Raw genomic sequence first — 288,358 nt, forward strand, 5'->3', positions numbered from 1 at the left:
CCCCACAAATTTGGGAGGGAAATGGGGGGTTTGTCTTATGGTCCGAACGTAGCCTACCGGGGAGTTGCTTTGTGGGTGGAGCTGGATCGCAGGAAGTAAGGTCCCTCCCTCCCTCAGGAACCTGAAGAAGAAGCGGTGAGATGCTGCAGGGCCGGTGTCGGAGGTCAGGCAGAGCGGAGTGCATTGCTTTTCCGGCAGCCACTGCCATCTTCCTGAAGCCGTGATCTACAGGGAAATGGCTGCCTGAGCCGGCGCAAATGCAGACTGGGATCACAGCAGCCATTTCCCTAAGGCTCATGGCTTCCAGAAGATGACCGCCAAGATAATCTGATCAGCTTTTATGAAGAGGTACGTTTCGAACTGGACCAAGGAAATGCAGTGGATGTTGAGTATATGGACTTTTCAAAAGCTTTTGATACGGTTCCACACAAAAGGTTGATACATAAAATGAGAACAATAGGGATAGGGGAAAATATATGTAAGTGGGTTAAGAACTGGCTCAGTGATAGGAAACAAATGGTGGTTATTAATGGAACACACTCAGACTGGGTCTCAGTTAACAGTGGGGTACCACAGGGGTCAGTATTGGGCCCCCTTCTTTTTAACATATTTATTAATGACCTTGTAGGGGGCATACAGAGTAATATTTCAATATTTGCAGATGACACTAAGCTCTGCAGGGTAATCAATACAGAGGAGGACAATTTTATATTACAGAAGGATCTATGTAAACTAGAAGCTTGGGCTGATAAGTGGCATATGAGCTTCAATGGGGATAAATGTAAGGTAATGCACAGGGCCGGCTCCAGGTTTTTGTGGGCCCCGGGCGAAAGAGTCTCAGTGGGCCCCTTTAGCACATACCACAATTCATGATGCACAGATACGGAGGAGAAATATAGGTATACAACACAGGGCCCACCCTGCCACCTCATTCTTCACATATGCAAACATGCACGCAGACACACAGTACGCACACAAAGTACGGCGACATGCATGCACATGTGGCACCCCAGGGGTCTGGTTGCCACAGTAATAGAAATATTATGCCTGAGAGCAAGTGGGAGGTTTCTCTGGTCAGGAGCCCTAAGCATGCAACACTGCCCGCCCAGACCTGGGAGGGGAGGAATCTACCCTTATAAACTGGGTCTGGGGCGGGATTAAGGAGTCAGAGCTTGGAGAGGGAAAGATACAGCAGGAGCTCTGTAGGAGCAGGAGTGAGAGCCAGAGGCTGGAAGCCAGATAGCTCGCCTTGGCTGAAGACACTAAACCCGGACACGGAGTCCGAGGCTGTGGGGACATCCAGGTCCAGCAGCAGAATCCAACCGGCAGGGGATTCCAGGTCCTCTGGCCTTAGAAGCCCGGAGGCACGGTCACAAGCAAGGGACCAGCACCGCCGTCGTGGAGCGGAGGCTAACAGAAGGCCCCAATTCACCGGCCATACGGGTGAGCACCACACGGTATACTCAGGGACGTGGGCTACTTCTACCCACATATAGCAAGGTAGCCAGGAAAGAGTGCAGATAGACGGGGAGGCCTACAACTCCACCTGGCCAGGGGGAGATCCTGCTTGCTCACAGACTGACCAAGCCTCTACTGCTTACCAGTACTCCCGGGAGGGTCTGCTTTATACCATCAGTAAAGACCCTGAACTGCACCACATGTCTCTGTGTTTCATCGCCGCACCAGCACCATTAGTACTGGGACGCTCACACCATCACTCCCATCATCCACACTAGCTGCCCTGAGGCAATACTTCTCCCGTGGGGAATTATCCCATACTTGGCTGCGCTTACAACATCAGCCTCAGCGGCCTGCAGCGCAGCGGCGGTCCCCACTGACTGCAATCCACGGGTGGCGTAGTCGGACATTTGTTATTACACTAAGACTGCCACTGGTTTGACCACCCTGAGCCACGGACCAGGTCGCCACCACACTGAGACTACCACCCCCAGCATCCCACCAGAGGTCCGGTTCCGGGTTCCCCACGCGGCCCAGGGGGCGAGTCACACACACAGCACGCAGACATGCATGTACACACAGTACGCAGACACGCACGCACACACACAGTATGCACGCACACACAATACGCAGACACGCACAATACGCAGACACGCACACACACAATACGCAGACACGCACACACACAATACGTAGACACGCACACACACAATACGCAGACACGCACACACACACACAAATACGCAGACACGCACACACACACACAATACGCAGACACACACAATACGCAGACACACACACAATATACGCAGACACGCACACACAATACGCAGACACGCACACACGCACACAATACGCAGACACGCACACAATACGCAGACACACACACACACAATACGCAGACACACACACAATACGCAGACACGCACACAATACGCAGACACGCTGACACGCACACAATACGCAGACACGCACACAATACGCAGACACGCACACAGACATGCGCATTGTCACGGTACATAGGCATGCACACACATACACACATGAACATGGTACACAGATATACACACACACAATACGCAGACACGGACAGATACATACACATACATATTTGAACACATTCTTAAAAACACATATAAAACAGACATAAATATATATACACAGTCATACACACTGACATACACAGACATTCACATCATCATACATGCACACACACATAAGAAATATTTTTTATATAGGGATTAGGGAAGCTCGCTCACCCCCTGGCCTGTGTCCCGTCCAGCTCATCAGTCATGTGGCAGTGCAGGGCCTCAGGCGTGTCACATGGCCCTGGACCATCAGGGGGGCCCACTCGCCGTCAGAGCCCGGGCCGCTTCCTCGGCATCTGTGCAGGACTGCCGGTGCTGTTCAAGCCCTGCTCTGCTACATGCAGCAGCAGCAGTGTGCGGTCAGTGTGCTGCTGCTCCACCAATCAGGCCCAGTACTGTCACTTTCCAGACATGGCTGCGCGCTGTGCGCTGTGCAATGACGCGGCAGGTGCGACACACAAGCACAATTGAAGACGCAGTGTCGCCCCTGCATGTCATTACTACCAGACACAGCCGCACTGTGCACAGCGCGCGGCCATGTCTTGAAGGTGACAGCACTGGGCCTGATTGGTGGAGCAGCAGCACACTGACCGCACACTGCTGCTGGTGCATGTAGCAGAGCAGGGCTTGAACAGCAGCGGCGGTCCTGCACAGATGCCCGGTACTTGCCCGGGTATGCCGAGTCCTGACGCAGGCCCTGGTAATGCACTTGGGCAGAGGAAATAAAATGTATAATTATATGCTTAATTGTAAAACACTGGGCAAAACTGTCACTGAAAAAGACCTGGGTGTATTGGTGGACGACAAGCTCACGTTTAGTGGCCAGTGTCAGGCAGCTGCTGCAAAGGCAAATAAAATAATGGGATGCCTTAAAAGAGGCATAGATGCTCATGAGGAGAACATAATTTTACCTCTATATAAGTCACTAGTGCGACCACACTTAGAATACTGTGTACAGTTCTGGTCTCCGGTGTATAAGAAAGACATAGCTGAACTAGAGCGGGTGCAGAGAAGAGCGACCAAGGTTATTAGAGGACTGGGGGGTCTGCAATACCAAGACAGGTTATTACACTTGGGGTTATTTACTTTGAAAAAAAGAAGGCTTAGGGGTGATCTTATTACTATGTATAAGTATATGAGGGGACAGTACAAAGACCTGTCTACTGATCTTTTTACTCTGAGGCCAGAGACGGGGACAAGGGGGCATCTTCTACATCTGGAGGAAAGAAGGTTTAATCATAATCACAGACGCGGATTCTTTACTGTAAGAGCAGTGAGACTATGGAGCTCTCTGCCACATGATGATGTAATGAGTGATTCACTGTTAAAATTTAAGAAGGGCATGGATGCCTTTCTTGAAAAGTATAATATTACAGGTTATAAATACTAGATTCCTTGATAGGGCGTTGATCCAGGGAACTAGTCTGATTGCCGTATGTGGAGTGGGGAAGGAATTTTTTTCCCCATTGTGGAGCTTAGTGTTTGCCACATGTTTTTTTTGCCTTCCTCTGGATCAACATGTTAGACTATGGGTTGAACTAGATGGACTTAGTCTTCCGTCAACCTTAAAAACTATTTTACTATGTTACTAACTATGTTATGTAAGATCTATTATTATTACTATTATTCATGTAATAAAAATTGTTATATTTTTATATCGCCTTGTTGACTCTCATTTCTCTCTGTGATAGATATAAATTAGAGTCTCTATGTTGATATGCAGTTAAATATCTAATCGGGATGTCAGTAGATTTTGTCGGCGGACTATCCAAGATATAAGATAGATTAACATTTATTTAGACTATTTTTTTGAAAGGAATCTGTTATGACTGTATAAATCCTAGTATGACAATAAGAATCATACCTGTCTTATAAAACCGATGTGCCGACACTGAGAAACTGAGCTTTGAAGCCACATGCAAATTAGCTTGGAAGTGCTTTGAGGGCGTGCCGATACACTTGGAGTACATTGACACTGCCCCCAATGAACTTCCAGGCTAATTTGCATGTAGCTTTAGAGCATGATTTCTCAGCACTCGGGCACCTCGGATTATTACAAGATGGTATTATTTTTTTCTTGTTGTACTAGGACATTTAGTCATCCCACTATGGCACCCGTGAGATCATTACACCAGATTTAGGCCTCCTTCATGTGTCCGTATAAAACACGTATGTGAAAAAACAGTACCAGTGTCATCAGTGTTTTCCATCAGTGTGTCATCAGTGTTTATCATCAGTGTGTCATCAGTGTTTTCCATCAGTGTATCAGTGTGCCATCAGTGTTTACCATCAGTGTGTCATCAGTGTTTACCATCAGTGTGCCATCAGTGTTTTCCATCAGTGTGTCATCAGTGTTTTCCATCAGTGTTTACCATCAGTGTGTCATTAGTGTTTTCCATCAGTGTGTCATCAGTGTTTTCCATCAATGTGCCATCAGTGTGTCATCAGTGTTTACCATCAGTGTGTCATCAGTGTTTTCCATCAGTGTGTCATCAGTGTTTTCCATCAGTGTGTCATTAGTGTTTACCATCAGTGTGTCATCAGTGTTTTCTATCAGTGTTTACCATCAGTGTGTCATTAGTGTTTTCCATCAGTGTGTCATCAGTGTTTGCCATCAGTGTGCCATCAGTGTTTACCATCAGTGTGTCATCAGTGTTTACCATCAGTGTGTCATCAGTGTTTTCCATCCGTGTGTCATCAGTGTTTACCATCAGTGTGTCATCAGTGTTTTCCATCCGTGTGTCATCAGTGTTTTCCATCCGTGTGTCATCAGTGTCTTCCATCCGTGTGTCATCAGTATTTTCCATCCGTGTGTCATCAGTGTTTTCCATCCGTGTGTCAGTGTTCTCCATCAGTGTGTCATCAGTGTTTTCCATCACTGTGTCATCAGTGTTATCCATCAGTGTGTCATCAGTGTTTTCCATCACTGTGTCATCGGTGTTTTCCATCACTGTGTCATCAGTGTTTTCCATCACTGTGTCATCAGTGTTTATCATCAGTGTGTCATCAGTGTTTTCCATCACTGTGTCATCAGTGTTTTCCATCACTGTGTCATCGGTGTTTTCCATCAGTGTGTCATCAGTGTTTTTTCCATCACTGTGTCATCAGTGTTTTCCATCACTGTGTCATCGGTGTTTTCCATCAGTGTGTCATCAGTGTTTTTTCCATCACTGTGTCATCAGTGTTTTCCATCACTGTGTCAGTGTTTTCCATCAGTGTGTCATCAGTGTTTTCCATCACTGTGTCATCAGTGTTTTCCATCAGTGTGTCATCAGTGTTTTCCATCAATGTGTCATCAGTGTTTTCTATCAGTGTTTTCCATCACTGTGTCATCAGTGTTTTCCATCAGTGTGTCATCAGTGTTTTCCATCAGTGTGTCATCAGTGTTTTCCATCAGTGGGTCATCAGTGTTTTCCATCAGTGTGTCATCAGTGTTTTCCATCAGTGTGACATCAGTGTTTTCCATCAGTGTTTTCCATCACTGTGTCATCAGTGTTTTCCATCACTGTGTCATCAGTGTTTATCATCAGTGTGTCATCAGTGTTTTCCATCACTGTGTCATCAGTGTTTTCCATCACTGTGTCATCGGTGTTTTCCATCAGTGTGTCATCAGTGTTTTTTCCATCACTGTGTCATCAGTGTTTTCCATCACTGTGTCAGTGTTTTCCATCAGTGTGTCATCAGTGTTTTCCATCACTGTGTCATCAGTGTTTTCCATCAGTGTGTCATCAGTGTTTTCCATCAATGTGTCATCAGTGTTTTCTATCAGTGTTTTCCATCAGTGTGTCATCAGTGTTTTCCATCAGTGTGTCATCAGTGTTTTCCATCAGTGGGTCATCAGTGTTTTCCATCAGTGTGTCATCAGTGTTTTCTATCAGTGTTTTCCTTCAGTGTGTCATCAGTGTTTTCCATCAGTGTGTCATCAGTGTTTTCTATCAGTGTGTCATCAGTGTGTCATCAGTGTTTTCCATCAGTGTGTCATCAGTGTTTTCCATCAGTGTGTCATCAGTGTTTTCCATCAGTGTGTCATCAGTGTTTTCCATCAGTGTGTCATCAGTGTTTTCCATCAGTGTTTTCCATCAGTGTGTCATCAGTGTTTTCCATCAGTGTGTCATCAGTGTTTTCCATCAGTGTTTTCCATCAGTGTGTCATCAGTGTTTTCCATCAGTGTGTCATCAGTCTTTTCCATCAGTGTTTTCCATCAGTGTGTCATCAGTGTTTTCCATCAGTGTGTCATCAGTGTTTTCCATCAGTGTGTCATCAGTGTTTTCCATCAGTGTTTTCCATCAGTGTTTTCCATCAGTGTGTCATCAGTGTTTTCCATCAGTGTGTCATCAGTGTTTTCCATCACTGTGTCATCAGTGTTTTCCATCAGTGTGTCATCAGTGTTTTCCATCAATGTGTCATCAGTGTTTTCTATCAGTGTTTTCCATCACTGTGTCATCAGTGTTTTCCATCAGTGTGTCATCAGTGTTTTCCATCAGTGTGTCATCAGTGTTTTCCATCAGTGGGTCATCAGTGTTTTCCATCAGTGTGTCATCAGTGTTTTCTATCAGTGTTTTCCTTCAGTGTGTCATCAGTGTTTTCCATCAGTGTGTCATCAGTGTTTTCTATCAGTGTGTCATCAGTGTGTCATCAGTGTTTTCCATCAGTGTGTCATCAGTGTTTTCCATCAGTGTGTCATCAGTGTTTTCCATCAGTGTTTTCCATCAGTGTGTCATCAGTGTTTTCCATCAGTGTGTCATCAGTGTTTTCCATCAGTGTGTCATCAGTGTTTTCCATCAGTGTTTTCCATCAGTGTGTCATCAGTGTTTTCCATCAGTGTGTCATCAGTGTTTTCCATCAGTGTGACATCAGTGTTTTCCATCAGTGTTTTCCATCAGTGTGTCATCAGTGTTTTCCATCAGTGTGTCATCAGTGTTTTCCATCAGTGTGTCATCAGTGTTTTCCATCAGTGTGTCATCAGTGTTTTCCATCAGTGTTTTCCATCAGTGTGTCATCAGTGTTTTCCATCAGTGTTTTCCATCAGTGTTTTCCATCAGTGTGTCATCGGTGTTTTCCATCAGTGTGTCATCAGTGTTTTCCATCAGTGTGTCATCAGTGTTTTCCATCAGTGTTTTCCATCAGTGTGTCATCAGTGTTTTCCATCAGTGTTTTCCATCAGTGTGTCATCAGTGTTTTCCATCAGTGTTTTCCATCAGTGTTTTCCATCAGTGTGTCATCAGTGTTTTCCATCAGTGTTTTCCATCAGTGTGTCATCAGTGTTTTCCATCAGTGTGTCATCAGTGTTTTCCATCAGTGTTTTCCATCAGTGTGTCATCAGTGTTTTCCATCAGTGTGTCATCAGTATGTCATCAGTGTTTTCCAATATGAATATTGAAATAAATTCCAAAGCTTCTCCTGTACTTTGCAATGTTAAAGACGGACACCACACTGATGATACATGGATACCATGCATTTGTAGGCATTAGTTTCTTAAAGGGGTTAAGCTATGATGGTGCAAAGATGGCAGACAAGTCCGAACGCTGGTGACTGATGAGGAGCAAAAAGCCCCCTGTCTTATAAGAAGATACCGGTATTATAAATGGTGGGGGCCCCATAATTAAGTAAAGCAGGGTGATTACTCGTATGGCTGTTATTAATGGTCTTCAAGGGGTTGTTGGTTTCACAATGTTTCCTGCACTGTGACAAAGCAAAACATACAAAAACCAAAGGTGTCAAGGCATCCATGGTGGAGACAATAACAGGTGGGTCCTGTTCACACCGCATGTCTTTGGTAACAGGAGACAACACTACTACACTGACACCTCTCTGCTGTCACTCTCTCCTAGATCAGATACAAACCATAGAAGTTTCACTGTTATAGGGGAATAGTAGCGTTCATTGTATATTTAAAGAGCATACCAAGCTTTAAAAGAGTAAGCTCCTATCCATCTCATCAGTGATCACGAATAGTCTGTCCTTCATGCATAAAACCTCATAATCCAACATAAGCATGCATTAGTTAACTCTGACCTCTTTTATGGTGGTCTTGAAAATGACTTAGGGGTCATACAGGATTAGGAAAACATTGTTGCTTTCTTCCAAAAACAGCACCACACCTGTCTACAGCAAAACTCGGCCAATAGAGATTTTGATACAACTGTGACTGTGGTTCGGCAGGGGGTCAGGTGGGATGCAGCTTCAAAGACCTCTGTTTTAGCCACAAATGTCCTCCACAGTGCCCAGAAATGATCAGGGAGAAATCGCAAGAAAACTGAAAATGACATCTACAGAATGGGAGGAATAGAACTAAGCAAGAGCACATGTGAAAAAGACTTGAGTATACTAATAGATCACAGACTGCACATGAGTCTACAGTGTGATGCAGCAGCAAGACAGACAAACACAGTTCTGGGAAGTATTAAGAGAATCATAGAGTCTAGATCACATGAAGTGATTATCCCCCTCTACTCCTCCTTGGTCAGACCTCATCTGGAATACTGTGTCCAGTTCTGGGCACATTTTAAAAAAAAACAAAAAACTTGAGCAAGTTCAGAGAAGAGCGACCAGGATGGTGAGTGAACTGCAAACTGTTTCCTACGAGGAACGATTAAAGAAGTTGTCCACTACTTTTACATTGATGCCCTATCCATAGGATAGGGCATCAATGTATGATCGGCCAGTGTCCCGCATGCGGCACCCCTGCCGATCAGCTGTTATCGGTGCCGGCAGCCGCCGTCCGGAAGTGCTCGCCTGCGGGGCTCCGCCGTCAAGTGGTAGTGGCCACCGCAGTATACTGCACATTCGCCTCCTATTCAATTGAATGGGAGGTGGATTTGCAGTACACCGCGGCGGCCACTACCACTTGCGGCGGAGCCCCGCAGGTGAGGACTTCCGCCCGGCGGCCGCAGCCGCCGGCACCGATAACAGCTGATCGGCGCGGGTACTGCATGCAGGACCCCGGCTGATCATATATTGATACCCTATCCTACGGATAGGGCATCAATGTAACAGTAGTGGACAACCCCTTTAAAGGATCTGGGAATGTTTAGCTTGCAAAAAAGAAGGCTAAGAGACTTAATAGCTGTCTACAAATATATGAAGGGATGTCACAGTGTAGAAGGATCATCCTTATTCTCATTTACACATGGAAACACGAGAAGCAATGGGATGAAACTGAAAAGGAGAAGATACAGATTAGATATTAGAAAAAACTTTTTGACAGTGAGGGTGATCAATGAGTGGAACAGGCGGCCACAAGAGGTGGGGAGTTCTCCTTCAATGGACGTCTTCAAACAGAGGCTGGACAGACATCTGTCTGAGATGGTTTAGTGAATCCTGCATTGAGCAGGGGGTTGGACACGATGACCCTGGAGGTCCCCTCCGACTCTAATATTCTAGGATTTGTATCTACAAATACAAATTTGTAACACCCTACAACACCTATTGACAGAGATGGAAGAATCACCAATAGGGCTTGTGCACATGTCGGAATAGTGCCATCTTTGGTTTTCTTTGGATAGTACTTGTACTTATGATAGTTTATGGGACTGTACACATGTCAAATTTTTTGTCCGACCGAGTGGTTCCAGCAAAAAATCGGAGACATGTCCGATTTTGATCTGAGCGTCGGATCATGCAAGTCTATGGGTCCATGAAAAACATTGGAATGCACTCTGATATCATCCAAGTGCAGTCTGATTTCCTTAGACTGACAGAATGAAGAAGTTGGAGAAACTTTATTTTAAGGAACATTTTTTTTTTTTTTTTTTAGTTTTGCAATTTCGTTTTTTCCTCCCCTTATTACAACTTTTTTTATTTTTCTGTCCACATAGCTGTGTAAGAGCTTGTTTTTTGTGGGACGAGTTGTACTATTGAATGACACCATTTATTTTATCATGTGATGTACTGGAAAGCAGGAAAAAAATTCCAAGTGCAACAAAATAGCAAAAGAAGCACAATTCCACAATGTTATCTTTTTATTTACAGCATTTATTTTATAGTAAAAATGACCTGGCGATATGATTCTCCAGATCAGTACAATTACGGAGATACCACATATATAGTTTTGTTTTATTTAAGTGGTGACATTTTTTTTAGAAATTAGTATAAAAAAAAAACAAAAACTCGATTGTGACGTCATATTTGAGAGCTGCAATGTTTTCAATTTTTGGGATATGGAGCTTGTTTTTTTGCACCCAGAGCCAATGTTTTTATCAATACCATTTTGGAGTAGATACGATGTTTTGATCGCCTCTTATCTTATTGCATTTCATTGCAATGTTGCGGTGGCCGAAAAACCATAATTTTGTCCTTTTGATTTTTTTCTTGTTACGCCGCTTACTGATCGGATTAATTTATTTTATATTTTAATAGACTGGACATTTTCTGAATGCAGCTATATAAAATGAGTATTTTTTATTTTATTTTTTTTTTATTTTTTAATGAGGGAAAATGGGGTGATTTGAACTTTTATTTATTTATTTTTTTCATATTTTTTAAAACATTTTTTTTTTAACTTTTCACTGTACTTGTTAGTCCCTTTAGTCAAAGCTGCGATTGATTGCTTCTGCAATGCCACAGCAAGGTCGGTTTCATAAGTCCGCATATCTCCTGTACCGGAAAAACCGGTACCGGAGATATCCGTGTCCCATGTATCCGTGTGTCCAAGTGTGTCACACGTGTGGCGACCGTGCGCCGCATCAGGATCACAATGACGGCGCCTGGGAATCAGTGCTACAGTTAGCGCTGTTCCCAAGTGTCGGGTGCTGAACACTGCCCTCAACATGGTTCCCTGCCGGAGCTGCGATCAGCACAAGCAGGGACAGTGATGAGGGTAGTGGTAGTCTGCTCCCGCAGTGTCCCCACCTGTAAAAATAAGAATAAAATAATAAAATCCATGTACTCACCTCTCCTAGGTGTCCCCTGCTGTAATCCATGCAACCGCTGCTATAGAGGAGCCGGGGAGAATGAGCGGCTCTGGAGCTGCAGTTTAGGAGCGATGTCCTGTCACTCAGTGAGCCCAGCCATCATCTGCCGGAAAAGATCAAAGTCAGAGAGACGGCATATGACGTACCAAGAGGTAAAATAACATGGAAAGTAAAAGACGTAGGCACAAAAAAAACATGTGAAAAACACCAAAAACTAGACAAGGAAAGGTGCAAATGCAATAATGAATTTGGCCCATAGTGCCAAATTAATACTGCCATATACAACCCCTGGCAAAAATTATGGAATCACCGGGCTCGGAGGATGTTCATTCAGTTGTTTAATGTTGTTGAAAAAAAGCAGATCACAGACATGGCACAAAACTAAAGTCATTTCAAATGGCAACTTTAGGGCTTTAAGAAACACCTAAAGAAATCAAGATTAAAAATGTGGTACTCAGTAAGGGTAATTTTTTTCAGACCAAGCAGAGGGAAAAAATTATGTAATCACTCAAATTCTGAGGAAAAAATTTTGGAATCACCCTGTAAATTTTCATTTCCAAAACTAACACCTGCATCAAATTAGATCTGCTCGTTAGTCTGCATCTAAAAAGGAGTGATCACACCTTGGAGAGCTGTTGCACCAAGTGGACTGACATGAATCATGGCTCCAACACGAGAGATGTCAATTGAAACAAAGGAGAGGATTATCAAACTCTTAAAAGAAGGTAAATCATCACGCAATGTTGCAAAAGATGTTGGTTGTTCATAGTCAGCTGTGCCTAAAATCTGGACCAAATACAAACAATATGGGAAGGTTGTTAAAGGCAAACATACTGGTAGACCAAGGAAGACATCAAAGCGTCAAGACCGGAAACTTAAAGCAATATGTCTCCAAAACAGGAAATGCACAACAAAACAAATGAGGAACGAATGGGAGGAAACTTGAGTCAATGTCTGTGACCGAACTGTAAGAAACCGCCTAAAGGAAATGGGATTTACATACAGAAAAGCTAAACAAAAGCCATCATTAATACCTAAACAGAAAAAAACAAGGTTACAATGGGCTAAGGAAAAGCAATCGTGGACTGTGGATGACTGGATGAAAGTCATATTCAGTGATGAATCGCGAATCTGCATTGGGCAAGGTGATGATGCTGGAACTTTTGTTGGTACCGTTCCAATGAGATTTATAAAGATGACTGCATGAAGACAACATGCAAATTTCCACAGTCATTGATGATATGGGGCTGCATGTCAGGTAAAGGCACTGGGGAGATGGCTGTCATTACATCTTCAATAAATGCCCAAGTTTACATTGATATTTTGGACAGTTTTCTTATCCCATCAATTGAAAGGATGTTTGGGGATGATGACATCATCTTTCAAGATGATAATGCATCCTGCCATAGAGCAAAAACTGTGAAACATTCCTTGAAAGAAGACACATAAGGTCAATGTCATGGCCTGCAAATAGTCCGGATCTCAATCCAATTAAATTCAATTTGTCCATGACAAGGCTCCAACCTGCAAAGCTGATCTGGCAACAGCAATAGAGAAAGTTGGAGCCAGATTGATGAAGAGTACTGTTTGTCATTCATTAAGTCCATGCCTCAGAGACTGCAAGCTGTTATTAAAGCCAGAGGTGGTGCAACAAAATACTATTGATGTATTGGTGTGTTCTTTTGTGTGTTTGTTTTTCATGATTCCAGATTTTTTTCCCCAGAATTGAGTGATTCCATAATTTTTTCCCTCTGCTTGGTCTGAAAAAAATTACCCATACTGAGTACCACATTTTTAATCTTGATTTCTTTTAGTGTTTCTTAAAGCCCTAAAGTTGCCATTTGAAATGACTTTAGTTTTGTGCCATGTCTGTGATCTGCTTTTTTTCAACAACATTAAACAACTGAATGAACATCCTCCGAGCCAGGTGATTCTATAATTTTTGCCAAGGGGTTGTACAACCCACATAATTCCCCCATATGGTGGAGGGAAATTTTGGCAAAAGAAGATGCAGCAGCGGGAAGTATATAGTATAAGGCCAGATCTGCAAATGACTGTCATAACTAAAACACAGGGAGAAGATGGAAATTCTTCACATTTTTCTCTAAAAATGAATCATTAAAATAACATAGAGACAAACGTCAGTCAGGACCGCAGCCTAAAAATTAGGAAAATGGAGAAAAAGTCTTACAATTGGTCTGCGTGCTGCAACATCTATAGGTAGAAATGATTTATATAGAAGCAAAACAAAAAATAAAAAGACACAATGTAAAGAGAATCTAAGCGTAAAGAGAATTCTAAAATAACTTAGAAATGGGAAAAAAATAAGGTAAAAAATTAACCCCTTCCCTGCACCTTATATGAACAGCGCTCTAGTGATACAAGCTTAGCTCTTTTGCACCCCGCTGAGGTGGGATCCAGAGTATTGCTGTACCCTATACCAGCGATCAGGCGGTCTCATGGTCGGGTTCCCTGGTGGGACATCAATACACCTTACCTTGCTCATCTAAACGCCAGGTCCAATACTAATTCTCTGCCTCTGTTCCCTATATCTTCATATTGACAGCACTGCAGCCAATCAGTGAGCTCAGCAACACCACCCTATTAGAAGGATCGAGCCGCTAAGCACACCAACTGACTGCAGCTCTGTCGACGTGATGTCATCGTTGCAGACAATAAAATACAACTGGCGAAGCGAAGGAGACTCAGAGCTGGAACCAGAAAAGGTGAGTAAATCACAGTTTTTTTTAGTTTTTTTTCCAATATAAACAAACATGTGCCGGAAAATTGTGGATCGTTCCCTTTCAATTAAATTTCTCCCCCCGGCAGCTGTTCGCTATAATAAGCCAAACCGTGCTGAACTCACTTTTCCCAGGTCCACAGTCGAGCCTCCGCCGCAGTTCCCTTTGTCTGACACTGGCTACAGCGCTGACGTTATCTTTACAGTACGACAGCCAATCAGTGAGGTCCGTGGCTCCAGTTTAGACGGAATGCTGTGTTCAGAGCTCACTGATTGGCTGCCGCGCTGTCAGTGTGTCATCAACTCCAGAAACAATGCTGGACACAGGGAACAGTGGTGGAGGCTAAATGGTGGACCTGGGAAAGGTGAGTATGGAACTTTTCTTTTAATAGCAAACTGCAGCCGGGTGGAAAATTGTAATTGAAAGGGAACTACCAGGATGAGAATTTGGTGAGTTTTATGTAAATTATGTCACTCTCGTGTTTTTATTACGCTTTTGAGTGTTTTTTACAAGCATTTTTATTGTGTAAAATAAGCAGCATCAAAAACTTAGCAAAAACTCATTGTGGGAACACAGCCTTAAGGCTGGGTTCACATGTCACATTTGGTGCGGATCTTCTTCACATAAAATCCGCAGCATTGTGCAGTACCAGCAATCATTCCCAAGGGGGCAGCACCCGGCATTTTCCAGCAGCCCCATAAAGAATGGAGCAACGGTTGTGCATCCGACCTGCCGCTCCATTTTATAATGATGCCTCGTTCTGCTGATGGGTGCAGATCCCGGCGGACGGACCCCCACTGGTCATTAAGTTTCCGCCTATTCTGCCGATAGGCAATAACTTGTTTTCACCGGACAACCCCTTTAATTTTATCCACATGCTCGTTTTTTGTTTTTTTTTAATGTGTGGAATTTGAGTAGACATTGTTTTTTTGTTGCAGTTTTTAAACTCTTTCTTTGTGCAGAATCAGCCCTGGATTGTAGAGAAATCTGCACCAAATCTGCAGGAAAAAAAATAAATAAATCCAGCAAAATCCTCATGTAACAAGCGCAGATTCTGCTTCATAAAAACTAGAGATTTGATATGGAAAAATCTGCAACAAAAAAAAAAATGCGATGTTTGAACCCAGCCTAGAAATACAGCTCATTCTGAAAAAAAAAACAACCAATAAACAAAGAAAAAGTCCCATATGGGTTGAGCAAAAAAAATAAAAATAAAAAGGATTCAAAACGCAGGAATTAAAAAAAAAATGCTGATGGCCATAAAGGGTTAAGAAACAAGGACTGAAACAATTACAATAAATAAATAATAGTAGGAAAAAAAAAAAGCAAAAATGTTAAAAAAATAAAAATAAATGTAATGAGCGGATTCTACATTAGAAAAAGTAGAGATTTGCTGTAGAAAAATCTGCATCAAAAAACGCAACATGTGAACCCAGACTAGAAATGCAGCTCATTCTAAAAAAACAAAAAAAAACCCAAACAAACAAGCCCAATGTGGCTACAGAAAGAAAGTGCTTTAAAAAAAGCAGGAATTGAAAAAAAAATGCTAATGGCGTTAAGGGGTTAAAAAACAAGAAGTGGAAAAAATAAAAATAATAAAAAATTAAACGAAAAAAAAAAGTAAGAATATAAGGAAATAGATATTTAAAATATGATGTACTAATAACAAGGCACGGACAAGTCTGGGGACAGAGCTGGTAAATAAATCGCATGCGGTTCTTGCCGCGTTTTACCGGAGCAGGTACAATGGGAGGCAGATAGATAGCACCGCGCTGCACTGAGTGCCACTCCACCGGTAAACAGCCCGGACCAATCAGCTCCCTGCATTCGTATCAACACAAGCATCTCCTAGGACACAGGAGGAGGGGGCGCTGCGGGGAGGGGATAGGCTGCAGCCGGGGCCGGAGGAGGAGGACCGGAGGCGGCTGCGGCTATTGTCAGCTGCTGGGAGAAGAAAACTTCTGCGTTAGGAGGAGGGAGAGAAGTTTTGAAATGGCAGATCCGGTGCAGGGCGCAGGCGGGAGGCCGGGGAGCTGAGCGGCAGCCACCACCGGTAATGTATGCATCTGACCTGGGGATGTGGGGTGATGGGGGGCACTGACAGGATCTATTGTGCGTGCTGAGCCCCCCCCCAGCATGTCATAAGGCCTGGCCCACCTCTGTGCTGCACTGAGTGCTGCTCCAACTGTAAGGGCATAGTATTGGGGCTGCTCCCCTCTATCCAGGGACCCCCATCATGTGATCTCGCTCTTCCTGATCTAAGTGCATGGTCCTGGGGGGCTGCTCCCCTCTATCCAGGGACCATGATCCCTCTCCTCCTGATCTAAGTGGATGGTCCTGGGGGGCTGCTCCCCTCTGTCCAGGGACCCCCATCATGTCATCACTCATCTCCTGATCTAAGTGCATGGTCCTGGGGGGCTGCTCCCCTCTATCCAGGGACCCCCATCATGTGATCACTCATCTCCTGATCTAAGTGCATGGTCCTGGGGGGCTGCTCCCCTCTATCCAGGGACCCCCATCATGTGATCACTCATCTCCTGATCTAAGTGCATGGTCCTGGGGGGCTGCTCCCCTCTATCCAGGGACCCCCATCATGTGATCACTCATCTCCTGATCTAAGTGCATGGTCCTGGGGGGCTGCTCCCCTCTATCCAGGGACCCCCATCATGTGATCCCTCTCCTCCTGATCTCCTAAGTGCATGGTCCTGGGGGACTGCTCCCCTCTATCCAGGGACCCCCATCATGTGATCCCGCTCCTCCTGATCTCCTAAGTGCATGGTCCTGGGGGGCTGCTCCCCTCTATCCTGGGACACCATCATGTCATCACTGTTCACCTGATCTCCTAAGTGTATGGTCTTAGGGGACTGCTTCTATCTATTCAGGGACCCCCATAGTGTGATCTTTCTCCTCCTTGTTCAAAATGTTTTTATTAAAAATGTTCAAATGTTATATAGGAGGGGATACAGGTAAAATATGGGAAAAGGGAACAAATAGGGAAAAGACAGTGGAGTGTGGAGATCTCTGCTCCTGAACTCCCAAGCTTTGTTACAATAGTCAGTGGCTCCCCAGCTGCTGTGGAACTACAACTCCCATAATGTTCATTTATTTATTTTTGACCTGCAGCTCTTCTGAAAATGCTTGGAGGTTATGCAGCCATTGAAAAACTACAACTCCCAGCAGACTCCTATTGTGATTATAAAATTCCCATGATGCTCTTTTTTTGGCCCTCCAGCTGTGGGGAAACTACAACTCCCCGTATGCAGCGCTGAAAGTCCAACTCTTCTTTTTCTTTAACTTCTCCAGCTCCCAACTATTGTGAAGGTGCAACTCTCCAGGCTGTAAGGATATTCTGGGAGTTCTAGTTCCCCAACAGCTTACAAACTCCAGTATTATAGGTGATATTTAATTCACTTGTATGCAGTTATGACTTTATTAACACGTGGATAAGAAAAAGCCTTGTCCCAGGAGCTAACACTCTAGATACAGAGAATCCACTGACTACAAGTCCTGGATTACGGAGCAGCACTGAGCGCTCGTGTATTCATATCCGCTGTAAGGGGACAGCACGTACGTCAGGGGGCCGCGGTTCATACAGAGTCCACCTGCTGCCTAATTGCATCCCCCGGACAGATGGCAGCGCCCCGGGAGATATACCTGAGGCTGCGACAGAATAGCTCCTGTCATCCTGCTCACCCACCATTCCCAAACTACTGAAGTATCCCCTGTGCCACCAAGTGACCGTGGTAGTGATAGGTGCAGCAGGGGCGGGCACAGAAGGGGCCCCTGTGCCAGAGCAGTATATGGGCCCTCTGCGGGCCGATGTATAAGTGACAGAAGCCACTTTCGGCTTTGGAGGTAGTAGTGGCCCCATTACCTCTTGGGCCCCTGTGTGGCTGCACAGGTTCCACCAATGATATATCCGGCCCCAGAGAGATAGATAAATGGGTGAACAATTAATTGCATAAATTAGATTAATTAGAGAGATACAGTATCTATCCGTCTCATATCTATTTAGATAGACCAGGAATCACAGCAGCACAAGTCTATCATCCACACAAGATTCTCGGAAGTCTTCTCTGCAGTGCTGATAGATTAATGAGATACATAGATTAATTAGAATAATGAGATTTATATATTAGATTAATTAGATACAAAGATTAATGAGAGATTAGACAGATTAATGAGATCATTTATTATTTATCTCTCTGTCTAATTAATCTATGGATCTAATTTATCTCTCATCCATCCAATATATAAATGTATTTCATTATTTAATTAATCTATTTATGTAATTAATCCATGTATCTCATTTATCTACCTATCTAAAATAAAAAATAGACAGCACTCCAGAAATATATTTCCAAAAGTCAAGTGTGGATCATATAGTCGTGCTTGTGTAATATCCATCCATCCATTCGTCCATCCATCCATCCATCCATCCATCCATCCATCCATCTCTCCATCTATCTATCCATCCATTTACCCAACCATCCATCGCTCCATCTATCTATCCATCCATCCATCTCTCCATTCATCCATCCATCTAAGCACCCACCCACCCATCCATCCTTCCATCCATGTCTCCATCCATCTCTCAATCCATCCATCCATCCATCCATCCATCCATCCATCCATCCATCCATCCATCCATCATTTAAAAAAATATCACTTCAAAAAATATTTACAAAAATATCATGTCTCATATACTTTTGTGCTGCTTTATTTCTTGGTCTCTCTATTGTCTATCTCTCTATGTCTTCATTCATTCATTCCTTCCTTCTTTCATTTCTTTTTCTTCTTTTTTTTCTACCTTTCTGTGCCCCGCACCTTCCCAGTAGAGGTGTACTGAGTTTCCTATATATCAACCCATGCAGTCCCACTCTGATCTGTACTATGGACTATTTGTTGCTAGTAGCAACCAACCAGATCGGATCTTTCATTTCTCAAACAGCTGTGATAAAATGAAAGCTGCACTGTGATTGGTTGCTATGGGCAACACAGACAGGTTTTTCTTTTGGCCCCCTTGTATGGCATCTTTTCTTTTGGCCCCCTTGTATGGCATCTTTTCTTTTGGCCCCCTTGTCTGGCATCTTTTCTTGTGGCCCCCTTGTATGGCATCTTATCATGTGCTGAGGGGGGCAGAATAAATGGATAGGTGATCAGTTTCATAAGCCTGGACAACCCCTTTAAGTGTATGCCTTCACACACTGCAAGTTTGTCATGGAAATTTCTGTCCAACACATCTGAATAGGGCTTGTAAATATCCAAAAACAATCAGATCACATGTAGAGGACAGTGATAGAAATCTGCCCATGTGAACATATCCTTGGCGAATATTCACATGGAGGTTTTTTTGTGTGGATTTTGGAGCGGATTCTGCTTTGAAATCCACTTGGAGAAAAAAAAAATGCTTCAAATATTCTTTGGATAATCTTCCTATTGATTTCCGTGGGAAAACCTCCCATAGTATACATGCTGTTTTTTTTTCCACATGCTTTTTTTATCCATGTGGACAAATAATCATCATGTTATTGCTGGAAATGTTTCTGTGTGAATAAAAAAACACTGAAAATTTCATGTCTGAGGCTGCGTTCACACAGAAGGTTTTTTTTTTTTACACAGCTTGTGAAGCAGATCCACTTCAAAGTCCACCTCAGAGAGTATTTGAAGCAGTTTTTGTTGTGGATTTTAAAATGGATTCGCTTTACAATTCACGTCAAAAACTGTGTGAACATATCCTTAATCAAGGGGTTTTCCACTTTTAGAAAAGTGATCCCTAACCAATCAGATAGCAGTGAAGAGATGGTACTTACCCTAGCGGGAAGCCGGCACTCGACCAAGGGAGGGCGAGCACTATCTTTATTTATTTTTTTACTACTCTGATCAGTTAAGGGTCTACTTTTCGAAAAGTCGGGAACTCCTTTGATCAATTGGAGCAGAAAAAAATGTGTAAAAAAAAACAAAAAAAAAACGTGCCAAAAAACTCAGGAGTAGGGATGAGCAGACCAGTGGATTTTCGGGTTCGTCTGGTTTTACCAAAATTTAGTCCAAAGTCCGAACTTGAACCTGAACCCGAACCCCGTAGAAATCAATGGGGACTCAAACTTTGGAGCTGGAAAATCTCTCTCTCACCACTTCCCAGACTCCCAAACTGTAAAACAGACTTCTAGGAGAAGTCCGTGTTTGGAGTTCAGCTCCGGTATGAACCCCGAACTTTACAGTTCGGGTTCGCTCATCCCTACTCGAGACCCGATTCATCGCTTTTTTTTTCTTTGTCTTTTGTAGTCGTTAATGGTTTTTGAACCAAATTTTTCAAAATGTCACATATAGGGGGTGAATTTTGCACAAAATGGAAAATGTTCTTTATTTTTGTCTTTAATTTTCTTTGCAATTTTTGGCTCCTAAAGTTATATGTTCTGCTAAAATGTTTCAAAATGTGAAGTGTTAATATAATCACTCCAGGAAACAAACTGGAGAACATTTACGCAAATATTTAACGATTGTTTTATAAAGTCGCAATTGCTTAGAGATGAGCAAATCCGAACTGTAAACTTCAGGGTTTGTTCTGAACTCCGAACATTGACTTCTCCTGGAAGAGAGAGGTTTTCCAGCTCCAAAGTTCGGGTCCCCATTTCTTTGGGGTTTAGGTTCAAACTCAGGTAGAATTCTGGTACCCAAACTGAACTTTGGACTAAAGTTTGGTCGAACACCACGAATCCGAACTTCCAGGGGTCCGCTCATCGCTACAAAACGCTTTCAATACTCTTTGATGTGGATTTTGAAGAGAACCGGTTTCAAAAAGGCACGTAAAGAAAAAATTATTTGAACTTAGCCTTACTGTTTTCTCCTCTATGGGAAAGAAGTCGAGACTTGGCCTATAAAGCCGTTCTTGCTCACAACTGTTGGTTGCTGAGAGACAAGGTGAGAACAGGAGGCATTTGGGGACGAGTTGCCGCTGATTGTGTATTACAGTCGAGGAGGAACAAACATTGCAGAGTGTGGAGAGACTACTGACACATTGTCACGACTTTGCTGCATCCTCTGCACTGCTTTCACATGAGTCCAGCAAAGTATTAGTGTTGTGTATAATTAACGCCGAGGAATGTACATTGTCACCTCAATTATCCATATCCTGACCAGAAGCTGCAGGTCACAATGCCCGGGAACTGGTTGGGCTTGTTTGCAGTGAATTATATATTTGTTTTTGGCTTTTTTTGGTGTCAGATAAGTGCATGCTGTAATGCTTGTGCTATGGAATGACCCCTGCCATCTAGCCATGCATTGGCCCCTGGGGCCCCTGTGCTCTCCAGTTTAGTAGACTATACTCTGCCTACTGAGCACATCAGCAGGAGCTGCACAATAATGGTTGTTTGCTACAATGTATCAGTCTGGAGTCCAGGCTGTTGGATACAAATGTGTTCACTTCTCAGATGATAACAGGACTTGCTACAGTATGTGCAGGCTCCATGTCTTCCAGTGTAAACAGGACTTGCTACAGTATGTGCAGGCTCCATGTCTTCCAGAGTAAACAGGGCGTTCTTTATTCACTGACAGCAAACACAAATCTTGAAATACTTAGTATGATAGAAAATGGTAGAACTATACAGTTATAATATTTGAAGAAAAATGGCAGCACGTAAAGTTCCAATGGTCCTCCAACTTTGTCTTAGGGGAACTCATCATGGGCTTCCACCACTACATTTCTTGGTTAATACATACCCCTTCTAACCAAAAAATCCTTTGCATCTTGCAAAACCTCTTTAGGGTGTGTTCTTTTTGCGGAGTTTTTGGAGCTGAAACTCTTCAAAATCCTCCAAAATCTGTCTTTTGCTAGTTCTTTTTAACATCTTCAGTGTTGGGAAACCATGAAGCCACTTTAGTTTTTAAGGTTGAAGGTAAGCATTTGTCCATCACATTCAACCTATAACCTAACATGTTGATCCAGAAGAAGGTAAAAACCCCATGAGGCAGATGCTAATTGCCCCATATTAGGGGAAAAATTCCTTCCTGGCTCCACATACGGCAATCAGACGACTAGTTCCCTGGATTAAAAAATGATGGCAAGGCCGCCAGCGGAAACACTTCGTTGCTGGCGTTTTCATAAAGCAGCATCGCCTACAAAAAATATGGCAGCTCTGCCTGCGGAACAAAGACGAAGTGTGCACATAGCCTTAAGCTATGTGCATTCAGAGGCCCGATTCCTGAAATCCTGGATCTTGATGAGAGGGCTGTGCTGGAGTTTTAAAACTTATTTTTGCACAAAAATTTTGCGACATCTCACTGTTTTATGCCAGATTTCTGGCATAAATACTTTGATAAATCGGGCCAGAGACTTTTTGCTAAGTTTGCGGAGCAGAAACTGAGGTGAGTGCTCAACGTTTTAGGCTATGTTCCCACCTTGTGTTTTTGCAGCTTTTTTTTAAGCAAATTTTCAGCTGCGTTTTACAGTACCAGCAAAGTCTATGAGATTTCAGAAATCTCGAGCACACACATTGGAATTTTTTTCATGCCTGTTTTTGTCAAAGAGCTGCGTTTTTCCAAAATGCAGCGTGTCACTTCTTTCAGCTTTTTTTTTCAGCATTTTTCACCCATAGAAACCAATGGGTAAGTGCAAAAACGCAGGTATCAGGTTTTGCTGTGTTTTTGGTGCCAAAACCTGAGGAAGTTGAATTGGGTTGGTTTTTCTGCACTAAACTTTATCAGCATGCACAAGAGACAAATGAACACTGACAAAACTGCAGTAAAAAAAAAGTGGCAAAACCTGCTTTTTGACCTTTCTTCTTTACTGCCAAGAGAGCTTGTTTTGCTTGCGGAAAAAAACGCATCAAAAACGCAATGTGGCGCCCCTGAGGGTTCAGTCGCCACAGAGGTACTGCACCTCACTTAGAGGTGTGGTGCCTCCCTTCACTCAGGTAAGGTGGGAGTGCTGCACGGAACCCCAAACACCCATATCCAACATCACGCTGCTCCAGGCCAGCAGGAGGGGCAAGACGCAATGTAGTTTCTGCTGAGCCCTGACCCTGGCTGGAGTAGGGGGGAACCCAAAGGTTGGGGGAACCAATAGTGGGTGTGGGTGGAGGAAGCAGATACAGGAAGCACTTATACAGTAGGTATATAATAAGAAGCCATATTTGGAGTTCAAATCAGTCTGAGGAGGAAAGTGAGAGAAGCAGAGCCTCTGTAGGAGCTCTGCTCCACAAGTTAGGGCCCAGGATAGAGGCCCCGGAGGGGAGCAGGGAGTAGGCTCCATTCTACAAAAAGGATTCCAGGGGGTACGGCGCGTGCAGGACGGCACCCGTACGCCACGCTCCTGCCAGGTGTCAGGAGGGATCGGTTGCTTCATTCTAATCCCCAGGGGGTCAAGTTGGTCCCGGATCCGACATACAGGAAGGACTTCAGCATACCCGAGCGGGATTGAGAGTGGGCAGCGTAGGGCAGCGGTGAGAAGGACCAAGTGTGAAGAAGGTCAAATTAGGTACATATGAAAGTGGGGTTCCGCCAGGCATTCCTAAGCTGCTTGAAGAAAGACTGAACCCCTGCCCGGTGAACGCAGCGCGACCAGGGAGGCCTTCACCTGTAAAGTGCACTTGTGAATTGCCTAAGAACTGTAAGTAAAACCTTGGACGACTGCATCGAACAGCCTCTGTCTGTTTCTTCACCGGCGCCATTATTCCTCACCGCAGTACAACGCCCAGCGCACCAAACATCTATTTACACTGCCCTGAGGCCCGCTCCGCCTGTGGGGAGCTGTACCATCTTTAGCTGCCTTGTCACCTGCCTCAGAGGACTGCTGCAGCGCTGGTGACCTTCACCACACACCACAGGTGGCGTCACGAATTCTCCGAACTTTTTACTAATAATCTATACCCCTTTCAGCACTGACCGCCCTGGGCCAGCCACCGTGATAACCCCGGCGATCAGCCACCGGCCCCTGGGGGCAAGTCAGCAACATGTGAATATAGTCTTAGGAGAATTTTGCATTTTTTAGGAGAATTTGGAGTGTGTTCTGCTCAGTTTCTGCTACAATAACTGTGCACATAGCATTATAGTGACCACTGGCTCAGTGAGTATTAGGAGTCTCTACATTATATCAGGGGTTGCATCCAGTTATATTCTCCTCCTGTGCCACAGTCCTTCAGCGTCCTAATCTGGTCTCATCTGTCTGGAGATTACAGCAGCTCATATATATAGGGCAAATGTCTCTGAGAAAGTGACTAACAAGGATGAAGCTTCCTGAGGTGGATCAGACACAGTAGCCTCCATTACCAATGGCCCCAGGACAGAATTTTCTTGTAGATTGTAAGATCTGTTTTGATTTTATTTCACTATTTATTCAATTCAACAGATATATATATATATATATATATATATATATATATATATATATATATATATATATTATACAAACACACAGTTTTACAGATTCTTTCTAATCTCCAGGACTCCTGACAGGCTCCTCTGTGCTGCTCTTTGGACAGTGTTGGCGCCTTTATTTGAGCGCCGCTGCCTGTCAGTTATTTCGCCCTTTTACCTGTTCAGGTCACGTGCCTATAGCAGGTGAAAGACGATCCTGTGTCGGCTTCATTAATAATTCACTCTGAGTCTTATTTCAAAGACTTGAACAGGGAAAATGATGATACGGCGGGTGAGTGCGGGCGGCAGCGAGTACAGCGCACATGTCAGGCTCCTGTATTCCTGGATTTAGTTCATACCGTAGTTTGATTTAGATTTTTTTTTATTATAATTATATCTAAAAAAAATAAATGCCTTCCTATTTATATACAAGTGCTTCTCACAAAATTAGAATATCATCAAAAATTCAATTTATTTCAGTTCTTCAATACAAAAAGTGAAACTCATTACAAACAGAGTGATCTATTTCAAGTGTTTTATATGAAATGCAAAATTTACTTTCATCTGAAAACAACACCTTGGACCACTGAGCAACAGTCCAGGTCTTTTTCTCCTTGGCCCAGGTAAGACGCTTCTGGCGTTGTCTATTGGTCATGAGTGGCTTGACACAAGGAATGTGACACTTGTAGCCCATGTCCTGGATACGTCTGTGTGTGGTGGCTCTTGAAGCAATGACTCCAGCAGCAGTCCACTCCTTGTGAATCTCCAAATTTTTTAATGGCCTTTTCTAAACAATCCTTTCAAGGCTGCAGTTATCACAGTTGCTTGTGCACCTTTTTGTACCACACTTTTTCCTTCCTCTCCACTTTCCATTAATATGCTTGGATACAGCACTCTGTGAACAGCCAGCTTCTTTAGCAATGACCTTTTGTGGCTTACCCTCCTTGTGGAGTGTGTCGATGACTGCCTTCTGGACATCTGTCAAGTCAGCAGTCTTCCCCATGATTGTGGAGCCTACTGAAACAGACTAAGGGACCTTTTTAAACGCGTAGAAAACCTTTGCCAGTGATTTTTGTTAATTATTCTAATTAACTGAGATAATGACTTTTGTGTTTTCATTGGCTGTAAGTCATAATCATCAACATTAACAGAAATAAACACTTGAAATAGATCGCTCTGTTTGTAATGACTCTATATAATATATGAGTTTCACTTTTTGTATCGAAGAACTGAAATAAATTAAATTTTTGATGATATTCTAATTCTGTGAGAAGTACCTGTATGTGGCGCCCCTGAGGGTTCAACTGCCACAGCGATGCTGCACCTCTTTAATGGGGTGTGGTGTTCCTCCTTCGAGGTAAGAACGGTGCAATGATCAGGACACCACCTCCACATCCAACACCACACTTCTCCCACCAGAGGGGGCTATTAGGCACAAATGTGCTGCTCCCTACTGGGAAAATGGGAGACTGGGGAACCAAGAGATAGGGGGAACCATGTAGCGGGTGAGGGTGGAGGAAGGTCATTTAGTTTACACTTAATATTCCATATTTAATAAACAGCCATCTTCGGCTCATGGTCTTTTGATTGTGATCTTCATCCCTGAATGTGGCTTCTGGGAGAACCTGCAGTGGATGGAGGCACGGCCCTCGTACTCTGGCCTTGAGTCGAGGGGCAGGTTGGAGTTAACGTATGTCTCAACCCGGTCAAGGACCATACCCAAGAAGGCCTGGAGCTTAGGAGTGTAGCTCCAACGCACAAGGATCCCAGGGGGATGCAGACGGAGCGGTATACGCCACCTGTCCTCGCTATTCTGGCCTAGTCAGAGGGATTCCGGCTGCAAGAGGGGTACCGGCCCCCGACACCTGACTTTGCTACTCCACGTCCTAGTCAGGGAAGCCCGGCAGGCCCAGAGGATCCCACCGGGTAACAGAAGGAGCGGAGTCGCCACCCGTACCCTTTTTTTGAGCGTAGTCCAGAGGGAGACCCGGCCTTTCTACACACACACAGACAGGAGAGGACTCAGTCTGAAGTCTAGGAACACTCTGGTGCGGGGTCCTGATTAAGCACTTGAACTACTCGGAGGTTGTCGGACCCCCGTTCCTGGTGACCGCAGAACTCCGTGAGGAGCAGGGAGAAGCCTTGCAGCTGCACTCTCTACCGTGAGTAAAGAAACCCTGGAAGTCTACCCCTATGGCCTCCGGACTCTTTATATCTGCACCGCACCGCGCAGCACCAGACCTCCTACACTACAACTCCCTCCATCCTCTTCTCTGCCCTGAGGCCCTGCTCCGCCTGTGGGGAGTAGTATCAACGTCGGCTGCCACAACATCCCGCCTCAGAGGACTGCAGCAGCGCTGGTGGCCTTCACCAGGTACCACAGGTGGCGTAGTCGATAGCAACCACTCAACCCTGATAGCCCGTACCACCCTTTTTAATGTGACGGCCCTGGGCACGGAACGGGTCCAGGCCACGGCTACTACCCCCACCAAACATCTGACCCGGCTCCGAGTAACCCCTCATCTTCCCAGGGTAGGGCTGCGAGCGTCACACATGTACTTCTGCACGAGATCAGATTTCACACTTGTACATTATCATGGCGGAATCTTAGATTTTCTATTTCCTTTCTGTTTTTTTTCTTACGTTTTTGTTTTCTTCCTGCTTCGATTTAAAAAAAAACCAAAACAAAAAAAAAAGGCCAAGGAATGTATGACGATTTTGGAGAATGGAATCCATCGGGCAGCATTGTATTTCTCACGTGGTTCATATTACAAACCTGTAGTAGAGACTATATTTGATGCGATATAAGGCGTGCGTCATGCACATAGATTTTTATTCTGTGCGGATATTTTATCCAGAATTTCTGGGTTGAAAATCCGCAGCCTATTCCAGTAGCAGCACAGTGGATGAGATTTTTCTGAACCTCTTACACAAACTGCGAGAAAAATAATCTGTGGTGTAAATTTTAAATGAGAACTGGACTTTAAGCAAACTTTGCATAAATCAATAGTAAAGGCGAATATTGGAAGCATAATATATCTTATCGGAGTAATCTTTTTTTCTTACTTAGGAGCCACTTCTTCCTGATCTCATCATTCACACTGAAAAAACAGCTCAAATCCATCTTGCTCGGACAAGACGGTCCGCCAGCATGGTGAGGGGAGCGGGAAGGAGTGAGGAACAGAGTGAGAGAACAGACCAAGAGAGACACGGAAAGACCGTGCTGTTGATAACTTGAAATGTATGGGGACATAGCGATCACACGAGAGATCATTCTGTCCCCCTTATTGTTTGTCATCCCCTGTAAACAGACCGGTAAACGACGCCAATGAAGTATGTAGACAATCGGTGCTCATTAATGGTGCAAATGTGTCACCCTGGCCTGGATGCCACAAATATAATAAAGCTGTGTCTGAGAGCAAGGGGGAGGTCCTCTAGTCAAGGAACATTAGCATGCAATACCTCCTGTCTCAGGCCAGTAGGGGGAGCAGGCTGCCCCTATAAAAGCTGGAGCTGGGGGCAGGGTTAGAGAGAACTGGACAACCTGTCTCTGGATAGAGAGGTGTCCCAGAGCTGGGACGACAATTGTGTTGCAGCCTAAGAGGACGTGTGGCAGTAGGAGAGCCACGAGCCAGGGACAAGAGGCGAAGTGCGCCTGTCCTGGCAGACAAAGAGACTACTCTACCAGACTTTGGTGTCTGAGGCTGTGAGGATTCCACATCCTACAGCAGATAACCAGTTCGCAGGGGACTGTATGTTCCTTGGCCTAAGAAGCCCGGAGGCTCCGCCACAGCAGAAGGGACCAGTAAAGCCGTACCAGGCCGGGAGTAGAAAGGGACCCACGTTGCAAGCCATACGGGCGAGAGGACACGGTGAGCTCGGGAACGTGGGCTGTTACCCTACAAGGAGGGAAATAGCCAGAAGGAGCACAGAGAGCACGGTAGGCCTACACCCTCACCCTGACCAGGGCCAGCTTCCCACTTGCTCTCAGACATCCAGGCCCCCTCCTAGCCGGGCCTGTTTCTGGGTCATATTACCTGTTCTAATAAAGACCCTGAACTGTTTAAGAGGCCTCCGTTTCCTGGCTATCGCGGTCGGAATCATCCCCTCCATCATCCATCATATATTCTGCCCTGGGGCCATACTCCGCCCGTGGGGAGTTGAACTATTCAGTGCTGCACATTTATATCAGCCCCAGCGGTCTGCACTGCAGCGGCGGTTAGCACTGACTGCAATCCACGGGTGGCGTAGTCGGACATCACTTAAAACTTATAAAGGGACTGCCACTGGTCTGACCACCCTGAGCCACGGACCGGGTTGCCACTACTACCCCCATCGTCTCCCTATTGCCCGGCTCCGAGTGCCCCACGGCCCAGGGGGCGAGTCACATTGATGGGCCAAAATCATCACATCTATAACTGTTATCACAATAAATTGAGGTCCCACTCAAAAATAGTGCGAACGTCATTAACTTTTTTTTTTTGGTACCATGAGGCTACTGAAAAGAAAAATCAAAATTAAATTCCAATTCACTGATCTATTAAAGATCAAAATGGTCCCAAAGGCAAAAATTCATGTTCGTGAATAGGTACAAATAGGCATAATTCACTGGCTGTATTACCCACCATATATTTATTGTGCATTATGTCGTGAATTTTAAATTTAAGACAATTATTTGATGTTTTGGCGGCCTAACAATGGTGGCCTCTTGATTGCTATTGACAACAGGAGGAAGAAGGATCGTAGGATTTTAATATGCCCAATACTTTTTTTCTTGTCTTGGGAGGTGAGCCTCTGTTAGGGGTGTCTAGAAGCTCAGTCAGTTTGAGCATGCAAGTTTATAAGTTGGTAAAAATAGTTGGCGACTGAAAGAGTATTTAGAAATTTGCGGGATGTCCAGGATTTTCTTGCAGAAACAGCATCACACCATTGGCGGCTGTATCTGATATTGTAACTCCGCTCCATTGAAGTAAATGGAGCTCAGCTGGAATACCAGACCCAACCCTAAAAACAGCTATGGCACTATTTTTGCAAAAAAAAATAAAAATCCTGTGCAACTCTATTTTAACCTCATCTCATTCATCTACAGTCAGATATTAAACGTTTTCTTTGTTACCCATGTCCTTTCCCTAGCAGTCAACCAACCCAACTTGTTCTTGCTTAATATCAGCAGCAATTCCTGGTGTATAATTGTAGTCTAAGCCTTCTCCGAACCTGAATATTCAGAATTGACTGCAGATGACCCAATTTTGCTCCACTGTTACACCTAAAGGGGTCAGTATGGTTGTTTGATGATGTCCTCATGTTGGAAAGAAGCTTCAGCCGTTACTGCGACCATCTGTGATACGGAGAACGCAAAATTGTCACCAGTCGTCTTCTTTTCTTTGATATTACCGCTTTTCAGATCTACTTTTGTAATCTTGACCTTGCTCAGCCAAATCCTGTTCTCTGCTGATTTAATAAGCCACAGAGTCCGCAGAATATTAGGGCATCTATTACGTCTTAATATAACTATACAGCAATCTATAGGTACGGAAGCATGGTACTGACCAGTATAGTAACCAATAAAACTATTTGATTCCGATTATTGCACCATAGACCATGAGCTGGATTAGGGGAGTCTAGATTAGGTGAGTCTAGATTAGGTGAGATGGATTATGTGAGTCTAGATTAGGTGAGTCTAGATTAGGTGAGCTGGATTAGGTGAGTCTAGATTAGGTGAGCTGGATTAGGTGAGTCTAGATTAGGTGAGCTGGATTAGGTGAGTCTAGATTAGGTGAGTCTAGATTAGGTGAGCTGGATTAGGTGAGTCTAGATTAGGTGAGCTGGATTAGGTGAGTCTAGATTAGGTAAGTCTAGGTTAGGTGAGCTGGATTAGGTGAGTCTAGATTAGGTGAGCTGGATTAGGGGAGTCTAGATTAGGTGAGCTGGATTAGGGGAGTCTAGGGTGGGTGTTCACTGGGTGCATTGTCACCCGCTAGCTTAGTTTTATTAAAGAGTATCTACCCCTTCAACTAAGGCAGGCTAATGAGAAATATTGCATCTCCACAATTGTTAAGCTATTTACCGTAAATATATATATTTTTTAGCTGGTGTAAAGGCTGTTGTTTTCCTGAATTTGGTTTTATTTTTCTTCTGTTGCCACGCCGCTCCGTTCCTGAGATATGGCCCCCTCTCCCATGCATATAAATCCATTATTTATATGCATCAGACTCCCATATGAAAGAGCTGATGACCACACCCACTTGACTAAAAAAGACCAGATTTACATACAGGCAAAAGGGAGCCGTGTCTCAGGAACAGAGAAGTGCAGGAACAAAACAGTCATGTCTTTCTAACCCTGTATATCCCCTTGTAAAGGGAATGAGTCAGCAGATTTTGCTACGTAATCTGACAGCAGAATGCTGTAGGGACGGAGACCCTGATTCAAGCGATGAGTCACTTACTGATCTGCATTCTGTCATCTTGATTCAATCACAGATTTCTCTGCTGCAGATCTAGCAGAGCCCAGAATGCTGAGCCCTGTATAACCCCGCCCACATCACTGATTGACAGAAAACTGCTAATCAGTGGTGACAGCGTGGTTAGACCAAGAGGCACGAGGCAGCTAGTCCTGTAGTGATAATCTCCTGCTGATAAAGCGCTGATTTTATTGCAACAGTAACACACAGCCCAGTAAGTGACACATTGTTGGAATCAGGCTCTCTGCCCTTACATCATGCTGCTTTCAGATTACAGACGGATTCCATTTAAATGATCTGTCATCAAACAGTTCCCCCTACGTAAGACCTGTCTCCATGACCCTCTTTTAGTGTGACCCTATGTTTTACAACTCTACATATTTCCGCTTCTCAGACCTGCAAGTATATGAAATATCAGAATTGGCCCCCAGAGTCTAGTTGACCAGAAAATGGCTAGGGGGCACATTTTTGGGTGGTTTTCTATTGATATCTATAGGCGTTCTCATAAGACACTGTAAGATAAAATTGGCTATGATGAATGGAGATCATCTACTTAGGTGTAAAACGATTCGGGGTAGGAGATGTTCATTTGGATATTTTCTATAGGGTACAGTTTGGTGACCCAATGTCACCATCATTGTAAACAATGCTAAAACCCCAGATGTCTCATTTAATATCAGAGTGAGAACTAGAAACATCTCGAACCGGTTACTGAATCACTAATCAGTCCCCTGAGGCCATGTATTTCCTTGGAAAGCCTATAAATATTTTGATTAAATTTGAACCCTTTTACCCAATAAAGTATTCTTTCTACTTTCCAGTTAATAATCATCTTGAGAAAAGTACATTTTGTGATTTCTATTGTGAGAACCTTCATAGCACAAGATAAATGGTCCACTTATTAATGCATCAGCATGGTTTATATTTCTTATGCTTTTACCTGCCTGTTACAGACTTTTGGTTAAAATTGTTGTCCAAGGTCAAAAGAACGTGACTGCTTTCTTCTATAAACAGCGCCACCCTCGTCTTCAGGATGTCTGTAGTATTCCAACCCAGCCTCATTCACTTCACTGACTGGACAAACCCAATGACAAGGGGAATTGTTTCTGGAAGAAAGCAGCCATATTTCTTCAATCTCTGGAAACCTCTTTTGTTTTTCTCGTGCCGGATAGATTTGACATTTTTAGGACTTGAAGCCGATTCAACGGAATACAGATGTTTAATTTGTTTTGTATTTTTGTTTTCTAGGAGTCTTTGACATACAGGGGAACTCTTAATATTTTAAGGAAGACTGCTTCACCCCATCTATCATTGAAATGCATAGACCCGGTGATCCCACCAAGAACCGGAATAAAATGCATCTGCCCCATAGATTGAGGAGTGTTGAAGTTGCTCGAGGAAGAACGGGCTATGGCTTCACCCTTTCAGGACAATCGCCTTGTGTCATCGGTAGCATCATTAAAGAAAGTCCTGCTGAATTTGTAGGCCTTAAACCTGGAGATCACATATGTGCTGTCAACGACATCAGTGTCAAGAACGCATCTCATGAAGACGTTGTCAAGCTTATTGGGAAATGTTCTGGAGTACTTCACATGGTGATTGCCGAAGGGTTCCGTCCTATAGATTTATGCTCAAGCGATGAGGAAATTGCTTTCTATGAGGGCAAAACTTCATTAAAACCTAGGCCTGATTCAAAAACTTTGGGCATAAACCGAGCGGAAAGAGTTGTTCAAGAGATGCAGTCGGGGAGAATCTTTAGTATGATCTTTGAGAACCCAGTAGGTGGTGGGAAATCCGACCATCAAATGGCAAAACATAGATCAAGATCAATGTCTGCATCCTGTTATGAAACGAGAAGGGACAGGCCGAATCACAATCTTGACCTCCTTTCGAAAGACGAAATATCTAAGATGATTAACAGTGACTCTGTATTTTCCAACGGTCTGCAGAACCTCGAAGACTTTGAGTTGGATGCAAGCATCCTAAACGTTGGCATGATAGTTGGTTACCTTGGTTCCATAGAACTCCCGTCTACGAGCTCTAACCTCGAGTACGATAGCTTACAGGCCATCCGAGGATGCATGAGACGCCTCCGAGCAGAACAAAAAATACACTCCCTAGTGCTGATGAAAATAATGCATGACAACATTCAGTTGTGTAACGATAAGACTGGCATCATAGCTGTGTATCCAGCAGAGAAGTTGGCATTCACTGCCGTTTGTCCTGATGACAGAAGGTTTTTCGGACTCGTAACTATGCAAAGTAGCGATGACCAAAGCTTGGCACAGAACGAAGAAGGGGTTTTGAGGACCTCTTGTCACGTCTTTATGGTAGACCCTGAACTGTTCCACCATAAAATACATCAAGGTATTGCTAGGAGATTTGGATTTGAATGCACTCCAGACCCAGATACTAATGGTTGTCTGGAGTTCCCACCCTCTTCTCTGCCCGTTCTGCAATTTGTCTCCGTTTTATACAGAGACATGGGTGAGATGATCGAAGGGGTCAGAGCACGAGCTTTCCTAGACAATGATGCTGATGCCCAACAGAACAACAGTACCAGCAGTAACAGTGATAGTGGCATCGGCAATTTTAATCAGGAAGAAAAAGCGAACCGGGTGTTGGTGGTTGACTTGGGCAGTGCGCCAACTAAACATATTCCTCATGCTATTTGGGAAAATCCGAGTGGAAGAGTGCAGAACCAATCTGTTCTACACTGGAACGGTTACTCCAATGAGGAAGATGGACACTTCGTAGCACCTCATGGAGCAATAGCAGATAAACCTCAAAACTTCAAGAAACATTTAGGACCATCTGCTCGCATTGAAGTCCCGGTTATACCACCCCGAGGACAACAGCCAGCCCAAAAAAGATTCAGTGCTTTGGAGGGTCAAAAGAAATGGCTGCCTGTTCACGTAATTCAGGACTGGCAACAGGGGAATATCAGTGACCAAGAATCATATGCGGACTCAACCGACGGTTGGTCGAGTGTCAATTGTGGAACCTTGCCTCCGCCCATGAGTAAGATTCCAGCTGACAGATACAGAGTTGAAGGGAGCTTTGTACCACCTAGTACTCGTAAAGATGACTGGCCCAAGAAGGCGTTTGACGTACACCACATTTTTGGTGGCGGACGTGGTTCCAAAAAGTCAAGAGAAGACAGGAAGGTAAGATTGGAACAAATCTTATGTGTAGATACATTTTATATGGATGACAAATATCAGAATATCACTATTATTAAAGATTCTTTTGAGGATTACATACCATATTTTTCAGACTATAAGATGCACTGGACCATAAGATGCACCTAGGTTTTAGAGGAGGAAAAAATGTGGTCATGATGCACTGTTATGGGGGGAAGTCTGCTGCTGACACTGTTATAGGGGTAATGTCCTCCAATTCTGAACTAATATCCCCAGTCCTGTTATACATGCCCCCATCCCCATCCTGGTATACATGGCCCTCCATCCTGGTATACATGGCACTCCACCCTGGTATACATGGCCCCCATTCTGGTATGTATGGCAGCCCCCCATCCTCATCCTGGTATTCATGGCACCCCCCCATACGCATCCTGGTATTCATGTTACCCACCATCCCCATCCTGGTATTCACGATACCCCCCATCCTGGTATTCATGGCCCCCTCGCGCAGCATACATAAAAATAATAAAGGATTCTACTCACCTTACCTCTGTCCAGTGCTGTGTCTTGTTCTGCTGCCAGCAGCTGACATCAGTGCATGAGCAGCGCATGACGTCACAGACATGCGCCCTCACACGCTCAGGTCAGCTGCCGGAAGACTCACTCCTTCCCACGCCCGGTACTATGGGCGTGGGGAGGAGTAAATATTCATGCTGTTTAATAGCAGGCATACTGTTAGCCACAGCCATGGCTCCTGCAGCTGCTCAGCTTTCAGTTTTTTTTTTCCTTCCCATGAATAGTATAGGATATTAATGCATAATCATTGGGATTTCAACCTCCAGAACCCCAACTGATCATCAGAATAAAGGAGCTGCATCCCAGTTTGGAACTTAATATCTTAAAGGGAATCTTTCAGCAGGTTTTTGGTATGTAATCTGAGAGCAGCATGATGTAGGGGCTGAGAGTCTGATTCCAGGAATGTGTCACTTACTGGGCTGTGTGTTGCTGTTTCAATAAAATCTGTGTTTTATCAGCAAGAGATTATCACTACAGGACAAGCTGCCTTGTATAATCTAGTTCTGCTGCTCTGTGTAATTCAGCCCCCACCACTAATTAACAGCTTTCTGCCTATATACAGTGTTCACAGAAAGCTACCAATCCGTGGTGTGGGAGGGGTTATACAGGGCTCAGCATTCAGAGCACTGCTAGATCTACAGCAGAGAAAAAAAACTGTGATTCTATCAAAAGTACAGCATGCAGACCAGCAAGTGACGCATCGCTGGAATCAGGGTATCTGCCCCTACTTTATGCTGCTCTCAGATTACATTGTAAAAACCTGCTGACCTATTCCCTTTAATCCTTTTCCAGATACTGTGGGGCATCCCGTTGTGACTCATTTACTCTGGATGAGCTGCAGCGCACATATCCTGCGGATCGGTGGGGTTCTGATGGTCATATTTCTCCTTTAAATGTGTATTCCTAGAAAACCAAGTTCAGTTTGTGTTTTGTACGTCGACATCTATACTCTCTACAAAGGGTATTTGATTTCATAGGGATTGAGAACCCAGCAGAGGCACATTTCAATTTCTGCTTCCCCAAATCCCTTGTGTTGCGTGATATCAGGCATTTTGGAAAATCTATCATTCGCTGATGGCTGTTTCACGTGTACATTGTGGTAATGTGAGTTTTTTTGGGGGGATTACTCCACGGTTTCCAAGATTTGGCAGGAATTTTGGTTGGACGCCATGCATATATCATATAGTACAATCTTGTCTCTTTATATTAAGCTTGGCTCCTGTTGCACTTTTTTCTTTGATGGAAAACATGTGAAGCTGTAAAATGATTCACTTCTGTGGATGATAATGTGAAAAGCTGCTTTTCTGTCCAGATCTCTAGTCCTGACGTCTACAAAAGCGGAGTTTGATGGCGTATCTCTTGCGCAAATGGCCGCAGAGCCTGGCGGACATATTTCGTAGTCTCTTTGGCCTCTAAAAGTCTAGTAGGTTCTTAGTAAATTATTTATTATAGTGAATTTTTTTTTTTAAATGGTCAAAGGGTTTCCAACACTTTTGGCACCAAGACTAGATAAAAATCGTTTGAACCTTCTAATTTGCATGCCTAGTTTGTATGGGGGCATTCTGGCTGTACTCCGTCAGATTATGTCTGGGGATTTTAGGATCCGGCTGTTAGATTTCATTTGTCCATCCCTTTTGTTCTGCCCCTCTACTCGTAGAGAACAGAGAAACGCTTGGCTGAGCATTCATGTGTATGGGAGAGTCAGGAGAGATAGCTGTTGGCCCAACAATCGTTTAACTAATGTGCATGGCCAGCTTTAAGGCATGTTTTTGCTATTTAACCTGAGATCAGCATAATATAGGGCAAGAGATCCTGATTCCAGGGATGTGTCACTTATTAGGCTGTGTGCTGTAGTTTTAATGCAATCAGTGTTTTATCAGCAGGAGATTATCGCTGCCTGACTAGATCTTACATGCAGTGTAGTCAGGCTAATCTGTGTAACCCCACCCCCACCACTGATTGGCAGCATTCTGACAATGTACATTGGAAGCTGCCAATCAGGGATGTAGGCGGGGTTATACACAGCTCAGCATTCACAGCACTGCTACATACACAGAAGAGAAAACAGGGATTCTATCAAAACAGCACCAAGCAGTCCAGCAAGTGACACATCACTGGAATTGGGCTCTCTTGTGCTATAATATGCTGCTCTCAGATTACATAGCAAAAACCTGCTGAAAATTACTTTTAACGCTACGTAGCTATTAGGGAAGAGTCGGACAGCCATACAAGTCGGAAAGGGATCGCAACGCAAAGGTTGGATTGGCTGGAAGCTCTCCCGTCTGATTTCGGAGTGAAATCAATTGATTTTTTTTTTTCTCATGTCGAATACATCTGAGAAAACATACGCAGATCTGCACTGCCTCATTGAATAACATTGGTCCGAGTGCAATCTGATTCGTCTGAGCTATACGCCAGTGTGAGCGAACCCTAAGGTGATAGAAACTTCGATGGATCCGATAATAAGTCAATAGGGTTTGTTGGGTGTCACCTGGGTTATGATGGATGATGACCCTGCACACTGTTATATCATACTTGCATTGGGAGGCCTTTAGTATTGGGGCACATGGCATTAGAGGGCATTGGTCATTGATGATATTAGGATGCCAACACAATGTCATGGTAGGCTTAAAGGATATGTTACATTAGAGACAATGACCCCAATTCATCAAGGTATTTTCGGCAGAAATCTGGCATAAAACACTTAGATAAGCTGCAAAATTTTTGCACAGCTCGAGATCAAAAATTTTGGGACTTTTGACGTTTTCACGCCAGTTTCATAATTGAGCTTTGCCAAAATGGGCAGAACGGGGAGGTTACACAGCTCCTCTAACTCATGTCGGCGGCGGCTGGAGCTGCTCAGTTGTGCAGCTGCCGCCATCTGTGGTGTCAGGTGTTGCACCCCCACAATCAGACATTGATATGCTAAGGATAGGTCATCAATGTTAAAGTCCTGGACAATCCCTTTAAGTATTTGCAGCAGAAAATGCTGCACCAAAATGCTGCAGTTCACAGTACAGCTGCAGATTATGCGTCTCCATGCCAACAGACAACAAATAAACACTGCTAGTCTGATCCTGCAGTCACATTCCCTTCTATCTTGTCTTTCATTTCTGACTAATCTACAAAATGTACGTTAGCACATAATACAAGTATATGACTGCTGGATTATACTGCACAGTGTTTATTTGCCATCTGTTACCATGAAAATACAATTATTGGGTCTCATTTATCAAAAGGGTCTAAAGTAGGCTTGGTTTCCCATAACAACCAATCACAGCACAGCTTTCATTTCATAAACTGATCTGGTAAACTGAAAGCTGCTCTGTGATTGGTTACTATGGCTAGCAAAAACAGTTTTCCTTTTAGACACTTGTGATTAATCTGCCCCCTTAATGTCTGCAGAGGAGCTGTGGAAACAATGCAGTAGCTAATTAAGACCTGATGTGAAGTTGCTTCACTTTTCATATTAAATATATTGGGAAAATTAAACAAACCCAAAAAAAAGCTTGTTTGTGAAGGCGAGCCGAGCGTCAACATAAAGCATGGTGGTCAAAAAGCAGCATGGACTTCAAATAAACCAGGAGGCAGATAATGAAACTAAGCTGAAGTCGCTAATCATAGTTGAACCATAAAGGGGTTGTCCAGGCTTGGGGTGCAAGTCTGCAGTCATTGCATGTGACTGTAGACTTGTGAATACTCACAGTGCGCGCTGCCAGGATTCGCCAGCGCCGGAAGCGGGTGGTCATGTGACTGTAAGCATGTGATTTGCATACTTCTGGACACATTCCAACTAGACGTGGCCGGCCTCGCTTGTATGCCGGAGAATCCTGACAAACCGCACACTCACTACACTTACTGTCATCCTCCATGCTGTATACCAGACACAGACCCTTAATTAGACAATGGCTAAAACACTAGTTTTTCTCCGTCATGGCTTGTGAGATTGGAGGTCAGGGCTATGATTTATTACGATTCCCACAGATGCTGCATAAATATTGACAGTCAGATTATATTATGGATGTTAATATTTAGCCAGTGTTTGGACACTGCATTTCAAGGTTGATTTAAGGCATCATCCCATGACAAATGACAAAGTCAATTTCCGTTAAGCGTGCAGGGCGCTGCATATTGGGAGTTGTTGTGGTTATTACTCTATGATCACAGGGTGTTCAAATGCTGAGATCCCCAGCGATCAGCGGTAATCTGCAGGGAAAATTAGCAGAAAGTGCTCAATTTCCCAACAGCACCACCACAGGGGAAAGTAGGCATTGCATGGTGCTCATTAAAATTGTTAGGCTATGTAATAGATGAATATATTGGGTCTTCCAGCACTAGAAATGCTTTATGCCGACACCGTCCAGTCTGGCGAATAGATGATGGTCATAACTTTGGACTCTCTAAAATTGAATTCACTTAATGCATTTTTTTAAAGATAACAAATTTTGTGTCTAAGGCTGCGTTCACACATTGCGTATTTTTGCGCGCTTTTTTGCGCGCGCTTTTTCAAAATACGCAATGTGCCTTGTGTCTGCCAGCAAAATGAATGGGAAATTCACTTTGCCGTTCAGACACTGTGTGATTTTACGCACCACGGCGTGCGCTTTCTCACATATTGTGCCCATTATAAGCGATGGAATTACGCAGCGGTGTTCACACACTGCATAATTCCAGCGCTTTTTTACGGAGGTGCAGGAGAAACTACATAATACAGTATGAGTGTACACTGCAGAAAAAACGCATGCGTAAAAAAACGCAGCAAAAAACGCAGTGTGTGAATGGAGGTGCTTTTTTTTACCTGCGTAAAAAAACGCAGGTAAAAACTGCAGGAAAATACGCGCGCGTAAAAAAAAGCAGCAATGTGTGAACGCAGCCTTATAGTTAATTGTTATATGCGTTTTTTATAGAGCTCAAAATTTGGCCTTTCCAGTGGGTTGGTCCAAGGTCCCCAGCGCTCCTCAGGACGTAGGTCGCTTGGACGATCAAAGAGGTTCAGCGTCACGAGGTCTCTGGACAACTTGGAGGTAAGAAAGGAGCAATCTTCATCTTGATGGGAATATGTCCTGCTGTTTGTTTTCAAGAACGTACTCTCTGGCAATTTAAGAATTTCTTTCTGTTGATATTACTCAGAAGTTTGCCTAAAGGCAAGGCATAACATATGCACCTTTTTTATTTTTTTATCCGTTTTGTGTATACAGATTCCATGCACACTAATGCATCTCATTAGTTACAGACCTCAAATAATCCTGTTACTGAAGTTTTGTGTTGGGCTAACTGAACACTGCATTTAAAGGGTTTTTTAATCAATAGATCTTGGAATAATAATAATTTCCACAATTGAATGTGTTTAAATAAAATGTTCCTGTGCTGAGATAATCTTATAAATGTTCCCCTGCTGTGTACTGTGTAATGGCTGTGTATGACCGTACAGAAACATGGTCTGATCATACCATTTATAAGATTATCTCAGCACAGGAACATTCTATTTAAATACATCCAATTGTGGAAATTATTATTATTCCGAGATCTATTGATTAAAATCAACTTTTGTTTGTGGGAAAACCCCTTTAAGCTATGTGTTTGACGAATATGCTGAGAACAGCTTTTGGTGTGTGTGTATATGTATATATATATATTGTGACAAAGTCACTGGCAAAGTACTGGAGGGGAGATATGTATCATTGAGGTTGTTAGCTTCAATGATATCAACCTAGGAAAATGCTCCAGCACACTAAGTGCTGAGAGGGGTTAATCGGCCTTGTTTAAGGGCTAGGTTGAGTGAACAGCTGTAGAGTGAGTGGGAGGCTGTTCACCATTTCTCCACCCCAGGGTGGAGTCCAGAAGGTAAATACACAACTTTCTGGCTCATTCAGTGTTGGGGGGTTGCCTGGACATGAGAGGTCCTGAGCTGTATTTATTTTAATAAGGAAAGCTGAACCTTTGTATGTTTGTTCCTTAGAAGGTGGACCCCTTTAGCAACATGGACTGTGCCACACGTCATGTTTTGTATTTGTAGGCCAGAAAGGCTATGTTTATTTTGTGAAACGCTGCACTGGTTTATGCAGTACCTTTAATAAACCAGTGGAGGATTTAAAGAGACCGCGTTCCTGTGTCTACCTCTATGTGCAGCCGAGTGAGTCTACCACAAAATATATATATATGTCACACATATGCTTGGGACTCCATTCAGCCAATAGTGTCCTTTTGGGTTGGCATATCTTTACATGGCTTCTGTATACCTCTTTGTGGGGAGCATATACCTCCATAGAAGGCTTAAACTCTGTGTGCATAGAGCCCTACTCACTTCCATTTGTTCCCCTCCCCCCCCCCGATTGTCTGAAGGATAGGAAAGAGGTAGAAAATGGAAGTTAGTAAGATATGACTACCAGGAGCTGTAACTTAATGCATCTGAACCTCAGTGCATATTTAATAACAGGGCCCCCATCCACCATGTGGCATTTGCTGCAGTAGTCTGTAAAGAGCTTTATGGCCACCTCAGCTGCCAAGGTCTGCAAATACTACACCTCCTGAATCTATGCCCTCATGGCTGCAGGAACAGAGCTGTGCACATAAACTGCTGACATTTTTGCAAGACTTCATTTAGATTATTTGTAAGGTAAAAATGTGAAGGTGACAGAATTTTTTTTTATTTTACATGTTAACCTGTCAGCACCTTTGTACTTATGAAAATAGTGGTATATGTTACAGGGGCACTGTTAGGGGTCATCTGGCAGCTCTAAAAATGGCAACCATGAACAGCCTGGCTACTCCGACTATCAGATCCCAGGGGAACCCTTTAACCCCTGTACAGGGACCTTGAGCTAAGTCCTTGAAGTAAGGCGCTGGCCAGTGGTGCAGGCTGGCAGAAAGAATTGGTCATGTAGGGGGGTTAAAGACAGGAGGTATGGGTAGGGACAAAATCGTCTGGTGGGTGAATGGTCAGTAATCGAGCAAAGGTCTGAATCTGTAGTGATGGGTCGTTCGCAACCGAACCTGTACAAAAAGCGTCTCCCTTCAGTGAGCGATGGGAGCCGGCACCCCAGTGAGCGCCGCTTGCAGTCTCTGAATGACGATGATTGCTTGGATGCCAATTAAAACAGAAATCCCATCCTAGAAAATGCTCTGTTAATGCCTGGGGTTTAGTTCGCATTAAATTAAGTTGATATTAACCTGCGGGTGAACGAATATTAAATATGGATCCATTTGGAATGCAAAAAAATTGTATTTTTTTTTTGTGAACTGAGCCAAATGATCCAGCTCACCTTAAAGAGCCAGACTACCCATCAGTATGAATCTGGACTATCCACAAGAAACACAGGAGTTGACCAGAGCTAGTGTAGCTATAACTGGCAGCAGATAGCAGGATTTCAGGAGCTTAAATAGCTTGCGGCCCTGCCCAGGCTAAACAGCGGGGAGCAAAAGATAACCAAAGTCAGCTCCTGAGCTCCCAGAGAACAGAGGACTAGCTTTGTCGCCAGCAATGAAAGAGTGGCAGCACCCGGCGACAGAGGCAGAAACAGAGGAGGGCAGACAAATGTCACAGTATAACTGTATAGACGCTTTTTCCCCAATCAAATGATATTTTTTATGTCAAGATCCAATATGGCAGTCATGAGAAATCTAGCTATATTCAAATTAGGCTGAAAGTGCTTTGGAGGCGTGTCAGTTCACTTGTAAGAAACAGTCCCAGTGTACGGATTTTCATATACATACGTGGTCAAAAGTGTTGGTACCCCTCGCTTAATGAAAGAAAAACCCACAATGGTCACAGAAATAACTTGAATCTGACAAAAGTAATAAATTAAAAATCTATGAAAATGAAAGAACAAATGAAAGTCAGACATTGCTTGTTAGAACCTTGCTCTTAGGTTTTTTCCTTTGCTGGTCACATGACCTCGTTGGCCTATTTAATCCTGCTCCGCCCTTCTGGCTTTGCTGGACTTCATTGTATAACTACTTTCTAGCTAGCCTGTTCTCTGTATCTAACTCTGTTAGTTTGCTTGGTCTACGGACCTCTATGTTCTATATATTTTGTTTGTTCGTCTGTCTGCTACTGTTTCTGTTAGGAGGTGTCCCATTTTCCTCCCAGTCCTTAGTACTTGTAGGGATTCCTTCCCCACATCTATAGGTCTCCGTACAGACTAGCTTAGGACTTTAGCAGGTCTGATCGCAGGATCAGGTTCCCTGTTACATCGTAGGGATTCAGCTGAGTTCTATCGTAGGGACAGATCTCCTCTCTTTCCTTAGCTCTGGTAGCAGAACATAACATTGCTTTTCTGCTTCCACAGAATTTGAAAAAAAAATTAAACTCATGAAATAGACCTGGATAGAAATGATGGTTCTCTTAACTTGATGTTACTGACCCGGGTGGTGGAACCTCTGTGCTGCGGTGCAAGGAGGGACCAGAAGGGCGGAACTAGGTATCAACTCGACTGGCCAAGGTCGCACGGCGGCTCAATCGACTCCGTGAACCAGGGAAGGACCGAGCAGAGGGACCAGGTGCTACTCTGGGCCTGTCCTTCTATGAGAGCAGGTGACTCCCACGGGTCAGAAGGCAGGGACTGACCGGTACAGCAGATGTAAAAAAAGAAGAGAACAGGGCGCAATGGGTGACTCAGTAATAAAATATGTAGGGGGGTGTGGGAATGGCTACTAACCTTATGGAGTTGTGCACCTCTGCACAACCCCAGTGTAAAGCTCCACAGGCTGCTCTCCGTTGGTGGCTGTCATCTGCTTTCAGCGGCGTTCACAGATCCCGATCTCACGGTGGTGAGTCACGTGATCAGGTTAGTTGCGCTTACCGCCAAGATGGACGCCCAGCTTCACCACCACTCCCGGCAGCGTTCCGGAGGGGTTAGGGCAGCGCAGCTTGGAAACCAAGGTAGTGACTACTTAATTATCTTCATCCCACAGGTGGATGAACAGGTAAATGGAGGCAGCTCTACTGCACCCCAACCAGGGGGAATAAAAAAACAATCAGTGAATGTGAATAGCGGTATCAGAGCGCCAATAACAGGGCAAAAATGAAATTAAAATGACTGATTTATTAACACACACAACTCGTTTCGGTGGACACGGCCACCTTCATCAGGTGTAACAAGCAGCGAACAAATGATCCTTATATACATTTGACCAGGTACACAATTGCTTCAGAGGGGCGGGGGTAAATACAGAGTGGTACCTCTATATTAACCCCTCTAGTTCATCTATGCCCAATAGAGTAAACAGGATTTTTATAAATTAGTACCTCATGAAACAAATAGGGTTCTCATAGATAGGATTCGCAGTATAAAAACTTGCGAATCCTATAATCATATTACTTAATAGGATACATTGTTATCTAACCCCCTATTTTTTATACTATAAAAAATTACATACAACATGGAACAATATGTGAATATAAAATTACAGTCACTGGAAAAAGGAAGGGGAAAAGGGGTAGGAGAGGAACCAAAAGCTCCCCTGCTGTTTCTATCATTAAAAATAGAAAAATATAATAAACAAAAAAAAAAAAAGAATAATAATTTTTTTGTAAAATATATAATAAAATTGCTAAAACATAAAAACAATTATTTAAAAAGTTGTCTTTTCTATATTAAGATTCAAACCCTCAGGAGAAGAATGTTTTAGCTCCGTTATCAATGGAATGACAGCATAAGCATTTAGGAACATTACATTTATAACATCCATTGCTACTAATAGGAGCTAAATTGAAATGGTTCGGTCTTCTACCAATGGTTGTGTTGCTGGGGGCAATATAGTTTCCTAGATTTTTACTCCTACGATATATGACATGGGGAAATTCCGGTAAATGACCAGTCAATATCGAATCGTTCCTTAAAATGAACCAGTATTTTTTTTTAATAAATTAGATAATGCTTGCGTAGTATTTGCGTAATTATTTTTATGTTTTAGCAATTTTATTATATTTTTTTACAATTTTTTTTTTTTATTATTATTATATTTTCCTATTTTTAATGATAGAAACAGCAGGGGAGCTTTTGGTTCCTCTCCTACCCCTTTTCCCCTTCCTTTTTTCAATGACTGTAATTATATATTTCATATTGTTCCATGTTGTATGTAATTTTTTATAATATAAAAATAGGGGGTTAGATAACAATATATCCTATTAAGTAATATGATTATAGGATTCGCAAGTTTTTATACTGCGAATCCTATCTATGAGAACCCTATTTGTTTCATGAGGTACTAATTTATAAAAATCCTGTTTACTCTATTGGGCATAGATGAACTAGAGGGGTTAATATAGAGGTACCACTCTGTATTTACCCCCGCCCCTCTGAAGCAATTGTGTACCTGGTCAAATGTATATAAGGATCATTTGTTCGCTGCTTGTTACACCTGATGAAGGTGGCCTTGTCCACCGAAACGCGTTGTGTGTGTTAATAAATCAGTCATTTTAATTTCATTTTTGCTCTGTTATTGGCGCTCTGATACCGCTATTCACATTCACTGATTGTTTTTTTTCAGTACAGCAGATGAGCACGGCAGGCAGGCTGACGGGTGATCCGGGTAGACGGACTGGCAGACACCATGGGTAACTGGCAGGATCCTCCAGGTAGGCTGGCTGGTAGGCACGGCAAGTAACTGGTACGTTCTCCGGGTAGGCAGGCAAACCTGGCCCATAGACAGACATTGGCCGGGGACTCCTTAGGATGGCGCGCGCGGCCCCTATAAGAGGGAGGGAGCGCGCACGCCCTAAGCACAGTGCTCGGCAGCAGCAGCAGGAGGGCCGGAAGACGCCGGGCCAGGAGCACGGCGGTAAGGGGGACGGCGTCTCTACCTGTCAGGGCAGAGACGCCGATGCTACACTTGATATTTTGTTGAACAACCTTTTGAGGCAATCACTGCAATCAAACGATTCCTGTAACTGTCAATGAGACTTCTGCGCCTCTCGACAGGTATTTTGGCCACTGCTCATGAACAAACTTCTCCAGTTGTCTTGTGTTTGAAGGTTGCCTTTTCCTGACGGCATGTTTCAGCTCTTTCCAAAGATGATCAATATGATTTAGGTCAGGGCTCATAGAAGGCCACTTCAGAATAGTCCAATGTTTTCCTCTTAGCCATTCTTGGTTGTTTTTATTTTTTATTTTGAGTCATTATCCTGTTGCAAGACCCATGACCTGCGACTGAGACCAAGCTTTCTGACACTGGGCAGCAATTTCTCTCTAGAATCCCTTGATAATCTTGAGATTTCATTGTACCCTGCACAGATTCAATACACCCTGTGCCAGATGCAGCAAAGCAGCCCCAGAACATAACAGAGCCTCCTCCATGTTTCACAGTAGGGACAGTGTTCTTTTCTCAATATGCTTAATTTTTCCGTCTGTGAACATAGAGCTGATGTGCCTTGCCAAAAAGTTCCATTTTTGTCTCATCTGTCCATAGGATATTCTCCCAGAAGCTTTGTGGCTTGTCAATCTGTAGTTTGGCAAATTCCAGTCTGTTTTTTTTATGATTTTTTTTCAACAATGGTGTTCTCCTTGGTCATCTCCCATGAAGTCCACTTTGGATCAAACAGCGATGGATGGTGCGATCTGACACTAATGTTCCTTGAGCTTGAAGTTCACCTTTAATCTCGTTAGAAGTTATCCTGGGCTCTTTTATTACCATTCGTATTATCCGTCTCTTTGATTCGTCATCAATTTTCCTCCTGTGGCTATGTCAGGGGAGGTTGGCTACAGTCCCATGGATCTTAAATTTCTGAATAATATGTGCAACTGTAGTCACAGGAACATCAAGCTGCTTGGAGATGGTCTTATAACCTTTACCTTTAACGTGCTTGCCTATAATTTTCTTTCTAATCTCCTGAGACAACTCTTTCCTTTGCTTCCTCTGGTCCATGTTGAGTGTGGTACACACCATATCACCAAACAGCACAGTGAGTATCTGTAGCCCTATATACAGGCCCACTGACTGATTACAAGTATGTAGACACCTGCGATGCTAATTAGTGGACACAACTTGATTTAACATGTCCCTTTTGTCACATTATTTTCAGGGGGACCATCATTTCTGTCCAGGCCTATTTCATGAGTTTAATTTTTTTTTAAATTCTGTGGAAGCAGAAAAGCAATGTCTGACTTTCATTTGTTCATTTTCATAGATTTTTAATTTATTATTACTCTTGTCAGATTCAAGTTATTTCTGTGACCATTGTGGGTTTTTCTTTCATTAAACGAGGGGTACCAACAATTTTGACCACGTGTGTAGTTTTATTCTAGATTTGTTCTGTCTGGCACACCAGATCTCTACATAATATAATTTTGATTTGGGGACAAGTGCCTATGCAGTCGTACTACTACTGTAAAAATATTCTGATAGGTTCCTTTTAAGTTTCTGCACTAGGATGGAGTGAAAGCTGTGGTTTTATTTAGTATCTGAGCACAAGGAAAGTGCAAGAGATGGTTATAGAAAAGCCAAATAACACGGGAGAAAGTGCCTGTATTATACCTGCAAATTGCCTCTTAAGAGAGGAAGTGGACTAGAACTCTAGTGCCACCTACTGGAAGTGACAATCCTAAAAGTCAAAATCGACCCTTTAATGAGCCTTGCTATATGACTTGGGATAAAAGACAAACCAGAATCTCAATTTGCAGATTCGGTGTTTCGGGGTATTGCCCCTCATCAGTGCAAAGTACAAGATCTGATTTGGCTAGGTGAGAGGCTTAAGACTGGGACCTGTAACTGTTTACTGTCCACAGGGGATTGTATTGAATTATGATCAGCATGTTACAGAGCATAACATTGAGAATAAAAGGGAAAGAATAGCACAGACTCGTTGTCAGCAGTGCAGCCAGTGTAAGGTTTCCACAGGGTTGGGCTATTGTGGTTGCACTTGGCAGAGAAGCTGCATTTCCACATTTTTATCCAAAAGATGTGTATACCAGCCGCTAAGGGCAACACCCAACACTGAGCATAGTAATTACACTATAACAACATGCCCAAAATACAATGGTGGCATACTGATACACCGTGTACAACAGGACACCTGGACATAGGCCGCGTACAATAGGAAAACCTGCGGACATAAGAACAACCGGACAGAAGTGACAAAAGATGAGACTAGATTTTTTTTTTTTTGCCTAAAATACAAAGGAAATGTGTCATCTGTAACTTTAGGCCTTTTAGAGATCATTTCATCTTCAACTTGCTGAACTGTTCACAATAAAAGTAATTTTGACCAGGAGTGTCCATACTTTTCTATGCCAGTGTGTGTGTGTGTGTGTGTGTGTGATTGTTGCTTTATTGATCTTGCATAATTTTCTGGGAGCTATATAATATATATATATACACACACCGATACAATCACTGCCAACTCCACAATACCAGAAGGAACAACTAGCTGCCACCACCAATCGTTTATACTACACCCGGCTGGCCCCTCTCAATGTCTGGTGCCTCCCCCGTGGCTCACCGCAGTCTGTCATTTTATAGGAAGAGGAGGAGGTGAGCTGTGACATCACCTATTCTGAATGGCAGATCCTCTGTTATCTACTGTGTATAGAGGCGTTATCATCATTGTACAAAAGGAGGAGGAGGTGAGCTGCGATATCACCTATTGTGAATGGTGAATCCTGTGTTATCAGTCATTGTACAGGAGGAGGAGGAGGTGAGCTGTGATATCACCTATTGTGAATGGTGGATCCTGTGTTATCTACTGTATATAAAGGTGTTATCAGTCATTGTACAGGAGGAGGTGAGCTGTGATATCACTTATTGTGAATGGTGGATCCTGTGTTATCTACTGTATATAAAGGTGTTATCAGTCATTGTACAGGAGGAGGTGAGCTGTGATATCACCTATTGTGAATGTTGGATCCTGTGTTATATACTGTATATAAAGGTGTTATCAGTCATTGTGTAGGACAGGGGAGGTGAGCTGTGATATCACCTATTGTGAATGGTGGATCCTGGGTTATCTACTGCATATAAAGGTGTTATCAGTCATTGTACAGGAGAAGGAGGTGAGCTGTGATATCACCTATTGTGAATGGTGGATCCTGTGTTATTTATTGTTTATATAGATTATAGGGATTTTACTCACTTGGGTACGACGGAAGGAAAACAGGAAGCATGTTCCTTTAAGAGTCCATGTTGGTTTATTGCTCCATAAACCAACAAGCAAGAAGAAAAAAAACAAACAGTCTTTAGTTCAGGCAAACAAGGTAAAGTGTCCTTTAAGCAGGTCTCTGCTTAGGCAGTCCTGTGGGCACACAGGCTGTGTAATGTCCAGTATCCTGGCTCGGTCTGGAGACAGCCACACACAGGAGGCCTTCTCCCTTCAAACATACAGACCATGTGCCAAACAACAGCCTCCATTATATAGGCTGTTAACCACACCCAGAGGTGAGTTTTGTGGGTAGCTGGACCCGCCCAACTCTCTAAACTACCCGTAACCGGGTCCCAGGTGCACCAAATAGTCCTCTTAGTGCTTATGTGCACTAGAGAAACACTCCGGGTTACATGACAGAGACCAGCCATCTCTGTGACACATACCTCCCATCGACTATGCGACCATTAGCCACCTTACAAGGTGTCATCAGTCATTGTACAGAAGGAGGAGGAGGAGGTGAGCTGTGATATCACCTATTGTGAATGGTGGATCCTGTGTTATCTATTGTTTGTAGAGGTGCTATTAGTCATTCTGCCAGTGATGATAATGAGACTGCTGAAAACCTTTCTGTACAGAACTTTTGTAGGTGTGTAGTATTAGACCTAGTGGCAGGTGTGAAAATTGCGAGTTTTGTAAATGTATTATTATTTTTTTATATTCATACTGATATGGATATTTGAAAGACAAACATAATAATACATTTAAAATAAAAACCTGATTTAAACAATCTCATTTTCTGAGAACATAGTCCCATTAATTGCCCTGCAGCAATGAGGCCGTGGGTCCGGGTCAGACCAGGACGACATCTCTATGGTTTTTGTGACTTCACATCGCTGGCTCTATATAAATAGCAGGATATACATGCTGTATACAGTATATATTTGTGTATATGTGCCAGACACGGCTGTACTGCTGTGCGCCTCTTTAGTTCTGTAATTTTCATAGCCTCGGAGGGAGAATATAATGCGATTTTATAGGTCAGCAGGAGAACCTTTGAAGACATGAATAATCACAGGGATAAAATGGAGCCGGTTAACAGGCTTTCCTCTGTGTCGGAGGCAGTCAGTATAAACATACCGAATAGCGCACAGCTGGGAACTTCTGACCCGCTGCCCTCGATGTGGCCAAGTGTCTATGGTCTTCTCGGAGGAACACAGGAGCCATTGTCCTCCGTTCAGGGAGCTGTAATTGGTTTTTCTAGTCACTTTCCAGCCCATTTTTCTTTTTGGCCGGGTTGCAAATCGCTTCAAGGGTTTCTCTTCGGTTCTCTTTCTAGCAATGACCTTGACTTGTGCTCCTGATTCTTACTGAAAATACTTTTTTTCACTTATGTGGTTCTGGTCATTTATTAACATTTTTTTTTTCCTGTAGAGCGTGCAATAAACTGGATTCTTTATGTAACCCTTTGTCTACCCCTTTGTCCCATCTGCCTGTAACAGCAACTGGAGTCCGCTCTGATCGCTGCTGTGTAACCATTTAAATGCTACTGTCAATTAGCGACGGCAGCATTTAAATGACTTGAAGGGTCCCATCGGCTCCACGCGACTGGATCACAGGGTGGCAATGGATTATCGTGACGGCTGGGGCCCCAAAAGCTGAAATTTTTATATTCATGTGGCGCCATTTTCTCTATATACTGCAATCCAGTAGTATTGCACTATATAGAACAAGCAATCAATCTCAGGTTCACAATAAAAAAAAAAGAAAAAAAAAAAAAAATCTTAAAAAAATATAAAAAAAAAACTACTCATCTTCTATTAAAAATAATAAAAAAATGTGGTATCTCCACGTCAATAATAATAATTAAAAAAAAAAAAAAAAAAAATATCTAATCATCTCCTATTAAAAATAATAATAAAAAAATGTGGTATCTCCACGTCCATAAAATTCCTATCTAATGAAAATATAAAATTGATTAAACCATACAATAAACGCTGTAAACTGAAAAAAAAAATTAAAAATATATATCTTTTTTTTGTCGCCACACCTTCCTTAAAAAAAAAAAAAAAATGCAATAAAGAGTCATCAAAATGTTGTATGTACCTTAAAATTCCTTAGAAAAACAAGTCTCAGAAAATGGCAACACGAACCAATTTTTTCTTTTTCAGAAATTTGCAAGTTTCACCACTTATAAAAGAAAAATGAACAAGTTGGCTAATGCCGTAAGTCACCGGATTATTGTTACCACATAGTGAACACTGTCAAAACAAAAGCAAAAAAAAAACAATTGTGGAACTGAGTTTTACTTTCACCATTTCACTGCACTTGGAATTTTTAGCCCCCAATTTTTCAACTTGTCCCCCCAAAAAAACAAGCACTTATACGACTATGTCTACAAAAAAAAAAAAAGCTTTGCCTCTCGTAAGAAGGAACGAAAGTGCAAAAGCAAAAAACTGTCTGCATCAGGAAGAGGTTAAAATGTTGCATTTTAGTCTTCATCTGCACACAAAAAAATGTAGACACATACCGTACTTCGCTAGGATCAATTGCGCAAAAAAGTTGCAAAAGTACAAAATGTTTCACATGAAGAATTAGCGAAAATATCTCCGTAATAAATCTATGTAAACCTAAATAGCTATTGTAGAAATGCCTGAAATACATACTTCTGTTTCCAACAAGACGCAAAAATGAGGGTGATGGGGTTTACAGTATACAGTAATGTACACTAGGCAGCACGCTCCCTCTCGTGGTGGTTGCAGGTATCCAGACCATGCAAGAAATTTGGAGCTTTGTATCTGAAAAATGGAGCTTCATCCGCTATAAAGATATATTAAAAAATTTAATCTTGGACCTAAAAATTATATAACCATGAAAGTCAAAGATGCTTTTTAAGTCCTATACTATTAGCTCACATGGAAGAATCTACTTTTTTCTTGAACATTCCATGATCTTTAGCAGTGTGTTTTTCTAGATTTTTTTTTTTCATTACAATTAGTCTGTTATGCTCTTGAAGCTAGTTATACAGCTGTATAGGTCCTAGGACAACAAGTAAAATGATATCTGTCTTGTAGTAATCCGATGTGCCAGCACTGAGAAATCAAATTTTGAAGCCACATGCTAATTGTCCTGGAAGTGCATTAGGGGCGTGTTTAGCTACTTATGCATCAGCACGCCCCCAATGCACTTAAAGACTTCTTTTCATGTGACATCAATGCTTGATTTCTCAGTGCTGGCACATCGGATTACTACAAGACAGGTGTGGTGAGGCCAGGGACTGGAAATTCATATTCCCAGTTATGAAGGTCGCAGCAGGAATGCTAGTCTGTCTGACTTCAAAGGATCCCAGGGGAAATGGTGTATTCCCCACAGTCAGGATATAACTTAATTACCATTACGTTACTATGCTGTCTCCAAAAGGCAATTACCAAAAGGATGCTATTGCCCAGGAGAGAATTGAATACAGGTCAGCTAGGATATATACCTTTGTAGTGCAAACGCCTATTCCTGACAAGAGTATGGGGGAGCTAATTGAATCATGGCAATGAGGAATAGCTAATTGAATTACCTCTGAAGTCAGGGGAAGCTCCTGTGTTAGACCAATTACCAGGCGCACCTTACAATGAGAATATTGCTGGGAAATGGATTATGAAATGTCTGATAGAAGGGAAGAGGAGATTACATGTAAATCGCCTATTTTCTGCCCTGCCCAAGTTACGTATAAATGTGTCCCTCTGTGAGAGAGGAGGGGTCTTCTGTTGAGGGTCACCTGTCGCTACAGATGGGCAGAAAGACACAAGGAACCGCCCTGGTCCCATGATAGCACCCTTCCTGCCGTGTCCAGAGACCTTTGATGAAAGTGTGGTATATTCACTTTTATTCCTTTTAATTTTACTGTATCGTATTACTGCTTCCTTACTGTATTTGTCTGACTACTGTATATATTTATCTTGTAACCGCTTGTATATATTGTACCTAGCATCGCTCTTTTGAGTAAATAAATATATAAAATTTATAAGCTCGCTTCACATTATCCTAAACCCGGAACTCACGGAAGTTGTGAGGAAGAATCAGGGGCACGTGGCTCCGATCGGTTTATGACAACAGGTATCATTCATATCGTTGTACTAGGACCTATACAGATATAACACTAGGGTTATTAGTAAAATCATCCTGATTGGTTCCCTTTAATGTACTGTTAGGCTTAGCTTCGCTTAGGTGATTGCACTTTGTAGTGTACACACTTTATTGATATTTCTTCTAAAGGTTTACAATAGTTGTAAGTCACAAGATTGTGCAAGTCTGTGTTTTTCCCAAGATTGATGACATAAGGACATCATGGCAGTGTGCAACAAATTGCATTTTTTTTTACCTGGTGTAATTGGTGCCGTTCTCCTAAATCCGACGTTGTTTTTCTTTTTTTCCTGCGCCTCTCCGTTCCTGAGATATGACCCTCTCTTCTCTATTTGTAAATCTAGTCCAATTAGACAACTGGGTGTGGTCCTCTTGAATCCTCCCATGAAGAAGGATGGTGTCATGCCACGCCCACTAGGCTAATAAGACTAGATTTATATGCAGGGAAAAAGTGCCATATCTCAGGAACAGAGAGGCACAGGGACAAAAAAAAAAACCACGCCGGATTCAGGAAAATGACGGCATTTACACCAGGTAAAACAATTCCATATTTTTGGCAAGTGACAGGTCCTCTTTAAAGAACTTTTATTGTGGTCTATACTGAGATATGGAAGGAATTCTGTGATTGGTGGAGATGGTTGACAGTAAATAGTGATATAAAAAATGAGAAAATATATAGCTTTCTTTAAAATAGCATTTCTTCACCGGGCTTCTTACTTAAGATGCTGCCGAAGTGCGCCTTGTCTGGGGAGATATAGTATATGGGCTTTAGTGCTAAAGACGTTCCCTTTAATAATTCAGACTCTAAGCTCATGTTTATGCAGTGTATAAATCCAATCTTATCCCACTATTACCACCAAATATCAAAGTGGATGACTGCAGCTCGTACCCTCCACCATGTGAAAAATATTTATACCAGAAAATGATGATTATGATGTAATAGTCCTGGATAACTGGCCAAAGCCGGAGGAACTTTGTTTTCTCAGCATCTATCTCTTATGGTCAGTATTATTGTCACCGCTGAATATAATGTACTGTGGGTACGGAAAGTATTCAGACCCCTTTAAATTTTTCACTCCTTGTTTCATTCTAAAAAGTTCATTTTTTTTTCTCATTGAAGTACACTCTGCATCTCATCTTGACTAAAAAAAACCCCAGAAATGTAGAATTTTTTGCAAATTTATTAAAAAAGAAAAACTGAAATATCACATGGTCATAAGTATTCAGACCCTTTCCTCAGACACTCATATTTAAATCACATTCTGTCCATTTCCTTGTACTGGACTGCCTTTCCCGAGTCACCTAGTCCCTCTAATGATGATCTACTTGTGATAAAACACTAATTGTACTGAATCTACAGCAATCTGCTGAGCAAGTGACACATCCCTGGAATCAGGCTCTCTACCCATACATCATGCTGCTCTCAATTACTTAGCAAAAACCTGGTGATGCTGAAAATTCCCTTTATTGCCTCCCTAATCATTTAGATAAGTCGGCCAAACCCACCGATTCCAGCAGGATGGGCCGTTATACTGTCACCCAACAAATGATGTTGGGCGAGAGAAGGATCCAGCCTGTTGAATTTCACTCACCTAATTCTTTTGTTCGGTGCGGAAATAAGTGGCTGGCAGAACAGTCTGGCAGCTGCTTTCTGTGGAGAGCTCGGGAATGCTTGGGTGAGTTGAGCGGTCCTGCTTCTGGGAGAGTTGGGAGAAATAGCTGTTGACTGATGGCTGTCTAATGTGTATGTTGGCCTTTAGACTCATCTCATGGCCTTATCGATGCTCACATAATCTTACAGGGGTGGTCTCATTTTAAAGATTATTAGGCCAAAGGTACAGGGACACAAAAAATAAACAAACTGAGCTTTTACTCATCCTCCCTTGGTTTAGCGCTGCCTTTTGCCACTGCTGACAGTGATCAGATACAGGCTGCAGAGATGACGACAATGTTGCAGCCAATCACTAAGCTCGGCAGCTCAAGCTGTCTACACCAGCACGCCGGCTGAGCTTTGTGATTGGTTGCAGCAACATTGACATGACATCACCGCTGCATCATTTACACAATCACTGAGCAGCGGCGATGGGCAGAGCTGGACCCCGGGAGGGTGAGTAAAAGCTTAGTTTGTTTGTTTTGTTGCCTACCTGAGCATTTAGAGCAATAATCTTTAAAAGGGGAGAACCCTTATAATAAACCCATGAATGATGGCTTTGATGCTTAAAAAGTTCAGTTTTATTCCCTATTTGTTGTTAAAAATGGCAACGACAAAAAGAAGTTTCTGAGTAGAAGTATTATCACCAAGCACAAGCAGTCTAAAAGGTACAAGACTATCTCCAAACACTTTGATATCGCAGCTTCAGCAGTTCAAAATGTTATCAAGAAGTTTTCTACTTATCAAAGAGTTCAGACCCTTCCAGGACGTGGTGGAAAGAGGTGGGAGCGCCGAGGATAGTGTTGGTTGCACCCATCCATGTGGATTAACATATACGTGGAGCCAGTCACGTCCGCAATTCACGTATGTTACTGTCCCGTTTCTTGTTTCATACCACCACCAAAGGGTTTGACCTTCAAATGCGTCGCACTGCAAGCCGAAATCCTTGCCTCTTCTCTCCTCCATTATGTTGATCTCAAGTTTAGACCAATGAAATAATAATTTTTTTTAACTACCTAAAAACACAAATGAGGGAGAACTACTGTGACAGTGCGAGGGAAGCTTCTTGGGTGCACACAGATTCTGGACTACCCTTCGTTCACTTTGTGTGCAGACCAAGATGGAAGATAACCCGTGGAATATAGAAAAAAAGCATAATGACACCAGCCAGACATGCCATAAATGTTAAAACTGATGACCGTTTTTGTTTTTATTTTTTTTTGGGGGGTGGGGTGAGGTGGGGAGGGTTGGATAATGAAAACCCCTCTAAATCACCCTCTGCCCCAGTCCTCTGTGTTCAAGTAACGTGGGCCTAATCAGATTGAAAAAAAAGGTGATTATGTGAAGACTATTTCCTAATCATCGTGCAAGACAGAAGCAAATATAAAATGTTAGTAATACAATAAAAACCTCCAATTAACCTTTGCAAATGAATGTTAATGAGCTACAGCATGGCGAGAGCCGTGTTCTGCGGCGCTGCTTTCCTCACTACTGATACCCAGGTTCAAGAACTCCTAAATAATTAATTCAATTGTTTTCTGAATATCAAGAAACTTTGGGGGGAAATGGCACTACTTAGGGTAAGTTTACACACATATAGTGATCTCCACCAAGCACTATGTCGGGATTTTTGTCGGAATCCACGAAACACAGGACCCCCAATGGACCCAATCACTATTATGAGGCTGTTGGAGTCAATGTAGACACTATCTGACCTCCGCCCTGGCAGTATTTGTCTTTTTCAGACATACACAAAAAAACGTAACAGGCCATGTTTTTGTGCACACCAGAGAAAAGACTGGTTTCTGTCAGAATCCTTTTTTCAGGGATTCCAACAGAATTCTTTTTTTCAGGGATAATGAGAAAAAACACTATGTAGAGCGGTGAATGTGTGTGAGCCTAGATTTTTGTAGACCTGCTGAATATAACATCTTATTGGCATTGCTACATGGAAAATAAAAGCAAATTAGTTCTCTCCAAAAGGGAAAGAAAACTATATTTCTAAGGCTACGGTCACACTATCAGTATTTGGTCAGTATTTTACATCAGTATTTGTAAGCTAAAACCAGGAGTGGAACAGAGGAGAAGTGTAATAGAATAAAGTGCACTAATTCTGTCTTTATCCCCCACTCCTGGTTTTGGCTTACAACTACTGATGTGAAATACTGACCAAATACTGAACGTGTGACCATAGCCTAATGTAAGCTATGAAGGTAGCTATTGTGTAAGTCAATGACTATTTAACGAGCCGATCATCATGATGAGAAGGCTGTTTCTTGGTACTTGCCCCTCATCAGTACAGAGCAGGGTTTGACTGACGGATTGAGACACCCTTGACATAGTGAAAAAAATAACTTCCCAGGCTGCCTTTTTTTTTTTATTTGCATTGACTTAAAGAAGCTTGTGCAGAAATAGAGTACTTATTGTTTAAAGGGAGCCCTGTATTTATCTGCAGCTATAGTGCTAATCTGGATATATATTCACTGTATTTAAAGGGAACCTGTCACCAGCAAAAATGCTATTAACCTGCACATATGGGCTTAATCTGCAGGTTAATAGCGTTACTAATCTGCCGGGCGCCTGCACGTAGCCAAACGCTGGGGGGAGAAATTGAACTTTATTCCCCCGGCAGCATTTGGATTTGGATTTAGTCACCGCTCTGAGTATACAGAACGGGGGTTGTAACCGCGCCTCCTACCCTGGCTCTGTATTAGGGTCGGCAGTCAGTGCCGGGGGAAGGGCAGTCACAGCCACTGAGCGCTGACTGAACCAGCGCCGCCCCCATGACTGAAATCGAATGCTGCCGGGGAGAATAAAGTTAATTTTCTCCCCGGAGTGTTCGGCTACGTGCAGGCGCCGGGCAGGTTAGTAACACTATTAACCTGCAGATTAAGCTCATATCTGCAGGTTAATAGCGTTTTGTGCTGGTGACAGGTTCCCTTTAAAGCAGCATTTAAAAGTCTACGCATCCCTTGTTGAGATGCCAGTTTTTTGACATGTAAAAAAATCATACCAAGAAGAATCATGTCAGATCTTTCTCCTCCTTTAATGTCACCCACAATCTGTACAAATCCATTGAAAAATAAACTGAAATATTTTTGGTTGGAAAACGAAAATAAAGAACTAAAATAATGTGGTTGCATAAATATTCACAATCTTAAACTAATACCTTGTTGAAGTACCCTTTGAATTTATGATAGCAATCAGTCTTTTTGGGTAGGAGTCTATCAGCATGGTGCATCTAGAATTGGCAGTCTTTGCCCACTCTTCCTTGCAGTAGCTTGACATCTGTCAGATTGTGAGGACATCTCCTGTGTACAGCGCCCTTTTCAGGTCACCCACATATTCTAGGCCATTCCAAAACTTTTATTTTCTTCTGTTGAGGTCATTCTTTTGTTGATTTGGAGGTATGCCTAGGGTCGTTGTCATGCTGCAACGTGAAATCCTTATTTATCTTCAGCTTTTTTGCAGAGTACTGAAGGTTTTGTTGCAAAATTGACTATTTGGAACAGTTCATAATTTTCTCCACCTTGACTACAACCCCAGTTCCACCTTCTGAAAAAAAGCCCAAAGTATAATGCTGCCTCCACCATGCTTCACTGTGGGAATGGTGTTCTTTTAGTGATGTGCAGTGTTTACTTTGCGCTAAACATGCCATAATTTAAAAAGGTTAATAATGTCAACCCTGGTCTCATCAGACCATAACACATTTTCTCATGTGCTTTTGGTAGACTTGATTTAGGTTTTGGCAAAATATAGATGGGCTTGGATGTTGTTTCTTGCCACCCTACCCCATAGGCCAGACATATAAAGAATACGGGAGATTGTTTTCATGTGCAATACACAACCAGTATTTGCTAGAGATTCCTGCAGCTACTTTAATGTTCCTGTAGACCTCTTAGAAGCCTCCTGGACCAATTTTGTTCCTGTCTTTTCATCAATTTTTGAGGGACGTCCACTTCTTGATGACCATCTTCACAGTTTTCGATTATATATGGAGTGCCTTGGAAAAGAAAAATTTGTACCCTTCAACAATGAGATCCCTCTGCTGTGTTGTAAGTTATTTCACGGACCCTGGCTTTTGCTGAAAAGTGCAACTAATAAAATGTCAGGAAAATCCTGCGAGAACAAGTAAACTTTTTATATGGGGTTAATCAGAATCACTGTGAATGATGGCAGCTGTGCACCAACTATGATTTAACACGAGATTGGCTAATTCTGAACAGAACCACGCCCCGGATATAAGGGTGTTCACACTTATGCAACCACATTATTGTAGTTTTATTATTTTTATTTTCTTTCCTCAAAATGTCTTCTGTTTGTTTTTCAATGGATTTGTACAAATTGTTGGTGACAAATGTTTTGAAATGATTCTTCTTAATTCTTTTTATTACATGACAGAAATCTGTAATTTTAACAAGGGTGTGTAGACTTTTTATATCCACTGTATATGTGGCTTATAGTTGGAAGTGACAGTACATTCTGCCTGCAGCTGCTCGCTTCCAGTCATCGGAGCACTGTGCTCAGTCAGCAATCAGTACACAGAAAGCGCAGCTGTAATCATGCCTAAGGCCACGTTCACACGTTCAGTATTTGGTCAGTATTTTACATCAGTATTTTTAAGCCAAGAACAGAAGTCAGTGAAAAATACAGAAGTGGTGACGTGTTTCTATTATACTTTTCCTCCGATTGTTTCAATCCTGATTTTGGCTTACACATACTGATGTAAACTACTGACCAAATACTGAACGTGTGAACGTGGCCTAATAATTCTTGTGTGCAGAGCAGTCTGTCAGTCAAGGAGCAGGGGAGTGATTACAGCGCGCTGACTGATCACCGCTGCCTGCAACGTCACAACTAACTGAATCGAGCGGCTGCACGGAGAATATAACTTCATTTTCTCCCTGCACCTATGTGAAACAGTATTTACCTGCAGAATAGCTTTTTAACTGCAGTTAAATACAGATTTATTTTTTGCTTTTTCTAATATATTTATTGCTTACAATTTTCATTGTTTTCAAGAACTTTGGTTATACCTCATCTCCTTTCTGGATGAATGGAGGGTCACTCAGATGTAAGGTGCCCAAGAGAGGTAGTCGTAGGCAAGCTGTAGCCCATGCTCGCTTTGGCTCCCTACAGACAAAGTGTGTCCTAGTCCTGGTGTGCTGCTGTGTATGTGGTGTCTCCCACTTACTTCTGGCCAGCCAGCCTCTTCTGACTCCAGGAATTCGTCTTTTGGAACCAGGGTAGCAATCAATTTAGAGGACACAGAGTTGATATAAACAACCAGAACTCTACTTGGTAACTGGCAGTCTTTACAGTATTTACAGGCAGGTATAAAGGATAAGGCCCAACGGGTTGTCATCTTTCCCACAGGTACCGGATACAACTTCAGCCCTGGTTCCCAATCTAAGTGATGCATCCCTGCTGCCTTCTTCTCTAGCCCTAGGGATTCTTCCTCACCATTGACAGTATATCTGGATCCCATTTCACTCCACCTCTAATACCTTGAGTCATGACTTCTTCTGCAGCCTCACAGACAGATTGTGCCCTCAGACCCCGACGACTATCTCGAGGTTCCTAGGCCGGCTGAGGGGACTCTTACGGAGGGATTCTCTGGCGGATCGCTGTCCGTGATATTAGGCCCACGTCTACCCTAGCAGCCCCTACAGAGCCTGTTGCTTTCTGCTCTACTGCACAACTACTCACTGTGCTCACTTCCTGCACTTGACACTAGTGCTCAGTTCCCCCTCCCTCTACTGGGCCGGGTGTTACAGTTAACCCTACCTAGGCCAAACTGCAGCCCCAGGAACGTACTTTTAACCCTTTATAGTATCGGGCAGACTATCATCTCCACCACTACTACACTGATAGTGGGGGAAATCGGCACCATGTACATAAAACACGTCTTCTCAATATAATATAGTAAATTCTGCCTCCTAACAATCTTTGGTAATGACATATTTACAGTGATGAAACAAACTGCACAATGTGGATAATTCCGCATTTATACACCAGACATTTCCTATAGCTATGATGTGTATTGGGAGAATAGATATAAAATTCAGGTTGCTGCTGTATGCGGTTCGTGTATTCTGGATGATATGCTCTCTTCACAGCTTGTTCTGGCAAGTATACAGAATTCAGAGCCACGACAAGACTGCGAAATAACACAGCCCAAACAGAGAAAGCTGATTATTCTCCAGCGACAGCTCCACAATTTGCTCGTCCTCTATAAGATTTTAAACATGTGGCGCTTTCTTCCAGAACCAGCTCCACCCTTGTTTGTAGGCTGTTTCTGATATTGCGGAGACTGGTCACGGATATGAGTAATGCTGTTTCCGGAGAAAATAGACAAATTTTTCCGATCTTGTACAATACTCATGAATTAAATTTGAGCAAAATTATTTGCAGTACCCTGGTCTGGTGGCCACATCTATGGCTGCCAAATGGGAGCCCTATGATCCTCTTCCGTGGCTCCTTTTCTGATGTCTGGTGCAATGACATGTGCCTACTAATCAGAAGATGTACCGGCACGTAGGAGAAGGTTGGCAGGGCTCCGGTCAAGCAGCCATTGACTACAGATGTGACCATTGGACCAGGGTCCTGAGAATCTTTTTGCTCAACTCTACCATGAACACAACTTTACGCCGACATATAGAAGAAACTCACGGTATATAAATATTTTGGTGTTTGTACCTTGTATAACTGAACCTAAAGCTGCCCGCTTACATTAGGTAAGCATTGCCCATGCCCAACTACTTTGGCAAAGCTTGATGACTATCTTATGTGTATGGGGATATATTGACTCATTCCTGAAGGGCAGATGTGGGGGGAAGGAGTCGGGCTTCTCGAATTTTAAGACACATCAGGTAGTGGATTAAATTATAGCAGCCACCTAAATAAGAAAATGACTAATAGCCCAGAGCTACAATCATATGACCCTCCTAAGCCGTCTATATGGGCATGCAGGTCACAGGAAGCCGAATAAAATGATACCTTGATATCTGCAATCCGATGTCTTATTCCAGAGATATCCATGTTTTTCTAAGATGTAAATTAGCTGGTAAGATCTATGGGCCAGATATAGATCTACTCGAGAATCTGCATCCAGAGTTTATTATAAATGAAAGTGGGCATTACCCAGTGTGAGACATGTAATGACTGACAGTCTGCTCTCCTGATCTCACTGCAGAGCTGTGTGTGATTATACCTGACACATCTGCAGGCTCCTCTCCGCTTCCATCTCACAGGCAGACAGGGTTACTATATTGTTGCAATACTGCAGAGCTCAGAGAGCTGCAAAAAAAGTGTTTGCAAGAAGACAAAGTTCAGTTCTACTCTTCTGTGTTAGTTACAGGTCTCACACTGGTAGCACCTTCTTTCATTTTTAATAAGCCCTGGAGGCAGATTCTCAAGGAGATCTATGTCCGGCCCATAGTTCTGAACAGCTCATTTACATATAAGAAAAATGTGAATATCTCTGGAATAAGAAATCGGATTCCAGATATCAGGGTATAATTTTATTCAGTTACCTATGACCTACATTCCCATATAGACGGCTTAGGAGGGATGATCCTACTGACAGATTCCCTTTAATCCAATGTATGTACAATAATTACCAGGCAGTGATTGCACACACATTCAGCCAACAAGGAATTCTTGGAGATTTTAAGCTCTGAAGCCCGTAGAATAGTGAGTGCAGCTCTGCAGTATAATACAGAATATGACTCAGGATCAGTACAGGATCAGTAATGTAATGTATGTACACGGTGACTGCACCAGCAGAATAGTGAGTGCAGCTCTGGGGTATAATACAGAATATAACCCAGAATCAGTACAGGATCAGTAATGTAATGTATGTACACAGTGACTGCACCAGCAGAATAGTGAGTGCAGCTCTGCAGTATAATACAGAATATAACTCAGAATCAGTACAGGATAAGTAATGTAATGTATGTACACAGTGACTGCACCAGCTGAATAGTGAGTGCAGCTCTGGGGTATAATACAGAATATAACCCAGAATAAGTACAGGATCAGTAATGTAATGTATGTACACAGTGACTGCACCAGCAGAATAGTGAGTGCAGCTCTGGGGTATAATACAGAATATAACCCAGAATCAGTACAGGATCAGTAATGTAATGTATGTACACAGAGACTGCACCAGCAGAATAGTGAGTGCAGCTCTGGAGTATAATACAGGATGTAACTCAGGATCAGTAATGTAATGTATGTACACAGTGACTGCACCAGCAGAATAGTGAGTGCTGCTCTGGAGTATAATACAGGATGTAACTCAGGGTCAGTAATGTAATGTATGTACACAGTGACTGCACCAGCAGAATAGTGAGAGCTGCTCTGGAGTATAATACAGGATGTAACTTAGGATCAGTAATGTAATGTATGTACCCATTGACTGCACCAGCAGAATAGTGAGTGCTGCTCTGGAGTATAATACAGGATGTAACTCAGGGTCAGTAATGTAATGTATGTACACAGTGACTGCACCAGAAGAATAATGAGTGCTGCTCTGGAGTATAATACAGGATGTAACTCAGGATCAGTACAGATCAGTAATGTAATGTATGTACACAGTGACTGCACCAGCAGAATAGTGAGTGCAGCTCTGGAGTATAATACAGGATATAACTCAGGATCAGTACAGGATCAGTAATGTAATGTATGTACACGGTGACTGCACCAGCAGAATAGTGAGTGCAGCTCTGGGGTATAATACAGAATATAACCCAGAATCAGTACAGGATCAGTAATGTAATGTATGTACACAGTGACTGCACCAGCAGAATAGTGAGTGCAGCTCTGCAGTATAATACAGAATATAACTCAGAATCAGTACAGGATAAGTAATGTAATGTATGTACACAGTGACTGCACCAGCTGAATAGTGAGTGCAGCTCTGGGGTATAATACAGAATATAACCCAGAATAAGTACAGGATCAGTAATGTAATGTATGTACACAGTGACTGCACCAGCAGAATAGTGAGTGCAGCTCTGGGGTATAATACAGAATATAACCCAGAATCAGTACAGGATCAGTAATGTAATGTATGTACACAGAGACTGCACCAGCAGAATAGTGAGTGCAGCTCTGGAGTATAATACAGGATGTAACTCAGGATCAGTAATGTAATGTATGTACACAGTGACTGCACCAGCAGAATAGTGAGTGCTGCTCTGGAGTATAATACAGGATGTAACTCAGGGTCAGTAATGTAATGTATGTACACAGTGACTGCACCAGCAGAATAGTGAGAGCTGCTCTGGAGTATAATACAGGATGTAACTTAGGATCAGTAATGTAATGTATGTACCCATTGACTGCACCAGCAGAATAGTGAGTGCTGCTCTGGAGTATAATACAGGATGTAACTCAGGGTCAGTAATGTAATGTATGTACACAGTGACTGCACCAGAAGAATAATGAGTGCTGCTCTGGAGTATAATACAGGATGTAACTCAGGATCAGTACAGATCAGTAATGTAATGTATGTACACAGTGACTGCACCAGCAGAATAGTGAGTGCAGCTCTGGAGTATAATACAGGATATAACTCAGGATCAGTACAGGATCAGTAATGTAATGTATGTACACAGTGACTGCACCAGCAGAATAGTGAGTGCAGCTCTGGAGTATAATACAGGATATAACTCAGGATCAGTACAGATCAGTAATGTAATGTATGTACACAGTGACTGCACCAGCAGAATAGTGAGTGCAGCTCTGGAGTATAATACAGGATATAACTCAGGATCAGTACAGGATCAGTAATGTAATGTATGTACACAGTGACTGCACCAGCAGAATAGTGAGTGCAGCTCTGGAGTATAATACAGGATGTAACTCAGGATCAGTAATGTAATGTATGTACACAGGGACTGCACCAGCAGAATAGTGAGTGCAGCTCTGGAGTATAATACAGGATGTAACTCAGGATCAGTAATGTAATGTATGTACACAGGGACTGCACCAGCAGAATAGTGAGTGCCGCTCTGGGGTATAATACAGAATATAACCCAGAATCAGTAGAGGATCAGTAATGTAATGTATGTACACAGAGACTGCACCAGCAGAATAGTGAGTGCTGCTCTGGAGTATAATACGGGATGTAACTCAGGATCAGTAATGTAATGTGTGTACACAGTGACTGCACCAGCAGAATAATGAGTGCTGCTCTGGAGTATAATACAGGATGTAACTCAGGATTAGTACAGGATCAGTAATGTAATGTATGTACACAGTGACTGCACCAGCAGAATAGTGAGTGCAGCTCTGGAGTATAATACAGGATGTAACTCAGGATCAGTACAGGATCAGTAATGTAATGTATGTACACAGTGACTGCACCAGCACAACAGAGAGTTCAGCTCTTATGTAGAATACAGGATATAACTCACAATCCGTAGAGTACTCTATGTACACCATGATTCCACCAGCAGAATAATGAGTACAGCTCTGAGTGTAATTCAGGATCATTACAGGATAATTAAAGTATTTACAAAATTATCCAACTTTTTAGGTAAATTCATTAAATATGTGAACTGTAAAATGGTTCTCAAGGGTGAAATTACCCTTTAAGTAATTCACTTATAGAATCTTGTTCTAATTTGCACTAACAATATAATAGGTACCCAATATGTATAAATATATATCAATATCTGTGCACAGGTCTCTGATCATTCCTTGTACATGTCATAGAGGGGTTACTGCTGTATCATGACACAGACATGCAGCAAATAAAACGGTCTGATATGTATCAAGCGTCAGAATGACTGCAGCGGAATCAATTATAAAGATTAATAGCGCGGTACGACATGATTGATACAACTGAAACATCAGTACATCTCCAGATTAGAGACCGGCATTTATCATTGCAGAAGAAAAATTAATTAACTGGTACAAAGCAGTGCAAGGATTTCATTAGTTAGATTTGTAGCATTATTATTAATTCTATTATTTATTATTATTGTTTTTGGGGGATAAATGAAATAAATCATCTTCATGTACTGAACAGAAACCTCATTTTAAAATAACCTTTTAGAGTATTTTTTATTAATAAATAGGATACAAAAAGCATCTTTTTTTTTTCCCGGATGACCCAACACACCTGTACATTTTATCTACTGCCCCTTGATTTGGATGAGAACTGGTGTAATTCTTTATTTCTCCTATTGTGGCGCTGCAGACATATTGAAAATTTGCTGCTGGCTCCCAAACAGAATAAAGATAATTATATGGGGTCCTGTTATTAGCTAATTTGTGGGACTGATCTTACAAAAAAAGAGATTGTTCTAAGCAGACGACCAGTATAACATATTTTTACCTGTTTTCTCATTATATTCAAGAGCTACTTTTGTTGCCAAAAGGAAAACTAATCTGTCATGCCACGAGAATTTTTTTCAGTCTTGGACTCAAGATGTTTTGACACTTGAGACCATTTCACAACAGACTGTAAAGAGAGGCTCATTTACAAGTTTGAAGTCTAGCGTGTTCTACTGACATCTAGTGGCCATCATGAATACTGCAATATCAGAATTAATTTATACATACATGGATTGTCAATCAAAAAACTGCTCATTTATGCAACCTGCTTATTATTATGTCCCTTAATATCATGGGTGCACATAATAGCGTACTGTTAGAGAAGAGAAGTGACACGCAGCACAGGGGCAGGGATAGACAAATACTAATGGTGGACTTTGTGTCCATCCCTGTCTTCTCCTTATATTGAGTGGGGTCCTGGTTGGCAGAAAGAAGTGCTGACTGATGTCAACTTTGAAGCCTGAAGAATTATGAATGCTGCTCTGGAGTATTTTAAATGTATAATTGGTGGAGGACGATTGAACTTGATGGACCTATGTCTTTTTTTAATCTATATAACTGTTTTGCTGCCTATGGGATTGATGAACACTGACTATAAATACTTCTTGAATTCTATTTATATAATTGGAACGATCACACATACATTCTTTTTTGATCATTATTAGAGTTTTCCATGAAAGTCCTTGCCTTGACCGCACCAGTTACAGCTTTACTAAACATCCAAGGGCTCATGCACTTTGCTGTATTTTCAGTCCAAGTACGATCCGAAGAAACATTGGATCGCACTCTTGGATCAATGTTATTCTATGGGGCTGCGCATATGTCAGATTTTTTTTCCCCAGGAACTGAGTCGGTCTGACATAAAAATAATAATAATAAAAAAATAATAAAAAAAATCGCAAAAAATGTAATTAATAAAATTAATAAAATTCCTTTTGTAATGGCCGTACAGTGTGGTGTGGAATATTTGAATATAAAGAAAAAAAAAGCGTGAGGATTTCTATTCCTGCAGTAACTACTCTTGGCCACTAGATGTCACCTTTGTAACTTCAATAAGTAAAGTGACGCCCCTAACTTAATGTAATCACTTTTCTGTACAATAAAATGTCCCATGTTGTGTTCAATGCTACGACCTCTGAATGCTGACATTTTTTTTCCATGTGTGGTTTTCCTACATTAACCTTTCTGCAAACAAAATGCACCAATAAGGAATTATTTTACTTAGGAAGATAACAGAACGCTGACCCGATGCCTTGATTCTTCACATTGACCTGAGCGTTGAAATAAATAGCATTTATTCTGTTTTCTTGGTGCATTCAGTATTTGCTGCTATAATTAAATGCCTTCTGCTTTATTATTTTGAGTGCAACAAATACCTGGAAATTGTATTATCTGCAGCCAGTAATAGGGGGAAGTAGGTGCAGCAGCTCAGTATACTCAATGCCTCCTTTTTATTTCAGTAGATCTTAACTATCATTTGTCTTTCTATAATCTGAATGATGCCTTTCACTCTTTAGGACCTATAAGGTCCTTTATTATATAGACAACACATTGTCTGGGAATCCTGGACAGTGAAATACTCTGTAATCAGTTTATTGTTGGAGGAAACTACTAGTAAAATGATTGTCCAAAATATAAGATCCTCTCTAAATTTGGAAGTGGTTAGAAGAAGTTCTTTTACTTTTAACAATCCCCCCTTTTTTTTTTTTTAAGTAAAAATGACTGATTGAATTGATTCACCGCTGGTTATCCAGGTGCTGGTACCTGCACCAATCGGCTGTAAACTCTGGGAGAACCAAGTATTCACTTTTTCTGCAGCGCCTCCAGGGGAAAATTAAAGAATTACACGGTACCCTTTTCAAATCAATGGATTTTTGTGTATCACTCTTCGATCTGGTGATTTGATGAGCTCCTGAATGGAGAATCCTGAACCCCCTCTATTAACTTATAGTTCCTTATAGGGTATTTGAGAATTAGTTTTGTAAACCTTCAGTTCTGTCTCTTGCAGGACTTTTAGGCACGTTTCTACTCTACAGTGGATTCCCTACATGAGATTACGTAATGCATTTCTTATGCCAAATGTGGAAGTACCATATTGGAACAGACATCCCTTTTATAATAATGTCTTTTATCTTTATAGGAAGCAGGAGTTTTTTTTTCATTTTTTATTAATGTGTAGCACAATGTGTAGTAAGCATAATCTACTGCACTCTGAAAAAACGCATAGGTGCCCGACTAGGGTTCCTATCCGTACTAGTAAGTAGAGGAAAACTCAGCACTCAGGTAGATGTAATGAAGAAGGGGTTCATGCAATCCAAAAAATTCAAAATGATCTTAACGTTTCAGTCCTATATCTGTACCTTCAGCAGAATGATGTGAATTACTGTTTACCTCGCCACATAGCCAGGGACATACATCGCGCCTTCCTTCAGCATTATTCTGATGAAGATCCAGACATAGAACCGAAATGTCAATATCATTTTGGATTCCATGAATAAATACCCACATTTGGTAAGCGTCACCCTACTCGCTGTGGTCACTGCTCTGTTCTACCCAGTTGTGGGCTGTCTCGCTGAGCTGCCTCTTGTAGAATTCCTACACTGCTGCATCCTCCTGCTGCTGGTGAGTCTGCACCTGACTATAGGTAGGCACGGCCACTTTCTGCAGGTATTTAACCCCATGGTGTCCTGCAGAGGTGAGATCCTCTGTCCTATCCCCAAGCTGCAGGGGGGTTATTAGGCAGCTCCTCCCACCACTCATCTCCTGATCAGTGTCTGCCTAAATTACTGTAAGGTGCTCTCTTGTATTGTCTCTCCTGTTTTCTGGCATGGCTAGCCTACCCGTTTATCCTGACCTCGGCTACGTATATTGAACCCATTCTGCCTGCCCTGACCTTGGATTGTTGATCACATCTTGACCACCGTCCACCTGTACCTCATACCCGTGTCTCTGACCCTCTGGTCAGCTGCTGCAGACCCGGGGACTGCCCTGAAATGGTACCTAGTGACCACCGGCGGTCAAGCCCATCTTCACCATCAGAGCCTCTAGTGGACACCTGGTAGTCACTTAGTTAAGCCCCGCCAGGGTAAGCCCATCCTGTCGCTCAGTGGGTCCACACCCACTAGCATTACATATAGTAAAGGAATGTCCACCTTGGTCGGCTATGCTGCAATTTCCGCAGCAAATCCACATGGAATTTTGTCAAAACGTAATCTTTTGTTAGTGTTGGACATACCACTTTTGTGCAGGTCCAGAAGGTACGGTTTCTCCTTGGAAAAGGCAGTGATACCTGGGAAAAATGTATGCAAATTAGCTCCCATCCAGGAGGAAGAAAGCTGCTTTTTAGTGCCACGTACATTTGCAAAAAGAGTGGCACAGCTGTCTGCAGGCTTTGCTGTGATGGCATATATCAGGTATAGCTGAGTGGCTGTATTGCATGAATCCCCCCTGCTACATGTCTCGGTAACAAATGTAGCCATTATTAATCAATGCTAAAACTTTACTATTTACTATAACCAAATTAATTCTCAGTGGGGTGATACAGATTAAAACAATTGCCCTCATACAGTACCAGTCAAAAGTTTTACGCAATGGTTTTCCTTTTTCTTATTGGAATGTGTACATTGTAGATTCAGACTGAAGGCAGTAAAACCACGAAGTAACACATATGGAAACAAGGAGAACATGTGGGAAACAAACCAGAATATGTGTTAAAAGCTTAAGAGTACCCACCTTCCCCATTTACTCTGATAATGGCTTTACAACTCCTTGAAATTCTCTCAAGCAGCTTCATCAGGTCGTTACCTGGAATGGCCTCTACTGAACAGGTATGCCTCGTTATAAGTTCATTTGCAGAATCACTGACTTTCAGAAAGTGTTTGCGACCATCAGGTGTGTTTTGCAGAGGCAGTGATGGCACACAGTTCCGTACAGTGCTGAGTCCCATTCCACAGCTGTTCTAAGGAAGAATATGGCAAGAAACAATCAACTAAGTAAAGAGAAATGATAGTCCACCATTACTTTAAGACATGAAGGTCAGTCAGTTTTGAAAATTGTTAGAAACTTGAATGTATTCTATATTACATTCATGAAAACCATAAGTCTCTCTCAGAAGATCCAAGAATTACCTCTGCTGCAGAGGATAAGTTCATCAAAGTTACCAGTCTCAGAAACCACAAATTGACAGCACTTCAGATAGCAGCACTCATAAATTATGCACAGGCATCAACTGCCAAGAAAAAACTTAAAAAAGCAGGCCTTTATAGTCTAATTGCTGCAAAGAAGACACCACTGAAGACATCCAAGAGAAAGAAGAGAGTTATTTAGGCCAGGCAACTCAAGATCCGTGTAAATCTGTACTGCAGTCTGATAAGTCAAAATATGAGAGTTTTTTTTACCAACTGCCATGTCTTTGTGAGACTCAGAAAAGGTGAGCTGATAGTTTCTATATGTATGGAGGGGGAGGTGTGATGGTGGGCATTCTTTGCTGGTGACACCATTAGTGATTTATTTCAAATTAAAGGCACTTACACAGAATGCCTTCCACAGCTTTCTGTAATGACATGCAATCCCATCACTTGTGTTGCAAGAAGACAATTACCCAAACACCTATCTCCAGGCTATGTAAAGGCTGTGGGACCAAGAAAGAGAAGGATTGAGTACTGCGTTAGATGACATGGCCTCCAAAAACACCCGACCTCAACACAGTTGAGATGGTTTGGGATGAGTTGGATGCAGAGTGAAGACTATTGGAAACTATTCCAGGTTATACCTAATGGAGCTGCTTAAGTGCAAGGGGGTGTAAAGCTGTCAACAGAGTAAAAGGTGGGGGAACTTTAACATATATTCTGGTTTGTTTCATGTGTGTTTTTACTCCTTGTCTCCATATGTGTCCCTTTTGTGTTTTTACTGCCTTCAGTCTGAATCTACAATGTGCACAGTCCAATAAGAACAAGGAAACTATTGCATGAACTGGTGTGTCCAAACTTTTGACTGGTACTATATATGTATACAAGCACACTATGAGTTTTGATGATTGTAGAAAAAAATCTGAAATGCTTTCTCAACAGTATTATTGCCTAGCAAACTGTACGTGCATTAAAAAAAACAATACCTATTCTAAATGTCCCATCTACTGTACATGTTTCACCACCTTAGCAGCATCATCAGTGGATGGGACAACAAGATGAACGGTGCCATTTATTCTACGGTCCCATCACCTGATGAAAGTGCTGAGGTGCCATTCACAGTAGTGTCTTACCCCCTGATGAAGTCACTAGTATGCAATTCACACTAGTGTCCTATCCCCTGATGACAACGCTAAGGTGCAGTATCTTTTTCCTATAATTAAATTAATTATTAATCAGGTGATACAGGTTAGAACAATTGCGCTCATATATGTAAAGAAGCAGACTGCATGCTTTGATGATTATGGAAAGATGGCACTCTGGAAGGCTATCTCAATAGTATTATTGCCTAGCAAACTGCATGTGCATTAAAACAACACAAGTTCCAAATGGCACCTAAAGATGTTTCCCTGCCTTAGCGGCATCATCAGGGGATGGGGAACTAGCTTGAATGACACCTTAGTGGTTTCATCAGGGGATGGGACACTAGTTTGGCAGCTTAAATCAGCTAAATCTCAGGTTGGAGAATCCTGACTGTGCATTATGCACATGGTCAGGATTCAACTCTAAATACATTTGAAAAGTGTCTTGTCTCGTTTGTCACAACCAATATTTCTATTTTGGTTTCAGAGTCCTAAATCTAGTTATACAGCAACATTTCTCCTGCTTCTGCATTGCTACTTAATTACCGGTATTTTAGATTTGCATGTCATATTGGAGCTGTCATATTAGTTAGCATCTTGTAATCCAACTGCATCCTGAAGTAGAGATAGTGTATAGTTTGTTTCCATAGAAGTTGTCCGCTAGAGCTTGGCTGAGTGTGTGCAGCAGTTATATTCCAGGAGAGGTGTTGGCTCCTAACAGCCCAGTCAGCTCTCTCCAGCCCATTGTTTTCTATAGCTCCCAACCCCTCCCAGCTCCTGACAAGCTTCTGTTATAAATCTTGCAATATCACCAGCCCTCTCCATAGGCTGCTTCCAGAGCAGGTCTCCTAATCATTTGAATGGGTAAAAAATACTTCAAAAACGCTAAAAAAATTAATGTGCTGAAGATTTGAAAAATTATAAAAAAAGAAATATGCTTTGATGGTTCAAATCTGCTGGAAAAAAAATAAGCAGCAAGTGCGTGAGATTTCAGAAATCTCATTCATGTTGCTGATACTGTAAAACACTACGTTGTTTCCCTGATAAAAACGCAATGTTGGAAAAAGTAATTATAGTTCTACAACTCTCCAGAACTGTCACTCAAGGAGGAGAGCCCGCCCTACCAGAAACCAGGAAGTAAAAGACCCTGGAAAGCTGCATGCTGCACAAGAGATAACTTGATGATAACCCTTTAAAATCTAATATACTGATAGTACGGTGGGACAAACTAATTTGGACATGGTAGTATTTTGGCTAGATGTCTGCTGTTTTGAGGTGATCACATGCTTCTCTATTATAATGCTGAAGAATGATATACCCCCCAACCTCCCAACAAAGCAATCAAAGGGACTCTGTCAGCACAGAATGACTGTTCAAATCAAGCACGGGTTCTATTTTCTTTACCGCGGGGCAAAACATTTAAGTACACCTTCTCACCTGCTTGGTTTCCGCCTATCTCTACCCTTCTCTGGCCCTATGAAGCCAGATCTGTCAATCAAAGAATAGTTACATATCTAACCCAAGAGTCAGATCCTCTTCAAGTATCACCTTGCGGCCAATTCCTGTTTTAGTGAGAGTAGATGGATGAGTCTGTCTTAGGCACATTACACATTAGATATCTCTTTGTTGAATGCTCGTTCGTCTGACACCGCTCATTCCAACCTCCCCATGCAATTGCACACTTGGCATCAACACTTATCTTCCCAAGAACAAAAGGATGGGGCATGCAGAAATGCAGCAGCCTGATCCTAATCTCTACTGACATCTTGCATCAGGGGAAAGTTGCGAGCCCTTACACACAAAAGGTGGTCAGCTTATATGCATCTAATATGTATGTCCAACTTATGTGGTTTATGTCTGGTAAAACTAGGCTAAAACAATGTGTTGGCAATGTTTCAACCCAAACTTGTGTGTCTGACTCAATGGGTAGAAAAAGGTAGGGGCTCTTGTCTGGCCAAGCTGTGGCCACAATATTATGCGGTTTTCATGTAGTTGCTAATGTGTGTGCATTTTTTTTTTTTTTTTTTACAGGTAAATGACAATTTTACCTGAACCATTCATGGCTGGGACGGGAATATCTGACTCCAGTAACAGCCAAGCGGGCTGTGCCAGGCTGTTTACTTAAAGAAGTTGTCCACTACTTTATATGAACCCCCCGGGGCCCAGAAGTGTTTTTGTATATACCTTGCGGTGCCTTTTCTGCCTCTGAGTGGCGCTATCGCTGGCCGCTCAGAGGCATCACGTGACCCGTCACTGAGGTCACGTCAAGTGAGGCGTGACATCAGTGATGCGCTCCCCACCGTGGAACGCAGAAGTGAGTACTCCCTGCTGCAGCCAGAACTTGACTTGACATCAGCGGATATCTGAGCTGGCTGCTGCCGGGGGTCACGTGATGCCTGTGAGCTGCCAGTGATAGCGCCCCTCACAGGCAGAAAAGGCACCACAAGGTATTTAGAGAAACACTTATGGGCCCTGTGGGAATACATTGGGGGATCATATAAAGTAGTGGACAACCCCTTTAACTCCTATAGAAGTGAAAGTGTTACATAACTTGGGAGTTTTTCATAGCCCTATCCACTCCCTATCCATATTCTCGTACAGCTATCAATAGTTAATATGGGATTACCTTTTAAACAACATTTCAAAACTACACCATACTGTTTTGAAAGTGTATGTTGGCATGATACCACCTGGACAGGGGTCACTGCGTCTATCTCTCTATCCATTCAATTATTCATATTTGCTTATCAACAACCTATGTATATACCTGCAAGAAAAGCAGTTTTTCAATGGATCTGTTTAGATTTCTTCACATACACAATGTTTTATTTGTGTGTGATGCTATAAATTACGTCATTTTAGTTTTGACATGTTGTTATGAAGGCTGCTCCTGAGTGCTATGAGAAATATGGTTGCTGAGGGTGCGGGTAAAGAACTCAGCTCTAAGTGATTATGACCAAAACTATTCCATTAATAAAAGTTGTCAGGAAGTATCTGGATTTTCCAGTCTAGCTTCTTAGCGGTTTCCATGTGTATGCAGAAATTCAAGAATTAATATTCTGTTCAAAACATATTTTGAAATGATGATTCCTACCAGGTTTCTAATTTTGTGGACAAATGAACGTGACCATGGCGGTACCTAATTTTTGTAACTTATACTGTGTATTGCCCTACTTTCTTAGTTATCCAGTTATACTCCTACCCAAGATGTAACATAGGGCTCCTGAAATAAGAGGAAACCTCTTGCACCACTAACCTAACAGGCAGGACCCGTATAGTTGAGATGATATTCACTTTATCACTGATGGCAAAGATCATTACTGGAAGATAAGACTTGCACCATTTTTTAAGTGCACTGGGGCTGTCATTATTTGTATACTGTAGTTGACATGATATGAAAATGTGACTGTAATACTATTATGTGGCTAGTACTATTTTTGGGGACAGTGTGGCTTGCAATGCTATTTGAGACTGGTATCGTTATACGAGTACTATGACTGGCTCAGTTTTTGGAGAACTGTTCCCATTGTTACAAGTCCATTGTAGATCTTTTTTTTGAGGGGGAGGAGGCACTAACTTTAAATTCATTACTGGTACCATTTTAATACTGTGGGAGTGCTGTGGCTTAATACATTCATTTTGGCTTGAAATATAATGGGACCTTTGATATTCACAATGTTATAATAGGATTGTGACTGCCCGTGTTGTTGTTAATGTAACAGGTCCACTGCAAGTGTTATTACGGGGTACTGTTAATTTAAGTAAACAGCTGGCATTGTCAAGAGTTCACATTCCAAATTACCATTGGGTAATCGATAGCGGCCACCGCAGGCGACATGTGGTATTACACGCCCTATATATTACAAGGCCGTTTTGAGTCCTTCAGAAAGATGCCTGATTTACTCCTTATGGGGTATATGGGCAAATATTGTCCAACTTTACTTTTTAAAAAGAAAAAAATTTGCAGCTTCAAAGGATATAGATTAACATTTAAGGGTTTAAAGTGAAATATTGTATTGCTGTGAGTACAGTGACTGATTTGTGTGGTTATATAGCAGCTTCTTGCCTTGTATACAGTGTATTATATTACAGACACCCGCTATGAGCTCTGTGCATTAGTCACTATATACCACCCATGATAGAATAAATGTTATACTATAACCAGTGCGGGGTTAAGTGCTTTGTATGTGGGTATAACACAGTAAAACCTGACATTATATTGGCTGCCGTCACTGTGCCGCTCCGCAGGCCGCCTATTTTCATGTCTTCTTGTCAGAGAGTCTCGACTGCTGTTTCATTATCCTCCCAGACCATTTAACAAAACTAAAGTCCTATGCTGGGTATTATATTGTCATCCATGATTACTGCTCAGTATTCCTCCTCTTCTCTCTATTTTACTCGACCTGATACAATGGGACACTTTTATGTATAACGTCTTGGTAATTTCTCGAAGTTGGTGCACGGTCACTGAAACCTATAGAGTTTTACCAAGTCTTTCTTATACACGGGACTAAGATCCAGGGTGCTTCCCTAGCCTTGCATCTAAACACCCCAGCCAAGGCAACGTGGCTTGTTAGTATCCCCTTAGTACAGACCCTTTAACCCTTCCCATCGAATATGTATGGTGATTTTACAGTACCTGTTTACACGCCGCCAATCGCTAAATACGACAGCCATTTAATAGCCTGTTTACATAGGAAGACCTCACTTAACGATGTGCTGCCAAGAGTGATGATCTTTTGTGAAAACGAAAAGACCATTTCACCTGATGAACGTGTATTTTGCTTGTTCATTGGGTGATCGGCAGCCTTGTCTAGACTGCAAGATTATCGTGAAATGAGCTTTCCTACGAACGGTTGTTCGCAATAATCTTGCAGTGTGAATGCATTTTAAGTAATCCCTTGTCCAATCCTGGGACCACCGCAGAGCCCCACCTTAATGGAACTGAGGTCAAGCATGTGCACCTTCACTCCATTCATTGTTTATGGGACTGCTGTAGATAGCTAAGCACAGGTCCCATAGATAATGAATGGAGTGGTGCTGCACAGCCCCATTCCCGAGATTTGTGGGGGGTCCCAGCAGTCAGACCCTCTAATGATTATTAAGGTAACCCTTATCCCGTGGATAGGTGATAGCTTAAAAACTTGGTACAAAGTAGAGTTGAGCGAAAAAGATTTGTAGAGCCCTCGTCCAGTGACCACATCGGTAGATCTTGGCCGCCGGACCATATCCCTGTGAAACTCCCCAGCTCCTTTTTCATTGTGGTATGACGCATTCATGATGCCGCATCGGTCCTACTAATCTGAAGAGGTGCCAGGGATGCTGGCAGACAAGAGAAGAGTTGCTGGGCTGTGGTTTGGCAACCACGGACTACCGACCTGGCCGATGGACCAGGGTCATGCTAATCTTTTTGCTCAACTTTAGTACCAGTTTAATTTATGCCGGATCCTTACCAGATCCATACCATGCCTAACTTTGTTGAAAACAATAGGAATTAGTGAGAATCAGCCCACGCTATTGTTCTAAGGACACCTAAGGGAGCCCGGTGTCTGCCATATTTACTGGACTATCAACAGGGTAGGACAACCTAAAGGAGTTGTCACAATCAGAGGCGGGCATGTGCCCAGGTGCCAACAGACTACTTTGTTTTTACCAGGGTATTTAGGCTAGTTGTCATGTGAGGTGTGAGAAAGACTTAGTGCAACACAAATGGAAGAGGAAAAGGGAGCCCAGACTCAAGGGAAAGGGGGGAAGTGGAGACCTCCTAGGTGATCTAGCGTCACCCTGTCTCCCCTAACGTCCCTGTATTGGCTCTTCACCAATCGCCGCACGCGTGCCTTCCCTTGTCTTTCCATGGCATATGACTAAGGCTAGGGAAGGGAGGAGATGAGCACTAGTCAATCTCCACTAAACACTATAGACAACAAGGGTAGACAAACTGGGGGAAATTGCTTAGCTTTAGACGAACTCCAGACAAATGCGCACACGTCCTCAAGCTCCAGAGAGGACGAAGTACTGCTGATGCTAAAGCTTTCACAGGTAGTAATGAATATCACAAGCACCTCCCTCTGAAACACAGCAGGTTTTTATACACCCAGGCAGGGTGTTAATTAGCCAGAGGGAGGTAGCCGCTGGGTCCTAGAGACGGCCATCCTCTAAGAAGATGTCTGTAATGCCAAACGCAAAGATCTCCTGCAACCAACTGCAAGGCGACAGTCTGTCACCTCTGACACACCCGTGACAGTAGGGCAGCTAACGGAAACTTTCTTCAGGGTTATGGAAATACTAGATATGTCTAGGTCTAGACCCCAGGTCATTTGCTGCAAACCCCTCTATAATCTAGATTGGACAGGTGCCAAGTGCCAGCGCCTCTTCCTCTAACAACACCCAAAATACATGATTACCATCCATTTGAATTGAACCCATGAGACACGTAAACAGCTTATTAAAGGGGTGCTGTGGAAACCAGACTTCAGGCAATTTTTTCCTGCTCTGCAGAGTTTTCAGTTATCCTCTCTGCAGGGAAATGTTCAATTTTAGTGAATGGAATTCTCATATGGGGGACAATAAGCTAAAGCACTAAAATGTATGCCCAGCATTAAAAGTTATCATCTACACTCAAGATAGGTGATCACTTTATGTTCATTGGGGGTCCAACGGCGGGAACCCCCACTGATCCTGAGCTCTAAAATGTCTTGCTGGAGTAGAGCAGTGACCTTGTATGCTCACCAATGCTACATTCATGGTCTGTGAGACTACCGGAAAATGCAGAGGGCTGTACTCCGCTAACTCGACAGTCCCAGGAAAAAATGAATGGAGCAAAATTGCACAGGTGAGGAGCCCTCCTTTCCGTTCTAACGGAGCATTTTAGAGGCCTGTTATCAGCATTGGTGGAGGTCTGACCCCTGGGATCACATCACCACCGATCACAAAGTTTGATTGTTGGGAATAACTCTTTAGGTATTGCAGCCCCTTTATTCTAGGGATTCAGTTCTTAGCAGGAGTTCTGCTAGTTGTATCATCGCTGTTCAGGATCTGAGGGCATATCCAGACTAACCTTTATTACTTAAATGTTTATTAATTCCAAACACTGGGGGATTTTACCTCTGGAACCCCCACTGATCCTGAGAATGCGCTTTGAAGAACCCCATGCAAATGTAGTTTTAGTTGATCATGCTGCTCCATTCATTCTCATGGGAGTGCCAAAGACAAGCCGAGGGAAGCGTCCCACTATCTCCAGCACTCCCATTAGGAAAGAACGGAGCCACAGTGCGCATGTTCGACCTCCTCTTTCCGGTTCTCGGGGTTGGCGTGGTCCCAGCGGTGTTGGACTCCTTTTAAAGGCATTTCTATTTTAACCTTTTTTTGCAGCTCCGTTGTAGCTTCCTACTTTAGGTCTCTGAATCATTTGTTACATTCATAGAAAACATGTGTAGGCCGTGATCGGCGCCTACAAACTTTCCTTATAGTGGTTTCTTTTTTTTATTGACAAAAATTTGTTGAATTCCAAAATGATGCACTTCCTCTACAAACCCACTTCTCATTACTATTTTGGAAAGCCCGAAGGTTCTTGTATAAAGTTGATGAATCCGGATCGGCCCCTGGTCTCATCTCTAACACTTGTGTCCATTGGTAGGTAGTTGGGGCATTTTGGGTTGGGTTAATTAGGGTGATGCCACCATGCTGGTAATTCGGTATAAATAGTCGGTGATGTCAGAGAAGTTGCTCATCTCATTACTAACACCTCTTATGTGCACAATGAGAAGTGAAAACTGAACACATTGAAACTATCACTTTCCTAATTTTTCTACCTTTAAATTAAGAGAATCAAAGTTTATTTTTGTTTCTTTGCACTGGAAAGTACTGTGCATACCTCTGACCATCGCTGTTCTTGTTGTACTTTCTATCAAGACAAATTGATTTTGTCTTTTATGTCTTCCAGAAAAAGGCTCAGAAGAAAAGATCTAGTTTTATGGGAAAAGATTCATTTTAGCTTGTATACTTTTTTATTAATATCCCTCTTCATTCTGGGCTTAGGAGTCCAGTGGGCGTTCCTTATCCATTATCTCTGTATGCAGACTGGACTCCTAAGCCCAGAAGGGGCAGAAATTAATTAATTTTAAAGGGAATCTATCACCAGATTTTTGCTACCTAATTCGAGAGCAGCTTGATTTAGGGGCAGAGACCCTGATTCCAGCCATGTATCACTTACTAGGCTTATTGCTGTACTTTTTATAAACACACTGTTGTATCAGCGGCAGATTATCACTAGCAGACTAGCAAATCTGCTGCCGTGTAGTTCTCCACCACTGATTGACAACTTTCTACCTATACACAGTGTACACAGAAAGCAGCCAATCAGTGGTGTGGGCGGAGTTATACAGGGCTCAGCATTAAGAGCACAGCTAGATCTGTGGCAGAGAAAAGAGGGATTTTATCCAAACTGCAGCAACAGCCCAGTAAGTGACACATAACTGGAATCAGGGTCACTGCTCTCAGATGGGGTAGCAAAAACCTGATGACAGATTCCCTTTAATTTCTTCACATTCTGATCTTATGAGTCCAGTGGGCGGTCCTATCAGAGATAACTTTCACAGAGTAGGACAACCCACTGGACTCCTAAGCCCTGAATGAGTAGAAATTAAATAAAAAAATTAAAGTTATATCATCTGTGGGGAAAAGAGAATCATTATATCAATCTGCTTTATAACAAGCTGCCCACAGACTGGACTGCTTGTTGGACATGACAGGTTCCCTTTAACTAAAGGGGTATTTAAAATATCCAAATATAATCTTTCTAAATTATGTCGTTGGACTTTATGAAGGCATTTATGCCAGTTTTCAAAAACACAAAAATTTGTCACCATTTATTTATTTTTTTGCTCAAAAATGTGCAACTTTTTGTGACTTTGTCTCGGCCATATCAAATTTTTTTTTTTTTTTAAAAAGGGGAGATGAGGCTCGGAGTGTTTAGTCACCCAGTAGAAGGGTGGCACTATAAAAGAAAAAAAAAAGCTCTCGACGGAAGTGTTATATGTATAGATGAGCCGAAGGTATCGACCATTGTGCAAATATTGGTTTCGCTGCAGCAAACAAAACTGATTTAAAAAATTCCCATCATGATGAATCACCCCCTGGAGTGTTGTCCTGTATACGTCTGGATGCTTCGGTTTCGGATGTGTACTGCTAATTTTATTATAAAGCACAGAGAGTCTAGGGCCCTTGATATGTAATTTCTGCATGTTATTTCCTATGGAGGCAGGTGAAGCAAGTGTCTGTTGGGGGGGACAGCAAAAAGAAATAATGGTGCATGAGATTAAGGGTGTGTATACAAAAACATACAATACATACACAATACAGGGCTATGTGTGACTATGGATCTCCTTGTGTTCCTGCAATGCTGCATGCCTGCAGGAGGTCACAGGTCACAGGCTGACCTGCACCCCCTGCTGATTGCTTTTCATACATGTTGAATTGAATAAATCAGGGAAGTTTTCCTTTTCTCTTTTTTTTTGCTTTCCTAGTTTAGGATTTGGTGCACTGTCTGAGACCTCTAGCTTAATTCCGGAACCCAAAGTTTAAAGTTTATTTTTCTTTAAAGGGAACCTTTCAGTCTTTATGCTGGCCAAACCAAGGGGAGAATAAAATATAGACAAGGCTCCCTCATTACAGAATGCTACTCCTGATAGCTTAAAAGCGTTGTCCAATTTTGGGGACTTTTTTTTTTTTTTAAATGCATTTGAGGCTAAAAAATATTTTTTGAAATTGGGTTTCATTAAAAATTTTGCACTGTTTGGCTTTTACAGGCTCTTTTGACCCCTATTCATTAGGACAATGAAAGTTGGGCCGAATTCATTAGGAGGGACTCGCATCTTCTTTGTAGTGTGCACCTCACCAGTAGTATTACTGGAGTAACTTTTACGCTGTGGTCATAAATCAGCTGAGGGATCAGAAAAAGACAGAGAGTTTATAATTCTTTTACCTATCAGGCTCACTGACAGATTCTCAGTTAACTAATTTTGCTTTTAGCAAAAGACAGTGCAATACAGAGGCTATAACAGGCAAACTGTGCCAGAGACAAATGGTTTCCAGTATGGGGAGCAGGATGTGTGAGGAGACAGTATGGGGAGAGGGATCTGTGAAGAGACAGTACGGGAAGGGGGAAAATGTGTGAGGAGACAGTATGAGAAGGTGGGATATGTGTGAGGAGAGAGTATGGGAAGGGGGGAAATGTGTGAGGAGACAGTATGAGAAGGGGGAAATGTGTGAGGAGACAGTATGGGAAGGGGAGAAATTTGTGAGGAGACAGTATGGGAAGGGGAGAAATGTGTGAGGAGATAGTATGGGAAACGGGGGAAATGTATGGGGAGTGTGTGGAAATGTGAGGAGACTATATGGAGGGGGAGTGTCTGGAATGTATCATGAGACAGTATGGTGAAAAATGGGAATCCGTGAGGAGACTGTATGGTAAGGTAGAGAATTTGTGAAAATGTTTAAGTTCTGTGTAAGAAAATCTAGTTATTAAAAAAATATATATATTATATATATATGTGTGTGTGTGTGTATATATGTATTGATAGATTAGGATCAACACGGGACCACAACAGCCTTTTGACAGTGAATATATTCCAGTGAATTCTTATTTATTTTTAACTCTTTGATTTAATTCAGACACAGAAAGATCTTTGTCCTAATACCTGTTGGATATAAAAATAAAATAAAACTAGAATAAACTCAGTGGGAGTCATTTATCAAAGCTGCCTTAAATAAAAACTGTTGTTGTTGCCCATAGCAACCATTCAGAACTTAGGTTTAAAATTTTAAACAGCTATAGTACAATGAAATCTGCGCTGTGATTGGTTGTTACAGGGAACAAAGTTTATTTTTCAGACAGGCCTGATAAATCAGCCCAGAATTAAGGTATCACAATGTACAGAAATGAGGTGACAGATTCAGCTCTGCTACATGAGGACCATGTTTATACCCTTGTTACGTAATGGAAGATACACATGTAATCCTAATGATTTGCTGCTCAGCTCTTTTTACACTAGAGGATATTTTCCCCTTTAGTGTCTTGGGTGCGTCTCTTGCTTCCCTTCTCGATCCTGACATATTTATGAAGTCACTTTGTAAGAATGCTTTCCGGATGAGACTCGCTGAGATAAGCTCTCGTAGTAACAGAACTGAACAAGTCTTTTCAGATTTCTCTTCAAAAAATATAAAAATCCTATTTTTCTGCCTGTTATTGTGCTCGAGGTCTCTACCACCACTATGGGTGTCTACTAGCCTGGACAGGTAAAGGGTGTATATTACCCATCACAGCCAATCAGCAGTTCAGAGTATAATAGCCGTGATCTGATTGGTTACTATGGCCAATTTCTCTCGTTTTGGCCATTACTAGTTCTTGTATATAAGGCTTGAAATGGGTTGTCCAGGCTTGGGGTACAAGTCTACGTGACTGCAGACTTGAAACCCCACAGCGCGCAAAGTGCATGCTGTCAGGACTCTCCGGCGCCAGGAGTGGGCAGTCATGTGACTGCAAGTTTATGATTTGCTCACTCCCAGACACATTCCGAGTAGACGTTTCTGACCTCACTCAATTCACTTGTATTGTGCGAGGCTGTGCATATCTGGTCCCCACGAGGCCGCATATACAGTACAGACCAAAAGTTTCGACACACCTTCTCATTTAAAGACTTTTCTGTATTTTCATGACTTTGAAAATTGTACATTCACACTGAAGGCATCAAAACTATGAATTAACACGTGTGGAATTATATACTTAACAAAAAAGTGTGAAACAACTGAAAATATGTCTTATATTCTAGGTTCTTCAAAGTAGCCACCTTTTGCTTTGATGACTGCTTTGCACACTCTTGGCATTCTCTTGATGAGCTTCAAGAGGTAGTCACCAGAAATGGCCTTCCAACAATCTTGAAGGAGTTCCCAGAGATGCTTAGCACTTGTTGGCCCTTTTGCCTTCACTCTGCGGTCCAGCTCACCCCAAACCCTCTCGATTGGGTTCAGGTCTGGTGACTGTGGAGGCCAGGTCATCTGGCGTAGCACCCCATCACTCTCCTTCTTGGTAAAATAGCCCTTACACAGCCTGGAGGTGTGTTTGGGGTCATTGTCCTGTTGAAAAATAAATGATGGTCCAAGTAAACGCAAACCGGATGGAATAGCATGCCGCTGTAAGATACTGTGGTAACCATGCTGGTTCAGTATGCCTTCAATTTTGAATAAATCCCCAACAGTGTCACCAGCAAAGCACCCCCACACCATCACACCTCCTCCTCCATGCTTCACGGTGGGAAACAGGCATGTAGAGTCCATCCGTTCACCTTTTCTGCGTCGCACAAAGACACGGTGGTTGGAACCAAAGATCTCAAATTTGGACTCATCAGACCAAAGCACAGATTTCCACTGGTCTAATGTCCATTCCTTGTGTTCTTTAGCCCAAACAAGTCTCTTCTGCTTGTTGCCTGTCCTTAGCAGTGGTTTCCTAGCAGCTATTTTACCATGAAGGCCTGCTGCACAAAGTCTCCTCTTAACAGTTGTTGTAGAGATGTGTCTGCTGCTAGAACTCTGTGTGGCATTGACCTGGTCTCTAATCTGAGCTGCTGTTAACCTGAGATTTCTGAGGCTGGTGACTCGGATAAACTTATCCTCAGAATCAAAAGTGACTCTTGGTCTTCCTTTCCTGGGGCGGTCCTCATGTGAGCCAGTTTCTTTGTAGCTCTTGATGGTTTTTGCAACTGCACTTGGGGACACTTTCAAAGTTTTCCCAATTTTTCGCACTGACTGACCTTCATTTCTTAAAGTAATGATGGCCACTCGTTTTTCTTTACTTAGCTGCTTTTTTCTTGCCATAATACAAATTCTAACAGTCTATTCAGTAGGACTATCAGCTGTGTATCCACCAGACTTCTGCACAACACAACTGATGGTCCCAACCCCATTTATAAGGCAAGAAATCCCACTTATTAAACCTGACAGGGCACACCTGTGAAGTGAAAACCATTTCTGGTGACTACCTCTTGAAGCTCATCAAGAGAATGCCAAGAGTGTGCAAAGCAGTCATCAAAGCAAAAGGTGGCTACTTTGAAGAACCTAGAATATAAGACATATTTTCAGTTGTTTCACACTTTTTTCTTAAGTATATAATTCCACATGTGTTAATTCATAGTTTTGATGCCTTCAGTGTGAATGTACAATTTTCATAGTCATGAAAATACAGAAAAATCTTTAAATGAGAAGGTGTGTCCAAACTTTTGGTCTGTACTGTATGCAAACTACATACTTGTGGTCATGCGCCCGCTCCCTCTGGTGCCGGTACCGGAGAATCCTGACTGTACCCACCGTGAGAATTCACAAGTCTGCAGTCACATAGAGTGTCTGCAGACTTGTACCCCATTTTTGCAGTAGCCAACTCTTTTTTTTTTTATTCCATATATAACATTGTGACAGCTTCCAAACAGGCTGAAGAATGGTCGGGTCACTTATTTTAGCTGCTTCATGACTTTCGAGTTAAAAGCAGTAACAAAAGACTTTACATGTGCACAGCAAGTCGTTTTGACATTGCAGTGCATATGTTCATTCTTTTTTATACTTGATGATTTTTTAGTGCTTTTTTTTTTAGGTAGGTTTCAGGCGGAATCTGCCTGAAAAAGACGTCACATGCAGCGTATTTTTCTGCAGCCAAAACCTGCTCTCATAGCAGTAAAAATGAGTTCAAAACGCCTTTTTTTTTTTTTTTTTTATTACTTGTGTGTTCTGTCTACAGTACATTTGTTTAGCAAAGTTGGTTTGAATCACCAAAAACCGCAGCAAAAAAACCTGCAAAGAAGGTGTAAAAGGGTGCAACATGGTACTGTGATAGTCGCATGTATTAAGATACCATTGGATCCTGGCCCCACGCTCCTGTCTGACATTCAGCTGATCACTGTTTCAGAAACCCTCCTTTGTTTTTGTAGCTGGGGGAATCAACAAGCCCTCGTGGCAGCGGCTGGAACGTGACTTTCTGGAACGTGAGCGGGCAAAAGATGCAACAAATTTGTTCCTTTTAATGTATTTGTCACCTTGTATGCTAGCGGGGTCTGGCTTAAAGGTGTATTCCACTCTTTTTTTTTTTGCATCTGGCCGGTATTGTGTACCTATCCTATTTAATGAATGGGTCTGGTGCCAGATTTCTTGTTGCTCCTCTGTCTAAGGCTCTGTGCACCTGGCGTCTTTTTTAGACGCAGACGAGCCTGCCGAGTTTTCCAAGACTAAATTGATTCAGAAAAAACGGTAATATTTCTGAATTTTCTTCATTGCCGTTTTTCCATGACTCCGCCACTGGCGTCTTTCTTTGCAAATTAAACTTTAAATAACTTCTAAACAGAAGCCGTCCCAAAAATGAACTTGCTCCTTTTTAACCGTTTCCTAGCTTTCAAAGCCTGAGCCGGTTCAAAGTTGTGAAAAGGGACAGTAAATGTGCACAGCAAGTCGTTTTTACATTGCTGTTCATTCTTCGTAGCACTTTTTCAGGTAGGTTCCAGGTGAAATCCACCTACAAAGACGTTGGGTACACTAACCCTACGGCTATGTTCACACAATGGTACTATACGGTCTGTGTACGGAAACACTGTGCAGCTAATTTTTATGCTGCGTGACACAGGTTGGGCAGCCTAAGATTGCTCTGTGCTGCTGTTGCTGCAGTGCAGAGTATCGCAGAAGAATAGGGTTGCGTTGCGACCAGCAAGCTACTGAAACTGACAAGCAAGTCACAAAACAATCCAACAGATGCTGACATTTTGCGAGTTGCTTGCCGCGGGTCACAATGTATCTCCATTCACTTGCATTATGCTGCACTGAGTGATCTTTGCCTGTGTGACCTGTGTTGAGGCTAAAATCGCCCTATAGTCCCAATCTTAAAGGGGTTGTCCGGCCTTTGGGTACAAGTCTGTATTCACACTGTGACTTCAGACTTGTGAATCCGTCAGGATGCTTCGGTGCTGGGAGCGCAAGTATGTAATTTGCATACACGCGGTCACATGCCGACTAGACGTGCGGAGTCGCTCAATACAAGTGAATTGAGTGAGGCCAGAAATGTCTAGTTGGAACGTGGCCGGGAGTATGCAAATCATATACTTGCGGTCTCATGACCAAGAGCTCCCGATGCTGGAATCGGAGAATCCTGACAGCACGCACTGTGCGTACAGTGTGAGGATTTACAAGTCTGCAGTCACATAGGGTACCCCAAGCCTGGACAACCTCTGCAAGCTGGCCATAAACATTAGATGGCTGTTGGCTGAACGATGCTGCGGGCGATCGTTTTGCAGACAGCAATCTCTCCCAAACACAGGGATGTGAGCGCTCCAGTGCTCCCTGCGAGAAATCCTCCGACCGGCACATTGGCCGGCAGCTTATCTCTGGGCGAACAATGCGATTGTCAGTCTGAAATTGTGACATAAGGGAAAGCGCGGCATGTGGATGAGATTAAAGCAAAATGTATTGTAAAAACGCTGCGTAAAAATCCTCACCAAATCAGTGATGAATGAACCGAGGAAAACATCGGCGTTCTGAGCGGTGGATTCAGCTTTTCTTTTTCAGATGCATTTCCCTTTTGGGATATAACCGTATCCAATACTGCTCCTCATGACTGATAACCTCATGACCGCCGCATGTAAAACGTAACTAATTCCCTCCAATTGCCGTAATGAAAGAAGCGCTTTTGGTCATTACGACTTCTTACCAATTCCACATAATCTCGGTGACGCACGAGGAGCGGCAGCACAGATCCTGCACCCCCGCCTGCTGACTCTTAGAAATTGCAGGCAGCTTCCGATTTATTCCTAATTATGAACTTTTTTAGGAAGGTGGAGAGTTCAAATTTAGCTTCTACTTTTACCGCGGATTGTAATATTTAGGATTATAATGATGACGCTGATGAGTGTTCTTACTCCCCACTAATCTCAGCCCTTGCACTGGTGAAGGCGGCTGGAAACCTGATGTATGGAAGGGGGCGGAATGAGTACAATGGCTAAAAATATCAGAACAAAGGCTGCACCTTGGTTTTTTTTTTTCTCTAAAAAGAGGATCCTTTGAATGGTTGTCAGCGATTGTCCTGTTCTGTAAGGGGGGAAGGCTGGAGTGTTTAACATGGGCGGAGATAGGAAAGGGGGGAGAGACAGAGAGAGAGAGGTGCTGGCTGAGCCAGGCTGCATTTCACAGTGCTGAACTGATGTAGCAACTAGATCATCTGGATACAAGCTGCAACCTAGAATAGGGGGGCTGTGCTGACCACCATGAAAGAGACCTTCATTGAGGACCTGCTGGGCATTGAGGACACCCTAAACACCAGCCGCTTATCGGTGAGTGGCAGCAAGACACACTCCTTATTGTCTTGTGCCTATGCCAGCTATATACTGCCTGACCCTGCTCCTTAAAGGAATCCTTTATTCTCCCCACCAGACTTAATTGTGCTCTGCAGACCTGGATTATTATTTTTTTTTTTTTTCAGCAAAAAAATAAAAAAATATGGCAAATCCAGCTCTGCAACATTGTAAACTTTTAAAGTTTACAAACTTTCACTGCCCAAACTGAAACTTTTTTTTTTTTTTTTGTAAGCTGTTTTACGTACAGTAAGAGGCACGGGGTGTAGATGTGAGTTTGTTTTCATACATGGAGGGGGGTGGTGGAGGACTCCCTGTAAGGAATAAAATGCAGCTTTTGTTGAGAATTGCTCTTTCCAGCCCGGGCCACATCTGTGCGTAGACATGTAATTAAATTGTCTGTCTCTTAAAAAAAAAAAAAAAAAAAGGAAAAAAAAAAAGCTCATTAATTAGCAAGTTGCAGGCAGTGTTGGTGTCGGAGCAGCATGGGGCAGCGCAGAGCTGGATTTGTCACGCCGGGTTTCTTTTAGGGTTTTTCAGGACATTATGGAATAATCTTATAACCTGACCCTATGGAGGGCTGCGATCCACAAGATACATATAGCCAGATTAACACGTAGCTTTCTAGCCCAAAAGAAACCCCCCATCAAAGTATTTTCAATCTGGTATTTTATGTGCGCTGTGGAATATGTTGGTTCTATAGAAATTAATAAAACAAATCCATTTGTCCAGCAGGAATGGAGTTAAATTTTACTACTGGTTTATGACATGATTTTTTTTTTTTTTATTGCATTTGATGCTTTTTAAGATTTCTATCTTTGTTGCTGTGGTATATACAAGTAGATGGATATTTTCCTTTTTATGAAGTGGATCGTTGTTTTATTGGTCTTGCATTTTCTGGGAGTGTATGTATGTATGTATGTATCCCCATGGAGCATTGCCCATAAGATGCTGTACACAGCCAGTCCCTTTCCCACGTGCTGCGCCATTTTCGTCAATGTTACCCAGCTTTGTACGCAATATGGAGCACTCAATAAAATAGTTTTTGGTAAAGTTTTGACGCTAACCTGTACAGACATGCGTCAAGTTTTTGGTCTGAAAAACTGTTATATCCTTATTGATGGATGCCTATCATATTAGTGATGTGGCCCTTCTTGGTTGGAAAAAAAAATGGGCTTAAGGGCTCGTGCTATCCGTGGTTTTGACGGATCACACTCTTACCCATACTGTATGGGGCTGTGCACACTTCCGATTTTTTTTTTTTTTTGATTTATTTTTTTATTTCACTTGGACAGGGTGGTCTGAGTAAAAAAACGATCGTAGCATGCACGTTTTGCCTCCAAGAAACAGATGGCACTTGCCCATTCATGACTATGTGTCCGGGAAAAAAAATCTGACTGCACTCTGAGTCACCCTAGTGCGGTGTGATTTTCAAAGACTCACGTAATGGAGAAGGTGGAAAAACATTTTTTTTCGACTCTGATCCGCATAATCGAACAGATTTCCTCAGATGGACAGAAAACGGTCCTGTGAACCAAATCTAAGGATCGTTGACACTGAGCAACCCGTGACTGTAAAGGAGCCAATTGGCTATGTAAAAGGTTGATGGTTTAATAGTCTGTTTTGACAGGCTGACCCCCTACCATTAAAATTTTGCATGGTCAGTATTTTTTCTCAGGAGTGGGAGCCAAAACCAGGAGTGGGTGATAAATGCAGAATTGGTGACTTGTTTCTATTATACCTTTTCTCTGATTGTTCCTCACCTGGTTTTGGCTCCCACTCCTGAGAAAAATTACTGACCGAATACTGATAGTGGGGCCGTGGCCTTAAATGCAGTAAAAAAAGAAAATGCCACTCCTGGCCCAAATCATCATTTGCGGGGTTTTTTTTTATTCACTTTTCTATTTTTTTTTTTTTTTTGTCCTGTGGCATTCATTGTCGTTTTTGCCCCAAATTCTTCAATATGGCACACGTGGCTCGTGAAGATTGCCTTTTTTGTCTTTAAACCTTCTTGCAACTACTTTAGTGCCAAAAGTCAGACATTTTGATTGAATTTTTGTATTTAGTCCTAGATAAAATCGATCCGGCGGTGGGGGACGGACTGATGTAAATTTGCACACAAAAAATTGTTGCGACTTTTTAAAAAGTGGCAACTGATGAATAAGCCGAAAATATCAGGAAACCCCACCCACAATGGTGAAAAAACATCCTCACTGCCCCTCCAAACAATCAAATGGATAACATACTTTAAAAGAATAAGGTGCAACTTAAACGCCAAAAACTAGACAAAAAAATGAAATGATGATTCGGTGCCTTTTGTCTGAAGGAGCCACATCTCTAGTAGCGCATTGTATTGGGCCAATTTTTTCCTCAGTGTGCTTGGGCCCCCTTATAGCCTGCAGGACAATGAACGCCGACCCTAAGGCTTCATGGCTGTAAATTATGTCATGATCGCATGTATGCCGTGCGATATTATGGCTCGCCCCCCCCCCTTGTGTGTGCCGTGGGATATTATGGGGCCCCCCACTTGTGTGTGCCGTGGGATATTATGGGGCCCCCCACTTGTGTGTGCCGTGGGATATTATGGGGCCCCCCACTTGTGTGTGCCGTGGGATATTATGGGGCCCCCCACTTGTGTGTGCCGTGGGATATTATGGGGCCCCCCACTTGTGTGTGCCGTGGGATATTATGGGGCCCCCCCCTTGTGTGTGCCGTGGGATATTATGGGGCCCCCCCCTTGTGTGTGCCGTGGGATATTATGGGGCCCCCCCCCTTGTGTGTGCCATGAGATATTATGTGTGTGCCGTGGGATATTATGGGGCCCCCCCTTGTGTGTGCCGTGGGATATTATGGGGCCCCCCCCTTGTGTGTGCCGTGGGATATTATGGGGCCCCCCCTTGTGTGTGCCATGGGATATTATGTGTGTGCCGTGGGATATTATGGGGCCCCCCCTTGTGTGTGCCGTGGGATATTATGGGGCCCCCCCCTTGTGTGTGCCGTGGGATATTATGGGGCCCCCCCCTTGTGTGTGCCGTGGGATATTATGGGGCCCCCCCCTTGTGTGTGCCGTGGGATATTATGGGGCCCCCCTCTTGTGTGTGCCGTGGGATATTATGGGCCCCCCCTTGTGTGTGCCGTGGGATATTATGGGGCCCCCTCCCCTTGTGTGTGCCGTGGGATATTATGGGTTTCCCCCCGCTTAGGGTGATGCTATATGCTGGTACGAAATCTGATAGCGCAGCGACGGCACAGTCCAATGATACCTGCCACGGTTATTGCCATGGATCGTCTCCAAAATTGATCATAGTCCAACAACTCTCATCCACATTCCACCACCGGTCAGACTTTTTTTTTTTTTTTTTTCCCTGCAACTGCTTTCTTTAGTCGGACATCCAGGAAGGGACGAGTAAAAATCCAATTTCTACAGTCCCTGTTTTAATCTTTGGCTGACATCAGAGAACTGTCTGGCAGTTCATATTATCAGCTGATCCTATCTTAATCGGCAGAGGGCTGTCTAGACTGGATACAAACGCTCAGCTGTGAGAAGAAGGCTGCATTAAGTGTCCGCCAATCGGTTACATGTCTGTCAATCGATGCTTTGGACTGGCCGACCGCACTTCCCATGTGCACAGAACGATCATTCATGATTATCCTGTGACCACAATCCTCATTATTTTCAGCTGCCGAGAACAATGATTTTTTAGCCGGCTTAAAAAAACCAAACATTTTACCTGATGACTTTGCTCGTTTGTCGAGTAATCGACAGGTCTATTCTAGAAACAAGCATTCCTGGGGATGTTGCCTTCCGATTATCGGCCAGGGTGAAAGCCTAAAGGTGCAATGTTCACACGTTGTGCTTTTGCAGTATTTTTTAATGCAAATTTAAAGCTGCGTTTTTACAGTACCAGCAAAAACTGAGAGATCAGAAATCTCATGCACACAGTTTTTTTTTTGTTTTTATTTCCTGACTAAATTGGAAAACTGCTGCGTTTTTTTTTAAAACTGCAGCATGTCACTTCTTACAGCGTTTTTGCACCCATAGAAAGCAATAAATTAATTTTTGCTGCGGTTTTGGTGCAAAAAACTCAGGAACAGGCACTAAACTGTGTGTACCTGGAGAAGGAACAGGCACTAAACTGTGTGTACCTGGAGAAGGAGCAGGCACTAAACTGTGTGTACCTGGAGAAGGAGCAGGCACTAAACTGTGTGTACCTGGAGAAGGAGCAGGCACTAAACTGTGTGTACCTGGAGAAGGAGCAGGCACTAAACTGTGTGTACCTGGAGAAGGAGCAGGCACTAAACTGTGTGTACCTGGAGAAGGAGCAGGCACTAAACTGTGTGTACCTGGAGAAGGAACAGGCACTAAACTGTGTGTACCTGGAGAAGGAACAGGCACTAAACTGTGTGTACCTGGAGAAGGAGCAGGCACTAAACTGTGTGTACCTGGAGAAGGAGCAGGCACTAAACTGTGTGTACCTGGAGAAGGGGCAGGCACTAAACTGTGTGTACCTGGAGAAGGGGCAGGCACTAAACTGTGTGTACCTGGAGAAGGGGCAGGCACTAAACTGTGTGTACCTGGAGAAGGGGCAGGCACTAAACTGTGTGTACCTGGAGAAGGGGCAGGCACTAAACTGTGTGTACCTGGAGAAGGAGCAGGCACTAAACTGTGTGTACTGGAAAAACGCAGCAAAGCATTCTTTTTTTTTAAAGCAGCTTCTTTACTGCGAAGAGAAAAAAACACAGCAAAAACACAACGTGTGAGCAGAGCCTTAGACTTTGCAAATCCGCAGCAGTTTGCAATTAAAAAATATTTAAAAAAAACTCGCAAGACTGGTTTCTTTGGAGAGTTTGCAGTGTATCAGTTCCATGTACATATAGGCCCCGATTCATTATTGCCTTTGCATTTTTTTTTTGTTTAGTTATGGGTGTTTTGCACCTTTTTTTTTGTTAGCATCCAAGGCCACGTTCACACGTTCAGTATTAAGTGGTGACGTGTTTCTATTATACTTTTCCTCTGATTGTTCCACTCCTGGTTTTGTCTTTCTGTAAAATACTGACTGAATACTGAACGTGTGAACGTGGCCTTATTCATTATTCTATTTTCACCTTTAAGTATATCTTCTATATGCTTGCCTGTCTTGAGACTTCAAAATGTTGAAGGGTAGAACAAAGTAGGTTGTAGACCGCTGTTCTAGGACTCGATGTCCAAGGACAGAAGAGCTTCCAATCATGTCTCCATGAGACTGCAGCAGGACATTGCGCTGGGAGCATTCATCATGGGGTAACTGTACTTTCAGCGTCGGGTAGGACATGTTGTATGTGTCCCTCAGTGAGTCGGACTTACTGACATGACTGTGCCGGCAGGTTTGTGCCTCCGTCCTCACGTTGTCACTTGGCATGCTTTCCCCATGACTGGCCTGTACTACTTATATATGGAGAATCCCAGGTGTTGGCTCAGTCACAGGATCACAGGCCTGTAAACACATGCCGAACACTGCAGAAGCCTCCAGCTGTGCTCCTCCTCATCCCTGGTCTGGTCCTGGAGCAGAGTCTTCACCTCGCCATCTTCTCCAGGCCTGGGGCCCATGACTGCCCGACCTAATACTGGGATTATAGGTGTCACTGGTCGTCCGCAATGTCTGATCTCCGTATCGCCTGTCTCATGAAGATGACATGGAGAAGGAGAATTCCTTTTCCTCTGGATGAGCAGGTAATGATTTTTACATTCTGGGGGGTCCCATGATATAGCGTGATACAAGATTGGTTAAGTATCAGGAAATATTTACATGGAATTTTTTTGTCAAAGATTTTTCTGACTGAAAAATCCACTTTTAAACAAAAATAAAATTGCTGTTTTCTGACGCTGTTTTTGTGCATGTGGCACTTTTTCCCCCTGAATCAAATTTGGAGCAGAAATTCTCCAGGAATTGACATGTTACTTTCCCCCCCTCATTGAAATGAATAGGAGGCCATTATCACATGGTGTTCGCGTTGCAACTTTTGCCACACTCTTTTCAGAGACAACAAAAAAGTAAGTGAAGCAGTTTTTAATACGTATTTTGGAGCAAAATCCGGCAGCTTTGCTGTTGTTCGTGCGGCGGATCCATTGTCGGCGTCTTTCACTCTGTACAGCGATATATAGAGAGCAGACAGATTCCGGGCGGACACCGTCCGAAGAATGAGAATGTCCTTACTTTTAACCATTTCAAGGTTTCCGAACCTCGGAGCAGTTCAAAGAAGTGACATTGCTGCACACATGTTCCGTCCTATGTGCATAAGTCATTTCATGGGTGGCTTTTGCAGCACTTCTTCAGGTGGAGTCCTGAAGAAGGGAAAAAAAAAAAACACCCGCTCCATGCACCTAGCTAAGTTCACATGGAGTTTTTTGAAGAGCTTTTTGGAGAGAATGGCTATGTGCACACTGAGGAACCGATTCATCATAGCTTTACGCCAGTATTTCGGCGTAAAAAGCTTTGAAAAGTTGCATACCTTTGCGCTAAAATTATGCAACTCTTTTCGTTCTCGCACCATTTTCGCCCAGCTGAGCCAAAAGTGGATAGAGCTGGGATAGGAGCAGCCGACCGCTCGTCAAATTTATGGTGGCGTTTGTTATACCACAAATCTTACTCTAGCAGGGACTGGAGAAGGATTTGTGTACACCTCTTCATTAGGGATGAGCGGACCTGTGGAAATTCGGGTTCTAGTACCCAACCCAAACTTTGGAATAAAGTTCGGTTTCTGGTGCCAGAACTGTACCCAAACTTGAACCAGAACCCAAACCCTATAGAAGAGAATGGGGACCAGAAATTTTGAACTGCAAAATATTCCCTGTCTCTCCCTCTCTCCGAACATTGCAGCGGGTCTGTGTTCGGCGTTTAGCACCAGACATCAACTGTCCGGTATGAACCTCAAACTTTTAAGTTCCGTTTCGCTCATCTTTACTCTTCATGAATTAGGAGAGTCTGACTCCAGCACATCTCCTCATCAAGAACAGTGTGAACAACGCCGGTCTTGATGAATCAAGCCCTGAGCCTGTTTGCTGAGTTTTTGAAAAGGATTTGGACAGTTTCCGCTCCAAACAGACTGCATGAAACTCTGGGAAATCTCTTCCTGCTCATTTCTATGAGAAATCCACTTTGCTGTTTGATTTTTTTTTTTTTTTTTTTATAGCTTTAAATGACCTTGGAAAATACTTGCTAGAAAAAAACAAACAAAACATGCCACTTATTTTGAAGTGGATCCTGATGGAATCTTCTCAAATCTAGGCACCGTCCAATCATCAGGCTGCAAAAAACGCTTCAGGGGAAAAAAAAAAAAAAACCTTCAAAACCGCCTAAATGTGTGTCCACATGCAGCAGTACTGATACCATGGGTGAGAAAATCTATTTGTACATTCACCCCATATAATATTCATCTTCACCGCAGAATTTCTGCGTTGATTTTCGTGTAAATTTTAAAGCGTTTTTGAAAAGTTTGCACCAAAATGTAAGCCTTTTTTTTAGGCTTGGGTGCAATAAGATAGGTGGATTCCTGCATGTCGGTCAGCATTCACACTGGGATGAAACCATATCAGTACAGGACAACCATGAAGACAACCTTTCTGGCTCCATACAGTATGGTGGACGTTCACGCAGGCAAAAACAATATGTATTGTATAATCTGTCACTACCTAAGCAGATTTGGATGACATTGAGGCTCGTTGGTTTTAGAATCTATTTTCTATGTAATATATGGAGTGGAAATGTGAAAAGTCGTGTGTGGTCACCTGTAAACAGGCCTGTATGTCGGGAAGACGACGGCTGGCCGCTCACTTCTAGACCGTACGTACCATGAGGTTACCAATCCTGTGAGTGGGCATTGTACCTGGGTGCGGCCTTGTGTGTAGGAGGGTTTACCGGGACAGATTTCTGCCCACTTTATTTTAGGTTGAAACGACGCAAGCCAATAACTAATGTCCGCACGATTCTAAGACAAAACTAGTGCTGGTTAAAAGGTCCCCTCGTCGTTCGTTACGGTCGTTCTGTTCCCATACACGTTTCATCAGCAGATCCCCTCTGTACCCGAAACGCACTGCTGACATTGCTGATTTATATACCCACATAACGTATCCAGTCACAGTGATGGGGAACAAGGCTTCATAGGATTAGAAGTGTATTCCCACCGTGCCATAAATGTATGGTAGACTCGGGTCCCATTAACGCACAGAAAATACCATGGCGTAAAACGCGGTGAACAGGTTCAAGCGAATCCACCCTCACTCCCAGTCCATATCGTGGTGGAGCAGCTGCTAGACACCTCTTGTGGAGGGGAGTAATATATACGGCCATACGCATGTTTGTATGGCAGGCGGTTCTCTCCCCCGACTCCCCCATACACACAAGCTCCCTTCTTTTCAATGGGGAGAGGGGAGGAGGCCACTGCCGGACACTCATCTCCCCTGAAGACAAAAACAAGAGACGTTGAAATTCCGACTGCCCGATTCTTCGCTCTACCAGACATCATGAGTCGGGAGGTCCCAATATACATCGGATGGCCGGCCGGTGCCATCGAAATCATCAGTTTAGCCAATTCTAATGTGTATGGAGGCTTAAGACTGACAAATTAAAGTTGTTATTAATACCCTTGATGTCTGAGGGTATTGCATAGCCCCTGGTTAAATTCAATCTGTAACATGGACTTTGAACATCGCTGCTTCCCTTAGTGTTAGTCCCTAGAAATCTGCCCCCAGGCAGCATAATGTCTAACATAATTAGATACTTGCCCTTTTGTTCCCTACTGTTCCGGTGTCACCTTCACCTCTGTGTACCTGGGACCGCCCATAGACTGCATGTGACTGCTACAGCCAATCGCTGGCTTTTGCAGTCTTGTATACTACTGCGGCCAATGATTGGCTGCAGCGGTCACGTGGGGCATACGGGACATTGCTGCTGTAGCCAGGAGGGTGTCACTAATAGGCTCATTTACTTGCAGAATTGAAATGAGGAAGCAGAAATTGGTGAATTCGACCAACTTTTATCTGTGTATGGGGGCCCAAGGATAAATCTGGACGTCTCACTGCCATGAGTGAATGGAGCCTGAAGGGCCGGACATACATGATGGCCTTCCGCAAATGGCACTAGAGAGAGTTACATTTTTTACGAGGGGTTGATTCGTTGCATAGTTTTTGTCTAGGAGCCATTGGCTTGATTCCTACTAGCGGGGCGTCCACAAGGATAGTCCTCAGCTTCCCCGAAGTCTGCAACACTATTGGGCATCTACTTATATTCCGCCAAGGATGTGCTGTTTGCTGTGATCCCACATTATGGCCACTTGGCTTTCCAGGTGATGGTCCCCGGACTCTCGCCTTACTCATTTGCTCTATTACTTTGCCATCAGGGCCATATAATGATATTCTGCGTTCCTGTCTTGGTCCTATTAGTTAGAACTGTTCACACACTGACAGGATCTCCTTAGACTAATTATTTAGACAGATCCTATCTCCATGAACAGATCCATGAATGTTTGTCTATGCTAATAGCATTGTGTACTGTGGGGGGTTTTGTTTTGGTGGAAGCAGCATGGGGGGACACTGCCCTTTAATTAGCACAACACTCCAACACAATGGATGACTCTAGGGCGCTGGAGGAACAATTCCACACTTGCCATAATTTTCCCGAATGACAAAGAGGAGGCTGGCTTTGGATTAAGTGTATTGTGGCGTCATTTCTAATGTTTCTGTGACTATTACAGGAATTTGTGGACTTCCGTACCCATGATTTCCACCCTATATAATGAGACTGGCACCCCGCTGATGAAAGGAAAAAAACGGTTATTCTGATAGGTGACACATATATTTATTTAAACGGATTTTCTACACCGTATAGACATCTCTTCTCTGAATTTAATCCGCAAATGGGTGTCGTGAGATGTCTGGAAACCCTCACATAGCATGGATTTTGTATCCTGTGAATATCTGAGAATGAAATACTCCCTAAGGCTATGTTCACACATCATGGTTTTTTTCAGAGTCTATTTTCTGCAGCAAAACCTGATCTCTTGCCAGGAGGTTGTTCGGGATTTTTGCTGCTGTTTTCTTGCCTTTTTGGTGTGTTTTTTTTCAGCACCAAAAAGGTGCTAATCTCATTCTGGTTTAGGTGCAAAAAAACGCTGAAAACTTGACGCCTGCGTTTTTGGTGCTTTTACTTCCAATGAGTGAATTATTCCCCTGTTCGTTTTTGCCGTGGAAAAAAAAAAGCATTTTACAGTCGCCAGCAAAGTGAATGAGATTTCAGAAATATCACACGTTTTGCTTATTTTTTCCTTTTAGCATTTTGCAGTATTTTTCACCCATTTCAATGTTATTTATCTGCAGATATAGGATTAATCTGCAGGTTAATAGTGTTAGGAAGGTGCCTGGCTGCCGCCGGCTTTCAGTCATACAGGTGTGCCGTCGCGGATTTAGTCACCGATCACAGTGAGTGATGGGTGTAAGAACGCCGTGGCACTGACTGATAGCCGCTCTACATTGACACACTGCAAACTTGGCTGTCAATTAAAGTGCCAGTGTGTGGTGACTGTAGCCGTGCCGACACGCCTCTATGACTGAAAGCTGGCGGCTGCCTGGCAAAAATAAAGTTCATTTTCTCTAGGATGTCGCACTTTCAGAAATGCGTCAAAGCATCTCCATGACACTTTTTATCTGAAGATTAACCCCATATCTGTAGTTTAATAGTGTCATTCGACCTGACACGTTCTCTTTAAATTAAAAAAAAAAAAAAAGACCCTGGTGTTGGAGCTGCCGAAAAAACACCAATGAAGACGATTAAGGAAAAATACTGCCAGCGTTTTACTGAATCATCTTTGCCTTGGAAAACTCAGCGGGTACGCTGGGGTCTAAAGGAGGCCGGGTGGTGTGCACATACTTAGTGTGAACTCTACCTTGGGTCATGTACCGCTATATGTCATTTCTGAATTTTTGCCCAGTCTCCTGCAGCCATTGCTTTTCCCAAAAGAGGCAACTTCTCTTCCATGTGTAGTGACGGGCGAGAAAAATTGTCTGATGTTGGAAGATTTAAAGGCCTCCCAGACACCATTGGATGGAAGATGGCAGAACCTACCGATTTCTGTGGGATTGGCCGACCAAATGGGTGATGTAGGAGAGAAAAGGGTCAGGCTTTTTGTTTTCAGGAGAGAGAAGCTGCTGCCAAAGGAGTGTGGCAGTGGCTTTCTCTTTTCTCTGGCTCACAGTATATAAACGCTCAGCAGAATTGAGCACTCCTATGTATGGGAGATTCAGAAGAAAAAGTAGTCTGCCTGCCAGCTTTCTCCCCACCTTATGTACTCTTTAGTGTGCAAATTTTGTTGTGGAAATTTATGGGACTGAAAAATCGTTTCCGATCATCTGAATGGGACAGTTGTGGAACTTCAAAACTGTAAAAGGCGAGGAGATGGTTGGATGGATTCCAACATTCCTTCCGTGGAGGAAAAAAAAGTCCTGGGGGTGACCGTAGTTGTCTTTTTAAAGGAGACTTCTGAATTGATGTAAATAGTGATGTAAAGTTCTCTAACTTTTTTTCAAGATCACTGCTTGCTATTGTTGAATGATATCACTGCTGCTGATGTATTAAGCTCACAGAACATTTTTAGCCTGTATACAATTGTGTCCATTACTCAACTCTGCATCATACTACCTAAGTTTCCAACATCAGCGTTGGCAGCGTAAAAATGTACATGATATTGGGAAAGGAGACAGTAGGTTAGAGGAACTCTAATTTTATTAACGGCTTTTGGCTCGATCTCGACCCATGGCAACTTGATGTAGGAAGATCGATTTTTGTGCAAGCCAAGATAGGTCCACCAGGGTCTTCTCCACCATCATCTCAATAGTATCAAGCCATCTGGTTGCTGGTCTTCCTCTTCGCCTTGTTCCTTCTCTTCTTCCGACCATGATGTCTTTCTCCAGTGATTGCTATCTTCGTATGATGTGTCCAGAGTAGTCGTTGCTTGGTGATCCTTGCTTAGTCACATGTCTTGCTTGATTTGCTCCAAAATTGATTTGTTTGCTCTTCTTGCCATCCATGGTATTGATAACATCCTTCTCCAGCTCCACATTTTGAAGGCGTCAATTCTTCTTTTGTCTTGTTTCTTTATCGTCCAGGTTTCGCTTCCGTATGTTACCACAGAAAAGACCAAACGATGTTCGAGTCGTGTATTGCCAGTGAAATGTTCCTCGATTTGAAGTCCTTGTCCAGTGACTTCATTGCTGATTTGCCCATAGCTATTCACCTATTGACTTCTGGTGTCGTCGCTGCATCTTGAGAGATCATTAATCCGAGTAGGTTGAAGTCCTTTACAGCTTCCAGTTCATCGCCGTCCATCTCAGTGTCCCGGTCGTACCTGGCAGTAGTCAATATCGTTGTATTGAGTAGTAGACCCATGTTCGAGCTTTCCATCTTGACACTAATAAATTCTTCATTCTATCTACGCTTGTTGCTATCAATGTTGGATCATCTGCGTATTTAAGATTGTTGAAATTAAAGAATTGCTTGACGAATTATCAACTGTGTTCCAGTCCATGAAAGGCTCATTTGTGGGCAAGGTTGGTATAAATCAGTGTTTCCCAAACTCCATCCTCACGGCCCCCCACAGGTCATGTTTTCAGGATCTCCTTAGTATTGCACAGGTGATTGAAGTATCATCAAGGCATCAGGAATTCTCTCACCTGTGCAATACTAAGGAGATCCTGAAAACATGACCTGTGGGGGGGCCGTGAGGATGGGGTTTGGGAAACACTAGTATAAACCCTTGCCCCTTTTTTTTGCCCAGGACACTGAAAATTTGTCCCGGCTGGTGCTTAATTTTTTTGATAATCCTGGCAAATTTGAAACCGGAGGCATGTACCTCTTTTTGCCAAGGCTCAATTCTACGGGATTCGTTTGGATCCTCCATATATATTTGTGTTGTCCAATTACCTTTGCTGGAACTTCATGTTCCTACCTGTTTGCACACATGTCGGGGAACGGCCGTCCCCACAGCCGTCCTCACCAGACAGGGAAGTTTTCGATTCCCAGTTGCCAAAAGCGGTGAGTAATCGAGCAGTTGAGCAGAATTCCTCGGCGTGTAGAGACAGCGTACGGGGCCCCGTCCTTCCTGCCTCATCGTTATGGCCGTGCCCCGGAGAAACTCTCCTCTAACATGCCGCGATTGAAGAAAGGAATTTGGAGAAAACAGACCTTTAATATTTGTGATGACAAGGTGAGGGGCGAGCGTAAAACTTGTATGGGGGTGGGGGGGAGGGTTAGGGACACTTTCGTCACTTCAGACAGTCGCATAAATAGCAATTCCTCATTATAGATTCCTTTTCTCTACTATTGTTTTTACTTTCAATATTTGAGTTATCGTAGATATTTGTTTAGTTTAGACTCGGATAAAGGACCATAATTAAGGATTTCGTCATGTTCAGCAATGTAATAGGGCAGCCATAGATGTACGATGGGGGGTGGATCCGCTATGATACATGCTCATGGCACTGACTTCAGACTGAGGTATACATTTTTTTTTTTTTATTTTTATGCCATGTATTTGGTGAGTAAAATACGTAGCCGTTAACAGTATTAGCAATGACATGTTCTGCTATTTCATGTGCATGCTGTTTTTTGTTTTTTTTTCCAAGCATATTTTCAGCAGCGTTTTTGCAACCCTTTTCAAATGGGTGAAAAACGCTAGTAAAAACTTTTTTACTCATATAAAACTCTGTTTTTTGGCACAGAAAAAAAAACCGCTGCAAAAAAAAAGCCACATGTGAACATACCCTTATTGAATGCTGCGCCTGGCACCATATCTGGGTTTATATCTCCAAGAGTTGAGCTTGCAATGTGGCGCAGTGTCTATGCCCTGCCTTGTAGGCTCCTCGGACCGGGTCCTGTCATGTACATGAGCACTGGCTGTGCTGCTACTATAACTCCCAACATTCAAGGTTTCTCTGCTTACAAGGTGATCTGATGAAGATTCTCATTAGGTCCATCGGTTCCTTGTTGAATGCACACGCTCAGTTTTGTATGGAGCCGTAAAGGGGCTTGCTCACATGGTGCCTTCGTTTGCCTCGCGTTTTTAATGGGGTCTCTTCTCTTGCAGTTCATACAAGTTGATTAAAAAAAGTAGCATCAGTTTCCATCAGATGCAGATTTTAGGAAGCTATTTTTCCCTACAAATGTTGGCGTTGCCACAGATCTTCGAGCAAAGTCTAAAATGGTCAGCAAACTGGCAAAAATGGAATTTTCCATCGTAAATTGTGTCCATGTACTATCAATGATCGGCATGCTGGATCCTATTACTATATACGCCAACCCTCTAATTAGCTGGGATTTAATTGCTGTGTTGTATACATGGTAAATCGGCCTGTATAATCCCCAGTACTAATAATTTATACAATGTCTACACCACGGTGCTGGAGGAAGTCCTTAAAGGGGCTTTCCACCTCTTATATTTATATATCTACACTGCTCAAAAAAATAAAGGTAACCCTTATATTCTGTTATTTAACTCCAAGTAAATCAAACTTCTGTGAAATCAAACTGTCCACTTAGGAAGCAACACTGATTGACAATCAATTTCACATGCTGTTGTGTAAATGGAATAGACAATAGATGGAAATTATTGGCAATTATCAAGACACACTCAATAAAGGAGTGGTTCTGCAGGTGGGGACCACAGACCACATCTCAGTACCAATGCTTTCTGGCTGATGTTTGGTCACTTTTGAATGTTGGTTGTGCTTTCACACTTGTGGTAGCATGAGACAGACTCTACAACCCACATAAGTGGCTCATCCAGGATGGCACATCAATGCGAGCTGTGGCAAGGAGGTTTGCTGTGTCTGTCAGCGTAGTGTCCAGAGGCTGGAGGCGCTACCAGGAGACGTGGAGGGGGCCGTAGGAGGGCAACAACCCGGCAGCAGGACCGCTACCTCCGCCTTTGTGCAAGGAGGAACAGGTGACAGTCTGGGGACGCCGTGGAGAGCGATCTGCTGCCTGCAACATCCTTCAGCATGACCGGTTTGGCAGCTATTTGGTACCGAGATGAGATCCTCAGACCCCTTGAGACCATATGCTGGTGCGGTTGGCCCTGGGTTCCTCCTAATGCAGGACAATGCCAGACTTCATGTGGCTGGAGTGTGTCAGCAGTTCCTGCAAGATGAAGGCATTGAAGCTATGGACTGGCCCGCCCGTTCCCCAGACCTGAATCCGATTGAGCACATCTCGGACATCATGTCTCGCTCCATCCACCAACGTCACGTTGCCCCACAGACTGTCCAGGAGTTGGTGGATGCTTTAGTCCAGGTCTGGGAGGAGATCGCACAGGAGACCATCCGCAACCTCATCAGGAGCATGCCCAGGTGTTGTAGGGGGGTCATACAGGCACGTGGAGGCCACACACAATACTGAGCCTCATTTTGACTTGTTTTAAGGACATTACATCAAAGTTGGATCAGCCTGTAGTGTGTTTTTCCACTTTAATTTTGGGGTTGACTCCAAATCCAGGCCTCCATTGGTTAATAAATTTAATTTCCATTGATGATTTTTGTGTGATTTTGTTGTCAGCACATTCAACTTTGCACAGAACAAAGTATTCAATGAGAATATTTCATTCATTCAGATCTAGGATGTGTTATTTGAGTGTTCCCTTTATTTTTTTGAGCAGTGTATATATTTTAGGCTCTCCCATCAGGTCGTCAAACTGAGCTCCGTTAACTCACTCTGCAGCCAGCAATAGACAGTACAACATTTAGCCATAAATACATGCATATAAGTAACTAACTAGATGGTGGCCCGATTCAAACGCATCGGGTATTCTAGAATATGTATGCGGTACACCGGGCGCAGTTAGCAGAGCGGTGTTTAAATTTGGCGCCAATATCGCTGATTGGTCGCGGCCGGCGAATTGTATTAGTGAGGACCGGGGAGCGGCGCTGTCTGTGCGGGTACTTCCGCTGCGAGCAGCCGGGAGATGACCGGCTGCTCGCAGCAGAAGTATCCCGACTGGCGGCGCAGCTCCCTGGTCCTCCCTTCACACTTGCCGTTGGGAGATCAGCGGCCCTAGCCGCTGATCTCTCAACGGTAGCCGCATGGAGGTCGGGTTACTTCGGCTGCATCGCCGCTGACCTCTGTGCAGAGCGGTGTTTAAAGTTGGCGCCAATATCGCTGACTGCCGCGACCAGTCAGCAGAGCGGTGTTTAAACTTGGCGACCAATCAGTGTCGTATTATTGTGGGCCCGGGAGCGGCGCTGCGTGTGCGGGTACTTCCGCTGCAAGCAGCCCGGAGATGAGCGGCTGCTCGCAGCAGAAGCATCCCGACCGGCGGCGCCGCTCCCCGGTCCTCCCTTCACACTTACCGTCGGGAGATCAGCGGTCCTAGCCACTGATCTCCCGACTGTAGCCGCATGGAGGTCAGCAGCACCGCCGGTCGGGGTAGTTCTGCTGCGATCAGCCGGGAGATGACCGTCTGGCGCCGGTCATCTCCCGACTGCATCGCCGCTGACCGTGCGGCAGATGAGCCGCTAACGGCCGCCATCTTTTTTTTGAAATCACGCGTCGCTGATTGGCCGCGGCCGGACCAATCAGCGATGCGGGATTTCCTGGACAGAAAGACAGACAGACCGACAGACGGACGGGATAAGACAATTATATATATTAGATAATTGTCTCCAAAGCTGGACAGCCCCTTTTGATCTCCGACCTCTGAGCATGCCCTCATAACCGCAGGGTCTCCAGTGCAAGAACATAAGGGCCCTAGCTTATCTTGGTCAATGATTAATGTTATATAATACTACTGAAAACAAAAGGATTGGGCATGTTGAAATTCAACTGCCTGATCCTTCTATTGCCCGCCTTTTGACTTCAGGGGAGAGTCGGGAGGCCGCCAAATCATTACATATTTGCTCTTGAGTGGAGATCTAATGTGTAAGGCCAATTTTAGTGGGAAGCTGCATTTAAAGGGACGGTGGCCTATGTGGTATATGCCCTGTTTATGGTGATGGGTCCACTCTACCAGATCTTGAGGTTACTTTTCTGACAAATGTGTTTTCCATTTGACTTTGGCTTTTGTTTGGCCGACAGCTGCTGGTTCTGTAGCATGTGACGGCCCCACATAAAACACCAGCTCATGTATAAGTCATTACTTTGAGAGGCAGCCCACGTTTGGTTACTCATCTGCCACTAAACAAATGGCAGCAAATGGGGCCCAGGACCCTGCGAGGGTCCCAGGAGTCCACCCTGCCATTTTGGTATCACTGGGGTTAGCCTGTGTATTAAGGATGGTGGTCACACCTGAGGTGACAAATGGCGCCACATGCCTGTGACTTGCTGAAGAGGCTAACTATGTGTTTGATCCCTTAGCAGGGATGGGGCAGATGATGAATGCTGCCGTCCTCTCAGCCCAGTCATTTATACAGTGCACCATTCATCAAAGCCAATGATTTCCTCCGCACAGTAGGGACCGTAGGATTTTTTTTACAGGTCGCGAGGTCAAGAAATGAGCTCTGACGTCTTTGAAAACTCTTCGGTAATTCCTTAAATATATGTCTGGGGAAGCGTGGGCGGTTACCATTAGCGGATGGGTTAACACAGGATTTATTAAGCAAATCCACTCCAAAATTCGCATCGAAAACCACTTCACATTTATTTGAGGGTTTTTCTTTCCCACTGAGAATTTGAAAAACTTCGCTGTGCAAAAAAAAGCATTGGATTCTGCTCCAATCTTGGAAGGATGCAGAATGGCATGTGGTAAAAAAATCCATGCACATCTTCAAAGAATACTTAAGGAAAAGAAAAAAAAATCTGCAAAAAAAAAAACATTTTGCAATTGGGTTTAATTAAAAATGTGCATAGTTTGGCTTTTACGTTTTTTTTTTTTGTTTTCCCTGGCCATTTAATTTTCATGCGGTCCTAAATTGGCTGAGTGAAACAAGTAAGCATTACAAAATCTCCTGTTAGATCGAGCTTGCTGACTGATTCTCAGTTAACTCATTCTGCAGCTGGCAATAGATAGCTATGTCACATGGTTTGTCTTCTGTGTTGAACTCAAATACACGGGTGGAAAGCCTTTTAAGTGGATCCCTCTTGAAAAAGATTTTTTTTATTTTTTTTTCTCGACTACAAAATTGTTTGAATAAATTATAAGGATCCCATAGATGTTTTCCTCCCAGCTTTTACAGGAAAAAAAAAATCTATTTGTATTGTATGATATATATATTTTTTCAGTTTTTGTTTCTGGGAAAGCTGGGTGACCACCAATACATCTACTTGCCAACTCTCCTGAAACGTCTCTCAAGCTTGGAAAAAGAAGCGAGAGCTCCTGGACTCGGAGGAATATTTGGCGAGTTTGGTCTGAGTTTCCTCCGTTTTTTTTTTTTTTTCGGATGAGAAACCGTTCCTGATAAAAGCAGAGCACAGGGATGGCAGCCAAGTGATGTCCATCTTTTTTTTTTTATTTTTTTCTTATTATTTATGGATCAATAGACTTGCATTGGTGATTTTGATCCAGGGATTGGATGAAGATTGGACATGGCTCTGTCACTTTGTGTGGGCCACTTGGTTCGTAAAAGTATTTGGGCGTGCGAACAGCCCAAAAAACTATAATAGGCACGAGTTCTATCCGTGAAAAACACAGAACCTCGTACTTAAAAAAAAAAAAAAAAACCTGTTGTCTGAATGAGCCCTAAGAAAACATGGTGTAATCGCTATGGTGGGAGATTTATTTTTGCAGCTAATACTGTAGCTTCAGAGGGGATTTTAAAAGGTTGGCAAGTGTGAACCCTTTTGTTATGTACAGCACCATGGAGTCAATGGCGCTATATAAATAAATAATAATAATAAATAAAAGTGCGAAGTTAGTCCCTGCCAGGGTTCACTTATTTTTTTTTCGCCCTGAGGATAAAGTCCACTGTCCCTCCTTGCACAATCTGTTACAGCGCCCCCACCTGCCATGTTGCTTACATTGCTTGGTAGAGGGGCCCTTGGTCTCCCCCAGACATGAGCTCCTGGGGTGACCTCTCCCTCTGCTCTGATCTGTACTCCTCTGTGCTCCTCCAGTAGGATGGTGCCTAGATGCCAGGCTTGTGCCTACTCTGCCTGCTGCTTTTATAGTTCTGTGATTCAGAATCCCTTACCGAGGAGGGTATTTTCTCATTTTTTTTTGTTAGTATACTACTGTAATCTGTGAATCATACATCTGACTGTTTGATAATTGCACAATTAATCCTGCTCCTTGACTGCATAGGCATGAGCAAACAGGTCATGAGCGATCACCTGCGCCCTCGCAATAACCAAAAGTGAGTCCAATTTTAAAGGGGTAGTAAACAATCACATTCAGAGAGGATAGGTCATCAATGTCTGATCGGTCGGGGTCCAGCAGCCGGAAGCCCCGCCGATCAGCTGTTCTACTCATTCCTATTGATTTTAATAGGACGCGGATGTGTAGTACCCTGCAGCGGTCACTAGCAGAAGACGGCCAGCTGCGCAAGTGAGTACTTCTGACTGGCGCTCGCCGCCACTGGGAACAGCTGATCGGTGGGGGTGCCAGGTGTGGGACCCCAACCAGACATTTATGACCTATCCTATGGATAGGTCATCAATGAAAAAGTAGTGGACAACCTTTTTATTAGATGAATGGTTAGAAAAAAAAAAAGAGCACAGTGGACATCAGATTTCTATAAATCCATCCACTTTGTTGGAAATTAAAGACTCGGCATTCATTGTGCAGCGATAATGCGTGACAGCAATAACTCATCGTGGGAACACAGTCTTGATGTTGCTGCCTCTAATGCTACAGGTTCTCAGTTTGCATCCTGGTTAAGACCAACTTAAAAAAAAAAAAAAAAAAAAAAAAAAAGGCATCTACTGAGCATAGCAAAATTTTGGGAGGAGGACCCCTCCACCGATGTCCTGTGATGTCGGAGGAAATGGATGATGGAACAGCCGACAATGATGGTGAACTGTGATTCCATTGGGATAGAAAGTAGTGTTGGCGCAAATCAGCAGGGCCACCTCTCCACGGGTGATGAACATGGGGTATGCCTGCCCCATTAACTCAAACTTCACACACTTGTTTTAAGCCCTTTTTTTTGTGGATTGATCTATTATAGACCCATTATAATCTTTGTTTTACATGCGGTGTCTGAAAAAAATACAGAAGGATCTCCAATTTGGTGATCAAAATGAAAATAAACCTCATGTGGCCACATGAAACAAAAAATATACCGTCAAAAATTTGTTCAAAATTGGTCCTGTCCGGTTTGAAGGAGTTTTCCCAGGAGCAAAACATTTAACCCATCATTGATTTGCCTAAAACAATTTTTCGTTGGGACTCTTCACCCGACGAACGATCGTTTTGGTTGAAATCATGAGTTTTGCTAAACTTTAGACTGTGTATGGATACTTACAAAATCGCCATTTGCTTCCAAGAAAGTTTCGTTATTGTCCTCTCACGAGTAGTGGACGTTGTGTTGTAGACCTCATCCAGCTGAGTTTATCTTGCTGTCTGAGCCTTAATAACCATTATAATTAATCATCATCATATTCCTATTAGTTAGATTTGACCTTTTTTTCGTATCCTTTTGTGAAGCGATATCAGCTGGGAATATTCTTGGGTAAACAGCCCATGTGCTGGCTCCGGGAAGTTCACGGTGCTCACGTGTATGAGAAAATCGGCAAAAGATAACTGGCTGCCAAAGGATCGTTTGCTTGATAGTTCCCTAAATGGGTTTTCTCATGTTTCATCCTCAGGAGCGCACTGTTTGTTTGGATGGTGACGGTGCACTTGGGAAAAGTAAAATTTTAGACTAAAAACTGTACACTCTTCGATGCTGCACGCACAGGCCGCTCGGTAGTGCGCTCTAGAGATCCAGCCATCTTTAGATCAGCGCTTACAAACTCTATCATAAAGAGCTTAAACACACTGCTCATGCTCGGCCACCTCTGTCAGTCTACCGAGGTGGCAGGTAACTTGGACAACAAACATTAAGCAAAATGTAAAAAAACCCTTCCTTTTTGAGAACTGAAAAGATTTTTGATAACAAGTAAATTGCAAACTTGCTTTGTCTTTTTACGAGAACCTTGCAATATTCACCATTCGTTAGGTTGAGACCAACACTTTCAAGTGTATGTGTACCCTAAAAAACGATTGTCTTAGGGTTTTGTTAGTTCCTCTAGGTTTCCCTACAGGAGTAAACAATTTCAGGGGGGGGTGAGAAATAGCTTCCATTCCCAGTGCAAACTACATTTTGGGGGAAAAAAGGCACTGATCTTGGAGGCACAACACAATGACATATTGGCCTGTAGGATCTGCATGTGCGGCAATGCTGTCTGATATCGGTGCTCCTGTGATCTCTGTACTCCTTCTTGACCTGTCCTCTGTTTCGATACAGTTGACCACTGCCTCCTACTACAGATCCTCTCTTCCTTTGGCGTCAAAGACCTTGCCCTATCCTGGATCTCCTCATACCTTTGTAACCGCACATTTAGCGTATCCCACTCCCACACTACCTCCTCACCCCGCCCCCTCTCTGTTGGAGTCCCTCAAGGCTCTGTCCTAGGACCCCCTACTCTTCTCAATCTATACCCTTAGCCTGGGACAGCTCATAAAATCCCATGGCTTCCAGTACCATCTATACGCTGATGACACCCAGATCTACCTCTCTGGCCCAGATGTCACCTCTGCTGTCCAGAATCCCAGCATGTCTAGCAGCCATATCTTCCTCCTTATCCTCTCGCTTCCTCAAGCTCAATGTGGACAAAACTGAACTCATCATCTTTTCCCCATCTCGCATATCTTTCCCACCTGATCTTTCTATTACAATAAATGACATCACTGTTTCCGCTTTACCGACAATCCGCTGCCTCGGAGTAACCCTTGACTCTGCCCTGTCCTTCAAACCCCACATCCAAGCTCTCGCCACCTCCTGTCGCCTCCAGCTCAAAAATATTTCCAGAATCCGTCCTTTCCTCCATCTACTAAACTGCTTGTGCATGCCCTCATCATCTCCCGCCTCGACTATTGCAACATCCTCCTCTGTAGCCTACCTGCTAACACTCTCGCACCCCTCCAGTCCATCCTCAACTCTGCTGCACGACTTGTTCATCTCTCGCCTCGCTACTCCTCTGCTACCCCCCTTTGCAAATCCCTTCACTGGCTCCCATTCCCCCAGCGTATCCAGTTCAAACTACTAACACTGACCTACAAAGCCCTCCATAACCTCTCTCCTCCGTACATCTCTGAACTAATCTCCCGATATATTCCTTCATGTAACCTCCGGTCCTCCCAAGACCTCCTTCTCTCCACACTTATTCGTTCCTCATGCAATCGCCTCCAAGATTTCTCCCGAATATCCCCCGTCCTATGGAATTCTGTGCCTCAACACGTCCGATTATCCACCACACCTGGATCCTTCAGACGGAACCTGAAAACCCATCTCTTCAAACAAGCTTACAGCCTGCCATGACCTTGCCTGCTGCCACCCCCAACAACACCGGAGCTACTGCAACCCCTCAACTTACTGTCTTCGCCCCATTCCTGTAGAATGTAAGCCCTCAAGGGCAGGGTTCTCTCTCCCCCCCCCCCCCCCCCCCCCATACCGTTCTATCATTGTTAGTTTGTTTACTGTAAGTGATATCTGTATTTGGTATGTAACCCAATTAGAAAATTAGAAAAACCTGGCTGCTCTCTTCCAAAAACAGTGTCCCTCCTGTCGACAGGCTGTTCGAGCCATTGCATCTCGGTTTAATTTAAAGGGAATCTGTTATCACAAAATAACTGCTCAGACGAAGCACAGACACTCAGTGCACCCTTGGTGTGGCCAAATGGTTCATTGCACCCTTGGTGTGGCCAAGTGCACCTTCCCACCTACTTGTTTTCCATCTATCTCTGCCCTTCTCTGGGTTTATAAACCCAAAATTGTCAATCAAAAAAGGAAGAGGAGCGGTGGAGATGGATGGAAAACAAGTAGGCAGGAAGGAGCACTGCGCTGTTTGGCTACACCAAGGGTGCACTGAGCGTCTGTGCTTGGTTTGAGCAGTCATTTTGTGATAACAAATTTCCTTTTCATGGAGCTGGGATGTAATGCCTCAAGCAACTAGTCGACAGGAGGGGCTCTGTTTTTGGAAGATTTTTCTAATTCTATGCAACCCCGTTGATATCAGACAGCATTGCCGCACATGCAGACTCTCTGGATCCATATGTCATTGTGTTGTGCCGCCATACTGCTGTACATTATGCTATGGAAGGACCTGCACGACCGTTCCCGCTACAGAATATCTGCTGAATGCAAATCATCCCAAAGTATTTTTATCCCGGCCCTGATTAGTGTTTTTTTATGTTTTATGCAAAACCAGCATTTTTTTTTGTTTTTCAATAAACTGCGTGTGTCTGATGGGGCTGAAATTCTGATGATCCAAGGAGGAGTTAGTCTCTCGGTTGTTTCTGGCAGGAGGGTGGAGCAAAGCTGCAATTCAGATGGATGTGTTAAGCCGGGACTGTATCATTATCTATCCTGCGTTCCGGACTTGACAGATATTCACCATTTTAAATTCTATATTTTAATTAAATTATTTTTTTTTTTAACTTTTCACTTTTTTTTGGAGGGGATGTTGTAATGCGTTTTTGCATCCATTCATGTCTCTCTCTTTTTTCCCGCAGGCCGCCACAGTCTCCGATGGAGGTAAGACCAATTTCTGCTTATTTAAGAGAATTATTTTGCATAGAATTAAATGGACCGATGTAGCAGAGCTGATTTTGTTTTCCCATGTACATGCTAGATCTGGTGGTTTTTTTTTTTTAAGTTGCTCCTTCACATCCCATTATTCTGACAAGTGCTGAGTGTATCTGTCGCTGGGTGCCAGGTGATGGAGCGCTCGTCGTCCTCGCCTATGTTTGCAGCGAGGTGGACAGGTTGGAACGGGTAGGCTGACATGTCTCTGCCATGTGATCGTTTACTGCAGACAAGTGGAGTAAGTTGGGTTCTTACTACCATGGGGACGCCTTGTCTTCAGCCCATAGCCTCCAGCGCAATCCTCTGCGTGTGGGGACAGGCAGCTTGTCAGACACTTTTCCTTGCAGAGTTGTCTATTGTCTGCAGTCATCAGCTGGGCTGCCTATTGTGCCTGGATTAACTCCATAAATCCCCCCCCCCCTGCTCTATGGCTCCTCTGTTTGTTTGGCAAGTGAATGGTTAATGCAGAAGGCTGTTTTGCACTCTGATTGTTTTGGGGGGGGATTATTTTATGGGTGAGGAGGAGACGCCTATTCCCTACCCAAAGTATGTGCAATTCACTTTCCTGATTTTTTTTTTTTTTTTTTGCTTGATTGCTTTCAGTTTTTGGGGTGAAAACAAAGAAAAACCTTTGAAATCAAAAGTTATATTTGTTAAAAAACAAACAAAAAATATGGCATTAATTTAAGTAACCAGATCTGTCGTAATGTAAATCCGGTAGGAATGTGGTTTTTGGTACGTGGATGGTGAGCTAAACTAGAAAATAATACAACATGTCATTTTCTAAAAAGTCAGAGTTTTTGAGATAAAGCGGCATTCTATACATTTTTAACTTTTTATATATATATATATATATATATATATATATATATATATATATATATATATATATATATTAAATATTTTAATTTATAGATATAAATTATATCATATCTGCATCCCAATATAAATATACTGTATATCAGTAACATTTATTCCCAGTGTAACCAAATAAAATGTGTATTCTCCATAATAAGTGTCGGATCGTGCCAAGATTCAGTACGGGTTCATCCAGTAAGTTTCTGTAGTGCAATATTTTTCCTATCAACATGAGAGATGCCACCCTGGAAATAGGACCCTTGTGTGTCGGGCGCTGTAGGTATCTGTTGTGTGGTGGATCCGGCCATGTTTCTAAAACCACTAAAAATGTGAGAAGTTAATATTATTTACATATTAACCCTTTTTTTCCCCCCTCCCCTTTAGAATCCAAATTTTATAAAAGTGTGACCCTGGACCGATACCATGTCCAAAATAAAGTAATGGTGTTGGCCAAGGTGTATTACATTTTCGGCAAATAAAGCTTACCCATTCTTTAATGAAAAGTTACAATTTTCTAATATTTCCTGTAATATTTTTATTTATTTTTTTTAGATCTCTCCTTGCTGTCATTCCTTGTTTACTTGGAGAGGCGGAGGGCTCATTACCGCACGCCCGCGCCCCTGTGCGTCCGTCACTTGACCAGGACAAGCCTTTTATTCCCTGGATCAATGTAGGTTTCCGTTGAATGACAGCAAGCAGAGGAATTGATATAGATCATTTTGTGAATATCGCTCAATTTTTTTCATCATACAAACTTTATTTGCAGAAACCTTTTTTTGCCTATATTCTCTGAATTTAAAGGGGTTGCTCACCTTTTGGGGATTTTTTTTTTTTTTATATTCCAATTTAAATGCATGTATTTGAACCTGAAAAATTATTTTTGCAATAGGGTTTTATTAACAATTTTTAGCATTCTGTAGTTTCTGCATCATGCTGGATGAGTTAACTGAGAATCCATTAGTGAGATCATTTACACCCCAAAGGTGGATAACCCCTTTAATCGGTTGTTCCCTGTTATCAGCCATTGCAGGCTGCCAATACCAGTAGAAATAATAAGTTTTACTGTATTTTTTTTTTTTTTTTTCAAGGATTACCACTCCTCAGGATTACATTTTTTTATATCTTTGGGAATATTGGCATGAAAGATGCCAGTTGTAGGATTACTGGCCCTTTAAGATTGCAGAGGATCCTAGATTTGTCAGAGTATAGACGGGATGTGCCACCATGTCTCCTCCCCTTTGTTGCCAGACCCCCGAGCCGTCGATTTACGGGCAGAATTGGACGACATCGGTCTTCTCCTTAGGAGGCTTATTAGACGTTCTGGCTGGGACAAGTTTCTGCACCCTGGTAAAAATGGGTAACGAGCCTAAACTGTTCATCTTTTTAGGGACTTTTGTTTGGCTAAAAATAGTTTTTGCTTTTCGTTAAACATTTTGCACCGTTTTCCTCCTTTAGCCTCTGTGTTGCACTGTTTATTGCTGGCTGCAGAATGAGTCAACTGGAAAGCCGTCCGTCAGCTTTTACTCTTTATTTTAACTTTTATCCGTCTTTCTGAGCTCCTCTCAGCTGATTGATGACCACTGACCACATCAAAGTTGAATGTGCAGGGAAACCAAGAACCTGGGGAGAAAAAATGGTGCAAAAATTTGAATCAAGCTCCATTGCAAAAATTTATTATTAGTCCCAAATTCATGCATTTAAGTGATCTTAAATTAACATGGGTTTGTTTGATTTTCTCGGAGGGGAAAAGATTCAGACCTGTTCAATTGGACACCCGAACCTTTTGATCTCACTGGAGATCAGCTGCCGCCGGAGGTGTATGACCGAACTTGCTCCACTCCCACCATAGAGAAGCCATGCATGCTTGATCAAACAGAGGGTGCACTTGTATGGGGCGGTGGGGGGGCTGAATGAGCTACTTTCTGACCCAGAAACAAAAGGCTAATGCTTAAAACAGAGTTTGCACTGAGTTACTACCGATAAAGGATCCGACGGTGTTTTCCAGTTGCAACTCCTGATGAAGTCACCCTCCCCCGTCCCCAGCGCCGAGGTGCACAGTCACATTATATCGAATATATAAATTTATCCAAACCCAATCAGATCACCACTTCTAATCCCATTTTATGATCGCATGATAATATATTATGATTTTAAAGCCGTGCATCTGTTTTATTCATTTTACAAATTCAGACACTTTTTGCATACATTTGCTTAGAAATGGTGGCAGATGTTTTGCCGCATAAAACGGATAATTTATACATTTTTTTATTTTCCCGCGTTGATTAGCGGATCATACTCTTAGTACTTTATAATCAGCACTAATCAACATTTCTTCAGTCAAGAGAGTTTTTTTTTTTTTCCCTTTTTTTTAAAATCAGAATAGACTTTATTTTATTAGGTGTTTTGGTTCTTGTATATCATTGGCCAGATATGATGACTCTTACTGATCATATTGGAACTATTAGGGTACAGGTACACAAGGCATTGTCACTTCCCAAAAATATGTAACAGTAGATACTGCTGCAGACATAGTGCAGTTAAAGAGGATCGGTCACCAGGTCAAGTGTCCAGTTTTCCTGCTTTTTATTCCTTCTCCTCGTCTGAGTTTTCTGGTTTTTTTTTTTTTTTTTTTATATTCGCCATACATTACCAAAGAGAGATGAGCCTTTTTATTTCTTGCTATTTTTTATGGTCTTTTCTAAGGGGGCGTGACTCATAGGATTCCTCAGGGGCGTGTCTATAGGTGCTCTGCATTACTCTAAAACACGCCCCTGAGGAATCCTGTGAGCCGCGCCCCCATGGAAAGATCATAAAAATGAGCACTAAATAAAAAGTCCATTCTCTCATGAACTGTATGGCGGATTTAAAAAAAAAAGAATAAAAAATTAAAATTGGAATACTCTAAGGAACGTCTGGAATAAAAGAGCAAAAACTGGACACGTTGGACCTGGTGACATGTTCTCTTTAAGCTGGACATTTTACCTTTTGTATTGCAAATGGTGACGTCCCCATCATAACATGCTGCAGATTTCATGAGACTACTTATAATTTGACGTGCCGTGCTAGTATTGTAACTCGCAGTAAATCCACTACATATTCATCTATCGAGAAGGACTCTTATTCCCATACACACTTTTTTTTTTTTTTTTTGTTTTGGATATGGATTTTGGAGCAGATTCTAAAATCCACATGATAAATCACTGCAAATACTCTTATTGTTCATTTCAATGGGAAACCACTTGAGTAGTGCACATAGTGATGTGGAAAAAGACCCTCAAAAGCTCTGAATCAATTGAAGCAGAAATAATCCCCCCATTTGGCAATGTGCACACAATCTTTTTGTAGTGTTTTTGGAGCAGAAACTGAGCAGAACCTCCAAGTTTTTTGAGATTTGGAGAGTTTCTGATCCTTTTTCATATTTATAAAAACCGCATGAAATAAAACAAACCACAAAGAGTGACACAATTTTAGCTTTTTTTCTGATAAAGGGGTTGTCCAGGCTTGGGGCGCTCAAGTCTGCAGTCACTCTGTGACACTCATTTGTGAATCCGCACAGTGCACGCTGTCAGGATTCTCCGGTGCCGGTGGAGCAGGCGGTCATTTGACCACAACAATGTGATTTGCATACTTCCGGCCACATTCCGACTAGACTTTTACAATCTCACTCAATACACTTGTATAGAGTGAGGTTGCGCACGTTCAGTCGGCACTTGACCACAGGTATGGACATCACATACTTTCGGCACCAGAGAATCCTGACAGTGCGCACACTGTGTGCTGTGAGCACTCACAAGTCTGCAGTCACATAAAGTAACTACAGACTTGTACCCCAAACCTGGACAGCCTCTTTTAAATTTGGATTTTTCTGCCACAAAAATTAAAGTCAAAATACTTTTGTGTGAACATACCCTTAGCGTGTGAATGGCTGACCATTCCCTGTTCCTACAGTCCCCTTCACGTCTGGGGACCCCGTCATAGACAAATGCTGGTGGCGTTGCCCTGGAGTAAAGTGCTGGTGGAGTACAAAGTACTTGTAATATGATTATTTTTCCCATTTCTACGTTCTGATGTGTGCACCGCCTGGTTCTGCGAGTTGATATTGTGGACTGGATGGAGAATGTCATCTTGTTATCAGCATAGTTGTGTCCTGACCATCACACGTTTTTCCGGGGTTATATCAGTTCTTGAACACACGACTTCTCTGTTCTGCTGATATTCTATGAAATCTGTGACCGATAATGAATTCCCAGAACGCAGCACAGGATTCCGGCCGAGGTTTACAAAGTGATAGGGGTGAGTAAGAGAGAGAGTTTTCTGTCAATCAACATGTTGCATTATGAGCAAAATAATTATCAAGTCATAACATTTTTTTTTGCTCGACTCCCTATTATCTATGATAACGGTAAACTTGAAAAATGCACAAAATTCCAGAAACAGCGCCACTCTTGGCCTTAGCTTGTGTCTGGTATTGCAGCTTAGTCCCAATATATTCATTGAAGCTGCTGCTGCAATACTATACACAACCTATGGGCTGTTTCAAAGAAAAGCATACAAGTCTTGAATGATGTAGTAAAAGTCTGTCACCCCCCCCCCCCCCCCCAAATGGATTTTAAAGCGAGCTATACAGTGATATAATGGCTCCTATAACATCTTGGCGCTGTACTTGTTACTGGTACATTGGCTGAGAAAATAAAATAAATACATTTGTATAAAATGAGGGGGCTTTGGTGCACTCTTGGTGTTACACCCCCTCATTTTGTATGTTGGGGGCTTCCTTCGCTTGTGGTTGATAACGCTCGCTTCCCAGAGAGAGCGCTGCCTAAACTCAGGCACACCCATGTGTGCGCACCGACACTGCCTGCCCCTGCCTGCCCCTGCCTGTGTGCTCTTCCCTTGCTCCTCTCTACTGATGCCACTCGTTAAACTTCCAGGTGTATCCACGTAGCAAGCGGTGTCAGCGTGGAGGAGCCAGGAAAGAGACAACAACCAGCCACCATGAGCACACGCGGCTGGGAACAGGCAGTGTCGGTGCGCACATGTACACCTGCAGGCTGAGTTTAGGCAGCACTCTCTCTGGAAAGTGAGCTATGTCAATCAGAAGCAAAGGAAGCCCCAACAAATATGAGGGCGCGTAATGACGCACCGAGCTCTCGGTCACGCCAAGGGTGAACTGAAGCCCCTCATTTGCATACAAATTATTTTCTCAGGCTCTATACCAGTACAATGCTAATTCGATTCTTATATGGACGAAGTCCCCTATATCACTTATAATCCATTTTGGGGGTGACAGACTACTGCTCCCACAATTGAAAAACCAGTAAAGGTCAATTTATTTGTGTCTATATCTCTGCACCTGAGCCTTTCTCCACCGTTGAAGCAGATTGATCGGAGAAGTGGTGTGGTCTATGTTGTCTTGGACAGGCCCCCATACCCGTCAACTGTTCAGCTGACAACCATCTCTCCAGACTCCTTCATCCACCGAAACGATCGACTGAGCCACTTCTGTGTTCTCTGAGAAAGTTACTGCCAGACTCCAGACAGCAACTGATCTGCAGGAAGATGAGCACATTCGAGCGCTAAAATTCAGGCGAGAGTTGGGAGGTCCCCATGCACACTAGATCGGGCCCTCAAAGTTGTCATCACCTTAGCAAATGATATTGTCCGTTTCTGACAACCCTTTTTTTTGTTTAAAGGGGCACCTAAATTAGGATAGGAGGAGGGTCTACCATTGCTTGGACCTTTAGTGATCACCTGTAATCTGTAGAGATACCTGGAATCAAGTGTGTAATTCCTCTACAGCTCCCCCGCAGGTGAAATAAAACTTGACGTGGAGCCCTTTGCTGTCCAAATAATGTGTGGTCCGCCCAAATAAGAGTTCTTTGTAGACCCTTCTCTGCTCTAGATAATTGTAACAAGGGATTCTATTAACGCTCAATGTCAGATTACAATACAAGAAATGAACATTGGTTTTCTGAACCAGACAACCTTTTTAAATAGTTTGTCTTTTATGGAGGTCATTCTCAGACTGGTATCGCCCCAGTTTTGCCAGTTGATACCTCTACCCTCATTTTAGTCCACTTTCACAGAATTTTATTTTTTTTTTGGCTAGATGGCTCTCGTTGCCTCTGCAGACCCCCATAAAGTACAATAATGTTGTTGTATTGGGCATAGTTGACCTCGGCATGGTGACCTGTGGTGAGGACACACATGGAGCTTTGCTGAGGTAGACTTTTATTAGACTTGGTTAATGACTTATTGATTTACATGGTCCTTTAGGCAGTAAGAGATGAAGTTACAGTCATTACTGTGAAATCGCAGAGGATTTTTTTCCAGTCGTGGTCTCATGTAAAGAGACCTGATCAAGTTCTACAAGATGATCGGGGATCTTCTTGTCCAGTCGGCTCAAAATTATGAAGTCTCGATCAGAGCCCAGCCATATACTTTAGATGATCCAGCAGTCAGTCCTCTATCTCGCCCAATTCCCCTATTGATGACTCTTCCAGACTCCTCTGGCGGTAGCTTTTTTTTTCAGGGAGAACAAAAGGATCGACAGTCTGAAATCGGACATTGTAGATCTTTGCCTTGCCCAACAATTATCTATCAGGGGGCCCAAATTCACATTAGACTGTCGGACAATCCTATCGATATCGATAAAGTTAGTCTGTGTATGGTTAGCTCCATATTTGTTGACCACATTAGGTTGTACCAAAACCAGCATAAATATATCCTTTATAGTGATGAGCGAGTATGTTCTGTTAACTCTTTCGTCGAGTATACTCAGGCGAGAACCGAGTATTTATAGCGTGCTCGGGCTTTAAGTTTTCCTCGCTCCGTGAACATGATTTGTGACTGTTTGACAGGTTTAATACATGTGAGGAATGCCTGTTTTTCCAGCACTCCTCACATGTATTAAATCTGTCAAACCGTTGCAAATCATGTTTACGGAGCGACGAAAACTTTAAAGCCCGAGCACGCTATAAATACTCGGTGCTCGGCCAAGTATACTCGGTGAAAGGGTTAACCGAACATACTCTCTCATCACTAATCCTTTACTACCATTTTTTTACTATCACTCATGACGGCACCACTGGAGAGAGGGGATCGCCCTTCAAGGGCAGGAAACATACAGATGAATGGGCGGCCCTTCTCCACCACATCAGTTGGTTTTCTGTCCTTGGAGAGGTAACCTACATCCTGGAGTTGTCTAGGGAAATGATCGTCGTGGCAGATGAAGACTTACCCAGACCCTGCCTGGTCACCTGGGTAGCGGTACGGCACTGCTGTAGCCGGATCTGGTGGATCCTGGAGGTGCCACAGTGGTTCCAAAGGGAAATAAGTTGATGAGCGGACACTGGATGGCGGCAGCATAGTAAACGTATGTGTCTGCCGGCCACCGCGTTTTTCTGGACCTGCGCAAGTGCAGGTCTGTGAAAGCGCGCCCTAATGACTAGCATGCCAGTGATGTCAGGAGAACCGGAAGGGATGGACCCACTTCCAGGGTATGCCAGGGGAGGCGCCAAATTCGAATGGCAGCTCAGTGTTGGTGGGGCATTGACTGCTGGATGAAATCTGTGGCTAGGTGACAGCCTGTGAAGACCCTCCTCTGCAGCAACCAGCAGCAGCACAAGGAAAGATTGTGCCAGCAGCATGGACAAGTCCACAGCCTCCAAAGATCATTCGGAGATGATTCCTCCTCATAGCCTGGTACCTAAACGGCTTCCGAGTGGTAAGTGACATCTGTGAATATACACTTCGTAATTGCTTTTTTTTTGTTATTTTCCTTATAAGGAAAATCTAGGAAATGTGTAACAAAAACCAATTTCAGGGAGGGTTTGCTGTGCAAGGCAAGGTTACCAAATTCAGGTGGTCAACGGTCATTCTAAACTGATTGGTCTGCCCTTTTCAGATTGCAGTTTGAGGCGGGGCGAGTACCAGCCTGGGATTCCCTGGTTCCGTTAACGCAAAAAGAGGTCATGTCAGTCTTATATAGAGAAGACTATCTGTGGCAGCGGCGAACCCTTCCTGTAAATGATAGTTCTTTCCCTCCTCAAAAGGGAGTGAAAAAAAAAAAAACCCTGACAGGAAGGGTTTGTTACCCCTATCCTCATAGTGCATACCCCTATCCTCATAGTGCAAATGTTCCCTTGAGGAGGATTCATCAGCTATATTGGACAAGTCTCCTAAAAATTGATATGACCATTTCAAAAGCATCCAGACAGGCAATGTTACCCTTTGACAATATGCAATCTCTAAAAAGCCCTCTTGATGGGGAGGTGGATAGTCTCGAGAAGAGCGCTTGGAAATCCTCTGTAGGTTCTTTTAAACCAGCCATTTCAGAAACTTGTACAGCCAGGTCTCTGATGATATTTCTGGACTGGTTGAAAGGCCAACTAAAACAGTAGAGGAAAATATCTTAGCTGCTATTACTATGATGCTCCACTGACTCTGTGCGGTTAGCAACTGGTTGGAAAGCTAGCCTGGGGAATTTCAGTCAACGTCTAGACTTGGTTCCATTCCCTGTTTTGGAGAATATCTGTTGGACCAGTATTTGATGATATCTTGGGAAAAGCAGGTGACAATTTAAAATGGCTTAACTAATTTAGTATTTCCATCTTGTAAGAGGAATTGGTCCTCCTAAAGGTCCAGGACAAGAAAGAGAGTGACTCTACTCTCCCCTTTGTCTAGTACCGGATGCAACCTTCAGGTCAATAATAAACATTGTAGGGATTCACTCTCAAAAGTAGGAAGGCATTGGGTAGCATTTACACCAATGCGGGTTTGGTCCAAAGTTTTGTTGCTTTCCACAGGTTGCAATGTGTCAGGAAAAAAAAAAATCCTAAACAAAAATCCCTATCTTTGTCCAGGCACTAACTAAGCAAACAGCTATCGTCCATACCAACCACTGATACTTGTGATTCTTTGCTCACGGCCCTCTGCAGACTCTGTTCAGGGAGAGTCACTGGCCTGTCTCTCTGTTTGGCTCCAAGACACAATCCGGTCTGCTCTGCTTTCCAGTAGTCTGACTTAGGTGAACACCTAGCCTGATCATGTGCAGAGCTCCCCAGGTGCCCCTAATCAAAACCTAGGCTTTAAAAGCTAGGATTTAACCCAGTCCTTCCTGGCTTTGCTACAACCTGAAGAAAGTGAACAGATTCTTGAGGGTTAGATCATTTTAAAATGGAGTCTATAAGATCGGCTATAAAACTTCTGGTTCCAGATTGCTATATGGTAGTCTAGGATTTAAAGGACGTGTACTATCACTTGCCAATTCACATGGAACACCGAAAGTTCCCGAGACTCGGGTTTTCAGTTTCGGTCCCTTCCCTTCGGTTGTCAATGGGCCATCAAGTCTTTATGAAGATTATAGCAGAAATTGCAACTCTCCTATGAAAGAAAGAAGAATTGTTGATAGTTGATACCTTACCTCAACTATTTCCTGATAGGGGGCATATCAGTTGAGCTCTGCAGAACTCCGTTGTCAGAGTTGGGCCTAGTGCCCACGATGCAGAAATGAAGCAGAAATTTTCCTGAGCATTTCTGCATCTCCTTGGCAGGAAAACGCATGCGTTTTTTTCATGCGTATTTGACGCGTTTTTCCAATGCATTGTATAGGCAGAAACGCACAAGAATTGGTCATGTCCGTATTTTTTCTGCAAGTAAAATCTGCGCAGAAAAAATCCTGACCATGTGCACAGAACTTGCTGAATGTCATAGGAAGTCACGGGATAAGGTATGCAATGCGTTTCTGGAGCTTTTACGCGCTGCAAATACGCACCAAAAACGCATCATGGGCACACAGCCTTAAGGGCAACCATGACAAGGTTAGGTTGGCAACTCAATTTAAAGAAAAAAAAAAAAATGAAGATTGGAACCTAAGAGTTCAGGTGTTCCTGGTCTTCTCTTAGTCTCAGTGAATCAGTCGTTATCTCCCAAGGGAGAAGGTGTGCTGCCAAGTGTCAAAATTAATAAACAGTCTGGCCACAACTGAAAGGAAGGCAATGTCGTGGTTAGGAACTCTAACCTCCTGCATTCCAGAAGTGGCATGGTCACAGATAAACACCCGTGTGTTGCAATGGGAGATTCTGGCAATCAAACATGGTTTGACGTTAGTTGGAAAACGTACTCTTTCTTCAACAGAGGTTGAAGACAAAAAATCTATACAGAGGAGTTCCTTGGATTAATCGAATATCGTGGGTTATTGCTACAGATGCAAGCCCTCAAGGATGGAGGACACATATGGGAGATCTCCAGGGCTAAGGCTGATGGACGAGGGAAGAAAGATCTGATCCCTCCAACCTAAAGAGGCTCTTGGCAGTAAGGCAGTTTCTAAGAAAGATCCTGTCATCTATATGAGGTCACCACACAAAGGTCTTGTCAGACAACAGGGTAACTGTAGCTTACATAAACCATCAGGGGGAACTAGCTCCAGATCCATAATGACACTGTTTGATCAGATCTTTCAATGGCGGAGTCTCACCTCTTATCTTTAACAGTGTCTCACATAAAGGGCAAAGAGCATTTCAAGAAGACTTTTTGAGCCGCATCCAATTGAAACGTGGGAGTGGACCCAGAATCTGAGAGTTTTCAAGCAGATGGTGGACCTATGGAGGCTTCCAGGCATAGATCTTATTTCAGACAGAACAGAAAGGTGAGAAAATTATGTTCACTGGATCCCAGAAAATTGCAGCAAGCAGTGGATTCCTTCCTGCGCAAATGGGATTTCGGCCTGGCATATGCCTTTTCCCTGTAATGCTGGTCCCAGCTGTTCTAAAACGGATTAGGGAACATTGAGCAAGGGCAATCCTGATGGTTCAGTTTTTGCACAAAAGGTCTTGGTTTTCCTGGATGAAAATGTCAGTTACCGAGCCATGGATCTTGCCAGAGATTCCAGATCTACTGTTCCAAGGTCCAAGTCTACATCCTCAGTGTCCAGCCTGCATTTAAAAGGAACCGGTCACCTGAAATGACACTGTTAAGCTGGTGATATGCAGTTAATTTGCAGGTTAACGGCGTTATTATGATGCCTGGCGCCTGCACGAAGCCGAATGTAGCAGGGAGAAAATAAACTATATTCTCCCCGCCAGCATTCGGATTCAGTCGTGGGGGGGCTGCGCCGGTTCTGTCACCGTTCTGAGTATACAGAGTGGCTGCTGGAACCGCGCCCCGGCCCTGACTGACAACTGGCCACAATGCAGAGCCAGTGTCAGTCAGCGGTGCGGTTACAGCGACTGCTCTGTATTCTCTAGCCTGTAGTGGATGGCTGGGAATATCTGCCGTGTTATGGAGATGATATTTCATCATAAGCACATGGCTCCAGTCCAGATTCAGGACTTTACTGGGAGTTCTTGTAAAACTGCCGTCGTTTGTGGTGAGTTTTTTTAGCTCTGGATGTCGGGTTTCGCAGAGTGTCTGTTTGTTTGGAGGTGTAAAGGTTAAGATGCCGGAAAAGGAGATTGACATAGATTTACAATTCTTGGTCCATCCGTGACTTCTAGAAAACCTCTGAATATTTCGTATGTTCCCAGAGGGATGCAAGATGCTAATTCCAGACAGACCAAGAACAAAGGGATTAACATCCATTATATTATAGAAAATGTAAAGGCCTTGTATTCGGGTAGAGAAAAGTTTACTTTTTTATTCTTTTATTTTCCCCCAGAAATGGCGACACTTTTGTCTATAGGCCTCGTTTGAGTGCCAAGCCATTGAGTGAACTTGGTGCTGTTTCTAGGCGGAAAAAAAGTGCATAACTTAATATTTTTTTAGCCATTTTTATCAATTTTTTTTTTTAAACTTGTTTTACTCCTTTGTTCCTTTTTTTTCATTACTTGGACAACCCCTTCTCATACCCCACACTTGGCCCTGATAATAAAAAACTGCCTTCATACGGTAAGCAATTAGCAGGAAGCGAGAGCTACGGCTGCTGCTTATTTCCTGCTAATTACTTAACCGTATGAAGGCGCAGACAGTGACGCCAGCGCTGATTGGACACCGGGCTAACGTGTCACAACATCCGCACGAGAGCCCCGGGACCGTGAATGCTGACACGGCACTGGAGGCGAGCATAAGCTTTTTTATTTTATCATCGCCAAACGTTTAGATCGGAGTTATCCTACTAGTGGACAATCCTTTTAATAATATGCTACTAACAGTTTGCACACTATATGGGGGCCGAATGATCGTATAATCCATCATTCAGCCCCGTAGAGTTCCCATTGAACAATGTAAAAGGATTTCTAAACTACTGCGGATCCACTTGTTGTTATATCAATACTTGTTTTAAATCTGCCAGCGTAAACATTTAAAAAGACCCGTTATTTGTAATAAATATATAATTTATTTTGCTTGATGTAGATGCCGCTGTTCTCCTGAATCCAGCGCTGTTTTTCTTTTGTTCCTGTGACTCTCCGTTCCCGAGATACGGCCCAATCTTCTCTGTATATAAATCTAGTCTTGTCCGCCATGTGGGCGTGATCCTTAACGCTACTCTGTGGGTGTTGTCTTGAAGACCACACCTAGTTGTCTAACGGGACTAGATTTCTGTGCAGAGAAGAGAGGACCGTATCTCCGGAACGGAGCGGCGTAGGAAAAAAAGAAAAAAGTCTCCGGATTCAGGAGAACAGCGGCATTTACACAAAGTACAAAAATTACATATTTATGGCAAATGACGAATCCTCTTTAAATATTCCCATCTACTACATATTCTCAAGAAATGTCATAAATGCATAGTAGAGGTGGGTCTCATCCTGTGCCATAAATGAAATGGATGGGACTACCCTTCTTTATACTCAGATTTTTTTTGGGTTATATATTAATGATATATAATACCATATGACAAGCTCCGCTCTGCTGCATCAGTTCAGGATCCTTGGCATTGCAGATACGGGGTTGTGATGGCAATTATTCGGAGCTGCCTTGAGTCCTCTCCCTGTCAGTAGTGCTAGTATTACAGAAGAATAAAGTTGGTCGATGAGTTTTTCTCTTGTTATTGGTCGCGCCTGGCTGTGGCTTTAATAATTGAGGCCTCTTTATCTGCGGCAGGCTAAAGGTCCGCTTTATTAAATAATTCAGTAGCCTTCCCATGCTGCTTTGTTGAGGGCACTATCGGTTTTCACTCCTTCTTCCAACCATGGAGGAAGGAAGCGGGGTGAGGAAAATCAATTTGTTCGTACGGCAGAGCTGGAAAATGAAATGAATTTGTCTTTACCGTGGAGCTATTAGCGAGGAACCATGTGCCATTTTATTGCCTGTACCTGCCGGGGCCATGGGGACTAGCAGCTGACGTGGGCATGGATTCTGATGGCTGGTTCTCTGTGAGCGAGTTGAAATATCTGGTGAGGTGGCACACGGGGTCCTACCAACTATACCCAGGTAAAAGGCTTGTGCTTGTGTGCTGGGGGTCACTTACTTTTTTTCTTTTGGATTTGTGTGAAGTTTGAGTATTCCTATTTACCAGAACAAGCTCATTCCTAGACTTCTGTTGACTCTGTACCGCGGACGCACATTTTTACCTCTACTTTAATCCAGGGTAGGATGACGGTGATGCAAATCAATTACATAACTATTAATTCTTTGCATAGTAATTTCCAGGAACATTTGGCGTCAGACAGAAGATTCTGTGCAAGTTACATACAACTAGCTCAGAAATAGCAGAGATGAGTTTGCAAAACAGAGAACACAACTTCTACGAAGAAATTACTGCATAGCCTGAATTCAAGGGGTCTCATTTATCATTTGCGTTGTTTGTTTGTTTTTCTTGTCTTGTGGTTTTCCTTTTTTTTTTTTTTTCTTTTTGCGCCAAATTCATCAAAATAGCGCACTTAATTATTCTGGCACAAAATAATAAAAGCTTTTATAGTTTGTTTTTTAACTGGAGCCTAAGGGTCCAAGAAGATCCTTTTGGCCCATATGAGGAGACAATTACTGTTCAGGACCAGCGATGATTGGGGATCTGGTGAAGATTTTGCATTGGGGCCTACAAGCTTCGCATTACACTATCTATATTTAGAATGGTACCCTGCCGTGCACTAATTGGAGTGGTAGAGGTGGCTGCGTATGCGACCACGCGCTGTATTTTTTTTTTAATGGGTTCGAAAAATCTTGAAGATTGGAATAACCCTTTAATTCCAGGCTCTGGCTCACGGGCCAATCTGAATGCCTGTATTTAAAGGGATTGTACAGGATTTAAAAAAAAAAAAAAAAAGTGTGTGTATATACTCACTATATAATATTATACAATACTAAAATAAACTATAATACTATATAATATTATATTATACTCACCGCCAGCGATATCTCTCCAAATCCCGGCCCTCCCCACAGTCTCTTCTACCTCTCATCCTCAATCTATCACAAATTTCCGCAACCTTTCTAACCTTATACCCATCTGCCCAGTCCCACTAACAGGAGCTCTATGGAACGCTCGTCCTGTCTGCAACAAATTTTCCTACATCAATGATCTTTTCATTACTAACAAACTTTTCTTCCTCGCCATCACTGAAACCTGGCTCACCCCCTCTGACACAGCCTCTCCAGCTGCACTTTAATATGGTGGATTCCACCTTTCCCACACCCCCCGCCCCAGCGGCAAGCATGGTGGAGGAGTTGGTTTTCTCCTGTCAGATAACTGCTCCTTCAGCTCAATACACTGCCACCCTCTGCTACCCTCCCCTCTTTTGAGGTGCACTGTGTGCGCATCTACTCCCCCTCCAACTGGCTGTCATTTACCGCCCCCCATGGCCAGCCACCACCTTCTTAGACCACTTCACCACCTGGCTACTTCAATTCCTTTCCGCTGACTTCCCCACTATCATCATGGGTGACTTCAACATCCCCATTGACACTTCCCACTCATCTGTCTCTAAGCTTCTATCCCTCACTTCCTCCTTGGTCAATGGTCTTCCGCCCCCATTCACAAAGATGGCCACACACTGGACCTCATCTTCACCTGCCTCTCTTCCCTATCCAACCTCTCTTAACTCGCCTCTCCCTCTTTCTGACTGCAAATACTCACATTCACTCCCCTCTCCTCTCCAGGTCCACAGTCCCCCATCCAGAAACGTGCACACCCTTGCAGAAATCTCAAACACCTCGACCTACATTCACTTTCTGAATCCCTTCTCCCTCTTACAGACCTAAATTCCTTACACTATGCAGATGCTGCTGCCTCTTTATATAACACCACAACAGCTGTAGCTCTTGAATCTGTCGCCCCCCTCACACATACCAAAGCTCACACAATCAACAGGCAACCATGGCACACCAGCCTGACTAAAGAACTGAGACAGGCTTTTGGGGTTGCTGAGCGAAGATGGAAAAGGTCCCACTCCAACGAGCACTTCATCGCATTCAAACAGTCCTTCACTACTTTCAAGTCCACACTCCCTGCAGCAAAACAAACCTACTTCTCATCCCTCATATCATCCCTGTCTCACAACCCTAAACCCTATTTAGTACTTTCAATTCTCTCCTATGCCCAACAGCTCCCCCTCCCTCTCCACTCATCTCAGCTGAAAACTTTGCCTCATTCTTCAATCAGAAAATTGACAACATAAGGCAAAGCTTTTCCTCCATAGCCCCTTCTCATAACTACTCAACTCTCCTCCAAAACCAGCTCCTCCGCCATCACGGACTATCAACTTTCCTCTTCACTCTCCCAAGTCACATCTCACCATCTGTGAACTTGACCCAATCCCGTCACACCTCATCCCAACCCTAACCCACCTTCTCAACCTGTCACTAACAACTGGTGTGTTCCCCTCATGCTTCAAACGTGCCTCGATCACACCCATCCTCAAAAAGTCCTCCCTTGACCCATCCTCTCTGTCTAGCTATCGCCCCATATGACTTCTCCCCTATGCCTCAAAACTACTGGAACGACACGTCCATCTTGAACTGTCCTCTCACCTCTGCCCCTGCTACCTCTTTGACTGCTTACATTGTGGCTTCCGATGGCACCATTCTACTGAAACTGCCCTTACTAAGGTCACCAATGACCTACTAACCGCCAAATCCGAGCAATACTACTCTGACCTCCTCCTCCTGGACCTGTCATCTGCCTTCAACACAGTAGACCATTCCCTCTTACTACGGACTCGCTCATCCCTTGGCATCACAGACTTGGCCCTATCTTGGATCTCCTCATACCTAACAGACCGGACATTCAGTGTCTCCCACTCACACACCACCTCCTCGTCTCGCCCCCTTTCTGTCTGTGTCCCCCAAGACTCAGTTCTAGGACCCCTGCTCTTCTCCATCTACTCCTTCAGATTCAGATAGCTCATATTCTCACGGATTTCAGTATCGCCTCTATGCTGATGACACACAGATCTACCTCTCTGGACCTGATATCACCTCCTTACTAACCAGAATCCCACAATGTGTGTCCGCTATTTCATCTTTCTTCTCTGCTAGATTTCTAAAACTTAATATGGATAAAACAGAATTCATCATCTTTCCTCCATCTCACTCAACCCCCCCCCCCCCCCCCATCTGACCTATCTATCAAAGTCAATGGTTGTCCACTCTCCCCAGCCCCGCAAGCTCGCTGCCTCGGGGTAACCCTTGACTCTAATCGCTCCTTCAAACCACATATAAAAGCCCTTTCCACTTCCTGCTGACTCCAACTCAAAAATATTTCCCGGATCCCCACATTCCTCAACCATGAATCTGCAAAAACACTAGTGCATGCCCTCATCATCTCCCGCCTCGACTACTGCTACCTCCTGCTCTGTGGCCTCCCCTCTAACACTCTCGCTCCCCTCCAATCTATCCTAAACCCTGCTGCCCGACTAATCCACTTGTCCCCCCGCTATTCCCCAGCCTGTCCTCTCTGTCAATCCCTTGACTGGCTCCACATTGCTCAGAGACTCCAGTTCAAAACCTTAACCTTGACATACAAAGCCATTCACAACCTGTCTCCCGGTACATACCTGCACGCAACCTCCGATCCTCACAAGATCTCCTGCTCTACTCCCCTCTTATCTCCTCTTCCCACAATCGCATTCAAGATTTCTCCCGTGCATCCCCCCTACTCTGGAACTCTGTACCCCAACATATCAGACCCTCGCCTACCATGGAAACCTAAAAGAACCTGAAGACCCACCTCTTCCGACAAGCCTACAACCTGCAGTAACCCCTTGCTCCACCACACCGCTGCACGACCAGCTCTACCCTCATCTACTGTATCCTCACCCATCTCTTGCAGATTGGACCCTGTGAGGGCGCACAAACATTCTCCTCCTGTACCAGTCGGTGACGCGTTTTTGTTCAAATTATTGTACTTGTTGTTTGCTATGTATATCCCTTTTTCACATGTAAAGCGCCATGGAATTAATGGCGCTATAATTAATAATAATATTTTATATATTATATTTTATTTTTTTAAGTTTTATCTTTACATTGCTTGTAAACATAAGGCACACAAAAAAATAGTAATTTTCCTGATGGCCACAGGCTTTAGGTAATGTGCAAGAAAGGTATTTGACCCCCCGCAGGCGGCTTTTCTTAATCGGGTGACAGGTGGCGCTAACCTCCATTAAATCTGGTATTTATGACTAGGTGAAAAGCAGAAACCGACATTTTACAGGATATTTCACGGAAGGCTGAGAGAACTCTTATCTGGGATAAAATCTTGGGCGGATCAGAGAGATACAAGATAAACATGGCCTTCTTATTCTCACAATGTTCGGAAGATGTAGCTCATGTCTCCAGGAATCCAGCGCACATGAGAAAACAGCAATTTCATGTTTAGTCAGAGCGAAAAAGGTTATTTATAGAGGAGCAGAAATGGGGAGAAACCGCACATGAATAATGTTATAATAACCGATCAGACAGATTCTGTAGGCAATTGCCAGTTCCTTCAGGAAAAAAAACAAATCTGCTCCCACCAATATAAATCAATCAAATCCCAGCTGTCAGCAAAGGTTAAAAATATCGAATCAGGCTTTCTCCACACTGCGAACCATTCTTGTTACTGAGTCTTATTTCTTAATGCACCATAGGATTATAAAAGGGGCAAAGAAAACCTGCTTAAGAAAATATCCTATCCTATAGCGGCAGATATAGCGTTAATATTTCACCCAACAAATCGTTCTCAATCACTTTTTTTTTTGTTTTAAGGTTGATCACAGCGATCAGTGATAACCTGTCGGGAAACCTAGCAATAAGTGTTTAATTCCTCTGCAGCACTCCCACTGGAGAAATGGCGTATTACACGGTTCTCATTAAAATTAATGAGCAGTCTATGCAATGTAAGGACATGCCGAGTCCTCCAGAGTGAGAGACCCTCTCATTATTCCCAAATCTGGCTGATAGATGAGAATCCTAAATTGGAGACCACTTATTATAAAACGGTTGTCCCAAGTTATATAAACCATGTCTGATTTTATTTTTTCTCTCCGTCAAAACGGTGCCACATTATTGTGTGTATGGTATTGCAGCATGGCCATTTTCACATCAGTGTAGCTATGCTGTAATACCAGACACAACCTTTAGACAGGAGCGGCACAGTTCTGAAAGATAACAGCCATGTGGTTTTTCAACCCCTAATAGAGTACTTTGTATATGGGTTTCCCAAACCAGACAAACCAAATGCCACAAGAGTTGTATGGTGGAGTCTTGAAATTATCTTTTGCCCCTTCATTTTCTTTGTGAGATCGTATTTGATTCATATCAAGCCCTCTTGTCATCACATTGGATGTGTAGAAGCATCAACCAGCACCACTTTGGGGGGGTATCACTTTAAAGGGGGTTTCCAAAACCATTAAAATAAAATCACATAAAATGAACAAAACACTCTCTTAATAAATCCTCTTACTCCCATGCCAACACCTTCCTATTTCTCTGTCTTGCCTGGTTGACTATTCCTCAGTAGTGAGCACTCAGGTCACCTCTATGGCTAGCGATTGACTGCAGCGGTCAAACACAGACAGGTGGGGATGCAGTGGCGCAGGAGTATCAAGGGATTGATATTGTGTAATATTATAAGAGTCTTAAAATGGTTTGTGGAACCCTGATTTTTTTTAATCTGCTCAGTGAGCTCCCTTTTGAAGGCATTTATACACTAGATTTTTTTTAATATTGGGCCTCTAAAAATTTTTTTTCCTCTGGCTTTGAGCACATCCTCGTTGTTATGTCACGTCTTGAGATGTTATAAGTATATGTCTTATCCTGGCTAATATTAAGCAAGTGTAACGGTGGCCAAGAGCATTTTCCTGGCAGATCTAGAGCAAAACCTCTCATTTTAAGCCGGGGTCCTTGTGACCGCACGGCCGGAGACTTGTAGAGGAAATCCAGGCGTAATGGACTCTGGTTAGGAAGACGTCTAGTGAAAGCTGGCTTGATGCAAACTCTCAAAACTTGAGTTTCTTCCTCCTGGGCTTCCTCTACATGTCACTTCTCCTGTTCTACAGTGAGCTGGATGAATGCCTTGGAGACAGAGATGTGGAAATGAGGACAAACGTGAGCTAACCTACGAGAATTGGCATGTAATGATAGAATCAAGCTGGACTTGTAAGCCAACTTGGATGCCATCACCTCCATCACTTGTATTTTTATGTTTGTTTCCAGCCTTTTTATGTGTCTTGGCTAAGTTTGACAAAATTTATTCTCACTGTAGTAAAAATCCCTAGCCAAGCTGTAGGTTGGCGTTTTACTCTGTAAAAAAACCCCGACCCTTTCCTACGAAGTGCTGCCAGCTATAGTGCTCAACATTGAAATTGCAGTGCCAAGAAGCAAACGTCGTGGGATTGTGGAAATCGAACATATTAATAATATCCAAATAATGAAAAATGGGAGCAATTTTTCAAAACATCTCGCTTTATCCAATATAGAGTTTGAGGGCCATGTGCAGAATCCCCACCCCTGCAACCTTTGTTGAAGGAGGTTCTGCTGCTCTAAATGCACTTGGGCAAATCATTAGGATCCGCTTCTAGCCGCTCCCTTTTGTAATTGCTGACCCATAACGTCCCAGATGTACTCGATTGGGATACAAGCGTGGAGACGCTGCAGGCCATAGTAGTATGTTTAGGCCATGCAGGCTGCTCACGGTAACACCAGCAACATGTGGCCTGGTGTTGTCGTTTTGAAAAACCGCTCCTGGGATGCTATGGAGAAACTGCTGTACCACTGGATCCACAATTGATCTGCTCTGTATTGCAAGTGAAATTGGACATCACATGCTGAGCTGCAGACAGTGTCTACACAAATCATCAGAATGTGTTTGCATAACACTGGGCTACGAGCTAGACGTCCAGTACCGGTGCTCCATTGACCTCACGTCACCGCTCTCAAAGGCTACAGTATCATGGTGCCGAACAAGACATCAATGGAGGCTGGAATGAAGGTCTATCCTGTTCAGTGATAAGTCCCGTTTTTGTCTTGGTTACAAGGATAGCTGTAGAATGGTCTGGAGACCACAGAAAGGTCTTCAAGAGGGAACGTCACATCAGTCCTACTCCTGTGATTATTTTGGATCATTTATTGTAGCCGAACCCCTCTAGCCTTCATTCCAGATACACTAGCAGCTCAGCATTACATTGATTTGGTAATGGAACCAGTGGTGCAGCCATTTCTAAAGTGTCCCATAAGCTATTTAAGACTACAACGCCAGGTCACATGTTGCTTGCTCTACTTGAGCAGCCTGTTTGGCCTAAACGTGCTACCATGGTCTGCAGCGTCACCGGACTGGTCTCCCTTCTGGAATGTAATTCCACAGCAATTGCAAAGGAAGGAGCTGTCAGCAGTGGATTTTACTTAATCTACAGAACTTGTCATTGACTCGAAATTCAAGATGTTAATTTTTCAATGCAAAGTGAATATTGCAGTCTTTTAGCTTCTTGGACGTGTCTTCTACTTACTGTTTTGTCTACAATACAATAAGTCACTTAGGTGGGGAGGGGAGTAGTCACTGAAGCTTTTATAGTGAAGAACCAAGTTGAAAAAGGAATATTGTTGCCATTTTTTTACACCTTTTGGTCTAGATCTTTCTTTGGTTTTAGACCTTGCTGTGAAAGTATAAAATAATAAAAAAATAAAAAAATAAAAATTGACCAGTGTGTTCGATTTTAGCTGTCTGGCATGATGTGGATCTAATTCTTCAAAATTCTCTTTATCCATGTGGTAACAGACTCTAAAGCCCCCGTCTCACATAGCGAGATCGCTGCTGAGTCACGGTTTTGGTGACACAACAGCGACCTCACCAGCGATGTCGCTATGTGTGACACTTTGCAGCGATCAGGCCCTTGCTGTGAGGTCGCTGATCACTGCAGAATGTCCTGGACCATTTTTTCGCCTTTGCCCTCCCGCTGGTCAGCACACATCACTGTGTGTGACCAGCGGGACCAGCGATCAGGCTGGTAACCATGATAAACAGCGGGTTACTAGGGGCACACGCGCACTTAGTAACCCGCTGTTTATCATGGTTACCACTCTGCTACGGTGAGCGGTAACCTCCCGCTCACCGTAGCAGAGTGGTAACCATGATAAACAGCGGGTTACTAGGTGCGCGTGTGCCCCTAGTAACCCGCTGTTTATCATGGTTACCAGCCTGCTCCTGCTTCAGCAGGCTGGTAACCGGAGCAGGACATCGTGGAAAGATTCTGATCGCTCGTGAGCCCGCCTGTTTGACAGCTCACCAGCGATCACATAGCGACGCAGCAACGATCCCTGACAGGTCGTATCATTGTCGGGATCGCTGTAGCGTCGCTAAGTGTGACAAGGCCTTAAAGGCCTAGAAACACATTAGAAAGCTGGCTGTCTAACTTCCTTTTGGCCAGAAGCCACCTCTCCCACTGCCCCACCATACACAAGACTGCTCAGCTCAGCCAAGTGCTCCTGTGCGGTCTCCCAGAGACTTTTCTGGAAACTGCTTTACTCCATGTGGCACAAAAGGATCGGCTGTTAAAATTCAAGAGACCTGATTCTTCTCTCCACCGACATATATTAGTGGAGAGTCGGGAGGCCCTGATACACTTCACTTCAGATGGACAGTTAATCCCACCATAATTGGCAGGTTCGTCCATGTTCCATCTAATGTGTTCTCGCTCCGAGAAAGAGACCTTTCCATAAACCCTCAAGTTCTACTCACCCCCAGTATTTACCAAAATCTATCACAAAAGAATTTCAAATGGCCCCAACACCCATTTTTCCTAAGACCAAAGAGCCTTCATGAACTTGTAGATTAGGCGGCATTCATACAACTGTGTGTCGAGGTCAGAGTATAGGACTATCCATGGGTCACCTGGACAGCCTGAGGCTGTCCAGTTTGGGTCAGGAGACCCATGGCTGGTCCTTGAATCACGTTTTGTGCTCTGACCTTGAGACACTGATGTGTGAATACAACCTTACTCGTCTCAAGCACAAAACTGACCATAGTAAAGTGGTAAATGCCAGTTTCTTCGCTCTCTGACTACATGGGCTTCTTAGAACGTAGTTAATTATTAAAATCCTACTAAAATCAGATCATATCATATTCCTCAATCTTTGTGGACAGTCTTTAACATGTACTTGCCAGCTTCGAAAAATGACCATAGTAGATACTCGATGATGATAACAAAAAAACAAATAGTGACCCAAAGAAAAAGAGCTTAATGAGGTCTCCTCCGGCACAAATTCTAACATCTGTCTGTCCTCACCAATTCTGGTTCATGTAGGGATAATATTGTGATATCAATGGCCGCACCATCTTTATAGGCAGAGTAAGTACCTATCCATTCCAGTTTTCGAGTTTCGCCCTATTATATATTTTCCATGGATGAGCACATTTGTCCGACGCGTCTCCTCCGTTGCTCTGCAGAATTTTTTGGCACATACTAAATAAACAATAATGAAAATAACAGGCCTTTTCTGCTCGTAGATGAATGTACACGATTGTGGAAAGCCCTCTTTTGTTGCACATGGTCCCCTCACATAATGATAGGTCTTCGGCACATTCTCCTTTCTCTAGTCAAGTTGATTGCCCATTGACTGCCGCCCTGCACACACAACGCGGAGGGGGGGAGGAGGCTTAATTATCCTGACAAGCTTCTCATCCACTGCCTTGTGGGTTGTGTGATGATTTGATTGCCTGCTGTCAGAACGGGTGCGTCCCCTATGTTGGATCACTATGTATGTATTTGCCAGAACGGAGATTAAAAGTTCTGAAACTAAGATAGAAGTGTGCTGCACGGGACTGTGGGAGACGCTGTAAGGACTGAACTAGAATTTACGGTTTTCTACACGGAACAAGGTTATAAAACACATTTGTACCTATATTAAATCGTGATTGTTCAGCGTGTCCTTGCCATTATTTTATAGTGTCACTCTTCTAGAATAATATTTGCACATGCCGGAAAAGAGAAGGTTTACAAGGTCATTTTAGTGGATGCAAGGCAAACCATCTTTCCCCATAGTCAGGGGTGTGATCGCTCTCATTGCTTTGTGTGTTTTCTATCTTCCTTACAGTATTTCGATTTTTATTTTGCGTTTGCTGAAAATATTGTTACAGACAGTGAGAAAAAGATGTATACTGGCCTAAAGCCTCCAGCGCCAGTCCACTAGATTGGTTGGCTGGGGTCTGGCACCCATGGCTTTGGTCAGTCCTGCAGACTTTGATTGGGGTTACTTTCCTCTTTATCAACCATGAGCCCATTCTATCTCTTATTTGCCAGAGTCTTTCAATGGGGAGTTGGGAACCAATGAATCCACAATGTAGCAGTCAAGGGGCGCCCCACGGACCTACGTTGTAGCAGTCAGGGGGCGCCCCACGGACCTACGTTGTAGCAGTCAGGGGGCGCCCCACGGACCTACGTTGTAGCAGTCAGGGGGCGCCCCACGGACCTACGTTGTAGCAGTCAGGGGGCGCCCCACGGACCTACGTTGTAGCAGTCAGGGGGCGCCCCACGGACCTACGTTGTAGCAGTCAGGGGGCGCCCCACGGACCTACGTTGTAGCAGTCAGGGGGCGCCCCATGGACCTACGTTGTAGCAGTCAGGGGGCGCCCCACGGACCTACGTTGTAGCAGTCAGGGGGCGCCCCACGGACCTACGTTGTAGCAGTCAGGGGGCGCCCCACGGACCTACGTTGTAGCAGTCAGGGGGCGCCCCACGGACCTACGTTGTAGCAGTCAGGGGGCGCCCCACGGACCTACGTTGTAGCAGTCAGGGGGCGCCCCACGGACCTACGTTGTAGCAGTCAGGGGGCGCCCCACGGACCTACGTTGTAGCAGTCAGGGGGCGCCCCACGGACCTACGTTGTAGCAGTCAGGGGGCGCCCCACGGACCTACGTTGTAGCAGTCAGGGGGCGCCCCACGGACCTACGTTGTAGCAGTCAGGGGGCGCCCCACGGACCTACGTTGTAGCAGTCAGGGGGCGCCCCACGGACCTACGTTGTAGCAGTCAGGGGGCGCCCCACGGACCTACGTTGTAGCAGTCAGGGGGCGCCCCACGGACCTACGTTGTAGCAGTCAGGGGGCGCCCCACGGACCTACGTTGTAGCAGTCAGGGGGCGCCCCACGGACCTACGTTGTAGCAGTCAGGGGGCGCCCCACGGACCTACGTTGTAGCAGTCAGGGGGCGCCCCACGGACCTACGTTGTAGCAGTCAGGGGGCGCCCCACGGACCTACGTTGTAGCAGTCAGGGGGCGCCCCACGGACCTACGTTGTAGCAGTCAGGGGGCGCCCCACGGACCTACGTTGTAGCAGTCAGGGGGCGCCCCACGGACCTACGTTGTAGCAGTCAGGGGGCGCCCCACGGACCTACGTTGTAGCAGTCAGGGGGCGCCCCACGGACCTACGTTGTAGCAGTCAGGGGGCGCCCCACGGACCTACGTTGTAGCAGTCAGGGGGCGCCCCACGGACCTACGTTGTAGCAGTCAGGGGGCGCCCCACGGACCTACGTTGTAGCAGTCAGGGGGCGCCCCACGGACCTACGTTGTAGCAGTCAGGGGGCGCCCCACGGACCTACGTTGTAGCAGTCAGGGGGCGCCCCACGGACCTACGTTGTAGCAGTCAGGGGGCGCCCCACGGACCTACGTTGTAGCAGTCAGGGGGCGCCCCACGGACCTATGTTGTAGCAGTCAAGGGGAGCTCGCTACCAGTAGACTACGGCTCCACCTGAAGACTATATGTGGATTTTGGGACTTCCTGAGAAGTAGAAGTGTAATTTTACTGACAAACAAAAGGGACATACAAGTGTCATATTTCAAGGGGCTGTCTTGTTTCACAACCTTACTTTTGTATATTGCACTCTTACTGAAGAATTCCCTAATAGGGGTGGTCTTCTGTTCCGGATCCTCATTTCTTCGGCCATAGTGAGTGAGCAGCCACTTAAAGGGATCCGGTCATATGGAAATCTGTGTCTGATCTGCCTGCAGGATGCTGTAGAGATGGAGGAGGTGATTTTGCGGGAAAAGTTCCTGTGTTAAAAAAAAAAAAAAGTTTTTTAGTTTTTTTTTTTTTTCATTGAAATCCCTGTTTGCATACACATTCAGTGGGCAGTCCTACTCTGTAATTGACAGTCTTCCCAGTCTGACTGTGCATGCAGATGGCTGTCACTGAGTAGGACCGCACACTGGACTCATTAATACAAACACCAGGGATTTTAATGAATGTAATCCAATTACACTGAATCTTTTCTTAAAAAACAAAAACAACTTATGTATCATTCTGCTCAGCTGATCTTTCTCAGTGCCATGCTGTCAGCAGTTCAGACTGCATGTGCAACTTGACCGTTTCCCTTTTAGACTGCCATTGAAATGAATCTGATGAACCTACAGACACTGTGGTGCCCTCAGTGTCTGGGGGAGGGAGGATCAGGTGATTGGATATAAACATACCAAATCCTTAGGCTTTCATGGAAAATGAGCCGCCATCAGACGAGACTGATAAAAGCTTCCCATTCAGAACATATATATACGCTTAGTTGAGAAGAGCATGCATACACATCTATGGCGGGCTATGTATGGCGGGGTCGGGAGGAATTGCTACCCGCAGCTATCTAAAGAGTTTGACCGGCTGTAGAGTTTCTCTCTGGAGGACCTGTCTTGTCCTCTATTAAACATAGAAGCAGTTAATTTTCATGGGCACAGTGTAATGCCTTCCTTCCTTCTTTGGTGGCGCTACAAGAATCTGATCAAGTGATCTACAGAACTCCAAAATGTTCTAAATAAATCGGCTATAAAATACCATCTTATATAGTGCCATGTTGGCTACTAACCATGTACTTCTTCTCTATGGAGATGAAAGACTGATGACCTACCTATGCTGTACTTCATAATTTTCTCTTCTGTTTTTTGCTAGAACTGAACAGCACTGATCTTAAAGGATGTATCAGCGAGAACAGCCTGAGCAGCAATGCCAGCCTGCCCAGTGTGCAGAGCTGCCGGAGACTCGGAGAGCGGCGGGTAGCCAGTTGGGCCGTGTCCTTCGAACGTCTTCTTCAGGATCCGATTGGGGTTCGATATTTCACGGTAAGTAAATTTTTATCTGTAACTGATGAGAAATTGCTACAAATTACTTTTTTTGCGGTGAAATGTGGATGGTTTATATGGTGACCATTCTACAAGAAAACTGCAGTGGTCCTGGTAGACCATGTCCAAATTGTTGTAAATTGGTTGTCAAATCCGCTAAGCCTATAAAGTTTCCTAAAGCATGAATTGTCCCAGACACATGCTCGGAGGAGAGCCAAGAGCAGCCAAGTGCAAGGGTCTTGGTAAGCCAAACTGGTGGAAGGGAACTGTCAGAAAGCAGAATAATTGCCAAGTGCTCTTCAAGCCATGAGTGGAGCAGCTGCTGCTAAAGTGGCTCATTACAAACAACGTCTGACAATCAGTCTGCAGAGAAGAACAAGTTGTATGTAGAAATTACAGTAATGAGTTCACTATGTGAGTATTCCGGTTCAGGCTTGGTGCAGTCTTTAAAAATTGTGATGACTTAAAGAGTTTGCACCCAGATTAGAAGTTGGTGCCCTAAGCATAGGATAATGGACAACTTCACGATCACTGGGGGTCTGACCTCTGTTACTTCCACCAATCCGAAGAACGGGGTTCTGAAGAGCCTATCTGAATGTAGGGATGTTGTGCATGCACACCTATGGTCTGTTCATTCTCGATAGGACCACTTGTCCCCAGCACTCCTATTAAGAATGAATGGAGTGTAGTGCCTGGTGGTAGTGCCAGGTTCCCCTAGCGATCACTGCTGATCACTTATATTTCTGAAAGGGAGACTCGTAGAAATGAGATTTTAATAAAATGGCATGGTCTTGGTATGAAACTACTATGGAAAAAAATTGGATGCTCCCTAATGTAGCACTGACCATACTGGGCCATATTCTTCTCCAGATTTCACCCCTCATTTGGCCGCTTTAGATGTACAGAGACGCACGTAGTGGAGGTGATCTATGTGTGCGCAGGTTTCATTGTAATCTGTATTTTTGTCTTGTCCCCCTGCAGGAATTTCTAAAGAAAGAATTCAGCGAGGAGAACATCTTGTTCTGGCAGTCCTGCGAATATTTTAGTCGTGTTCCAGCTCATGACAAAAATGAGGTAGACTGCTTACGTAATGAGTGATATTTCTGCATAACCGTATTTCACTGCTCTGTCCGAGCTTTGTGTATACCAAAAGCAAATCCTAAATTAAATACAGGAAAAACTCAGAACTGTTTGCGCCAACTAATATGCAGAAATCCTCTAACTGTATAAAAACATGAGGTACATTCAGCCTGACTTTGCCTGCTATTAGAACACATTAATTGATGTATGTTATCAAGTATTTTTTTTTGTGCAATATTTTTTTTTGTATTATACATTTTTTTTATTGCATTTTTTTTTATATATGTATTGATATATAATAATATTTTTATATATATATATATATATATATATATATATATATATATATATATATATATATATATATATATATATAAGGTAATTTTTTTTCTATTTTTATTCAATATTTTATTTTCATTTTATTGTTATTTATTTATTTTTTTCTTAACAGCTCTCCTATCGAGCCCGGGAGATATTTAACAAGTTCTTAAGCAGCAAAGCAACTACACCAGTAAACATCGACAGCCAAGCTCAGTTGGCCGATGACATCCTGAATGCTCCGCACCCTGATATGTTCAAAGAACAGCAACTCCAGGTACGGCCACAGAAAATAAAATATTCAGGCCATATTCCTGTGTGCAAAAAGGCTGCACTTTTTCCTTTGCTGTACTTTAGTGTAGAAAAAAAAAATGCTGTTAATTGCGATTTTGCTGTGATTGTTTATTTTTTGGCCATAAGTTTTAGTGGGATCACATGCACTTTGCTTGAACTGTTGCCCTCGGTGGATTTTGTGCAAAAAAATAGATGCAGCATCGAAAGTGTTTGCACTGTTTGGCAGTACGGCCTTATGTATATTATTATATTCTCTTTTAATGCCCGTCCTCCAGTGGCACATTTTCTTTGATCCTATTCAAGCCCATTAAATCCACAGTCTGATATCAAAATATCTTTATATTGATGCTGCATAGTGCAACAACTTAATATATTGCTCTCTTTACTTATTTCGAGTTAGGACTTGATGGTAAAATTCTGTTGCCTTCCAGCATGAGAACAAGACAAATCTTTTATTATATCGTGTTTTATATATTTATGGGTCTGTGGAATTGGTTGAAAACACTAAATATGTTTATTTATTTTTTTTTAGATTTTTAATCTTATGAAATTTGACAGCTACACTCGGTTCCTGAAGTCTCATCTGTACCAGGAATGCATGCTTGCAGAAGTGGAGGGGAGATCTCTACCAGACCCCCAAGAGATACCAAGCAGTCCCACCTCAAAACATAGTGTTGGCTCTGACCGCTCAAATATCTCTACTCCAAAGAAGGTATCGGCTTGTGTTTTCTTTTTTGTTTTAAGGAATCTGTCAGCAGGTTTTTGCTATGTAATCTGAGAATAGCATGAGCTAGCAGTTAAAACAAGTGATGTGTCACTTATCAGGCTGTGTGCTGTTGTTTACTGATAATGAAGGTTTTATCACTAGAACATTATCATTGCCCAGACTAACTGCCTTGTGCCAAGTTGTCCGACCACACCCCCTCCTGTGATTAGCAGCTCACTGTCACAAGTTGTATGCCTGTCGCCCTGCCTGCCGCCCTCCGTGTCGCCCTGCCTGCCGCCCTGCCTGTCTCAGTATAGGATATGGATGCTGCAGATATCTCCCGGACTGACTGGTTTAGTGGAGACGTGCTCTTGTCTCTGTGAGTGTCCTGGAATGGTGTCATGTCTGGCGAGCGTCAATCTCCTGATAGTGAGGGATGAGCTGTATAAATGGTCTCCAGTGCTTTGTGTTGTCCATGCCAGGAGATAAGCAGAATGTCAGCGTTGCCACCCACTGGTGAGAGAAGATAAAAATATCATCCCTTGAAGCTGATGCTTTTGTTACTGAAGTATTTAGCCTGACCTGTCTTTCCTGTACTTATCTAGCAAGCCAGCAAGAAAACCAAGTCAGGAAGATCTCTAAACGAGGAGTCTGGAGGGGAGGATGAGAATGAGAAGAGGAAGAAAGGCACTTTCTTTTCTTGGTCAAGGAGTAAAAGCATAGGGAAGTCTCAGAAGAAGAGAGAGAATGGAGAGATCCCAAATGGTAACTATATAATACTGCTGTAACCTGCCAAAAAAGTAACGCTCAATGTGTTCAGAATTGGGAGAGGGCGACGACTTATCTCCCAGAAGGATTGGACATGTTGAAATCCAAGTGCCTGATCCTTTTCTCCACTCCCATGTGTCAGGAGGGGCCATATGCAAATAGTCAGTTGGTCCCAACAGGTTTATTGTAATATAGCTCCTGTTTAATTTGAGATTATGCTTGGACTTTCTGCTGGGAGAGAGGAGATAGAGCTGCCTGGTCAACTAACCTTAACACAGAGCAAAGTAAAAGTTTCAAAAGCTAAAAATGCAATAAACTTGTCTGGGGCCCTGAGTTTTTCATAAACTTATATATTTCATTGCTGGCCATTGGGTTTATTTTGAGCACAGTACTCTTCAGATCTGGGTAACATATAAAAAGGGAATGAAACACCAAAAAATAAGCTACTGTTTAAAGGGAAGTTACAGGATCATCCGAACAAGGAACACAAGGACTCTGACTCTATCTTTTTGTATTGAAGCATCTAATGAGCGTGTGCAAGGCTCAATGTAACTGGAGGGAAGCAGGGTCCGCTGTGACCTCGCTTGCTGTGATGTCAGCTGTGTGTAAAGGTGTTGCCTGTCCATTTGTAATCCTGTCCTTTTCAGGCACGATTTTCGGCAAAACCCCTCAGAAAGTATGCCTATAACAAAAAACCCCAATGGCGATATGAAATTAGCTTTTTTTTGTTATACCAATTTTTATTTTTAAATAGTGTGCAATATGAAAAAATAAATTGCAAGAAAATTTTTAAAAATTATATGTAACAAAAAATAAAAACTGATTTAAACTATAGATAATTTTCTGTTGATGGCATCTGTTTAAATCTGGGCTTTTATGTTAAATGTATTTTTTAACTATTTTTTTCAAATGGCAAAACCATTATATAAAAGGAAAAAAAAAAAAAATCTGAAATCTTGCTGTTTTTTTTTTTTTTGAAAGCCCGAATTCGTGTACAAAACCCGAGTGCGCTTAAAAAAGTGACAAGTGCCACAAAAAAAGTGCACTAGGATGCTGGTCTTCTTGAAACCCTCTCCAAAAGGAGAAGGGTCCCCCAAACCATTCCCCGTCCCTCCGAGCCAGAAGGCCACAGCGAGGAACAGGGACAAATAGCCACCTCAAGCCGAAACCAGAGGCGACCCAATCTTACCCCCAATACCTGCCCGAGTTCTCACCCGAGCAAGGCACTGGGAGCCAAAGACTGTGCTCCCCTCCCGGAAGAGGGGAGCCAACATCGCTCTCCTCCCGAAAGAGGAGAGCCAGGGGGGTTCAGGGGGGAGCGGAACCTGATGGCCACACACTCCCCCCCCCCCCCCCTAGACCTGCCAAGAGAGGAACCCGTTAGGGAACCGCATCCCGACAAAATCCTAGTAAGGACGTGGACACACGTGAATAAGTGGACACACAGTGACAAAAGATTAAATAAATAGTGAAGGTTTCACAGTATAATACTGCCCGGACCTTCGACCGGGAATTGAAAAATTCCCCATCCTAAGGCCAGAAGGCCCGGAATAAGGGTGTGTGCGAAGAAAGAAAATTTGAAGTGATTGTGCAAATGTGCCATAAACTCAAGTGGGGTTCCCAATCCCAGTGAGTTAAGGCACCCCAGGGTCACCACTCCTGGAGCACTAAACACTTCGGGCTTTCGATCTTCCCCGGCCCAATGGCGTCGATCCTGGGGGGCCATGCTTTCCACCAGATGACTATATTAGCCACCTGGCGTACTAACAAGCGCCTAAACCCCAGTGTGCATAATGTATCAATCTACTAGGGCGGCCAACATCCAAAACCGCCTTTTCGAAAGATACTACACTTGATCTTAGCCAAAAGGCCGAGAAGCGATCTTGCTGACTAAGCTTAATACAGACTGGTATTTCCTGCTCTGTACAGAAGTCTCATTGTCTTCACAGACTGGATTACAATGACAAATAACACCTGTAGATAACTGAGGATTCACAATAGGTGATATCACAGCCAGTCACCCCACTTCCCCTTCCAAAAACATTGTCCCAGATCAGAGCATGCCCATAAAATACTTCTGTGCTACTCGATAGAAACAGAGCCTTTCTATTGCTGCTTATATCTATGTGGCTATTGAAAAGAACCGGAAGTATGAATCTTAAGTTAAAGGGGTATTTCCATATCCCAATATGTAGTAGGTGTAATAATATTAGCAATTCTCTCCAATTAAAATGTACTTTATTATTTATTATTATTATTGCGCCATTAATTCCATGGCGCTTTATATGTGAAAAAGGGGTATACATAGCAAAAACGATTACAATAATCTTGAACAGAAATGCGATGGTGACTGGTACAGGAGAGTGAGGACCCTGCCCACGAGGGCTTACAGTCTACAAGGAATGGGTGAGGATACAGTAGGTGAGGGAGAGATGGTCGTGCAGCGGTGTGGTGGAGCGAGGGTTACTGCAGGTTGTAGGCTTGTCGGAAGAGGTGGGTCTTCAGGTTCCTTTTGAAGGTTTCCACAGTAGGCGAGAGTCTGATACGTTGGGGTAGAGAGTTCCAGAGTAGGGGGGGAAGTACGGGAGGAATCTTGTATGTGATTGTGGGAAGAGGAGATAAGAGGGGAGTAGAGAATGAGATCTTGTGAGGATCGGAGGTTGCGTGCAGGTAAGTACCGGGAGACTAGATCACAGATGTATGGAGGAGACAGGTTGTGAATGGCTTTGCATGCCAAGGTTAGGGTTTTGAACTGGAGTCTCTGAGCAATGGGGAGCCAGTGAAGGGATTGACAGAGAGGAGAGGCCAGGGAATAGCGGGGGGACAGGTAGATTAGTCGGGCAACAGAGTTTAGGATAGATTGGAGGAATGCGAGCGTGTTAGAAGGGAGGCCACAGAGCAGGAGGTTGCAGTAGTTGAGACGGGAGATGAAGGCGTGCACTAGTGTTTTTCAGATTCGTGGTTGAGGAATGTGCAAATCCTGGAGATATTGTTAAGTTGGAGTCGGCAGGAAGTGGAAAGGGCTTGGATATGTGGTTTGAAGGAGAGATTAGAGTCCAGGATGGCAGCAAGCTGGGGAGAGTGGACAGCCATTGACTATGATAGATAGGTCAGGTGGGGGAAATGAATGAGATGGTGGAAAGATGATGAATTCGGTTTTATCCATATTAAGTTTTAGGAAACAAACAGAGAAGAAGGATGAAATAGCGGACAGACATTGTGGGATTCTGGTTAGTAAGAAGGTGATATCAGGTCCAGAGAGGTAGATCTGTGTGTCGTCAGCTTAGGGGTGATACTGAAAGCATGAGACTCTGAGCTTTCCCAGGCCAAAGGTGTAAATGGAGAATAGCAGGGGTCCTAGGACTGAGCCTTGAGGGACACCGACAGATAGAGGGTGAGATGAAGAGGTGGTGTGTGAGTGGGAGACACTGAATGTCCGGTCTGTTAGGTATGAGGAGATCCAAAATAGGGCCAAGTCTGTGATGCCGAGAGATGAGTAGTAAGAGGGAATGGTCTACTGTGTCGACGACAGGTCCAGGAGGAGGACCTGATAGTGCTGCTTGGATTTGGCGGTTAGTAGGTCGTTGGTGACTTTAGTCAGTGCAGTTTCAGTAGAATGGTGCGGTCGGAAGCCAGATTGGAGGCATTCAAAGAGAGAGCAGGAGGAGAGGTGGGAGGACAGTTCACAAATGGGCATGTTGTTCCAGTAGTTTTGAGGCATAGGGGAGAAGTGATATGAGGCGGTAGCTAGTCAGAGAGGATGGATCAAGGGAGGACTTTTTAAGGATGGGTGTGATTGAGGCATGTTTGAAGCATGAGGGGAAGACACCAGTTGTTAGTGACAGGTTGAGAAGGTGGGTTAGGGTTGGGATGAATACTGTGGTGGTAAGTTTGGGAATGAGGTGGGACAGGATTGGGTCAAGTTCACAGGTGGTGAGGTGTGACTTGGAGACTAAAGAGGAAAGTTGATCTTCTTTAATGGTGGAGAAGCTGGTTTTGGAGGAGGAGGATTGAGTTCTTACCCCATGTGCAGGGCATTGCAGTATCTTATACTTCCATGGTTACAACCACTAACTGCTATCTTGCTGTCACTGTATGAGTGGTAGTAACCATGGATACCTAAGCTACTGCAATGCCCTGCACATGGGGTAAGCAACATAGCGAATCAGAAGAAATGTACTACATTTATAATTGGATGCATTTGCTAATATTATTAGTATTACACCTATTACATATTGGGACAGGATCTAGGAGATGAGACTAGACCTTTAAGTCTAGTGTCCAGTATGAAAAATAGCTATATTTGATATGAAACAATATAAAAAAAAAAAATAGTTTTTTTTTTTTTTTTTTAAAGTTGATTCATTGAGGCAAGAACTTCCATTGAGAAACCTAGAGCAATCAATATTATATATATATATATATATATATATATATATATATATATATATATATATATATATATATATATATATATATATATATATATATATATATATATATATATTTTATACATATTATACACACACTTCTTTATGTTCGCAAAAAAGAGAGTGTAAAAAATTAAACTTCTTCAAGCCTTGTTTTTTAGCTTGGATGGTGTCCCGCATATGTCTTCTGCAGAACTGTTCTTCAGCTCTGGACAGACAAGAGGAAAAGCTTTTCTTGTTACCTTTCCATTCATATATATATTTTTTTTTCATGAATTTTTCCTGGCAGAATCCTCTATTATCAACGGGGCTCCCGGCAGGAGGCGAGAGTCGCAAGGTTCTGTATCCTCTTCAGCGAGTCTTGAGATGATTAATTGTGGCAGTAATGGCAATGTGCTCGAGGTAAGGCTCACATTAAAGTTGTAATTGTTTTACAAGACAAATTCTTATCGGCCGTCTTGACATCGGGCTCCTGCCTTTATAACCTTGCGTTACGGATTATGCGCATGTTAGCAAACGACTGGAGGGCATGTCCCCTCGGGAGAATTGTAAACTTTACATGGCTGTTTGGTTTAATTCTGAATGAACTTGGACTTGAATCCGTCCTTTCCATCCGTTCTGGCTGCATTTTGATGAATATTAAATGGCCTTTAGGGGGGGGGGGGATTACAGAACTAATTATTTGTATATGTTGTCATCTACTTTTAGACATTTTTACATTTTTATGATCTAAATTAATAAAATGTATAAATCGTATACTGTAAAGTGAGAAAAAAAAACAACTTCCAGCACTGATCCTACACATTTCTAGTATCAAAACTAGCCTTTACATTGACTTTCTGGTATGCCATTTCCTCTCTTCAAAATGTCCAAAAAAACATTTTACAGGTCACTTTCTTCCGTAAGTTCAGGCTACTCCGCCTCTCCTGCTTTTGCTACTATTCTCTTCTGGATGCTCAATCCCTGTCCAGGACAGAATTTCATAAGACTAGAACATCATGGTCATGTTACCTAATATGGCTCCCGAGCCACAGGTTGGAGATGCCTGTCCTAACATACCAAAGATTTAAATAGTGGCAAAAGCAGGAGAAGAGGAGTAGCCTGACCTTTGTGGGAGGCAGTGACCTATGAACTCCTTTTGTTGAAAAAATGTTGTATAGTATAAGTGTGTTGATGTGAGAGGCAGTGACCTGTCCATTTTTCATTGTCCCTATCACATGCCATCCTGTCGTCATGAACACAGTTGCATGACCAGACTGGTCACTGCTCTCAGAAAATCTGCTCACTCCTCTCCTGCTGCTTCTGTCATTCTCATTCTCTGATTGGTCACAGAATGTTGTGACCACCCACTATATAACATTCTGTCACTTATCATCACTCTAATCCCTAAGAACCTGCTTCATCTTTTCTATGATAATAAATTATGAAATTACTACTAATCTCCATAGTAAGATCACTGGTAGAGTTATTGCTAAGCGATTTCACAGGATCTGATCAATCAGCCAAGTCGGTAATCTGTGCTCGCTGAACGGGAGCCCTGAGAACCGCCTCTTAGATGACTGCTTATGCAGCTATGTTTTTGATTAGCTGGCCTGGCTAGACTGGCTAATCAAAGGAGACTGGATGCTATCAGGAAGGAGGAGGTTCTGGGGGCTCCCATCAAGCAGCTACAGGTTAGTGAAGTGGCCAAATGACTGGGTCTTGCAAATTGATTCGCACCAATTCTAGTCACTGGCAGCCAGCCACCTGTCATTAATTTTTTTTTTCTTCCATTGTTTTTTAGACCTACTTAAAGGGAATCGGTGATCAGGTTTCTTCTGTTATCTGAAAGCGGCATGATGTATGGGCTGAGATCCTGATTCCAGCGATGTGTCACTTACTGGGCTGCTTGCTGTCATTTTGATACAATTCCTGTTTTCACTGCAGCAGATCTAGCAGAGCTCTGAATGCTGAGCTGTGTGTAACCCCACCCACTCCACCGATTGGCAGCTGTGTACACTGTATATTGACAAACCTGCCAATCAGTGGTGGGGGCGGGGTTACACAATGCATTTGACCAGGAGACACCTAGTTCTGCAGTGATAATCTCCTGCTGATAAAACACTGATTTTATTGAAACACACAGCCTAGTAAGTGATACATTGCTGGAATCAGGGTCTCAGCACCTACATCATGTTGCAATCAGATCACATAACAAAAACCTACTGACCTGTCAAATTACTATTTAATTCAATGCAAGCTCTCAAACTCTATGGTTGTAGACAGTTTTCGATTGAAATTTTTTATTTTTCTCTAAATTATGAACCATACAACATATTAACGTATTCTTTGCTTATTTAATGCCCGCATATATGTATGTATGTGTATATATAATTTATTGCACATTTAGAATATTATATAGCTATCACACAGGCTTGCATTTGGTGCACTGTACAGGTAACCTCTCCAGACATGATAAACGAGCAGCGTTGTCTGATTCCTCGGCTCTGCTGTCTGCTCCTTTATTACCTGTCACTTTTCTCTCCCTTCCACAGTTTGAATCGTCAAGAGTTTCTTCTTCCGAGAAATCCCCCAGGCACTGTTATATTACCATGCCAGACGGCTCCTCCTGTGCCATGGCCGTGAAAAGTGGCTATTCCATTAAAGAAATCTTAAGCAGCCTCTGCGCGAAGCACGGCTTTAACATCGCAGCAGTGGACCTGTTCTTAGTCGGAGGCAATAAGGTATTATACTTCTTAAATAATCATCAAGAGAATTTAATTTCAGCAGAAAAGGGGATATTGAAGGGGTTGTCTCTAGTTGGTATCTTCAGGGGGCATCGCTCCTTTGCCTCTCAGAGCACTAGGGCACTGATCCTGTGATCAACCAAGCTTGCAAGCCTGTGTGGCAAATAGCTTGTAATTGCACGCTCCTCGCCTAGGAAACTGCAGAGGTCACCAGTAACCGGAGTAGTTCACTTTTAGAATAAAAAATCCCTCTGTTCTTCAGAACAGAAAAAATGATTTTTTCTTTAATAACATTTAAATTGCAAAGTTGCTTATTTTATTTTTACTACCACTTTTTAAAACTTTACTCATTTAATGAGTTGAGAACCCCTTTAATAACTCATCGTTATTATAGTAAAATACTTCTAATTTGGCATTCTACTGAATGTAAACTCAAATCTTGATGTGATCCTTTCTCCTTAGAAAGCTGTCGTCAGAAAATGATTAAATACACTTCTCAAACTGGCCGCTGAGGATTTTTTTTTTAGAACCACACTTCCTTTTCCTTTCAGGAAGAGTTTTCAGCAGGCTACTTATCATCAGAGGCAGGGTTATGATGACGATAACGCCTCTATAAATATCTGATAACTCAAGATCCGCCAATCACAATAGGTGATGTTACACTTGACCCTACTGCCCCCTACTTTCACAATGACCTTTTTGCACAATCATTAGATGCTTCAATACGAAAGGGGTGGCTAATGTTCATGTTTTGTTTCCTAAAAGTGATAAAATGTTTGTACCCAGCTTTAAAATATAACCTGTTGCCAGCAGAGCTATACATAAGCTTTCAGCTAGTTCGGTTTGCTTCCCTAACCCTGTATCTAAATTCCATGGTCATGGCAAAGCAGCTTGTTCTACCTATTACCCTGCGCACATGTCCGGTAGCCCTCCCTCCGGTCACTTCCTGAGTCCTCTCTGGTAGCCCTCCCTCCAGTCACTTCCTGAGTCCTCTCTGGTAGCCCTCCCTCCAGTCACTTCCTGAGTCCTCTCTGGTAGCCCTCCCTCCAGTCATTTCCTGAATCCTCTCTGGTAGCCCTCCCTCCGGTCACTTCCTGAGTCCTCTCTGGTAGCCCTCCCTCCGGTCACTTCCTGAGTCCTCTCTGGTAGCCCTCCCTCCGGTCACTTCCTGAGTCCTCTCTGGTAGCCCTCCCTCCGGTCACTTCCTGAGTCCTCTCTGGTAGCCCTCCCTCCGGTCACTTCCTGAGTCCTCTCTGGTAGCCCTCCCTCCGGTCACTTCCTGAGTCCTCTCTGGTAGCCCTCCCTCCGGTCACTTCCTGAGTCCTCTCTGGTAGCCCTCCCTCCGGTCACTTCCTGAGTCCTCTCTGGTAGCCCTCCCTCCGGTCACTTCCTGAGTCCTCTCTGGTAGCCCTCCCTCCGGTCACTTCCTGAGTCCTCTCTGGTAGCCCTCCCTCCGGTCACTTCCTGAGTCCTCTCTGGTAGCCCTCCCTCCGGTCACTTCCTGAGTCCTCTCTGGTAGCCCTCCCTCCGGTCACTTCCTGAGTCCTCTCTGGTAGCCCTCCCTCCGGTCACTTCCTGAGTCCTCTCTGGTAGCCCTCCCTCCGGTCACTTCCTGAGTCCTCTCTGGTAGCCCTCCCTCCGGTCACTTCCTGAATCTTTTTGCCCGGTGCCGATACATGTGCGTTAGCTCTAAGTTGTACAGCAGGGAAGGCGTTAATTGTCTTTGTGCCTCGTTACACAGCCATACACGAGTACCACCCTGCAGCCTGTGTTTTTTGTACCCCCCCCCCGGCCCTTCTCAATGTGTAATTTATTGTATGTTTCTGTTTATTTTGTCTCCGCATGTAATGAAGCCTCTCGTCCTGAGCCAAGACAGCAGCATTCTAGAGTCCCGGGATCTAAGAATAGAAAAACGGACTTTATTTCGGTAAGAGAAACAAAATGAATCTAGCAAATGTAAATCTGGGCTGCGGAGACGTTTTTCCACTCAGACCCTCCTGGCAGCGACTATTCCTTTTGACCGTTTTTATAATAAATGTGCACTGGAGATGGTGAAGGTCTGTGGTCTTCAGCTTCCAGACTAACAATCTCCCTGGGAGTACGGCTACAATGTAGCATTCACAGTGTGCTGCAAGTATAGAATTATGTAGGGAACAGTAACACATAATTAAAAAAATAAAAGTTAATATCCTTTTTATAAGAAAACCTTTTAACTTTCCATTTAGCCATTTTTGGATTTATTTTTTGAAACCTAAATTCCAACTCGATAGTAGATGATTAGTACAAAAAGCGTTAAATATGACCCAAAAGCAACACTAATCAGTGAGGTGTTGAATGAAGGATGGATTTCCAAGAAATGAAACAATATATGGACTAATAATTAAGTAATATTTTCTTCTTTCTATTTAGTTTGGACCTTGTACCAATTAACAGGTCGGTGGGACTGAAGGCCAAACCAACGAAGCCTGTAACGGAGGTCCTGCGTCCGGTTGTCGCGAAATATGGGCTGAATCTTGGCGAGCTGGTGGCGAGGCTGGTAAGTGCGCCATTTGATTTAACCTTTTTGTAGGAAGGTTCTGTTGATGATTGATCTTATGTTGCGATTTTAAATGTTTTTTAAATATTTTATATTTTTTTCTAAAAATGGTTTCACTTACCACCTACCCTGAGAAATACTGACAAGTAGGAGATTGGTGGGGTCTCGGCTGTTGGACACTCACAAATCACCAAAACGAGTGGCCTTTTTTGTTCCTTGTTTGAATGGAGGGGTGGTCAAGCATGTTTACTGCTATCCCATCTCCATCAGTCACATGGAGAAAAGGCTTCTGGTGCTTGATGGACATCTCGGATGCTGGACCCCAACTGATCTACTAGTTTTCACCTATCCTGATGATAACTTGATCTTACTGGAATGTCCCCTTACTTGCCGAGATGCTTGCACCATCGTCAAGTGTCGGTTTGCTACCCTAACCCTTTATCTAAATACACTGGATAGGGCAAAGTGGCTTTTTGAGGTTCCACTTGGCACCTAGCACTCTGCGCCGGTAGACCTCCCTCCAACACCTGGCAACGACTAGAATAGATAGGCTGGAGAAAAAGTAGTGCAATAGGGTCTTATCTGATGAACATTCAGAATTAAGAATATCAGATTGTGCTAAAATGATCCATAGAATTGTGCGTTTAAGAAAGTTCAGCTGCTGCGGTTCCACAGGGCGTCCTAACCACTTGCAATCGAAACCAGGAAGGATTTGTGGACTTATTCGCGCTGACGATTATTGAAGACGCCAATTTCAGAAAATGGATTTGACGGGTTTATTCAACGCGTTTCAAAGTATAATACAGTTCTTCCTCAGGAAAAACCATATTATACTTCAAAACGCGTTGAATAAAACCGTATGTCTAATTAATTTTCTGAACTTGGCGTCTTCAATAATCAGCAGCACAAACAAGTCCACAAATCCTTCCTGGTTTCTAATGACTAGAATAGGACAGGTGCACAATGTCCGCCAATTGTGCCCACATCCCACCAGGAATCTGTAGGTGTGACCCCCATCCGTACCGATTGCTCTCCGATAAGGAAGTGAGGGGGGGCACCGGTGTAATCGTCTAAATACATTTTGTTGAGATCCATTCCTATTTTATCAAAAATATCTAAAAATATTATTGACCAAATTAAACTTTTTTTTTTTTCTTCATTTTTATTAAAGTCGCGGTTGTATTCATAAATTCAGTTTTGCAGATTTAAAGACTAACAGTTATTTAATTTTTTATTTAATAAATCGACAGTACACAAAAAATAAGAAACTTTGTCATATATCTGATCAGAGAAATCTGCTTCTTTCTCCTTCTGGACTGATCATTTATTGTCAGTTCAGGGATAAAATCTGTCTTCGGTGAAGACAGAGTTTCCTATTGCTGGGATAGGAGATGACGATTGGTGCTCATAACATTCTATGGAGAACTGTAACCATTGTTTCAGGAGAACTTGCAGTAGAATGTCTGTCTGCCTCTAGCTCCTCCTGGTAGATGACAGTTGGTGCTTCTAAAATTCTATGGGGAGCAGGGAGGAGCTACAGGCAGACAGACATTCTACTGCAAGTTCTCTAGAAACAATGGTTACAGTTCTCCATAGAATGTTATGAGCACCAATCATCATCTCCTATCCCAGCAATAGGAAAATCTGTATTTACTGAGGACCGATTTTACCCATGAATTGAGAGTGATCGATCAGTCCCAGAGGAGAAAGAAGCAGATTTCTATGATAAGATATATTACAAAAGTTTCTTACCTTAAGCGCTGCTTATTTATGAGGGGGGGGGACAAACGATGGTGGTTATTTTAAATATTTCATAGTCTTGTAAATAACTGTAGCTCCACCAATCCCCTATCCCCTCCCCCCCCCCCCCCATAAAAAAAACTAAAATAATGTGTTAATTTCACTGTTGTTTTTAGAGCGGAGAACAGGAACCTTTAGATTTAGGTGTCCCCATCTCTACCTTGGATGGGCAAAGGGTTGTGTTGGAAGAAAAGGAGAGCTCCAGAACTAAGGGTGAGTCCTAATTTTTTATAGAAATGCTAGATGATATATTTTTTTTCCTTTTTTGGCACTAACAAGGCTAGGTCGACAAAATGTTAGAAATGATCTTTTTTTTTTTTTGTCAAATGCTTAACATAATATTTCTATAAATTGGCTGCCGTGTTAGGTTTTCTCCCATTCTGGAGACTGATACAAGAATAAGTTTTTGTGAAAATCCGATGCACTAAAACCACATTTCCACACCTCCGTGTCATTTCTGATCCCCGCACTTCTTGGCCTCTGCTGTGAATAGTCGCTTTATGTTTGACGGAGCTGAATTATGTTTTAGTTAAAGTCTCGGATTGTATCGTTATTTCATTGCAGACAAGTCCAGGAACCCAACGATGAAAACGACTCCCGCGCTGACAAACTCCAGGAGTAATAATTCCATGGTAATTACACCATTGATCTCAATATTACGTTTATGATTCCTAAGGGATCTCCATTTTTGCTAGTTTTCATTTTGCAAATGTTTTTTTTTTTCCTTTTTTATTACATTTCGCAGTATTTATATACATTAATGCAGATGTGAACTTTTAGATTTCTGTGAAATCTTAGAATTCTGCAATTTGCCAGAAGGGAGCACGACATGAGAGTTCAGATGGGTTATAAACCAAGGCTGCTGTTCACCTTGTTTTTCCTGGGTCTTTTCACGGAAAACCATCAGAATTTAAAAGCAGCTTTAGATGTGACTAGAGGAAGACACCAGGAAAATGGAAACCTTCATGACCCTTGGGTCAATTCTAGAGATTAACGCTGCCCAGGTTCAGGGTTTGGTCTTTCACCGTAGCTGCTCCTCTCTTCTGAGCCGGCATCTTAGGTGCCTTTTGGGACTTACTAGGTCCCGCAATGTCATGATAGGCATCTCAGGGACTAGTAAGCATCAGAGGTGCCTCGAAATGAAAACCGGCGGCCATAGAAACCAGCCTTGACACTGGACCAAGGCACCACAAATAGACTTGATCATCTCTAGTTAATTCCCAACCCACTTACACTGAGAACCCACTAGACAGGGACGTCCTACAACAAATGGCAAAGGAGAAGGAACCATCCATGGCTGGATTGTCTTTCCCAAAAAGCCCTTAGTTGCCACATAGGTACACCCATGCATACTATAGAGGCAAACTATCAGATGATACAAAGAGGGCACCAAGCAACAAGTCCATTTTATCCCTTTCTGTGATCTTTGGCCTATTCCACCAAGGATCATCCATGGAGTTGTGATGTCTACTTAGGTTGTCACATCTCATTAAAATGAGGCCAACCTGGGTGAGGTCCATTCTCTTATTAGCACCCCATACCAGCTGCATTGGACTGTCTCTATGGCAAGTAGCTCATTGTCAGGTCATGAGGTTGGTCTTGGTGCTCCTATGGCATTGGGTTCTAGATATTTGCTCGTAAACAGACATCCTCAGTAAATCCCTTCCTCATCTTTGTATGGGATACAGTTCTAGGACATTGCAGAGGATTTTATTGTAGCAGATGTCGTAAGGTTTTAGTATCTGTGAAATTAGAGGAGATGGAGATACTCACATTCATGATATTGGTCAAGGGAGAAGATCGGCCTCTGGTGAAATCCTCATCCATCCGACTGAAGGGCGAATACGGCAAAGGAAGCAGCAGAGATGTCAGACAACAGAAAAAAGATGAAGCGGTTATGAGGATGGGTAAAAAGAAGCAGCATAAGATTAATCTGGATGAAGCTGAAGGTAAAGGCGGAAATTGTTGAATTACTTGTGCATTTTTTTTTATTGTTTTGCACAGAAAAACAATATATACTGCATACCAGAATCTTCTTATTTGCCCCTTATCGGCCAGAGTATGTTGTCATATTGTGTAAAAATATATATATATTTTTGTGGGGGTTATTTTACACATTTTTTAATATGCTCACACTTTTTTAGGTTATTACTTTTTAGTAGTGTAATGGCTCAATCTAAAGTCTTTTTAATGAAGAAATTTTCCACCAAAATTCTATTTCATAAACTTTCCTAATTACTTATGTACCGTAATTCTATGTAAATGTATAAATATAGTTGCCGATCGCTGTCACCCCCAGTTTCCAGCGGTGCTCCGGTGCTCTTCTTGCCCACGTGACTAAACTGCTCACACAGGGATTTATGTATGAGACGCAATGCGCTTTCTCTGTAAGTGTATGGACCCTCGTTCTGAGGCTTCACAGGCTTACACTGAAGGAAGTCTCTCCACCCCGCACAACGGTCACTGTGCAACTCGGCAAAGAATAGGAGCGCTCATGTGGGATTGGAGCCATGCTGGTAACTGGAGAAGACTGCAGTATCACAGTTCTACCCTAAAGGAGTTGAGCTAAGAAGCCGCTAAGCAGGAAGATTTGAGACCTGCTGTATAAATCGCAGATACTCATGCTCTCATGCTGACTTGCGTTTCGGTTTGGCTGGACAGTCCCTTTAAACTCACAGATTTGGCCCCAAAAAGTGTTGGTTTTTTTTCAGTATTTGGCAGGGCAATGTATGTATTCTTTTTCTTTATTATTACTGTGATTTATATAATTCAAAAATAAAAATGGCAATAGCCAAGAAATATACAAATTTAATACGTAGTTACATAGGTTAACAAAAAAAAAAAAAAGACCTAGGTCCATGAAGTTCAATCTTTCTCTATGATTTGAAAACTTTATTTCTTTTATTTTCGACAGAAAACAGCAAGTTTGTTTTGTACTTTTATAGGGGTTTTTCCAAGGTCGTAGAAACATTTGGTCAAAGGCATTATAGGTATTTTGTGTTTTTCTTATATCTTTACATTGGCTGACGTTTTTATGATCTTGGCAAAAAAAAAATGATAGTTTCCTGCAGGTTTGTGTAAAACACAAAGGACCTTGTGATATCAATGTGAGACGAATGACACCCTCTACTGCATAGACCCGCTGTGGGTCTCCTGACCCAAACTCCTCAAGTCATGTATGAGGCTACCGAGCTCGATTTCAAGAGACCCTCGGGCCAGTACATGCATCGTTGTCAGAGTATGGACCACAAAATACAGATGTGTGAAGATGGTCTTGGTCATGAAGAAATATTAATTTATTACTATATATTTTTTTCTTACTTGCAGCTTTCTTTGAGTTGATTTCTAAAGCGCAGAGTAACCGGGCAGAAGACCAGAGAGGACTCCTCCGAAAAGAAGACTTGGTGCTTCCAGATTTTCTCCGTCTTTCTCCACTTGACACAACTTCTTCCGGCCTAACATCAGGAAACCCCACGAAGAGGAGGCCTGAAAAGAGTAGTAGCCTTGACAAAGGCAATAGTGGGTCATGCAGTGTATTTATAGGTATGCAGAATGGTGGAGACAAATCCAGCAAGTACAGCGGACTGGACAAAAGAGACAAACATGACGTTGTGACACCTGCTGGAAGGAAACCCTATGCTCCTTTTAACACTCCATTATCCCCGATTCCACATGCTCAAGAAAAAAACATCCCCAAACGAGAGAGACTGTCCAGAGACTTGTCCACGGGAAATATCCAGACTGTGGAAGATGACAATGTCGCCGATCTCACCCTAGTGGCTGAAGGAGACATTAGCAGTCCCAATAGCACTTTACTACCATTACCCCCATCACCGCCTCGTGATGTCAGTAAGCTCTCCGAAGCCAACTTTTCACCCCCAACTCCATGCTCGGGCAGTCAAGATAATTCTGGATATCAGAAATCAGGTATTTCTAGATTTTAGTGCTGTTTTTAATTTTTTTTTTTTGTTTTAAGATTACAAAGCCCTCCTTTAGTGCAAAAAAAAGTTTCCTTATTTTATTTTGTATTCTTTGCACTTTTAAACATTGCAGAATTGCACATTTTTTTAAACTGCATGTGTCTGTTTATAACACTATTTCCATTGTGGAAAAAGGTTATTATTCAAGTGCCAAGATTCTCCTTTATGTGCTACATCTTGTATTTATGACCGATCTTATAAGGACAGGCTAACGGTAGGGGATGTAAATATTACGGTACATGGATTGTGTTTAAATATTAAAAAAAAGTCCTAATTTACAACTAATGATCTTCATTGGTACACTAAGTTGACCGTACAGAAGCCAAATAGTGTTGACTTATGTTGGTACCCTGTTATTTAAAGGGTAATTAAACTTCACTCACTTTTGTGACATGTTATTGAGATGTTTTAGAAGATAATTATTTTTTGGGAGGTCCCCAAGCGATATCTCCCCTCAATGCCCAAAACCACTGATGGATCCTAGATCGTATGGAAAGCACTGATGGATCCTAGATCGTATGGAAACCACTGATGGATCCTAGATCGTATGGAAACCACTGATGGATCCTATATTTATGCTGAGTTTTTTGAGCAGAAACAGTCAGTTTCCAATCAAACATCATGGCTTTTGACCTCCTCTGAGTATTTTTTTTTCTCCGGTTTTGAAACAGAAACTCTCTATAATCCCAGCTTGAACACACCCTTTCATAGTGGAAACCCAATGATTCTAGATATGGAACTTCTCCATCCCGTCATCAGTGGTGGTTCTAGGTCACTGATCTCCCATCAAAGTTAAAATGTTTTTCTGACTTTAGGACCATTACTGCCATGTTATACTGAAAAGGTTTGTCTCAAGATATTTATTCAAGAGCGGAGACTTCCTGCTTTGCCGAAAGTAAGGGGTGTTGCTCTCCTGGATGGTTGACTGATCGGACCAGTGGCATGGTTGAGCCGCTGGCCTATTGGTCTATTAACCTCGGTAACAAGTAGTGAACTATAAAATGAAAAATCCCTCTGATCTTGAGAAAGCAGTTGCTTTTGCAAACCCTTATGCTGTTTTAGCCATTTATGGTGATGAGAAAAACCCTCTAATACAACAAAACTTATAATGACTCTCTATTTGGTGATTTGGTGGTCAATTTTCCGATCCAGTCTGCTTTTATGATGGTGAATAGATAAATCCACAGCTCAAAAGCTATTTGAGGGCTATGGAAATAATGAATTGTCATATTTTTCAACGACTATTGTTTTAAAGAAAAAAAGAAAAAAACATTTCTGAAATATGTATATATCTTATTTTTTTTATTTAAATTAACTTTTGATTTTGTCAAACTATTTTTTTTTTTTTTTTTTTTTAAAGTGTGAATTTCTCCAAAAAATTCCTGTAAATTCTACAATGACAATATCTTCTGCCCTGCATGTTCTCCTGAGATTCTCATGGTGTATAGATATCTGTACAGTTTTTATTGATCCTCTTCTCTTTTGATTCCTCAATCGAAACCTTGCTATAAAGTGTGCCTTTATCAAGCATGATCTGTGTGTTCCTTCCGTCGTAATCATTTTTTTTTTCTGCTATGATCTGTCGATGATTTTAGATAACGCACTGAATTTTCCTAACTCTCCTTAAAGGCTTTCTACATTTCCTTAATCTTCAGATGTAACCACTCATCTTAACGTTTACACGTACTAATAGGCAGCTATTCATACTAAATTATTCTCTGAACAGAAGGAAAAAATAATCATTCAACTAATGGATCATAATTAATAAATGGTTTATTTTTTTTATTTTTTTTTTAATTAGGAGCCAATTAAAAGTAGCATTTATTTGAATATTGAAAATGTTTCCTTGATTTATTAAAAGTTAAAGAAATTTCATTTTGCGACCAGATAAATGGGGGCACGATTTTTAGTTATTTTTTGTGTTATGCACAGAAAACTTTTCCTGGAGTGCTACTTTCCCAAAAATTTCGAGAGGCTTTTGAGTCACCTGGAAGACTTGCCAAATCTTCCGGGAGTCTGTGAGCTCTCCCTTTTTTATGTTCTTTCAAAATGGGACAAATTTTTTGTTGCTGGATTATCTAGCGACATCCGTGGCCGCTCACTTCTGATGACATTGTGACCCACAACCTGCCAAAACGCGTGGATGTACCTTACCCTAATCAATAGGATGCGTGCACTATAGCTGTCGATCATACACTCATTGCAGTCTGGTGTGTGGATCGTAATGTCATCCACTACAGTCACTTCTGATGCTTAAAGGGAACCTGTCATGTTCCAAAATGCTGTTAACCTGCAGATATGGCACTGTACTGATGAGTCGACTGTCAGTCAGCGTCGGCACTCTGTTACAGCTCCCGCTCACCATGTACTTCCCAGTGACTGAAAGCCACTATAGACGTGCCTCTATGACTGAAAGCTGGAGAAAATAAAGTGCATTTCCTCCTGGCAGCCGGGCTGTCATTGCGGCAGCTGCACAGCTTTAGAACGCTATTAACCTATAGATTAACCCCAAATTTATACGTTAATAGTCTTTTTTGGGTTTTTGTTTTTTTGTAACGGCAGATTCCCTTTAAACGAGCGGCTGTGGATGCTGCTAGATAATCCCTTTAAAAGCTTGCAGGAGGTACAAAGCCACTCTTTAATCGCTTAGAGGAGGTTAAGATCCCCTTCTGAATACAGCAGTCTGCCTTTTCGTTTGTTAGGACCTATTCCAATATTATGCCGAAAACAGCGAAGAATAACAGAGCCCTTCTTTCTTTTTTTTTTTTTTTTTTAAAGCTCTGTGTAATCTGAGACTTAAAAAAATCAAAAAATCAAAAAACAAAAAACAAAAAAAGACTGTAATAGCTTGGTAGTTTATCCAATCCAACCAAACTCATAGAAGCTTGGTAGTTTATCCAACCAAACCCGTAGGAGCTTGGCAGTTTATCCAACCAAACCAGTAGGAGCTTGGCAGTTTAGCAGTTTATCCAACCAAAACCCGTAGGAGCTTGGCAGTTTATCCAACCAAAACCCGTAGGAGCTTGGCAGTTTATCCAACCAAACCAGTAGGAGCTTGGCAGTTTAGCAGTTTATCCAACCAAAACCCGTAGGAGCTTGGCAGTTTATCCAACCAAAACCCGTAGGAGCTTGGCAGTTTATCCAACCAAAACTCGTAGGAGCTTGGCAGTTTATCCAACCAAAACTCGTAGGAGCTTGGCAGTTTATCCAACCAAAACTCGTAGGAGCTTGGCAGTTTATCCAACCAAAACCCGTAGGAGCTTGGCAGTTTATCCAACCAAAACCCGTAGGAGCTTGGCAGTTTATCCAACCAAAACCCGTAGGAGCTTGGCAGTTTATCCAACCAAACCAGTAGGAGCTTGGCAGTTTATCCAACCAAAACCAGTAGGAGCTTGGCAGTTTATCCAACCAAAACCCGTAGGAGCTTGGCAGTTTATCCAACCAAAACCCGTAGGAGCTTGGCAGTTTATCCAACCAAAACCCGTAGGAGCTTGGCAGTTTATCCAACCAAACCAGTAGGAGCTTGGCAGTTTATCCAACCAAAACCCGTAGGAGCTTGGCAGTTTATCCAACCAAAACCCGTAGGAGCTTGGCAGTTTATCCAACCAAAACCCGTAGGAGCTTGGCAGTTTATCCAACCAAAACCCGTAGGAGCTTGGCAGTTTATCCAACCAAAACCCGTAGGAGCTTGGCAGTTTATCCAACCAAACCAGTAGGAGCTTGGCAGTTTATCCAACCAAGCCTAAAACCTTTTTTGCTGTAAAGATTCAGATTCTTGCATAAAATGGAGATGGCCATCCAACAGTGCGGCTTCACTGCTCTATGGCAGCACCATGGTCCCAGATTCACAATGCCCGCCTCTGCTATATGTAGGTGCAGAGCTCTCCATCATAGACACTGCCAACAAGTATACATTGGCTGTCTGTACAGAACCCCGATCTGTAGAATTCCTTTAAGGGCAATCAATTGTGTTTGCACTTTAAAAAAATTCCTGAAATTATCTTGTATAGTGCAAGTAATCCCAATATTGTGTGAACTGTAGCCTGTGCTCGTCTCCTCCTACTCTGTAGATCACTTGATCTTGACTGTAGAGATTTTGTGTGCATTTTGTATCAATTCTCTCAAAAAAAATAATAAACTGTCTCCATTCTGTATTTCTCTTTCTTTCTCGTTTGTTCTTTCTCTATTAATTTTTTTGAAAGTTTAAATAAATAAATAAATAAATAAATGCTCGCTAACCCTTTCATCTACCCTGCATCATATCATATACCTAATTACTTAACATGAGTCCATTTACTGTAACGGAGCACACCGGGAATGTGATGGAAGGCATCTGGTTCGATAAAGACCTCTTAAATGGAAAGTCTCAAGGTGAAAATATTGCACAGAATTAAGGGCGATTCCAATAACTATTGGTCTTCATTTCCGTAGAGCCCTAAACAAAACGATGTTACATGGTAAGGACCATAAAATGAGTTTTGCACTTTTTTTTTTTTATTTTTTCAATTCCAATGTTGGCCCCAAGTGAAGCACACGGCCAAGCTGCAATACCACATACAACCTGATGACCGCATCTTTTCCAGTCCAGCAGAGTTGAAATTTTCCTTTTTTATATTTGTGATGAACCCGTAGCCGCCATCTTGGTAAAGATAAATCATATCCAGGGATGGCCACACTTCAGCAGCCCCCACCCTTGGGACCTTCTGTTAAAAAGTCAACTAGATAGTTTCCCCCATCCAGGCTCCTGTGAGATAAGAAGAGCCAGGGCCTACTTAACACTTGAATGCTAGGAGCTTCAAAGGCTTCGAGAGGAAACACAGCCAGCAGGGGGGGGGGGGTGCTTCGTCCATCTGTAACTGACCATTTGTCCCATAGGACTAGTTTCTTTGTCTGTCACAAGCATGGAGGCATAAGATATAGAAACATGAATAGTACACGCATGTTGCGTGGGATGGGCCAATAAAAAAATATCACGGCGTCCCGGAGCCATTGCGCACACAAGCCTCCGCGGTAGACGTTTGTACGTGCTCTGGAAGCCAAGATATAGCGCGGAGCCATTCCTGAGGACCGTATGGTATCATAATTGATATCAAAAGGTCGGTTACGGCGGCCCGAATCCATGGGAACCCCTGGGGGTATCATGAGACCATCCCAGAAGAAGTTATTGGGTTCCATAGAATTTGGGCTTCTGATCGAAGTTAGACCTGAGGGTGGAGACTGAGCCAGCTGACCTCACCAGCAGTGGGCGGGACGGGGCAGGTAAGATAGCAGGACAGACAAGAGATAAGTCAGTCTTGACCCAAGAGTGGTGTGCTGAACATCTGAGCACCAGCTGAGGCCACCAAGGGGAGGAGCAGTTTGACCATGCGGTGGTAGGCCTCAGCCTGTAACAAAGAACCGTGCCTGCGACCGCAGAATCCTCTCCCTGCGTCACAAGAAAATCAAGAAACCGGTAACTGATATGCTGTGGTGATTCTGTGTGTTGTATTCCATTGTTGTATAGTTTAGCCTGACCTTATACCTGTGTATATTTAGTTGTATATCGTGTATCTAGTGTATTATTATAATCAATTACCTCAAGTAATTGTGGGCCTGCCTTTTATTCTGCATAACGAACGCACGTCCGTGTGAGCTCGGCTCAAGCCAAAAACGCTACCCAGGGTTGGTTCCTGACCCGATATAGGCCCATTCACGGACTGGGCGTATATCTAAAATAGGGACTGGTGGCAGCATACCAACTGGGGATTGGGGAAGGCTGGTAGTGACGGTCGGAGGTTCAGATATATATATTCCTGGCGCGGCCAAGGAAGATATATATACCACCCTCACTACAGAGGGCCCCGATACCCAGTAGGTTACAGGACAGTCTCTCTGGCGACCGCTTATCCTAGGTGCAGTTCCTTGACTGACCTGAGGCTAAGAGGGCACTAGCGAGTTGTGCTGTGTAGTGACGTTACGGTTTAGTGACGTTGAAGGGGAACACTCTACCGTGTTCCCTGCGCTGGTTGCAGCTTCCTGGCACTACTTTCTCTAGGTGCAGTACCTTGACTGACCTGAGAGGTAAGGGGGCGCCAGAGAGCTGCACCCACCGGCCGGCTTTCATCCCATTGAGTCTTAAGGTCAGCCCAACGTTAGACGGTCAGGCTAAAAGTATAACAAGGTGTGTGCAAACTCAGGGTTGCAGCGGTGTCAGTTACCAAGATGGCAGACGGCACCAGGAGCAAGACCCTGCAGGAGGCTAATGCTACGGTCCGTGTGGCAGGAGGGGAGGACATTGTTACTCATGGCGAGGAGGAGTCCAGCCCGGGCACCTCAGGGAGCCAGTCCCCAGTATACGGTCCTGCAGTGGGCTGCCCACCACCTACCCAGCCCAGCCTGTCCAGATCACAAGCCCTTTTACAAGCGGCTATGGCAAGTCTCCAGTCTCATGGCGATGCCGTCTACAAAACCCTCCTGGCAGCATCAGAGAAGGCAGCGGAGGAGGAGCGTGCAGAGCGGGCTGCGGAGCGGGCTGCGGAGCGTGAAGCTGCAGAGCGCCGGGAGGCTGCGGAGCGTGCAGAGCGAGCTGCGGAGCGCCAGCACCAACTGGACCTGGCCCAGCGGGGGCTTCCGCTAGAGCAACCAACCCATCAGGAGACCAAGTCGTCCAAAGTCCGAGCTGAGGACTTCCCTCTACTGGAGAAGGATGGGGACCTGGACTCCTTTCTGGTGGCATTTGAACGGACCTGTCTTCAGCACCATCTGGCCCGGGATCAGTGGGCCAGATACCTGACCCCCCGTTTGAGGGGTAAGTCCCTGGATGCCTTGGGGGACTTACCTGCCGGGGAGGTACAGAACTACGACTGCATCAAGCGGGCCCTGATCCGGCAGTACAACCTCACTCCCGAGTCGTACCGCCAGAAGTTCCGGAGCCTGCTGCGTGGCCCCAAGGACACCTGGACCGATCATATGCGGGCGCTGTTGAGAGCCGCAGAGCACCGAACCTCGGGTCTAGCGCTTACTACCCGCCAGGAGGTCCAGGAACTGTTCGTCACGGAGCAGTTCTTGTGGAACTGCCCAGAGGACCTCCGACAGTTCCTCCGTGACCGAAAACCAACAGGGGCTTCTGCTACAGCCGCCCTGGCAGACGAGTATGCCAATAACAGGGCGCCTGAGCTGAAGAAGTCTGCCAGCAGCACCTGGAGAGGGGGTAAGCCCAGTCATGCCCCTGTTTCCCCGGCCCCTAGAACACAAGGGGTGTATCCCCCTGTTGCCCTCTCCAGGCAAGGACCAGACGTAAGACGTCATCTATGCAACAAACCAGGACACTTTAGGGCTGAGTGTCCCCAGCGCCAAAAGACCCCATCCCAGTCCCAGAGAGCGCCCAATGTTTTGTGTGTGGGAGGGGGTGGTGGTAGGTCCCTGGACAACATCCAACCCGTCACCATAGGCCGTTCTGCGGTCATGGGACTGCGGGACACTGGCGCTGAACGAACACTGGTACGGCCTGAGGTGGTGTCCCCCCAGGACTTGGTACCAGGAAAGACTCTTTCCGTCTCCGGGGTTGGAGGCGTGGAGCCGGCCCTTCCCGTTGCCATGGTGTATTTGGACTGGGGTGCCGGGAGGGGGATGCGGGAGGTGGGAGTAACGCCAAATATTCCCGCAAATGTTTTATTAGGGACCGACTTGGGGCGTCTAGTATCGCAGTATGTACCCTCTGAACCCCCAAGTTCGGCCCCCCAAGAGTGTATTGATTTGTCTGCTGCTAATGCCAACCATGTTGTATGTAGTGTGCGTCCTGCTGAGGAGGAGGGAGTGAAACCTGAGGGTAACACCTGCACAGACACAACACAAACAGGGTTAGTGAAAGCAGGTGGGGAGTGTGGGGATGCCCGCAGAGGTGCTCAGCCGGCGTGCCGTGACCTCTTGTCCTCCGGTGAGGGAGGGGGCGGGCATGATTCTGTAGAGGGAAGCTCAGGGATGGAGAGGGGGGCAGCTACCGGCAGTGTAGGGCTCCCAGGGGTATCCAGGCTGCTGAGTATAGGCCCACTGCAGGGGGAGGAACAGGCCATGGGGGGTGGGGGTGTCCCAAGAGAGGGGCCGCCAGGTAAGACCCCAGGGCAGGAGTTCCCCACATCCGAGATGTCCAAAGGCCTAGGAAGCCTGCCTGATCGGGTGGCTTGGTCAGAAACAGAGGGGAAGCGGGCACTACCCACGGTCACAGCGGTCATAGCTGCTGTCACCAGGAGTGGGAGCGCCGGAGCCCAAGGAGCCTTGCAGAGGTCCGACGGCTTCCCCACTTCTGACCAAGTGTCTGCCGGGTCAGACAGCGGCCAGGTGACATGCCCGGAGGGGCTGACGGAGGATGTGGCAGTTTCGTCGATTCTGGCCACATCAAGTCAGGAATTTCAGGCTGCGTTGGAAGCAGACGACAGCCTGAAAGCTCTCAAGGAACAGGCGGCACAGCCTCCCATGGAGTCAGACTGCGAGCGTGTGGTCTGGGACCAGGGACGGCTGTACCGGGTAACGGTACAGCAGGGTTCACCGGAGGCGTGGCCCAGGGACCGACAGTTAGTGGTACCCTATCCGTTCAGGGCGGAATTGTTGCGGATCGCACACGAGATTCCGATGGCCGGACACCTAGGGATCGCTAAAACCAAGGCCAGGATAGCTCAGCATTTCTACTGGCCTGGGATGGGAGCCGCGGTGGGTGCCTACTGCCGTTCGTGTGACACCTGTCAGAGGGTGGGGAAGGCGGGGCCGCTCCCCAAAGCCCCACTGGTAACTCTGCCAATCATCGAAGAGCCTTTCTCGAGGGTCGCTGTGGATCTTATTGGACCTCTGTCCACTCCCAGCCACTCCGAGAAATGCTTCATACTCACGGTAGTGGACTATGCCACCCGGTACCCGGAAGCGGTAGCTTTGTCGTCCATTCGGGCCGACAAGGTGGCTACCGCCTTACTGGAGATCTTCTCCAGAGTGGGTTTCCCCCAGGAAATGCTCACCGACCGAGGGACCCAGTTCATGTCGCGGCTGATGGAGTCCCTCTGTAAGCAAATGCAGGTGCAACATCTGGTGGCCAGCCCGTATCACCCACAGACTAATGGCCTGTGTGAGCGGTTCAATGGCACCTTAAAGCAGATGCTTAAGATGTTGGTCGACTCCCACGGGAGAGACTGGGAGCGTTACCTCCCACACCTCCTATTTGCTTACCGGGAGGTTCCGCAGGCCTCAACGGGGTTCTCCCCCTTTGAGCTCCTGTACGGGCGACGGGTACGGGGCCCCCTGGCTCTGGTGAAGGAAGCATGGGAAGGGGATTTGGCCACCCCCGAGGTGTCGGTCATCGAGTATGTCGTGCGCCACCGGGACAGGATGATGGCCTTGGCAAAGCTGGTGCAGGACAATATGGCCCAGGCCCAGGCCGACCAGAAGCGGTGGTACGACCAGAATGCTTGTGAGAGGACCTACCAGGTGGGTCAAAAGGTGTGGGTACTGGTCCCCGTACCACAGAACAAGCTTCAGGCAGCCTGGGAAGGTCCCTACTTCGTGCACCAGAAACTCAACGCCGTCACCTATCTGGTCACCCTGGATCACGCCCGTGGAAGGAGGAAGGCCTTCCACGTGAACATGATGAAGGCTCATCATGAGCGGGAAGCGACTGCCCACCCAGTGTGCAACCTTCCCGAGGAAGGAGAGGTAGAAACCCTCCTGGATCTGCTCACCCAAGCCAAGACGGGTGGGTCCATCGAGGATGTGGGGGTTGGCCACCAGCTCACGGAGGACCAACGGTCCCAGCTGGGGACCACCCTGCACCCCTTCCGGGGGCTGTTCAGCAGCCTGCCCGGAAGGACTGAGATGGCTGTCCACGACGTGGACACTGGCGATCACCCGCCGATCCGGCGTTCAGCATATCGGGTCTCTTTCGAGGTGCAGGGAAACATGCGCCAAGAGATAGACGAGATGCTGAAGCTGGGGGTGATCCAGGCATCCAGCAGCGCGTGGGCCTCGCCCGTAGTCCTCGTACCAAAGAAGGACCGAACTACACGGTTCTGCGTGGACTACCGGGGGCTCAATGCTGTAACGGCCACCGATGCGTTCCCCATACCACGCATCGATGACCTGCTCGATCGGATGGCCGGGGCTAAGTACCTGACCATCATGGATCTGAGCCGGGGGTACTGGCAGATTCCTCTGACCCCCGCGGCAAGGGAACGCTCTGCCTTTATCACCCCTTTTGGACTGTACGAGTCCACAGTGATGCCATTCGACATGAAGAATGCCCCTGCCACTTTTCAACGGATGGTCAATACGCTGCTTGAGGGACTTGAAGGGTACGCGGCTGCGTACTTGGACGATATTGCAGTCTTCAGTCCCACTTGGGAGGATCACCTAGAGCACCTGCGGCAGGTGCTCGGTCGGATCCACCGGGCAGGCTTGACCATCAAGCCGGAAAAGTGCCAGCTGGGCATGAGTGAGGTCCTCTACCTGGGTCACCGGGTAGGCGGGGGGGTTCTGAAGCCAGAACCTGGGAAAGTGGATGTCATCGCATCCTGGCCCACTCCTAGGACCAAAAAGCAGGTGATGTCCTTCTTGGGGACCGCTGGGTACTATAGGAGGTTCGTCCCACACTATAGCACCCTGGCCAAGCCCCTGACGGACCTCACCAAGAAGAAGCTGCCCGTCGCAGTCGACTGGACAGTCGCCTGCGAGACAGCTTTCGGGGCACTCAAAGCCGCCCTAAGTAGCTCCCCTGTACTGCAAGCTGCCGACTTCGACCGGCCGTTTGTGGTACAGACCGACGCCAGTGACTTTGGCCTCGGTGCTGTGCTAAGTCAGGTCAACACGACAGGCCAGGAACATCCTGTCTTGTACCTGAGCAGGAAGCTACTGCCCCGGGAGGTGGCTTACTCCACGGTGGAAAAAGAATGCCTGGCAATTGTATGGGCCCTGCAGCGTCTGCAGCCCTACTTGTACGGGAGCCATTTCACCGTGGAGACGGACCACAACCCCCTCAGCTGGTTACACACGGTCTCTGGGTCGAATGGCAGGTTGCTACGCTGGAGCCTCGCTCTCCAGCAGTACCACTTCTCCATTCGCCACAGAAAAGGCCGTGACCACGGTAACGCTGACGGGTTATCCCGGCAAGGGGAGGGTGCAGAAGGACGCACGGGGGAACACAGGAATGTGCTACCCCCTCGCGCCCTCGTATAGGGGGAGGTGTGATGAACCCGTAGCCGCCATCTTGGTAAAGATAAATCATATCCAGGGATGGCCACACTTCAGCAGCCCCCACCCTTGGGACCTTCTGTTAAAAAGTCAACTAGATAGTTTCCCCCATCCAGGCTCCTGTGAGATAAGAAGAGCCAGGGCCTACTTAACACTTGAATGCTAGGAGCTTCAAAGGCTTCGAGAGGAAACACAGCCAGCAGGGGGGGGGTGCTTCGTCCATCTGTAACTGACCATTTGTCCCATAGGACTAGTTTCTTTGTCTGTCACAAGCATGGAGGCATAAGATATAGAAACATGAATAGTACACGCATGTTGCGTGGGATGGGCCAATAAAAAAATATCACGGCGTCCCGGAGCCATTGCGCACACAAGCCTCCGCGGTAGACGTTTGTACGTGCTCTGGAAGCCAAGATATAGCGCGGAGCCATTCCTGAGGACCGTATGGTATCATAATTGATATCAAAAGGTCGGTTACGGCGGCCCGAATCCATGGGAACCCCTGGGGGTATCATGAGACCATCCCAGAAGAAGTTATTGGGTTCCATAGAATTTGGGCTTCTGATCGAAGTTAGACCTGAGGGTGGAGACTGAGCCAGCTGACCTCACCAGCAGTGGGCGGGACGGGGCAGGTAAGATAGCAGGACAGACAAGAGATAAGTCAGTCTTGACCCAAGAGTGGTGTGCTGAACATCTGAGCACCAGCTGAGGCCACCAAGGGGAGGAGCAGTTTGACCATGCGGTGGTAGGCCTCAGCCTGTAACAAAGAACCGTGCCTGCGACCGCAGAATCCTCTCCCTGCGTCACAAGAAAATCAAGAAACCGGTAACTGATATGCTGTGGTGATTCTGTGTGTTGTATTCCATTGTTGTATAGTTTAGCCTGACCTTATACCTGTGTATATTTAGTTGTATATCGTGTATCTAGTGTATTATTATAATCAATTACCTCAAGTAATTGTGGGCCTGCCTTTTATTCTGCATAACGAACGCACGTCCGTGTGAGCTCGGCTCAAGCCAAAAACGCTACCCAGGGTTGGTTTCTGACCCGATATAGGCCCATTCACGGACTGGGCGTATATCTAAAATAGGGACTGGTGGCAGCATACCAACTGGGGATTGGGGAAGGCTGGTAGTGACGGTCGGAGGTTCAGATATATATATTCCTGGCGCGGCCAAGGAAGATATATATACCACCCTCACTACAGAGGGCCCCGATACCCAGTAGGTTACAGGACAGTCTCTCTGGCGACCGCTTATCCTAGGTGCAGTTCCTTGACTGACCTGAGGCTAAGAGGGCGCTAGCGAGTTGTGCTGTGTAGTGACGTTACGGTTTAGTGACGTTGAAGGGGAACACTCTACCGTGTTCCCTGCGCTGGTTGCAGCTTCCTGGCACTACTTTCTCTAGGTGCAGTACCTTGACTGACCTGAGAGGTAAGGGGGCGCCAGAGAGCTGCACCCACCGGCCGGCTTTCATCACAATATTCTTTTCCTTTTTATTTATGCTATTATTATATATTCTAATTTGTGCATGGTAAGCGCACCACACCGTGAAGGAGTCTTCCTCAGATTTAAAAAAGACAAACGCAAAAAACAGCTAAATTAGTAATCTTTCCATTTTCATACTGACCACTGAGGCTTTCCTCTCATATTTCCTTATCAGAGACCTCATTACAGTGACAGATGATGACTCTTCTATACTCTGAATCCAACCATCACAATAGGTGGTATCACAGCTCACCTTCTCCCCCTCCCTTCACAATGACTTTTGCAGATGCTGATTAGATGCTACAATACAAAAGATAGGGTCTTGGGACCTGATCATTGTATGTAATGTACATGTGGATTTCCTGAAACAGGAAGTTAGAATCTAAAAAAGCCCTAGTGGCCAGTGTGAAAATTGCATTATCTCTAAATTTTATATTTAACCCCTTAGCACTATATGACGGATATATCAGTCATGGAGAACAGGTCACTTAGTGCTCAGTGACGGATATATCCATCATGCTGATCGTGCATGGTACAGGTTCTGTATCAGTGTGATAAGCTGCGGGAGCCCGACTATTACACACAGATAAGCTCCTGTTGTAGCTGCTAGGATTAGCTTTATTAAAAGTTTAACCGCCTCATATACTGCTGTCAAGAGTGACAGCAGCACATGGGGAGTTTGACAGAGGGGAAAGCACTCCCTCTCTCAACCCATTGGCACCCTGCAGTGCAGTCGCGGGTGCTGATGGGTTTCTATTGCAACCAGAGTCCTGACAAAGGCCTGCCTTTCATCACAGCCAATCAGATCCCTCCGGGGGTGGGGGCTTAATAGGCTAACTGTCAATCAAGCACTGGCCGAGTTATATTGAGCATTGCTAATATAGTGCTGTATTACCAATGCAATCAGGAGATCGTATGGTAAAGTCTCTTTGAGGAACTAGAAAATATTGTAAAAATAAATGTAAAAAAAAAAACAATTTTTATTCAAAGTATTTATAAAAATGCCATCTCCAAAATTCTAGTTTCCCCCTCCCAAAATCTTCCCAAAAAAATAAACTGAGATAAAAAAAACAAAAACACGATATCTTTGATGAGCAATGACACGTAGTATAACACTGTTAATGAATGAATGGCACAAAAAAAATTTAAAAATGTGGAAAAAAAAGTAAAACTTGCCATTTATGTTCATCCCGCCTCCTAAAAAAAAAAAAAAAAAAAAAAAAGATCAAAAGGAGTTATGTATAGAAAAATGCAAATTGTCTCTTCAGAGAGGAAGAGGACGAGAACTCTAGTGCCACCTAGTCAATATTGACCCTTTAACGAGCCTTATCACATGACTTAGGATAAAAAGCCGAGACCAGAATCTCCGTTTGCAGACAGTGTTTCGGGGTACTGCCCCTCATCAGTGCAAAGTGTGAGATATGGTTTGGCTGGATGAGAGGCGTCAGACCGGTATATAGGGGTAATATTTCTCATTGCGGAGAGTGACTTATTAAGCATGCGACTGTCTACTGAAAAAAAAAATGGTTTTAGATTGTTGTGAACACCCACCTCTGCCCCTTAAAAAAAAAAAAAAAGAAAAAAACTTTTTTTGAATAGTTAAACTAATATAAAAAAAACTATATTAATTTGGTATTAAAGTCAATTGTACCAGAAAATGGTACCACTGAAAACTACATCTGGTCCTGCAAAAAAAACAAGCCCCTCTGATAGCACAAGCGATCGGACGATTGCAGCTTCAAGTCCCCTATTAAATAAGGTAAAAATATAAAAAAAAAATGAAAAAAAACCCACAAGTTTTAAATCCCCCCCCCCCCCTTTTCCACATTAAAAATAAAACAAAGAAAACCCCAAAACATGTATTTGGTATTGATGCATTTGTAAGGCTGCGTGCACACGATGCGTTTTTCATGCGTTTCTGCTTGCGGAATTTCCGCACCGAAAACGCATGGTAATCCGCACCCCATGGTCCCCAATGGCATTCCGCAATGTCAATGCCCATGCTGCGGATTTTTCCGCAGCCTTTCTGCAGCGCTCATAAATCCGCAGCATGTTCATTAATTTTGCGGAAGCGCCGCCATTGGCTTGCATTGAGACGCATAGAATCCGTGTCTGTACATTTGTACAAGCGGATAACATGCGTCGCGGATGGTACCCAGTTCTGGAGGAGAGGAGACTCTCATCCAGACCTGGGTACCATTGTACCTGTAAAAAAAGAATAAAATAATAAATAAAGTTTATATTCACCTGTCCGGCGGCCCCTGCAGCGCTTCTCCTTCCAGGACCTGAGATGACGTCGCGGTCATGTGACCGCAGGCTGTCTCGCGAGATGCCGGCAACCAGGAAGAAGCCAGGAAGGAGCGCGACAGCACACGCGGCGGCATCAGGGGTAAGTATAGCTTTATTTTTTACCATTCTTTTATGGTCACACTATATAAATGCATGCCGGTTGCATGGATTTATACAGTGTGACCAAGTTGTCAAGCACTTTCCAAGTGATGCTAAAATCGCCTGGAAAGTGCTTGTCAGTCCACATGCGTTAACGCATGAGAATCCGCATGTATTCTGCAGGAAAAACGCATGTACAATTCGCATGCGTTTTTTCTGGCAAGGGAGATGCAGAAATGCTGCAGAAATTTTCTCCTTCATTTCTGCATCCTGGACACATAGCCTAAAAGTCTGATCTATCAAAATATAAAATAAATTAATCCGCTCGGTAAACAGCGTAGCGAAAAAAAAATCAAAATGCCAGAAATACCGTTTTTTGGCGGCAGCAAATACCCGTTATTCTGTGGTCTGAGGCAGAAAAGCAACCCATTGATCTATGCTTGGTAAAGCACCTCCGCCTTGTTTCTTTCTTTTTAAGCCTGGGTTGCAGTACCATACATGACCTACGGACAAGTGTGGCACTATTTTACCTGGAAAAAACAGACCTTTTTAACTTTGTACAAACTTTACTTATCCATAAAGACAAACCTTCACTGAAGTTCTACTTTTCTCAAAAAGCTGAAGCTGTCAGAGGTGAAAACTACTTTAAACATAAGATTTCTCGATGGTGAGAAACCAAAACAAAAACAAATTGTGCTTCCAAGGAGATTTTCATTTAGAGAATCGCCAATTTTTGGGGGAAGTTTTTTCCATATGAAATATGAGATCAGGATGAGGATGACAACTGGTGTGATAAAATGAGCGCTGCATGAACTATATCTGGTTGTGTGTTTGGGAGTTTATCTTGTCCTAGGAGTGATAGATTAGGACAGGGAGGAAGTAAACAGTAACCTTTGATTGTTTTACAATGTCTTAAAAAAAACAAGTAGAGGAAGATTGCCCTTGAGATAAAGACCAAATGGGCCAAGTGAGAGGTCATTCATCCTGAGCCTATAGAAGACCACCTTCACATATAAACAAGCTGTCAATGAGTGAAGAACACAATGCACTGGTGAATTTAGCCATACCTGGATAAGTGTTTCCAATGAATATTTTCTAAAACAAAGTTCACAATGAAGTTAAAAAAAAAACCCTAAACAAATGCCTAAAGCAAGAGCAATGTCAAAGAGGAGTCTAAATGCAAATACAGCCTGCAGAGAGAGTGTATACTTCTGCTGACCGGTGCAGCAGGTTTGCAAGGGATGACCGAAAGAAAGAGCCCAGTGGACCCCCTTGTATTACACCAATGTAAGTGTGAACAAAGCCTAAAAAATATCTTGATGTCTTGAAATATTACCATAAACTCATTCATCCATCAGCGTGAAGTTCAGAAGTGTTTTGGCTGAAGAAAAAAAACTTCAAAAGCAGTGCTTGTGAACATAGTGTAGGACCATCCTGTAGATCTCCCTCATTATCTGTTATCCTTACAAGATTCTCAACCTGTGGACTAAGGCTATGTGCCCACGATGCAGAAATGCTCTGGATTTTTTCCTGAGCGTTTCTGCATCTCCCTGGCAGAAAAAACGCATGCGGATTATACATGCGGATTGTACATGCTTTTTTCCTGCCAGGGACAAGCGTAAGTGAAGCGTTTTGATCATGCGGGTTTGTCAAGCGCTTTCCAAGCGATTTTAGCATCACTTGGAAAGTGCTTGTCAACTTGGTCACACTATATAAATCCATGCAAACTGCATGGATTTATATAGTGTGACCCGAGAGAGTGGTAAAAATAAAAAAATAAATCTATACTTAGCTTCCGATGGCCCCCGGAGTCTTACTTCGCTCCGTCCTGGATGCCGGCAGCTCGCGGTACACTGAAGGACCTGCCGTCACATGACTATGACGTCAGCGCAGGTCCTTCAGTCCACCGTGATCTGCCGGCAAGCGAAGACAAGGAGCCCGGGGGCCATCAGAAGGTATAATATAATATTTATTTTTTATTTTATTCTTTTTTTTTACAAGTACTATGTTACCTGGGTCCGGAGGAGAGTCTCCTCTTCTCTAGACCCGGGTACAATCCTCACATTGAAACGCATGGAATCTGCATGTACAGATGCAGTGATGCGTAATCCAAGCGTTCCAATGAAAGTCAATGGCGGCGAAAACGCAGCGCTTCCAAAAAATAATTGGTAGTGCTGCGTTTTTTTTCCGCAATGATAATCCGCAGCGGAAATTTCCGCAGCATGTGCACAGCACATGCGGATTATCATTGGGGAACATGGCAGGCCTTCTACCATGCGTTTTTTAAGCGTTTCTGCAGCGTTTTTGCCGCTGCGGAAACGCTTAAACGCATCGTGGGCGCACGGCGAAATACTACCTAAGGCCCCATTACACATTAGACCAATGTTGGCCAATATCAGTGAGCTTGGCCAACAATGTTATGTGTATTGGGGTCTCCAGCTCTTCCTCTACAGTCCGATTGAGATAAGGAACCAGCATGTCTGATTTTGGACGGCCAATACTTTTGTTCTTGGTGAGATAAGTTACTGCCAGAGAAGTTGGGTACTGTATCTCTCCAAGAGTACATTAGAGCTCTGGTTGGAGTCAGGGCTCCTGTGTATGGGAGAAATGGCTGCCACCCTAAGTATTGTTTCAACAACAGCTGTCCATTGTGTATGGAGCCCCTACGTGTAGCATTAAATAATTTTAGGGGTTTAGTTCCTCCATCATTCCAATTAGAGGCACAATGTGAAACTCCTGAGCTTCAGTGCAAATTTGGTAGCAGAGTTCCCACCTTGTACATTTTTTTTTATGTGGCAGAAGAGCATTTGTCATCCATCCTCCCAGTGGATGGCCATGGAACAATGAGGTGGAATAAGATTCTACAGGTGAACAACTGGCTACGTCGATGGTGCCGTCAACAAGGATTTGGATTTCTGGATCACGGAATGAATTACCTATACGATGGACTACTTGCTAGAGATGGGGTGCACCTTACGAAGACTGGAAAACATGTATTTGGAAGTCGCCTTGCTACACTCATCAGAAAAGCTTTAAACTAGAACAATGTGGGAAGAGAAGCAAAAGGCCAGAAAAAGCCATACAGCTGACAAATACTATTGAGATCTCTGCTACTGGAAGTGGAAAGGAAGAACAAAGACAAAACAATTTAAATAATAAAAATATGGGAGGAAGAGAAACCAATCACAAACTAAAATGTTTTTATACAAATGCACAAAGCATGGGCAACAAACAAGGAGAATTGGAACTACTAATGCAGGAAAAGGAATATGATGTCATTGGAATCACTGAAACTTGGTGGGACGATACACATGATTGGAATATAAGGCTAAAAGGATACAACTTATTTGCAAGAAACAGACTTGATAAACGAGGAGGAGGTGTTGCATTGTATGTTAGAAAAGCGTATATCTGCACAGAGATTGAAGCTTCAGAGACTGGGAGTTCTGTGGAAACTGTTTGGGTAAGAATACAAGGAGAGAACAACGGAAAGGACACCATTGTAGGCATTTACTACAGGCCACCTGGGCAAGCTGAAGATATGGATGAACTCTTTATGTATCAAATGACCAAGTTCTCCAAAAAATATGACGTAGTGGTCATGGGAGATTTCAACTATCCAGACATTTGTTGGGAATCTCTCTTAAGTAAAACTAACAGGTCAAGCAAATTCTTATCCTCTCTTGCTGACAACTTTATCTTCCAAAAGGTAGGGGAGAAAACAAGGGGATCTGCTACTTTGGATCTAATCCTTATAAACAGGGAGGAAATGGTTGAGGAGGTAAAGGTGGCTGGGACCCTAGGAGGCAGCAATCATGCTATTATAGAATTTTGGATAACTAGAGGAGGAAGACATGTGAAGACTCAAACTTCAAGGTTAGATTTTAGAAAGGCAGATTTTAAGAGACTCCGAAAGAGAATAGGAGGGATCCAATGGCTGGATGTCCTTAAGGACAAAAATGTCCAGGAAGGATGGGAAATTTTTGAAAATGAGATTCTCGAAGCACAATCGTTAACAATCCCGAAAAGTAGGAAGAATGTGAAGCATTTAAGGAAACCAGGATGGATGAACACAGAACTTAAACACATGCTAAAAAGAGAGAAAGAAATGTTTATTAAATGGAAAGAGGGAGGCATATCTAAAGAAGATTATAATGCAGTCTGCAGATCCTGCAGGGCACGTATCAGGTTAGCTAAAGCTGACAATGAATTAAGGCTTGCAAGAGATGTCAAAAGCAATAAAAAAGGATTTTGGGGGTATGTCAAAAGTAAAAGAAAAGTCAAAGATGCTATAGGATTTTTACAGGATGAAAATGGAGAAATGGTAAGAGAGGATGTTGAGAAGGCCGAACTTTTTAATTCCTATTTTGCATCTGTTTTCTCTCAGAAAGAAAATGTAACATCAACTGATCTTCACTGTCCTTTTAAAGGAATAGAGGAATCCAAGTTATCTGTAAACAGAAAGATTGTGAGGGAATATTTAGCTAACATAAATGAGTTCAAGTCACCAGGTCCAGATGAATTACACCCCAGAGTACTGAAGGAGATCGTAGAAGAAATTTTAGAACCACTCTCCATAATCTTTGAAAATTCTTGGAGAACAGGAGAAGTCCCAGAAGACTGGAGAAGAGCAAATGTTGTTCCTATCTTCAAAAAGGGGAAGAAGGTGGACCCAGGGAACTATAGGCCGGTGAGTCTGACTTCTATACCAGGAAAGATCTTTGAACAAATTATTAAACAACATGTATGTAAGTACATGGATAAGAATGAAGTGATTAACCAGAGTCAGCATGGGTTTGTAACTAACAAGTCATGTCAGACTAACTTAATTTCCTTCTATGACAGAATCACTGACTGGGTGGATCAGGGAAATGCTGTAGATATAGTATATCTTGACTTCAGCAAAGCATTTGACAAAGTATCTCACATCATCCTTATTGAAAAAATGACCAAGTATGCAATGGACCAGGCAACTGTTAGGTGGATTCATAACTGGCTTAGTGATCGGACTCAAAGGGTGGTTGTAAATGGCTTCACATCCAGCTGGATGAATGTCTCAAGTGGGTACCACAGGGCTCCGTCCTGGGACCTGTATTGTTCAACATCTTTATCAATGATTTAGATGAACTAATTGAGGGTAAACTGATTAAATTTGCTGATGACACAAAGCTAGGAGGGATAGCTAATACTAGAGAAGAGAGAGAGAGGATTCAAAAAGACCTAAATAAACTGGAGCAGTGGGCAGCAACCAACAGAATGGTTTTTAACAGGGAAAAATGCAAAGTACTACATCTGGGCAATAAAAATGAAAAAAGCATATACAGAATGGGAGGAATAGAGCTAAGCAACAGTACATGTGAAAAAGACTTAGGTATACTAATAGATCATAGACTGAACATGAGTCAACAGTGTGATGCAGCAGCAAAAAAGGCAAATACAATTCTGGGATGTATTAACAGAAGCATACAGTCTAGATCACGTGAAGTCATTATCGGTCTTTACTCCTCTTTGGTCAGACCTCATCTGGAATACTGTGTACAGTTTTGGGCACCACATTTTAAAAAAGACATAGACAAACTGGAGCAAGTTCAGAGAAGAGCGACCAGAATGGTGACTGGTCTGCAAACCATGTCCTATGAGGAACGGTTGCAGGATTTGGGAATGTTTAGCTTGCAAAAAAGAAGACTGAGAGGAGACTTAATAGCTGTCTACAAATATGTCAAGGGCTGTCACATTGTAGAAGGATCATCTTTATTCTCATTTGCACAAGGAAAGACTAGAAGCAATGGGATGAAACTAAATGGGAGGAGACACCGATTAGATATTAGAAAAAACTTTTTGACAGTTAGGGTGATTAATGAGAGGAACAGGCTGCCACGAGAGGTGGTGAGTTCCCCTTCAATGGACGTCTTCAAACAGAGGCTGGACAGACATCTGTCTGAGATGATCTAGTGAATCCTGCTTTGAGCAGGGGGTTGGACCAGATGACCCAGGAGGTCCCTTCCAACTCTACCATTCTATGATTCTATGATTCTATGATTGTCCTTCCATCAAGCACCAGACCTGGTGTGACTGGTACATCCACACACCCTTTAGCTATGTGTCTGCTCTTGCTTCATCTCTGAAGTTCTAGAAGTCAACAGACCCTCAATGTTGTGGACATTTCATTGGGTGTAAATGATGAGAACAAGCTCTAAATGCACAACAATAACAATAAGACCAACCTCAAGGGCCACAGTTGTGCTGCTTTTTTTGTGACTCAACAGTGCTATTCCAAGAAACTTTGATTCCATTTTCAGATTGATTCTACTATGGGTATGCAACATAGAATGTTAGTCGGAGGGGACCTCCAGGGTCATTGGGTCCAACCCCCTGCTCAATGCAGGATTCACTAACCCATCTCAGACAGATGTCTGTCCAGCCTCTGTCCTACACGAGAAAAAGTGTAGAACGCAATCAAAAAATGTTTCAACAAGGAGAGTGGCCTTATCCACTGCCTGACCCCTCCTGCACCAGTTAAGTTCTGTAGGAAAAAAGAATTGGGCATGCTCAAATTGAAGCACACGGTAGTTTTTTTTTCTTGACCTCTGTCACTGAAGCACCATTGGGAGGTCCACGTTCGTATTTAAAGGTGGTGTACCAAGTTTGGGAGTTATTCCCGATCCATATGAGAGAACTTCCTGATCGTTAGGGGTCCAACTGTTTGAACAATATTAGATCCCAAGAACAATGGTTTGCAGAGTACATCTGAATGGAGCGGTGGTCAAGCATGTGAACCTCTGCTCTATTGTGATGGGGCTCGTGGATTGCACCTCCAGTGATCGGGAAGTTATCCTTTAACTTGTCACAACCCCTGTAAGGTGCACAAATACAGAAGTGTAGAGTTTCTGAACTGACCAGCCAGCTGATGTGTATAAGGCTATGCCCACTCTCCTCTGATGGCAAAGGTCAAGCAAAAAGATTGGCAAATTGGATTCTTTGGGCTCATGCGGATCAGATGTGTTTGTATGATTTTAGATCGGATAGCACACGGAAAATACACTGACCCATGTTTTTCAATAGGGCTGTTCAGATGAATTATTCTTCTCTTGGTCCGTCTGAGAATAAAAAAAAAAATCACAGCATACTCTTTCTTCCTAGTCTCAGATGAGACAACCATTCAAGTCTATGGCTTGAATAAAAAAAAATATTGGATCCCACACAGAACATTGGTGGGTCATCCAATTGTTCTGGATATATTTCTGTTATAAACTTAGGAAACTGTATTCGATCATGTACATTTTTAATATAGATGGAAACATATTGCACATGGACATCACAAAGACGGAAAAAACAGACACATGGATGGAACATGGATGAAAATAAGAATCGTCCCGAGTTTTCTGGATGAAACTTGAATGATTTTTCATACGCTTGTCTGCTGGGGCCCTTAAGTACAATAATCAGGCTCCAAGAAAGCGTGGACATATAGTGGTCGGGAGGAATAGAAGTTAGCCAAGCTGATTGTGCATGTGTGTGAAGAATTTGGGGAAAAAAAAAAGCTGTCGGCCAATAGCTATTGAAGATGTATGAGCACCTTTTAGATTGTCAGACATCGTTGACTTTTCGCCCATGTGTATGGCCACCTAAACTTCTGACAAAGGTTAGTTCAGCTTTTTGGCTATTGATGATGCTCTATTTGCCTCCATTGTTTCACTTCCTGAACACTGGAGATCCTACACTGTCCTCCAGTAGACTGCTAGGATAGTCAGATGGCCATAACACGGCAACATTTCAAGGGACACATTATGGCGCTGAATTAATCCTTAAATCCCCATTGAGCTTTGCATATATCCAAGGAGAACCATCTAAAGTCAGTCACAGTAGTAGCGTCAATGATTGTCGAATGCAGCATGGTGAAGAAAAACTTACCTGTGTAAAAAAAAAAAAAAATAAAAAAAATCCCAAATTTTGCCAGGTTTTCTCTGGTATTGGTCATGAAGATGAAAGAGTGTGACCAACAAATGGGCTAAACCCAGGACAAGCAATGCAAATCAGCAGTTATGGCTACCACTTCTATGACTAGATAATAAATTCCCTGCATTTTCCTAATATATCATAAAGTTCTCCTAAACTAATGCTTGTGTTTGAGGTACCATATGCTTTTTGGACCTCATTGAGATGAATGCCTTGCCCCGATGTGTAACTATTTAGATACCAGATGTAACCAGGGCCTCTGGCACTGTAAACTTGGGTCAGTAGAAGTCCAGGTTTTGCACCTAAAATATAGACTGTTAACACAAAATACACCCTTCTGAATTACGGCCCTAAAGTGGATCTGTTTCCCGACTTCACAATGCAAACTGAATAAGTTATTAAAGTGAATCTGTCTGCTTGTTTTTGCCACCCGATCTGAAAGCGGCATGATGTTCAAATAGTGACTGATTCCAGTAATGTATTATTTACTGGGCTAGTTGCTGTAGTTTTGATAAAATCACTGTTTTATCAGCAAGAGATTATCACTAGAAGACTAGTAAACCTGCTTCTGTGTAACCCCGCCCCCACCACTGATTGGCAGCTTTCTGCCTATGCACAGTGTACATAGCTGTCAATAAGTGGTTTGGTGGGGGTTATACAGAGCTCAGCTTTCAGAGAATTGCTAGATCAGTAGATAAAGTAGCGATTCTATCAAACCTACAGCGATCAGCCTAGTGACTGATACATCACTGGGTCTTTGCCCCAATATAATGTTTCTTTGATGGACGAGCAAAAACTTGGTGACAGATCCCTTTACCCAGATCTCCTAGAATAGTTGTACAATCTATTTTTAAAGTTTAAACTCAATATCCATTCAGCCAGCTAGCCTGATTGACTGCTCCTCAGTGTCCCTCCTCCCTGTTGCGATCTCACACTGCTTAGTACATGCTGCAGCTGTCAGGCTGGGTGGGAGGAAACTGAATATAGTATTGACACATGAGCTCTCACTCGATAGCTGGATTAATAAAATGGTAATTTTTATATCGGGATTAAACAGCTATTCTGACATAGATTTTTTAAAGCAAGTACACCAGCCTCCTAAAGTCTATTTAGAATTGTATCCAGTTTTTATTGAGAAATTACTATAAAAAAAAGGTTTCCCAATGATAACTTTTATGACCTGGTTACGGAATAGCTGATAAATGTTTGATCTCTGTATGTCCCACAACAGGGAACCCCACAATACATAGAAAAGGGGCCCCATTTCTCCTCACAGCATTCGGGAATAAATGGAGCGGATGGGTTTCTGGATTGTCTCTGGGATTGAGTGAGTTGAGCTTGAATTTAATGGCAACATTCATGAAGGACTAGGTCTCTCCATTTAACCCCCCCAACATTGAGGAAGAATAGGGAATCGACACCCCTCCCCCATCCACCTTCTAGTGATCTTAATCCCAGATGTGATAAATGGTTTCCTGATCCATGATCTGTGACCTTCTCTGACCGAGCAGCTTCTCCTTGATGTGATGCAGATCTGTCATATGGGGCATGAACAGCTTTAGTGTTACAGCACCTGGCAACAATTGTAAAAATCCAATATGGGGGATAGCTTTCGGCATTTGTCATGCTCATCACGAAAAAGGCACAGATGGGCGTCAGAAAATGGTCTAGATCAGGGGTGGGCAATTCATTTTCCTGAGGGGCCACATGAGAGACAGTGACAGTTGTGGAGGGCCGATCCAATAGGCTGAAATTAATTTTGCTCAATATTAATATCAAAATATTAATTACAATTAATATTAATATAATAATATCACTTAATATTGAGCAGAATAAAGTATGCTGACATCCCCCTATATACCATTTGAACCCCAATACAGCCCATGCTATATACCGTATGGGCCTCACACATCCTCCCCACGTCTGGCATGAGCGCCCCACAGCCTCCCCACGTCTGGCATGAGCGCCCCACAGCCTCCCCACTTCCGGCATGAGCGCCCCACAGCCTCCCCACTTCCGGCATGAGCGCCCCACAGCCTCCCCACGTCTGGCAGGAGAACCCTACAGCCTCCCCACGTCTGGCATGAGCGCCCCACAGCCTCCCCATGTCCGGCAGGAGAGCCCCACAGCCTGCCCACGTCCGGCAGGAGAGCCACACAGCCTCCCCATGACCAGCCAAACATCCCATACACATGGAAAAAAAAAAAAACACATTCACCTCACTCCCGTTCCCCCGGCGCTGTGCCTCTGCTCCTGACTGTCTCCAATGCGCTGACGAGATGAAATGACGTCATCGCGTCAGCAACTATTAATGCTGTCAGCGGCTCAGTGCGGTTCGGATGAAGACAGCGGTAACATCGAGTGGGCGGGCACGGTGTGGTTTGTGGGCCACTGTTTCATACCTTCGGGTGTCTCGGTCCGAGGGGCCGAACTGGAGCCGTCAGAGGGCCGGATATGGCCCCGCAGGCCGCACTTTGCCCAGGTCTGGTCTAGATGGTCATTTTCTGCTTCTAAAATCTGTACCGTATGTCTAGCTTTAAGTGACAGGTAGGAAGTGCTGTGACTCATTTACCACTATAGATTATATATAATATTGCCCACGGTGATAAAAAATAAGTAATTCAAGCAATAAGAAGGATCCGTTTGGTGCTCATTAAACATTGAATAAAGACTTTTTTTCTAACAATTGTGAACTATTTCTGGCTGACAGAATCCAGTTATTGTTCAGGTCTGCGGGCAGCTGCCCAAATTGCATTTAGCTTACCTGGAGTTTTTCCCAGGACTTTATTCTCTAAGGCTGAAAACATTGGGTATTGAATGCCAAGCCGTGCCACAGACAACGTTGTGCCAATTTACAACATGGCTTTATGCATACACATAACAATCCCTTAACAGGCAACCATGACACATTGCCAATTATAAATAAGACCGAATGCGTCTAAATTGTGAATTGGGTAACCAAACACGTTTCTTGCATAATCAGCAGTCACCTTGAAGAGAATTTGGAAGCACGATTATTTTTTTTTGCAATATGTGTATTATATTGTATTTTAGTGTGAAATTATATTTTTCTACTACTTGGACAAACCCTTTACAAATACTATATACCCCCATTTAAAATAAATTCTGCCTGTACTCCCCTCCAGTGCCGGCGCTGTCCAGCAATGTTGGAGCCGGCGCTGTTTCAGTAATGTCAGCGCCGGAACTCACATGACATTGGCTGTAGGCTTCATAAGGTATAACAATCGGCAGCCGCTAATGGTCGCTTTACTCTCGCTTTCTTCAGACAAAACTGTTACCTGGAGAAAGTCAGAACTGCTGCTCTCTCTCACTTCCTCCAGCTATCAATTTTGTCCAAAGAAAGTGAGAGTGAAGTGGCTGCTGGGCTCACATGACATAAAAAGGTCACGCGATCTCCGGGAGATCTGACGCTGATATCACTGGAACGATGCCAGAGGTGAGTACAGGTTGTTTATATTTTATACGGGGGGTGGGGAGGGAATATAGTAATTGAGATAAGGTGGTCTGAGTACTGGACAACTTCTTTAGGGATTTAAAGGAAAATGTCATGAAATTTTGTAATAATGTTGTATTCTGATAGATTCCATAGTCATGTGGTTTATCCTATCAATATCCTTACCCAAAGTTTTGTTTCTAAGCTAGTCCTCCTTTCATATATATACCATTTTCGAGTTCTCCCTTGGGACTGATATAGGGGCATTCTCTGATTTTTTTCCAACATGTTGCGTCTTTAGAGAATGAATTAGTGGACACTTCTAATACAGGCCATTCGCAAGAACAAGAGAGGATTTCTGGAAATGGGGTCTGGCCGCTAGTCTTACGTTCTTTGGATCCACCAGAGAAATTAAGTTGGTAGTAGAAAGGAATTCGCTTCAAGTAGTGCTGACTTCTGCAACATTGGGGTCCATTACTGTGTTAGGACTTGCATATACTACTCAAGTACTCTTTTGGGCAAGTCGACAGGACATTAGATTAATATCCAATAGAAAATAATAGGATCTGACAACTTTACAATCTGTCATTTTTCAAAAAGAATTTTTCATTTTTTTTAATCATACAGCTAGGGTGGCCGAGGTGAGACAACACTACATTAAGTTGTGTTAGCAAGACCTTCTTATTGCTGCATGCTGGACTTTCCTGAGACCACCATGTTGCAGTTGTTGTATGTCCCATTGCTCTGAAATATTAGCATGCAATCAATTATTCAGCATTTTTCTTGCAGACCTGGACTTCTAAGTTCATATCCGCCTGGAGAAATGTTTCCATGTTCTTGTCAAGGTTTCTTCTAAAAATAATTATGGCTTTGTATAAGGCACTGGTATAAAAAAAAAATCCTTAACATAAAGGACATCCCTACTTTCTAGCTGTACATGAGAATCTCAGATTTTACTTGGACCGGATAACAAATTAATTTTCAAACGCAAACTCAAAAATTATGAACACTTATCAACACTGTTTCTATTTTTTTCTCCCTCTCAGGTCACAAGGACAGAAAGAAAAAGCTATCTAGAAGCACGGAGAGTTTTTGGGAGCATTCACCAGACATAAAGGACAAACCCATCATCAGATGCAACAGTTCGGTTCATCGCCCCCAAGCCGGTAGAGTCATCGATGTGGATGAAGTCAAACACACCCCGAAAAAACACAACTCTCGGGAAGACATGGGAAATCTGAGCTTTGAGGGATACATTTCTGAACTAAAATCTTGCAAGGGACGAACGAGGACAGGGGTGTGCAGAACATCTGACCTCCCACCGATGGTCACCGCTAAGACTGAGAGAAGCAAAGATTCGGACACAAAATATAAAGCTACTTTTGTGTGAAAATGGCACCCATGCCTATCTAGAGGTTGGCCACATCTAGTGCAGAGGTAGTAGCCCCTACTTTGCCGTGGTTTCTGAGGGACCCCAAGATCCCTATGCCACAAAGAAAGACATTAGTATTATAAATGGCACATTAGTTAGGGGTCATGTAACAGATTTGGCAATGGCAAAATCGGCTACGTCCCTGGAAGAGACACTGCCATAAGAATGGACAGATCTTTCTTTTTTTTCCAAGCCAGAAAGGTCCCCGACTATGAAACTCTTGAAATCTATTATGAAATCTATGAAATCTATTGTCTTTATCCATGGATGTTTGTGTTTGCTATTTATTTAGCCAATTGTTTTTTCAGAGATTCACATGGATGGACATCAGCTTTTACTCTCTTAAGCCCCCTTCACACGTCCGTTTAAAACCGATACCGTCAAAACTAGTACCGATGTCATCAACGTTTTGGATCAGTGTGTCATCCGTGTTTTTTCCGTATGGATAAAGAAAGAGTGACATTACAAAACTTCTCCTATACTTTACAATGTCCATTTTTTTCTGGCAGCAAAGATGACAAGGGCCAATAAAAGTCTATGGGTCCATGAAAAACACATACAGCACACGGATGCCATCCGTGTGCTGTACGTGTTTTTCATGGACCCATAGACTTCTATTGGCCCTGGTCATCTTTGCTGCCAGAAAAAAAAGGACATGTCTCCTTGTAGTCCATACAGACACGCAGTCCATGTGAAAATATAGACGTGAAGATGACCATAGGTTATAATAGGTACATGTGGTATCCGTGAAAAAAACGGATGCCACATTTACCGGAAACACAGACATGTGAAGAGGGCCCCAAGCACATTAGACTGTCGGCTGAACCCTGGACAACCTATTGTTGGGGGAAATTACGATCCAGCATGTCCGATTTTGGACTGCCAATCAATAGTCTCATAGAGAACATAAGAGTGCTCAGCTGAACAAGCGCTCCTGTCTGTGGGAGAGCCGGCCGAGATGGCTGCCGGCCAAATGATGGTTCGGCCGATAGCCATCTGGTGAGTATGGCGGGCTTTATGGATGGTTCCTATATTTTAGTATTGGAAGGATTCAATGGTCTACCAGTTTCATCTTTGTCATAATCAAATGAAAAACTCTTCATAAATGAATATTCTCCTCCAAGTTCACATCCTTGTGTAGTACCTATCTATATGGCGCGGTATTGAGTGTAGATTTTCCACTCACTTTAATGAGGAAGAGGGTGTCCATCTTGAACTGGAAAGGTTCCTACAATATAAACTGATCACAAGGTGTTTGGTTCTCCTGCAGCGCCACCACAGGGGAAATGAAGCATTACACAATTCTTTTGGAATCCATGTGTTATCTGTGTGATGCATGGACACGTCGGGTCCTCCAGGGAGACATTCTGTCCTCTACTCTGGTTAGTAGATGAGGGTCGTGAATGGGTGACACACTTCTTCTGACTCATGGTTAATCAATAGGCAGAAGAGAAAAGCTCTAAAAAAAAATGCCCTGGATTGATTTCATTTGGGAAAATGCCTACGTAAAAATTTCAATAAATGCAGAATTTTAATCTGTTCAGTTCAGTATTGCACTGATAAAGCTATCGGTTGGACGTTCATTCAGCAGACGGCCATCTCTCCCAACCTCCCCATACACAGGGACGCTAGGCTCGTATGGTTTCAGTGGGGAGAGGAAAAAGCCGGCACCAAATTCCCCTGAAAACAAAAGGATCTGCTGTTGAAATGTCAACGATCAGATCCTTCTCTCCCCAGCCATCATCTGTCGGGGGAAATTCAAGAGACCTCCATCCACATCAGATGGTTTTCCATTTCTGTCAAAATTCACAGGTTCAAACTTTTATTAATTGCATAGGGGCCTTAAAACCCTAAAAACTTAGATCAGATTATGGACTAGTGGAAAATGTTGGCAATGTACGTAGCGATGAGCTATTTATCTACATCTACGCCATGTAATGGTATAAAGTGGGATGTCTATATTTTATGCACAATGCTCTAAGGAGATGAATGCACTTTCCATCTTGTCACTGTTCCGTATTGTCATTATGAAAATTGTCTTTTGCATTTCATAAAAACATAAAATCTTTTATCCAAGACATTCGCAACGATAACAACCCGCCCGGGGGGGTAAGTCACTTAAATTATTCCGTGCTGTAATTTAGCTGCTTCTGTCAGGTTTGGGATGTTGTCATGATGCTGTCGCTAAAAATTCAATTGTATGTGAAAATAAAGATATTTTTATATGATATAAACTGTTCCCGTTGGCGTTTTGAGGATTGACATAAGACATGGAATTGAGATACTGGAGGAGCTTTACCCTCTGGAGCCACCTAGAAGACTTCAGGCTGGGCCATACCATCCATGTTTCTTGCAGATTTGTAACTATTGTGACCACAATGCCACGTGCCACGACATTCGTAGTAATTGGAATTATTATTTATTTATATAGCGCCATTGATTCCATGGTGCTGTACATAAGAAGGGGTTACATACCAAATACAGATATCACTTACAGTAAACAAACTAACAATGACTGGTACAGAGGGAAGAGAACCCTGTCCTTGTGGGCTCACATTCTACAGGAATGGGGCGGAGACAGTAAGTTGAGGGGTTGCAGTAGCTCCGGTGTTGTTGGGGGTGGCAGCAGGCAAGGTCATGGCAGGCTGTAAGCTTGTTTGAAGAGATGGGTTTTCAGGTTCCGTCTGAAGGATTCAGGTGTGGTGGATAATCAGACGTGTTGAGGCACAGAATTCCATAGGACGGGGGATATTCGGGAGAAATCTTGGAGGCGATTGCGTGAGGAACGAATAAGTGTGGAGGAGAGAAGGAGGTCTTGGGAGGACTGGAGATTGTGTGAGGGAATATATCGGGAGATTAGTTCAGAGATATACGGAGGAGAGAGGTTATGGATGGCTTTGTAGGTCAGTGTTAGTAGTTTGAACTGGATACGCTGGGGGAATGGGAGCCAGTGAAGGGATTTGCAAAGGGGGGTAGCAGAGGAGTAGCGAGGCGAGAGATGGACCAGTCGCGCAGCAGAGTTAAGGATGGACTGGAGGGGTGCGAGAGTGTTAGCAGGTAGGCCACAGAGGAGGATGTTGCAGTAGTCAAGGCGGGAGATGATGAGGGCATGCACAAGCAGTTTAGTAGATTGAGGGTTGAGGAAAGGATGGATTCTGGAAATATTTTTGAGCTGGAGGCGACAGGAGGTGGCGAGAGCTTGGATGTGGGGTTTGAAGGACAGGGCAGAGTCAATGGTTACTCCGAGGCAGCGGATTGTCGGTACAGGGGAAAGAGTGACGTCATTTATTGTGATAGAAAGATCAGGTGGGAAAGATATGCGAGATAGGGAAAAGATGATGAGTTCAGATTTGTCCACATTGAGCTTGAGGAAGCGGGAGGAGAAGGAGGATATGGCTGCTAGACATGCTGGGATTCTGAACAGCAGAGAGGTGACATCTGGGCCACAGAGGTAGATCTGGGTGTCATCAGCTGGTACTGGAAGCCATGGCATTTTATGAGCTGTCCCAGGCCAAGGGTATAGATTGAGAAGAGTAGGGGTCCTAGGACAGAGCCTTTAGGGACTCCAACAGAGAGGGCGCGGGGTGAGGAGGTAGTGTGGGAGTGGGAGACGCTAAATGTGCGGTTAGAATGGTATGAGGAGATCCAAGATAGGGCAAGGTCTTTGACGCCAAAGGAAGAGAGGATTTTGGTAAGGGCAGTTTCGGCGGAATGGTGGGGGCAGAAGCTGGATTGTCGGTTGTCAAAGAGAGAGTTAGATGAGAAGTGGGAGGAAAGATCACAGTGAACGTGTTACTCAAGGAGTTTGGAGGCAAATGGGAGCAGCGATATGGGGCGATAGCTGGACAAGGCGGTTGGGTCGAGAGATGGCTTTTTGAGGATGGGCGTGATTGTGGCATGTTTGAAGGCAGCAAGAAAGGTACCAGAAGATAGTTATAGGTTGAAGAGATGGTTAGGGATGGGATGAGTGTGGGGGTGAGGTTGGGGAGGAGATAGGATGGGGTCAAGTGCACAAGTGGTGAGGGGTGATTTGGAGAGGAGTGAGGTCTCTTTCCGTGATGTTGGGAAGGGAGGTTATGGGGGTAGGGCAATGGTGTGGAAAACAAAGGCGTTGTGGTGGTCGGACAGTAAAGACTTGCCGTGTTTGGTCAATCTTGTTTTTGAAGTGTGTGGCAAATTCCTCAGCAGAGATACAGTAACAGAGGTCGGAGGGGGCTGTGGAGGGTGAATGAGAGAGTTAAGTGTTAAATAGCTGTTTGGGGTTGTAGGATAGGGAAGATATGAGGGTTGTGAAGTAGGCCTGTTTATCAGAGGTGAGTGCTGATTTGAATGCGAGTGTTTCTTGTTTGAATGCAGTGAAGTCATCTTGAGACTGTGTTTTCTTCGAACGCCGCTCCGCAACCCTGGACACTTGTCAAAGCTGTTTAGTAACGTTGTTGTGCCAGGGTTGCCTGTTGACTCATCACACTCTGCCATGCATAAGAGGGACGACTGAGTCAATAGCTTATGCGAGAGTGGGATTGTAGAAAGCAGTGGCACTGTCTGTGTCATGAAGTGAAGATATGGATGTCAGTGGTAGAATAGTCAGAGAGTGTGTGGGTGTCTAGATGTGCAAGGTTTCTGAGAGGGTGTGCTAGTCGCTGGACAGGGGTGACAGGGGAGGAGGACAGGGATGAGAAAGTGAGTAGATGGTGGTCAGAGAGGGGTAGGTGGGAGGAATGGAAGTTATTGACAATGCTATAGAGTTCTAGCATTATATACATAAATATCTTTAGGAACAGCTTCCTCTGTAACATTTGGTCTAGAATTATTTATTCTAAAATCATGGGATTGGTCAGAAACTAATTACAGTACCGTTAGTTGAGATTTCCCGTTACTCCTGAGCCAGTTGGGGAAGCGGTTTATGTAAGCCCCCCAAAGAGAGTTTTCTGGGATGGGTCTGTGGCGTTCCCAAAAGGGTCTATGGTTGGGTTGGAACTTGAGGGTCAATGGGTCAAAAATAACCAATTTTCTCTTATTTTATTCCCGCTGCTTCCCTGAGTATACGTTTTTTTTTTAATCTGCCATACAGTTCCAGAGATATTGACCTTTTTATTTATTTTGTCAATTTTTCTGGTCTTTATCAAGTGGGCATGACACACATGATCCTCTGGGGTGTGTTTTTATGCTGCTCTGCATTATCAACCTGTGAGGAACACGCCTTTGGTAAAGACCATAAAAATTAGCAATAAATGAAAAGGTCCATGTCTGGAACGGTATGGCAGATTTAAAAAAAAAATTAATTAAGAAACGGAAAACTCAGAGGAGCAGCGAGAATAAACGAAGAGCAAATTTCGTCTCTTGACTGATCCTATGTAACGTCAGTGGAGATGTTGGCAACTATGCAGTAACTGGTTCTTATTATTCTCAAAGGCTCTCTTTCAAACACTAAATTTCAGTGATGAGCTTGTGGTCATTTCCCCTTTCCATTATTACAGGTGGAAGAGTTTTTCCTAGTTTAGAAAACTGTTTTCATCTAGAAACGTTTCATACTTGTCCATGGGTTGCTGTGTCTAGTATTGGGGTTGGGCCTTATCGAAGTCAGTGAGTTGCATTACTGCACACAACCTTTGGGCATCTGATCCCTGATTACCAGTTGGGTGAGTATTGGTAGATGATCTATATATGAATTATATAGATCTGAGGTGTAGCTTGATGCTCCTTACAAACTCTCTCAGAAAGTCTGGGAGGTCCGCTGAGAAAAAATGTACCTCCTGGATGAGTCGGGTGCTGAAAAAAACTCCCAGAACCTCAGGGAAAGCAGCTCTCCCTGAAGGTTTCCTGTTCATGATCACTGGGATACTTTTATCTTCAGATCAAGCCCTGGTGTTCACGCACACATGCAGGTGGCAGGAATTGGGGGCAAAGGAGAGATTGTCCAGCAAAAAAGGAGTATCTATGCAAAAATTGCCAAGATTTCCTGCTAAATTTCTTCCAAAATGTAATAATGAGTAATTCTTAATCTCCAGTTTACATAGAGGGACATGGTAGACATTAATGAGGCTTCTTTCTGGTCCTGAGCAGCACTACCACACCCTTGTACAGGTTCTCACCACCCACCAAAATAGCGGATGCAGCAAGCCTGTTTTGGACTTTTTTTTTCCAATGGTCTCAGAGTAGCCGCATGGCCTGTCTTTATGGTATTTTTATCGAAGGGCCATCAGATGTGGATATTCACAATGACTACTCTATTATTGTGCAAAGCTATTGGCACACCATCACTGCCATTATTAAATTATCCCACTACTAAACTACCCTTTATTAATTGGTCCATGGTGGTGGAAAAAATTTTTTAAAAATTGATAGTCACTTTCCAGACAGCTACATCACCTTCATAGTCAATGCTGTGTCTCCCACTGGTCTCCTAGGATCAACATCCCAAGAGACCGGGAGGGAACATAGCCCTGACTACGAAGGAACGGCGCTGTTCCAGGAGGTGTCTTTTTTTCTTCTCCTTGGACCCTTTAATAGCCCAGATGTGGCTGCAATCTCAGCACCCCGTGTAGTTATGCCGCGCCATTCAGTAAGGAAAAGATTCCTACCGGAGGTCCGGTCTCTGGTGACAACAAGATCACTTGAGCCGTAATGTTTGCATGACAGAGGCCCTTACAAATGAGCGTCTGTGTGTTTGAAGTTCACCTGCGATCTGTTCTTAGTCTACAATTATCTGGAGCAGAGTTTATTGGAATAATGGAAAATGTGAGGCAGCTGCGAGCTGTTTTGTGTGAGAGCGATGACAGTAATGGGACTGATGATGCTATTGTGAATGATAATGACTATAAAAATATTTGGGAGGAGGAACGCGATCAATCTTCCTGCAAATCCTATTCAGATTCCTCACGATACCAGAATGTTTCCCAGTTTACATCACTTCATTCACTGTTCCCGATATAGAGAGACGACACCATTATCTGTCTAGCATTGTAAAGCCTGAAGTATTCTCCCAGAATTACTGATACAACCAGCGGACCATCTGCTACAGACACTCCGACACAACCGATTCCTTTCTTGCATTTCTGTACAGCAATTCCAGGAAACCGTGATCTATTATCTAATGGGCCAATGGTGTCTCTGATTTTTACATAATTAAATGCAGAGGAGACGCAGAATCCAGTAGATGAAATCTGCCCTTATTATGTCTTACTATACAGTTTGTTAAATGGATTCTCCGACCTTCACACAAAATTTTCCATTGGCGTGAAAGGTTTTGAAATAGGAAAATAAGGCATGTGCTGGGTGGTCTAAACCACCTTTGTATCCAGCACAAACCGCTCCGGTGGTGTGCTCTTGGAAAGGAAGCAGTGTTGTCCCATAGTGGTCACATAGCCGGAATAACGAGTCATCAGAAGTCATACTTATTAACATTACGCTGGTAGTAGTGGGCATTTAAGTTCTGCCTTAAGTCCCATCCAGGAACAAGCTGACCCTGACAGGCCCGTCCACTTCTGGGTGCGGTTTACACAAACCATGCTCTCTTTGAATTCGGGGCAGTGCTGACTTTCCTGGAACTCTATCTGAAAAATGTGAACAATTCTGAGAAATTCAAGACTGTTGGCAGCTTTTGAAGGCACATCCAAAATAGACAATGCTCTAGATATGGTGCAAGAAAAAGGTGTTCGGCTCCTCACCCCAATCCACCTTCAACAAGCAGTTGACTTTGCTAGCGGAATCAAAAGTAAAAGGATTATTAGCAAGATGGTATCTGTTGGATAGGGGAAAACATACTGATGGCCGGGACCCCCGGTGATTCCAAAAATGGGGCTCTAGAATTCCAAGCACCAGGCTCTGCAGAGCGCCATCTTGAATGATGCAGAGGCGTGGATGATTGACCTCCTCTGCATTAATTGTCTATGGGACTGTCAAAGAAAGTCGAGCTTGGTGTCAGCTATTTCCAGCAGTCCCATAGACAATACCTTGGTAATAACATGTCACGCAAGGTGTGAATGCAATACAGGGGGGAAAGGTAAAGGTAGCCCAGACACTAGGGAAAGGGGAAGTGGTGACCTCCTAAACTGGACTAGCGTCACCCTGTCTTCCACTACCGTCCCTATACAGCCTCCGCAGCTATCGCCGATCACGTGCCTCGCCTTACTATCCCTAGCGTAAGGCTACAACAAGGGGTGGAAGGAGATGAGCACTAGTCAACCTCTGCTAGCACTCTAAAGACAAAAGGGGAAAACAACACAGGGGAATTACAACTTAGCTTTAGAAGAAACTCCAACAGGGCACATGGCCTCAAGACTCCAAAGAGGACGTGATGCTACTTCAGCCAAGCTCCAAGAAGGAATGAGTATAACCGGCGACGCCAGCTAGAGAGACCAGGTATATATACACCCAGGCCAGAGGGAGGTAGTCGCTGGGTCCTAAAGACAACCTCCTATCTAGGAAGCTGTCTGCAATGCCAAACGTGGAGATCTCCTACAGACTGTCACCTCCGACACACCCGTGACAGTACCCCCCTCTATGAGTGGCCTCTGGACACTCTGGACCGGGTTTCTCAGGAAAAGAGGTGTGAAAAGAGAGAAACAATCTGGGAGCGTTCACGTCTGATGCTGAAACGCACATCATCTCCTGTGGACCATAGCCTTTCCAGTGCACCAAATACACTGTGTGCAGAATTATTAGGCAAATTAGTATTTTGATCACATGATACTTTTTATACATGTTGTCCTACACCAAGCTGCATAGGCTTGAGAGACAACTACCAATTAAGTAAATCTGGTGATGTGCATCTCTGTAATGAGGAGGGTGTTGACTAATGACATCAACACCCTATATAAGGTGTGCTTAATTATTAGGCAACTTCCTTTCCTTTGGCAAAATGGGTTAGAAGAGAGATTTGATGGGCTCTGAAAAGTCCAAAATTGTGAGATGTCTTGCAGAGGGATGCAGCAGTCTTGAAATTTCCAAACTTTTGAAGCGTGATCACCGAACAATCAAGCGTTTCATGGCAAATAGCCAACAGGGTCGCAAGAAGCGTTTTGGCCAAAAAAGGCGCAAAATAACTGCCCATGAATTGAGGAAAATCAAGCGTGAAGCTGTCAAGATGCCATTCGCCACCAGTTTTGCCATATTTCAGAGCTGCAACGTTACTGGAGTATCAAAAAGCACAAGGTGTGCAATACTCAGGGACATGGCCAAGGTAAGGAAGGCTGAATAACAACCACCTTTGAACAAGAAACATAAGATAAAACATCAAGAATGGGCCAAGAAATATCTTAAGACTGATTTTTCAAAGGTTTTATGGACTGATGAAATGAGAGTTACTCTTGATGGGCTAGCTGGGTGGGCCAGAGGCTGGATCAGTAAAGGGCAGAGAGCTCCACTCCGACTCAGACGCCAGCAAGGTGGAGGTGGGGTACTGGTATGGGCTGGTATCATCAAAGATGAACTTGTGGGACCTTTTCGGGTTGAGGATGGAGTGAAGCTCAAATCCCAGACCTACTGCCAGTTTCTGGAAGACAAGTTCTTCAAGCAGTGGTACAGGAAGAAGTCGGTATCATTTAAGAAAAACCTAATTTTCATGCAGGACAATGCTCCATCACATGCATCCAACTACTCCACAGCGTGGCTGGCCAGTAAAGGTCTAAAAGAATAAAAAATAATGACATGGCCCCCTTGTTCGCCTGATCTGAACCCCATAGAGAACCTGTGGTCCATCATAAAATGTGAGATCTACAGGGAGGGAAAACAGTACACCTATTGGAACAGTGTCTGGGAGGCTGTGGTGGCTGCTGCACGCAATGTTGATCGAAAACAGATCAAGTAACTGACAGAATCTATGGATGGAAGGCTGTTGAGTGTCATCATAAAGAAAGGTGGCTATATTGATCACTAATTTTTTTGGTTTTTGCTTTTGCATGTCAGAAATGTTTATTTCTAAATTTTGTGCACTGATATTGGTTTACCTGGTGAAAATAAACAAGTGAGATGGGATTATATTTGGTTTTTATTAAGCTGCCTAATAATTCTGCACAGTAATAGTTACCTGCACAAACAGATATCCTCCTAAGATAGCCAAATCTAAAAAAAAAACACTCCAACTTCCAAAAATATTAAGCTTGGATATTTATGAGTCTTTTGGGTTGATTGAGAACATAGTTGTTGATCAATAATAAAAATAATCCTCTAAAATACAACTTGCCTAATAATTCTGCACACAGTGTATTGTAGAGAACGACGTTGGAGACGGGAATCTACAATCCTCGAAATCTCAAACTCCAGGTTACCATCAACTCTTACTGGGGGTGGTGGTAGAGGTGAGGGCTCAAGAGGTTCTACATACCTTTTGAGTAGGGACCTGTGGAATACATTATGGACCTTAAGGACCCGAGGAAGTTCAAGACGAAACCCTGCTGGGTTAATGACAGCGGTTATTTTGTAGGGACCAATACACCTAGGTCCCAGCTTCCAAGAAGGAACTTTCAGTCATATATTCTTGGTAGACAACCACACAAAATCATTCACATTCAGGTCCGGACCTGGCAAGCGTTTTCTGTCAGCCATACGTTTATACCTGTCACCCATGGTCTTTAAATTACACAGAACACCCTGCCATGCCGAGGAGAGCGACAAAGCAAACCGTTCCTCCTCAGGGACTCCTAAAACTCCACCCACACTGAAGTTACCAAACTGTGGATGATAACCATTTGCATCGAAGAACGGTGACCTGCCAGTAGATTCTTGACGATGATTATTGATGGCAAATTCTGCTAGCGGTAAGTAGGATGCCCAATCCTCCTGATTTTCGGAGACGAAACACCTGATGTATGTCTCCAAGTTCTGATTGACCCGCTCGGTCTGACCATTCGACTGAGGGTGGAAGGCAGATGAAAAGGACAGCTGCACCCCCAGTCGAGAACAGAATGCCTTCTAGAACTTGGAAATAAACTGGGTCCCCCGATCAGACACCACATCGAAGGGAACCCCGAGAAGCTTTACAGTCTCATTTATGAACACCTGAGCAAGTGTCTTAGAATTGGGAACTGCAGGTAAAGCGACGAAGTGAACCATTTTACCGAACCTATCTACTACTACCAAAACCACCGTTTTGCCTGCAGAAAACGGTAGGTCAGTAATAAAATCCATGGACAATTGTGTCCATGGCCTGCTAGGGATAGGTAACGGAAAAAGAGTACCAGATGGACGGGTGTGCGAAACCTTTGAACGCGCGCAAATACTACAAGCAGCTACGTGTTCAATTACATCCCGATGTAACCGCGGCCACGATGAGAGGAGGTCCGCGGTTGCCTTACCACCTGGATGCCCAGCAAGCACAGAGTTATGATGTTCCTTGATTACTTTATGGCGCAGATCAGGTGGTACAAATAATTTTTATGAAGGGCAGGAGGCAGGGGCGTCCCCCTGAGCCTCCAGCACCTCACCCTCCAGTTCAGGAAAAAGAGCCAAAATAACTACCCTTTTCTGTAATATCAGGGCAGGGTTCTCATGGTCACCACCACCAGGGAAGCTCCGGGACAAAGCATCAGCCTTGACGTTTTTGACCCCTGGACGAAAAGTGACAACAAAACCTAGTAAAAAAACAGGGACCATCTGGCTTTTCTAGGGTTGAGACGTTTAGCTGACTGGAGATATGACAGGTTCTTATGGTCAGTAATAACAGTAATAGGATTGACAGCCCCCTCCAACCAGTGTCGCCATTCCTTGAACGCCAATTTGATTGCCAAAAGTTCCCTATTACCCACGTCATAATTTCTCTTAGCTGAAGACAATTTTTTAGAAAAGAAGGCGCATGGACGCCATTTACCAGGGGACGAACCCTGAGACAACACAGCCCCAACCCCGACATCCAAAGCATCAACCTCCACAATAAAGGGTTTAGAAACATTGGGTTGAATGAGTATAGGTGCAGTGGCAAAATGATTCTTTAAGGAAGAAAAAGGCTGGAGGGAAGCATCTGACCATTTGGAAAAATCAGACTTAGTCATGTCAGTAAGGGGGTTTCACTACAACAGTGTTATTTTGAATGAATTTCCTGTAAAAATTAGTAAAGCCCAGAAAACGTTGTAGGGCCTTCAGGTTCTTGGGACGTTCCCAGTCAAGGACTGCACGGATCTTCTCCGGATCCATCTGAAAACCTGAAGATCACAACAAGTACCCCAAAAACTGCACCTCCTGAACAGCGAAAACACATTTCTCTAGTTTGGCATAGAATTTGTTATCCCTTAATATCTGGAGTACCTGCTTAACATGCCCCTGATGGGTCTCAAAATCAGGTGAATAAACCAAAATATCGTCCAGATAGACCACCACAAACCTCCTCACCAAATGATGAAAAATATCATTTATGAAATGCTGGAATACAGAAGGTGCATTGGTCAAGCCAAAAGGCATAACCAGACTCTCAAAATGTCCTTCTGGGGTATTGAACGCTGTTTTCCATTCATCCCCTCCTCTGATTCTACCCAGATTGTAGGCTCCCCTTAAATCCAACTTGGAGAAAACCTTAGCTCCCACAACCTGGCTGAACAAATCAGGAATCAGAGGAAGAGGGTATGGATCACGAATGGTAATTTGATTTAATATCCGGAAATCTAAACAGGGACGTAGACCGCCATGTTTTTTCTTCACAAAGAATAACTGCCGCCACGGGCGAAGATGAGGGTCTGATATGTCTCTTCTCCAGACTTTCCGCAAAGAAATCCTTCATGGCTTGTCTCCAGGGCCAGAAAGATTACACAGTCAGGGCTTGGGTAGTTTAGCTCCAGGAGTCAGGTTAAAGGACAGTCATAAGCACGATGAGGCGGCAAATCCTGACTCCCCTTCTCAGAAAAAAAGTCCTCAAAACCAGACAGAAAAGCAGGTGGTATCTTCGCAGAGACTGTAGCAATGGAAACATTCAGACAGTTCTCATGGCAGTAATCTCTCCATTCAATAATCTCCCCAGTTTGCCAATCCACCAATGGATTATGTTTAACAAGCCAGGGGATACCTAAAACAATCGGAGTAGGGAGATTCTCCAAAACATAGCAAGGAATGATTTCACAATGAACTGACCCCACCCTCAGTTTCACATTATGTACAATCTGAATAAATGCTTTCTGCGCAAGTGGCGCCGAGTCAATGGCAAAGATGCAGATAGGTTCAGCTAAAACACAGCAAATGAGACCATGAGTTTTCACAAACTTAGCATCAACCAGGGTGACCCCAGCTCCACTGTCAACAAACAGACATTTTTTAAATTTTGCTCTCTAGCACCACCTCTGCAGTCAGAACAAAGCGGGAACTCCAGTTTGGCCACAAATGCACCCCTTGTTTATCCAACCCCAGACTACCAAGAGTTAATCGAGTCTCTTTTTGTTTAGTAATTGAAGGACAGGTCCCAACAAAGTGTCCCTTTTTCCCACAAAAAAAACATACGACTTTTTTCTTGCGAATCTCAGGGGAGATGTAAGATGTAGAGACACCCCTTAACTGCATAGGTTCCTCCATTTCCCCCAGTACTGGTTCACCCCCAGACCACCCCCTTGGCAAAGGTACACAACCCCGACAAGAAGGCCCCGGAGAAGGAGGTCGCACCCGTCTATCCCGAAGGCACCTATCCAGACATATGGCCAAAGACATGGCAGCCTCCAAGGACTGAGGAGTATCCTACACAGCCAAGGCATCTTTCAACCTTTCCAATAGCCCCTCACAAAATTGACTTTTAAGGACTGAATCATTCCATTTGGAATCCGTTGCCCATCTACGGAATTCCGAACTGTATGTTTCCACTGACCAAATCCCCTGCTGAAGGCGACGTAGCTTAGACTCAGCCAAGGCAACTTGTTCAGGGTCATCATAGATGAGGGCAAGAGCTTCAAAAAACACCTCCACAGATTGGAGACAAACCGAATTATGCGGTAATGAAAACGCCCACGACTGAGGATATCCCTGCAGTAGAGAGATCACAATACCAACCCGTTGCTCCTCATTACTGGAGAAGTAGGGACGAAGTTTGAAGTACAATTTGCATGCCTCCTTAAACACAAAAAAACTTGTCCCTACCTCCTGAAAACCTGTCCGGGAGGGCAACCTTGTGTTCAGGCTGGACAGGCCTACCTGCAGAGACCCCCACATTGGCGGCCTGTAACCGCTGCTGAACCTCACGCGGAGGTCATTCACCTCCAGATACAGACAGCGGATGAAAATCTGCAAGCTCTGCAACTGATCCCATACTAAAGGGAGTAAGGAAAAAAAAAAAGGTACACACACAAAAAAAATGTCAATCTTGTGTCGTTTTTTTTTTTCCTTTTAAAAAAAATGTAAAAAAAAATGCTCGGTTGGTTATTGTTTATTGTGAATGCAATACAGGGGGAAATGGTAAAGGGAGCCCAGACACTAGGGAAAGGGGAAGTGGTGACCTCGTAAACTGGACTAGCATCACCCTGTCTTCCTCTACCGTCCCTATACAGCCTCCGCAGCAGTTGCCTCGCCCTACTATCCCTGGCGTAAGGCTACAACTGGGGGTGGAAGGAGATGAGCACTAGTCAACCTCCGCTAGCACTCTAAAGACAAAAGGGGAAGACAACACAGGGAAATTACAACTTGGCTTTAGAAGAAACTCCAACAGGACACACGGCCTCAAGACTCCAAAGAAGACGTGATGCTACTTCATCTAAGCTCCAAGAAGGAATAACCGGCGATGCCCACCTAGAGAGACCAGGCATATATACACCCAGGCCAGAGGGAGATAGTCGCTGGGTCCTAAAGACAACCTCCTATCTAGGAAGCTGTCTGCAATGCCAAACGTGGAGATCTTCTACAGGCCACTGCAGGGCGACTGTCTGTCTCCTCCAACACACCCGTGACATAACCCTTTAACAAAACCCAGCATCTTCTGAAGTAGAAATAAAGCATCACATTGTGGCAATTTACAGGTCCACCATAGAGGGAGATATTTTTGTAAAGACGTTCCTCATTCAGCTTCATAGAGGAGGACTTGAGAGTGGAAAGCCTCCCCTGTAATGTCTATATTCTCTAATTGGCAACTAAAGAGCCATAAAAACCTTCTGTGGAGACCAAAAGTTATTCAATTTTTTTAAAGTGTGATTACTTCTGTCTGGTTGATGTACTGCCTGTAGCATTCATAATTCCATCAATTCTATGCAGAGGGCCAATGGCAGATGCAAAAAAGGAGCCCCAAAATATGACACTGCCACCACCATGTTTTACTTTTGGTGTTTGGTACCTTACATCATTACATTTTCCAATTGGGCGGTATATATAGTGCTTGCCATCACTACCAAACAGATTGAACTTGGATTCATCTGACCACAACACCTTAGCCCAATCTGTCTCTTTCCATTGACTGTGTTCTTTGACAAACTCAACTCGGACCTTCCGGTTCTTTGCAGAGATGAAAAGCTTCTTGACTGGAACTCGTGCATTCAACCCTCCTGCTCTTAGCCGTCGCTCCACAGTTTGGCGACTCACTTTGACCACATATTCTTTTTTCATTTCATGTGAAATCTGTACAGCATTTTTATGGACATCAGATACTGACTATTTCTTAATAATGTGATAAACACAGGAGGAAGTTTTCTGTGGTCGTCCATGTCTAGATTTGTCAGCTGTTCCATAACCTTCTTTTTCTTCCTTTAATACACGTGACACTTGAGTATGAGAACAGGTGAATTCCATAGCTGCCTCTTTTTGGCTTTTGCCAATAATAATAATAATAATAATAATAATAATAAGCTTCCTGACATCTGGTGATAAATCTGGTTTTGTTTTTGCTATGTTTTAACCTAAAATCACACACACAAAAAAATAATAAACTTTTAGGCAAAATTTGACTACCCATGACAAAATATGCAATACATTTGGTCCAGCAAATGTTGAAAACTAACACATAAAGGGATAAAACAATGTCAAACATAATTTTCGTCCTTATAGCTGACAACCATTTGCTTCTGGTTTACTAAAATCACCAGGAAAATGGCCTCACAACAACCAGACAGAAGTAATCACACTTTAAAAAAAAAATGCAAAACTTTTGGTCGCTACTGTATATACTGCGGAAAATAAGAGTTTCTCCATACAATGAAGAGTTAATCGACACAATTGTCTCCTGCTAGTATTTATATAAACTGGTATCTTGAACACCCGCTGGTATTTATACCAGTGCAGATGGTGGGCGACAAGCAGCGAAGCTTTGTGTGATGCAGTATCATTAGGATAACGTGGGCTTTATGGAGGAGGATAGGGATGGAACCTTTTTTTTTCATATTGAATTTTAAATGTTAAGTTAGAATTTATCTCTTATTTTATTTTTTCATTTGCTATTGCTATTCCACAGTGGCTTCCAGAGATTGCCATTACATGAGTCCCTGCCTGCAGTAGGGCTCACAATCTAATCGCCCTTCACACACCAGGAAGCCAATTCATCTGTTAGTATTTTAGGTCCATGATAGCCCTGAAAAGGAACCCAGGGTAGCAACCAAGGGTAGCATGAATCAGAAACCGCAGCCATTTACGGTTTCCTCTAAATCACTGTGGCGGTTCAGAGAAAGGAAGCTTTGAAAAGACGGACTGGGACTAGTCCAAGGTTGCTCCCCAGCTTCTTCTTCCTGCCATGTTCCCATAGACTCATAGGTCTCTCCCTATATTCACACATAAGGAGTGACCTGTCGGTCTAGGCGCATGGGGCAAGGGGAAGCCAACAGGGATCGGCCTCGGATTAGTCTTCCGAGACACATAAATGGCAATTCATTAAAGCTTTTTGCCAGATTTCTGGTAAAAATAAAGCTTTGAATAGTAACAATGTTTGTGCGCAACAAAGGTTGCACAAAGAAATGTGACTTCTAGCATTTTCACACCACTATAGCCCCAGGTCTGACAAAGTGGGTGGAGCTGAGACAGGATGGTGGCGTGACGGTGTGTGGTGACATCAAATTCACGACAACTGATGGCGTGTGCTACAGCACAAATCTTACTTCAGCAGGGACTAGAGCAAGATTTCTGGCGAGCCACACACAGAAGCCTATTAATGAATTAGGAACATCCGCTCCATCACTCCTGTTCATCTAGACTGGTGAGAGAATCACTGGTCTTGATTGATTGGGGCCATAGTTCCCTGCCGGCTTCTCAAAGCTTGTTTTCGCTGAAATATCACAGTGTAAAACATACCCTGCTGAAATAACACAACAAATGTCAATAATTCATACTGATTGTGGTTTGGGCAGCATGAACTAGCTGACAGGTTCCCTTGAAATAGGACCAAAGCTGTCCCACTTTGTTCTTTCTGGCAGAAATATATATGTGTCATGGCTCGGATTGGGGATTCGATCCGCTGACCTGTTGGTTCCCCTGTCTGCTGAGCTATTTCTTTTTCTTCCCTGTCCAAATCTGATAGTTCTAATGGTCTTTCTTCCTCCTTCTTGGTTTGCTCCTCTCCAGGTGTTTTCCATTTTCCTGTTTTGATCTGCCCTATCAAATTCTAGGATGGGTTTTATATGTTCACCCTTCACTGCACTTCCTTGCTGACTATACCTGTAGGTGTACTTCGATTTAGGAATTCCAGCCCTTCAGCTACGGGGTTTAACTTGCATGGTAAACACCAGTTGAATTCCTGCAGTGAGCCTGTTTTCCTTCTCAGTTTCTCTTCCTTTCACCTCTTTAGGTTTCTGAGAGGTTATACTTGTTCCATTTACTTTTGGCTCTTCTTCACTTTCCCTGTCCACCCTTTATGAACATGTTTTAATTTTCTCACCCTGGGTTTTCGTATCTTCCTGCATAGTTTCCTCTCTTCTTGTTGGCAGTGTTCCGGACTCCCCTCTGGTTCCTTAGGAGGTGCAAGAAACCCCTCGATAGCCTTTTAGGGAGCCAGGTCCAAGGTGGAGTTTTTCAGTTGTGCAGCTAGGATCTTTCTAGTCTGAGTGTGGGTGCGGTGTCTCCCTGTAGTAGGTTGTCCCTTTTTTCTGTTACCCGTGAGTGAGTGTGTGTTACATTCATAATGTTATTTTCATATTGTGAATTTTCCACCTAAATATCCTCAAAAGCATTCTCACAGTAATTCTCGTTACCACAGCAGTTTGTGCTGCAGAGCTGCTCTTCTTGAAGGAGTTGTCGAGATAAAAAAATATATTATAGTTAGATGAGCAAAAATTTGTGAATTTCGCAACTTATTAAAGGAGTTGTCCACTACTTTTACATTGATGCCCTATCCATAGGATAGGGCATCAATGTATGACCGGCCGGGGTCCCGCACGCGGCACCCCCGCCGATCAGCTGTTATTGGTGCCGGCGGCCGCAGGCCAGAAGTGCTCGCCAGCGGGGCTCCGCAGTCAAGTGATAGTGGCCTCCGCACTGTACTGCACATCCGCCTCCTATTCAATTGAATGGGAGGTGGATGTGCAGTACACCGCGGCGGCCACTACCACTTGATGGCGGAGCCCCGCAGGTGAGCACTTCCGGCCTGCGGCCGGCGGCACCGATAACAGCTGATCAGCGGGGGTGCCGCGTGCGGGACCCTGACCAATCATTCATTGATGCCCTATCCCACGGATCCCAAGGTCATCCAAGATTTGCTCCACTATCTACAGAAGATGTGAAAGTAATGTTTGATACCCCCAATCCATCACCACAGAAGGCTTTGTCATGTTATATAATTTCCTTTATATCGTCCAACATTTATCTACTGAAATGTTATACCTTTCGGAGAAAGCAAATTTTGGCTTTTTTTTTGCATTTGGTTCTAATTAACAATCATTAGGGTCAACCATTGGCTGATTACTATCTCAGGCATCTACTGTAGCAGATTTTTTGGAATAATGAAACATAGTCTTCTGGCCACGTATTCAATTCTCTACATAGAAGTATCCATAGATACTTCCATACTCCTTCCTTTCTTCTCTCTTTTTTTGTGTGTTTTCTGTATGTTGCTTCCTCAGTCATATTTTTTGTACCTCCTGTTCCATCTTGAATGGTAGACAAGGACGCTCGAGCATTGCTAAACGAAAGGATAAAGTGCCACATTGCAACCCTCCTGCACCTTGGAATTCAGCAAAAACATCTTCTCCGATGGTATCCATTTGCTTCAATTGTGATATCAGTACTATGGTAATTTTGGAGAGATGAGACCCATTACCCTAGGTGCTGGAACCTGTGCAGGACCCACTATTCTACCCTCACAAAGAGGGTGAAGAATTGGTTCTAAGGGGGTAATGAAGGTATTAAAAACCAGGCCCTTTAAATTAGCCATCATTTTATAGGGCCCAATTTGATCTTTGCTATGGAGCCCCCTCTTTTCTTATGACCGCCGGTTACAAACAACCTTTTTGGTATTTCTTTTCACATTTTTCAGATCCCACATATTCTTTATCGCAGAAAGGAAAGCTCTGCTGATTACCAGAAAGGAAATATGTTATCAGGACGACGAAGTTAGACATTGTTCTGCAAGCATTTATAAAAAAAAAAAAAGAAAAAAAAGAACGAACCCCCTATTTTTAGAAGAACGGACCAGAACATTTCCAATGCCTGTGCTGCGTTCTTCCTCCACAATGCCTGCCATAAACACCCACATGGAGCGTCGTCACCGCGCCAGCTGCAGTTTGTTTAGGAGGTCAATGAATGGGAAGAACGGATGAAGGCTAGGACGCAGTCGTGCAGGAATATCATCCTATACAAGTATGGCGAGGCTCCAATTACAGCCTTTCAGGAGGGTAAATATTACTGAAGCCGAGAACGTGCGTCTATATCAACACAACAAAAATAATGAAGGGGTTGAGAGAAGTGCATATCAGGCAGAAAAGTTTTTAACCCCTTCATGCCGACTGCTTTCTGCGGCTGTCAACTTTCCACTGTTTCCATCTTCTTCGAGCATTAACAGCTGGATCTGCAAAAAAAAAAAAAAAAGTCAAAACACTGATAGGATTTAATGCTCTGCTATTCCGACCTGTAATATTTTGAGAAGACTTTCTAGATTTTTAGATACAGCATGGATGGTATGAGCTTTGAACACTACAGCACCCAACAATATCGACGATGGAATATAGGGTTAGGGTCGATGCTGCGATCATTCAAAGGGAGAGGGAAGAACCCCAAAAGGTGAAATAAGACCTTTCCTTTCCTAGACTGAAGATTGGAATTAAGAATAATTACAACCAAATTATATTGTAAATATGAAGAAATGCGAAAAGTATTTTGGGGGCGAAAATTAATATACAGATGACTTCCAGATTACAATGCCAAGTAAAAAAAAAAAAATCACATGTGATGACCAGGTCTTGCAACAATGTCAAGATGTGGTCCAAACATAGGAGATTCTGGCAACTAAGAGTTAGGATGTTAGGGCTACCTGCTGTGAATGAACTTTATAGTCCACACTGCTTTGGCTAGCTACAAAAGTAACACTTCTAATTGGAGAAATGGGCAGCTAAGGACACTACTTGGACAACAGTTTTGCTGTATAGACTAGGACAGAATGAGCAGAGTCATCTTCCTTTAAAAGAAATGCATAATCACAAAGATATAGAAATGTATTATTTTTTTTCTGGTTTGATGATTTTAATTGTTTTTTTATCACTATCCATAAAAAAAGTTTTGAATAAAAAAATGAAAATTTCCAGCCAAAAAATGCCGATACTTTCTGTTCTTTGCTGCTCACTTGGTAGCTTTGCTGTGTAGACTAGGACAGAATGAGCAGAGTCATCTTCCTTTAAAAAGAAAGCATAATCACAAAAATATATAAATGTATTCTCTTTTTTTCTGGTTTGGTGATTTTAATTTTTTTTATCACTATCCATAAAAAAAAAGTTTTTAATAAAAAAATTAAAATTTCTAGCCAAAAAATGCAGACACTTTCTATTCTTTTCTGATCATTTGGTAGCTTTGCTGTATAGACTAGGACAGAATGAGCAGAGTCATCTCCTTATCATCAGAATGCAGGTAAGTTAATGGAGAAGAGAGAGCCTATTGTGGCCTTGAAAATTTACAAGAAATTATACCAGAAATTGATGTAAATTATAGTGAAAATCTACATGAGCACGTCGCTGGCCTAGATTTTGGTTTGTGGCGCATTCAAACTGGTCTTTAGTAAATGTCCCCCTTTATTTCTAATTAATGAAACTATTGTGAAAACATTTTTTAAGATGGTATATAATTCCTTTTAACCTATTTAAAGGGGCATATGTGTTTCATGTGCAGATGTTTGATGTTAATGTAAAAAATAATAACGTATGATGCAACGTGTATCCCCATAATACTACACTGCAGGGACATTTATTTCGCATTGTGTTATTCTTTATATCCATGAGGCTTTACTGCTGGGGCTTGCAAGATGCAATTAAAAGAAAGTGGAAAGATAAAGAGGATAGATGTATAGAATAAAACAGCATGAAACTATACATTCATCTACAGACAATACAGTATCTTCATGGCACAAATAAAAGGTAGAGAAAGTTTTCACCCCCCTCGGACTTTTTCATGTTTCGTTTTTTATTAACAGTTGGATCCTATTAAGTTTTTATTAAATAGACTTAATAGAAGCGCTCTTTTGTCTTCATTTTGAACCTTATTTAAAGAGGATTTATCGCCAGGTCAAAAGTGGGCAGATTTTGTTCTTATTTTATTCCCGCTCCTTTACTGAATATTCCAAGTTTTTTTTTTATATCTGTTATACGGTTCCAGAGATATGGGCCTTTTTATTAAGTGTGCCCAGTATGCTAATTTTTATAGTCTTTACTAAGGGGGCATTGCGCATAGTGTATTCATGCAGAGCAGCTAGAGCAGCTTTAAGACCCTCAGAGAATTATGTAAGCATCACCCCCTTAGAAAAGATTGTAAAAATTAGCATATTAGGCACACTAAATAAAAAAGTGCAAGGTGGATTTAAAAAAAAATAAAAAAATAATAAAAAAATAAAAACAAATTACTCAGGAGGAACAGCGAAAATAAAATATGAGCAAAAACTGGACACTTTTTTCCTAGTATCAGAGCCTCATTAAACCAAAACTGACAGTATAAACTAGGTACATAGTCTTATAGTCCCTAAAAATATTGCATCCTCCGTTCTGCAGAAACTGGACTTTTAAGAGGACCTGTCACCATGTCACAATGCCACCATGTCACAAGTTGCCAGTTTTTGCTCCTATTTTATTCTTGCTGCTCTCTTGAGTATTCTGTTTTTTTATGTTTTTTTTTTTTAAATCTTCATACGATTCCAGACACTTTATTATTTACTGCTACTTTTCATGGTCTTTACTCCACAGGATCCTCTGGGGTGTGTCCTTAGGCTGCTCTGCATAATTTACCCGTGAACCACGCCCCCGTGCAAAGACCATAAAAATTAGCACTATATATTCTGTATCTCTAAAACCATTTGGGGGATTAAAAAAAAATGAAAAAAAAAATCTTCAAAAAATACTTAGGAGAGCAACAGAAATAATATATGATAAAAAATTGGTCCCTTTTGATCTGATGACAGGTCCGCTATAATTAGAAATGCTAATTAGGCTGCTCAGTGCACCCTGGGTGTGGCCAGGAGGCTCAACCTGCATAGTTGTGTCTACTGGTTTTGCATTCTCCACCTCCATTATTGGTGATTGACAATGCTGGCTTGCCTGGGCTTTCCCTGTAGACAGTGCTGTCTCCAGGCAAGACAAAAACCAGTGCAGGAGGTAGAGCAGGCGAAACCAGTGGGCAGAATGGTGCACTGGGTCTCTTGGCCACTCCAAGAGTGCACCAAGCACCCTAATTAGCATACCTGATTAAATTACTATAACACTTAGAGAGTAACTGTCATTTATTTATTATTTTTACATAATTTGACAGTACACATGAAAATAAGCAATTTTGTAATATATTTTTATCAGAGAAATTTGTTTCTTTCACCTCCTGGACCGATCGGTCACTCTCAATTTATGGGTAAAATCTGTAAAACAGATTCCCTCATTACTGAGATAGGAGATGACAGTTGGTGCTTTTAAAATTCTATGGAAAGGGAGGAGCTGGAGGCAGACGCAGACAATCTACTGCAAGTTCTCCTGAAATGACAGTTACAGTTCTCCATAGAACCTCATGAGCACCAACTATCATCTCCTATCTCAGTAATGGGAAAATATGCCTTCACTGAATATAGATTTTACCCATGAGTTGAGAATGAAAGATCAGTCCAGGAGGAGAAAGAAGCAGATTTCTTTGATAAGATAGATTACAAAGTTACTTATTTTCACATGTATTATTGATTTATGAAAGAAAAATGTAAATTACGGATACTCTTGAAGGTGTGATTTTTATAGGGACTACATCCCCAATAAGGCTATCCAGTAAGTTTATACTGTCAGCATGGTCAGAAACACTGCCTTTAAGTGGTAGGTGTATCATAATAGAGGGGTGGAGGGTGAACAGTTATTAATTAAATTATGTATAGTCCAAAACTTTAAAGAATGCACATCTGATGTTGCAGTTTGTACCCTTTATCATTGATTTGTGTCAAATTAACAAAAATAAATTTTGCTCTTCTGCAAAACAAAAGTAAAAACAAAATAAATAAATATATATATGAGTGTGTGTGTGTGTGTGTGTGTGTGTGTGTGTGTGTATATATATATATATATATATATATACAGTACAGACTAAAAGTTTGGACACACCTTCTCATTTAAAGATTTTTCTGTATTTTCATGACTATGAAAATTGTACATTCACACTGAAGGCATCAAAACTATGAATTAACACATGTGGAATTATATACTTAACAAAAAAGTGTGAAACAACTGAAAATATGTCTTATATTCTAGGTTCTTCAGAGTAGCCACCTTTTGCTTTGATGACTGCTTTGCACACTCTTGGCATTCTCTTGATGAGCTTCAAGAGGTAGTCACCAGAAATGGTCTTCCCACAATCTTGAAGGAGTTCCCAGAGATGCTTAGCACTTGTTGGCCCTTTTGCCTACACTCTGCGGTCCAGCTCACCCCAAACCATCTCGATTGGGTTCAGGTCTGGTGACTGTGGAGACCAGGTCATCTGGCGTAGCACCCCATCACTCTCCTTCTTGGTCAAATAGACCTTACACAGCCTGGAGGTGTGTTTGGGGTCATTGTCCTGTTGAAAAATAAATTATGGTCCAACAAAACGCAAACCGGATGGAATAGCATGCCGCTGCAAGATGCTGTCATAGAATCATAGAATCATAGAATGGTAGAGTTGGAAGGGACCTCCTGGGTCATCTGGTCCAACCCCCTGCTCAAAACAGGATTCACTAGATCATCTCAGACAGATGTCTGTCCAGCCTCTGTTTGAAGACGTCCATTGAAGGGGAACTCACCACCTCTCGTGGCAGCCTGTTCCACTCATTAATCACCCTAACTGTCAAAAAGTTTTTTCTGTGGTAGCTATGCTGGTTCAGTATGCCTTCAATTTTGAATAAATCCCCAACAGTGTCACCAGCAAAGCACCCCCACACCATCACACCTCCTCCTCCATGCTTCACGGTGGGAACCAGGCATGTAGAGTCCATCCATTCACCTTTTCTGCTTCGCACAAAGACACGGTGGTTGGAACCAAAGATCTCAAATTTGGACTCATCAGACCAAAGCACAGATTTCCACTGGTCTAATGTCCATTCCTTGTGTTCTTTAGCCCAAACAAGTCTCTTCTGCTTGTTGCCTGTCCTTAGCAGTGGTTTCCAAGCAGCTATTTTACCATGAAGGCCTGCTGCACAAAGTCTCCTCTTAACAGTTGTTGTAGAGATGTGTCTGCTGCTAGAACTCTGTGTGGCATTGACCTGGTCTCTAATCTGAGCTGCTGTTAACCTGCGATTTCTGAGGCTGGTGACTCGGATAAACTTATCCTCAGAAGCAGAGGTGACTCTTGGTCTTCCTTTCCTGGGGCGGTCCTCATGTGAGCCAGTTTCTTTGTAGCGCTTGATGGTTTTTGCAACTGCACTTGGGGACACTTTCAAAGTTTTCCCAATTTTTCGCACCGACTGACCTTCATTTCTTAAAGTAATGATGGCCGCTCGTTTTTCTTTACTTAGCAGCTTTTTTCTTGCCATAATACAAATTCTAACAGTATATTCAGTAGGACTATCAGCTGTGTATCCACCAGACTTCTGCACAACACAACTGATGGTCCCAACCCCATTTATAAGGCAAGAAATCCCACTTATTAAACCTGACAGGGCACACCTGTGAAGTGAAAACCATTTCAGGTGACTACCTCTTGAAGCTCATCAAGAGAATGCCAAGAGTGTGCAAAGCAGTCATCAAAGCAAAAGGTGGCTACTTTGAAGAACCTAGAATATAAGACATATTTTCAGTAGTTTCACACTTTTTTGTTAAGTATATAATTCCACATGTGTTAATTCATAGTTTTGATGCCTTCAGTGTGAATGTACAATTTTCATAGTCATGAAGATGCAGAAAAATCTTTAAATGAGAAGGTGTGTCCAAACTTTTGGTCTGTATTGTACATATAATGGGTACAGAATGTATACAGAAAACTATAACTATTAAACTACCCCAGATAGAGGCAATACACAGTGAATTATAGGGTTTGTTATTATTTAGGGCAGTGAGTGCAGCGAATGCTATTAGTGATTTTAGTGATCCTAGTAAGTTACTGAAGTGCTGACCTCTGCTGGTTAAAAATGGTAGCACATTGTTGTCTTTGCGAAATGTCTTTGTGAATAGATTCATTGTAAGGAGAATCAATGTAATAAATCATGTGGCATTTTGCAGGGAGGGTATATAGGCTATAACTTCATGCCTCAGCAATTGTTGCCTTTAATTTCAGTGTATAGAAAAGTAAATAGTACGATCTGTGCTGGAATTCCTTTGTTTAATGGACAATATGGATAAGGTCTTAGCAAAATCTAACTGCAAAGGAGACAATAGGGCAGAGACATTAATACTGTCTGCAGTTTATAAAGCTTAGAATTAGACTGGATGCACCAAATTTATCATAGTGGCTCTTGCTAGGACCTTTGGCAGCTCTTTTCTACTTTTTGCCAACATTTGGGCAGTCTTTTGGTTGGCTTCCATTGTACATTGATGTATTTTTTTTGTGCTAAATGTGGCTCATTTTAACCCCTACCCCATTTCAACTAAGCTATAACCCTTTCCCTTTAAGTGATGCTCAGTGTCTAACATACATAATAAACCTGGAGTAAGATGTGGACATCTTATTTTTTTTTAGAGCAAATTGAACCAGAATGAAGGATTATTTAGCTTTGTTGTCCCGTTCCATTATTGTATTGTTAGTTCACACTTGTGGATATGTAATTACTTCTTTGTGTAGCTTTTGTGTACCAGGACAGTGAGGGGGCACTATAGCACAGCTTCACAGAGGATCTGTTACTTGCCATAAATCTGGAATTGTTTTACCTAATATAATTGTCGCTGTTCTCCTGAATCCGGCGTTGTTTTTCTTTTGTTCCTGCGCCTCCCCGTTCCTGAGATACGTCCCTTTCTTCCATGTATGTAAATGTGGTCTTGTTAACAACTAGGTGTGGTCCTCAAGAACACGCCCACATAGACTAGTTCAAGACCACGCCTACATTGCTTTAAATGCTAGATTTACATACAAGGAATAAGGTGCCGTATCTCAGAAATGGAGAGACGTAGGAGCAAAAGAAAAACATTGCCGGATTCAGGAGAACAGCGGCTTTTACGCCAAGTAAAAAAGTTACATATTTATGGCAAGTCACGAATCCTCTTTAACTGATATGCAAAGATTGAAGATGGGACCTGGCGTTAAAGTTTTGTGAGATTAATCTAAGATCCTTCCTAGAGTAGCCTTTTATTATGTCTGGGATGTGATTAGCACCCACTCACTACCCCTTCCTCTGTAAAATTCTGATAATATAATTGGAAATAGCCATAGGTGTGCAGCCTAGTGCTGGGTGCTGCAATACATAGGCTGTAAGATCCTAAAATGCTTTTTCGGATTTTACAACCTAGGGACTGAAGCACCCGGCACTATGCTGCACACCTATGGCTATTTCCACTTTTTCCAGTTAATCACTTACCTCCAATCTGGATGATATCGCAGTTTAGACTAATGCGGCTGCAGGGAGCAGCGGCTGCAGGGAGCAGCAGACACGGTGGATGTTAATTGTTCCAGCCACGCTGTATATAGAGTTGCGCCTACATACTAGTACAACTTTAAAAGGTTAGTGCTTTACTGTTCATCTGTCTATTGCCTTTTCCGTTCTGTTAGACGGCCATATAACTCGGACGGGGATCGCAACACAATTCTCGGACTGGCCGTCGGCTCTCCTGACACATGATTGACAGCTGCATAGAAATACATGCAGTCACGCTCAGGTTGAGAGAGCTGACGGCCAGTCCGTGAATTGCCTTGCGATCCCCGTCTGAGCTATACTGCCGCCTGACTCTTCCTTTAGACTGGGGGTGCGGCATGATAACAAATAACCCTCCCCCAAGCTTCAGTTTCAGGAAATGGTGCTTGAAATGGGGTGAGGCTAGAGCAATGTCATCCACATTTCACATTAGCCTTCCATCAGGGCAAGGATACCATTTTCACTGCAACAGCTGCAGGCTTATACTGTGGAGGGACTGTGTTGGGCATATACCAGAAGGAACGTCTTAATATTTAAAGTTTTTTTAATACTGTACTGTGTGACTTCTTTTGTACGTTTTCAGTTCTTTCTGTAATACGACATGTTGTGGAACGTCACAAACAAAACAGTTGATTCTCCCACAATGTCTGAATGCTGATGATTCTGCTGAAAGCTTGAATCCACCACTGCCCTAACACTTCCTATGTGCTGGTTCTGTGTAATGGGAGACATTGTAACAAATCCTCAGCATTATTGCCTATGTAAAAAAAACACACATTAGTGAGGTCCCACAGTGCCATTTATCATGGTACGTATGCCTTTAAATTATTTGTATTTATTTTGACAATAGTAACAATTGTTTGCTACAATTCTATCGCTACGGTTACAACTTTCACTTATGAAACCAATATGGATTTTAGATGTCCATCAACTCTGATAGACGTGAAGTGAGCCTGAATGGTGGTGTGGGATGATCTGTGGAACGGAGACCTGAGGTCACTCTCATCATTGTCATTACTGTCTGTGCCGCGCTGACGATATTCTAGCTGCTGAGACGAGGACGATGGCACTTTCCCTATAGAAGGAGCACACGGATTCCTGAAGAGTTGCCCTCATCAAGTCTGCAGTCTGGGAAATTCACCGCTAATGACTAAAGCAGCATTTCCAGTTTGCTCATGATCCTATATGTGAACTCAGGGGGTCAAGATTAGCGCTCAGTACTGACGCAGATCGGCATCATTAGAGGCTGTTGTGGGGCTGGCAGATGCCTGCGCTCACACGTGGGACTGATCCTTGTGCTGCATTTAGGAGCCGGCCCCATAACGAGCCTGGAGCCTCTGATTGACCCGTGATTAGGCTGTTTGCAGTTTCCACACGCTGCAATGGCCATTACAAGAGGTCTCGGTACATTGTATCGTCTCATATAGGCAATCAGTCGTCCTGTTACTCTGAACCGATACAATCATAGGACACGATGAGGCCTCTAAATGGATTTTTCGTGTTTCTCGATAAAAGGGTCATGAAAAGTTATTGTCAGTATCAAAAGATGGGAAAAGGAGCTGAGACACAAGGTGGGGGATGTATTTTCCAGTGGTAAATCTAGTTAAAGGGTTAAAAATGATAATAAGACAAATGAAGTATTTTCAAAACCATCACAAAATGAATTAGCCATAAGATAAATGCAAGTGTGATCATCTCAATAAAAAAAAAGAGAATTCTTAAAGGGGTTATTCACAGTGTACAATATCGTTTTACCAGAAGGATCCAGTAACACTCTGGGAGGGCAGTCCGAAAGTTTTTCATTTGGCAACAGCTCCTCTGCAGGTGAAATGAAGCATTACATAGGTCAATTCACTGTGTAATAGGTAAATATAAGAGACCCTCCAGAACAATTTGTATATTTAATTTCCCAGAGGAGAATTTCTATGCAGAGAGGATGAGCTAGACGCCGACAGATATTCTGCTGCAAGTTCTCCTGAAACAACAGCTACAGTTCTCCATAGAACTTTATGTGCACCAATTGTCATCTCAGTAATGGGAAAATCACTGAAATATTTCAATCAATGAGGTGAAAGAAGCAGATTTCTTTAATATCTTCAAAATATTAAAAATGTTCTTATTTTCATGTGTACTATTGTATGTATCTATGTGTGTATATATATATATATATTCTCTCTTCTCCATAGCCCTATTATATAGTCGGATATTACAAGGATATATACATTTCATTGTGCTGTTTAAGTTTTAGACTTATTTTTTTGCAAAATTTACACCGCTTACAATTTCGCCCACCAGATCCGTGGTTAATAATTAAATGCTAATTCTTTCCTTTGCCTGTAATGTGCTTAGAGAGACAGAAGGGAACAGCAGGAAATCACAGCTGCTTGCAAAACACCAAGATGACCATTTGACCATCCCTGTAATATTTACTTTAGCTCAAGCCCACAGCAAACTTTTATCACTTACAAGGGGGCAAGGACGCAGCATGGAAGCCGCCTGCCGCTTCACATGGCTCTGTTTCTTGGTGATTGGCATAGGCCAGGTCTGCGGTACAATGGTAAGTAAAAGAACTTGTGTCTTTTCTCTATATAGTGCCTGGTGCAGGGCTTATAATCCAGAGGAAACCACATATAAATCCTTAAGCCTTTCGATGACCAGGAAAAATTGTAAACTTTTTGACTTTTGTAACGGTTTTATAACGGTCACTATTTGTTTTTTGTTTTTAAATCTGTGCAACAATATTTTTAAATTTGAAATTCTAGAAAACATTCGTCCAAACTGGGAATTAAAAAAATGTTGTTTTTTCACCTAGACAATGAGTTTCAATGGAAAATGTACCCCATAATGTATCATCTAGTGCAGTGTGTTCAAAGCTGCTGCTCTCCTACTGCCGAAAAACTATAGCTTCCAGCATCCCCTCACAGTTACAGAGTTGTATTTTCGCAAAAGTTGGTGAGCCGCAAGGCTGAGATTGTATAGTGATGCCAACTCTGTGCATATTGTCAGGGGCATAGCTATTGTGGGTGCAGGGGTTGCAGTCACACCCTGGCAATGGTGCCTAGTGACCCCCAAAAGGTCCATTTAGCCCACATAAGAGGACCAATACAATTAAAGATCCATGATAGTTAGGGGTCCTGTTGGAAATTTTGCATTGCAAAGTGTTGCGGAATATGTTGGCGCTATAGAAATAAAAAAATATTATTAGGTTCAATTTGTTCCACTTCATATGTTATAACTTCTGATGTCCCTATTACATGTCAGAACAAAGGTCTTATTTAGTTTTAGTCCACCTTCCTCTTTTAGTTTGTATGTGGCCTCGGCAAATGCAATTTTTTGTGTATGTGGATAACAGAGCACATAGAAACAGATAGGTCACATTGGGGTACAAAGATTAATTCTTCCATGTTTGGAATGACAATATACATTTACTTATTTATTATCCTTTGCCTATTCAGCACCATCATATTCCTCAGCGCTTTACATACATCTTCATTGCTGTCCCCATTGGGGCTCACAATCTACATTCCCTATCAGTATGTCTTTGGAGGTTGGTAGGAAACCGGAGAACCCGGAGGAAAACCATGCAAACATGGGGAGAACTTACAGACTCCTTGCAGATGTCGTTCTTGGTGGGATTTGAACCCATAACCCCAGCGCTGCAATTCTAACATGATATGGGTGCATGCAGGGCCAGGACAAGGTATTTTGGTGCCCTAGGCAGATGAAACCAATAATGCCCCCCCAATGAAACCTTAGCCCCCAAGTAAAGAAGTGGGTTGGAAACGAAGCTAACAGGTCCCATAACCCCACCCTCCTCTCGCTCTGATGACCACTTCCACTAGAAAAGACCTTTTTCTCACAAAAATACCAGCAAAATTTTTTTAAAAAGTGGTATATTTAGGGGTGAGGCTCAACAAGGGGGTGTGTTTTCAAAGGTATATATAGAATCATTCATTGTTTGCAGACCATTTACACAATAAAAGAGACAAATAGCGATATTCATCCTCACAGTCAGCCCCTCTTGTGATATTTTACTTTGCCAATAAATGGGGACTTAAAAAAATAAAAAAAGCTTATACTCGTCTAATCCCGGCTCCCTGTCAAGCCTCTGCCTCTTCCTCTCTCTGGTACAGCAGTGGGCACTGGATGGTGCGATGACGTCACTGCATTGTGCCATCCGACATCCCCTGTATGCGCCATCTCCTTCAGTGCACAGGGCGGCAGTGGCCTGCGTTCTGCTGGAGTTCCCGGCGGAGCAGGGGACTGAATACAGCTCCTCTGCTCCTGTCCCGGGCGGCACTGATATCAATTGTATTTGCATCTGTCAAATACAATTGAGTGCAGGGAGTGAGCGACCGGTGGGGTGCAAGTAGAGAGAGGGGTGAGCAGTGTCAGTGACTGACACTGCTTACCTGAGTGCCTGCACCCCGGCCATCACTCTGCTAAATGCCCACAGCCAGAGGAAGGTGCTGGGATGGCTGCAGGCATTCAGAAGTGTCAGTTTCTTTTCCAAAGTGCTCCCCCATCGGGGAGGCAGGAGGTACCGACCTAGGCTTGTGTCTACCCTGCCTTCCCCTTGTCCTGGCCCTGGATGTATGTAATAGGCTGACATTAGGAAAGTAGTAACAGAGAGTGTACTGGTAGCAGAACTGGTGCTTGAGGTGTCCCAAAGTCACCAATATCACATAAGTAGACAGCAGTATTACAACTGTCGCAAAGTAGCTGGGAGCTGTTACGAATTTTAGGTTTCTGGAGCCCAGAAACTTCAAATTATGCCTCTGGACTATATATATGGCCTAAGAGAGACGTGTGCTAGAACTTTTTAAGTGCATCTCTGCTCTGTTGGTTTACTACATCTTCTGTTGCTCCTTGCTGACACCCTCACTGCAGGGCTAGCCTTAGAGATTTGGGACCTTTGGTGATAATAATCTGCTATCCAACTATCGAATACCTGTGGGGAACTATCATCAGAAAATGATCTATTCATTTTTCTTTTTTTGTATAATTATATATATACTGTATATATATATATATATATATATATATATATATATATATATATATATATATATATATATATATGCAGTTATATATCATTATATATATATATATATATATATATATATATATATATATATATATATACACATACAGGGTGGTCCAAAAGTAGGTGGCCAGAAAATAATAACATTTACTTTGATTTATATATAAAATTATATTTACTAACACAAGCATAATATTGACAATTAAATTTTATTCTGAACAATAATACAAAAGCCCTTTTATCAACGCCGGTGCTCAAACTGTTTTCCATTACAATTTGCACAGCTTTGAAGTCTGCCTCTTATGTTTCGACAAACTTTTTTGCTCAAGTCTCTTTGGGTATTCATTTCTTATGTAATTTTTCAAATCACTGACACTTTTTGGTTTTCGACTATAAACTTTGTCCTTGAGTACTCCCCAAAAGAAAAAATCCATTGTGGTCAAGTCTGGTGAACGTGCCGGCCAATCAAGTGGGCCTCTTCAGCCAATCCATTTATTAGGAAATGTTTCATCAAGATACTCGCGGACCACTCTTGAATAATGTGGAGGGGCCCCATCTTGTTGGAAATAAAGGTCATTTGAATTAGGCTGTTGCTGTAACTGGGGAACAACTTGATTCACTAGAATTTTGAGATACTTACAGTTATATGAAAAAGTTTGGACACCCCTATTAATCTTAAGCTTAATGTTTTATAAAAATTGGTGTTTTTGCAACAGCTATTTCAGTTTGATATATGTAATAACTGTTGGACACAGTAATGTTTCTGCCTTGAAATGAGGTTTATTGTACTAACAGAAAATGTGCAATCTGCATTCAAACAAAATTTGACAGGTGCATAAGTATGGGCACCTCACCAGAAGAGTGATATTAATATTTAGTAGATCCTCCTTTTGCAAAAATAACAGCCTCTAGTCGCTTCCTGTAGCTTTTAATGATTTCCTGGATCCTGGATGAAGGTATTTTTGACCATTCCTCTTTATAAAACAATGCCAGTTCAGTTAAGTTTGATGGTCGCCGAGCATGGACAGCCCTCTTCAAATGATCCCACAGATGCTCACTGATATTCAGGTCTGGGGACTGGGATGGCCATTCCAGAACATTGTAATTGTTCCTCTGCATGAATGCCTGAGTAGATTTGGAGCGGTGTTTTGGATCATTGTCTTGCTGAAAGATCCATCCCCTGTGTAACTTCAAATTTGTCACTGATTCTTGAACATTATTGTCAAGAATCTGCTGATACTGAGTGGAATCCATGCGTCCCTCAACTTTAACAAGATTCCCGGTGCCGGCATTGGCCACACAGCCCCAAAGCATGATGGAACCTCCACCAAATTTTACTGTGGGTAGCAAGTGTTTTTCTTGGAATGCTGTGTTTTTTTGCCGCCATGCATAACGCCTTTTTGTATGACCAAACAACTCAATCTTGGTTTCATCAGTCCACAGGACCTTCTTCCAAAAAGAAATTGGCTTCTCCAAATGTGCTTTTGCATACCTCAGCCGACTCTGTTTGTTGCGTGCTTGCAGAAACGGCTTCTTTCGCATCACTCTCCCATACAGCTTCTCCTTGTGCAAAGTGCGTTGTATAGTTGACCGATGCACAGTGACACCATCTGCAGCAAGTTGATGCAGCAGCTCTCTGGAGGTGATCTGAGGATTGTCCTTGACTGATCTCACCATTCTTCTTCTCTGCCTTTCTGATGTTTTTCTTGGCCTGCCACCAGGGGTGGATTAAGAGTAGCCAGGGCCCTGGGCAGTTTAGAAGGTGTGGACCCCCCCCCCCAAGTACCCGATGTATCACGTGACATGTCAAAATGACCCCCTTTAATAGATCATGTGATAGGTCATGTGAGCAACACACAGATGTTCTGATCACATCTATAGACAGAGAATGGCGAAAAAAATTTCCATTATGTACAGCACTATACATAACATAGCTCTATATATAATAGAGCAGGGGTGGGAGATTAATGTTCCCGAGGGGCCACATGAGAGACCGTGACTGTTGTAGAGGCCGAATCAATAGGCTGAAATTAATTCTGCTTAATATTAATATTAACAAAATAATAAAAAAAAAATATATTAATTGTATGACTTAATATTGATCAGAATTAAGTATGCTGACATCCCTCTATTTACTGTATGAGCCGGCACATAGCTCCCTAGATACAGTATGAGCCCCCCGCATATCTCCCTAGATACAGTATGAGCCCCGCATAGCTCCCTAGATACAGTATGAGCCACAGCATAGCACTGTTTACACAGTGAGCCCCCACACAACCCCCTACATACAGTATGAGCTCCTACATAGCCCCTAGATACAGTATGAGCCCCCACATAGTCCCCTAGATACAATATAATCCCCCACATAGCCTCCCAGATACAGTATGAGCCCACGCATAGCCTCCCAGATACAGTATGAGCCCCTACATAGCCTCCCAGATACAGTGAGCCTCCACAGAGCCCCTCTATATATAGTATGGGCTCCCACATAACTCCCTATGCACAGTATGAGCTTCCACATAGCCTCCTATATACAGAATGAGCCCCCACATAGCCTCGTGTATACAGTATGAGCCCACACATAGCTCCCTATATACAGTATGCGCCCGCACATAGCTCCCTATATACAGTATGAGCCCACACATAGCTCCCTATATACAGTATGAGCCCGCACATAGCTCCCTATATACAGTATGAGCCCACACATAGCCTCTTGTATACAGTATGAGCCCACACATAGCTCCCTATATACAGTATGAGCCCACACATAGCTCCCTTCTTTGATGGACTGTCAGTTCCACAGCCAGCTCAGAGAACGGTCGAATCCCACTCTGGGGGCGGCAAAATGCAGCTGCCTGTGAGACACCTCTGACCACCACATGAGGTGGCCCGAAGGCACCCCCTGACGGCTGTACCCAGGTCACATGCCTCTCCTCTTCCCCTAGGTACAGCCCTATACAGTCTATATGAGAATACATGACTGACTGCTATCTATAATATAATCAGGGATGTGTCCGTCTGTCCGAAGCCTCTATAGACTGTGCACGCAATGGTCCTGCGCTGTCTGGCCAGAGACAGAAGAACACATCAGACGTTACAGGTTAGAGGGAGAAGGATGAGGATAAAGGATTGTGATGCTGGAGATCATGGGGTGCGTAAGCACTGACTGCATACTGCCATCTTCGGTGTCATTAGGACATATACCATGATCTCTGGTGAGGTTGAAGAAGTGTGGCGCTGCAGTTCATGCATGCGCAGGTGCGAACTCCGGCGCCACACTCCTCCAGGCAGTTCGAGGATGCGCTGCAAGGGAGAGGGGAAAAGGCGAGTAGGAGTATTTTTTTTTTTTGTATGGATGGAAGAACAGCAGAACAGGCAGGGTGGGGAAGCATATACCAGGATGGGGGAATATATACCAGCAGGGCTGTGGGGTCGGAGTCTTAGAGTAGGTGCCCATTTTAGTGGAATCGGTATAAAATGGACCGACTCCTAAAATATATAATAAATTGGGTACAATAGTTCAATGCAGTTTGTGGGCAATATTTTTTCATAAGAATTTGGGAAAGTTATGAAATGTCCTATAAATGTCCTATTCCTGATCTAAGGGTCTGAACTTTTAGCTGAGATGAATCTGTACTACAGTAAATTTATCACTTACACATGAGCCGTGTATGAGGGAGTCGTGGAGTCGGAGTCATGGAAATTGAGGAGTCGGCAGTTTGGCTTACCGACTCCACAGCCCTGTATACCAGGATAGGGAGAGCATATACCAGGATGGGGGGGACGACTGGGAGCATGTACCAGAATGGGGAACTAGGATGGTGGAGCATATACCAGGATGGGGAGAGAGCATGTACCAGAATGGGGAACTAGGATGGTGGAGCATATACCAGGATGGGGAGAGAGCATATACCAGGATGAGGAGAGAGCATATACCAGGATGGGGAGGGAGCATGTACCAGGATGGGGAGAGAGCATGTACCAGGATGGGGAGAGAGCATGTACCAGGATGGGGAGAGAGTATGTACCAGGATGGGGAGAGAGCATGTACCAGGATGGGGAGAGAGCATGTACCAGGATGGGGAGAGAGCATGTACCAGGATGGGGAGAGAGCATGTACCAGGATGGGGAGAGAGCATGTACCAGGATGGGGAGAGAGCATATACCAGGATGGGGAGAGAGCATATACCAGGATGGGGAGAGAGCATACACCAGGATGGGGAGAGAGCATGTACCAGGTTGGGGAACTAGGATGGTGGAGCATATACTAGGATGGGGAGAGAGCATGTACCAGAATGGGGAACTAGGATGGTGGAGCATGTACCAGTATGGGGAGAGAGCATGTACCAGGTTGGGGAGAGAGCATGTACCAGGATGGGGAGAGAGCATGTACCAGGATGGGGAGAGAGCATGTACCAGGATGGGGAGAGAGCATGTACCAGGATGGGGAGAGAGCATGTGTAGCACCCCGAGGGCTCGGCTGCTACAGGGGTATTGCACCTCGAACCAGAGGTGTGATATTCCACTCCCAGGTAAGGATGGAGTGTGGATTAGGACTCGTTAGGCTGCATGCACCACACACACCCCATTTCCGAGGGACAGGTCAACGGTGCTCCCACGAGACAGGAGTGCAGGCACGACAGCATCTGTCCCTGTCTGGAGTGGGGAGGGGAAAGTACACCCAGTGGTGTAGGAGCAGATAGGGGTGGGTCTCTGGGCATAGGTAGGAGCCCATTGGTTGCTAGTCACCTGGGTTCACACACAGAGAGGGAGGTATATAAGGTGGGCACCATCTTAGCTCCGGGTCTGTTCAGTCAGGAGGAGAAGAGGAGAGGAGCTCAGCCAGAGAGGGCTGACAGGGAGCTGTGGCTCAGTCTGGGCCCAGCTCCATGAGGCGAGCCTGGAGTGGAGGCCAGAAACAGCAGAGAGGAGAAGGAACAGCAAAGGAAGAAAGAAAGGAAAGAAGGGAACAGGAACACAGAGAAAGGCCCAGAGACACGAGGACAGAAGGAACCCCATAGTCCCAGGAGATTGCGGGTGAAGGGTTGGCAGAGCAGGGTACCGGAACCCAAATTGGTGGAGGCAACAGATTCCTCAGCCAAAGACCGGAGGTTGTGACCACATCTTGGTGCGACCCCTCACTACATCCACCAGGAAAGCATACCACATAGGGTCAGGGAAACCGGAGATAGATTTCGCCAAGAGAAGGCCCGAGGGAGCTGGACAAAGGTGGGTCACTGGTGAGGACGGCCAGAGAAGGGAAGAGAAGGGAGCCCCGTGCCATGCTCTGGAATTGCCTGGGAGTTGGTCGAGCCCCTTGCCTGGTGGACGCAGCACGGCTTGGGCAGTCATCGCCTGCAGGATTGACACGAATAACAACTGTGAGTAAAGCATTGGAAACTGCAACCCCACGTCTCTGTGTTTCATCGCCGCACCAGCACCTTCAGTATTGGGACGCTCACACCATCACTCCCATCATCTCCACACTAACTGCCCTAAGGCTATACTCCTCCCGTGGGGAGTCATCCCATTCTAAGCTGCACACATAATACCAGCCTCAGCGGTCTGCCCTGCAGCGGCGGTCCCCATTGACCGCAATCCACGGGTGGCGTAGTCGGACACTTGTTATTACACTAAGACTGCCACTGGTTTGACCGCCCTGGGCACGGACCGGGTCACCGCCACGGAGACTACAACCCCCAGCGATCTGGCTCCGGGTATCCCCTGCACAGCACAGGCCCAGGGGGTGCGTCAACTTTTGGCGTAGTCGGCAGGATTTCGTGCCTGCAACCACCGGGTACTGCGTGCCTGAAAAAGACTTTTGTACTTACCTGTGGCGAAGTTTCCCGCCATCCGGAGCCGATTTCCGCCATCAGACGCCATCTTGGACCGTTTCCCGCCATCTTCATCCGTTTTTCCCGCCCTGGCAGAGCGGATGCCATTATGTGCGCACCAAAAGACAGCAGGAAGCCGCCTCCCATCGTGGGCCAGGTCCCAGAGTGGCGCCAAAGAAGAGGCCTGCCCCCAGCAACTATGAGTGCAGCAGTGGAAATGTCCATCAACGTGGGGGGGGCTGCCCCTAAGGGTGATTGTCAGCAGATGCCCCCAAGACCACCCCCCATGGGGGCGGATAGGAAAGAAAACTGTGGGGCCGGGCGCGGCCTGGATCAGTCTGGACCTGCTGCACCCGGAGATGGAGGGAGCAGCGAACCCCACCAGCACCCTGGCCCGCAGCCTGCTGCAAGCTGAGCCAGCCTGCAGCCTGACAGAGTTGCTGGCCCAGATGCCTAGAGACCCGGACTGCGCGCGTGCGGCGCTGCAAGACCTGAACAGAAGGATGGTCCAGGCGCAGCGGGATGTGTTTGCCGGGTGGAGAGAGGAGTTGGCCCGGCAGCACGAAGATGGCCAGCAGAGGACCCCGCAAGGACCGAGTAGCGCGCTTGCCTCTGGGCGCGGAGAAGAGGGACCGGCGGTGGCAGACGACGCCGCGGAGGAGGCCGTCAAGACAAAGGCAGGTAACGGGGACGACACCACCCCACGCCCTGAGACCACCAGCCTGCCCCCACCCTCCGTTGCGGGACCCGAAGCCCCGGGGACCGTACCTGATACCACGCCTCCACCGCCGCCAGCTAGGCCTCAGGCTGCAAGCGTCGCTGACACGCCCCGCCCCGCGCTGTGCCCTCTGAACCCGGGCGCCGTAAAGCAGGAGACGTCACAGGCCGGGACGCAGGGCCTAGTACACCCGGGCGCCGCTGCCCCACCAGCGCCCCCTGCCTTGGCGGTGCCACCCCCGGAGGCTGACACCGACGTCTTCGTCACCAGGAGAGACGTAGAAAGCCACCTGCCGGAGGGACATCACGGACGTGACCTGTACCCCGGTGACGTGGTCACCTACACCCGGCACAAGGGCGCAAAGGGACTGTACGCCCTCCATGTCCACCGTCTAACGGAGGAGGAACTGCGGTACCGCCCAGACATGGACTACCCTGAGGGTCCGGACGGACCTGAAAACTACCTGGAAGAGCGAGGAGGACACCGTTACCAGTGAATGGTAAAGTGGAACTGTACATAGTTACCCGTAAGGGTATAGAAACTGTTGCTGAGTGGAGTGTGGTCCCCGTTGGGACTGGTGTGGAACTGTTAAAGGGACTGTTACCTGTGTGCCCCTAATCCCTAACCAGGCTGAAGACTGTGAGCAGCCATTCCCCTATCCCCACTGGCCGAGGACTGAGTGCGGCCAATCCTTTGTAAATAGTTGCGCTTCTTAAAGCGCCCCCTACTAGTTTATAAAAAGACTGTAACGTCTACCTCGGGACCGAGAGTCCCTCCAGTTTACAAATTTACTGAAGTTTTTGCACTTAAAAAGAAGATCGAGCACCTGGTCACAAGTTGCACCGCGGCCAGGATTCAAGAATGAGTTTTGAGAATGTTTTCCTTGCGAGTGTTTTATAATGAAAAAGTTTTATATGCTGCTAGAGTAATAATGCAAATGTTTTATGTGATGTTTTATATGATAAAAGAGTACCAGTAACGTTAAAAAGAGAAAAGTGCCTCCCATAAAGGGATGGGTTAATAGTTATTGTCTTATATGCGAATGCATTCTAAAATTTTTTGTATGTTTAAATTGTTTTGCTCTTTTCCAGCCCGAGGACGTGCTGTGATTTACCATGGGGGAATGTAGCACCCCGAGGGCTCGACTGCTACAGGGGTATTGCACCTCGAACCAGAGGTGCGATATTCCACTCCCGGGTAAGGATGGAGTGTGGACCAGGACTCGTTAGGCTGCATGCACCACACACACCCCATTTCCGAGGGACAGGTCAACGGTGCTCCCACGAGACAGGAGTGCAGGCACGACAGCATCTGTCCCTGTCTGGAGTGGGGAGGGGAAAGTACACCCAGTGGTGTAGGAGCAGATAGGGGTGGGTCTCTGGGCATAGGTAGGAGCCCATTGGTTGCTAGTCACCTGGGTTCACACACAGAGAGGGAGGTATATAAGGTGGGCACCATCTTAGCTCAGGGTCTGTTCAGTCAGGAGGAGAAGAGGAGAGGAGCTCAGCCAGAGAGGACTGACAGGGAGCTGTGGCTCAGTCTGGGCCCAGCTCCATGAGGCAGGCCTGGAGTGGAGGCCAGAAACAGCAGAGAGGAGAAGGAACAGCAAAGGAAGAAAGAAAGGAAAGAAGGGAACAGGAACACAGAGAAAGGCCCAGAGACACGAGGACAGAAGGAACCCCATAGTCCCAGGAGATTGCGGGTGAAGGGTTGGCAGAGCAGGGTACCGGAACCTAAATTGGTGGAGGCAACAGATTCCTCAGCCAAAGACCGGAGGTTGTGACCACATCTTGGTGCGACCCCTCACTACATCCACCAGGAAAGCATACCACATAGGGTCAGGGTACCCGGAGATAGGTTTCGCCAAGAGAAGGCCCGAGGGAGCTGGACAAAGGTGGGTCACTGGTGAGGACGGCCACAGAAGGGAAGAGAAGGGAGCCCTGTGCCACGCTCTGGAATTGCCTGGGAGTTGGTCGAGCCCCTTGCCTGGTGGACGCAGCACGGCTTGGGCAGTCATCGCCTGCAGGATTGACACGAATAACAACTGTGAGTAAAGCATTGGAAACTGCAACCCCACGTCTCTGTGTTTCATCGCCGCACCAGCACCATCAGTATTGGGACGCTCACACCATCACTCCCATCATCTCCACACTAACTGCCCTGAGGCTATACTCCTCCCGTGGGGAGTCATCCCATTCTAAGCTGCACACATAATACCAGCCTCAGCGGTCTGCCCTGCAGCGGCCGTCCCCATTGACCGCAATCCACAGGTGGCGTAGTCGGACACTTGTTATTACACTAAGACTGCCACTGGTTTGACCGCCCTGGGCACGGACCGGGTCACCGCCACGGAGACTACAACCCCCAGCGATCCGGCTCCGGGTATCCCCTGCACAGCACAGGCCCAGGGGGTGCATCACATGTACCAGGATGGGGAGAGAGTATGTAAAAGGATGGGGAGAGAGCATGTACCAGGATGGGGAGAGAGCATGTACCAGGATGGGGAGAGAGCATGTACCAGGATGAGGAGAGAGCATGTACCAGGATGGGGAGAGAGCATATAGCAGGATGGGGAGAGAGCATATACCAGGATGGGGAGAGAGCATATACCAGGATGGGGAGAGAGCATGTACCAGGATGGGGAGAGAGCATGTACCAGGTTGGGGAACTAGGATGGTGGAGCATATACTAGGATGGGGAGGGAGCATGTACCAGAATGGGGAACTAGGATGATGGAGCATGTACCAGTATGGGGAGAGAGCATGTACCAGGATGGGGAGAGAGCATGTACCAGGATGGGGAGAGAGCATGTACCACTATGGGGAGAGAGCATGTACCAGTATGGGGAGAGAGCATATACCAGGATGGGGATAGAGCATATACCAGGATGGGCAGAGAGCATGTACCAGGATGGGGAGAGAACATGTACCAGGATGGGGAACTAGGATGGTGGAGCATATACCAGGAATGATAGAGAGCATGTACCAGAATGGGGAACTAGGATGGTGGAGCATATACCAGGATGGGGAGAGAGCATATACCAGGATGGGGAGAGAGCATGTACCACTATGGGGAGAGAGCATGTACCAGTATGGGGAGAGAGCATATACCAGGATGGGGAGAGAGCATATACCAGAATGGGGAGAGAGCATATACCAGGATGGGCAGAGAGCATATACCAGGATGGGCAGAGAGCATATACCAGGATGGGCAGAGAGCATGTACCAGGATGGGGAGAGAGCATGTACCAGGATGGGGAACTAGGATGGTGGAGCATATACCAGGAATGGTAGAGAGCATGTACCAGAATGGGGAACTAGGATGGTTGAGCATATACCAGGATGGGGAGAGAGCATATACCTGGATGGGGAGAGAGCATGTACCAGGATGGGGAGAGAGCATGTACCAGGATGGGGAGAGAGCATGTACCAGGATGAGGAGAGAGCATGTACCAGGATGGGGAGAGAGCATATAGCAGGATGGGGAGAGAGCATATACCAGGATGGGGAGAGAGCATATACCAGGATGGGGAGAGAGCATGTACCAGGATGGGGAGAGAGCATGTACCAGGTTGGGGAACTAGGATGGTGGAGCATATACTAGGATGGGGAGGGAGCATGTACCAGAATGGGGAACTAGGATGATGGAGCATATACCAGTATGGGGAGAGAGCATGTACCAGTATGGGGAGAGAGCATGTACCAGGATGGGGAGAGAGCATGTACCAGGATGGGGAGAGAGCATGTACCAGGATGGGGAGAGAGCATGTACCACTATGGGGAGAGAGCATGTACCAGTATGGGGAGAGAGCATATACCAGTATGGGGAGAGAGCATATACCAGGATGGGGATAGAGCATATACCAGGATGGGCAGAGAGCATGTACCAGGATGGGGAGAGAACATGTACCAGGATGGGGAACTAGGATGGTGGAGCATATACCAGGAATGGTAGAGAGCATGTACCAGAATGGGGAACTAGGATGGTGGAGCATATACCAGGATGGGGAGAGAGCATATACCAGGATGGGGAGAGAGCATGTACCAGTATGGGGAGAGAGCATATACCAGGATGGGGAGAGAGCATATACCAGAATGGGGAGAGAGCATATACCAGGATGGGCAGAGAGCATATACCAGGATGGGCAGAGAGCATGTACCAGGATGGGGAGAGAGCATGTACCAGGATGGGGAACTAGGATGGTGGAGCATATACCAGGAATGGTAGAGAGCATGTACCAGAATGGGGAACTAGGATGGTTGAGCATATACCAGGATGGGGAGAGAGCATATACCTGGATGGGGAGAGAGCATGTACCAGGATGGGGAGAGAGCATGTTGCAGGATGGGGAACTAGGATGGTGGAGCATATACCAGGATTGGTAGAGAGCATGTACCAGAATGGGAAACTAGTATGGTGGAGCATATACCAGGATGGGGAGAGAGCATATACCAGGATGGGGAGAGAGCATATACCAGGATGGAGAGAGAGCATATACCAAGATGGGGAGAGAGCATATACCAGGATGGGGAGAGAGTATATACCAGGATGGGGAGAGAGTATATACCAGGATGGGGAGAGAGTATATACCAGGATGGGAGAGAGCATATACCAGGATGGGGAGAGAGCATGTACCAGGTTGGGGAGAGAGCATGTACCAGGATGGGGGAGCATTCGGTTTTAGTCATGGGGTCTGGCCCGGCGCCGGTTCAGTCATTACTTTGAGTATACAGAGCAACCGCTGTAATCCTGGCCCTGACTGACAGCCAGCCTCAATGTAGAGCCAGTGTCAGTCAGTGCTGGGGGCTCGGTTACAGCGGATGCTCTGTATACACAGAGCGGTGACCGAACCGGCACTGCCCCCATGACTGAAACCGAATGCTGGCGAGGAGAATAAAGTTCATTTTCTCCTCACTGCACTCAGCTGCTGGGAAGTATAATAACGCTTTTAACCTGCAGGTTAATAGCGCTATTTCTGATTAAAGGATCCCTTTAATTTTGTAGCACAATACTTCAATGAAATGGTGCCGGAGTCAGTGCATGCGCATACCACGCTATCCGGCACCATTTTATTGAAGACACTCTATATGAGAATTCGCAGACACAGTGTCTAAAAAAAAAAACGGCCCAAGAAATGTACCAGTAAAAATGCTCGTGACCCGGGTGTAGAACAGGTTCAATAGCTAGTATGATATACTGTGATACAGACATTAGACGTTGTATACTATACACATTGTTATATCCCATCTGATGTCTGTACCACACTAGACCATACACTAATCTGTATACTGGATGTGACATTTTGTACAGGGATATACACTGTACTGATCACACCTGTAACCTGCACACAGGACCTCACATATTATATATGGAGCAGTATAGTATGTGATGTCTTGTAGGTTCAGGGTTGATCAGTCAGTGCAGGATCCTGTATGCGATGTCTGTGGTCGCTCTGCTGGGGCTCAGTGTGATTTATTCCAGGACTCTGAATTTTCCTGCAGATCTGGTGATGCTGGGATGACCCAGAGTGACCTGATCTGCAGCAAAGGTCAAAGTCCTGCAATAACTTATACAGAGCCCCAGCAGAGCGGCCGCTGAGCTGACACTATGGAATCCCGTGTGCACTCATCAGGAGGAGAGCAGTGTCCTGCAGCCCCCTCCTCACTCCAGACATCCTCCCCAGACCTCGTATTTACCACCATTCACTGAGGTCTGCTGCACCAGCTTTTCTCCAGCAGGATGATGCAGCTCCAGGCGCTGCTGTGTGACGTCAGTCCTGGAGACGCAGTACATAGCGTGCAGGGGGCGTGTCTGCCTCCCTGTGATGCGGCCGGCGTGAGGTACTGTGTGGTCCCCCTGCCAAACCTGCCCCTGCCTCTGCACAAAACATTATAATGAGAACAGTCTGGCCATGGGCCCCTTGGGCCTTCAGGGCCCCGGGCGGTAGCCCAGATTGCCCTCATTATAATCCGCCTATGCCTGCCACTTCTGGCCTTAACAAGAACTGTCCCTGTGTTCTTCCATTTCCTTACTATGTTCCCCACAGTGGAAACTGACAGGTTAAATCGCTGAGACAGCTTTTTGTATTCTTCCCCTGAACAACTATGTTGAATAATCTTTGTTTTCAGATCATTTGACAGTTGTTTTGAGGAGCCCATGATGCCACTCTTCAGAGGAGATTCAAACAGGAGAACAACTTGCAAGTGGCCACTTTAAGTAGCTTTTCTCATGATTGCATACACCTGGCTATGAAGTTCAAAGCTCAATGAGGTTACAAAACCAAAAAAAGTGCTTTAGTAAGTCAGTAAAAAGTAGGTAGGAGTATTTAAAACAAGAAAATGATAAGGGTGCCCATACTTATGCACCTGTCAAATTTTGTTTGAATGCAGATTGCACATTTTCTGTTAGTACAATAAACCTCATTTCAAGGCAGAAACATTACTGTGTCCAACAGTTATTACATATATCAAACTCAAATAGCTGTTGCAAAAACACCAATTTTTATAAAACATTAAGCTTAAGATTAATAGGGGTGCCCAAACTTTTTCATATAACTGTATCTCCTGTGACTGTTCCATTAAAAAATATTGGTCCTAAAACACCAAAACTTGAAATACCACCCCAAACATTGACACCAGGCCCATTTAGTTGTTGCTCTAATGTTAAATGCATGTTCTCATTACACCAGTAAATACAATTATGTCTGTTAATATGGCCGGATAATTTGAAAGAAGCTTCATCACTCCACATAAAGTTATCTAAAATTAATTCTTCAATTTCGTTAAGCATAATCTCACTAAATTGCAGCCGCCTGTCTGGATCATCCTCCAATAAACCATGAATTAGACGTGGACGATAAGCTTTCCACCCAATAGATTTCAGGATTCGCAAGATAGAAGCTTGTGGAATTCCCAATTCAAAGAGGCTCTTCTGGTGGACTTTTTTGGACTCTGAACAAATGTTTCAGCAACAAGTTGTTTATTATCTTCTGTACAGACTGTTTTGGGTCGACCAGTTTCACTTTACACCATGTTTGATAAATCTCCCCCTTCATAACCTTATCACACTTTCTGTCCACCCACTTTTGGACCACCCTGTATATATATATATATATATATATATATATATATATATATATATATATATATCTCATTTAAAGATTTTTCTGTATTTTCATGACTTTGAAAATTGTACATTCACACTGAAGGCATCAAAACTATGAATTAACACATGTGGAATTATATACTTAAAAAAAAAAGTGTGAAACAACTGAAAATATGTCTTATCTTCTAGGTTCTTCAAAGTAGCCACCTTTTGCTTTGATGACTGCTTTGCACACTCTTGGCATTCTCTTGATGAGCTTCAAGAGGTAGTCACCGGAAATGGTTTTCACTTCACAGGTGTGCCCTGTCAGGTTTAATAAGTGGGATTTCTTGCCTTATAAATGGGGTTGGGACCATCAGTTGTGTTGTGCAGAAGTCAGGTGGATACACAGCTGATAGTCCTACTGAATAGACTGTTAGAATTTGTATTATGGCAAGAAAAAAGCAGCTAAGTAAAGAAAAACGAATGGCCATCATTACGTTAAGAAATGAAGGTCAGTCAGTCAGAAAAATTGGGCAAACTTTGAATGTGTCCCCAAGTGCAGTTGCAAAAACCTTCAAGCGCTACAAAGAAACTGGCTCACATGAGGACCGCCCCAGGAAAGGAAGACCAAGAGTCACCTCTGCTTCTGAGGATAAGTTTATCCGAGTCACCAGCCTCAGAAATCGCAAGTTAACAGCAGCTCAGATTAGAGACCAGGTCAATGCCACACAGAGTTCTAGCAGCAGACACATCTCTACAACAACTTTTAAGAGGAGACTTTGTGCAGCAGGCCTTCAAGGTAAAATAGCTGCTAGGAAACCACTGCTAAGGACAGGCAACAAGCAGAAGAGACTTGTTTGGGCTAAATAACACAAGGAATGGACATTAGACCAGTAGAAATCTGTGCTTTGGTCTGATGAGTCCAAATTTGAGATCTTTGGTTCCAACCACCGTGTCTTTGTGCGACGCATAAAAGGTGAACGGATGGACTCTACATGCCTGGTTCCCACCGTGAAGCATGGAGGAGGAGGTGTGATGGTGTGGGGGTGCTTTGCTGGTGACAATGTTGGGGATTTATTCAAATTGAAGGCATACTGACCCAGCATGGCTACCACAGCATCTTGCAGCGGCATGCTATTCCATCCGGTTTGCGTTTAGTTGGACCATAATTTATTTTTCAACAGGACAATGACCCCAAACACACCTCCAGGCTGTGTAAGGGCTATTTGACCAAAAGGGAGAGTGATGGGGTGCTACGTTAGATGACCTGGCCTCCACAGTCACCAAACCTGAACCCAATCGAGATGGTTTGGGGTGAGCTGGACTGCAGAGTGAAGGCAAAAGGGCCAACAAGTGCTAAGCATCTCTGGGAACTCCTTCAAGATTGTTGTAAGACCATTTCCGATGACTACCTCTTGAAGCTCATCAAGAGAATGCCAAGAGTGTGCAAAGCAGTCATCAAAGCAAAAGGTGGCTACTTTGAAGAACCTAGAGTATAAGACATATTTTCAGTTGTTTCACACTTTTTTGTTAAGTATATAATTCCACATGTGTTAATTCATAGTTTTGATGCCTTCAGTGTGAATGTACAATTTTCATAGTCATGAAAATACAGAAAAATCTTTAAATGAGAAGGTGTGTCCAAACTTTTGGTCTGTACTGTATGTATATATATATATATATATATATATATATATATATATATATATATATTTAGTGGGTATGGAAAGTATTCTGACCCCTTTAAATTTTTCACTCTTTATTTCATTGCAGCCATTTGGTAAATTCTAAAAAGTTAATTTTTTTTCTTATTAATGTACACTCTGCACCTCATCTTGACTGAAAAAAAACAGAAATGTAGAAATTTTTGCAAATGTATTAGAAAAGAAAAACTGAAATATCACATGGTCATAAGTATTCAGACCCTTTGCTCAGTATTGAGTAGAAGAACCCTTTTGAGCTAGTACAGCCATGAGTCTTCTTGGGAATGATGCAACAAGTTTTTCACACCTGGATTTGGGGATCCTCTGCCATTCTTCCTTGGGGATCCTCTTCAGTTCCATCAGGTTGGATGGTGAACGTTGGTGGACAGCCATTTTCCCATTTTCAGGTCTTTTCAGAGATGCTCAATTGGGTTTAGGTCAGGGCTCTTGCTGGGCCAGTCAGGAATGGTCACAGAGTTGTTCTAAAGCCACTCCTTTGTTATTTTAGCTGTGTGCTTAGGGTCATTGTCTTGTTGGAAGGTGAACCTTCTGCCAAGTCTGAGGTCCAGAGCACTCTGGAAGAGGTTTTCATCCAGGATATCTCTGTACTTGGCCGCATTCATGTTTACTTCAATTGCAACCAGTCGTCCTTTCCCTGCAGCTGAAAAACACCCCCATAGCATGTTGCTGCCACCACCATGTTTCACTGTTGGGATTGTATTGGGCAGGCGATGAGCAGTGCTTGGTTTTCTCCACCCATACCGCTTAGAATTATCACCAAAAAGTTCTATCCTTGTCTCATCAGATCAGAGAATCTTATTTCTCATAGTCTGGGAGTCCTTCATGTGTTTTTGAGCAAATTCTATGCGGGCTTTCATATGTCTTGCACTGATGAGAGGCTTCCGTCGGGCCACTCTGCATAAAAGCCCGACTGGTGGAGGGCTGCAGTGATAGTTGACTTTGTGGAACTTTCTCCCATCTCCCTACTGCATCTCTGGAGCTCAGCCACAGTGATCTTGGGATTCTTCTTTACCTCTCTCATCAAGGCTCTTCTCTCACGATTGCTCAGTTTGGCTGGACCGCCAGGTGGAGGGCTGCAGTGATAGCTGACTTTGTGGAACTTTCTCCCATTTCCCTACTGCATCTCTGGAGCTCAGCCACAGTGACCTTGGGGTTCTTCTATACCTCTCTCACCAAAGCTTTCTCCCACGATTGCTCAGTTTGGCTGGACCACCAGGTTTAGGAAGACTTCTGGTGGTCCCAAACTTCTTCCATTTAAGGATTATGGAGGCAACTGTGCTCTTAGGAACCTTGAGCAATGCAGAAATTCTTTTGTAACCTTGGCCAGATCTGTGCCATGCCACAATTCTGTCTATCAGCTCCTTGGGCAGTTCCTTTGAGCTCATGATTCTCATTTGGTCTTACATGTGTGGCACCCCAGGGGTCTGGTTTCCACGGTAACAGCAATGTTATGTCTGAGAGCAGGTGGGAGGTCTCTTGGTCAGGGATCCTATGCATGCCACACCTCCTGCCCAGTCCTGGGAGGGGAAGAACTTCCCCTATATAAACCTAGGGCTGAGGCAGGGTTAGGGAGTAGAGAAGAAGTAGAGAAGAGAAGCAGCATAGGAAGAAACAACAGGAGCTCTGTGGGAGCAGTGCTACAAGGAGTCAGGGGCTGGCAGCTGCAGAGCTCGCCCTGACTGAGAAGTTATCACCGGACCCGGAGTCCGAGGCTGTGGGGACTAACTCCTATCCAGCAGCAGAAACCGACCGGCAGGGGATTGCAGGTCCTCTGGCCCAGAAACCCGAAGGCACGGTCACACGCGTGGGACCAGCACCGCCGTCGTGGAGCGAAAGCTACTAGAAGGCCCCGAGTCACCGGCCATACGGGTGAGCACCACACGGTACACTCAGGGACGTGGGCTACTTATACCCGCCTCTAGCAAGGTAGCCAGAAGAGTATCGTTAGTTTGGGAGGCCTACAACTCCGCCTGGCCAGGGGAGATCCCATCTGCTCAAGGACTGACCAGGCCCCAATCGCTAGCCAGTACTCCGGGAGGGTCTATCTTTGTCACCAGTAAAGACCCTGAACTACACCGTACCGTCTCCGAGTGGTTCCTGCTACCCCCATCATCCACGTCGGCTGCCCTGAGGCCATACACCTCCCGTTGGGGGTTATACTATCACGCTGCACAATCCTACCACCGGCCTCAGCGGTCTGCCCTGCAGCAGCAGCTCCTTAGCTGTACTCAACGGGTGGCGTAGTCGTCCAACATCTACCGCTGATACAGCGCTACTTAGTCTGACTCCCTGGGCACGGACCGGATCACCGCCACGAGACTACAACCCTCAACAGATCCGGCTCCGGGTAAGCTCCCGCGTGCGCAACGCTGCGCGACACAGGCCCAGGGGCGCGTCAACTTTTGGCGTAGTCGGCAGGATCTCGTGCCCGCATCCACCGGGTACTGCGTGCCTGAAAAAGACTGTTCAAACTTACCTGTGGTGAAGATTCCCGCCATCCGGCGCCATCTTCCGCTTCCTTCCCGCCATCGGTGGAGTTTTCCCGCCATTGGACGCCATCTTGAGGACGCCGCGCGGGAAGAAGAGGGGCGTGGACTCCGAAAGCGCGCGAGAACTGAAGCCCCGCCTCACGTCCGGACGTTGCGTAAGGTCCTGGAAGGAGCCCAGCAGACGCCGACGTCACAGGAGCGCGACGGAAGGTCCTCAACCCTGACGATCCACTGCGGAGCCGCGGCCTACGGAAGAGGATCATCGCAAGGTAGGCCACGGTCCACTAGGGGGGAGAAGGATGTCGGATACGGAGGAGAGCTTCACCGCTTCAACCCCCGCCAGCGCCACCGCTGTTGCGGTCATGCCTTTCACCATGCCCTATATCCCGGGGGCAGCCTGGCTACCCCAGTACTCAGGGGAGTCACATACCCTGCATGACTTTAGAGAAAAGCTGGATAGCCTCTTCCAGGTGTACCCCCTCACAGAGGAGCAAAAAGTGAGCATCCTGGTGGCCCAATTAACCGGGGCAGCCCAAAGGGAGTTAATGTCCTGGCAACCTGGGGGGAGGACTGTCGCAGGGATACTAACCCGGCTGAGGGACACCTTTGATACCCGCACCTCAGCCGAGATCAAGCTTAGATTCTACGGGTGCAAACAGCGGGCACATGAGAGTATAAGGGACTATGCCCTGAACCTACAAGAGGCCCTGAGAGCCATTAAGCAGACCGACCCTGACGGCGTGGGAGACGAGGACAGGCTGTTGACTGAACAATTTATAGAGGGTTTATATTGCAATGCCCACCGAACCCAGTTGCGGGCAATGGCCTTACAGGACCCTCATCTGGGATTTGCACAGTTCAAGGACAGAGCCATCCGGGTGCTTCGAGAACCGGCACCAGGTGGCGTTGTGACCCACAGACGCCCCACTACCACTTACCACCAGGAGACGGCGCCCTTGTCGGCAGGGCCTGTGGGAGCTGATGCGCAGGCTTTGAACAATGACCCGGCTCCAGACCTGCACCATCAGGTCCAAGAGCTAGCTAAAAGCGTTGCTGCGCTAACCCGAACTGTGCAGTCTTTACAGGTTTCCACTCCAGGGAAGATCCAGCTGGCATCCGGACCGGAGGACATCCCGTGGCGTCGACCAAGGAGGACCCCACCGGCCAGAGGAAGACCCAGCGACCGATACAACGAGGACGGACGACCCATCTGCCGCCGCTGCAATCAACCCGGACATATGGCAAGGTACTGTCCTTTAAACTGGCACAACCTGGGGTAGAGGGCCAACCCCCAGGAAAAAGATCACCAGGCCCATCGAACTGGCGCGACAAATATGTGGGAGGACGTCCAGTCTTACCCGTGGTACTGGATGGCATTCCTATGAGTGCCCTACTGGACACCGGGTCACAGGTCACCACCATCCCGTACGTGCTCTTCAAGCAGTACTGGAATGACTCGGATATCACCCGCTACCCTGACGACGACTTGAGTATCATCGCCAGCAATGGTCAGCCCGTGCCACAGATTGGATTTAAAGAGGTGACCATTAAAATCGGTAGAGTCGAATTGGCAGCACAGGGACTGATCATTGTAGACATTGACAAATACGAGAGTCACCCAAAGATAACTCTAGGAACTAATGTAATTGAAAATTGTCTTGCAGAGGTGATTTTCCTTTTACAGCAGGTTGCCAAGAATGCCAGCTCCGGCCAGCAGCGAGTGCTCCAGAAAGAGATCCGGGCACTGATGCGACGGCAACAGCTAGAACTCTCCGGTGGTGAGATTGGTAGCGTGCGAAAGTGTGACCCTTTCCCTATTGCCATGCCCCCGAAAAGTGAAATGATGATTTGGTGCCGGGCAGCTATTGGTCTGAGAGGTAGAGATTACCAGGCAATGGTAGAACCAGTTTACTCAGACAGTAGGCCCACCATTTTGACAGCACGGGGGGTGGTCAATGTACGCCATGGGAGGGTGCCCGTTCGCATAATAAATATCGGGAAGAGGGAAGTGTACCTGCCCCGGTATGCCACGCTAGCCAAATTGTATACCATCAATCAAGATTCCATACAGTCCGTAGAACCCTTGCCTCCATCTTCCCCGGAGGAAGGTAACGGCTCTAAGAAAACAATGGAGGACTGGTGTCAGCAACTACATTTGGGTACTGACTCCACTCCCTCACACCAGAAACAGGGAGTCTATCGGGTGGTTCAAGAGTACGAGAGAGTGTTTAGTAAACACCCGTTAGACTTCGGGCGAGTCAAGGGGGTAGAACACCACATCCCCACGGGAGACCATCCTCCCATAAAAGAGAGGTATCGACCCGTACCCCCTGCACACTACCAACACGCCAAGGGGATGCTTAGAGACATGAAGGAGGCTGGGGTGATCAGGGATAGCTGTAGCCCCTGGGCAGCTCCACTAGTCTTAGTCAAAAAGAAAGACAACACCATGAGGATGTGTGTAGATTACCGGAAAATCAACCATATCACACACAAGGATGCGTACCCCTTACCAAGGATAGAGGAGTCTTTGGCTGCTTTAAGATCTGCTAACTTCTTCTCTACCTTGGATCTCACTAGTGGGTACTGGCAGGTTCCTGTAGCAGAGGCGGACCGGGAGAAGACCGCATTCACCACCCCGATGGGACTTAGCGAGTTTACCTGCATGCCGTTCGGACTCTGCAACGCACCAGGAACCTTCCAACGATTAATGGAGTGCTGTCTGGGCCACAGAAACTTCGAGACGGTCTTGTTGTACCTGGACGATGTCATCGTATATTCCAAGACGTATGAGGACCACCTGAAACACCTGGCGGAAGTATTCGAAGCTCTGGCAAGCTACGGCCTAAAGGTGAAACCCTCCAAGTGTCACCTCCTGAAACCAAAGGTGCAGTACCTGGGACACGTGGTGAGCGCTGATGGAGTGGCTCCCGACCCTGATAAGATCACCGCAATTAAGGAATGGCCAAGTCCCTCCAGTGTAAAGGAAGTGCGGCAGTTCCTCGGGTTGGTAGGCTATTACCGCAGATTCATCCCCGGTTTCACCAAAAAGGCAACTCCTATGCAGGACCTCCTGATAGGCCAGTCCCGGAAGGCCAAGAACCAGAAGCCACCCTTCAGATGGGAGAAGTTAGAAGAAGAGTCCTTCCGCCAGCTGAAGATGGCCCTCACGGGGGATGAAATCCTGGCGTACCCTGATTACAGCCAGCCCTTTATCCTCTACACCGACGCAAGTAACATCGGGCTAGGAGCCGTGCTGTCCCAGATCCAGCAAGGGAAAGAACGAGTAATCGCTTACGCCAGCCGAAAACTGCGACCCACCGAGAGAAACCCTGAGAATTACAGCTCATTTAAGCTAGAGTTCCTGGCAGTGGTGTGGGCAGTCACCGAACACTTTAAGCACTACCTCGCTTCTTCCCGGTTCACCGTGTACACGGATAACAACCCGTTGACACACCTGGACACGGCAAGACTCGGTGCCCTAGAGCAGAGATGGATGGCCCGTCTGTCCAACTACGAGTTCACAATCAAATACCGGGCAGGACGCTCCAATACCAACGCGGACGCCCTGTCCAGGATGCCAAACCTACCGGACGTAGGAGAAGATCCAGAGGGACTGGAAGAAGTTGAACTCCCCGCGTTCCACCGTCATGGGACTATCCAGTATTCCCATCGGGTAAGGAGTAAGCAAGCCGCTACGTTTAACCCCTTGCCTCACTACAACTGGGAGGAAACGCAAGACAGTGACCCTGCCGTCCGACTGGTGAAGGAGATGCTGACTCGGCCAGAGGCTCGCCTTGACCCAGACGCTCCGGAGGAAGCCAAGCAACTGTGGGCTGAGAAGAGTCGACTGTTCCTTTACAAGGGGAAGTTGTGCCGCAGAATGGTTAACTCCCGGACGCATGAACTAATCTGGCAAGTAGTGGTGCCACGGAGAGACGCAGCCATGGTGATGGAGGCATACCACGACGGGGCTGGACACTTCGGATGGAAGAAGCTGGAGTTCCTGCTGCGCGGGCGGTTCCACTGGGTAGGCATGAGGGGAACCATCGAGAGGTGGTGCAGAGACTGTGGCCCGTGCAACCTAATAAGGAAGGACCGTGCCAGCCAGAAGACTCCCCTGCAGTCCATCGTCACCCGGCAGCCGTTGGAACTGGTAGCCTTGGATCATGTAAAACTGACCCCAAGCAGAAGTGGCTACGTTTACGCACTAATCATCGTGGATCACTACTCCCGGTTCTTGGTTGTCGTCCCCGTCAAGGACTTAACAGCTCGAACAGCAGCTAGAGCCTTCCAGCAGCACTTCTGCCGTCCACACGGGTACCCGGACCAAGTGCTGACGGACCAGGGACCTGCCTTTGAAGCGGAAGTCTTCCAGGAATTCTGCAATCTGTATGGCTGCCGGAAGATAAGGACGACACCCTATCATCCGCAAACTAATGGACTTTGTGAGAAAATGAACCAGGTGGTAATGGATCTTCTGAAAACGTTGCCCCTGGAAGAACGCAGTCTGTGGCCTGAGAAGCTGCCCGATCTGGTGGACCTATACAACCACATCCCGGTAGGTTCCACCAACTGTACCCCGGCTTACCTGATGAGGGCAAGGCCTGGTAAGCTACCTGTTGACCTGGAGATGGGAGTCCTGACACCCGAGGACACTTCACCAGAAGCAGACTGGGACACAGAGAGGCAGCAGCAGTACCGGAAAGTACAGGAGAGCGTGGAGCGAAGTCTCTGTCAAGCTAGGGAAAGACAAGAGAAAACTTACAACCAGTATGCTCCCGCTGTTCCCCTGGTACCCGGAGAGCAGGTCTTGAAGAGGAAAAGGCGGCTCCACAAGTTGGACGACCAGTGGGAGAAGGACCCGTACATCGTACTGCCCTCAAGCCACGACAACCCAAAGGTCTGTACCATCAGTAAAGACGGAGGGGAAACCACAACCATTGTATCCCGGGATCACCTGAAGAAGTGTCCCGAACAGCTACGGAACCCTGAAGAGGAACAAGAAGACCCTCAACCCGTAGAGGAAAGGGAAGACATGGTTAGTACTGTGCTCGGAGACTTCCCTCGGTCTTGGACTCAAATCAATGGCGCAGTTGTGGTACCCGTACTCACCTTCCTCCAACCAGCATCCCAAGCACCTACGGAGCAACAGGTAGAGCTGGAAGAACAGCCGGTCCAGGAGGCAGAAGACTCCACACAAGCAGAACAGGAGGATCAACCCTCTGCTTGTAGTGAGCCTGCCGTACCCCTAGTGAGCTAAAGAGCCGGTAGACAGCTGCCCAGTTTACCCTTGACAGCTCCTACACCCTGTAGTTCAGGGCTAGACAGTCAGCTCCGTAGGTCCACTAGGGCCACTAGAGGCCAGTTACCCGCACGTTGGAGGATTTAAAATGTATAAATTGTTTTATTTGTGGTTACCTGTTTTTCTTGTTGCTTGTAAATAATTATGTGTTTCTAGTTATTTTTAGGAGTCCTTGGTGGATTTACCGGGAATCCTTGTACAATTAGTTGGAGCGTAACCCAGGATGGACTAAAAGACTGATAAGGACTCGGGGCAGGACAGACCCCTACCTGGTTACGTCTCCCTGTTTTGGTGAAATGGACACCTTTGTTTTCTTCAAAACTGCACCCGGTTGCGGACACGCCGTAACCATCTTTATGTGTTTTTCTTATTGTATTATTATTGTTTATACCTTGTTATGTTTTTATAAAAATATGTTTAGTCCCGGAGTACTAAATTTCACTAGGGGGGAATGTGGCACCCCAGGGGTCTGGTTTCCACGGTAACAGCAATGTTATGTCTGAGAGCAGGTGGGAGGTCTCTTGGTCAGGGATCCTATGCATGCCACACCTCCTGCCCAGTCCTGGGAGGGGAAGAACTTCCCCTATATAAACCTAGGGCTGAGGCAGGGTTAGGGAGTAGAGAAGAAGTAGAGAAGAGAAGCAGCATAGGAAGAAACAACAGGAGCTCTGTGGGAGCAGTGCTACAAGGAGTCAGGGGCTGGCAGCTGCAGAGCTCGCCCTGACTGAGAAGTTATCACCGGACCCGGAGTCCGAGGCTGTGGGGACTAACTCCTATCCAGCAGCAGAAACCGACCGGCAGGGGATTGCAGGTCCTCTGGCCCAGAAACCCGAAGGCACGGTCACACGCGTGGGACCAGCACCGCCGTCGTGGAGCGAAAGCTACTAGAAGGCCCCGAGTCACCGGCCATACGGGTGAGCACCACACGGTACACTCAGGGACGTGGGCTACTTATACCCGCCTCTAGCAAGGTAGCCAGAAGAGTATCGTTAGTTTGGGAGGCCTACAACTCTGCCTGGCCAGGGGAGATCCCATCTGCTCAAGGACTGACCAGGCCCCAATCGCTAGCCAGTACTCCGGGAGGGTCTATCTTTGTCACCAGTAAAGACCCTGAACTACACCGTACCGTCTCCGAGTGGTTCCTGCTACCCCCATCATCCACGTCGGCTGCCCTGAGGCCATACCCCTCCCGTTGGGGGTTATACTATCACGCTGCACAATCCTACCACCGGCCTCAGCGGTCTGCCCTGCAGCAGCAGCTCCTTAGCTGTACTCAACGGGTGGCGTAGTCGTCCAACATCTACTGCTGATACAGCGCTACTTAGTCTGACTCCCTGGGCACGGACCGGATCACCGCCACGAGACTACAACCCTCAACAGATCCGGCTCAGGGTAAGCTCCCGCGTGCGCAACGCTGCGCGACACAGGCCCAGGGGCGTGTCACATGCACTATGAGCTGTGAGGTCTTATATAGACAGGTGTGTGCCTTTCCAAATCAAGTCCAATCAGTTTAATTAAACACAGCTGGACTCCAATGAAGGAGCAGAACCATCTCCAGGAGGATCACAAGGAAATGGACAGCATGTGACTTAAATATGAGTGTCTGAGCAAAGGGTCGGAATACTTATGACCATGTGATATTTCAGTCTTTCTTTTTTAATAAATTTGCAAAAATTTCTACATTTCTGTTTTTTTTCAGTCAAGATGGGGTACAGAGTGTACTTTAATGAGAAAAAAAAATGAACTTTTTAGAATTTACCAAATGACTGCAATGAAACAAAGAGTGAAAAATTTAAAGGGGTCTGAAAACTTTCCGTACCCACTGTGTACATATATATATACAGTGGGGAAAATAAGTATTTGATACTCTGCTGATTTTTTAAGTTTTCCCACCTACAAAGAGTGGAGAGGTCTATAATTTCTATTGTAGGTACATTTCACTTGTGAGAGACAAAATCTAAAAACCAGAACCAGAAAATCACATTAAATGATTTTTTAAGTAATTAAATTGCATTTTATTGCATGAAGTAAGTATTTGATCACCTACCAACCAGCAAGAATTCTGGCTCTCACAGACCTGTTAGTTTTTCTTTAAGAAGCCCTCCTACTCTGCACTCATTACCTGTATTAATTGCACCTGTTTGAACTCGTTACCTGTATAAAAGACACCTGTCCACACACTCAATCAATCACACCCCAACCTCTCCACTATGGCCAAGACCAAAGACCTGTCTAAGGACACCAGGAACAAAATTGTAAACCTGCACAAGGCTAGGATGGGCTACCGGACAATAGGCAAGTGGCTTGGTGAGGAGGCAACAACTGTTGGCACAATTATTAAAAAATGGAAGAAACACAAGATGACTGCCAATCTTCCTTCGGTGTGGGGCTTCATGCAAGATCTCACCTCGTGGGGCAAGGAAGACTCTGAGAAAGGTCATGAATCAGCCCAGAACTACACGGGAGGACCTGGTCAATGACCTGAAGAGAGCTGGGACCACAGTCTCAAACGCAAGGTCCCCCTGCTTACGCCAGCACATGTCCAGGCAGATAAGACCAAAATATAAATTTTTGGTATCAACTCTAGTGTTGCGCGAGCGTGCTCGGTTAACGCTTTCAACGAGCATGCTCGGGTGCTGCGCGAGTATTTTCGGCATGCTCGGCATCTATGCTCGAGCCGCCGTGGCTGCATGTGTCGTGGCTGTTAACAAACAGGCAATCCCTGCATGTGTCACAGTTGTCTAACAGCCGCGACACATGAAGCCTCGGCGGCTCGAGAATAGATGCCGAGCATGCCGAAAATATTCAGGCTGCATCCGAGCGTGCTCGGCGAAAGGGTTAACCGAGGATGCTCACGCAACATTAATCAACTCCACTCGCTGTGTTTGGAGGAAGAAGAAGGATGAGTACAACCCAAGAATACTGTCCTAACCGTGAAGCATGGTGGTGGATACATCATACTTTGGGGGTGCTTTTCTTCAAAGGGGACAGCATGACTGCACCATATTGAAGGGAAGATGGATGGGGTCATGTATCGCGAGATTTTGGCCAACAGCTTCCTTCCCTCAGTAAGAGCATTGAAGATGGGTTGTGGCTGGGTCTCCCAGCATGACAATGATCTGAACCACACAGCCAGGGCAACTAAGGAGTGGCTCTGTAAGAGCACTTCAAGGCCCTGCAGTGCCAAAGCCAGTCTCCAGATTTGAACCCAACAGAACATCTTTGGAGGGAGCTGAAACTCAATGTTGCCCAGTGACAGCCCCGAAACCTGAAAGATCTGGGGAAGATCTGTATGGAGGAGTGTGCCAAAATCCCTGCTGCAGTGTGTACAAACTTGGTCAAGAACTACAGGAAACGTCTGTAATTGCAAACAAAGGTTTCTGTACCAAATATTAAGTTCCGTTTTTCTATTGTATCAAATACTTATTTAATGCATTAAAATGAAAGTTAATTATGTAAAAGTCATACAATGTGATTTTCTGTTTTTTTTTTAGATTCTATCTCTCACAGTTGAATATAATTATATATTTATATGTATTAAATTTGTTGAAATGTTTCATTTTTTTTTTCCATATCACTATCTGTGTTAGGAATAACAATTACAAATCTTTTTTTCACACTGGCCACTGGGGATATTCCAGATTCCTATTTCCTGTTCTTTTAGGAGATTCACAGCAATAAAATGACTCTGATCCTATATTTTGTATTGAATCATCTAACGAGTGTGTGAAAAGGTCATTGTGAAGGTAAAGGGAACAGGGTCATCAGATACTGTGTTATCAGCTGTATTATGTGACATTATAATCCTGTTATGATAATGTGACTTCTGAAAATTCCTCTTGAAAGCAATGGAAGTGTGAGCATAAAATAGCATAAGCAGCCAGTGCGAAAACCGCAAGATTACTAATTATGTTTTTTAATACAAATTGAGATATTTAAAAACCAAAACAATGCCATATATGTTTTAAATATGATTAAAACAAAAACCTGATTTAAACAATGGGTCATTTTCTAATGACACATTCCCTGTAATTTCAAGTGACTATTTAGAACCAGTTGTTTAGAACCATGTGTGTACATGAGGAATATCAGAATTTCTGGCCATAATATGACTCGGATCATGCAGTTTTCTCTTCTGCAAACTGTATCTCTAATATTCAGTTCTCACTGAGCTGGTGGGTGGAGAGTAGCTGCTATAATGTCTCCCACACACAGACATTAGCGATTCCTGCTCTCCTGTACCTATGTTGAACACTCTGAGAAACAGCACCATCAGCACTGAGCAGTGTAGCTGTGAATCCAGCAGATACAATTCTAACTAGGAAGCAGCAAAACAGGTGTGTGTCTTTACCTGTCTCTCTGGTTCCCCATCCTTCATAGCTTTCAATTGCCAGCTGTAAGCTGATCAGTGATCTGGCCATCCGTCTTGCTTTGACCAAGACAATTTTAACAGTTTTCCAGAGTGAATGATAAGTTTAGGAGGCAGAGGAGAGGGGAAGAAGTGGCTCATAGGTGGAGAAAAAAGAAAATTTATCTGTTAAGAAATATTACAAAATTTCGTAAATTTCACTTGTGCTACAGATTTGTGCAAAGATTGTTGAACTGACAGTGATAATATATCCTGTAGTGATAATCCCATGCTGATAAAATTTCTGATTTTATTGACACATCAACACAGCCTAATAAGTGACACATCTTTGGAATCAGGCTCTGTGCCCCTACAATACGGTGCTCTCAGATCATATATCAAAAACCTGATGACAGATTCCCTTTAATATTAATTGGATAGCAATTTGTACAGCACTGAATAATGCTGCTTTTGGTCACTATATGTTGGTATCTTTTCAGCATTGTATGGTAGTATTTTCTCAGGCATTGTGTGGTGTCTCTTCTTAACAATGCAAAATATAATATATGGTAGAGTTATTTAGGCATCTTTATGAACATGGTCTTTTGTAAGTGATTTGTGCACTGTAAGAAAGTGGTGATGCTGTGCATACTCCTTTCAGGATCTGTGCTGAAATAATGCTTTTGTTGTTTTGCATGTTTACTGTATTGCATGTTTCATAATCTGTATTGTCATGTGACAAGGCTGTATTCTGTCCATCAACAGGTACTTAGTAGGGATAGATAGAGTTAATATTTGGGACTAGCCCAGCATGGGAGGAGCTACATGGGGACACAGGACATGATCTCCTAGTAGAGATTTAGATAGGGCCCTGCTTGCTGCTGTAGCAGACCTCAGGTCTGGTTAGTTAGCAGAACCGCATGTAGTGGGTGTCCCTGGGGCAAGAGGGAGAAGAGTTTTGCAGATAGTAAGACTGCAGAAAAGGGACAACTGACAGAGAAGAGAGTAGCAGAACTACCGGTGGGTATCCCACCACCGCCTACCCCTACCAAAGAGAAGGTTACTGCCATGGCACAGTGGATTGTTGAAGTGGAAGTGGAAGAGGAGAAAAAAAGGAGGGAGTGTTACGGATCCGGGTGGTGGAACCTCTGTGCTTTGATGCAAGGAGGGACCAGAGGGGCGTAACTAAGTGCCTACTCGGACCGACCCAGGTCACACGGCGGCTTAGTCGACTCCGTGAACCAAGGAGGGACCGGGCAGGTGAACCAGATGCCACTCTGGGACCGACCTTGTGTGAGAGCAGGTGACTCCCACAGGTCAGATGGCAGGAGCTGATCAGTACAGCGGATGAGCACGGCAGGTAGACTGGCAGGTGATCCAGGTAGAAAAGCAGGCGGGTATGGCGGATAGCCAGACAGGTACTCTGGGTAAACGAGCAGGCGGGTATGGCTGGTAACTTGGTAGGTGCTCCGGGTACGCAGGTGGGCACGGCAGGTAATCTGGCAGGTGCTCCAGGTAGGCAGGCTGGCGGGCACGGCAGGTAACTGGCAGATGCTTCAGGTAGGCAGGCTGGCGGACACGGCAGGTAACTGGCAGGTGCTCCGAGTAGGCAGGCTGGCGGGCATGGCAGGTAAACAGACTGGCGGGCAGGACTGTTAGACAGACTGGCGGGCAGGACTGTTAGACAGACTGGCGGGCAAGGAACCTGAGAGCTGAGGAGAGTGTTAGCACACAAACAACAACCTTGCACAGGCACCTCCATTTTGGAGGAGGTGCGTAATATAGGGGCAGTCCTCCTGCCATTGGCCTGGGACTCTTTAGGACGGCGCGTACGGCCCCTTTAAGAGGGAGGGAGCGTGCGCGTCCTAAGCACAGTGCCCGGGAAGCTGCGCGCAGTGCGCGCCTCAGCAGCGGGAGGACAGGAAGACGCCGGACCGGGACCACGGCCGTGTGGGGACCGGGACCACGGCCGTGTGGGGAACGGCGTCTCTGCCCGGTAGGAGGCAGAGACGCCGATTCTACAGGGAGGAGAGCGCAAAGGCCTGAATTGTCAGCCCAGAAGGAGAACGTTTGGCTCACCGGATGGACCTGTCCTTCAACAAGGAGAGGGGCTACGGCTTCATTGAGAAAGAACATATCAGGCACATAATTTATGTGAATTGCTGCTCTGTAAAGCGGGACTACCTGCCCTCTCCTATGCACAGCTTACAGCACAGGCAGAGGTTGAGGTTCCTTTAAGAAGATGGGCCCAGAGGATGGTGTAAGGTGACTGTCTCCTGCATAGTGATGGGGGCTGATGACTAGGAGAAGACCCAAAAAGGTGAAGCCTCTACTGCTGACAGAGGAGTCTCCTACTACTGAGGCCCCAGTAACTCTGTGTCCATGGGTGCACTTAAGAGGTGCTCTTAAGGAGAAAAAGTCGTCCCTCTATATCGATGGTGGAGAATTGGGGGCTGCAGGAGGGGTTACCCCGACACTGTCATAGCAGCTGCAGTTTATGTGGCTCAAGATGCCCACTCTGCTGTGTACGTGAGGGAAGAGGGACTGGGTCTGAAATAGGTCTGAAGAAGTGGCTCAAGTGAATCAGAAACTGGAGAGGCTACAAGTTGTGTCTGTTGCACCCCCTTGTACTCGAAATAGTTTGAGGCTCCAGGGTAGCCAAGTCCAGCAGACCTTTGGTCCAATATCCCGGGACTCTGAGCAGTATGGAGAGAATGGAGGGCTATTTCTCTTGTAGTTGAGGAAGGCCGAACTGGTTTTATGCCGCCCCCCCCTTGTTCTGTGGCACCTTTCCTTGCTGGATTAATAGGTGCTAAATAGGCTGAAGGGTCCTACATCCTCAGTTATGGACAGAGCCATATCCAGGACTAAGGACTGCCAATGAGCTAACGCACTGTTCTTCTGTCCTATGGACCTTTTTCAAATTGATGGACTGCGTTACTGTTCCGAGGTCCTTATCAAAAAGGACCAGGTCGACTCTACCTCACAGGAAGAAGATGTGCCACATTTGCTTACAGTTAAAATGCATTACATGCTGTGTGGTGGTGAGACTGCTCTTTGTGTCTTACAGGTTCCAGATGGCCGAGGACAGCCATCGTTAAAGAAGGGGGAAATGTAAGGAAGTGGAGATGCTGTGCATACCACTTGCGGGAGCTTTACGACAAGCTCCGTAACACCATTACGTCCTCGTTATCTCTCCACACGCAGATAAAACTTGAAAAAGGCCTTTCAGGGCTGAAATGTTGAAAAATTTCTGCCAATGAGAAATAAATAGTCACATTCAGCATAATTATTTTTTCTTCATTTGTGTGCTGAAGTATATTGTCATGATTGATGTTTTTTCTTCTGGGTATCTTCTCTTTTAGAGCAGTGAGAAAGCATATCTACTGTCTCACTTTTAATATTTAGGTAAGCTATGGAGCATACTTACATATGCATATTATTCAATTTTAGCACCGACCTGGTTATGATAGCCGTATGAAACCTGGGACCTTCTCTGCTATCAGACGAATGCTTAATATTACAAGCAAGACAAAAGGTAAGACAAAGGTATCATTCATTAGTGCTTCCCAACCTACTAGCAGTTTTATTGCCGGTATGGTTCCTGTATTTGCACCATGTAAATAAAGCAAGCACCTTGGAGCAGTGAAACAGAGTGCCAGATTTTTCTTTCTATGTCCTAACTTGGAGCACCGAGCACTTGAGGATTTACTAGTGTGGTGAGGATGTGCAGAGAGCTGTAGTTTTGCAACAGTACAAGATGCGCAGACTGAGGAACACCACTCAATGCAATCAAGAGCACATTTCCTATCTAAATCACACCTCACCACTTGTGCTCTTTACACTTTCCCATCCCACCTTCTCCCCAGCCTTACCACTGTGCTTATCCCAGTCCTAACCCATCTCTTCAACTTATTAACCTCTGGTGTCTTCCCTTCCTCTTTCAAACATTCAGCCATAACACCTATCCTGAAGAAGCTAACCTCTACGTCAACCTATCGCCCCATATCACTGCTCACTCCAAACTCCTTGAAGAGCATGCCCACATTGAACTTTCCTCCCACCTCTTATCCAACCACCTTTTCGACAGCCTGCAGTCTGACTTCTGTGCCAACCACTATTCACAAATCCCATCTGATGCCAGATAGAGAAGTGTGAGTCGTCACTTCAAAGAACACGGTTCCATTGCTTCCGAGTCCAATAAAGGTTGCTTTACACCACTACATCTGACACTTGGCATTGTCCTTGGTGATTTAAGGCTTGTATGCAGCTACTCAGACATAAGAAGCCTTGCCATGAAGTTCCGAGCCCACTCGGTGATCCCGTTCTCTAACTTTATGTTGTCTACACTTCGTGGCTGAGTTGCCATTTTTTAGTAATACCACTCACAGTTGATGGTGGAATATTTGAGGCACAATAGATGAGTGACTACCTATCAACTCTTTCCATAATTACTGGGCCATTCCCTATCCATTGGTTTGCTAACAGTGCTCTGTATCTGTGCCTACTCTTCTTGTCTCTACTTCTGTCGCCAGGAAGCACCACACTCTTGTTGTGGACATTGGCAAGGCAACAGTTCTAGTTCTGTGTCCTCTGGGACTTGCAGCTACGTCCAGGCTGGGCGATATATAGTTATCTTCTGTCAGTGTGTGCTTCATACTGTGTGGTCTGGGTGGGGTTGCAAGCTATTTAAGCTCCTGAAATCCTGCTCCCAATTGCCAATTATAATCTGACTTGCTGTTTCAAGTGCCAACATGACGCTGCTTCCCATAGGTGGATTATAGCATAAATAGTCTGCAAACCAGCCCCAAGATCACCTCTTGGAAGAAACTGATGGCGAAACGCGCATCAGGGGTGTTTCCTGCTGGACCACCTCACTGGTTTGCCTATTTACTATATTTTATTTTTGATTGTCCACGATATGCTGCCCAATATATGTATATACAGTTAGGTCCATATATATTTGAACAGAGACAACATTTTTCTAATTTTGGTTCTAGACATTACCACAATGAATTTTAAACAAAACAATTCAGATGCAGTTGAAGTTCAGACTTTCAGCTTTCATTTGAGGGTATCCACATTAAAATTGTATGAAGGGTTTAGGAGTTTATGCTCCTTAACATGTGCACCCTGTTTTTAAAGGGACCAAAAGTAATTGGACAGATTAAATAATTGTTAATAAAATGTTCATTTCTAGTACTTGGTTGAAAAGCCTTTGTTGGCAATGACTGCCTGCAGTCTTGAACTCTTGGACATCACCAGACGCTGTGTTTCCTCCTTTTTGATGCTCTGCCAGGCCTTCACTGCGGTGGTTTTCAGTTGCTGTTTGTTTGTGGGCCTTTCTGTCTGAAGTTTAGTCTTTAACAAGTGAAATGCATGCTCAATTGGGTTGAGATCAGGTGACTGGCTTTGCCATTCAAGAATATTCCACTTCTTTTGCTTTAATAAACTCCTGGGTTGCTTTGGCTTTATGTTTTGGGTCATTGTCCATCTGTAGTATGAAACGACGACCAATCAGTTTGGCTGCATTTGGCTGGATCTGAGCACACAGTATACATTAGAATTCATTCGGCTGCTTCTGTCCTGTGTCACATCATCAATAAACACTAGTGACCCAGTGCCACTGGCAGCTATGCATGCCCAAGCCATCACACTGCCTCCGCCATGTTTTACAGATGATGTGGTATGCTTTGGATCATGAGCTGTACCACTCCTTCGCCATACTTTTCTTTTTCCATCATTCTGGTAGAGGTTGATCTTGGTTTCATCTGTCTAAAGAATGTTCTTCCAGAACTGTGCTGGCTTTTTTAGATGTTTTTTAGCAAAGTCCAGTCTAGCCTTTTTCTTCTTGATGCTTATGAGTGGCTTGCACCGTGCAGTGAACCCTCTGTATTTACTTTCATGCAGTCTTCTCTTTATCGTTGATTTTGATATCGAATCGCCTACTTCTGTGGGCGCCCAGGTCTTTTTGCATTGATGAGATCACCAGTGCTTTCTTTCTTTCTCAGGATGTACCAAACTGTAGATTTTGCCACTCCTAATATTGTAGCAATTTCTCGGATGGGTTTTTTCTGCTTTTGCAGCTTAAGGATGGCTTGTTTCACCTGCATGGAGAGCTCCTTTGACCGCATGTTTACTTCACAGCAAAACCTTCAAATGCAAGCACCACACCTCAAATCAACTCCAGGCCTTTTATCTGCTTAATTGAGAATGACATAACGAAGGGATTGCCCACACCTGTCCATGAAATAACCTTGGAGTCAATTGTCCAATTACTTTTGGTCCCTTTAAAAACAGGGTGGCACATGTTAAGGAGCTGAAACTCCTAAACCCTTCATCCAATTTTAATGTGGATACCCTCAAATGAAAGCTGAAAGTCTGAACTTCAACTGCATCTGAATTGTTTTGTTCAAAATTCATTGTGGTAATGTCTAAAACCAAAATTAGAAAAATGTTGTCTCTGTCCAAATATATATGGACCTAACTGTATTTCTGTCCCTCTTAGCATGGGTTTTTCTGTACACCTTGGAGTGCCTTGTGGGATCCTGTGCATACCTGCATACTGTCTACTTTAGACACCAACTATGCAACACTAGTCTTGTACCTGTATGCTGGGTGCACTGTTTCCCATTATGTCATCCTAAATTATAGTACTTATAAGGATAATCCCCCCTCATGTGGGCCTTATTTGCACGTTGACTGTATACTATTTAGAATAATATTTATTTGATTTCTATTGTAATGCAGACACTGTATCTGTGAGCTTATGCAAACTTCTGGGATATTGATTCAATTTAATCTTTGCATTAAACAAATGATTTAGCTTCTAGTGGGGCAGATGCTATATGTGGTTTTGGCATCCAGGGTGGTATCCATTTCTGTTTAAAATCGACTTTTATTTTTTTTAAAGGAGTTGTCCACTACTATTGATAATTGGCCAATGTATATTTATGTTGAAAAGAAGTTTCTTTGTAAATACCTTGCGCTGATATTACTGCCTGTGAGCGGCGCTACCGCTGGCCGCTCCCAGGCATCACGTGACCCCCCGCTGATGTCACGTCAAGTGAGGCGTGACATCAGTGACGTGGCCCCCGCGGTGGATGCTGGGCTGTGGGCGGGGCCACCCTGCGCGTCAAACTCAGCATCCACCGCGCGCTCTCCCAATGAATGAGGAGAGGGAGAGTGCGCGGTGGATGCCGGGTGTGACACGCAGGGTAACCTCGCCCACAGCCCAGAATACACCGTGGGGACCACATCACTGATGTCACGCCTCACTTGACGTGACATCAGCGGGGCTTCACGTGATGCCTGGGAGCGGCCAGCAATAGCGCCGCTCACAGGCAGTAACAGCAGCGCAAGGTATTTACAAAGAAACTTCTTTTCAACATAAAAATACATTGGCCAATTACCAATAGTAGCGGACAACTCCTTTAAATGTATGTATGATTTTGTCCTTGGCTCTTTTTCTCCTTCTTTACGGTTTCTTCCCTACACTGACCTCCTGGTTCTCACCTGGCTTCCAGACCATTCTCTTGCCTATAGCTTGCTCCTCTGGAAAGCAGCTCTTCAGTGGAAGCTATCTAAGCCCAGATCCCTGTACAGGGAATAAAGGGTGAAGAATAGACCGGTGTTCCTCTGGAATCTGCCGGATGGAGAGGCTTGCACCAAGTGTTGCTTTTTTGAGCCAGCGGCCTCTGACAGATGTAACGTACATGTTCTCTCTACCCAGAATCAAAAGAGATCAGATTTTGGCAAGATTATAAGGAAGGAAAAATGGGCACATGTCTTTGCCTCCACCACCATGGGACCTATCTGTATACCACATACACTGACATTGAGGAGGAAAGTCTTGTAGAAATATTTCAAAGGGCCCAAAATTTAAAAGGAGAGGCTCTTAAAATGTTCCCTATAGTATCCCATCACTTTTTCATTAGGATGACCATCTCTCATGAAAACAGGGCTGTGCTAATAGCTGCTCAGCAATCCTGTTCACTGAGATTAAGGTATAGATCCATCTATGTGGCCATCACTTTTGGAGATTTAGGGAATGATTGACTTGGTTTTTTCCCTTTAACTAACTCTATGAACAGTGCCATGATCATGTTATATTTGACTGTTATAAAAAGTCTAGATGAGGTCTACATTGGGGTCTAGATGAAGTCTATTTTGGGGTCTAGATGAAGTCTACTTTGGGGTCTAGATGAAGTCTACATTGGGGTCTAGATGAAGTCTATATTGGGGTCCAAATGAAGTCTACATTGGGGTCTAGATGAGATCTTCACTAAATTGTTTGTCCAGTGGTCTCCATCAACCTTAATCTGGCCCTCTTTGGGACTAAGCAAAGTTGCCAAGAAGCATAAACTTCTTCAATGGTAAGTATGGACTTGACAGGGGTTTATACAGTGGGGTTTAAAGAAAATCTATCAGCAAGTTTTTGCTATTTAATCTGATAGCACCATGATGTAGGGGCAGAGATCCTGATTCCAGTGATGTGTCATTTAATGTATGTTGTAGATTCAATAAAATCAATGTTACATCAGCAGTAGATTATCACTAGCAGAAGTTGTCTAGTGCCATGTAGTCCCCCTGCTCTGCATAACCCCGCCCCATGTCTGGTTGGCATCTTTCTGCCTATGCACAGTGTACACAGAAAGCTGCCAATCAGTGGTGTGGGCAGGGTTATACATGGCTCAGTATTCAGAGAACTGTTAGATCTGCAGCAGAGAAAACCGGGATTTTATAAAAACTTCACCAAGCTTTACTTCACTGGACTCATGTTCTCTTATGATGCTCTCAGATTACGTAGCAAAAACCTGGTGACTGATTCCCTTTAAGCAAAATGTTAAAAGTGCTTAGTGGTTACCATTATCTGCCACCTTCAAGCCTGTGTCATGATCAAACATTTTGTGCTAGTAAAGAGGGTGTCCTGGCAGAGAACTTATGTCCCATGTTTTCAGAATCTAGAATAATGTAGCCGCCTGCCTTCATGATTGTAATTCTGATAGTAAAGTAAATCTTGTTTTGTTTGTTTTCCTCATAACGAACATAAAATTGCACTGCCTCCAGAAGTGTGACTGATGGCGGATGATGAAAGCAATGGCTGAATGTAAAAATACTGAAGGATCTGAGCGAATTAGACTGCAGTTCAGACAGATCACTGGGGGAATACACATGTGAAGAGACAGCTCCATAATGGGACAAAAGTACAAAGTAATAGGTCGTTCTCTGTTACTGTTAGAAGGTGTCAGCCGGCTTTGATTTGCTATAACTCCTGCCTCATCCAGCTCCTCATCGACATATAGAAAGAAAAGCAAATAGCTTGACACAGTAACTCAAGGGGACGCTGCCAGCAATTTATAATACTGAATATATACAAAAAATGTCATACACTAGAGGAAAGCATTCATTTCACCTAAAGACATAGTGTAATATACACTGCTCAAAAAAATAAAGGGAACATTCAAATAACACATCCTAGATCTGAATGAATGAAATATTCTCATTGAACACTTTGTTCTGTACAAAGTTGAATGTGCTGACAACAAAATCACACAAAAATCATCAATGGAAATCAAATTTATTAACCAATGGAGGCCTGGATTTGGACTCACCCCCAAAATTAAAGTGGAAAAACACACTACAGGCTGATCCAACTTTGATGTAATGTCCTTAAAACAAGTCAAAATGAGGCTGAGTATTGTGTGTGGCCTCCACGTGCCTGTATGACCTCCCTACAACGCCTGGGCATGCTCCTGATGAGGTTGCGGATGGTCTCCTGTGGGATCTCCTCCCAGACCTGGACTAAAGCATCCACCAACTCCTGGACAGTCTGTGGTGCAACGTGACATTGGTGGATGGAGCGAGACATGATGTCCCAGATGTGCTCAATCGGATTCAGGTCTGGGGAACGGGCGGGCCAGTCCATAGCTTCAATGCCTTCATCTTGCAGGAACTGCAGATGATGCTCCCCCAGAGCCGTGGGGTACTCGGCAGCCGGGCCTCTGGCTGCTGATGTGGGGATATCACGGTGACTGGCCAGGTCCGTGGCCCAGGGCGGTCAACAAAAGTGGGAATTATTAATAGGGGATTTCTAAAGTGTTCGGGGCGCCACCTGTGGAATGGGGCTAAAGGAAGCCACTGCTGCGGAGCAGTCCTCTGAGGCAGATGTTAGGGCAGCTTATGATGGAACGGCTCCCCACAGGTGGAGCAGCAGGCCTCAGGGCAGTGTAAAAAGCGAGGGTTGTGCTGGGCATTGTAGTGCAGGGAGGGAAAGATGGCGCAGCTGAAATAATGGACGGAGGCAGTACGGTGCAGTTATCCAAGTCTTTACTCACAGTTCTTATGAAAGTTCCACTGGTGCACTGTACGGGTGCCAGCCTCCCACGTCGCGCTGCGTTCACCAGGCAGGGGTTCAGCTCCTCCTCAGGCGCATTAGGAGCACCTGACGGAATCCCGCTTTCTTGTGTTCCTAGCTAGACTGTCTTCACGCTGGGTCTTCTCCCTCCTGCCCTGCGCTTCCCCACTCTCAATCCCGCTGGTGCTCTGAAGTCCCTACTATCTTACTGGAGTTCCCGGACCTGCTTGACCCTCACGGGGATTAGAATAAGGCTGCGGCAACTGGTCTATGAAAGCCAGAAGCCTCTGGTTTTTCCAGCTGAGACTTGGAGTAACACGACTGGTCCAGGGGCTGGTCCCCTTCTTGCGGCCTGCGATCCCTCTGTCTTCTGACAGATTCGGGGCGTACGGGTGCCGTACTGCTCTCGCCATACCCCCTGAGATCCCTTCTGTAAATCGGAGCCTACTCCTCTGCTCCCCTCCTAGGCCTCTAGGAATGGGCCCTTCTTGTGGAGCAGAGCTCCTAAAGAGACTCTGCTCCCAGACTGTCTTCTCCCACTGACTAACTTGCCACCCTAAGATGGCTTCCCTGTATATACCTCCTTCTATGGTGCTTCCCTAAACTGCTTCCTCCACCCACACCCACTACTGGTTCCCCCTACCTTTGGGTTCCCCCCACTCCAGCCAGGGACAGGGCTCAGCAGCTGCGCACATGCATCTTGCCGTTCCTGCCAGCCTGGAGCAGTGTAGTGTTGGATGCGGGTGTTGGGGTTCCAGGCAGCACTCCCTCCTTACCTGAGAGAAGGAGACACTACACCTCTGGGTGAGGTGCAGTACCTCTGTGGCGACTGAACCCTCAGGGGCGCCACACTCACCCCTGGTAAAGCACAGCACGTCCGCGGGCTGGAACAGAGTAAAACAGGGTATATTACAGACATTCAAATTTTTAGATGCATCACATATAAGATCATAAAACATAACATTTCTTCCCTTTTTGGGAGGCACTTTTTCTTGAACGTTACAGGTTATTGTTACACTATAAAAACATTTTTAATAACATTCTGTAGCAGGATGTCCTTTTTACTTTTTAAACTGGTGCAAAGGTAGCAGCATGAGGGACCCGTCCGTAAACCCTCAACGTGGGCCCTGGGCGTGGCTGCAGGGCATAGGTGATCCTGGTGCTGGACCACGTCTTCCGCCACGCCAAACGGGTTTTTCTTCTGAGGTCATGTGTTGCTAACATAAAACCAATAGGAAGCACTTTAAGAAGTGCAAAACTATATACAAAATAAGTTTTTGGCTGTTCATAGTCCCCAGCCTGGAGTCTGTATACCCTGACAGGTAATTATGAAAACACACTAAAACAAAATACTGGTGGTACCCTTACGGGTGACTATTTACAGTTTTTAGTCCCACCTACTGGACTAGCAGTGGGGTCCCTGCCTGGGGTACTTCTGGTTCTTGCTGGACCCAGCTGTGTCATAAGCTATGTCCTGCGGGGGTGTGTCCTCCATCACGTGGTACACTTGTAGGGCGTACCACCCACGTTCCCCGTGGTGCCGAGTGTAGGTGACACGGTCACCGGGGTACAGATTCCGGTCAGGATGGCCCTGCACCAGCATGGGCTCCACATCCCGCCGGTTCACAAAAATTTCCCTTGCGAAGTCGGGATCTCATATGAAGCCCCACCCAGCCTTCAGGTCAAACTTCACCACGAGTCCTTCTTCACGGGGGCTGGGGTGGGCAGACTCCGCCTGAAGGGCTTGAGCCTTTGCGGCCTTGTTCCGGGCCTCCAGTCGCTCACAACGTGCCTGCCGAGCGTGCCGCTCCTTCTCCAGCTGCTGGAGTTCCCGCCTGCAGAACTCCTTCCTCTGCAGGGCCTCGGCTTGGGCCTCCTGCGGGAACCCCATCAGGTCCCCCTCGGTTGTCCCAACTAAACTCTTCTCCGCTGGGGCAGGCAACCGGGGGCGCTGGTGTCGGGAGTAGCGGGCACGGCTGCTGGTCCTCGAACCGGGCGGACCAATCGAAGGCCGGCGCGCCGTACACCCACTCAGGTGCCGGAGGTGGAGGCTCCGGGAGGGAACCGAGCAGGAGGTTCCTGGCTTCGGCGCCCGGGAGTGGAGGTTCCGGGAGGGCACCAAGTAGAAGGTCCTCATGATCAGTGCCCGGGGGTGGAGGTTCCGGGCTGAGCAGCTGCTCCAGGGAGGGCATGGCGGGGTACGGGGAGTGCTGGTGAAGGAGGCCCAGGAGCAGGTCGGCGCTTGCAGCGCCTGGGGATTTCTTCCTACCTGCTCCTGTGCTGCACACGGCCTCCTGGTATTCAGCGGGCTCCGCCGGGGCTGGGGTGCCACTGCTGGCATCCTGTGCTGTTCTCCGCCGTGCTGCGAATTTCTCTTAACAGCTCGCTCCTCCACTTGGTGACCGCTGCTTGCTGGGCCCGTTCTACTTGTTGGCTCAGCTCCAGAATCTCACTCTTGGGGAATTCCGCATCCTTCGGGGATAATTTACTGGCTTCTCCCTCCAGGGTGAGGGGGGTCGCTTGCCACTGCAGCAGACCAGAGGCGGAGGCTTAATCCTGGCTTCCGTCCATGCTGGTTGCCGGGTGCGGTCTGTCTTGACTGGTTAAGACCACACCCTGTCTCCATTCCTTCTCTCTTCTTCCCGTCCCCTTTCGGGGGCGGTCCCATGGCAGTCTGCTGTCGGTCACTCCTTGCGACGTCCTCCCTGCCTTGACGGACACATCTATGCGGACAGTCACTGTTGCAAGGGGCAGGGTGTGCTTTTGGCGCTATTCTGGGACCCGGCCCACAATGGGAGGTTCCATATTGTTGTTTTTGATCACGCACATAATGGCGCCTGTTCTTCTGAGGCAGGCGCCACATTCAGTACCATAATACAGTTCCTTAGGCACACAATACCCACCGTTAACAGGTTGATCATGAACATGATACGCCCCCAGATGATGCTCCCCCAGAGCCGTGGGGTACTCGGCAGCCGGGCCTCTGGCTGCTGGTGTGGGGATATCACGGTGGCTGGTCAGGTCCGTGGCCCAGGGCGGTCAACGAAAGGGGGAATTATTTATAGGGGATTTCTAAAGTGTTTGTGACGCCACCTGTGGAATGGGGCTAAAGGGAGCCGCCGCTGCGGAGCAGTCCTCTGAGGCAGATGTTAGGGCAGCTTATGATGGAGCGGCTCCCCACAGGTGGAGCAGCAGGCCTCAGGGCAGTGTAAAAAGCGAGGGTTGTGCTGGGCGTTGTAGTGCAGGGAGGGAAAGATGGCGCAGCTGAAATAATTGACTGAGGCAGTACGGTGCAGTCATCCGAGTCTTTACTCACAGTTCTTATGAAAGTTCCACTGGTGCCCTGTATGAGTGCTAGCCTCCCACGTCGCACTGCGCTCACCAGGCAGTGGTTCATCTCCTCCTCAGGCAGATTTGGTAGCACCTGACGGAACCCCGCTTTCTTGTGTTCCTAGCTAGACCGTCTTCACGCTGGGTCTTCTCCCTCCTGCCCTGCGCTTCCCCACTCTCAATCCCGCTCAGGTGCTCTGAAGTCCTTCCTGTCTTACTGGAGTTCCCGGACCTGCTTGACCCTCACGGGGATTAGAATAAGGCTGCGGCAACTGGTCTATGAAAGCCAGAAGCCTCCTTCTATGGTGCTCCCCTAAACTGCTTCCTCCACCCACACACACTACTGGTTCCCCCTACCTTTAGGTTCCCCCCACTCCAGCCAGGGACAGGGCTCAGCAGCTGCGCACATGCATCTTGCCCTTCCAGCCGGCCTGGAGCAGTGTAGTGTTGGATGCGGGTGTTGGGGTTCCGGGCAGCACTCCCTCCTTACCTGAGAGAAGGAGACACCACACATCTGGGTGAGGTGCAGTACCTCTGTGGCGACTGAACCCTCAGGGGCGCCACACTGACACACTCCAGCCACATGAGGTCTGGCATTGTCCTGCATTAGGAGTAACCCAGGGCCAACCGCACCAGCATATGGTCTCACAAGGGGTCTGAGGATCTCATCTCGGTACCTAATGGCGGTCAGGCTGCCTCTGGCGAGCACATGGAGGGCTGTGCGGCCCTGCAAAGAAATGCCACTCCCCCACCATTACTGACCCACTGTCAAACCGGTCATGCTGAAGGATGTTGCAGGCAGCAGATCGCTCTCCATGGCGTTTCCAGACTCTGTCACGTCTGTCACATGTGCTCAGTGTGAACCTGCTTTCATCTGTGAAGAGCACAGGGCGCCAGTGGCGACTTTGCCAATCCTGGTGTTCTGTGGCAAATGCCAAGCGTCCTGCACGGTGTTGGGCTGTGCGCACTACCCCCATTTGTGGACGTCGGGCCCTCATACCACCCTCATGGAGTCGATTTCTAACCGTTTGTGCAGACACATGCACATTTGTGGCCTGCTGGAGGTTATTTTGCAGGGCTCTGGCAGTGCTCCTCCTGTTCTTCCTTACACAAAGGCGGAGGTAGCGGTCCAGCTGCTGGGTTGTTGCCCTCCTACTGCCCCCTCCACATCTCCTGGTGTACTGGCCTGTCTCCTGGTAGCGCCTCCAGCCTCCGGCCACTACGCTGACAGATGTGCCATCCTGGATGAGCTGCACTACCTGAGCAACTTCTGTGGGTTGTAGAGTCCGTTTCATGCTACCATGAGTGTGAAAGCACAACCAACATTCAAAAGTGACCAAAACATCAGCCAGAAAGCATTGGTACTGAGATTTGGTCTGTGGTCCCCACCTGCAGAACCACTTCTTTATTGAGGTTGTATTGATAATTGCCAATAATTTCCATCTATTGTCTATTCCATTTGCACAGCTGCATGTGAAATTGATTGTCAATCACTGTTGCTTCCTAAGTGGACAGTTTGATTTCACAGAAGTTTGATTTACTTGGAGTTATATTCTGTTGTTTAAGTGTTCCCTTTATTTTTTTGAGCAGTGTATATCATATGTCTATGTTATCGCAATCTTAAAAGGTGTATTCCATAGAAATCTTACCTCATGTTCTCATGTTGGTGTTACCTGTCATAACTCCAGCACCGGGTTTTGCGTCCTCTGCCTGCCTCGGATGACTCCCCCTGCTGCTCTGAATGTTGGTTTACCCTGGCAACTTGATGCACAACAAATATGATATCATTCTCTCAGGCCATATGGACCGACTTGGGTGGCGCCACAGCATGACACCACCATCTGAGAAACCTAGCTCTGCAATATTGCTGGGTAACCCAGCCATACCGCTGTGCCAGCTCTGCGACTGGAATCTCAGCTCTGCTGTACAAGTGTGAGTTACACGCAAGCCACTAGGTTCAGATAGGGCGAGACGGGTTTCATGAATTCTTTTGAATCCTGGGGGAACTGTTACTCAGGGAGACCATAGGCTGCAGCTTCTCTCAGGCACACAATAGATTCAGTTGCTGACCAGACACATCTGACAAGAGTCTTTTTTTAACAGTTTAATAGTGGAATTTACTTTGAAGCACGGCCAGTGTAATTCAGGGATATTACAGCAACAATCTTCATTACAGTACAGTCTGAGTTTCTTGAGCAAACAGCTCCAATAACAATACAGTAGTTTCTTCACAAGGCACAGTATTACAGTTGCTTCAGTAGCATAATTCAGAATAGATTAGATCTCTTAGCAGAACACTTCTATGCATACACAACCACAAGCTTTTCCTTCACAAGAACTCAATAGTACACAGAATTCTTTATCCTGCATGGAGATGGAGTGGGGGGAGGGTTTGATGAGGGAGATGATCCCTGTGACACAATTCCTTCTTGTCCTTATCTTCCTGCCCAATAATACTCTGTACTGTTAGTTCAGGGAGTTTTTCTGACCTGTGTTTAGTTTCTCTCCTGATCTGAATCCTGTTCAGTTGCCTTCTGTGAGATCCAGATAACACACCACCTTTCTCTTCGGCTTCAGCCAGACTACAATAACAAGTTCCCCACAATCCCCCTTGGGCTCTGCTAAAACACTCCCTGTCTCCTGTGACTGTGTTACCCCCTCTAGTTGCTGGATGCTTCTGGAGCACAACACTTCCTGTCTCCTGTGCTTGTGTTATTTGTAACAGTTGCTGGATGCTTTGGAAGCAACAGCACTACTTCTGCATGTCATACTCTGCAACAGCACTACTTCTGCATGTCACATTACTCTTGCTTTGACTTTGCGTAACCACTTTGAACGCTATGTTGTATGTGTGGCGCCCCTGAGGGTACGACCGACACAGGAATGCTGCACTTCTCTAATGGAGTGTAGTGTTCCTCCTCTGAGGTAAGGCCAGTGTGATAGTCGTGATTAACCTTTTGCATCCAACACGACACTTCTTCACCAGGGGGAGCTGGTATGCACTAGGTGCTGCTCCCCTGGTTACAGGGAGACTGGGGAACACAAAGTGGTAGGAACCAGTTAGTGGGTGAGGGTGGAGGACGTACAAGTTAGTTACACTTTAAATTTCATATTTAATAAAAAGCCATCTTTGATCTTGGTCCTTCTGCTATTTCTCACTAGTTAATTAGTTGGTCCAGAGTGCTTCGTCTCTCTGGCGCAACCTGGCTAGTCGGCCTTGGTCGTACTGTGCTGTCAAAATACTGTGTGTAATGTGACTTCCCTCCGGGAGCGCAGATCCTGTGTGGGCCTGCACCGGCAAGGGACACAGCCTTCATACCCCAGCCTTTGGGATGAGAGGTAGGTTGCAGACGAGGAATGTCTCAACCCGGCCAAGGACCAGGATCAGGAAGGCCCGGAGCTTAAGAGTGTGGCTCCGTAGCAAATGGATCCCAGGCAGGATGCAGACGGAGCGGTATACGCCACCTGTCCTCGCCAACCTGATATATTCAGAGGGACTCCAGCTGCAAGAGGGGTACCGGCCCCCGACACCCGACCTTGCTACTCTACGTCCTGGACGGGAAAGCCCGGTTAGGCCCAGAGGATCCCACCGGGCATCGGATGGAGAGGAATTGCCACCCGTACCCTTGTTCTGAGAGGAGCTCAGAGGGAGACCCGGCCTATTTGCACGCACCCGGACAGGAAAGGATTTGGTCTGTAGTTCAGGAACACTCTGGTATAAGGTCTCGACTGAATGCTGGACTTACTCGGTTGTCGGACCCCCGTCCCTGGTGACCCCAGGACTCCGCGAGGAGCAGGAAGTCGCCTTCCTTCTGCCATCTCTAAAGTGAGTAAAGCCTTGGAAGTTCACCCCTATGGCCTCCGGACTGTTTATTCTGCGCCACACCGCGAGACGCGGCGCCCGTCTCCCTCAACTACTACCCCCATCCTCCTGTCCCTCTGCCCTGAGGCCTTGCTCCGTCTGTGGGGAGCAGTGAGAACTTTGGCCGCCATGACACCGGGCCTCAGCGGACTGTAGTGGCACTGGTGACCCTTCACCAGGCACCACAGGTGGCGTAGTCGTTAAAATAAGCCACTCAACCCGGACAAGCCCACACCATCTCTTTCTAATGTGACGGCCCTGAGCACGGGTCGGGGCCTGGGCCACGGCTGCATCCCACCTCTCCATCACAGGGCCCGACACCAAGTCCCCCAACACCCAGGGTAAAACACGGGCTTCTCTGAGTAGAGGCGTCACATATGCCTCTGCCATCTGTTCCTCCCATTTCCGAACATACTTCGGATACGTTTTGTAAGTCTCTGACACCGGAGTATCGAACATGATGTGGATTGGCAGTCTTGGCGATCGTCCATACAATAGGAAGAAAGGTGAGTAACCCATTGCCTCGCTCTTTGTACAGTTATAGACATGTACCACTTTTGACAGGGAACTCTTCCAGTCTTTCTTCTCGTTAGTTGTTAAAGTGCGCAACATTGACAATATTGTCTGGCTAAAACGTTCTACTTGTCCATTACCCTCTGGGTGATAGGGTGTTGTGTGGGATCTCTGAATTCTACTGTACTTTCCTAACTTGGCAAAGCGCTGTTTCTCAAATTCTCTTCCTTGGTCATGGAGTAACCTCGTAAGGAACCAAAACTTCGAAGCAAAATCATTGAAGATCTTCTCTGCCGCTGTTCGACCAGATTTATTGGTGGTGACATATGCTTGCACAAATCAAGTAAAATGGTCCATCACCACCAAGATCTATTTGTAACCGCCATTGCATGTATCGAAATGTAGAAAGTCTATTGAGACTATCTCAAACGGGTATGTAGTTTGGATGTTACCCATAGGTGCCCGGGTTGATGTGTTGGGACGTTTATCTTTCAGACACCCACACTCCCTGGTCATGTACCAAGATGAACCAGGTACTTCCTGATAGGCTATCCAGCATATCTTGAATCTTTGGTATCGGGTGCCGATCAGGTACTGACTTTCGGTTTAGTTCCCGGTAAACGCAGCAGAGTCTCAACGTACCGTTCTTCTTCCTAACACAAACAATAGGAGAGAAATAAGACGACTTCGACATTTGGACCCAACCTCTGTTGATGAGATCTTGTAAATACTCTTTCACTTCATGGTGTATAAGTTTTGGCACAGACATGTAACTTCTGGTTACTGGGGTCGTGTCTTTCAAATTAATTTTCATTTGCAATGACGGGATACAGCTTATATCAGAGTCATCTTTAGAGAATGCATGATACTCTTTTCTCAGCATCACTCGATCTTCAGCACACAAGTGTTCCAGGGATACTGGGGGATCCCAGGACCCTGAGGTGGGTCGTGCAATTTCCTTCCCTGGGCAACTTCTGTTCCTTGGTGGGGAGACTGAATTCATGGTAGATCCCTGGGTGGGTGTCACACTGGCTGGATATACCGTTTTAATAGTTCCAATGTAACCTAACACAGTCTTTGGATCCAGTCTAATTTTGTGTTTCGTAGTATTCATCACTGGTACTGTCACTGGAGCAAACCCACCAGTAGGAATCGTAAGCACAGTCTCACCTTGAACTAGGCCTTCTGAAAGTTCTAAGGAGTCTTTTGGCACGAACAGTCTTTTCTGGACTTTTCTTCCCTGTTCTACCCGGACTCCACACCTCACCCCCACCATTTGGTTTGCAGGGATGATGGTTAGGCGCCAGCCTACATTGACTCCTTTTAGGTCCATTATATTCTTTGCTTTCTTTACCCTATGAATCACATTTTCCGCCACGGCATTGGGTATGGCAAGTGATGTGGCAATTGCATCCACCACCAGCTTCCCTGACTTGTGTTTCGTGATGACCTCACTGATTACATTATAACCTAGGATAGGATCCTCTGCCACGTTCTGATCACTGGTCACGACAAAAGGTACCAAAAGTTCATTGGTGTTGCTGTTCTTCGTGGCCCTCAGTTGGAAAGTCACTTCCACCCAGCCTATGAAAGGGATTTCGGTCTGGTTGACAGCTTTGCTGTGGAATTCCACTGGTCCTAAGAGTTCTTTTAGGGACCGAAGGCAGGTATGTGGCTGGTAGCGCCTTCTCCATTCTTCATTTAAAAGGCTCGCTTGGGCTCCTGTGTCCCACAGTGCTTTTACCAGGAGTCCATCTAGCTGGCACTGTATAAAGCACCTTTCACCGATTAGGCTGATGAGGCTATCTTTACTTAAGTAACCGATGCCCCTGTCTCTCTTGCAGCTGTTGTAGATGAAAACACACTTGGGGAGATACTGATTCAGCCGTTTTACCTCATGCACCGTTCTGGGGTTTGGTGAGATTTGGATTTGCTTCTGGGGTCTCCCCCGTGTCACGGTTACCAGTTGCCCCGCACTGGCAACCTCCTGTCTTTTAACCCAAACGACCTTGACCATTGGCATTCCTTGGCATAATGTCCTTCCTCCCCACATCTTAGACAGTGGACACACACCGTACTCTGATTTGATGAACAGCACGCTTCACAAGCCAGGTATTTTCTGTTTTGGAACCCACTCCTGGGTCTGAGGGATATATTTTCTGGCCTGGAACGAATCAACTTTTTCACCTCAATCAACTCGGCTCGCAGTTCTCCTATTACTTCCTCCCAGTTAGCGCTGGCGGTTCTCTCTTTTGTTGGTGATTTAAGGTTCACTCTCAGAGGTGGCACTGGAGGTTCTCCATGATGATCTTCGGACTGGCCACCAGGGGTCTTCAACTTCAGCTGACTCATTTTGGTGATTTTAGGAGCAGAGCCTTTCTTTAGCTTCTGTTCGCTCTCTGACTACAAACTAGCTGCCTCATTCACTTTTTCAATTAGGACTCCATCCAGAATGCCAGGATCTTCTAGATACTGTTTCAGCTGCAACTTGATGTCTTTGCTGATTAACCCCGTTCTCAATGATCTCAAGAACTTCTTCTGGAGTAGTCCAGCATCAAACTTCTCCTCCACTTCTACATCTCTGGATGCAAACAACAGTCTATCCTTCAGTTCAACTGCTCTGAACAAGAAACTTTGGGATGATGCATTATTTTTCTGTGAGAGGTTAATGAGTCGGTGGAACATTTCTGAAGTACTCTCTTCTTTATAGTGCCCTTTTAAAATCATCTTCAGCTGTTGCAAGGTCAATTGACTCTTTGTAGCATCGACGTCTCTGCCCTCTGCAAGGCAGAGACGCCGTCCCTCTCACCGCCACGCTTCCTGCCCGGCGTCCTCCAGCGCTCCTCTTCCTGCTTCTGCTGCCGGCGCGCAGCTTCCCGGGGACTGTGCTTAGGGTGCGCGCGCGCTCCCTTCCTCTTAAAGGGGTCGAGCGCGCCGCCCTAAGGAGTCCCCGGCTAATTGCCGGAGGTCCTCCCATATATAAGGCACCTCCTCCAAAATGGAGGTGCACGAGCAATAGTTGATGCACTGTGTTCTAACCTCTGCTTCAGCCCTCAGGTCCCGCTGCTAGCCTGACTACTAGTCCTGCCCGCCAGCCTGACTATCAGTCCAGTCCGCCAGCCTGACTACTCTCCAGCCCGACAGTCTGTCTTCCATTCAGTCCGCCAGTCTGTCTATGGGCCTCACCCGCCTGCTTACCTGGAAGCACCTGCCTGTTACCGGTCTGCCTACCCGGAGGCTCCTGCCCATCACTTGACGTGACCACCTGTCTGCCTACCCGGAGGCTCCTGCCTGTCACTTGCCGTGACCACCTGTCTGCCTACCCGGAGGCTCCTGCCCGTCACTTGCCGTGAACACCTGACAGCCTACCTAGAGGCTCCCGCCTGTCACTTGCCGTGACCACCTGACAGCCTACCTAGAGACTTCCGCCTATCACCTGCTGTCTATGCCAGTTCATCTAACCAGACCTCTCATCTGTCTGCCTGCTGTGCCCATCTGTAGTATCGGTCAGTCTCAGCCTTGCTCCGACTTTCCAGAGACCTGTCTCGCAATTAACTACTCCCCGGGCACGCTCGCCCGAACCTATGCAAGTCGACCAGACCAATATGGTCAAATCTCGCCAAGAGTAACGCCGAGCCGAGGGGAGCTGTTTCTATTGTGGCAGTAAGGAGCACTTCATCCATTCCAAACGCCAGTACCTAGGACCACTCGGAGAGGTCGTCCTAGGCAAAAGTAAACCCTCTCCTTCCCTGACTTTGTCTGTCTCCATCTCCTGGGGAGAGAACCGCTACTTTGAAATTGCACACCTAGATTCCGGAGCTGCTGGGAACCTCATCTCCCAGTCCCTGGTAGAGAAATATCACATTCCCACCAAACCTCTGGCTGAACCATTGGCAGTCGCCTCCGTGGATGGAAGACTCCTTCCGGTGACCATCCTGCTCATCACAGAACCTATAACCCTGGAGGTGGGAATGCTGCACTCTGAGAGGATCTCTTTCCATGTTCTTTCCGGTCTCTCGCACTCCCTATTGCTAGGTCTACCCTGGCTTCAGAGACATGAACCCGTGCTGAACTGGCAATCCAGTGAAGTACTCCGTTGGGGGCAGGATTGCCATGAGACCTGCCTGGTCCCGGTCTGCCCGGTTCGTCCGCCCCTCACCCCGGCTAATCTACCCGGTTTACCGGCACCTTACTGGTCCTATGCAGATGTCTTCGACAAAAAGGAAGCAGAGACACTGCCACCTCATAGGCCATATGATTGCCCGATCGACCTGGTACCCGGTGCCACTCCACCCCGTGGGCGTATTTACCCGTTGTCGTCGGCCGAAACCCGGGCCATGTCTGAATACCTTAAGGAGAATCTGGCTAGGGGATTCATCCGGAAATCTACCTCCCCGGGTGGAGCCGGATTCTTCTTCGTCAAGAAGAAGGATGGTGCACTACGCCCCTGTATAGACTATTGAGGTCTTAACCAAATCACGGTCAAAAACAAATACCCCCTGCCACTTGTTTGACGGCCTTAAGGGCGCTAGGATCTTTTCCAAGCTGGATCTACGTGGGGCGTATAACCTGGTCCGGATCCGTCAAGGAGACGAGTGGAAGACAGCATTCAATACCCGGGACGGTCACTATGAATACCGTGTAATGCCCTTCGGTCTCTGCAATGCTCCCGCCGTCTTCCAAGAATTAGTCAATGACATCTTCCGTGATCTTCTATATTCCTGCGTGGTGGTGTATCTGGACGACATCTTGGTCTTCTCTCCGGACCTTCCCACACACCAGAGGGATGTTCGTCAGGTCCTGCTTAGGCTCAGGCAGAATCACCTCTATGCCAAATTTGAGAAGTGCCTCTTCGAGCAGACCTCTCTTCCGTTCCTGGGTTATATTATCTCCCAGACAGGTCTACGAATGGACCCTGAAAAGCTCTCTGCCGTCTTAAAATGGCCCCGTCCGGAGAGGTTGAAGGCGATTCAGGGATTCCTGGGCTTCGCCAACTACTACCGTCTCTTCATCCCGCACTTCTCTTCTCGGACTGCTCCCATCTCTGCGCTCACTCGTAAGGGAGCAAATCCCAAGGTATGACCGCCCGAAGCCGAGGAGGCCTTCCTTTCCTTAAAGCAAGCCTTCTCCTCTGCCCCAGTGCTGCACCGTCCGGACTGCAACAAACAGTTCTTCCTGGAGGTTGATGCTTCCTCCTCTGGAGCCGGAGCGGTGCTCACCCAAAAATCTTCATCCGGGAGAATGGTAACCTGCGGCTTCTTCTCCAACCTCTTCTCCTCGTCTGAGCGCAACTACTCCATAGGAGACTAAGAACTGCTAGCCATCAAATTGGCGCTGGAGGAGTGGCGTTACCTGCTTGAAGGGGCTCTATACCCAGTGATCATCTATACTGATCACAAAAATCTTGCATATCTCCAGAATGCCCAAAGACTCAATCCGCGTCAGGCCCGGTGGTCTTTGTTCTTTGCTCGCTTCGACTTTATTCTACATTTCCGCCCGGTGGACAAGAATGTTAAAGCTGATGCCTTGTCCCGATCCTTCCTGTCCTCCGATCTAGAGGAGGAGCCTACGCACATCATCGACCCCTCCAAAGTAATGAGTATGGCCCCCTTAGATCTGACTCGTCTCCCACCCGGTAAGACGTTTGTAGCAGTTCCAGATCGGGAGAAGATTCTTCACTGGGGTCATTCATCTAAACTAGCCGGCCATGCTGGTCAGAAGAAGACTTTCCTGCTCATTACCCGGCATTACTGGTGGCCCACCCTGCGCAAGGATGTAGTTGACTTCGTCTCGGCCTGTTCGTCTTGTGCCCGCAACAAAGTTCCCAGACATCTTCCAGCCGGTCACGTCCTGCCTCTTCCTGTACCTGCTGCCCCTTGGCAACACATTGCTATGGACTTTATTACAGATCTCCCTGTTTCTGCCGGCTGTACAGTCATTTGGGTGGTCGCCGACCGCTTTTCTAAAATGGCCCACTTCATTCCTCTGCCTGGTCTCCCATCTGCATCAGAGCTGGCTAAGGACTTCTTCCTTCACATTTTCCGTCTCCATGGCCTACCCCTCCACATTGTGTCGGATCGAGGGGTTCAGTTCACCTCACGCTTCTGGAGAGCTACGTGTAAGCTGCTGGATGTCACCCTGGATTTCCTCCGCTTACCATCCACAGTCCAATGGCCAAGTGGAGCGTATCAACCAGATCCTTACCAGCTACCTCCGGCACTTTGTTAATGCTCACCATACCGATTGGGTGGACCTCCTACCATGGGCCGAATTCTCCTACAACAACCATGAGAGCGAATTGACTTCCAAGTCCCCGTTCTTTGTAGTCTATGGTCAACATCCCCGGATTCCGTTTCCCGTCTCCGCTTCTGTGGACAACCCTGCCGCGGAGTCTCTGGTCAGCAAATTTTCCACCATTTGGGAGAATACTAGGTCCGCACTTCTTCAGTCCTCCGAGCGGATGAAGAGATATGCTGAAAAGAGACGTCTGGATCCGCCTCAATTCCGTCCAGGAGACAAGGTTTGGCTCTCCTCCAAACATGTTCGGCTCAAAATACCCTCCTACAAGTTGGGTCCTCGGTTCATCGGTCCATTTGAAGTCCTCAAACAAATCAACCCAGTGGCCTACAAGTTAAAACTCCCGGCCACCATACGGATTCCCAACTCCTTCCATGTATCTCTCCTCAAACCAGTTGTGTTTAATTCTTTTTCCAACAATCCAGGTACTCCCCCTGCTCCGGTTTCCGCTGAGGACGTTTTTGAGGTAGAGAACATTCTGGCCACCAAGAGGGTAAGAGGAAAAACCTTTTTTTCTGGTGGATTGGAAGGGGTTTGGCCCAGAGGAGAGAACTTGGGAACCCAGGGAGAACATTCATGCCCCACTTCTTCTTGTAAAAATTTCTTTCTGGCCTAAAAAAGAGGGGGCGTAAGGGGGGGGGGTACTGTAGCATCGGCGTCTCTGCCCTCTGCCAGGCAGAGACGCCGTCCCTCTCACCGCCGCGCTCCCTGCCCGGCGTCCTCCAGTGCTCCTCTTCCTGCTTCTGCTGCCGGCGCGCAGCTTCCCGGGGACTGTGCTTAGGGCGCGCGCGCTCCCTTCCTCTTAAAGGGGCCGCGCGCACCGCCCTAAGGAGTCCCCGGCCAATTGCCAGAGGTCCTTCTATATGTAAGGTACCTCCTCCAAAATGGAGGTGCCCGAGCAATAGTTGATGCACAGTGTTCTAACCTCTGCTTCAGCCCTCAGGTCCCGCTGCTAGCCTGACTACTAGTCCTGCCCTCCAGCCTGACTATCAGTCCAGTCCGCCAGCCTGACTACTCTCCAGCCCAACAGTCTGTCTTCCATTCAGTCCGCCAGTCTGTCTATGGGCCTCACCCGCCTGCTTACCTGGAAGCACCTGCCTGTTACCTGTCTGCCTACCCGGAGGCTCCTGCCCGTCACTTGCCGTGACCACCTGTCTGCCTACTCGGAGGCTCCTGCCTGTCACTTGCCGTGACCACCTGTCTGCCTACCCGGAGGCTCCTGCCCGTCACTTGCCGTGACCACCTGACAGCCTACCTAGAGGCTCCCGCCTGTCACTTGCCGTGACCACCTGACAGCCTACCTAGAGACTTCTGTCTCTGCCAGTTCATCTAACTGGACCTCTCGTCTGCCTGCCTGCTGTGCCCATCTGTAGTATCGGTCAGTCTCAGCCATCTGACCCGTGGGAGTCACCTGCTCTCTTACAAGGTAGTCCCTAGAGTAGCACCTGGTCCCTCTGCTCGGTCCCTCACTGGTCACGGAGTCGTTAGCCGCCGTACGACCAGGGTCGGTCTGGGTTGATACTTAGTTACGCCCCTCTGGGTCCCTCCTTGCACCGCAGCACAGAGGTTCCACCACCCGGATCCGTAACATTCTTCATTTCTAGCATACTATGGAGGTTCTGTCCTGGGCTGATCTCTATCACCACCCCCTTGACCTGGTACAACAAGTTCATATAAGACAGTTTCTCTTTCAGTTCACACGCTCCAATCTGTCCCAGGATCTTGAATTCTTTCCTTATGGTGATTTGTGGTGTTAGAGAGGACTGATTTATCTAACCCGAGCAGGGTAAAGGTTCTGTCTGAGACTGTCACCCGTTGAGAGGTTTTGGTCGATTCCTGCAGGGCTGTTGTTAGGGCTTTGAATTGTTCTTTCAATTCCTGTAGTTCTGTCTGCGGACGGAGATTCCTGCTTTTGGTAACTGGTGCCACCCCTCCATCCTCCAACTTCAACCTGGTTAGAAACTGTGTTAGCTCCTGGAGGAACGTCCCCATTACGTCATCAGCTTCTTTCTCCCTTAGCTCATCCATTTTTGTATTAATGGCAGCTAACAGTTGCCTGCGGTTGTGTGCTTTGTGATTTGTGTGCTGTTCTTCTGACATCTTTATATGTTCTGCTACTGTTCTCAATTCTTCACAGGTTAAGTGAAGAAGCAGCTCACTAATTCTGTCCATTTGTATTTCCACATCCATTACTGCTGCTAGTGAGTTTTCTTTAGGGCTGGTCCCCTTTAACTGGTGTATCAGAGTTTAATTGAGGTGCTGTGCTGCTGTGTTTTTCCAGACACTTTTCCTCTTCTCCCTCTACACGCTAATTCCCGCTCAGGATTTCCTGTACGGGCCACCAATGTTACACGCACACCACTAGGTTCAGATAGGGCGAGACGGGTTTCATGAATTCTTTGGAATTCTGTGGGAACCGTTACTCAGGGCGACCATAGGCTGCAGCTTCTCTCAGGCACACAATAGATTCAATTGCTGACCAAACACATCTGACAAGAGTCTTTTTCAACAGTTTAACAGTGGAATTTACTTTGAAGCACGGCCAGTGTAATTCAGGGATATTACAGCAACAATCGTCATTACAGTATAGTTGAGTCTTGAGTTTCTTAAGCAACTGGCTCCAGTAACAATACAGTAGTTTATTCACAATGCACAGTATTACAGTCGCTTCAGTAGCATAATTCAGCATAGATTAGATCTCCTAGCAGCACACTTCTATGCATACACAACCACAGGCTTTTCCTTCACAAGGACTAAATAGTACACAGAATTATTTATCCTGCATGGAGATGGAGGGGGGAGGGTTTGATGAGGGAGATGATCCCTGTGACACAATTCCTTCCAGTCCTTATCTTCCTGCCAGATAATACTCTGCACTGTTAGTTCAGGTAGTATGTCTGACCTGTGTTTAGTTTCTCTCCTGATCTGAATCCTGTTCAGTTGCCTTTTGTCAGATCCAGATAACACACCACCTTTCTCTTCGGCTTCAGCCAGACTACAATAACAAGTTCCCCACAATCCCCCTAGGGCTCTGCTAAAATACTCCCTGTCTCCTGTGACTGTGTTAACCTCTCTAGTTGCTGGATGCTTCTAAAGCACAACACTTCCTGTCTCCTGTGCTTGTGTTAGTTGTAATAGTTGCTGGATGCTTTGGAAGCAACAGCACCACTTCTTCATGTCACATATGCCAGTTCTGTTTTGGACTCTGAGTCAAAAGCACATTGCTTAGTCAACTCTGATATACCACTGTGCTATTTCAGCATTGGACTCTCTGGCAAACTTAGCTCTGCACATTGCTCAGTCAATTCTGCAATGCCGCTATGCCAGTTCTGTATTGGACTTTTTGAAAGATTCAGCTCTGCCAAATCGCTGAGTGAACGGTGCTATCCTGGTGTGCCATTTCAGCATTGGACTCTCTGATAAACTCAGCTTTGCTACACTGCCGAGTCAGCTTTGCTTCCCAAACTGCCAGTTCTGCCTTAAAACCTAATGTTTATCTCTGCTCTGCTTCTCTGTATACTCAATACTGAATTATCACTGTTATTTAACTGGACCAGCTCTGCCCCCTAATCTCCTGAACAACTCAGCTCTCCTTCACCGGTTCCTCAACTTTACTCCATTCTGGAATAAAACTCTGCTTTACCTGTTGCTACTGCTTTACCTTTTGCTTCATTTATTCCCATGGACACTGTTCTCTTCCTCCAATTGTCACCCTGCCACAACGACCTCCATTGTTGCAGCACAGTTGCCTTGATGAATTAACACCATCTATCTCGGTTGCATAATATCTGTTCTTCTGGACAAAAGGCTTGTAGATTCTTTATTCCCAGGCGAGACAAAACAGGTAGATCCTCTAGATAGGGCCCCAACCTTCCGAAAAAGCCTGTAGGTCACCTATATAACAAATCACATTTACAGTAATTATTATTATGGCTAGCAATTTTACAGCAATATTATTATAATAAAAATTTCATGCTACACTTAGGATTAAATCCTCACCTTTCTTGTAGAAATCCGTATAAGAATAACAATAGGTTATTTGTAAATCATCAGATAAGAAATAAATCATAGTGGTGAGCGACTGTCTCCAAGGTCTCTCTTGGACCATTTGGATCTATTTTTGCGAAGGCGGCTCCTCTGGTACTCTGCTGATCCTGGATTTGAACCATGGACTAAATTACAATAATAATACTTGATTATTCATGTGGCGGCTGGACCAGGGCCCTGCGAATTGATTTGCACCAACTCTACTTTCAATAGTTTCCTATAGAATACAGGTGAACCTGGTGCTTTGTCTTGGCAAATATAACTAAAGAACCCCCCCCACACACACACACACAACCACACAATAGCTATATTTTCTATTATTTTTTGCCACAAAAGGAATGATTTTTTTCTCTATCGTCCCATTTGTCAGATTAGACCAACTCGTAAAAGAAGCAATTTCTATTATTTGATGTGTATTAGTGAATTGCAGTTTATGCGCTACATATAAGTAATATGTAAGTGTAGGTTGAGGGAAGGTGAGCATACATGAATATGTTTACCGAAAGTGTATCAGGATGAACTTCCATCACTGGATGTCTTTGTGCATTGTATAATACAGTGTTTCTATGGTTATTACAGTCACTTGTACATGCGTGAGGATGATGTTTTCCATGGTATTTCTAAGAAAAGAGCAGATTCTTATTTATAGCCTGAATTTGCCTATTTTGTCATTGCTTTATATAAAGCATTCCTGTTGTAAAAGCAACATTTGATGTGTAAGAAGCTCATCTTGATTTGTTTTAACCAAGATCATTAAAAAAAAATCATGGCTGCTTTCTTCTAAAAACCGCGCCACGCTTGTCTGTGGGTTGTGTGTGGTATTACACCGTCGGCATAAATTAAAGTCAATAAGAGTGCATTCTTTCTGTCAGTAGTGGTAGTAGTAAGAGAGTTTTGTTGGCACTGAGTTCTGAATTATGGTGAATGAGAAAATCTGCAGTGACATGCCCCAATTTACCCAAATATTTATTTACAGTCGTCAAAATTTTTTACGGCTGATGCAAATTTTAGTTTTTATAAAGTTTGCTGTTTCAATTTTTTTTGTGGCCCTTTGCATTAACAGATGAATTGCAAAAAAAATTGAAAAGTCATTCCTTGTCATGAAAATCTATTTAATCCCTAAAACCCCATCTCCACTGAGTTTCAGACCTACCACAAAATGACCTGCTTTTATAATTTTAGTGATCTTCTCGTTAGCTCAGGAGTAAGTGTGAATGAGGACAAGGCAGCTGATATCATTCTGTCATGCTGATTAAATTATAAGAGCGGACTGGTTAATTTAAAAAGGGACTGTTGCTTGAATTCATATATTTTATTTATTTCACCTACTTGTATAGTGATCTACAGACACTATCACTTTCCCCATTGGGCTTCACAATCTAAATTCCCTATTGTATGTCTTTGGAGTGTGGTAGGAAGCCGGAGAAAATCCACCCAATGACTGCAAAGCTAACCACTGAGCAACTGTGCTGCCCATTGTGTTCTATTAACCATGGTTACCTCCAAGGGAACACGTGCAGTCATCATCGCTTAGCATCAAAAGAGCTTTACAGGCTAGGACATTGCTACATTTAAGATTGCCCCTCAATCAACCATTTATTGGATCATCAAGAACTTCAGAGAAAAAGGTTTAATTACTGTGAAGAAGGCTTCAGTGCGCCTACGAAAGTCCAGCAAGTGCGAGGACGTCTCTTAAAGAGAATTCAGCTACGGGATCGGTTTAACATCAGTGCAGAGCTTGCTCAGGAATGGCAGCAGGCAGGTGTCAGTGCCTCTGCACCCACAATGAGGGGAAGACTTGTGGTGGCTGGCCTGGTGTGAAGAAGCAAAGCTGGCCTGGTGTCTTTTAGCAAAGTAGCCACTTCTCTACAAGAAAGATATCAAGGACATAGTGACATCCTGCAGAAAGTACAAGGATTGGACTGCAGAGGATTGAGGTGAAGTTATTTTCTCTGATGAAGTCTCCTTCACACTGTTTGTGACATCTGGAAGAGTGATTGTCCGGAGAAGAAAAGGTGAGTGTTACCATAAGTCCTGTGTCCTGACTCCTGACAACAGTAAAGCCTCCTGAGAACATTCATGTGTGAAGGCTTTTCATCCATGGAGGGGGCTTGCACACAATCATTTTGGTGATGAACAATGCTTTTTCCAGCATAATAGCATAATGGAAACAATGGCTTGTTGAACAAAACATTTTTTGAATCCATGGTTAGAAAAGTCCCCATTGAGAACCTGTGGTCAATTCTCAAAAATTGGGAGGACAAACAAAAACATAGAAAATGTGATAAACTCCAAGCACTGATTGGGCAAGAATGGGTCGCCATCAGTCCGGACTTGACCCAGAAGCTAATATCCAGCTGCTACAGCAAAGAGCAGAAGTCTGGAAAATTTGCGATTGTCTCAAAACTTTTGGCCACGACTGTATATATTTTTTTTACATTAATTTCTAGGACGAATAATGGAAGAACACAATAGCGTGTAAAGATGACTTAAATTTCTTATTTATTGGGGCATGAAATAATTTGTGAAAACTGACAAGTCAGGAGATCTGATATGTCTCCAAATGGCCAATAATGACCATGCCTAGTAATGCAGTAATCTAGCAGGGTTGGATTTGTGACAACTGTAGGGTCACGGACACTTGTGGGTTGCTGTAGGGTCACGGCACCATCATTACTTGTGCCATTGAGATCGGCCTCTGTAATGTCTGCTATTGTACAGAGTTGGGGCAGAGTTATTAAAATTAGGTTTTGTCCCTGTTGCCCATAGCAGCAAATCACAGTGAAGCTTTCATGTTATCAGCGCAGTGCAGGAACTGAAAGCTGCATGGTGATTGGTTGCTGTGGACAACAACAACAGTTTAGTTTAGACATTTTTGATAAGTGAGGCCTAGTGTACATGTTTCTGTGTTTCTGACCTATTACTTATGCCGAGAATGAAATTTCAGTCGTTGTTTTATAACTATTCACAGAGTTATTTCAATTTTCTATTTTCAGTTTTCACAGAAGAGGGTAAGCATTGCAAGTTTCCATTTCTGCTGGGTGGACGTTTACGATTCTCCTGCCTTCCTCGCCGGTTAATGAAAAATAAAAAATGGTATGTAAATTGTGTAGACACAATGGTATTCATTTATCAAAACGGCCTAAAAAAACCCCTTTATCTTTGTTGCCCATAGCAACCAATCACGATGCAGCTTTCATTTCTTAAACATCTCTGCTAAAATATAAGCTGAGCTGTGATTTGTTGATATGGGAAACAAAGACTACTAACAACGTTTACCAGCTATCCGCACTCTTGTGACCTCCACTGCTCACTAATATGGAGAACCCCTTTTTCCCCAAACCTCATTATCAGAACATCCTAAGAGAAGTTCTACTGAACTTCGCAAACAGCTCTCAAAACTTCCTGGACGGCTTCAGCTAATGTGTATCAGCCTATCCGAAGAGGCAGCGCTGCGGTGTAAATCAAAGTGTGGGAAAATCAAACACAACTGTCTCATCTAAATAGCTGCAGTTAAAGGGAGTCTGCCACCCGCAAAATGAAAATTTAGCTACTGATATGTTTACAGCGGGTGAAATACCTGTTAGTATTGAACATGTCACCAATTTTCTATAGAGATATAACTCTAAAGGTGCTATTTACATGAAATTCTCACCAGATGTCAGTAATAACCAATCCAATCCACACAGGCAAAGAAGTCAAACCATAGATATCCAGAAATTAAGTTATGTGTAATAATGAGAAATGACACCGGGAAAAAGTATTGAACACATGAAGAAAGAGAGGTGCAAAAAGCCATGGAAAGTCATGACACCAGCTGAAATCTATCAGTAATTAGAAAGCAATCTTGCTACTTAGTGAAAAATAATATCAGCTGGTTCAACTGATGGCCTATAAAAAGATGTCTCATTATCAAGGTGCCGCGCAAGAAACATCTCATGATGTTTAAAACCAGTGAGCTGTCTCAAGACCTTTACAGCCTTATTGTTGTAAAACATACTGATGGCATTGGTTACAGAAGAATTTCTAAACTACTGAAGGTTCCAGTGAGCACTGTTGGAGCCATTATCTGGAAGTGGAAAGAACATAATTTTACCATAAACCAGCAACGAGCAGGTGCTCCCCTCAAGATTTCAGACAGAGGAGTGAAAAGAATTATCAGAAGAGTTGTCCAAGAGCCCAGGACCACCTGTGGAGAGCTACAGAAAGACCTGGAATCAGCAGGAACAATTGTTTCAAAGGAAACTGTAAGTAATGCACTTAACCTTCATGGCATCTATGCACGCTGACCACCCAAGACTCCATTGCTAAACAAAAAGCATATTCAAGCGCGTTTAAAGTTTGCTCAACAACATTTAGACAAGCCTGTGAAATACTGGGAGAATATAGTCTGATCAGATGCGACTAAAATTCAACTCTTACCCTCATTTGCATATGGTTGAAAGTGAATATAGCTATAACTACAATGTATATTACGTGTATGATTTTTATAGGGGCTAAGTCCATTATTTAAATGTGTAAAGTGTAACCATTATTGTAGTTATACATTTTTTTCCATAAATCAATAGTACATGAAAAATAAGAAACTGTAATATATCGTATCAGAGAAATCTGCTTCTTTTTCCCTCTGGACTGTTGTTTCATTCTCAAAATTCTCAATTCACAGATAAAACGTGTCTTTAGTGAATACAGATTTTCCCATTACTGAGATAGGAGATGACAGTTTGTGCTTATATATATATATATATATATATATATATATATATATACATATACAGTACAGACCAAAAGTTTGGACACACCTTCTCAGTTAAAGATTTTTCTGTATGTTCATGACTATGAAAATTGTACATTCACACTGAAGGCATCAAAACTATGAATTAACACATGTCGAATTATATACTTAACAAAAAAGTGTGAAACAACTGAAAATATGTCTTATATTCTAGGTTCCTCAAAGTAGCCACCTTTTGCTTTGATGACTGCTTTGCACACTCTTGGCATTCTCTTGATGAGCTTCAAGAGGTAGTCACCGGAAATGGTTTTCACTTCACAGGTGTGCCCTGTCAGGTTTAATAAGTGGGATTTCTTGCCTTATAAATGGGGTTGGGACCATCAGTTGTGTTGTGCAGAAGTCAGGTGGATACACAGCTGATAGTCCTACTGAATAGACTGTTAGAATTTGTATTATGGCAAGAAAAAGCAGCTAAGTAAAGAAAAACGAGTGGCCATCATTACTTTAAGAAATGAAGGTCAGTCAGTCCGAAAAAATTGGGCAAACTTTGAAAGTGTTCCCAAGTGTAGTTGCAAAAACCATCAAGCGCTACAAAGAAACTGGCTCACATGAGGACCTCCTCAGGAAAGGAAGACCAAGAGTCACCTCTGCTTCTGAGGATAAGTTTATCCAAGTCACCAGCCTCAGAAATCGCAGGTTAACAGCAGTTCCGATTAGAGACCAGGTCAATGCCACACAGAGTTCTAGCAGCAGACACATCTCTACAACAACTGTTAAGAGGAGACTTTGTGCAGCAGGCCTTCATGGTAAAATAGCTGCTATGAAACCACTGCTAAGGACAAGCAACAAGCAGAAGAGACTTATTTGGGCTAAAGAACACAAGGAATGGACATTAGACCAGTGGAAATCTGTGCTTTGGTCTGATGAGTCCAAATTTGAGATCTTTGGTTCCAACCATCGTGTCTTTGTGCGACGCAGAAAAGGTGAACGGATGGACTCTACATGCCTGGTTCCCACCGTGAAGCATGGAGGAGGAGGTGTGATGGTGTGGGGGTGCTTTGCTAGTGACACTGTTGGGGATTTATTCAAAATTGAAGGCATACTGAGCCAGCATGGCTACCACAGCATCTTGCAGCGGCATGCTATTCCATCCGGTTTGCTTTTAGTTGGACCATCATTTATTTTTCAACAGGACAATGACCCCAAACACACCTCCAGGCTGTGTAAGGGCTATTTGACCAAGAAGGAGAGTGATGGGGTGCTACGCCAGATGACCTGGCCTCCACAGTCACCAGACCTGAACCCAATCGAGATGGTTTGGGGTGAGCTGGACCGCAGAGTGAAGGAAAAAGGGCCAACAAGTGCTAAGCCTCTCTGGGAACTCCTTCAAGATTGTTGGAAGACCATTTCTGGTGACTACCTCTTGAAGCTCATCAAGAGAATGCCAAGAGTGTGCAAAGCAGTTATCAAAGCAAAAGGTGGCTACTTTGAAGAACTTAGACTATAAGACATATTTTCAGTTGTTTCACACTTTTTTGTTAAGTATATAATTCCACATGTGTTAATTCATAGTTTTGATGCCTTCAGTGTGAATGTACAATTTTCATAGTTATGAAAATACAGAAAAATCTTTAAATGAGAAGGTGTGTCCAAACTTTTGGTCTGTACTGTATATATATATATACACATATTTCTATGGAGAACTGTAACTGTCATTTCAGGGGAACTTGCAGCAGAATATCTGCGTCGGTCTCTAGCTCCTCCCTCCTCTCCATAGAGTTCTAAAAGCACCCACTGTCATCTCCTATCTCAGTAATGGGAAAATCTGTCCAAACCGAATAAGATTTTACCCATGAATTGAGAATGATTGTTCAGTGCAGGAATAGAAAGAAACAAATTTCTTGTATGAGATATATTACAAAGCTGCTTATTTTCACGAGTACTATTGATTTCTGAAATAAAGATTAAAATGATGGCTACTCTGGAAGTAGCTGAATTTGCAATTTGGGGCCTGACAGATTCCCTTTAAAAGGGCTTAGCGCCTTCTTTACCTTAATTAAATAATAACCTTGACAACATTCACAGAAATCAAACCAAAAGTGTTGCAAAATACTATACAGTGCTGCTCACCATTATTGGCACCCCTTCATTTTTTTCATAGACTGTACAATATCTTCAGAAATAAATGGAAATGTACAAAAGTTATATCCTCAGGATTTTTTAATTAGTGGTCCAAAGTAATACAACAATAAAAAATTGTTTTTCAACTTCCATGTTGCAATTTCAAAGAAAAAACAGAATACACCGCACGTGCAGCAATAAAGGCATCCCTAATTAATACCTGGTTGCACACCATTTGGCATTGCTGTCAGCCTCCAAATGTTTCTTTTAGCCATCTATAAGCTTCTTGCACTTCTCAGCTGCAATTTTCTTCCACTTTTCCTTTGCAGTTTGTTCAAGCTCTTGAATGTTTGCAGGGTTCTTTTTCCCAATGGCAGATTTCAGCTCTCCCCAAAGATTTTCAAAGGGATTGAGGTCAGGACTCATTGCTGGCCATTTTAAAACTGTCCATTTTTTCTTTTTCAACCATTCCTGTGTACTTTTGGATGTGTGCTTTGGGTCATTGTCTTGTTGGAGGATCCATGATCTTCGACTCAAACCAAGTTTTCTTACACTGGGTAGGACATTTTGCTCTAAAATCTCTTGATAATTCTCTGATTTAATGATCCCTGTGATACGGTAAAATCCTCCAATACCGGATGCAGCAAAACAACCCCACAGCATTATGGATCTTCCACCATGCTTAACTGTTTGTAAGGTGTTCTTTTCCTTATAAGCTTCATTGCGCCGTCTGTAAACAAGCTGTTGCTTTTTGCTTCATCTGTCCAAAGAACATTTTCCCAGAAGGATATTGGTTTGTCAAGGTATTCTTTGGCAAAGATCAGTCCTTCCTTTTATGTCTTTTCTTCAGCAATGGTTTCTTCCTTGGCTTTCGCCCATAAAGCTCTGCTTGGTTTAGTGTGCGACGTATGGTACTTGTTGAAACCATGACCCCAGACTGTTCCAGGTTGGCCTTCAGGTCTTTGGATGTTTAACGTGGTGTTTTTGCCACCATTCGCACCAACCTTCGAAGACATCTCTTGTCAATTTTCCTCTTTCTGCCACGTCCAATGAGGTTCTTGATGGTTCCATGCTTTTCAAACTTCTTAATAACATTGCGCAGTGTTGAAACTGGGATACCAAGGTCTTTGGAGATGGCCTTCTACCTTTTGGAAGTCTTGTGTTTGCTAATAATAGCAGTACTGATGTCCTCAGACAGCTCCTTTGTCTTCACCATTGTGACAAAGGAACAGGGCCTACCATGTGGCTTTTTAAAACACTGAAGTCATCATTCATGGGCTAATTCATTTCACATGGACACCAACAATTAATCACAGGAGAATCTCTTTTGTGATTTACAACAGGAGAGTCAAAATGTGTTTCCATACTAAATTAATGTAAAGGGTGCCAATACCAGTGTCACAGTAAGCTTTAGGTTTTTCTATTTTTCCCTCCCATTGTTTTTTGTTTTAAATTATTGTTTATCATTTGTTCTTTTGTATTTAACATGAGTGATCTATACAAAAAAACTGTTTCACTTGATTCATTTCCATGGAGATTCAGGAGATATTCCACATTATGTACTTAAACTTCACGGGTGCCAATAACGATGACCAGGACAGTATTTGTGTGTACACATAGCATTGAATTTAATTGTGAAGCATATGACATCATATGTTCTCTGTCATTGTATCAGGTGTGCGACAACACATAATTTTGATCGAGATAGAGAATGGGGAATCTGCATCATAGATGCCATCAGAGAGATTGGTAAATCTTTTTTTTTTCTATAATACTAATTTCCTACTATTTATAAAGTACTAAAAAATGTTTTCCCCTCGCTCCTTCTAAGAATTGTTAGAAATCATCCTGTCCCATAAATCACAACAAATAATAAACATCAACTTAATGTTTCTTTTGATAATGGACTCACATTTTAAAAGCAAATACATACGAGCACATATAAATGTGAACCCACTCACATGTGCAGGCTGTGAATCTTATTAGGTATCAAAATTAATTGGAAATAAGTATGTGCCCCCTCTACATTACACTTATAGGAGCTTTTCTGACCTCCCATTCTAAATCCATAGACATTAATGTAGCGGTGTCCAAATAACACCGCAAAGCAGGATTCAAGTACGGCACAGCAGACGAGATGGCAGAAACAAAACTCCAGCTTTATTATGTACAAAGGGATTATATGCCGGAAAATGAAAATAACGGTATTTACAAAGATAATAATAATAACATGTATATTGGAAGATATAGCTGATGCGAGCCACAAAACTATGCTCCAGCTATGACAGTGAAAGCTCAATGCAAACAGTACACATCAAGTTTCACAAACTACTCTAAGCTAATTCTCTTTCTGGCTCTCCACTAATCAGGCCACGCTGCTACAGCGTCCTAACTAAAGAAAACTGCGCTAAACCCTAACACAGTTCACACCAGTGAGTCACTCACAATCGCGCAGCTCAGACGCAGGGCCGACGCAGATGGCGGCCGCTGCTTGCTCCTGGTGTAACTGAGCCGAATAAATTCATTTGAGTGCTTTCTCCTGTATATTGGATCTCTTTCCTCTGCAGGCAGGCAAATCTTGTTTTTACTTTCAATATTGAGGAATGGCTGGCACTCTGTGTTGTCTGTTGCCTCAGGTCTCAGGTCAGCAGCCTTCAGGGAAAACGTTCTTCAAAAAGGGATGTATTTCTCTACTCTTGCCACAGACCTGACAACAAATCTTGATAAAGTCAGTACTCTTATCTTTCCAGAGAGTTACGGTTTCTTTTTATAGCCTCTCTTTATTAGGAACAGGCAGGAGCCTCTCTGCTACCTCAGACACACACACACACTTATTCATTTCCCTCTCTCAGTGCACACCAACAAGCAGGGGGAGCGACTAAAGCCACAGTGTATTCAATGTCCGGTAAGGGCTGATCCCCTACATTAATATGGAGTTGGTCCCTTTGCAGATATAACAGCTTCCACTATTCTGGGAAGGATTTCTACAAGATTTTGGAGGAGTCTGTGGGAATTTTGGCCCCTTCACACTGAAAAGCATTTGTGAGGTCAAAACAATTTCCATTCTAGTTCATCCTAAGGGGATTGGGTGGGTATGAGGTCTGGGCTCTGTGTGGCCGGTCATGTCCTTTCATATCAAACTTCCCTATTGTAGACCTTGTGCACTGTACACAGCAATGGGGAACAGAAAAGGGCCTTCCCCAAAACTTTTTCTACAAAGCTGTAAGCTACAATTGTCCAAAATATCTTGTGCTGAAGTATTACGATTTCTCTTTGTAAGAGCTAAGAGGCCGATCCCTGAAAAAAAAATCACATAACATTATCCCTCCACCGCCAAACTTTACAACAGATACAGTGCAGTCAGGTGGGTAATGTTCTCCTGGCGTTCACCAAACCCAGACTCATCCATCAAAAGTTAAAAAAGTGCGATCCGCCTCTGCACAGAATACGTTTCCACCAGAGTCCAGTGGCTGCTTTACACCACTCCATCTGACACTTGGCATTGTGCTTGGTGATGTAAGGCTGCATGCAGCTGCTTGGCTATGAAGCTCCCGGGGAGGGCCCAGTTTTTGTGCTTATATTAATACCAGAGGAGGTCTGGACTCTGCAGTTATGGAGTCAGCAGAGCGTTGGAGACTTTTTGCTGTCCTCTGCCCCTCAGCACTCACCCCCCTCTCTGTAACGTTACATGGTCCCCACTTCGTGGCTGAGTTGCTGCGGTTCCTTCCACTTCTCAATAATATCACTCACAAGTGATGCGGGAAGATTTAGGAGGGAAGAAATGTCATGAACGGACTTCTTACATCGGTGGCTCCTATTATGGCATGTCTGGCATCAGGAATTAAACACTAGCAATATTTATCTCCACTTTGGAAGCCGCTTGCTTTCTATGAAAGAAGAAATATGTAATATGTGCCGGAATGTAGGGCCGCTTCAGCAATAAAGTTGTCAGATTAAACATTTCGTGTGCACATAGCCTTAGGGTGTTTTGGAGGAGTTTTCGTTTCCTGAAGCGGTTTTGAAATTTTTTTTTCAAATGCTCAAAACATGTCAGCAGTGGGCTTTTTTTTCTGTTGCATAATTATTTTTTTTATTGAAATAAATATTTCGTACTTTGCTATCAAGCTGAAGAAATACACTGGGGCCGGACTTATTGCAACACTTTTACTTTTTAACTATTTGGAGAAAAACCTCATATCTCTGTTGATTATGGACTATATGGGTTCAATTCACTTCAATTTGTAGTTTAAACTTTTAGATTTTGTAAGTTTGGTGTGACTTTTGCACCTCTGGAGTGACTTCTATAAACCGGGACTTCTCTACAGGGGGAATGCGTTGGCATTATTGGCTATCGGTTTATTTTGGAACTTGTCCACTGCTGGCAGGGATGAAGCTCAGACTGGAATTTCCTGGTTGGCTAACTAGTGTTAGTATAAAAGGGGGCTATAAATACAGTATATGATGCGGGGCTTTCCTAAGAAAGTGATGTGGTATTCTGCACCAAATGAGTAATATATCTCCCTCTGTGTCTCATAATCCACCTCAGTAAACCCACATAATACTCCACTTCATTCACTGCCTATGATAATGTAATTAGTCGCCCATATATTAAATTCACTAGGATACTTTGTGATTAATTCTCCTTGTTTCTACTAAAACAGAGCTGAAGTTGTAAATTTGTGTAACCATCTTATTATCTGACTCGTTTTAAAATGTATATATAGATATAGAGCAAAGTAATAATGCCCTTCTTGTGACCCACAATACTAATGGCCTTCTTGTGAGCCACAGTAATAATGCTCCTTTTGTGACCCGCTGTAATAATGCCCTCCTTGTGCCCCATTGTAATAATGCCCTCCTTGTTATCCACAGTAATAATGCCCTCCTTGTGAACTACTGTAATAATGACTTCCTTGTTACCCACAGTAATAATGTCCTCCTGTGACCCACTGTAATAATGCCTTCTTTGTGCCCCATTATAATAATGGCCTCCTTGTTACCCACAGTAATAATGCCCTCTTTGTTACCCATAGTAATAATGCTCTACTTGTGACTCACTGTAATAATGACCACCTTTTTACTTACAGAATTTATGCCCTCCTTGTGATTCACTGAAATAATGCCCTCCTTGTTACCCACAATAATAATGCCCTCCTTGTTATTTACAGTAATAATGCTTTCCTTTTTACCCACAATAATAATGCTATCCTTGGTACCCACAGTAATAATGCCCTCCTTGTTATTCACAGTAATAATGCTCTCCTTTTTACCCACAGTAATAATGCTATCCTTGTTACCCACAGTAATAATGCCCTCCTTGTGATGAACTGTATTAATGACCTCCTTGTGCCCCATTGTAATAATGCCCTCCTTGTTACCCACAGTAATAATGCCCTCCTTGTTACCCCCAATAATAATGCCCTCCTTGTTATTCACAGTAATAATGCCCTCCCTGTTAACCACAGTAATAATACCTTCCTTGTGACCCACAGTAATAATGTCCATCTTGTTACCCAGAGTAATAATGCCCTCCCTGTGCCCCATTGTAATATTGCCCTCCTTGTTAACCACAGTAATAATGCCCTCCTTGTGATTCACTGAAATAATGCCCTCCTTGTTACCCACAATAATAATGCCCTTCTTGTTATTCACAGTAATAATGCTCTCCTTTTTACCCACAGTAATAATGCTATCCTTGCTACCCACAGTAATAATGCCCTCCTTGTTATTCACAGTAATAATGCTCTCCTTTTTACCCACAGTAATAATGCTATCTTTGTTACCCACAGTAATAATGCCCTCCTTGTGACCAACTGTATTAATGACCTCCTTGTGCCCCATTGTAATAATGCCCTCCTTGTTACCCACAGTAATAATGCCCTCCTTGTTAACCGCAGTAATAATGCCCTCCTTGTGTCTCACTGTAATAATTCCATACTTGTTACCCACAGTAATAATGCTATTCTTTTGACTCAATGTAATAATGCCCTCCCTGTTACCCAAAGTAATAATGCCCTCCTTGTTACCCTCAGTAATAATGTCCTCCTTGTGACCCACTGTAATAATGCTTTCCTTGTTACCCACAGTAATAATGTCCTCCTTGTGACTCCCTGTAATAATGCCCTCCTTGTTACACACAGTAATAATGCCCTCCTTTTTACCCACAGTAATAATGCCCTCCTTGTGCACCATTGTAATAATACCCTCCTTGTGACTCACTGTAATAATGCTTTCCTTGTGACTCACTGTAATAATGCTCTCCTTGTTACCCATAGTAATAATGACACCTTGTGCCCCATTGTAATAATGCCCTCCTTGTTACTTACAGTAATAATGCCCTCCTTGTGACTCACTGTAATAATGCTCTCCTTCTTACTCACAGTAATAATGCCCTTCTTGTGACCAATAGTAATAATGCCCTCTTTGTTACTTACAGTAATAATGCCCTCCTTGTGACTTACTGTAATAATGCTCTCCTTGTTACCCATAGTAATAATGACACCTTGTGCCCCATTGTAATAATGCCCTCCTTGTGACTCACTGTAATAATGCTTTCCTTGCGACTCACTGTAATAATGCTCTCCTTGTTACCCATAGTAATAATGACACCTTGTGCCCCATTGTAATAATGCCCTCCTTGTTACTTACAGTAATAATGCCCTCCTTGTGACTCACTGTAATAATGCTCTCCTTGTTACCCACAGTAATAATGCCCTTCTTGTGACCAACAGTAATAGTGCCCTGCGTTGTTCTCCTATCGAGTAACAATACCCAAATTGAGCTGCCATATTCCCTTCCCTTTGTTTCCCCCATGTGGTCATCAACGCAATAATCTAATGATGTGACCCCAACATAATAACAGTGCCTATTTTGAGCATCTCAAAGCAATAATGCCCACTCTGTACCCCCACACAGTTAAAGTGTCCCCAAAAGAAATAATACCCAATCTGTGCCCTGATGTCTTTGACTCCTAAACTTTTTCTACTACTGTCTGTTCATTGCTTGCTCTTGGGCCTCTCTTGGAGACCTGATGCGAGCACCATGTAGTCTCCCATGTGTTGGGTACTTTGTACTCGACTGCCAGTTTCCTCTCGTCAGTCTTTATTTCTTCCATCTCTTGCCATTTCGCTCAATTTCCTGGATGCCTTAAAAAAATACGGCTTTCTTCCCAAAACAGCGCCTCTCTTGTCCATAGGCAGTGCCTGGCATTACATTCAATTGAATATGGATGAACTATAGCTTACAGCCTTACAAAATGTAAAATGATAAACTATATACAACAGACTATTCAGATATATTGTTGGCAGTAGAAGACTCCAATTTACTTGCCTCGGACACAAACATATTCCCACGTCAGATACAATACCTGTAAAACCATTGACCAAAATAGCCACTAAAGCCAAATAACTCAACCACATCCGATAGTACAATATTACTTCCACAGAAAAAGAAATACATATTCTCTCCTTGTCTATATTGGGGGCCATTAATAATGACCACTTGCACTTTGGACATAGGGACCATGGGAATCTGCCTGTGATTCATTTCACAGAGTTTTGTGAGCTTGCTAAAACAGTTTCACTAGGATTTTATTTATATATGTCCATGTATCACTGCGCAGACACAGAGGGCATCTCTGCCAAGTGCTCATGACTTCTAGGAACAGGCCAAGGACGGACCCTGTTTTGCTCATGAAAGTGTTCTTTCTTTTTACTACTGTTCAAAAGCAAAATCTAACTTCACTACTGACTGCAATGGCAGGAAAGTATAAGTTAAAGGGTTATTCCCACTTTCACAAATGGTATTGTTTGATAGTGCTTGTAAAAACAAGCACTTTTACAATTTACTGCTTATTAAAATTTGCAGCCGTTCTTGAGACATTAACACTTTGTTTCATTTGTTTACAGCTCGTTGCCAAGGAGACCGACCATTGCTTGCTGTGTAGCTTGTAAGCACTGCGCCGAAGCCGGCCGAGTATAGGAAGTAACAGGGCGCAACAGCGATCCTCGTCAGCATCAAAACAGTACCAGTACATACAAGCTCAATAGAAAAAAAGGAGCTTGGAAGGAAGGCGCATTCTAACAGAAGTGGTCCGTCTCCGAGGCAATGAGAATAGTAATGTTTTAATTTCTCAAGAATGGCTGAAAATGTAAATAAGCAGTAAATGGCAAAATTGCTTGTATTTAGACGTACAATCTAACAATACCCATTTATGAAAAAGTTAGGGTAGCAGAAAAATTTGAGAATTGCAGTATTCTTAGTAGACATTGCGGGGACCAGAAGCTGGATTGAAGGGA

At 44.4% G+C, this 288,358-nt stretch overlaps 2 protein-coding genes and 1 pseudogene across 5 annotated transcripts in view; 2 read left to right on the top strand and 1 right to left on the bottom strand.

Annotated features, from left to right (window-relative positions):
• Positions 1-16,058: 16,058 nt before the first annotated feature.
• Positions 16,059-185,717, top strand: RGS12 (regulator of G protein signaling 12). 4 transcript variants are annotated; one of them, XM_073647582.1, is made up of 18 exons: positions 16,059-16,257; positions 32,262-34,180; positions 39,640-39,756; positions 111,253-111,274; positions 138,458-138,627; positions 139,609-139,701; positions 140,159-140,302; positions 140,852-141,031; positions 141,631-141,790; positions 146,513-146,625; positions 148,758-148,946; positions 150,803-150,876; positions 151,359-151,485; positions 153,402-153,498; positions 153,850-153,917; positions 155,078-155,234; positions 156,613-157,212; positions 184,802-185,717. In XM_073647582.1, exons 2-18 carry the CDS (start codon positions 32,330-32,332, stop codon positions 185,143-185,145), a joined length of 4,506 nt encoding a protein of 1,501 aa, XP_073503683.1. In that variant the 5' UTR covers positions 16,059-16,257; positions 32,262-32,329; the 3' UTR covers positions 185,146-185,717. The 4 variants fall into 4 exon arrangements, with proteins under 4 accessions (XP_073503683.1, XP_073503677.1, XP_073503691.1 ...); XM_073647576.1 differs by having other exon boundaries at positions 16,059-16,252; XM_073647590.1 differs by lacking the exons at positions 16,059-16,257; positions 32,262-34,180; positions 39,640-39,756 and adding an exon at positions 87,354-87,564 and having other exon boundaries at positions 184,802-185,708.
• On the bottom strand, positions 143,584-143,675 carry LOC141174702 (U2 spliceosomal RNA; annotated as a pseudogene).
• Positions 185,718-214,588: 28,871 nt separating the features above from the next.
• Positions 214,589-288,358, top strand: part of HGFAC (HGF activator) — a 135,006-nt gene continuing 61,236 nt past the window's right edge. Inside the window, exons 1-4 of the mRNA XM_073647610.1 lie at positions 214,589-214,808; positions 248,253-248,337; positions 276,202-276,301; positions 281,737-281,810. Coding sequence (XP_073503711.1) covers positions 214,737-214,808; positions 248,253-248,337; positions 276,202-276,301; positions 281,737-281,810 — 331 coding nt within the window. The 5' untranslated portion in view covers positions 214,589-214,736. The remainder of the gene's footprint in view (positions 214,809-248,252; positions 248,338-276,201; positions 276,302-281,736; positions 281,811-288,358) is intronic.

Source organism: Phyllobates terribilis, unplaced genomic scaffold (genome assembly GCF_046119375.1).
Source record: "Phyllobates terribilis strain yellow unplaced genomic scaffold, ASM4611937v1 Scaffold_1__5_contigs__length_1240528914, whole genome shotgun sequence".
Taxonomy (NCBI): Eukaryota; Metazoa; Chordata; class Amphibia; order Anura; family Dendrobatidae; genus Phyllobates; species Phyllobates terribilis.

Excerpts from the sequence above, each read along its gene's own strand:
- RGS12 (XM_073647582.1), top strand. The coding sequence starts at position 32,330 with ATGCATAGACCCGGTGATCCCACCAAGAACCGGAATAAAATGCATCTG. Across the intron at positions 141,032-141,630 it reads ATATCTCTACTCCAAAGAAG|CAAGCCAGCAAGAAAACCAA; the intron begins GTATCGGCTTGT and ends GTACTTATCTAG. Across the intron at positions 146,626-148,757 it reads GTAATGGCAATGTGCTCGAG|TTTGAATCGTCAAGAGTTTC; the intron begins GTAAGGCTCACA and ends TCCCTTCCACAG.